Below are 285,000 nucleotides of genomic sequence, written 5' to 3'. Positions count from 1 at the left end.
GGTTTGAGGCCTCATGTTTGGCCAGAAGCCTGATTTGAGTGTTTGTTGGGGCCCTGGAGGCACGAGGTGTACAACCTACATGTAGTAGGCCTACTTGGTAAGAAACCTCAAAACAAATATTGATGCTTTGATAATTCATTTTGATTATATGGGGATATATTTTAGTGACATTTAATATTTCATTCACAGAGTTTCGGCAGTAGGCCTACCGGTGTGAGGTTAGGGTTAGATTTAGGCTTAGGTTCAGGGTTAGTTTAGTTCGGCATTACGGGTGTGAGGTTAGGGTTAGATTTAAGCTTAGGTTTAGGATTAGGTTTATTGTAAGCGGAACAAAGCACCTTTTTGCGGGGTGGAGAACATAGAACCTGGGGAACATAGGTACGCTCCCATAGTTGTCCCCAGTTGTCAAAAACCCTCTTAAAACCCCATTCCCCTGCCTTTAGGGGTAGGGGAATGGGTCAACCCAAAGGTTTTTTTTGACACGGGGACAATGTTAGTAAACTATTAGCCTAATATATCCTCTGTCTGTACTTCCAGAGCCTCCAGGTACTTTCCTGGTTTAACTGTGGCTGTGGATATTCAGCCTTTTCTTTGTTCTATTTTAGTCATTTTGCTATATTATGTATAATGTAATGGATTTGTATTGAGGGGCAACCAGATGTACTATGTGATCTAGGAGGACAACTAACCTACAACCTTTTACCGTTTTACCAGATTGTTTGTCGTGCCACATGGTGTTGAGGACGTAGGTGTATATTGGGCCATTTATTAATTAGTACAAGTTTTGGATTTTGTTCTTTCACTTCACACGGGTGTGATTGATCACATTTTCAAAATGTCCAAAAACATCACAAAATAGCAGATTTATAAGCTCTCAACACATCACCATCATACCGTGCAACGTTTCATAATGCAATGCATTGTCCTCCTGAGCTTGTAGGTCTGTTGTTTTTACTATTTGTTGTAAGACAAAGTATCTAGAGCCAGTTGGGCTTTTCCCTCACCATAATACCTCGTTTATGCAGTTAGACTCTATGAACAAGTGGGAGGAAATGGTCTGTGCTGAAATGGGACAGAGGTGCGGTTGAGTCTCACGATGTTTTCACCCCTTGCCGGAACATCAGATGTTACATTCAATATTGCACATTAAAGTAAATGGAGCAGTGAATCACACACCCTGTCTTCTGCTCTGAAGAGGAGCCTAGCTCCGCTGTCTGCACCTTGGAGAGTCCCAGAGGTCCTCTCCAGAGTACTGCTGTAAATGGATCTTATTTCCATTCTGTGACAGCGCCTCGCGGCAGCCACAGCCACAGGGACAGCCTGAGACAGGGTGACATTGTATTGGCCTAATGACCCCGCCAAGGCCACACTATCAACCGTCCAGTTTCCCATGGACAAGACGGCGTGGTCCTATATGCAGCGCGTTTGATTCCCCCCCTCCTTCCCCTCATATCGACATATCTTGCTGTGGCTCATTGGTCATTGTTGGATTGTTGGTTGTCCTGAGTGGTATTAAGAAGTTAATTAAAGCCTATAGTCTCCAGACCACTCGCTGTGGGGGAAATGCCAGCCGCATGGTTTCATTTTGTTTAACCATATTAAATGTGGCGCCGCTTAATGTGAGGGAGTGCTATAGGAAAATGGTACGGTGATAAGATGCAACCATTAATACCATGATAATCATGCATTTGCCGTAAAAAAATTGCATACTTCTGCTCACCATATTGATTGCAGGACTGACTCGTTAGTTAATCAAACATACTTTCACCAGGCAAGTTTGACAGATCTCTGGCTGTATGTTTCTTTTGTAAATACCTCTCTGGGATCCACCCAGCTCTCGTTATCTCTTTATCTGGTGAATACTTTATTCCCTGAATAGACGGTACTGTATGTGCAGTACGATTTGCATAACAGGCATACAGTGCTTTCAAGTCCTAGTAGAGACAGCCTATTATAGATGTATAATGTATGTTATACATATTCATGTGCCATGCTGGTCACGCCATAGACCAGGTGCTCGGTAGTTTTACTCACCAGTTATTTCCTGCTTCTTACAGTATGTAAAAAATATTGTGATCAATTATTGTTTTAAACAAAGAGATGCAGACATATTGTACAATCTGCAGTACAGCATTGAATAAAAGTTATACAATAAATAATTTCAATAATTTCATTCCCACATTAACTACACATAATTTGTTGCTGTCGGGAGGAAACCACCTAACTCCATTTTTGATTTTTGGTGGTGGAGTTAGCTAAAACAGCTAACTCCACCACCTCTCCCCCTCTCATGGAATTAATTGACAATATATAAAGTCACAAAACTATTTAAATATAAGGTTTTCTTCATTTCCTGAAAAAATTACATTTTGGAGTTGACATTTCCCAGCATACCTTTAGAGAGCCTCTGCGTCATTTGGTGTGGCAGTGTGTCAGGAGGTAGACTGAGGGCTTGAAGGTCTCTGATTCGATTTCCAGCTTCTCCTGGTAAAGGTCATAGGAGAAAGGTCTTCATTCCTTGTCACCTTTGTTTGTTCTCCCTTATGCCTGCCTCAGAAAATGCACCGCGTATTACTAGGACTCAATTGGGAACGATGCAAATTTGGAAGGCATGTTATGCAATGGCATGTTGCACAGTACCTGCTCCTGCTGAGTACACCAACACTCCTGGATCATGCAGGAGTCTCTCCTACGTACATTGTCATTTATCCTGGATTTGGTCCCAAAATGCACCAGAGCACTATTAAAAGGTTTCTGGGGGAGGACTCCCAGACCCCCACTTAGGGGGCCATGGAAGTGCACGCAATCATACAGAGATGTTCACTTAAATAATGAATGGTTATTATGAAAGATGGGTCTTACATTGCGTCATCAAATCAGTTTCTGTAGGCCTACGTTTTAACTGGTTCAGTCCACCCGACGTGCCCACACATAAGAAATCCAATCACCAGAACACAGGAAATTACACCCCTTACCAGACAGACAGACAGACAGACAGACAGACTGACTGACTGACTGACTGACTGACTGACTGACTGACTGACTGACTGACTGACTGACTGACTGACTGACTGACTGACTGACTCACTGACTGACTGACTGACTGACTGACTGACTCACTCACTGACTGACTCACTGACTCACTGACTGACTGACTGACTGACTGACTGACTCACTGACTGACTGACTGACTCACTGACTGACTCACTGACTGACTGACTGACTGACTGACTGACTCACTGACTGACTGACTGACTGACTCACTGACTGACTGACTGACTGACTGACTCACTGACTGACTCACTGACTGACTGACTCAGAGCGGCTGCACTGTTCAAAAATAAATGACAAAAGTAATGGAAAAATCTCAGCCACCTCACCCTTTAAAAGAACATTCTAATGCATGAGTGGACCGTAATTTTTTTATATGTTTTTGAATGTATATTTTATTTGAAAGTAAAATATGGAGCAGTGCAGGGATCTCTGACGTCAGTTTTAAACAGCTGATTGAGTGTTGATGACGTACAAACATGAGCATACATTGGTGTCCAAACTTTATTCAAAGGGGTCCATATTATAAAATATTAAAACACCAATCAACTATACATGACCAAATAATAACCAGACGTGCAAGGTAAAAAATGAAATAAAATAGCTTTTCTTTGACCCCTTCAGAATGAGAACAAGGAACAAGCTAATGAATCCTGACAAATTATACTCTGGGAAATGCCCAGGTGCATAAAAAAAACTTCAATGTAAAAATGTCCCATACTGTTGGGCGAGCCATTCATTAATACAATTCAGGTATGAAGCCGAGGGCCACGTAAAATTCTTCCCTGCACTTTGGAAACACTTTGGACACCCCTGGCATACGTGAATGGAGTTATATACTGTAGTTTCATTGTAAACACTGCCACTCATATTTGCAAAGTGGCACAAACATGACGCAAAGCTAAATATACACTACCTCCGTGATAGATAGTAGTGATGATGGAACACACAGGACTACAATGGAGACAGGCAAGCCCTAAGGCTTTTTGTGTTATCCTTCTAGCACCATTTGTATAATCGTACCAATGTACCTTGTAGTATGAATCAATCAATCAATCAATCAATCAATGGTGGTCATTTGCCCATTTATTGGGCATTTGAGCCACGGACCACCATTTGATGACTTTTAGACTTTTAGACTCTCAGAACAAATAGACCCTTTCGGGTCCATTTGGTTTCATTTTATGCTCTCGAGAGTTAAAGATCTATAAGGGTCCATTTGGTTAGCAACTCTCCATCATTTAGCTGGGGACCACCTGGAATGCCCTCAAGGACCACTGGTTAAGAACCACTACTATAGGGCACCAAAATGCTCTGAAACGTCCTTGGCTAATGTGTTTTGTCCTAGACTTGAGTATTGTCACAGGCTCTTGGTGTCATCATATCAGCTGTCTGTCTGGACAGCAGCCACTCAGGCATTCACAGGCCCTAGTCTATCTGTCTGTCTGGACAGCAGCCACTCAGGCATTCACAGGCCCTAGTCTATCTGTCTGTCTGGACAGCAGCCACTCAGGCATTCACAGGCCCTAGTCTGTCTGTCTGTCTGTCTGGACAGCAGCCACTCAGGCATTCACAGGCCCTCCAGTCTGTCTGTCTGTCTGTCTGTCTGTCTGGACAGCAGCCACTCAGGCATTCACAGGCCCTCCAGTCTGTCTGTCTGTCTGGACAGCAGCCACTCAGGCATTCACAGGCCCTCCAGTCTGATCTGTGGCTCCTGATCCATGACGTGGCTGTGAGTGGAGGTCGTACCTGACCGGCATCGAGCAATGCCGATTGGGAGGGAGCGGATCATTGCTGCAGGCTCTTATCAGCCTTGTATCAACAGTGAACCTGCCAATATTTTGGTTGTCGCTACAGTACAGTACACGATGGTGAAGGGAGAGGAAGGAGAACAGTAATTAAGCTGCATCATTTCAACGTTTCCCTGCGTTGACTCAATTAAATATGTATTTTCATGGATGTAAAGGCCCCTGGCCTGTCACATATTAGTCACATCCTGTATAGAATATGTTTCATCTAATGTTCTAATTTTGTCCTGTATTTATAATGCCCTTAGGCAGTTACTATAGCGTGTGCATGATATAATGACGCACACAAAATAACACAGATAAGAATTGTTTTGACATAATACAGTACATGATCTATGTAGGAGTTAATTTTAATGATCAACCGATGACTTTGTATTCGGACGATGATTTTTTTTAATGGACTACTTGGCTAATTACGGTTTATGGGATGTGGGAATATTGAGCGAGCATGGAGGCTAAAAACAAACACAGCTGTAGCGTTGGAATGCAAGCACACTGCCAATTGAGCCAGATAGAGAGTGGTGGTTACACTATCTTTCATATTTTAATCTTCTTCAACAACACCCTCAGCACCGTCCACCATTGTAGCTTGCAGCATTGCAGCTTCTCTCTCGCTGTGCTGCTCCGTGCTGCAATGCTGTCGCTTGAATATCATGCTCTAATGGGCTTTGTTCAAAAGTGTGAGGAGTTTTCAAGATGGGGCTAGCTGTGATTTGGGTTTAGTCTCTCGTAATTGCTTCATCATTACGTATATTGGCTGGAGCTATTTTGAATCCCATGACTCGGAGCCAGATGCCAGTGAATAATCATGCCCCCCCTTGCTTATGAAGATGACTGGTTTAAATTAGACTTAAGTGGTTTCAAGGGTATTTGAGTGGAGAATGAGATGCAAAAATGCGCACTCTTCCATGGCCTTGCGATAGACTAGAGTCTAACGGTTAGACCCTCATAATAGCTCAAATTCAGCAACAAGTCCCATTTAATGGGACTTGAATTTTAGCTATTCGTTTGTCATCTTGTGTTTGTGCTTCGGGTAAAAATTCCCACCTCTCCTCTCTGGTCTCTTCAACTGGTTGAAGTTCAAATAGGGATTAGGGTGTGAGGCTTGGGTGGTGTTCGTGCGTGCGTGCGTGCCTGCCTGCCTGCCTGCGTGCCTGCCTGCCTGCTTGTGTGCCTGCCTGCTTGTGTGCCTGCCTGCGTGCCTGCCTGCTTGTGTGCCTGCCTGCGTGCCTGCCTGCCTGCTTGTGTGCCTGCCTGCGTGCCTGTGTGCCTGCCTGCGTGCCTGCCTGCGTGCCTGCCTGCCTGCTTGTGTGCCTGCCTGCGTGCCTGCCTGCCTGCGTGACTGCCTGCCTGCGTGCCTGCCTGCCTGCCTGCCTGCGTGACTGCCTGCCTGCCTGCGTGCCTGCCTGCGTGCCTGCCTGCCAGTGCCTGTGGTGAGGATCATGATACTCAATCAATAGCCATCACAGGGTGTTTGAATCCCTCCCAGGCAGACTAGAGAGAATGGCTGTTTTCTCAACCGAATCACCTGGGACTTCCTGTCATTCATTCTTTTTTCTCACCTCACCATTTCACTCTTCACACCTGTCCCTCCCATCCGTCCTTTGTCTCGCCTGCCATCCTCCTCTCTGTATGTATTTCCCATCTTGCTAGCTGCCTCCCGTTTTTATTTTGCATTCTATTTTTAGCTTTCCCGCCGTTGCTGTCTCTCTCTCTCTCTCTCTCTCTCTATACACAGTGATATGAATCGTATATACACATACATACAATGCAGGCCACAGCGCAATCCAGCCAATATGAGCATATATGGAGATATCCATTTAACTCTTTATCCCTTTTATGCCCATATATGGCGGTCCCTAATGTCATGTCAGTATATGCCCACATTATGGTTATGACCCTTATACGGTATACCCATATATCATTTAATCAATCAATCTTTATTTCAGACCCAGGGACATCCATATCACAAACAATACAATATAACAGTAATTAAATTAAATTAAAATAAAATGAAATAAATAAAATATAATATCCCACACTGTTCAGTTTCTGACATACAAACATGTGCGCCAATGGTTCCACAATCTAGATGAGAATCTGACATATATTACAGCGATGATGTCGTTTATTGACTCAGATGCCCTACACATGAACCTGTACATAAGGTTACGTAGTACAGCAGAGCAGGTAGGTACCCCGGCACTAACAAACATCTGGCTAGCACTGAGGCTAATTGGCACAGCAGCCTCATACAGTCATTATAGGCCACTGTGAGTCTTCTGATGCTGCTTTGTCTATAGATGAATTCAGAAACGGGTCTCATGGTCGCAGCTTATGTAATACCCAATCTTTCTGTTTTATGAACACAAGGCTGCTGTACTTTATACCTCATATTTTAAATGCTTAGTGTGGTATAGGTATACAGTACAGCAGCCTTGTGTTCATAATACAGAAAGATTGGGTATTGGGTAAGACTGTTAGCGAGACCACATTAGTCCTGTACTAGCCTCCCTCCATTGGCTTCCTGTGCGATACAGGATTGATTTCAAAGTTTAGCTTTTTGTTTTTAAATGTTTAAATGGTTTGGCAACCATTTATCTGTCTGAACTGCTCAAACCTTATGACCCTCAGGTCCTCTGATCAGCTTCTCCTGGTGGTGCCTAAATCAAGGCTGAAGCTCAGAGGGAACCGGGCTTTTGCAGTGGCAGCTCCCAAGCTCTGGAATGAGCTGCCTCTGCACATAAGACAAGCCCCCACTCTTCAGGTGTTTAAATCACGCCTCAAGAGACGTATTTTTATTCTTTGGCTTTTCCAAGCATAGTATGAGCTTTTTTATGTTGAAAGTGACACTGTGTACTGTATGTTGTTTTTTTTTTTAAATGAAGTTGTGATTTTTATTATTTTATTATAAAGCACTTTGGTACAACTTGTTGTTATTTAAATGTGCTATAGAAATAAAGATGGTATGGTATGGTATGTATCTTTCAGGACCTTTCACTGCTTTGTCTCAACCATTACTCTATGGCTCTGCTCTCAGCCACCACAGTGGATATTTTGACATTTCTTTTTTTTTCTTTTTTTTTTAATGTTGCCGCTACTGTTGGAGCATCCATAAACTACACAGGTTCATCCCAATGTTCTGGGCATCTTTGTAATGTTAGTGTTAGTAAAAAGCAGGTAAAAGAGGAACATTTGAGGCAGACTGTACATCAGTCACTCTACCATTCACCTTAGTAGAAGAGGTTTTTTAAGAGGCAGGTTTACCCCACAGTTATGTCGGCTCCGCCTACAGGAAATACGTAAGCTGCGACCTTGAGACCCATTTCTGAATTTGTCTATAGCGGCACCAAAGTATACAGCAGTGTAGGCTATAGAAGGATTTAAAGAGCGATATCTTCACAGGTACAGAGCACATGCTAAATTTGCGACACAGCATGTTTGCTCGGGCATACAGCTTTTGTCGCTGTCTATAGATGTCCTTGTCATCTGAAAGATCATCAGAGATGATACGGCCCAAATAAGTGATCTCACAGCACACACTAAGGGCAGTGCCAGCCAGATGGATATCAGGAAAGACTGAATGTCTGTCCCTACTTCGGATAATCATGATTTTACTTTTCTTAGCGTTGTATTTTATATTAAAATCAAGACCATACTGTGAGCATACGCCCAGGAGCTGTTAGAGACCAGCACGGACTGAAAATGACCAAATCATCCACATACATCAGGTGATTAATTAGTGAGTCACCACCAACCCTGAGCCCAGCTCTGAGATGTTATGTAGAAGTGGTTGGTATTTTATGACCTTGGTCATAAAGGCTTCATCTAGGCTATGGTCAAAGGTGCAGGCGATCTCTAATACAGACACTACTCTGGACTCTTCCACAACAACCACAACAATATCTGGTGTATTAGCTTATGTAGAGATGATGTAAAGGTTATCACAGAGTTGGAACATGGGTGGAATGACCCTGGAATGTTTGTACATTCTCACTGAAGATGCATGATATTTTGATATGTCCTTTGCTATGAGTTCCACTATTCTATCATGGCGTGCTATATCATGGTGTGTGCTATATACATTCCTTTGTATGCATAACAGCCGTTCAAGATGTGTGACAGCTTGTTTCATTGATCTGTTCTGTGGTGTGGTGCAAGCAATGAGGGACCTGAGTGGTGGGGAACCAGATGGAAAGGTTGAGTCTGGTGGGAAGGACTTGTAGTCTGGCCTTAACTGTGAATGGGATAATGAGTGCAGTGTTCTTAATGAATGCGTGTGATACAGAGTGATCAGTGTAGGGAAGGCATGCAAGTTTCCCTTGGAGTTTTAGTCCAATCCAGTGTTGTTGTTGTTGTTGGTGTACATCCATGAAGACTCGTCTGGCACCTGTAGCTGTTAGCAGGTGACTGTGTCCAGCATAGGTAGGTGACCGTTGCCCTGACCTGGGTGAGGGGGTCAGTTATAATGTCCTCTGAGACCCTCACAGTCTCTGCGTTAGACCGCACCCACTCCAGGGACACTCCAGACACAGAGGTCATTTAGGTCTGGCTAGTCCGACCAAACCCCAAAGCCAGCGGAACGGCCGGGTGTTCAGTTTCCCGCTGGGTTTCTCCAGAAGCCAAGAAAGTGTGTCTCCAACTCCCTGGCCAGTGGGACCTTACACCTCTTTAGGTCCAGTCAAAGTGTGTCTCTAACTCCCTGGCCAGTGGGACCTTACACCTCTTTAGGTCCAGTCAAAGTGTGTCTCTAACTCCCTGGTCAGTGGGACCTTACACCTCTTTAGGTCCAGTCAAAGTGTGTCTCTAACTCCCTGGTCAGTGGGACCTTACACCTCTTTAGGTCCAGTCAAAGTGTGTCTCTAACTCCCTGGTCAGTGGGACCTTACACCTCTTTAGGTCCAGTCAAAGTGTGTCTCTAACTCCCTGGTCAGTGGGACCTTACACCTCTTTAGGTCCAGTCAAAGTGTGGTTCTAACTCCCTGGTCAGTGGGACCTTACACCTCTTTAGGTCCAGGAACAGGGAGGATCGAGCCACCTCACTAACATCCTTGTCGTCGTTGTTCAGCATTTTTGGGAGGTGAGAAATCCTCATGCTGGTATAGATCCATTCCACGTTTGGGACCTCCAACAGTCCCTCCCACTGTGGATGAAAAATTATGTCGCGGGTGCTATGTGAGTTGAGTCCAAACCATTTTCGCACTATAGGCTCACACACACACACACACACACACACACACACACACACACGTGTTGATGTTTTTTTTTTTTTTTTTAATAAATGCCTTATACTTAATTAAAAAAACTGTCGCAAAAAAAACTAAAGTGGTGAAAATGACATGGCAGATCTTACATGTTGTGAGTTTGTAGATCTGCTATTTTCACTATTTTAATTTGAATAAATAATAATAAAAAAGGAACGGTTTTGGACAAAAGGTCTCCACTCGACAGCAGCAATATAAAATATGTCCCTCTCTCTATTAGTCAAGCTGCCATTGATTGATTGATTGTTTAGTTTGTTAGACAAATGTAAAAACGGTCAAACAGTCAAACACTTAGGGCTATATCTTGTGCAACCCCTTAAAATTGTTCCAATACCCGACCTACAAGCTCACAATGTGTCGATGTACAGTAGATCAGCTACTCGAACTATTTTAAAATGTCAAAATAGTAAAAGAAAATGGCAAATAGGTTTAGGGATAAGGGGTAAGGCAATGCAAGATAGGGCCCTGATAGAATAATAAAATTAAATAAAGTCCTTGCGGTGGTCATGTTTCCATTTAGGCCAAATGCCCCATTTTATTCCTGTTCCTAAAAATGTTAAGAGTCTGTTGAATAATACACAAGCTTCCCTAGAGGTGTATTTCTAATGCATAATCATATTTTCCTTTTCAGGTTTCAAGTCCTTTAGGCTATAGTCATATTATGCAGAACCAGGTTACACTCTACAATAAAATTCTTCTTGACACCATTGAAAAAAAAAAAGGAAATGTATCATCTAAAAGTATATATATATTTAAAACAAATGATTAAATATGCAATTTATAACATACTATATAAAATATATGCATTATGTTGTAGTGATGTCAGGGTGGTGTAGTGTATGTCTGCTCATCTTCCAGATTCCATGATAATGATGTGTAGTGATGTGGCGGCCGTTAGCAACATACAATCTTGAACAAATATGAATGTGACATAAAGTAATGACATTATGCTCTAGGAAGTTGAATGCAGGCATTATGTACAGTGCAGACATCTGCACATTGACAGAAGTTCCTGTCAACTAGATCTCAGATATACATTTGCACTTAGAGTTCCTAGCACTGCACACATAAAGGACACAAGTGGATTGACTGGAATTTATGATAAACAAATGTTGTGGCTGTGTTAAGCCAAGTGCAGTGTTGTTCATTTGTTAGATCAATACCCGAGCTTTCCTTTTGTTTTTCTCATTTCCCTCTTGTTGACATACTGTACCATTCTGTTAGCTTTACTTTTTTTATTGAGACAATAAGCCAAGTTACAGAGAAAAGCTCACCAGTGGGCATCGTGCCGTTGCTCCATGCAAGCTAGTATTCTGTTACTGATCATTTTAGTGGGGTGGCGGTGGCTCAGTGGCTGGCTGGGAACCGCAAGGTTGCCAGTTCGAACCCTGGCTCACCCAGAGGTAGCGTGTGTCCCTGAGAAAGACACTGAGCCCCTTATTGGTCCCGATGTGCAGGTTGGTGCCTTGCATGGTTTCATCTGTCATCGGTGTGTGAATGTGTGTGTGAATGGGTGAATGTAATGCACAATCTGTAAAGCACCTTGAATAAAGGCGCTATATAAATGCACCATTTACCATTTAGTAGAGATCAGAGTCAGAGATCAGGGATTAGAGTCATTCAATACACTTCTGTGTATGCAGCTGTTTAAACTATGTTCACAGTTTGTTTTTCCTATGGGCACAGCCAGCGCGGTGGATAAAGTACTCACATTTTGTACTTGAGTAAAAGTACCAATACCGCAATGTAGAAATACTCAGTTACAAGTAAAAGTCTGGAATTCAAAATTGACAACATTGAATTGAAGTATAGTACTCTTTAGGCAGAATGTCCCATTTCAAGTTTTCAAAAAGTATTTTGAAAATAGCAGATCTACAAGCTCACAATGCGTCAACGCATTGTGAGCTTGTGGATCGGTTATTTTCAAATGGCCGAAATGTGTGTAGGACTGAAGTGGTTATTGAATTTTTTTTTAATAATAATCAAAATCTACATAGTAACTAAAGTTTTCAAATTAATGTAGTGGAGTAAAAGTACAATATTTTGATCCCAGATATAGTGGAGTAAGTATAGGTAGTAAGTACTAAGTACCAGTAAGTAAAAGTATTGGAAATTGGAAATGCTCCAGGGAAGTAAAGGTGCCTCAAAGTTGTACTTAAGTACAACTTTTTTACTTGAGTAAAAAAATTACACCACTGGGCACAGCATTGACTCAGTGTTGACTGTTCTATTTCAGGTTGATACTGATTATACAATAGATGTGCGCTCTCTGGCTTAGTTTTCGCTGCGTGTGACTGGACTGATATAATGTTTCTCTGTGGCACGCAGTATTGTCACAATATGTCAGTCATGTCTGTTTAAAGGGTCTAAACAATAAGCCTGCAACATCCACAGCGTGGGCTGCATGTGGACTGAAAACACTGCAGAGACTGTCGTCACAGCTACAGTAGTGCACTTCACATGTCTACAGTGTGCCGTATAGCTCTCTTGCTGTATGCTGAAGCTGGTCATGCAGGCGGCCGGCTGGCACCGCAATTTTAATTTCTATAAGCTCTACAAGGACTCATACACAACTTTTGATGTTTTCCATAATAGATGTTTTCCCAATGATAGCCGTCTGGCTGTGTGTTTGTGTACTTGGTCGTTATGTGTGAACAGGCAGTCACAGAATTTTTATAGATTGTTGTTGGGGTGTCCTTGATCCAATCCTGATCTGACTGTCATTAATGGAAGGCCTTGCTGTCTGTCGTTGCTGTTGTTCAGCGTGGTCATTGGGCAGGTCTGGACAAGCCAGTCATGGAGCTGCTCTCCCTGAAGGCCGCCCCACCCAGTCTGTAAGCACTGTAAGCACACTTAAGCCGCAAAAAAAACACCTTGCCCAGGTGTCTCTTCTGGGGTTTTAAACAGCTGGTGGTTGTAAACGATGCTCACGCACGGCTGCAACTTGACGCACCGGCAAACAAACGAAAACCCTTTGACGACACTGCAAGTTGAAACCGCGCATGAGCGTCATTTCCATCCATCAAAAGCTGTTTTTAAACCAGGAAGCAACACCTGGACTAGGCGTCTTCTTGCCACTTCTTGGCGCATGTATGTGCCCGTGCCCTAAGAGAGCAAAGCATTCAGTATGGAGGATCCAGCCCTCTCGAGGACCACAAAACTAGCAGTCTCTATAGCAAATTATCCTCTTAGCCAAGAAAATATCCACTTATCCAACAAGACGATGCCAGAGGAACTATATATATAAATTCTGTTGAATGGAGGACCCACCTCGCTAAATGTGTATCAGAGCATCACTTTCAGGGAAGCAGATGAAGAGGGCAGGACCAGTTTTGACGGATCCCATCCCTATTCCCTGCAGCCAAGTGTCAAGAGATTACCTGCACTTTTTCCAGATTTTGAGAGACGAATCGAACAAGCGGCCAGGTCTATGAAAACAAGCCCAAAATAAGTGACTATATACAGTATATACACTTTGTCTTATATATACCACATGTATATACTGTATTAGACACATATTTTGGTGCATTAAATTCATTTCAAGGCAGGAGTCCATTTTAAAACAAAGTCCAAAGGTGGTGATAATAAAAAAGACTTGGCAACACTGATTACCTGCACTGTGACACATGTGAAGCACCTGTAAGAGTAATTAGCTTTTCCAGTACAAAACTCCCCATGGACTTTTCAAAGCCTTGCCATTATTGCCATGGTTACAGCAGATGATGCACCCGGTGGTTGAAATCAAGCTTGTGTAGGACTCTCTAGAGAGCCTTCTCTCCGCTAGCTTTGTGGATTACAGGGCCTTTAGAGTGATACTGCAGTCATAGTCGGGGAAGGACTCTCCAAATCATATTTTATTTGACTTTGATGAGCGTAATCAGGAGACCCATCAGGTGGAGGACTGACCCTACACAGCTCATTAAATAATAGCGGTGGCATTTATACTTGAAATTAGCATAGTGGAAAAACATGCTTCAAAGATGATGGATGTAAGCTAAATGTAATTTTTCCCCCTCCCCCACCCTTCCATCCTTTCTTATCACCACCTCTCTCTATCTATCTATCTCTATCTCTATCTCTATCTCTCTCTCTCTCTCTCTCTCTATCTCTATCTCTATCTCTATCTCTATCTCTATCTCTATCTCTATCTCTCTCTCTCTCTCTCTCTCTCTCTCTCTCTCTCTCTCTCTCTCTCTCTCTCTCTCTCTCTCTCTCTCTCTCTCTCTCTCTCTCTCTCTCTCTCTCTCTCTCTCTCTCTCTCCTCTCTCTCTCCCTCTCGATCTTCTTTGGCTCAAGGGAAAGAGGAAGCCAGGGGTGGAGACGGCCGACACACCTGATTCGTCACGTGGGCGAGGGGAGAAGAAAGCCATCAAGTAGGTGTCTGGCAACAGGATGGGACAGAACAGTCCCATGATAATCAACACTTCTTGGCTCTGCCGCTCATTACATGATACGCAAATCAAAACACGTTCAACAAAGTTCTCCATCAGGGCATTATCTCTGAAAGGGGTGGGGTGGGAGCAGTGTAGACATGGAAGAAAAATTATAATAATTAAGTGATTTAATCGTAAATTGGTCCTGCATTATCTTATCTTACCTGTGACAGCGATTATCTTCATCTCTGTTATCATTGAGTTGTAAGATAGAAAGTGTCCCTAAGTGTGGGCCTTTAGCCAAGTCTCTGAAAAGCTTGCCAATGATTTAAGGTAAATACAGGAGCAGAAACAACCCTGTACTTGCTCTATAGAAGGGTGTTTCCCCCCACCCTGCTAATCCACTCCACACATTATACATTGAGGAGGTTTTCCATTTTTTGCCTCTTACAGTTCCTGCAGTCTCTCAATTAAGGAAGTTCATAGGTTAGTACAAGAAAATGTCAGCTTTGTAACACTATAAGAATTATGCATTAACAGCCTTTATTAACCCCTTCAAATCAACACCTTCTTTTTTACTTCTGTCATCTCTCTTATGTTTGGGCGTGTGCTTACATTACATATTATTTGACTTTCTCTGTGTGGAGATGGTATCAAGTGTGAAGGATGGGTATTCTGTGAACGTTTCTTTTCCTTTTTTCTTTCTTTCTTTTTTCCTTGGCTCCCCAGGATCTCTGAATTTGTATATTTCCCTCCACACTGGCTCCAGCGGCATTGGTGTGCTCTCTGTTTATCATTTCAGCTTTTAAACTCTTCTCTGTGCACATGGCAGCCCCCCTGCTCTGTTCCTTGCTGCTCTAGCTTTAACCACTGCTGTGTGACTCTTATGACATCAGTGATTCTGCTCACCTCTTCCCCCTCTTTGCCTGTGGTTTACCTCTTCTCTCTGCCTTTGAGTCTTATGCTCTGTCATGCTTACTCACTTTTCACACCAAGGGTGACTGAGCCAGATGTCTCCATGCTTACCGAAATGTGTATTTTGACAGTGGTGGTGCCAGATGAACCGAATGTATTTCATGTATGTTGTATAGTATGTGGTGCTTAGACCATGATTCTTCATCTTTTCTCTCCTTGTCTATCTGTCTATGAGACAGCACATTGTTCTGCTATGATTTGACCACTTCACAATAAGAAGTTCGTCGGGTCCGGCTGAGCGCTGCTGTATAAGGCTGACTTCCCTCCTCAATATAGCCAAGAAGATGTGTGATTCGCCCATTGTGTGAAGGGTCAATCAGTGCCTCCTGTCCATGGTTGTGATACTCTGACCTGTCTTTCTCTCTGGCCACACAGTGAACTAGACAGAGACTTTTGGAATAACAATGACAGCAGCACAGTGCAGCAGAGGTGGAGCTCCTATCCGCCCAAGGAGTTCCTACTAAACATTTCTCCCTATGCCCCATACGGAGATCCTCGCCTCACGCTCAAGTGAGTCTTGATCCAGCGCTGGTAAGAGACCCCCCCCCCCCCCCCCTCCACCACCACCACCACCACCCTCCCAAAGCAGGGCTGTAATGAGGCGGGGGCACCCTCAAAACCTAGGGCTGGACAATTAACAGAAAATATGTTGAAACTGATTTTTAGAGCCAACTAATCGACTAAATTGATTTGTCTGATTGACCACTTGACCCTGTACTTCCTTGTAGGCTGCAATGGTGAAAAAATAGACGATCTACAAGCTCACAATGTGTCACAGTGCGGCGCGTTGTGAGTTTGTAGATCTGCTTTGTTCATTATTTTATCTGTATAATAGTGCACTAATCATAATTTAGGCAAAAGTTTGAAATAATCGTGTTATTGATTTGAAGGTCATATCGCCCAGCCCTTCTTTCACCTCTCCTTCCTCTTCTGTCATTCCCTCTTATCTCCTTCCCTCTCTCCTTCTCTCCCCTCCCTTCCTCCACCGTGGCATTCATCATATGGAAGAGTCTAAGCACTATGACACATACTGCGTTATATAAACATTGATTTTATAAGGCCAAGTTAAATCACATCCACCTTGTTTCATAAACTTGCATTTCCTTTCTTGATCTCCACCAATGACAGAAACAATAAGCCGTCTTAATGTGCAGTATACACACTGGGAAATACTAATCGTTAGCCATGATTGCTCATAATCTGTAGGAAATGGGAGCGAAGGAAATGTCATAGACACATTACAGCATCGCCATGCCAGACATTCAGCTATTCCCTTTTTAATATATTTTTTATCCCACGATTTTGTAACCCATTTTTCACCCCTGTGTCAATCATCTAATGTGATCCTGGGCTCTACACACCCTCCACCAACCTAGTCCCCATATATGGGGGACAAGGGGAGAGCAACGGACTTGAACTCATGCTTCCTTCATGCCTGAGTGTCCAAGTTGCTCCTTTACACCTGACAGGGGGGGACATTCAGCTATTCCCAAACACACAGCACTGACTGCAGCAAAACTCATCCAACCCACTCACTGACACTGGGCTAATTCTACCCCTACTGCTCAAGTCCTCTGACCTTTTAATGGATATCGAGGCGTGCATGTTCCGATGCCCCCCATTCCCTACAGCCCTGTCAGCCCGACTAACTCCTAACCTCTAACTTTCCATCTTTCACCTTTCTCCCATGGAGACTCCCATGGATACGGACAACCCTTGTGGCACTCGTAACATCCCCGCACCCCTTCTGCAAATAGGTGTATGCTTTAACCTATCTTTCTCTACCTGTCTCTGTTTGTCTGTTTATCTTTCTACCTCCTCTCTGTGTGTGTCAACTGAAAGTATCAGTGGTTGTGCTTGTGAATGGTTGACCGTTACGCTAGGCACTAATGTGGTCACCAGTGTTCACTTGTATATGGTTTAAAGGCTGTTCCATCTGTCATGGCTCCTCTCCTGATCCCCTTTTAATGCTAATGTATGATGTGTTCTCGCACTGTAACTGCATCTTTCTGGGTCCTTCTGATATATGCAAACTGTAGGTACAGAAACATTTGCCTGATGCCATGAGAGTTTAGTCTAATGATTTATTTATTTGTAATCAGTTTCCTGTTAATGCAACATACTGTAACAACTCAGTTGCCACTTGTGCGTGATAAGCTCACATTGAGAGAAGTTTCTAACAGTAGAGTAGACAGTCCTAATGCCAGCCACCTGTAAACTAATGTTTAATGTCTTCAACAGACCAAGCATTGTAAACTGTGTGTAATAAAATGTCCATGCATGAGCTTTTCCATTTGATATATATACCGGTATATATATCACTGTAAGCTCTGCCTGAAGATGATGGCTGCTGATCTCCAGAATCTGCCTTTAGACCAAATTCATTGTCCTTGAAAATATCCCCCTGGGTGTGATTCAGGGCTCATAAATCGGTCTTTTCCATTGTCTCTGTCCTCCCCATAAGCTGTGTTGCTGCCGTCAACTGGTAGAAAGTGGACACCGGTTCGGATCATTACAAACGGCTTGTTTTTAGATAGTGGGAGATATTGTTGCCATGATCCCGATAAGATACTGTAATGAGTTTGCCATTCAATTATAAGACGGAAAAGATTGTGTAGAATCTTATTAAGCCAGATGGCATGTCGAGAGGAGTTGCAGAGATTGACCTCCTAAATCCAAGCAAGCTACAGTAATAGACACCTCCTGAGGTCATTGGCAACAATCAACAGGCGGACGGGGGGCAAATCATTCATCCTACCAGGATCCTGCTGATATCAGCAGCTTTCAATCTTTGTAGCAACATCGGGCCTCATTTATAAATGTATGGGCTTTGACATTCAATACCGACAATTGTTCAATAAACATCATCACTGGCTGTGACACAGCTTAAGGTAAATCATTATCATGATTTGACATGGCTAGTAGTTTGCCACGTTTTTAAGTGAGATAGCTGATATGAATCGTAGTCTGTTTTTCTCTCATACATGTAGCATTCCGGCAGTCAACCGTTGAACTGTCAAATGCACACATACAGTACACAGAGACATCAGGTGGGTGCATACTGAAGCGTTCAAGATGACTTGTGGTCTTCATGTGCTTGTAGTTTGGAGAGTAATGACAGTAACCTTTGTAGTTGACTGCGTAAATGAGGCCCGCGGTGCGCTCCTTTCCCGCTCCAACTGTCGCTACGGCAGTGTTGTGGTGATTGATGTCTTTGCTACGTGTTGAGACAGGTCAATTGGTCAGGAATTTATATGAGAAAGGAGGGTGACCTTCCCAAAGGGACATGCAAGTGTGTTTTCCCCCCTAATCCCAGTCTTGCACTAGACTACCAGGTTCTCTCTTGTCTCTGCTGCACACCTCATGTCTCTTTTGTCTCCCTGTGCACTTTGATAGCATGGCAGTGGTGTCACCAGAGGGCACTACTGTGCTATATTTTTGATCATCGTTGATGTCCACTAAGACCCGCGCGCACACACACACACACACACACACACACACACACACACACACACACACACACACACACACACACACACACACACACACACACACACACACACACACTTGGGAGAACTATATTCTCCCAATTTGGAACATTACAGGCCTATGACAAATATGAAATTAAATGTCTTTGGGTACACCTAAGAAATCAAACAATAGCAACCACATGATATCTAGTTTCCTCCTGCAGAAAACTGGATTGACAATCAATAGTTTTTTTTTTTTTTTTTCAGTAAATGTGCAATTGCTGTGCATTGCTGACGCATTACATTACAATCCTATTAATGCCAGTTGGCGGTCGAGTGACAAATAAACCCTGACAGTATAGCAAAGCAGAGCATCTAAAAATAGAATTGAAGTCATTCTCAAGAGTAGTATTTGGATCACTTCTGCTGTACTAAAGCAGCAGATCCACCTGTATTTCAATGTATTATATATAGAGAGTAGTATTTGGATCACTTCTGCTGTACTAAAGCAGCAGATGCACCTGTATGTATTTCAATGAATGTCACCTTGGGAGGACTGAGTGCTTTGTCTGTTCTGTTTGTGTGGGGGAGCTGTAGTCAGTCGGTCCTCCCCTCTCTCTCTCCCGCAACGATTCAGACATTTACATTGTCCTGAATAACGGGCGCTGTTTCAAGAACTCAAGTGCGAGATAAACCAGCAGCATGCGGTCTCTCGTGCTGGTCCCTACCAGATAAACCAGCAGCATGCGGTCTCTCGTGCTGGTCCCTACCAGATAAACCAGCAGCATGCGGTCTCTCGTGCTGGTCCCTACCAGATAAACCAGCAGCATGCGGTCTCTCGTGCTGGTCCCTACCAGATAAACCAGCAGCATGCGGTCTTTCGTGCTGGTCCCTACCAGTGCAAATGGGCAGCATGCTCCGGTAGTCATCCTCCGGCCTAGAGACTCCTTGCTGGTATTCCACCCTCCACAGGCTCCCAGTGAATACCTCCTGTCCTTTTTCTATCTTCCCCTCTTCCATCCCTCCCTCCCTCCTTCCCTTCCTCCCTCCCTCCCTCCAAACTGGGCTCTTTTTATCCGCCTGGCTGTCTCCCTGGACAAAGTAGACCTCCCTCTTTCTCATACTCGACACCTCGTTGGTCATGTGGTTTCTCAATATTCTCAATATATATCTCCCTGTGTGTTTTTTCTCTCTCTCTCTCTCTCTCTCTCTCGTGCTCCTCCTGGGTGTTTTTTCTCCCCTCTCCTCCCGTGCCACACAATCGTGCCCCCCTGACGGTGTTAACACTCACAACACTCTCTCTCTCTCAGCGGGGCGGCGTTGGGGGGACAGAAAGGGGCAGCGGTTGGGCACGGGGATGATGGGGGGGGTCCTTGTCGAAGTGACAGTGCGAAGAGCGATGTGGCGGACGGCGCAAAGGCCGGGAGGTGGCAGACTGTCCAGAGCCACATGCAGTCCGGAGGACTGAGACCCAGCAAGTGAGTGCCGAGTCGAGACGAGTCTGTGAATAATGTCATAATTAATTATCAACCGGATAGAAATAACACATAATTTCCAATGCACACATGATCCATAATGCAAGTTATTTTTCACAGCCATGGCAGCTATACTGTATGATTGGTGCTATCAGTTGTGAGTTCTCATTTGGCTGCCGGTGGGACATACGGTACTGGCAGGTTAGATGAGCTGCATGACTGGAGCCCAGCTGTCCAGGTGTGTGTTGGTGTCAATTGAGGTTCATTGACTGGGAGGAACGTGCTGAAAATGACATGTGAGCGTGGCAAGCTAACAATAGCTGATGGTGCTGTGTCACTGACTCACATCCTCAGGTGACACAGTCTGTGGGGTTACAAGGCAAGGAGTGTGTTTTATTGACACTATGGCCTGACAAATCACACCTAAGCTGATATACGGAAACACAATTTAAGCATCAATCACATTTTCACATAGCAAAATCCAACTGAAAGTTCTGAACTGAAATACTGTACCTACTCAGAAATGAGCTCCCAATCTATCAATTGACCAATTAGTGCTGAAAAGACATGTGAATGCTGAGCGCTTCCCGATTCCCGTGCTCTGCTCTCCTCTCCTCTCCTCAAAAGCATGCTCTTATTTATAGGGCCTATATCTGGCATATCACAAAACGAGGCGACTCATTTTCAGTTTCTCACTTCTCTTGCACCTTTCTTTAGCACTTTGTGCCTGTGATCCCCCCCACCCCACAACACATATACTCACTATCTCTCTCACTCTACCTTCCCTGCTTCTCTCTTCCTCCTTTCATCTTTCTTTCTTGTTGCCCCCTGTCTATAATTGGATTCTATTTTCAGGCTGATGTAAGTGTCTCTGTCTCTTGTGCCTATGTCTCACACCCCATTTTCTCTCTTGTCTCTCTTCCACCCTCTCTTATCTGTCCCATCGTTCTGTTTCTCTCTCCTCCCATCCATCTCTCCGGCCCTTTCTATCACTCTGAAAAGCCACCCAGCTTCCTCTCGCCTTTTACTTGCACCATAAACCGTCTTGTTTGTTTGTTTGTTTGTTTTTTGGGGGGGGGGGGGGTAACCTCACTTACACTTTTGAACTTTTGGACAGTGGTTGTTTAGTAGGATTGATAGGATTGATGAGGCTGAAAGCCTAGCGTAAAACTGCATTAGATGAAGTAATGCACAACAGAGTGGAGCTGTTTCTAACTGATGTGAATAGCACTCTCATCTGACCTAATTCCGATACCCTGGATTACAGGGCGATCTCTGAGGAGGAGGATATATTTAGAGGGTTGGGAAAGCATAACAAAAGAACATGATACAGGAAACTATGTTCCCATAATCAACCAAGCCAGCTGAACAATGTATGGCTGCATGCCGTTGGCGATCATATATTGAACTTTAACGTTACATTAGTGTCTTTGGCTTTCTGTCTCAGACTCTGATGTCGGAGTGAGTGATTGAGTTGTGAAGCCTCAGAGAAAGTTTCTGACGAGCAGTGTCTGTGAAGGGGAGGGTGTAGGGTGGAAAATGAGAGGCTGAGTGAGGGAGGGAGACTGTAGGACTTGGTTGGCTGCTGGGGATGTCTCTAGAGGTGTAGCATGTAGCCTATTTAAAAGAGGAAAAGATTTCGAGAGAAAGGAGTAACGTGCAAGAGAGGTAAAAAGTTGCAGGAAGAGACGAGAGGAGGACATGGGAATTTCTGATCAGGCCAAAAAGCCCTCGTTGGGAAGAGCCGGCCGCTGTAAAACCGCGACCCACATGCCCAGAGGCGCGCGCAGCCGCTCCGCACCTGTACGGACGACGCCGGTGCACATCCGCCCGACGCCCCCACGGACACCGTCCACGCGCAAGCTCCATGCTCAAAAGGCGCGTGAGGCACGTGCGCGTCCGACACAGCAGACTCAAGCAGCGGGCGCGCAGTGCTTCCCAACGCAGCCCGGCCACGACAGACACGCGACTCACAGCGACCACTCAGGCTGCACCGTCTACTGCTATGTCTGCTACTGCTGTTACTGCTGCTGCCTCACGTTGCTTTCTTTCTCTCTCCTCCTCCTCCTCTCTCCTCCTCCCCCCTCCTCCTCCATCCCTGTCCATGCGTCCTCTTCCAAAAACAACGCCCTCCACGTCACCACCGCCTCTTCGCCGCCATCTCCTTCCACCGTGGACGTGGCATCGTGTGTCCATCCCGACGTGAACCTGACCTCCATGGCTCCCCTTCCCTACTGCCCCGTATCCCCTCCCCTCTTTTCCCATGACTGTCCCCCACTCCCTGACCTCTCTTCTACCGCTGCCACGTCTACTCCTCCTCCCTCTCCCCAAACCTCTCCCACCTCGCCACCCCCCTTACACCGCCCCATCTTCTGCCGACCGCGGCCCTCCTCGCGCTCCCTGCCCTCCCTGCTCCTTTGCCCTCCCAGCTTCGGGGACTCTGTGCTGTCCCCGCCGTCCACGCTGGAGCGCGTCCCCTCCTCGGGGCTGGCCCGGCCGCGCACGCTGCTGCGTCAGCAGAGCCTGCAGCAGCCCCTCATCCACCCGGGCCTCGGCCAGCCCCCCACCACCTCCCAGAGCCTGGGACAGCTGCACACTGTGCCTGGCCTGCAGGCCGGGGGAGGCGGGGGTCCAGGCGGAGCAGGAGGCGACAGGGGCAGGGGTGGTGGTGGCACAGGCATGCGTGGGGTGGCACCCCGCAGTGCACGGGGCAGCCCGGCAGGGGCGGGCGCCACTCGCCACAGGGGAGGCGTAGCAGGGGCGCGCTCGCACGGCGATCCTGGAAGCTGGGATCACATGATGGGGCAGATCACAAGTCGAGGCCTGGATGTGAAGTCCTTCCTGTGAGTCTTTTTTCCCCCCCGCAACGTCTTTGTGAGTCTTGTGTGCTTGACAGCTGCTCGGAAGTCTCTTCCTGTCCTGTGTCTCTTGCTGTGTGTACGCTACAGTATATATGCTCGCCTGTGTTTTGAGGAACTTGCCTGAAGTGTTTGTTTAGATGTTTTTGCACCATCGTTGATATTAAGTAACCAATCTGCTTTTTCAGTTGATAGTGAAATATTGCATATAGTCTTTCCTCCTTGGAAAATGTTAACTGTCCGTCATCTTCTATATTCTCTGTTGTGGTTGTTGTTGTTTTTTCTTCAGCTCCCAAATATTACTGCATTTATTAGTTGGTGTTCAATATGCATCTGATAGCCAGGGAAGGATATTACTTTTTTCATCATAATGCAGAACGACACTCTACATTGCGTGTGCGTGCGTGTGTGCGTGCGTGTGTGGAGAGTGTACAAATCACTATAACCAGACTTGTTGCTGATCTCGCCTCCCCTAAGTCATACTATCTCTCCAGTAGCGTTAGCCTAGCATGACAGTAGTGCTGTGTCCAATGAAACACTGTTCTGAATAAATTGGAAAATCAACAATAAATATAGGCTACAGCATATCAATATTATTCTTTGAGACACACATGCACTATTGTCTTGGAGGTGCAAACATATCGTTGCTGTCGGGAGGAAACCACCTAACTCCATTTTTGAGATTTTAGATTTATTTAATTTTTTTCATTAATCAATGCTAAGGTTTGAACCAATGAAAAGTATTAAAAAGCGCTTTGGACAAAACCTCTTAACTCCATTGGACCCTCAAACTGCTGCTAAAGCTAAAGCACTACCTCTCTGCCTCTCATGCAAGTAATTGACAATATATAAAGTGCAAAATACAAATAAAAACTAAGCCTTACTCTTATGTACCTGTACACAAGATGTAACAATAAAGTACATTGAACCTTGAACACCAACTTTGATGAGGCAGTTAACTCATAAACCAACTCATAAACCAACTAAGTGGAAAAAGCGGCACTCCAAAATAAAAGATGCAAGACTGGCTCAGATGCAATTTCTCATGTTTATTTGCGAACGCAAAGTGCATCATGACAGAGAGAGAGTGGCTGTTACTATAGCAAGGATGCTAGGTAGCCCTGGGGACGGCCATTTTGGCTGAAGAGCTGACCTGGAAAAGATGTCCAGCTGAGAGAGAGAGTGTTGCTATAGCCTGGATTCTAGGTAGCAGTTATCCTAGCAGCCTTGGCGTGGGGAGATATTCTTTCCCCAGCCTTGCAGTTGTACAACAGATGGTGGAAGAAGGTGACATGGTGACAGAGCGCAGTGTCACCAGCCTTTTGTAGTGTCGGAGTAGTCATGCATTTTCTGGTGCAGAAGCCCACGTGTGATGCAGAAGTTTCCCGGAAGGGAAAAATCTGGGTGGGGAAGTTAATGGTCGGCTCTCCCCCAACACCGCTGAAGTGCCCTTGAGCAAGGCACTGAACCCCAAATCTCTCAGACCAGTGGAGGTGCCCAGTGGCCAACAGTAGGCTGTACTGGTCAGCTCCCAGGTTTTAATGTGTGTATCTTGTCTGCAGGGTGTTGCTGAAAATGAGCTCAGCAACTACCCTGGGTAAATAATAAATGTGTGGGTGGCAACCCACTTTTTCAGCTTGAGAAAACTAAACTTCATGCTAACTTTCCTAATGGCATTCTATTAATAAGACTGACCACAAAATTGGAATCTGCATGAATTCAGAATAGTTAAAATAAAAATATAATTAACAAGAAAAGCATCACATTTCAAAGTTTTAAGTTATTATATTGTGGTGTCCATATTGGAGAACAATGATATATTTTAAGGTTATGGAACATCGTCACATAAGCAGTTTTATTCACATCCAAATCTTTTTTTTCCTACTACACCTTTATTGTCCATGCATGCCATGTACAGTATGTGTCCCCCCACAGCAGAACTACAGTAAAATCCTCAATGGTAATTCATCTATTTGTACGCTCTCAGTTAATGGTGTATGGAAAAACCAGATTTTTTTTAAATAATGGGATGAATCTAGAGTTGCAATACCCTACATCACATCATGGCATTATATAGTTGCATATCGTTGCTGTCAGACTTTTTCTTTTTTTGCGAATGCAAGGTCCTTGATGATCCAGGCAGTTGCCTCCTGGTCTGCTGTGTGGAAGCTTCAATGATGTGCTCCATTGTTTGCACCTCTCCACAAGCACACAGTGGACATGGGCCATTTGTCAAGGCTGGCCAAGCAGGGTGCATGTCCGGTCCTGAATCAAATTAAGGGGTCTGACTTTGTTGATTCTTTTGATTTGGATCTCAGGCGTCGTCTCTTAGAATCTAGTCTGCCGGAAGGATCATTTGCTTCCCCAGGCGAACCTGGGTACTGATGGGAGGACGCCACTTGGTTTTGGACATACTAGGTTTCCACCCGACAGTGGCGATAGTTGCAGGGTAGATGGAGGAGGAGGGCAGAGGTTGGATTTCAATGCATCAGAACAACGTCATAAATATAGATGAGGTTAACTTGTAGAGACAAGCATCTGTCACTCAGCACAAAGCCATATTGTATGCAGTGGATAGCGTGCAGATCACAATGACGGATATTAACCAGAATGCTGATTAGCAATGTATTATTGTCTATACGTGACTGATACTTTATGAACCCTTTAAATGTCAATCAGAATTTAATCTTAAATGGATGAATACATCCAGGGCAATGATGTTGCGTTTTTTTGTTGTTGCGTGGGAACACAACAGCATTGTATTAGTTATGCTGTCAAATTAAAAGGAGCCTCCATTTTGGAGCATGTTATGCAATCTGTCAGTGGCAGCCTTACCCTAATTTCAAAACATGATCGAAATGTCAGTGAAAAATTGTAGGGAAGTCACAGCATTCTGTGGGCTTTTCTGCTGTGTTTATACAGCACATCAATTTTCTCAGTGTTTATTTATCCAATGTAACCTATTTGATTACATTTGTACTTTCTCAGAGTTAAATGAATACTCAGGATTGTAGTGTGCATGCTCTGTTAAACAGTAGCATCTGTTTGAATGGCATTGAGCCTGGCTTGTGCAATTGTCTTAGCAGGATAGCGCCAGTATTTATAGTATTCATAAGGCATGTGCCATAAAGAGTCATGATGGTATAGCCTACTTGATATTCCATAGTGCTCGATTATTAGTCTTATTATTACTATATGTTGTCCTTTGGAATGATTCTTTAAGACCCCTGCTTGAGAGACCAAAGCCAGCTAGGAAGCCTGTTTCGTTTTCGATGACTGTCCTCGCTCACGTTTATGCTTATCTATAAATTGTAAAGTCGGGGCTGTTATTTCTGCTCTCAAGCTGTCGACTTGCGTGTCTGTGTATACTGTATATCACACGGTCAACATGCCACTGTGCATCACTTTAACAACAGGGGTTAAGCAACTGTGTGTAGATTTGTGTTAACCCTGATGCATTGATCTTCTGTCGGCAGCACCATTGCGCCCACAATAGATTGTTGCTTCGGGCCTGAAACCGAAGGGAGGGAGGGAGGGAGGGAGGGAGAGAGGGAGAGAGGGAGGATACAAGAGAGGGAGAGGTGAAGGGGACAAACAGAGAAGGACATCACCAAGGTGTGACATGTGATTAATGTCCATTTTACAGTGAATCCATTTCCACTAAACCCTTTTTTCAGCTCTTGCATGTGCATGACAGGCTCCGGGCGCTGGGCCCTGGCTAGCCATAGGACACAAACACTAGCAGGTCAGGGAGGACGTCATCCGTAATAGTAAACTTTAGCACCCGTCAGTGTAAATGTAAGATTGAGCTCATTGTTGTAATATACCCCATCCTGCAACAGCAACATTTCCGTGGATTGATGACAGAGAGGCCTTGTAATAGACATGACCCATTGTCCGGGCCAGTTAATTTCAATCTTGGCTAGATACCCCAGTGCCTCTGAATCATGGCTCAGTGATGACAGTGAATCTTCTCGAGATGGCATCGATATCTGGCCTTGGGAACCATTTGACCAAATGAATCGCTCAGGGTATTGGTCTTAAGGCTTTTTTGGCTCCATGTCAATGTTTTATGTGGGTGTTGTCGCTATATGTCCTCTCACTATCTCTCCTTGGACACTGTAGTGTTGGACAACGCTCCACGTAAAGTGTTTTGCCAATATTCTTGAATCTAAGTACCGATGTTTAACTGCCGATGGCGAGAAGAGGGATCCAATAACCATAACACTTCCATTAACCATGTGAGTGCCACTCCATTAGTTTTTTTTACGAGATGTCGCAGGGGAGCTGATTGAACACAGCGTTAAATAGTAGGGCAGCAAAAATATCTTAAATCTCTTTTGATGCTGCTGTGCAGGAATGAAGGAGTGAAGTAAGCGGAGCCGTGTTTTGCTATGCCCTCAGAGGCTGCATTCTTACAGTGCTGGTACGTTCTGAACTCAGTCAGGGGCTTACACTAAGGATGCAAGGCTCTGGGTGACATGAATGGAAGGAATGATGAGGGAGGGAAAAGCTGGTTAACCCTAGGGATGTGCGGGTGGGGGGGGGGGGGTGAGAGTGAGAGAGCAATGACCCAGAAAACACTGACACACACACAGAGCACCCCGAGATACTGTGTGACACTCAAATAGAAACAATTAGTCCAGATCTTCTTAATAATGAGGTTTAATTAAATCTCAACACTGGAAAAGGAAGATAGCCACGTTAGGATGGGAAAGGTGAGTCTTTAGAAGGTCTGGAGGGAAGACAGGAGGCAGATATTAAATAACTGAGTAAAGTACTCAGTACTCTGTGTGTGTGTGTGTGTGTGTGTGTGTGTGTGTGTGTGTGTGTGTGTGTGTGTGTGTGTGTGTGTGTGTGTGTGTGTGTGTGTGTGTGTGTGTGTGTGTGTGTGTGTGTGTGTGTGTGTAAATAAATATCACCCTCATTAGCTGCCATTAACTAATAAGCATCAGTTACTTTTAAAATGGTGATTGTACATGATGAATGAATGTATATGACAAATCAATGCACCGTGCAGTGCACCTGTTGTCACCACAAGCATATTACAGTCATTATGTCGTGATAGATTTGGCCTTTCAGACTTGGCTTGTTGCTTAATGTCCTTCCCTGGATCCTGGACGTACTATTGTGAGGCCGTATGTGGTTTGGTGGATTTTCTCTTCCTCACAATTTCCTCTCGTATGGCTTCTCTTGTTTTCATATGATTTCTCAGATTGTCCTTCTCTCTGTGACTTATTTCTCGCTTTCTGTATTTTTGGTGTTTCTATCATTTGATTGCCGCTGTCTGATAGATGTCTGTATATGATCTGATGATAGATGTCTGTATGGTCTGATAGACGTCTGTATATGATCTGATGATAGACGTCTGTATGGTCTGATAGATGTCTGTATATGATCTGATGATAGACGTCTGTATGGTCTGATAGATGTCTGTATATGATCTGATGATAGATGTCTGTATATGATCTGATGATAGACGTCTGTATGGTCTGATAGATGTCTGTATATGATCTGATGATAGATGTCTGTATATGATCTGATGATAGATGTCTGTATATGATCTGATGATAGATGTCTGTATGGTCTGATAGACGTCTGTATATGATCTGATGATAGATGTCTGTATGGTCTGATAGACGTCTGTATATGTTTTGATAGATGTCTGTATATGATCTGATGATAGACGTCTGTATGGTCTGATAGACGTCTGTATATGTTTTGATAGATGTCTGTATATGATCTGATGATAGACGTCTGTATGGTCTGATAGATGTCTGTATATGATCTGATAGATGTCTGTATTATGATCTGTACTGTATATGACCCGTCTTCTTTTTTCCTCGTACTGCATTGTCCCACTCCTCCCTTTATGTTCTATTTCTATATCCCTTGTATCTGTCCTTTTCCCCTCTCTCTCTCTCTCTCTCTCTCTCTCTGTTTGTATATCCTTGTCTATCTCTTGTATGTGATGTTTAATTGTTTCTGCCGGGAGCCAGTGAAGGGAAGATGGTGGTGCTGTCTCTGGCCATTGGTTTGGCCGAGCAAGATGACTTTGCCAATATCCCAGACCTGCAGGAAACAGCGCAGGCCACGCCGGCCAATCAGGAGCCCCCTCCTGAGAAGAGGTACCAGACAAAGTATGAGAGTGCTTGGTGTGTGTGTGTGTGTGTGTGTGTGTGTGTGTGTGTGTGTGTGTGTGTGTGTGTGTGTGTGTGTGTGTGTGTGTGTGTGTGTGTGTGTGTGTGTGTGTGTGTGTGTGTGTGTGTGTGTGTGTGTGTGTGTGTGGGTGTTTTCAATTGTGTGTGGTGGTGTAACTGTGTGTATGAGAAAGAAAGAACATGGGGGCTTAAATGAATGGATGTGGACTAGCTGGATGTGGGGATTAAAGGAGAGTACAGGTGTTTTCAGATAGTGGAATGTCGTCTTTTTCTTTGTGCACTGACTGCGGTTCTGTACCACCAGATGCAGAGTTTGACATAAAACTCTTAAAGTGAAACGACAGCCATAATTGGTGACCCTGTGACCAACGATAGCCATGGTAATGCAAACAGGAAACCTAGACTAATACCTTTATTGCCAAAATTAGTAAAGGGATAAAGCAATTTGAGAGTCCTCACCTGTCCTCATAGCACCACTCCAGGCATATTGGCCAGTTTTACGAATAAAGACTGGCCAATCAAATGAAAAAGGATTTGCAGGCCCATTATTTATTTCACTGTTGCTAATTATCTCACGTTACTGCAATGGCATGCTCTCACCCTCTTCCGCTATCATCATTGTCATTATTTGTTGGTACCTCCTCCCCCGCTATCCTTATCCGCCGCGTTGCCTTTGTATTTTCATGCCACTATTGTTTCCATTGCTCTCCCCTCCTGTGTTCTTGTGTCTTTTGTCTCATTTTTCCCCCTGTCTCGCGCTCATTAGTTTTCCTTCAATCGTGCTACTCAGCCCTGAAAGCCCTCTCTCTGTAGCTCCGCCGAGGCTCCACCGAGGCTCTGCCGAGGCCCCCCAGAGAGCCTCCTCATTATTCCACAGTATGTTATTCACTTTCCATAAACACGCTGCTAAAAATACAACACTCTCTTCCTCTCTTACACGCCCAAATATTTCCACTGATATATAGAGATAAATTACAGCCTTTTAAAGAATCCTGTTTGTTTTACAGCCAAAGGGGGAGAAAATGGATACATGGTGGTTGTGCGGCTCTCTCGTGTACTGCAAACAAATCAGCGCTGCGGCTGCCCCTCTTGAAAAACTAATAAAATAAACCTCTGTCTGTAGGGTGGATGGAGGGCTTGGTGATGTAGTCCAGTGTTTGGGTACAGAGAGCCATGGTAGAGTTGTGTATTATTAAGAGGTCCAGCCCTGGGCTGAGGCGACACACTTGATTTCCCCTACAGTCCAATTAAGCCATTGCAACCCCACTTTGATTCTGTGACTAATTGGAACCCCTTTGGAGACTCACCTTTATAAAAGGAAATTGTGGGGGGGAGGGTCAGCAAATTCTGACTTACTTGTCACACCAATTATTTTTTCACGCGGGAATATTTCATCAATTTGACGCATGATTTATAACTGGGGACCCATTACAAATGCTTAGCGTCCTTATCTATTCTGCACAGCCACTGTGCTGTGTGGTCTACAAAGCACATTGTGGGTTCAGCGGTGTGCCAAAGCTAGCACACCATGCATTGGGAAGCTTTGTGCGTAGACTCTCCTCTTATCCCCCGGATACATGTCAAGCGTTACGTTTTAATCAAAGCCAGTCCCAAAAGGGTCAGGGGTATGTTCGGCGGCACAAAGTCAATTGCCTTCAGGAAGTAATAACCACCGTCTTTTATCACAGGCATGAGTTGCTTTGAAGCAACAACATCTAAGAGATATTTGTTTTTCGGTTCATTTGCTTCTCTTGCCCCTAGCTCCGTTATGACCTTTTTCAACAGTCAACAAAACAGTGCATAATTACAAAGAAGCCCTTGATCGGTCTTTGACTAAGAATGCCATTGGGAAGCATAAAAGCTATAGACCCATAACTGATGATGATATGATAAGAGCATAGAGTCTGTATACACAGGACTAGGCCATCTGGGGCATGTCTGTGGTTCGTAACATGTGCCCGTTTGGAGAGGGCCTGTTCTGGACAACAGTCCACACTGCTCTTCCTCAGGTCCTCAGATGTACACTCATCAAGTGTGAAGTCGATTGGATGAACAGTTCTCTAAATATTCAAAGGACAGACACACTCCCAGGCGGATAGACATAGAGAGATTTGTGGAATGTGTATTAGATAGCCGTGGGCTTTAGCTTTCAGGCATTTCGCTTAGCGTTCCCCTCATAACCTTCTTAAACCCGATGTGAAGTCGAGAAATTATTCACAACGCACATGGCTATAGGGCTGCACCTCCATGAACAGCAACTGTGCACATTGTGTTATTTTCTAGATTAACCTGGAGTCTTTTAATTCCCTCTACCAAAGCTGAATGACTAGCAGCTTGAGGCCATGCAAAGGCAGAACGAGTGGGCTACAAAAGAAATTAAATTATACTGTAATGAGGAATTTGAATGTCTCAAGTCCTTTGGTGAACTTCCTGTCCGCAACCCAGCCTTCCTGAATGGTAAACTAAATCTACTCTACTCGCTTATTGTTTTGTTTGTTTCGCATCAAATTATACAATTTAAATCTAATGAATGATTTAGCCACACTTTAATTGGATGCTAAATTTAGCGGCTCATATGAAAAGTTTAAGCCCCATGGTGTATTAGGGATGCAGGGTGTAAGCTGGCTGGGAATAGATCATTCCCCATGGTGTATACTGCTGACTTCACAGATGTCTGGCTGTGATTTAATCAATCACATCCGCTGTGTATTGGCCATTGTAAACGAGGCTCTTCACAACTGCCTCCAGCTGGAGTCCAAGCCGTTCTCTCACCCCCCCACCCCCCATCTCCGTTCAGCCATATTGTCCATATTCATAATCTATTGGTTACACCCACACATCAATCATCTCCGTAACTGTATCCCTCATGCCTTCGTGTAATAACGTACCTGTGACATAATGTATATAAAATACTATGAAGTAATAAAGTCAGGGTTCTCTCAGCTTGATATTGTAGTTGGCAGAAGTGACTGATGCTAGCATATCACCTTTGCTCATTTGTACTGGAGTTAATTTTCTCAGCTACAGTAGCAATGATGACGAGTAAAAAGCTATTCCACACTGCTGAATTGTGGTGCCCTACATTTTGCTCAGGGTCTGGTCTGGTGGTACACACTACAGAAATATCCCTTCCCCCGCACTACATTTAGACAAGGAACGGTTCAGGAGAGTTTTCTTTTCTTTTTTTTTCCCACTGCTGCCAATAGGGAGGGAAGACTTTGCTAAATGGCTCCTCATTTCCCCTTCAGTGGTTCATATTGCTTCATTATTGCTTAGACGTAATTGAAGGCAGGCCAAACAAACAAACACAATCTTACCATAGTGTGACCTGTTTGTGAGCTGTTTGCTCACACTGGTGGGCAAACAGCCCCTGAGAGGATGGATCTGTGCCGTGGGTGATCATCATGCATGGTGTTGACCATGGTGTTGACCTTGTGAGGGCAGTCGCCATGTTGTATAAGGTCAACTGGAGGGGCCATTTGCTCACTTCCTGGAGAGAAGACGGAGCAGTCGGTGTCAGATGACATGGCCAGACTGTTGCCAGGTCATACAGTCTGGAGCACGGAAGCCTCTGATCACGAACACGCGATAAAGCCTCCTCCCCGCTAACGTTTCGTCTTTACAGTCGCACATATTTATCCTAGCATAAATCAAAATCATCTAAGCAGAAATGGAAATTTAACAATCAAATGTAAATATATTTTAAAATATATTTTCATGAACGGAAATGACGAACAGATGCCAACTTCCGTGTTTGGATTTCGGGAGGTGTAGTTCCAGACTCTATATAGCATTCGGAGATTGTGGAATAGTTGTCTGGCTACGCAAGACCAGATGGCATCAGAAATGGTGGTACTTGTTTCCCAAATCTGATGTTGTGGACTGACTGTCCACACTATCACATGTCATTTGCAAGAGATCAGATTGGATTTAAGTATCCAGACATCATCAATGTATCTGCATTGGTTGCTGTGGTAACACTGTAATATAGGTGTGTATTAATGCTCTGTTGTCACGGTGGCTCTCAATATCAGTTCTTATCGCATATCAATGTGCCACGAATCAGATTTGAACCACATTCAATCAATTGCGTGTTTTTTAACGGATGCGCCAGCATATTTCAAAATACAGGCGCTAGAGTGCCAGCAGATATGGCAGATTTTACTCTGAAAAGCCCCGCCTTCCGTCCGTCCCCCCAAAACCGGGAGGCATAATCTTCCATTCTTACCTCGCACTGGTCATGCTAAAATCAATAAAAAAGACCAAAGGACGCCTTACACTTCCTTAGCACCCCATGGTTTTGATATAAAAGACGTGTACACGTCCTTAGCAAACATTGTGTTAAATCCGATTCAAATTCCAAAAATCCGGATTTCTAAAAGTTTGTCTCAATCTGGACACTAGGGGCTATATCTTAACCATTATCCCTAAACTTATTTGCCATTTTTTACTATAAAAAAAACCCTGGCCTGGGCCTTTTTAGCAGTCCAGGCACCCAGGCTGGTAATCCAGCATGACAGTGTGTCGTGGGTTCGAGTCCCGATCCCGATGAACTTTGCTGTATGTCTTCCTCCCCCCATCTCTCTCCCCGTTTCCTGTAAATAAGTTTAGGGATAAGGCACAAGATCCTAGGACACTGAAATTGTTTTTGTCTGAAAGAAATGCAGAGACCCCTGAGACAATACTGTCCCCTGGGGGAAGGCAGTGTTGTGATTGAAAGAGGCAGATAGTTGATTGCTGACAATTACAATGTGTTTTTGTTGCTTTGACTCTGGATGCACACATAATCGGTTGTTTACATGCCAGGCAGCCATAGGTTGTGGATCTGGGATGGGAATAATGCTTAATTAGAGTGCCAGAGTGACTCCTTAATGCCTCAGTGGCTCTCAGTTATAGCATTGTGTTGTGACTGAGTGAACATAATGCTGTTCCTTGCCATTGCTATAACGGGAATCAACAATCCCAGAGAGATTTCCATCTCAACATCTTTGTCTCTCAGAGCGGCAAACACATATGGCACAATCAGCAGGGAGGTTTTAGACGAGGAAGGCGGAATATGTCCTCATGGTGCGTTTACAGTCAGTCCACTCGCCAGAGGCCCTTCTATTATTCATCCAAGTTGCATAAGCCTGCGGTGCAGTTACTTGTTTCAGGGTTTATCCGATTTACACACAAATTGATTTGTCTCTGTCTTGAAAATGTTATGTTCCCATTGGGATTTATTTACTCTTTGTTAATTGTCGAGCCAGCCTCTTCATAAATTATGAGATTATTACATTGAGTTAGCCTGATGGGAAAGACGAGGCAAGGACAGTCAAGTGGATGACTTTCAGCAGTAAATCAATATAAACATGTTTACATCTCATTGCATAGCTCAATGATCATGACGGCCATGTTCAAGTCATAGCAGGATGACTTCATGCCGTATAGGATGGAGGAGGGGCTATTATGAGAATATTACATAACATTATGCCACAATGACAATGAGGTTAGTTGCAGAGGTAAGTGACCAACCTTGACACAGAATAAGTCATTGGCGTTTTGAGGGGCGCTAGTCCCTCCTATAAACAGCAATAGTGTTTAATGTAACATTAAATGCCATTGACAATGAAAGGAGAATTTACATCATATGTGTCTGAGCAAATCGGCGGTATGTCGGTGGGAACTCTTGGCCAATAAGGGACCACCATTCTTGATGATGATGTACGATGACTAGAGCGCCCCTCACTTCACACGGGTGTGAGTGAGTTTTATCACAATATATTTGTTCATGTCATATGAAAGCAGTGAATCATAGCTTGAAATTGACCCACCAGTTTTGGAGATATGGCAGAAAACAGCGAGTTGAGAAAACGGGCTTGAAACAGGCTCCTCAACAGTTAGTCTTGCCGCCATGACTGTCTCTGTATCAAAAAGAGTCACATACGCTACTTTCTACCGCTGGACGTAGTGGGAGACAAACGGTGCCGTACTTTGTTGTTGAATTCTCAATCACATTCCTGCTTACACATCCGCTAGTACCCTCTGTGGATGCACCGCTTATGCATGTAATCATGTACACTGATTATGTGTGCTCTGCTAGTCGGACATACAGTGCTCCTCCTGCAACATGGCGTTTTGCAGGCCTGGTTAATCAGCCAGCGTGTCCCCGGAGGACTTACAGTTAATTCTGTCCCGGGGTCTGCATCCAACCCCCCCACCCCCACCCCCCCGGCCACCACGCTCATCCGCACATCACAGGGGAACGAGGGGGATGCATTTGCAGTAGGCACACACTAGAGGGAATGGAGATGGCAGTGGAGATAGCACTAAGCATAAGGCGGAAAGGGAAATCACAAAGCGAGGGGGGGGAAGGGTTCAGCATGTGGAGTGGGGAGGAGCGCTCTGCTCATCCACTCATCCATCCATGTGTGAGAGCGAAAGTTCAGAGGTTGTGTTTGTGTTCCCTCTGTACAGTATGGGGATGAGCTGTAGAGAAACACATCCATGTGTTAAGTGATTGATCGAGAGGGCCGAAACAGACACTAGCGAGTAGGTTACATGCTAGTATACACATGCTATTACATCCAAGTAGTAGATGGAGACAGCAGTCGGGGAAGTGCAGGCTGCCTGCCTGAGAACAGAACCTTGCACGCACCACGGCCTCGCGTTTAATCGCTCTTCACATTTTTGGTGGATATCGCATTGGCAGGTTTAATGGACTTTAAAAAATGTTTTTGATGACTTTAGGTTGGCAGAGCTCCCCCGGAACGGGAGATGATTTATTCTAATTGATCCCTCAAATTGGCGATGCACAATTGGGAGCCACTAAAGAGAGATATGGGGTCTCTGATTGATAGCTTCACCTTGGATTGAGATCATAGAACCTTTATAGCTGTCTGTCATTGATGTAGGAACATGCCATCTGCCAGTTTAGCAACAATTTAGTAGTAGTTTGAATGGCACTTAAGGTTCAGCAGAGAGTTTTGCTTGCAAGATTGTAACAATGTTTTGGAGTCCTTGCCGACATAACACTGCTACTGGCATCACTGCAGAGATAAAACATAATATGTTTTATTTGACAGGTGCCAAATTTGCTCTTCACAGTATATATTATATACTGTGAAGAGCAAATTTGGCACCTGTCCAGCTTGGGTCCAGTAAATTAAACACAAATCCACTAAGCAGCATTTAGCACCTTTCTTCTGATGGCATTTCAGTCAACTATATGCTATTTTGGACCCATTTTCAGTGCCAAGTACAAGAAGTAATTAGTTATCCATGAACATGGCATCTGATTACAGTTTGGGATGTCAAAGACCAGAACACTGGCTCGCTATTGTGTTGCATGCACATGTGCTGCACGTGGTGGCAGTGTTATGTAAGCAGTGCACTGCTGGAATACTACGCTGTCTCACTGTGTAGGCATATGATTATGATTATGATATCCTCTAGCTGCAGTCCAATATAGACCCAAAAGAATGATTTGGGGAGGTGTATGATTAGATATGGGAGCATGGGCATTCAAATATTAGTTCATGGAGCAGGACAAGAGTGCTTGTGTGAGTGTGACATGTTTGCAGGTGGGTTTGGGGGGCTGTGTGTGTGTGTGTATGTGTGTGGGGGGGGGGGGTTTGGGGTTTGGATGGATTCTTGTTTTCTCGCGTCTCTCTCCAGCCTAGAAGTGGAGTGTCTTTACCCTTCCCCTTCCCCCCTCTTCGAGCTGCTGGCCCTCGGTCAGGTAACAAACAACAACAAAAAAAAACAGGATAGTATCACAGGACGGTGAAACCCAAAGTGGCCCTTGCCTGCCTCCGTATTGTCTGTTCATGTGAATGTATGTGTCTCTGCGAGGCTATCACCCGTACCTGTCATATATCCTACCTTCTTTGTTTTTATTTTCTGTGTCTTTTGACTGCTGCCCTCCCCAACAACCCTACCCCACCCCTAGCCCAAGCCCCACATTCCTCCTTCCTCTTGTCACGTGTACCCCCAACACACACACACACCTCTGAACCCCTGTTCATATGGTCTATGTTTCTAGAGCCGTTGCTATGCCAACAGCCCACTTTCCATGCTGGAGCAGTAGGAGAAATTTCCAATGACAACTTTTAGTCCATTCTGCCTCCCACTGGCTACTGTAGACAACTGCAGGTTTTATGTACCAGCAGAAGGTTCATACCAACCCTCAATCAAATACAACATTGGACAATTCAACAGTATGGGACCATGTACTATTATTACTATTAGAGCTAAACTTTTTTTCTTTCTTTTCTTTTTTTTTTTTTTTTTTACTATTTTATGCATTTAGCAAATACCTAGAAATTAATTTGGGAACTCACACGCTTCACTGTGTGCTGACTATTGTACGTGATTCGTTTTTAAATTCCATGTTTTCCCCCCAAGTATCCCCTAGCCCTGCAGAGAGCAAGGCCAGTAGAAAGGGCCAACTGTCCTGCTGCCCTCCCCTGCACCCCTGCCCCGCCACCCCGTTACCCTGGATGTACGTACCAGCTCTTAGCCTCTTACCTGAGAATGCGCAGAAACCCTGAATGAAGCATGAAGGAATGAATGAATAATTGAAGACCATTGCTGCCCGTCGATGATGGTGTTGGCGGAGGAGGAGGGAGGTGCCTTTATGCAGCCCAGGGCTCCTGAGACGCTTCTCTGTGCTTTAAAGCGATGTTGTATTGAGCTCAGCCCTAAGGCTGTGAGGTCACTGTTCATGCCTGGCCTTCACCTGCCTCTGCTCCCCGGTCTCTCTCTGACGGCAGTTTGGCGTGGGGATCAAACAACCAGCAACCCCCCTCCACACACACTGCAATTACCTCCCATGGAAACTAATACGACTAACACCAATCAATGAAAACTCCATTCCCATCCAAAAAAAAAAACCCCGGTTAAAATGGTTAACATCCCTCCTCCCCCCGTTCCGGTTTTTCCTTTTCCTTCCTTTGGTCTAAGTGCTCGTTGTTTGTTCGCCTGTCTCGCTTTTTGCTTGCTTGTCTATTTGTCAGTATATATTTATATATACTTTTCCCCCTGATTCTGTCTGTCTTCTAGAAAGAAAACAAATAAACAACAAAACAACAGGATCGACACTTTAAGCAATATTCTTTATCATGCAAAATTTCAACTTAGAGAGACCACAAAATGAACATACAGCCCGATAACAACCTAAAGCAGATAATCGTGGCCAGACAGACAGATTTTTTGTCAGCTCCTCATTGTTTTGCCTGCCCAGGCATTGCTGTTCACTCCCACGAGTGACACCTACTTGCATATGTGATATATGCACATGTAGCCAATGCCAGATAATGTGCTTTGGCCCTTGTCCTATCCAAATCCACACTTTTAGAGTGTTGACAAACCACCAGGAAGGGAAGATGAATGAGAAACAGATTAATTTTATATTTATTACATCATGACTAACAACGCCATCTTTTGTAACACTCTAAAAGTGTCACACTCTTTTTTTATTATTACTTTTTGTTTTGTTATTACAATTCCCCCCTCCCTTCTGTTTAAAAATGAAGTTATATATTTTTGTATGGTATATCTAAACCTTCTGTTTCTCTCTTTCTCATAAAATATGTCATCTATTGTTTTCTTTTGAACTTTGCTCCTAAAGAATGGTGGTTCTCCTTTCTCTTTTTCTGGGATGATTAATGTACTGTATATTATTTTTTTGTTCTTCTCTTTCTTTTATTTCTCCCTTTCAGCATAAGTTTACCCTTTTGTCTCCTGTTTGAGATATCATGTGTTTATTATTACTTTATTTTATCTTCTATTCATAATACTGAACAAACTAAGCCTCTTTTTACAGGCTTTTCTTCCTTCCTTGCTTCCTTCCTTCCTCCTTTCCTTCCTTCCTTACTTCCTTCCGTCTTTCCTCTCTTGCTTCCCTCCCTCTCACCTTTTTCTTGCAGCTGTGTTTTTCTCTCTGATGTGCTGTTTGTTAAGATCTCACTCTCTTGTTTGGTTTTCGGTTCTGTAAACCTCACTGTTCACGCTATTGATATATATTCTGGTACAGATAAATGTTTTAACTCCAGCTTGCTACTTTCTCTCTCTTTGTCTGTCTTCTCTACAGTCCTAATCATCATTCTTCTGTGTGTGTGTGTGTGTGTGTGTGTGTGTGTGTGTGTGTGTGTGTGTGTGTGTGTGTGTGTGTGTGTGTGTGTGTGTGGGTGTGTGGGTGTGTGGGTGCGTGCACGTGTGCGTGCGTGCGTGCGTGCGCCTCCTCTCTTTGTAAATTGAGCATCCTCTCTCTCAGCGTCTGTGTACATTTCTCTTCTCTTCATTAACGTCCTGGTGTAATTTCTCCTGTTCTCGATGTTTACTGTTTACATTTTGTGGGTTTTGTTGCCTGACGATGCCTCTCAATGTGCCTTGACCAGTCTTTTATGGAGCATTCTTTGTCCACTTGATCTCTGTAGCTCTTGTTCTTTCTATTCCATTTCCTCTCTTTCCTTACGCCTCATCATTCTCTTTCAATATGATTATTTATTATTATTTATGTTCATTTTAACTTTGTGAAACCTCTTATTTGTTATGATATACTGTATGAACATCAAGGTTTTTCTCTCTAAACATTTGTCTCACAATAACATTTATTATTATTATTTCTTTTTTTTTCTTTTTTTTCTTTTAACATTCCTGTTGCAAAGGCACTTAATTTAACATCTATTAACAATTGCTGCCTATAAGTACCAGCTTCGCCATGGGAGATGGTTCCGCTCTCTTTATACTATACTACAATGTCCCTTTCCTCCCGTTGTGTTGCTGCTGTCCCTTCCTAACTGAGAGGTTTAATAGCACACTGACACAGACACGCCTTACAGAATGTACAATGTCTGCCACGTTGTTCCGCTCTTCTTTTTCAATGTCTTGTCCCTGTCCGTGTTGCTGTACATGTCTGTCTTACTGTATACAACAGTATGTTACTATACGTGTCATTATATCTGTGTGTCCCGTTTGTGTGTCCACAGGGAATTAGGGGCTCATTCACTGAATAGTAGGTTGACATAATTTGCCCATTTGTGTTGACCTATAGGAGAACTGAGCTCTATGTGGTTCACGGTTTCAAAGTATCTTTACTACGTAGCTTGTGGGAGACATAGTTACCGGTACTCCCTTACTAGGGGCAATTTTGGCCCTAGTGAATGCACATTGTAGTGTCCAAATAGCATCAAGCAGGACTCACAACATCAAATATCCTTACTCGAGGGGCCAGCTTTTAATCAGTGGAGGACTTGGCAGCGCCTACCGGTATTTGCTTTGTTCATTGTATTATGTAAAATAAGTGCTGTCCATGCGGAAATGAGAACTCCGTCCAATGCCAACTGCGTCTAAATTCTGATAGGTAGTCTCAAGTGCCACAAGAAGTGGAGGTTGTACTCAGATGTGCCCTTGCTCTCACTCTCTTTCTGGACTGGAGAGGAGTGAGACTCTCTGTTTTTCTTTTTTGAACCAACCTACTTTCTCTATTACCTGCAGGGGCAATAAGCCAGTTAACAGCCCCAAGGGCCCCAAGCCCCCTGACGCCGATGGCCGCTCCTCCGTCACAGACCTGGCCAACTCTCTCACCGGAGACATGGTGATGGTAAGACGCCCCTGAACGAGCCATCATCATCACCACCACCACCACTACAACACCACACATGTACACATATCTGTTGATCTGTGCCTTTCATTCCTCCTGCCACCACCCTCGGCTGTGCGAGGTGAGGTGACCGTCCATCATCAAGGTGGGCTGCTAGGTTGCTGAGTCACTCTTGCCTGCGGAGGCCATATTGGTGCATAACGTCACGGCAGACAGTGACGCAGACAGGCTTACAGTAGTACACAGGAGCAACCTACAGTAACTCAAGGTGACTCACGCGTTGTTTAATCCAGGTGTGGAATGTGACTGTGGATATTTCACAGTGGCTCATCTGCCAGACAGGAACAAAAGCCCTGTCAACATGTCTAAAATAGTACCTCATTATGGGGATTTTTTGTGTGTAACATTTTTCAGCCAGTCAACTGAAAACCAATTTATGTATTTTTTGTTACGCTCTTCAGAGAGTGTTGCAACTCATGCACGCAAGCTGCTCCTTAAACAGGCCTAGTCAAAGAGTCATTAGCATTGAGTCTCATTAGAGGCAGATTTGGGGTATGGTACCAGCTTCTCCATTCACTAAGTGGCCTTATGGCCCTGCTACTCTGTGTGTTATCTCACTCCCTACGCAACAGGGTCCCCATCTGTGCCATCCTTACAGAGAAACAAAATGATAGAGGAGACAAGGGAAGGGGAGGGGGGCTCACAGACGGGGGCTATTGAGGTTGAGGGGTGATTACGCAAGCATATTTTCATGTGCGCGGTTCCGTGAAATTGTCACAGGCATGCTTCGCCCCGCGGACGACTAGACCTGGATTGTGCTGTGGTTTTTTACGCTACGTGTCCCGCGCCCCTCATGAGCAGACCTATCGTTGATCCAGGCGACATCGCCTGCGTTACTCGCTCCCCGCCTGAAAGGACCTCTAGAGTGAAGGGTGCTTCTCAGCCCATCTTCCCACACAGTAAACTCCTGTTCATCTTACCATAAATTGACCCAGAAAGGACCAACGTTTACATGTACTGTAGTGATTTTTATTTTAGTAATCATTGCTGTAGACCAGTGGTTCCCAAACGTTTTAGACTGTGACCCAAAACAGAAATGTTATATTCGCCCGGGACCCAAACTAGTGAAAATGGCACATCTACAAGCTTGTAGATCGGCTATTTTCACTATTTCTTAAATATTTTTGTTTTAATATATGGATTTATTTATTTATTAAAAAAAATAAAGTTTTTTTGGGAATCTTTTTTGAAAATGTTTAGAAATAGGCCTAATCATTAAAAACCAAATGTAGGAAACCAAAAATAAGTGGACCCATAACAATGTGTCTGCGATCCATAAATAGGTCGCAACCCAGTGTTTGGGAAACCTGAGTGCTGTAGTGACTGTTTGTTCAGTGACGTCTCCCCATCTCTCCAGCTTATTAGTGAACAGAAAATGCATTTCAGGTTTTCAGGGGAGAAAACTCATACAGGATAGAAATTAAACGAAGTGAAATTGGAAAGGGATTGATAGAACAACACTACGAAACTGAAGTTGGTAAATGCATTTTCACTCCTGATTGAATGAAATTGGTGATGACTCACCTGAAAATGTATGTTCAGTTTGTTACTGTAAAGAGCTGGAGACAACTAACATTCTATAGCAGTGAATACTATCAGAATATACAGTTTAACGTTTTCTTTTAACTAAAACATTTTGTTTTAAACAAATAATATAACTTACAGCACCTTTAAATGAACACTGAGGATTCTCTCTCTCTCTCTCTCTCTCTCTCTATATATATATATATATATATATATATATATTTATATATATATACTAGAATTTCGCGGCCGCTCATCCCAGAGTTACGTTGCCGCGCACTATGGGAAGAAGGAAATTGCGGGAGTTGACTCCACATGTAGTAACGGATGGGTTAGATTAGTTATTATTATGTGTCCTTATTAGTGTAGTGTAGTGTAGTCAACACGTTATGGCTCATACACACTGCCCGGTATTTGCTCCGATTATGCTGTCGGGGAGCATTTTTGGCGCTGGCCGACAAAACCGCTGATCTGACGTTAAGCGGTGCCCAAAAGGTAGATCAGGATCTACCAGTATAGATCACAAAGGCTTTGCAGTTAGACCACATGACATGGCCCTAAAAATATATATAATTTTAATATAAAAAAAGATTTTTGCATCTGCCGCTTGAGATGACCTGAGATGACTTGATTGATTGACATCAAAAAGGGCCTGTCAGCTCAAACACACAATGCAATACTTGTTGTTGCGTACAATCATCAGTAGCAAAGTCAAATACCAAAAATAAAAACCCTACCATTTCCATTTCCCCCCCTCTATTTCCCATTCCATGTGCGTTTGTCTTATAGTTCTCTGGCCTCTGTACTACTGCCACCTACCGTCCATTTATTGTATTACACAGTGGGTGAAAGAAACACACCCCTTAAGACTAAACCCCACCCATCAGAGGTGTGGCGTCCAGAGGTACCTTTGACATGACATTTTGTGTGTGTGTGTGTGTGTGTGTGTGTGTGTGTGTGTGTGTGTGTGTGTGTGTGTGTGTGTGTTTCGATGTGCAGGGCGTTGCTGAAAATGAGCACCTGTGCTCAGCTACTTCCCTGGGTAAATAAAGAATAAAAAAATGAAAGGTACCTTTCAAAACCTATAGAAGTCAGCCTGGTACACACGAACGGGACACCACTGTATGTAGCCTATGAAAGGCTCCTCAATTACATTTTGTAACTATTTTCAGCAATGGGATGATAGTTTTATTTGGTGGGTATATGAGCTGGTCGTTTTGAAAGTAGCTCTGAAGTAAAAGTGGGCAGCCCTGGTATAGATGATTATATATATATATATATATATATATATATATATATATATATATATATATATTCATTCCGTGGGTAAATCCCTGTAGGCTACCCACATATTGGTAGCCTATATTAGCCCAATATTGGCGTTACGCATTTCACTTGAATAATGTTGTGTGCGCACGTGCGCGTGCGGAGAAAGACAGTTATTTAATGAAACTTTAGATTATAACGTCCTGTCTCGCTGCCGCTGTGTATAGGCTGCACGGCTATTCCTGTGTGTGTGTGTGTGTGTGTGTGTGTGTGTGTGTGTGTGTGTGTGTGTGTGTGTGTGTGTGTGTGTGTGTGTGTGTGTGTGTGCGTGCGTGCGTGGCGTGGCAAGAGAGAGAGAGATCGTGGCTTCCAGGCGTGCGTGTGTGTGTGCGCAATCAAATGTACTCGGCAGTATGGCTGGCAGGCGAAATGGCGAATTCGAACGGTGTAATTGTAATAGTTTGGCACAAAGCAAAAACTGTCAAAGAACAATGTTGATGTAACTAAGAGATTCGCTGAGAGAGCGATATTTTATATACAGAGATTTAGAAGGAATAAGCAAAATCGTGAGGCGAAAATTCCTAGTAGCCAAAGCTAGTAGCCAATTAAAAGACGGAGTAGTAGTTGCCAGGTTTGTGAATTGTAAGCGAGTCGTAGTGTGTGTTGAATGGCATTTGAATGGCATTTGTGGGCTTGTGAATGAATTTTCTCACATGTAATTTGTGCTCACTTGCATAGACCTGGCGAATTTAGCGTGGTGAAAGGGCAACAGTGTTCCGGGGGTGTGGGTGCTTGGGGCGATAATGTTTGTAGTAAACAAATTCATTGCCGCCGAGTGTGGACGGGAGGCATCTTTGGTGGCACTGCAATGAAAAATTTTTGGCGGGGGTTGTTGAGTGTGGTCGATGGGCGCGATAGGAGGAGATAGCGTTGCAACACTGCGAAGGGTAACTGTGTGACGTCACTGCCGTGTGAGTGTGTGTGGGTGTAGTGTGTAAGATGATGTTGTGGGTGTTGCAATAGCGACGTAGCTGTTGTGGCTTTGGGTTTCTTGCCATGGGTTGGGTACAACTTCTCACTTGTTAATATATATATATATATATATATATATATATATATATATATACATATATACACACATACACACACACACACACACACACACACACACACACACACACACACACACGCAGTAGGCTACAGTATATGTATGTATATAGATATGTATACCCCTTTCTCTCTCTCCATCTCTCATCTGACTGTCACTATGCCTTTCTCTGTCTCTGGGTCTGTCCGTTGCCCTCCATCAGATAGCAGGCCTTTCAGGGCACAGTGGTGATAAAGCAGCCAAAGAGTGGCTGACAGAGAGGCAGGGGAGAAAGGCTTGTCTGAAGCTCCCTCTATCTCTGCCTCCTGCCTCTTAAGAACATTAGTGAGGGAATTAAACTCACTGAGTCTGCCTAATGTCAGGCTCAACACTCTCTCTCTCTCTTTCTCTCTCTCTCTCTCTCTCTCTCTCTCTCTCTCTCTCTCTCTCTCTCTCTCTCTCTTAGCTAATTCATATTATGCCTTCATAAATATGAGGCTCCCTCACAGCTTTGCATCAATCATAAGACGTGTGTGTGTGTGTGTGTGTGTGTGTGTGTGTGTGTGTGTGTGTGTGTGTGTGTGTGTGTGTGTGTGTGTGTGTGTGTGTGTGTGTGTGTGTGTGTGTGTGTGTGTGTGTGTGTGTGTGTGTGTGTGTGTGTGTGTATATGTGTGTGAGTCATTGTGAGATGTGAGTGTGGATACTACTCATACAGTACGTGACCCCTGTGCCCCCTCCCCCTCCCCAAGCTGTCTCCGGGATCAGAGGATGACGATGGCGAAGGGCCCATCAGTGAGAAGCTGGGCCGCATCCAATTCAGCATTGGCTACAGCTTCCAGGATTCCACCCTCACGGTCAAGGTCCTCAAGGGACAGGAACTCCCTGCCAAGGACTTCTCCGGCACATCGGACCCCTTCGTCAAGCTCTACTTGTTGCCCGACAAGAAGCATAAGCTGGAGACCAAGGTCAAGAGGAAGAACCTCAACCCGCACTGGAACGAGACCTTCCTGTTTGAGGGTCAGTCAGTGGTGTCTTCCAAATCCGAGCTATTTCGATTAAATGTAGAAATGGGACATTAATGAATAAGGCTGTGTGACTGAATAAAGATGCTCTATATATATATATATATATATATATATATATATATATATATTATTATTTTTTATTCGCTTCCACAACATGCTTCCGATGTCGATATGTTTAAATTTTGTCCATTCTGAAAACTACATGTAACAGGGTATCTGCACTGCAGGGCTTAGAGTCAGATTTAACTTTAATACCTTTATATTTAATATTGTGAGCTTGTAGATCTGTTCAATCGGACCGATTAATTAATCGGTCCGATTGATTAATCGAACCGATGCCGATTAATCTAAAAACAAACAAAAATAATAATATATATATATATATATATATATATTCTTTCCTGGTATTTTACACCCTTTGCAAAGTGGCGTGAAAATGCAGCCCAAATCATTGCTAGATTCCAACCAACGCTGTTGTCATTTTCACACCCACCGGCCACATTGTATAATTACCAAAATGTACTATATTTGCGCCCATCTGTACATCTATGGCTTTGTTGGTCAACAAAAATGTGGTTTGGCACACATACGTTACTGTATCTTTTTGGCCTGAGAAAAGTCAGAAAGCAATTGCATGCTATAGGCAATAGGCCATGCAGATGATGCAGGTCTAAAATCTAGTGCAGTCCTCCAGCGCTTTATTTTCATGCAATTCAACAAGCTACTATGTGTCCAGACAGCATGATATTAAACCAGCTAAATTGGAGCTGGACACCATATCTAAATGGAGCCGTTCATTGGTGTGCACAGACATTTTGAGGGGCAGGTGCTCAAGTGAAAAAATGGCACATTGTGCGGCTGCCTTAATAATAGTGTGTGAGATTTATAGATTTTGGGGCATAAATAATATATTAAATGCTTTTAATCCAGAATTGATCGATGTCACCATGTGCCACATACTGTACAATGTACAAAACAAAAATAAAATGAACAAAAGGGCACTTTGCTGTCCAGAGGGAAAAAGGGCAGGTGCTTTGGCACCCCTTGGTGTCTATCTGTGCAGGTCCCTGGAGCCGTTAAGTGTCTCTCACTGGCTAACTTAACCTTACTGTTGTCCATACATCTCTGTTGGTCTCGTCTCAGGCTTCCCATATGAGAAGGTGAGGGAACGCACTCTCTACCTTCAGGTGCTGGACTTTGACCGCTTCAGCAGGAACGACCCCATCGGAGAGGTGTCCATCCCCCTCAACAAGGTGGAGCTGGGACAGATAAAGACCTTCTGGAAGGAGCTGAAGCCCTGCATGGATGGCGCTGTAAGTCAGTGGGGAGAGAGGGCTGCATGGGGCACCGAGTGTTGGTGATGGATGTAGGGGGAGAGGGCTGCATGGGGCACCGAGTGTTGGTGATGGATGTAGGGGGAGAGGGCTGCATGGGGCACCGAGTGTTGGTGATGGATGTAGGGGGAGAGGGCTGCATGGGGCACCGAGTGTTGGTGATGGATGTAGGGGGAGAGGGCTGCATGGGGCACCGAGTGTTGGTGATGGATGTAGGGGGAGAGGGCTGCATGGGGCACCGAGTGTTGGTGATGGATGTAGGGGGAGAGGGCTGCATGGGGCACCGAGTGTTGGTGATGGATGTAGGGGGAGAGGGCTGCATGGGGCACAGTAGTAGCTTTTTCATATTTTGCATATTTAGAAATTAAAACATTGTAATACAATAAATCATTGTCTTTGTGTAAGTAATCAACTGGGGAAGTTTCATGGTGATAACAATCTAATATAGGTATGGTTTTGCCCACTCAATTAATAATTAACGTTTGGAGCTCTGGCTCATGGATTAAGAACCAAGAAGAACTAAACTGGTTCCCATTGGAATCAACCGATGGCATGTGGGTGTCAATGTGAGACAGATGTAGGGGCTATAGTACACACAATATATACATGTGTGTCTGTGTATACTGTATACATACTGTATGTGTTCTATATTCAGTATACACACACACACACACACACACACACACACACACACACACACACACACACACACACACACACACACACACACACACACACACACACACACACACACACACACACACACACACACACACAAAGAGGGTGTAGATAGAGGGGATGACATGCAGTGGGTCACAACTCAGAAGCCATTTTTAAATTAAAAATCACACACGTGTGAACTGAGTGGTGCAATTCCCCCCCCCCCCCCCCCCCCCCCTCTCTCTCTCTCTCTCTCACTCTCTCTCATTAGAGTCACTACCCCTCTCACTGTTTCTGGCGCCCCCTACTGCTATTTTTAAGTCACATACTCATGCTCACACACACAGACACACAGACACACAGACACACAGACACACAGACACACAAACACGTACGAGGACATTGCAAGCTGGTTGTAGGAGTGGTTGCACCACTCAAAAAAAAAGATAAAGCATTGCCTGGTGGCTCAGCCAGTTAGTGCAGGACCTGGAAACCGATGGATTGTGCAGTCCAAGTAGGGAATGAGACATTGCCCCGGGTGAAGGAGTTTAAGTATCTCTGGGTCTTGTTCACGAGTGAGGTGAGGACGGAGAAGAAAATCAGCCGGAGAATCGGAGCGGCAGGGGCGGTATTGAAGTCGCTGTACCGCACTGTTGTAATGAAAAGAGAGCTTTGCCTGAAGGCAAAGCTCTCTGTCTACCGAGCAATCTTCGTTCCTACTCCCACCTATGGTCATGAAGTGTGGGTCATGACCGAAAGAATAAGGTTGCGGTTACAAGCAGACAAAATTAATTTCTCCTTTACACTTACAGTTATTATAAAACCTAGTGGACACCGGAAATAAAACAGCAAACACAGTAAACAAAGGTATAGAATAAAGAGTGCAAAAAAGAGAAAATAAAAAGTGAAACAAAGTATGTGCATGTTTTCCCTGTAGTAGCAAAGTTAGGTGAACTTTGTGTGAACAACTTCACAGTAGGCTACGTTCCATATACAACAAAGTCTGTTTAGAAAGATGCAATTCGAGCTTAATAGTGCGAGAAGAGGGCGAAGGTGTGTGTGTGTGTGGGGGGGGGGGGGGGGGGGGGGCATCTCAAGCATCTCAAGTCAGTGGTTGGGATGGCTTGAATCCTTCATGATTCCTTGAGCTGACACAGCGTTCACCGTACAGGGTTTGGATGGGGGGGGCACATCTGCTGATGCGTTCGGCTGTCCGCACAACCTTCTGCAGTGCTTAGCGCCAGTTTAGGTTGGTGAAGTTGGCCACCAAGGGATAGCTGTTAAGGCCAAATCTACAAATGCGGCATGACTTCTAAATCAGTAGTTTGTTTGGTGTCAAGGACCCCCAAAATGAGGCCACGGACACCCAGGCCAGGGAGACCTCCAGAAGAGAAGATTTGTGCGTAGCTATAACTAAAATCTAAAATGATGGTTTCCTGGTTTTAATAGGTTATTTCCTCCGGTTCTGGGGACTGTTTTCTACTCTCTCTCTCTGTCCTCCGTTTCCTGTGTCTCTACACACTGTTCACGTTCACAACTTCACAGTATACACTGTGGAGGAATTTTGCATCGCATTGCGGTGCCGGGGGGACTTGAATTGACGAGTGCGTGAGTGAGTGAGTCTTCCCATATTGCGCTGCAACGTAACTCTGCAACAAAATTCTAGTAATGATAATAATAAGTGTAAGTAATAAGTGGAGAACTGTCTATGTGGAACATGGAATTCACTTGTTCAGCCACTACTAGTTAAGTATTTTTAAATGCAAGTGATTGCTTGATTGATTTAATTGATGTACTGTTTTAGCCTCATCATTTGTCAGAGATGTTGAGCTGTGTAGGCTGACTTATAGAGTCAAATGATCAGACGGCCATTAGACCCCCCATGCGTTTGTTTACAAGGGGTTAGAAGAGAAAATGGCAGCGGTGTTGTAAGATTATACAATGAGCCACTGAGTAAGCTGCACTTTGATATGCCCCTAGTATGAAATGTCTCTAGTGCGTGACTGCGTGACTCATATTCCTCGCTCTATCGTGTGTGTGTGTGTGTGTGTGTGTGTGTGTGTGTGTGTGTGTGTGTGTGTGTGTGTGTGTGTGTGTGTGTGTGTGTGTGTGTGTGTGTGTGTGTGTGTACGTGTGCGTGCGTGTGCATCCTCAGGGGAGGAGAGGAGACCTACTGGTGTCCCTGTGCTACAACCCCACGGCCAACACTATCACTGTGAATATCATCAAAGCACGCAATCTCAAAGCCATGGACATCGGGGGCACCTCAGGTACAACGGCCACCCTTTTCTCTTATTTGTTTGACCTCCCTTCCGTTTGCAATTTTTCAATTCAGGTATTTATAGCCAGCAAGCCAAATGATGTCATTATGACGTTATGATGACATCTGGTGGCGTTCAAGACGTTCAGGACTATAGGCCAAATCACAGCCCCTTATGGGGATGATCTTTACGTCATTTCCAGGACGTCTTCACCAGTTGAAATAATACAGTTTATTCTGGGCCAGATCTGACTAGTTATGATATGACTTAAGTTTATTTGGCTGCGTTTGGACTCTCTCTGATTCATCCAGGATGTCCAGATGTTAATGAATGCAGCCGTTCACAACAACGTCGAGATGGACGTGCCACTCACACCACTCTCACACGGTTTTTTCCCTTCTCATTGACCAAACACCTGCTGTAGGTTTGGAGAGAACACAATAAAAGCAACAAGTGAATAGGAAAGGAATACGAAGTGCTAAGTGTTGAGTTTGACCCTCTAAACCCGTCCTGCACCTGAACTCTTTCTCATGGCAAGGGCAACCATGCTCTGATGTTGTATTCAAATATTTCTAGACTTGTGTACTAGGCACTGAAAGGTTACTGTCTGGGTCCCCAGCTGGGTCTCTGCAGACAGCTCTAACAGCAAGGTGACCTTCCATCAGGGATATCTCTCTCTCTTTCTCTTTTGCTTTCTTTTTTGTGCTCCTTTTCTGCAGTACTGTACTGTATATCTAGCAGGATACTCGATGGTCTCGAGTCTCGACTCAGCTCAGTGCTCAGTGCCAAGCGCAGTTTTCTGGCAGTCTTCTCATAATGTTATCAGTGGCACATTATTGGAATAGGACTGATTCCTGGTCCTGGAGTAGAGATTGTGGTGCTGGTGAATGCTTATTTTGCTCCAGAATATTGATACTGTCTGACGTAATAGACTGAAATAGATCTGAATGTTTCATACTGACGGAGGACAAGCTGACCGTGGGCTGTAAATAGGCATCCACTTCCCTGCTCACCTTTCATTACCTCAACAATTAATAGAGTAGTTGATAAATTGAACCAAGATTGACTGTCCCTTTAATGTTTTGGCGTGCTGCATATATGGAAACTTACATTTTAGATAATTCCTTAACAGTTTGACTGTTTTTTACGATTAACCCGCATTTTAATCAACCCCCCTTCACTGCCGAGATTGTTGTATTACCTTTAGAGCACACGCTGAATTATTTGGGCTTTTAATCCGCGAAAATCGAGCGAAAATAGCTCCCCCCGTTTGTTATGAACGATCGAACCACCCGCCATCTTGCTACACCGAGAAGAGGCAGCACAGGACCCGCCTCCATGAGGCGTTGAACCCAATGCGTTTGCATTGGCCTCAATTTCCCAGAAGCCCTAGCAGCTCACAGCATGTGACGATTTCCGGTTCATTGTCAACACGAAATGCACCTCCTCTCTTCCTAAGCGGCGAAAAAGAATTTTCTTTTTTTTGTTTACATTACGGCGGATTAAACACATAAAACAAAAGTCGCGTAAGTCTTTTATGGCAGCGACATTAACCTGGAGTAATCCATTCGCGGCACGGAAACTGTTAAACAAGGACCATACAGTTACAACACATCATTGTCCATTGTCAACATTTGCAATGTTAAAACCTGGACACTTTTTGCCCACATTTCTTTATTCTTGTGCTAGGCCTAAGGCCGATTCTATAAAAACGCCTTCTAAAGCCTGACCTAAGTTTTCTGAAAAACTTCAAATATTTATATAGCAGCATAAATTTCTTGTAATTTTTGAATACTGTACATACTGTACAGAACCCAAAAATGGGTTCCTGGCCTGAGGGGGTAAAACACCAAAAGGGGTTCCCTCCCAGAATGGGTTAAGTTTTGTCCATATTCAGTAAACGTTATGTACCTGAATACAGTACACAAAGGCTGAGATATAAAATATATGACTCATCATTTTATTTAAAGACAGGAGCAATCTCTCCGCTTTATAAATAGTAAATGCTGCATTTAAATAGTGCCTTTATCCAAGGCGTTTTACAGAGATTGTGCATTACATTCACACACTGATGCCGGGGGAAACCATGCATGCAAGGCACCAACCTGCACATCAGGAGCAAATACGGGTTCAGAGTCTTGCTCAAGGACAATTCGACACTAACTCTGGGGGAGAACAGGTTTGAACTGGGAACCTTGCGGTTTCTATCCGGTCACTCTACCCCTGAGCCACTGCCGCCCCAAATCGACTGGCAAAGTGCATTTAATGCAATCAGATAGGACTTTTCTGTTTGGATGTATGGGCTGTCATAACTTCTGGGTATGATGATGATGTCATACGCATACACTCTGTAAGAGCCATATGATCCATGGGTTTTGTACTAGGGCATGGCCATGGTTGCCTGGGTATTTAATGCATTCCCAATCAAGCAGCAGGTGTTGCTGATTGGCAGAGACACACAGTTTTCAACTGTGCTCTTGGAGCTGTGGTCTGAGTATGTGTGGCGTTTGACTGTTTATTTATTGTATTTATTGCGCTAAAGTATAGGACAACGGCGATAATAAATATATTTTATTAACTCAACGGAACACGTTTCAACTTCAGTTCATTGATCAACACACGACTGTGCATTTTATTCTGCTGCGTATCACACTGGATTTAGTTGAGGTTAAACCTGTTCTTTTCCTGTGCCACGTGTGCATTGCAGACCCTTACGTGAAGCTCTGGTTGATGCACAAGGACAAGCGTGTGGAGAAGAAGAAGACTGTGACGATAAAGCGCTGCCTCAACCCTATCTTCAACGAGTCCTTCCCCTTCGAAGTGCCTGCCCATGTCCTGAGAGAGACCACCATCATCATCACCGTCATGGACAAGGACAGGCTGAGCCGCAACGATGTCATTGGCAAGGTACACAACAGTCAAACAAGGCTATTGTATTTATTATGAATCATTTTACTGCAAAGTACGTATACAGTCGTACCCCCAGCTATGTTACGTTATCTGCTAGGTACGTATATTCATACTCCCCCCTATACTCCATATATGAAGCCGTTGAGCACCAAACCATTTTTTTACATTGGTCACATTAGGACTGTCACAGTCCTGTTACTTTTCTTACACACCTCGTATATTTTACGGTCACCCAGAGAGCTGACTGTTTTCTGTGGAGGAACACACAATTCCTGCCCATTCTATCCCTCCCCAACCAATTCCCACCCGTGAACAAGGACAATCGGCTATATGAACACAGAATAACTCTTCCTAGTTCCGGACCGCTTCCCTGCTTCCTTCACAGGTGTTATCGATGATACTAATTAAGGATTTGTTCCATTTAGTGTGCAGTGGTTCTCAAACTGTTTCATTTCAAGGACTTGGCCCATAAGTTACACACCCGTAGGGGGACATTTGGAACCCACTCAAGGACACTTTGAGACCCACTGGTGTAGCAGAGTGTTTCTACTTGGGCAAGTTACTTTTAAAAAGTAAAGAATTATAGTTAACGTTACTTATCTAAAAATTTAAAAAGTAATTTGTTACTTTACTTTACATTAAATTATGAAAGTAACTACTTTACTTTACTATAAAAAACGATTTAAAAGAAGGTTTTTTGTTCTGTCGCACAGTAAGAGAAAAGACAACTCCCTCTGTGGCGATTTAAAATCAATCTTTGTCTGTTTTGGAACTTTTGGTGGTGTTGGTCCATCAGATTTAGGGTCTTCTTTGGCCAGTTTCGTAGCCTCATGGACTGCATTGAGATGTTTTAGGAGGTTTGCATTGCTCTTTTTGGCTGAGGACAATGTTTTATGTCCGCCACACAATTTACATTTCACCTCAATGTTTTTGTCATCCTTGACCCGCAAGTACTAAAATAGTGTTTATATTTCCAACCTCCAAAGCAACCGATCTCGCTGTCATGATCCGCATTTGCCATTTTAGCGTGTGGTACTGTATTATAATTTTCGTTCAACCGGCGATTTTTGTCTGTGTAGTGTCTAGTGTGTATGCGTTACAAGGGTTTGTGTGTCTGTGACTGAATGTGTTACTGTTTACCACAGCCAGTAAGCCCGCCTACTCTGTAGACTGTCTCTGATTGGCTTACCCTGAAATCTGGCCCTACGTTAGCCAATCAATGACCTCTTCTGCAACGTGCTTTTATCATGTTAGGGTGTGAAGCCAATCAAGCCATGTGGGCTCAGAGGCTAGTATGACTGCACAAACGAAACTGTCAACACAGAGAGCGCTCTCTCTGCACTGCAGTCAGCAGCACAGAGACGCCTGTATGATAGACTCACGTTCTGGGCTGCATGGCGAGACTTTTCACTGATCACATAAGTTGACATAATAACGCCATAACGCGGTTAACACACGCACAGTAATTATTACGCTGTTAAGGAATGGGGAAATGTAAAGCGTTAGGTTACAAATTATTGCAAATAGTAGTTTCGTTATGTAACGTAACGCGATGTAAGGAAGTTAGTTACAACACTGGTTTCTAGTGAGCCAAACACGCACAATAGTAGCACCTTGACTCTGTTTGGTCAGAATGGAGCAGAGCCTTCATTATAGTATCAGTGGTAACACCTGTGAAGGAAGTAGGGATCAAGTGGCCCAAGGTCTTTCCAAAATGGAATTACATTCTGTTTGTTTTAGGACCCGGCCAAGCCGTATGCACTGCAGAAGAATCAAACGGTGGCATCCGCGGTGGTAAGCAGGAGCTTTATCCTGTGCCCACCCGAACACTGGTCCAGCAAGACTTGACAGCCCTCCAAAAAGCAGAATAATTTCCCAAAAATGTTCTGCATAGAAAGAGTGTGCGCTCAATTCTTACTTCAAATACTGGGAGCAGCTAGTGCAGCAAGCTGTTAATTAAACATGAAAATGAATTCCCTATATTGGTCGTCCTGGAGGTAACCCTTATCTGCCTAAAGTGTGGTAATTTTAAAACATTTGCCACTCTGACTGCATCATTCATTTGAATTACTACAGTGCTAATGGCAGTGATGGCAGAGATGTTCCTAGTGAGAAACCTAGAAAGAAAGAAATGTCAAAAAACTGTTTAAATGGCTCTCCCTCCCAGGGCTCATTACATAACCATGCAGTTTAACACTAAAACATTTTTTTGCTGAAATAGGTGCAGCCGTAATTGCTGTACTACACTTTATTATTTTTTATTTGGGAGTGACAAAACATATTCATGAATGAACACGGCAAACAAAAGTACATACAGTACAACTAGACAAAGTGCCCCTCGAGGCACAGGTCTCCACCAGGGCAGGTCAGGTTGTGGCCTCCTGGTGGCACTTGAAATTTTAATGGACAGGTTTAAGTCAAAAGGGAGACATCGAAGAGGAAGGATGGATGGGGAAGGATCAACATATGGAATGTCAGAAGAGGTTCTGAAATATATCTATTTAAGGTTTTGAGGTTTGAGCAGGTCGCATTTACTATGACATCAGGGTCTCCACATCTCCATCCCTGATGATTATGCACCTATGGTGCCCGATACACTGATGGTGCCCGACCAACACACTGACGGGAAATGCTCAATGCCATAGTTAACTGCAACCTTCGGTCTCAATAACAATGAAACAAGATGTAAATGTCGATGTTTCCATCTTTAAGGGCCGACCACACCATAGTAGTCTATCATGGTTTTACTGCCTTGGTTTGTGATTTTCTTTTGTCAAATAATAATTATAATATATAATGATATAATGTTCCTTTATGAAAAAAGAGAAAAAGAAAAACCCTCAATCCCTCCCACCCACACTGTTCAGTGACACTGCATACTATAGAATAAAAGATGATGAAATACTCATGGAAAACAACATCTGAAATGAAGATTGAGTCAACCACATCAGTGGTATCCTGTCCATTAGGTGTTTCTACTCAAATAACGGACGAGGGGCAGCCAAACATTATCAAATTGTTTCTCTTTGTTTTTCAAGAAATACCTTATTCTCTCAAGATGAAGTGTACTGGTCATTTCATTTAGCCAATGTTTAAATGCAGGAGCATCCTCCTTTTTCCAGTGTGTCAAATCAGACCATATGAAAGGAGTTGTTTCTGTGCTCTCGTCAGGGTTTGTGATTTTTAACACTTCATTCCCCCCCCCCCCCCCCCCCCCTCTCTCTCTCTCTCGTTTCTTTCATCCACCTTGCTTCCTCTCCTGTCAGATCTATCTCTCGTGGAAGAGTGGACCAGCGGAGGTAAAACACTGGAAAGACATGATGGGGCGGCCGCGTACCAACGTCGCCCAGTGGCACTCTCTCAAGGCCTGATCGCACCGCCCAGCTTGCTACACTCGCCCCTCTCCCCTTCGCCTGTCCCACTCCCGTCCTTATGCACAACATTGACTTGCTGCCAGGCTGCGAAACACGGGTACAATTAGCCATCTGCTCTCCTAAAACCTTTAAACACTTGTCTTCTCTCTCAAAGAAAAATCTGTATCTTAAATATCCTTTCTTCTTCCGTTCTCTCTTGCTCTCGTTCTTGCTTCCCTCAATTCTACAGTCTTATTTTCTTGTCTGCCATCCTGCGCGTGTGTGTGTGTGTGTGTGTGTGTGTGTGTGTGTGTGTGTGTGTGTGTGTGTGTGTGTGTGTGTGTGTGTGTGTGTGTGTGTGTGTGTGTGTGTGTGTGTGTGTGTGTGTGTGTGTGTGTGTGTGTGTGTCTGTCTTCCCTCACACACTTCCCCAGTGAGGACTTACGTTTACTGTCTACGTCTCCATTGACCCTTCATCTTTCCCGTGTTTGCAACACCCTTTGAATGTGAACTGCGCTGCAAAGCCCCAGTGTTCTACTCTCTTGTAATTCTACTGTATTGATTTCTCCAGGTAAACAACATTACATTATACAGTACAGCTTTGTATACATACAAAGTATACTTTGTATACATACACAGTACACAAACACTTTAGGCATATAGATTGGCAGAACTCCCTCAATACACATTGAAATATCATATCTCCTCCCCATGTTGCCGTCTTTTCAAAGCACATCCTGCTGTGTGTCTTCATCTGTCTGTCCTACTCATTTTGACCCCATCTGCCTCTCATTTCACGGGAAAGTGGCTAAATGCTCAGCTTAAATCTTAGAAAGCAATCAATATATGGTTTGTTATGATTTGCCTAAGCACAGCTGGACTCGAAATAGAATTACCATCCCCATCCGTGTATGTACGTACCTCTCTCTATACTTTAGTTTTTCTCTCTTCTCTTTCTCTTCCTCTGGCACAATATTAATGAATTCTCCTTTTTGGACCCCTTGTCGTCTGTGTGCTGTGGGTGCCGTGCTGTAGCTCCAAAAATAGAGATTTAAAAAAAAGTCTAAAAAAACAATACAAAACAGTAACTGAACTTTACTGAACTGGGATATCAGGAACACAATGAACGTGGATCGCTTCTGGTTCCCCGCTCCCGTAGACAAAGCCCTAACATGGAGAGAGAAAAAAGAAGATGTAAGAAGAAAAAAAAAAAGAAGGAAAAGAAAACTCCACCCCTCCTCCCCTCAAATGTGATGATGTCATTTTTCACGAAAAACACTCACCGAAGGAACCAGTGTAAAATGTTCTTCCAACGCAACGCTGAAAATCGAAGCAAAAACTGAGTTGTGCGTGCATGTGCAGCTGTGCGTGTTATGAGTCCTCTGCGTTTTCCTGCGCTCTTGAAGAGCTCCTGCGAGGACCCCTCGAGTTCCAGTACAGGTTTTTGACCCTTCTGTGGCGTGATGTGTGTGTGTGTGTGTGTGTGTGTGTGTGTGTGTGTGTGTGTGTGTGTGTGTGTGTGTGTGTGTGTGTGTGTGTTTGTGTGTTCGCATGCATGCGTGTGTTTCACAGAGGCAACACACAACAACATCAAGACACAAATATCCTCTTCTCTTTTCTCTTTCTAATCGTTCTCTTTTAGTGCTCTTCTTACTGCCATTGTCCCCTTACTACTATCCTCCCCTTTCCCCTGTCCTCCTTCACTGCCCCGGCCCCCGGAGGGGGGGGGGGGGGGGGGGGGGGGTGGCGAAAGTTCTATCTGCACTTTTTTCGAAAATGTAATAACAATAATATGTATACATGACGCTAGTTTTAAAGAAGATTATTGTACTGGTGACAATTAAGGGAGAAGTGTCTGAAAGGGTGAGCAGCAGTGTAAGGGGGCGGGGCTACGTCTGCTCTGTGGTTGCAGGGATGAAAGGAGCGGCCGTGGGATGGGGGGGCAGTTCGGGGGGGGGCAGGGATCTCGTCCTCCTCCTGGTCCTTGTTCCTCCCTGTTACAGCCTTCGTCTGTGTTTTTTGTTGTGTATTGTATACGTGTACATGCAGCGTGCATTGCATAGGGTATGTATGTGCGTGTGCGTGACGGTAGTGAACCGATTGGATTCCCCAGTGGCAGGCTATGGCTGTGTGTGTGGAGTCGGGCCAGAATGGAGGGCTTTGTACGCGTCATGGTGGGGATACCAGGTGGCACAGTGTTGGGATTATGCAATGTGACGTCGGTAGTGGTGAGGAGGACTGTGCCTCAGTCAGGGTGAATTGCAATATCGCTCACAGTAAAATCCAGTGTTTATTTAAGTCATATTATAGAGTGTAAAATGGAGCCTTCCATTTGGGTCAATCTCTGCACTCTCTGCATCTAAATGAACAGCTATGCAGATAGACTGAGACAGACATGGGTTATTATTTACAGTTATTTTATTATTTTTCGACCAAAGCGCAACACATGGCCAATGTTTTCTGTACCTCTTGAATCTCAGGATCCACATGGGAACAATCTGGATTGTCAGCCTGTGAGGTCAGTTATCGACAGTATGACGTCAGTCGTCTGAGTCCAAATTGGGACTAGGTTTCAGAAACCTGACCAGAGCTCAATCGACTTCCATTATGAAAGTAATGAAGTTAAATGTCTCAAAAAGTATAAAACTTAATGTGAAAAGGGAATAGTGGAGGTGGTTTTGTGGTCTAATGGCAGTGTGCACAACTAATCTGGCTGGACGGTCCAGTGGTTCGTGAGATTAGCACAGACAGACAGACAGACAGACAGACAGACAGACAGACCCTCTTCTAGACAGCTGACACCTGCAGAGCCATGCCGGGGAAGAAAAAACAGACAGAGAGCAGGTGTAACATACTGTATACATGTTGGCGTGTGACTGCGACGACAAACACAAACATTAGCTCGATCCCTGAGTGCTGGATAGTGGCACAGAGGACACTACCGGTACAAGCTGCTCTGCTTGTTAGGTGCAGTCAGCTCAGCTGGGATTTTCTGTAGCCTGGATACAGATAGTCAAGACACAGCAACACATACGAAACACCATTAACCACTCTAGTCTCTCTGAAATCTGGATGTGGTAAATGATCAGACCTATAGTATGTGCAGTTTCATGCCATACAGTCATTTATCTTTTTGTTTTCGTCGGGGCATAATTATTGTATAATGTACACACATAATTTTATACTGTAGATTTTTCGAGAGACTCTTTTGTGTATTTTAGTGGTGTTTTGTAGTTTAATAACATAACATATGAACTTTTGTATTTATTTGTATTTATATCACTGAGTTTTGATACCCAGCTATCTCCAATGACTTGACATATTTACACTGCAGCCATTTTGCTCCAACGTCATACTCATCATTGTTTCTAATGGGCGCAACGTCAATTCTGTCCAAAGTTTCACCACTGCAGATGAATTAGTTTCGATCTCTGATGTGGGGGATTCATCATTTATACATCCAGTCGGGTAGACTTGTTAAACAAGGGGACACTTTTCAATTTAGAAAAAAATGTGCAACCACTGCTTGTTATTAGGTTGAGATATATTGCATTGTGCATTCATCAAATGTGTCTCCCAAATGCTTTATGGTCTGCTGCGCATTCCCTCTGCCGTCTCTCTCTCTCTCTCTCTCTCTCTCTCTCTCTCTCTCTTTATTCTGTGTTTGTTGTTGTTAGTTTGATACAGCCTGTCAGGCTGTCACGCTTTAGTGGTCATTGTGATTTAACTCGAACAATATGGTCAGCGTGAGGGAGGGTGGCAGAAAACCAGTGCATGTGTTGAATAGCTCCTAGTGTGTAACGTGCCACTCCCAATGTATCATTGCCATACAACAGTCTAGGCAGGATCATGTTATGTACAGTACGTGGTATGTGTGAGAGTGTACGCCCCACAGGTATGTCTCACACAGGGCTCATATCAATGCTGGACACCATGATGTACTCAGCAGGCAGTCCACTAGCCTTCAGAACAATATTGGCTAGCCATAGAAAAGGGCCCACTGTTTTGACAGCCTGTACCCGGGGTGTCACAACATATTACTCTCCCATTAGGCTGTTGGAAGTGGAGCAATATCTCCTTCCTTGGCCGCGGGAGTCACATTATTTGGAGAGGTTTTGTCCCCAGCTAAAAATAATTTAACACAAGGAAGTGCTTACCGGTCACTGCATGGGACTGCAAATGGGGCAGAGTGAGAGTGATGCTCATTGGTTCCGTATAGCATAGTGGTCAAAGAAAACACCTTGTCCTACAGTAGCACACCACCCCCAGATTTCTAATCCTGTTGATTAAACTGTTTTAATAGTTGAGTTATGTATTGTATTTTGCTGCGTCCACTACATATGCAGCAGGTGTGCATAGGAATCAACGTACTGTAACACTGTCATTCCCTACTCAAAAAGTGATAAATTGCAATCCTGTGGGTTTTCAAATATTAGTCATCTATGACTCGACCGCAGGTGGACATGGGTTTATTCTTAGCAACATGATGCATAGTACGACTTTAGTATTTATGAACAGTAGATAGGATGCTAAAACTAAACAGTTTATGAAATGCTAATGAGCTTTACATTTCAAACAACGGATACAAGGAGCAGTATTCAGCATGCTCATATGTACTGTATGTAGTGGACCATGCAGGTGGCGTCAGCCCTAGCCTCGGGGACCGCTGACCTTTTTGTTTTCATAGGGGGGAAAAAAGCCTGGGTGAGCCCAGCTCAGTGAACCTTGTATTTTGTGACGCGTCGCTCCAAATGTGGTAACGTCAGTGTTCTCCGCTGTGTGGTGGACCTTCAAAAGATTACTGCAGGGGGGTGGGGAGGCGGGCACATACTGTAGGTTGGTGAACCAATAAGAAGTATGCGTCGGTTTCCAGCGCTTGTTTGCTCCGCCCATCTATGCCCAGAAAAGCTTCAGCACAGCAGAAGTGGAAACTGCAAATATCTCTCTCTCTCTCTCTCTCTGTCCAGAGGCAATTACAATTATCTAAACCAATCTCAATAATTGTTTGGGGAGTGCTTATAATGAAGCATGGGGATGGGGTGAGCGAGTGTTATAATAGTATAGATTCTGATTACAAAGTTCGAATGACTTCCAACAAATTCTCTTTCACTTTGGGTTGAAAAGATTACGCTAGGTTGTAATCCAGTGGGAATGAAATACGCCCAATGTAGAGCCCTGTGAATTATAAGAAAAGGTCAGTAAAACTCGTTACAGTAGCTATATCCACCATTACGATTCATCTTATCAATCATGGCATTCTTCCGTCAGAAATGAGTGCGCTCCATAGACTGTAATAAATGTGAAGTGAAGTTCATGAAGTGCCTGCAAGTAGAGCTTGAGCTCTCTCTGTCTCTCACATACACACTCTCTGCCTCTCTCTATCTTCCTCTCTCTTGGGCATGAGCTGTCCATAGGCAATAAGCAAATACAGCGATCCACACCGATCACAATAATTGTTTTGGGATTGCTTGCAATTATGAAAAAGCTGGGGGCATGGTGGGGATTTATAATATATAATATATATTAAAGAAATATATATTTGGGACACATTATCTTTTGATTATGATAGGTTGTAATTTGTATACGCACACTGTACCATTATACCAAATAATATTACCGGTTCACACATACCGGTATCTTTTTTTAGGAGCCCTGCAAATCATAAGAGAGGTTATTTTCTATTTTTGGGAGCAAATGTGAGTGAAATACTCTCACTGTGGACTGTGGAGCACTGCAAATGGATGATTGCTCTACGATTGGCTAGTTCGTTTCACTTGTATTATAAAGGTTTAATATTTAAAGAAATATAAACATTATGTGAAAAAGAATGAATGTGCTTCCTTGGCCTACTGGTACCGTGATGCTCAAAATTTTTATTTAGACAAACGTGTCATACAAGTCTTTTCTTTTTTTCCACAATGATACAAAAAACAAAGACAGGACAACAATGAAAGCAAAAAACAACAAAAACACCCCAAACCCGTACAGTACAAGTTCCATCTTTACATTACGTTTACATGAATTAAAACATGATACAACATCCCATTTAGTTACTATAGGATGCAATGAGGGTAATAAAAACATAAAGGAACCCCATATTTTCTCAAATGCTGCTGGGTTCCTCCTTACATTGTATACAATCTTTTCATTAGTACAATAGGAAGCTAACTCATTCATTCAACCAATGTCTCTGAAAGGGAGAATTTTCAGATTTCCAGTTTTGCTGCGCCAGCCATCAAAATAAAGTATGTATCAGTCTAGTGTTTTAAGAGATTAGCCTCACACACACTCAGCCATGTTGTAACAAAAAATAAATGGCTAATTATTTTGGTTTATCCTCATAAAGTTTAAAGTATAACAATTCCTGGCAAAAATAAACCAATAAGACTCTAATAGCAGCCGTGGGCTATGGCTTGAGGTGAATAAAATATGCAGCACAGTGTAACAAATAATTTAAATAACCCAGTAGGTCATGTGTCTGAGCCATTTAAGCTAACATGATAAAACAACCATGCAAGAAATTTTAATATTTTACTTTTGGGCAAAAAACAAGAGATTTTGCCATGTTAATTAACCAAAGTGAATAGACTTCTTCCATTATTTAGACAATAGACATGCAAGATTCACTGCACAAAATATTCTGTATTCTATTCTCAATTTCTCACTAAGAGACTATAGGGATTACATTTAATGCCTTCTACCACTGCATCCGCTTGTAATTCCGACAACGTGGTTTCACATGCGGTTGGGGTTAGGGTTAGGTTTCTGGGTTAAGGACTCAGGGTTTGGGTTAGGGACAGGATTAGTAATGGGGCGAGTCGGACCAACGTGGAATAATGAGCAATCGGAAAAATGACCCTGACCCCCACTGCATATTATGGCAAATGTAAATACAAGAAAATGTGCGTTGAATATTAAAATATAAGTATTCGAGGGCATACAACTAACGTGTTCATTCCTGACGAAGGCTAATATTCATTCATATAGCCAGCAATTAAATGGCTAGACTGTCAAATACAATCAATGTCTTCGAAGTCTGCACGATACTGTATACTCTATACTGCAGCTATCTACTTTTGCCTGTGGCAAACCAAAATAATCCCAGAACTGAACTCATAGTATAGCATACACAGTGTTACCAATGTTAAATTGTCAGTGAAATGCACCCCCGGTGCTTGCTGCACCTCGCATCATGTTGACATGTCTGGTTACAGCCAACTGGCAGGTGCAGGTTAAGATAATTATACTGTGCCTGACAACGATGACAAGTTCACTATGAAAAATGGATGCCTTTTAGAGGGACTTTGGAGTGCATGTCTTGGAGTGCATGATTTAGCTCAACCTGCTTTTGGATGGGATTTTTGGACAACATGTTTTACATAAGTACAACTCCATTTTTGTAATGGCTGCATTAGCATTCATCATGGACCATCTTGTGGTCCATGCCAGTATTGATTTTGACAGTAAATTCTCTTGAATAGTTTTCATTTCGTTTTAGTCACATTTTAGTCACCTGGAATGTTTTAGTGTTAGTCTAGTTGTAGTCAACTAAATGTCACGCGTCATGCTGAGACACGTTGTGTGCTTGTAGATCGGCTATTTTCAGCATGCAACCAAGTGTAAAATGTGTCATGTGTCTTTTCCTTATAATGGATCTCTTGTCCACTAGTCCATTTTGGTAGTTTTTATTCGTTGACGAAATTGTCAATATATTTAGTCTCAGTTGTAGTCATTATGGATTCGTTTTCATTTAGTTTCCATTTAATCCAAAAGGCAGTTTACGAACATTTTTTGTCATAGTTTTCGTGGACAAAATCAACACTGCCACAGAGAAGAGCAGGTCCTTCCCTTCCTTGGCCACCCATGTCCTCTGTGGTGTGTATTGCTCCTTAAATGTATCATCGCCACAGGCAGCTCTCTCCTTTCTCCGTCTCTGCTTCTTGCGTTGACTCAGCATGGTGCTCAAATAACTGGAAGCTTTTTTGGATGAAGAGGTATCACACCTGTTGCCAAGGGATTAGCAAAATATGTGCTGCAACCAGAGTATATTGTTTGTCCATGTCATATTCGGAGTCTCTCCTTCAACTTATCTGCATATAATTGGTCCTCACTCCTCACTAATGTTCATGATAAAATACCAACATTTTCTTCTACTTGGTCTGTCTCATAGGAGGGCTGTGGGGGCAGTTCAGAAACCAGTGTCATCATCATTAGGCAGAATCTTTTTATACAAGATTTTTTTTAATTTTTAAAGATTTGTATTATCGTAAGATAATAAAAATCTTCAATTTTCCCATTGCAACTATTCAGGAATAGAAAGCCTGCCATTTCTATTAGCTTGGATTCCCCATTGATGATGTCACTGGTGGACGGGTTTCTGAACTGCCCACAGCCCTCCTATGAGTAGGGAAAAAATTGTTCTATTTTTTCATAATCGTTAGTGAGGACCAATTATATGAAGATAGGTTGAAAAGTGGTGATGTGGTCCTTTAAGATGACTTCCAATGAGTCGGCGTTCTGGAGACGTGTCTGCTTGCAATATTTTGTTCAGTATTGGATTAAGGGTACACTTTGTGCTTTGCGACTTAAACGGAAACTTGTGACTAATAAGCCCATTTTAATTCCATTCTGGATTTGTGTAATTACGGCCGAGTAGGTATATAAATCTTATTGTTGTCTTTTGGCTTCAGTCAGGTCAAACGTGTTTAGCCCTGTCCAGACAGACTGTGCCTCCCCTCGCTCACCCTTTCAATTGTTTTAAGCATCTGGTGAGAACCGATGTGACTTCTCCTAATCAGGGTTCAAGTAAGCATTGCTTTCAATGGTAACAAAATTAATATGAAAAATAATGAGTAATAATATTTATTTATATTTTTGTTTACATTTGACTGTAGGTCTGTGTGTATGTATATGTGTGCTTGGTGTTTTTGTGTTGAGTTTTGCTTTATTTTTGCGGACAAATCGATATATACATATTCTGTTTTGGAAAATGTTTTTTTTCCCTATGTAAATATTGTTGGTGGAAAAAAATGTATGAACATTTGCTGTGCGCCAAGTTTTAATTTGTCACTTGAAGCAACGAAAACAAACCATATTCCTGGTAACAGTGGTGTTTGACGATGCTGATGCTGGTTATACCATGCCCTTCTTGAATAAGGGCTTGTGATGTCTGCTGTATTTTTGTTGGAGGCGCCGTGAGTTCTGGGCCAGGAGAAACAAAAGGAAAGCACTGATACCCGCCCCTTCTGACAGGTTCGACAGTAGCCACATTCTGACCCTCACTCACCACTCCCCCAAAGGACACAGGTCCGACTGTAGCCACATTCTGACCCTCACTCACCACTCCCCCAAAGGACACAGGCTGGGACAGAGAGACACCCAAACAGAAAATATGAGTGTCGTTTATTTATCTCTTTCTTTCTTCAAATTTTCTTTTTACAGTACACAACACCACATTGATCACACAGACCGAACCCAATTACACAACACACAGTGCCCAGGCAGTATAAAAAGAAACATAACTGTTATAAAGCCTTCTTCCAGCCATCCATCCATCTTCAACCGCTTATCCGTAGTCGAGTCGCGGGGGCAACAGCTCCACCAGAGAGCTCCAGACTCTCCAGAGCAACATTAGTGACTTCCTCCTGAGGGATCCCGAGACGTTCCCCGGGGTCTCCTCCCAGTGGGACGTGCCTCGAGGACCTCCCTAGGGAGATGCCCGAGAGGCATCCTAACCAGATGCCCGAACCACCTAAGCTGGCTCCTTTACAGGCGAAGAAGCAGCGACTCTACTCTGAGTCTCTCTCGTGTTACTGAACCCTATCCCCTATCTCTAAGGGAGATGCCAGCCACCCGTCGAAGAAAACTAATTTCGGCCGATTGTATTCACAACCTTATTCTTTCGGTCATGCCACACACTTCATGACCATAGGTGAGAGTAGGAACGAAGATTGCTCGGTAGAAAGAGAGCTTTGCCTTTTGGCTCAACTCTCTTTTCGTCACAACAGTGTGTGGCAGGAAGCAGTAGAAACTTCTTCAGTAACCAAAATACAATGATTCAAATTTATGATAGCGAAACATCCGTTTTATAAAATTCAAAATAAGAAATAAAAAAACATATTTATTCCACCATGTGGATGAAATTTACAGTATATCCACGTTTGTTAGTGCTTATAGTTCCCTATAGGTTAAGAGCCGTGGGCATGGTGGGGGTGCAGAGATAGCGTGTATACACATCCCCCATTTGGAGTCGTTGGCATTTCATCTCAACTCTCTCAGCTCCTAGGCCTGAGGATTTACTGTAATGCCATTGTTTTAGGAGGGGATTGGCCCCACACTGACACCCTAACTCTCTGGATCTGGACCCATTATTGATTTCTTCCAGTCCAGCATAGAGTTGGGCATGCATGAGGAGAGTAGTAGGATTCCAGGTGGATGGAGGCCGCTTCAATGACCCTTAATGCACACATTGTAATTGGGGGGTCTAATCAGTGGTCTAATCTCTAAATGGAGCTGCCCATAAGCACACACCCAATCTCTGAACGTGCGTGCCATGTTATTGTAATAGGTTTTTCTGTTTGCCTTAGTGAGCTGATTGGAAGACGCCTTATACTCCAGTTCTCGAGGATTAAGAGAACCAGATAAGGGAATAAGGCACAACACAGACACATCGATGGGAATTAGAAGGGTTTTATAGAAGTTTAATAAATGTTCACCCCTATGTTGCTGTTTTATGGAGTTGAGGATGTGACCTGCAGTACAGTACATTAGTTCCCACGTGAGCAACACGTTAATGCAACATATGTGTTTATATACAATTTCTGCACCCAAAGAAGGGCGAAGTCAAGGACTTCAGTGCGGTCATTTTGTGCTGCAGGTGTCTGCATGCACACCAACCAACATTTTTGCCCAAGCAGTTTTCATGATTTAAGATAACAATGGCAGGCCTGGGCCATGGCTCAGTGGTCCAGGCACCTTGGCTGGCAATCCAGTCTGGCAGTGTGCCGCGGGTTCGACTCCCGATCCCGACGGCCTTTACTGCATGTCTTCCCCCCATCTCTCTCCCCATTTCCTGTCAGCCTACTGTCTGTCCCTCCATAAAATATATAAAATAAAGGCGAAAGCCACAAAAAAACATTAAAAAAATAGGTCACCAAAAAAACAATGGCCACCATAATTTATTGCATTTATTGCTGTGTATGTGGCAGAGCTCATTTAAAAGTACAGGAGAGAGGCTTATCTGTGTCACACTTTTATAGCTGTCTGGACCACAGCAACAACAAAAATATATTAATAATAGTAGTAGTAGTAGTAGTAGTAGTAGTAGTAGTAGTAGTAGTATAATAATAGTGCTGAACAGCAGACACTCCTAGCAGCAGTATGTAGGAAGGACAGTGGAAACATCCATCCCTGCCGTCTGCTGTAATATCATTCTGAGGAACACCAAGGTGTCATACACAAGTGTGTGGGTGCGCACATACACACACACACACACACACACACACACACACACGTGTCTTTGTGGCCTGGACATTATTTTGTGTTGGCTCTTCTCCCTAAATGCACACCCCTGCGGCTACATTTATTCTTCTTTCTGCACAGGTTAATAAAATGTAAATTGATTCTGTTGTGTGAGAGTGTGAGCTGCAAATTGATGTGGACCGGCTTCTAACATTGCAGGGAGAGGTAATAACACATAAGCAATACAATACATAGATACGAAGGACAGAAACAGAGATATTTTAACATTCTGTTGGCGTCTCCTTTGTACCACCGATGGCGAGGGTATCACTCCTTTTTCCCTGCCAAATTTCTCAACTTTACCCCGGCTCACCTCTTCAACAAAAAGCTCTAACTTTCAACACACAATTGTGATGTGTACAATCTAATTTCATGTATTTATGTATTTTTGCCAACTTTGTATAGTGTATAAATATCTATAAATATTATGAAAAAGACAGTACTGTATAGATTTTAGCTGCCTGGTAAGGTTAATAGTATATACTTGGTAGACTAAAAGAAAAGGTGTAGAGCCGTTTAAAAGCCAGTTATTGAGAACATGCTTTCTGTAAAAACTCTGATTCCGCTGGCGCTTTTATATTCTAGGTTTTGTTTCTAGTTTGTTTTTGTTTTTTTCCACTGGCCAGCGGCATACAAAGTGTGTGATGATGTTCTTCTCTTTTTAATTTGTTTGTTAAATCGATTTACTTGTTTGTTTGTTTGTTTTCTTTCCTTGACAAGACACAGCCAAGTTCTGGCAGCCAGGAGAGTGCACTGGAACGCAGAATGGGACCCTGTGCTGTAGTTGTGTGTTAGTTAGGTGTCCGTCTGTCCGTCCCTAGTAGTAGTGCTAGTGCTCTCTGTGCTGTGCTTCCCTCTTTCCCTCTTCTCACTAGTGCAGTTGTGTCACGTGATGCAGTGTGTGTGTGTGTGTGTGTGTGTGTGTTAAGGTGCGGACCGACCGGGTTAGCTGAGGCTGACAGATGCCCTCTCTGTCTTCCTTTCCTCTGTCCTCCAGGCTCCTTCATTACGAGTCCCTTATTCCAATCGAGTATAGATTTCCACTCTGTCCGCCTCATTATTCATTTTCCTCCTGAACTGTTAAGGCGTTCACCGCAGGAGCCGGACTAATTCCTCAGTAAAACATGTGTCCTGATCTTATTCATTAGTTGCCCTCATTCCCAGGCCCGGCGCCAGGATGAAATGACAGAGGGGGCAAACGGGGGCAGGTATTGGACACATAGACTGTAAAAAATATGGACAAAGCGTTCCCCGGGTCTAACATGAACGTAAAATGAAGCCTGAAATCCCTTGCATTCTAATGCACTGTAAATCGCCATCTTTCTAGATCCGTTTTGGACCAGCTGGCCATTGGCTGGCTCCGTTTGGGTCCAGCTGGCCATTGGCTGCCCAGACAACGAGGCGGGACTTCCCCACTTCTTCTCCGTTGGTTTTTATTTTGACTCGAGTGGGAGGAGAAGACTCTTGAGTGGGAGGGGAATCCCGATCATAGACGGTAACGGTAGCCACGCCCCTCAGAACATACGCGACTTTATGGTCATTATTTTAATTAATGGGACCATAATTTTCCAAAAAGAATATTATGACATTAGAAATGAGACTTTAAACTAGTGACTGGAAGAAGAAAGTATTCATGACCATGTTTATTAAGGTAATACAGTCTAGGTGAAGTTGGGCCAAAATACATGGGCCTCTATGGAGCTATGGGGCTTTTTGGGTCCAGTCCAGCGCCACAACAGGCCATTATATGAACTACCGATTTCAAATGAGGCTTCACGAAATATCTGGCTGACTGCCCCCCTGATTGGACATGAAGACAATGCGCTACATTTGCATATCTATAGAAGGCAGAGGCGCACGATTTCGTAATTGAATGCCTGGAAATGTATCATTGTTTTGTCTGTAACTATTTGATCTAAGGGGGCAAAGAGGTTGATTTAGGGGGCAAACACCCCCTTTGCCCCCTCGTGGCGCCGGGCCTGCTCATTCCTCCTCCTCCTCCTCTTCCTCCTCACTCACTAGGGGATTGCCTCCAATACATTGACGTTGTTTTGGTCGGCAGAGGAGTCCCTGTAGTTGGGATGGAGTTCCCATGGGCTGCAAAACGATGTAGCACAATATCTTGCTGAAAAAGAATGGAGCTGTTCAATAAGTTGGCTCATGCGTGTGTTGTATAGCTCTTTATTGTTGAGCTTTGAAACATACACAAAAGGCTGTATTAAGTGCAAGTCAAAGGTTGTACATTCCCGCCAATACATAAACACCTACTGTAGGAGAAGGGCAGCTGTCAGCACAGAAACACAAAAGGCCATATTCAGAAGTTAAATAAAAGCATTTTACCCAATTCTATGTTACGGTGGATGATGAAATTTAGCACCACCCTTGATACAGCTATTTGTAGCAAGCGCATCAGTACAGCCTTAACTATTGGGCTGATGCTGACAAAATGTAGTGGGACGTGCATTTTGTAATGGGACATGGTTATTTGCCATGTCTTACTCTGAATTCCAATGTGTTGCTTGGTTGCTCTGTACTGTACCTGTGTGGTAGTTCTGTTGATGTCTGTATATGTTAGAATAGTAACGGGTTCTTACTGGGCTGGCTCCACAGACTCCCTCACCCTCCTGTGCCTTTCCCATTTCTCCAACTTAAAAACTTCAGACATTCCATTTTGAACCAAGAGAGCAACGCATAATATGTATAGGCTGAGGAATAAATGCTGCCGAGGGGCCAAAGCACAGACGTCTCTATTGGAGTGGTGATTTAAGAATGAACCGAACACATGTCGTCTGTGTTCATGTTTCTCCGCGAAGCCCATCCCTGTGGCGGACAGCACACTCAGCATTAGGACCTTCACACATGCTTCTCCACACACAACCTCCTCCCCCACCCCCCCACCCCATGCCCCAACTCATTGTCAGGCCCCGAGAGGTCACCCGATCACTTGCCTGGCTTGGGAAGTTGTTGGACTCGCCCCCAGCTGGGACGAGTTTCATGGCCATATGTCCGGGAACCTCCAGGCCGCCCTGTCTTCCAGAGGCCTGCAGAGAGGCTGGAAGAGGACGGGGCGGGAGGTTTGGGACAGCCCTGGGGAGGAGGCGGGAGAGATCTGTCTCGGTGGGAGCATCCCGGGTCAGGAGGGAAGGGAACGATGGGCGTCTTGAGGTCAAACCCGGTAGCACTTTGGTTTTGCGTTCCATGTTTTTGGTTTTTGCCTCTCCTGTTTTTGGGCCGAGCGGACTGTGATCTTACTGGTTGGGTTGATTTTGTCGTCCTCCTCCACCCATCTGTGTTATAGGGTGTGCTGGGTGGGCGGAGCTATGGAGCTGAGCTCTAATTTTGTTCCATATTAAAGAATCATTTTTACTATATCCCTGCGTTGACTCATTCATTGTTATTTGTTCATGTTTAATTGGCTAGTAATATACCATAGGTCATTAACTATTAACAAAATCACTGAATTAATTTAAGTTAACCCCGTTCAACCCTGCCTAGTCACACACACACACACACACGCACACACACACGCACACACACACACACACACACACACACACACACACACACACACACACTAGTGTAGGTGAGATCTAACATCATTAAAAATGGAATGTACTCATTTCAGTTTAACATGCACGCCCTTTTGTTGATAGTTAAAGGCATCAATTTGCAAGGCTCAGTGCTCTAATCTTTAGTGTGCAATTTGCTACAAATAATTTGCGTTGCAGCCGCATATCTCCAATACAGCTTTAATACATTATCCAGCATGCTGGCAAATTAATCAAGACGTTACAAGACGTATGTACTCTGAGGGAATCCTTCACATTCCCAGATGGAGATTAATGCTGTTGTGTTTCTTAATTACCTCCCACACTGTTCATACAGTTCAACTTGTGTTTGTCAGCAGTTGTGTTCATTTTAATTTTAATCCATTAAACATACTAATTTCATAATCATTCAATTCGTTGTTTTATCCCTGCTTTCTATATTTTTTATGTTTGTTTTTTGTGGGTTTTCTTATGTGTGGAGAATGTGTTTGTGTTGAGGATACATTGGAAGAGACTAGAAGGCCCTATTTGTATCATGCTCATTAATTCCTGTTCTTCCTGTTTGCTCTGGAAATCAGTGAATATGTCATGCTGCATTATATTAACACAGTCATTTAATTATTGTGGTTTTATTGCTGAGGTTTTCAGTCAAACCACAAAATTGTCCATCTTGTGCATGAGATGAAACATTTTCTCCTCGTTTTAACTTAAAGTTCCTCGTTCATAAAGTCCCATTCTGTTCTTCCCAAGGCCACTTTACTACGGCACATGAAGTAAGAGTGAAAAAAGATGATGCATTTTACTCAAAGTCGCCTGTGCCAGATTTGTCTGTTAAATACAGGAGTCAGAAAGGGTCAAGGGAACGAGATAAGTCTCAGCAACAGAAGTGAGGCGATGATGAAGCAGAGACTGCCAAAGCCGAAAGCACAAAAGAAGGGCTTTTGTGCCTGAGCTGTCTCTTTACATATTTCCAAATGTTAATGCCACGGTATTATACTGCAGACAAAGATCTGGGCCATTGAACTGACAGAGAACCCGCTGAGATTGTCTCCCTGCAGTTAGCGTGTGGACAACAGAGTTGGGCAGGAAGCAGACGGCCACACAGACTGATGCTGTATAGACGCGCCAAGCTTCTACAGACAGGGCCGAGGTGTTGTCCTTTTCTGATCTACAACAGACGGCTGCGGGCAAGCCAACTGCATCACTCGACGGGAGACCCTTGCTTGCATCACCTCAGCCTATTTTTAGAAGCACGTACCGCACCCACCTTTTCTCTCCCCCTCCCTCCCTCGACTCTAGGTGTGAATGAGAAATCAGTGTTTACGCTCATCACGAGGACAAACGGTTGACGCATAAAGCCTGATTCATACTTGATATGTCTCGCACTGAAAATAGCAGATCTACAAGCTCATAGTGTCAATGCAGTGTGCTGTGAACTTGCGGGCTTGTAGATCTGCTATTTTTGGCGTGAGACGCTGATATGTAACTAAGTGTTGCTTAGCATCAAGCATAGAAATGGCCACTTTGAACAATGAAAATATGGCACGATTTATATTTTGTCAAGCACTGTCACCTCAGAATCTGTATGCACACCTTCCTGTCATAGATATACTGTATGAGTTACTGTATGTGAGTCAGTTATTTGTATCACGATAAAGGGCCCTAATAAAGGGCCCAGCATTGTGTTTGTATCCGTCTCAAGCTATAAGTGTCACCGTTATTGTGCATTGTGATTATCACAAAGGTGGCAGAAAACGTGACTGCCAGCCTCAATGATGCGGAAGCTTCCCCATAGTTATTTTTGGAGCCAAGATAATAAACGGATTCCAGCTTGGCAAAAAAGAAGACAAAGAAAAACACTTTGCATTTGCAATACAAGCAGCAGTATTTCAGATAGTCACGGCTGGCAGTGCAGAAGCCTAGCCTACAAGATGGAGAGACAGAAAACACTTTAGTATCCACATAGGTGGAGACTCAGTGTGAATCCAAGAGAGCTATATGAAACTAGATAAAGTGCCCCTCGGGGCACAGGTCTCCACCAGGGCAGGTCAGGTTGTGGCCTCCTGGTGGCGCTATAATAGGCCAATGTGAAAAGGGTGCCATTTCTTCTTACGCCTTGGATGGCAATTGGATGATTTGAGGAATTTTGTTACAAAAGTCCACCTGTTGGTGGCGCTATAACAGGCCAAGAAAAGGGTAGGATATATTCCTCAGCCTAGTAGGAAAGTCTGTGAAAGATTTCATGTAAATTGCATGCTGTGTTCATGATTTGTGGCTTTTTGTTCAAAACGGGCCAATCCTGCAAACTTTGAAAGCCAATGTTAGCCAATTAGGATGGAATATGAAATATCGGACAGATCCGTCTTGAACACATGAGATAGTGTGTAGCGATTTGCGGGATTCTTATACAAAATCGGGACGAGTAATTAAAAAGTCGGCCTCCTGGTGGCACTATAACAGGCCGAAAATTTGGCACCGACCAGGTTAACGGTGCCGGAGATTAGCTGGTAACAGACGGACGGACACACACACACACACACACACACACACACACACACGGACTCACAGACTCACACACACACGGACGGAGTGCAAAACATACTCTCTCCCCATGCCTTCGGGGAGTGTCTATTCAGTACCTCGGTCCTACATTCAGATTTGTGAAGGATCACAAGAGGCAACAACATAACCCCTACTTTGCTGTGGATTATTTTTATTTGTGAATGTACAAAATTTACATTATTTGAAACTAGAAATGTATTCCAGTTGAAGTATGCGGTCTCTAGCTAACAAATATGTTAATTTGATTAACAACTTTGAGTCGTATTTCCCTCTCAGGGATTTTCTTTTGTTTTGTTGTCAAGCTGCCATCCAAATTTCAATTTAAGCTATGATCTTGTACACACATAACCAGACTCCTATTCTGAAGAAGGTGTAAGTCTGAGAGCATTCAGTGTAAGAGTCTGTGGTATTACACTGCCACCCAGTGGCCATTTAGGCCTTTCATGTGCAGACAAATAATGGGCTTGCTGTGTATGATAACGGCACACCCATCTTTGATGCCTCTGTTATACTGAATATTGATAATACTGATATTGAAAACAGACTCACTACTGAAGAATGTGCAGGTGACAAATGACAGTACCGTTTTATACATGGCTAACTTCACAAGAGATAAAACTAACACTGAAATGCTTTGAGCCAACAAATATTTACACTTGCCATATGTCTAAAGTATAAAAATAGCATTGGCCCTGGCCGGGCATTGGTTGATGTTTACTGTTGACGCTAGGTATGCACTTGTTTTTAATTATGACCTCATTCTTGACTTGAAATATGCTGCCCTTGTGCTGAGTCTCCTAGCAACGGATACTCATCGCCCTACAAAACCACCAGTGTGAGACAGCGAGGTGAAACCACAACCTGGAGATTCAGGTATGCCTGCACAGTAATATCATGTAAACCTTATTGATTGTGGACTGCATTTTTAAGAATTTGGTAATATTCATTTTTCACGTATGGGAGGAAATATTATTTTTTTACAAGACAGAGGGGATATTTGAAGTCACACTTATATTGCATATAAGCCTATTGTGTTAAACGCAATACACATTAGCAATATTTTGTTTACTGTTGTGAGCCTTTGACTTTACACTGTAGTTGCAACACTTCCCACAGGCCCTGAGGATTGTCCATCGATCACGGTTGTCACTGAAGGTTTCCATTACACCAGTCACAGATGGCCGGGCAGGGAGAGATAGTCAGGCCAGCTCTCAGAGCAACAGGCAACGGTGGACAACTGACCAATTCTTCACTCTACCTGTATGCCACCTCATACAATGCTTCTCATGGTGAGAATACATAAAGTAGTACAAAGCTCTATAGTGTTCATATTATGTACAGTAACCAGAGAGGTGTGAAATAAACAGACAACACTGTGACAACAGTGATGGTTGAACTGTACATCTTCTTCACTCATCACCTGTATTTTTATTCTATCCGTTCACATAGGCAGGGAGAACTTCACACCTCAACAGGGACATCACTATGGGACAGGCTATGCTGCCAACCTCAGACCAGTTGCACACTACAGCCCCAGTTTGGACCTCACTGACAACCCATGGCTTGGGTAGGTCTGACTGGTAACTTTCTCCCATATGGCTCTTAAATCTGAAGTTAGGGTAATTATTGTCTCCACCAGGCCGAAGGCATGGGGAGAGAGTATGTTTTGCACTCCGTCCGTCCGTCCGTCCGTGTGTGTGTGTGTCCGTCCGTGACCAGCTAATCTCGGCCACCGTTAACACGGTCGATGCCACATTTTGCACACACACTCCCTGGATGCCAACGATGAACCTCTGCCCCAAACTTTCCAGAACGGCCTGTTATAGCGCCACCAGGAGGCCGCTTTGTGCAAAACAAGTTTTTGCACAGTACACCTACAGATTTTGTCCAAACATCGCGCAAATTGGTACACAGTCTCTCTAGAGCCATTCAACGAAACCGGTCTTTCAGATTTCTCAGACTCCATCCTGATTGGTTAAGATTGGCTTCCAAAGTTCACAGGAGTGCTCAGTTTCAAACAAAATGCTGCAAATCATGAACACATCGCATGATTTCCGTGAAATTGTGCACCCACATTCCCACTAGGCCGAGGACGAAATGCCACATGAACAATTTCAACTCAGCCTCAAGGTGGCGCTATAACTGGCCGAAAAGTGTTTTTACCTCTAACTGCACGATAACTTTGTATGCCAACTCCCTAGATGCCAAGGAAAAACCTTTGCCTGGAATTTTTCACATTTGCTCATCCTGGTGGAGACCTGTGCCCAGAAGGGCACTTTTTCTAGTTACCATTTGTATTCTCCAGAATCCAGATTTGTAATTTGTATACAACTGTTCAGCTGACCTTCAGTCTCTCAAGGAATGAGAGGAATGCATTTGCCATATTAATTAAATGTAGTGTGTGTGCAGTACATGGAACCTGTAACTGGGGTATTGTTGTGTACAGGCTCTTTCTGCTGGACAGTTTCACATCTCAGACCAAACGACATTACCAACGTCCCTACACTGTGCCTCAATATGGCGGCTCAAAGATCTTGCCACATGTCAGTGACAAGCCCAGGGAGAGTGGATACCTTCAGCTTAAGACTCAGCCTAAAACAGTGAGTGTGAAGGGGTTCGATCAGACTTGTTTTACTTAAGTAAAAGTATAAATACTGCAATGTAGAACTACTCTGTTACAAGTAAAAGTCCAGTATTCAAAATGTACTCAAGTAAAAGTACAAAAGTATCACCATCAAAATGTACTTAAAAGTAAAAGTACTCATTATGCAGAATGTCTCATTTCAAATGTCTAAAAATCTTTTGAAAATAGCAGATCCACAGATCAGATAGCAGATCACAGAACAGATAGCAGATCACAGAACAGATATCAGATCTACTCACAATGTGTGGTGATGCGACGCATACTCTATGTACAATGTACACATTGTCACTCAGAGCAGAATAATCTGTAAGACTTTAAAAAATGTAAATTCCTGAATAGTAACTAATTCTTTCCCTTCAAGAGTATGTCACTTCAGACAGAGTATGCAGGCCGCTTTGTGCCCCACAACCTCAGGCCAACAGGTAAGTTCAGGAACCAATCTGTTGAATTACTTTTGGCTTTTGGAATAACAGTAGCCTATTACTGTATGTTGGTGAATGAATGACACATTTATGTAGTTGCAACTCTCTAGAGGCCTGGAAGTACCTAACAGAGGGCCGGGAGGGCAGGAGTGGCTTCACTGCAGGAAAAGCCCTTGAGTTGAACACCTTTATACCAAAACACAGCTTCATGGTTGGTTTTCTTTCTTTATGACAATGAATTCCTACTTTTAGTTCTTGTGAATGTAGTATGAGATGCCATAATCGTAACATAATTTCCTGTCATCAGTTGTTGTCAGTTGTGGTTCATGACTCTACTTTTCATGTAAACAATTGCAAACGTCCATCACTAAAAATGTATAGTATCGTTAGGCTTATATGAATGTTTGTTTGTATTACCTTTCAGGGTGAACCGAGGCAGACAGGGAGCTCAATAACGAGAGAAGACTTCTTGCCAATATCGTTTTATCAGGTTGACCTATACGTATAGTATACAGTATGGTTTCAGACTGAGCTTCCATTCATTTTTAGAAGTTGTTAATGAAGACACTTAGTTTTGCTACTAACTCCATGGCTTAAAGCAATTATATTATTTATTGTACAGTAAAAGTCTTGACACAGTCAAAAAAATAAAAAGGGAGAGGAGTGGAATAACTCTTTAGTTTGACAGTGTCCTGATGTGCTCTGGGACAGGACACAGAGGTGTTACCCAACCTGGCCAGCCGTAGCTCTCAGGAAACCGGATTCACCAGGGACACCGTGGCTCCACTGGCCTGTCCAGTGAGTAGCCCTCAGGTCACACGAGTAAAGAACAACTGTAAAGACATTCAGTCATGAGATCTTTTTTATTGCTTTTATCCTGGGTCAAATATTATTACATATATATTGCAATATCTGTCTCCATAATAATAATAATAAATAAGGCGTAATATTGGTGTGTGTGTGTGTGTGTGTGTGTGTGTGTGTGTGTGTGTGTGTGTGTGTGTGTGTGTGTGTGTGTGTGTGTGTGTGTGTGTGTGTGTGTGTGTGTGTGTGTGTGTTTTTGTGTGTGTTTTTGTGTGTGTGTGTGTGTGTGTGTGTGTGTGTGTGTGTGTGTGTGTGTGTGTGTGTGTGTGTGTGTGTGTGTGTGTGTGTGCGTGCGTGCGTGCGTGCGTCCTACTGTTCTTTTCTCTTTTGTGATATTAGGCCTCTCTCTGCACAGTGAACCAGAGGAAAGATAATGCATCAGCTGTAAAGTCAATTGGTAAAAAGGTGAGAATCACACACACATCCATCCATCCATCCATCCATTCATTTTTATTGTATTTATTTATGTATTTTTGCCTATAGGAGTGCTCTGGCTTTGTTCGTAATGCTCCTCCTAAAGAGGCTTCCTCTTTCTACAAGTCACATTTCCTTACCAACTATCAGAACAAGTAAGTACTCCCTAGGTTGGCAGAGGAAGTGTAGTGCCCAGGATTATATTAGATAATTGACCCTGGGAGAAAAAATGCGTTGCAAAATCGTGGGATAATAAAAAAATAAAAATAAAAAATGAGTATAGGCCTGCTGTATATTGGACATTCTCTGCTAATTTCCTTTTTTTAATAAAACACCAATACAAGATTGTCAGGACATTTGCATGCAGGGCCGATCATCTTGCCAGTTACCGTACATAACATGTTACTGCGAGGCTATACAGAGGCCACTCTAACTGTACTGTGTTTGTGTATGGGATTCTTCTATACTAGTAGTAACAGTCAGTACCTAGTATTTAAACTAAAACAGCTAGTAGCTACCAGTCATAGTGGTGTTTGATGGGTATTAAAGTAACAACACAAAGGACATGACACACTACAGATAATGGACGCTACTGTGACATTTACAGCCGGCATAATTGTCACCATGCAGACAGAACAGTTCCTGACTAGCACGCAGAAAAAGCAGCAATTTCTTGGAGTGAATAGCTCTCAGACATAATGTACCAGTGTGCTACCACGGTACGTACCACCAACAATGCTGTGTTAAGCAATATTACACGAGAGGGTGTTCTTTATCGTCATTAATGCATGCCTGCGATGCTGCAGGGCGAGTTCCGAAAGGCAGAGCAGAAGTGCATTAATGACGATAAAGACGAGGGTGTTCTGTATCGTCATTAATGCACTTCTGCTCTGCCTCGGCGGCTTCAACGTTGGCCAGTTATTCTGGGGGCTTGTGCAGGGTCAGGCTGGACCAAGCCAGTTGCACCACCTCACACTAGTTCAAAATAAGCGTAATTAACTGCTTAAATGGCTTTTAAGTCAAGACTTATCACTTATGCATTACTAAAAGCCATTTAAGCTATAACTAGGCTAAGTTTGAAGTGCAACCCCTGGTCTTAACCTAGCGTGCCCCCCCTACAGATATGGACCTTGTCCTACAGAGTCCTTGGTCGGTCATCAAGTGCAGTGTTGCATGCACATGCAAAAATAACAATATTGAGTGCACTCTGGCAGTCTGGCATGTGTAAACTGCAGAGGATCGAGCTGCATTAACTCAATACATGTGACGAGGAGGAGCATGACATTGAGTAGTTTTGCATTGCATGCACATTTAACTTATTCATTTACACAAAATATAGCATGGTCAAATAGAAGAAAGGGATAACAATGTTTTATGCTTTTTTGAGGGGCGCTATATCCCCTCCTATATCCAGCTTTTGGTGTCTGTCCACAGACATTACATTCCCATTGACAATGATACATCATAGTGTCTGAGCAAATAGACATGTCTATTTTATGTCATGATGATGTACAATGCCAAGAGCGCCTACACGGGTGGGATTTTTTTAGGATAGCTATTTACAAAATCCAAGGTTATGAAAATGTGCTTCAAGCTGACACATTTCTAGTGGGAACCTTTATAAAACTAATAGCGCGTTATATTGTCTAGGTTTTGTGATCATGTTGCAGTTGAAAAGCTAAGATGCAAGTGGATCAACACAGAAAATAGAACTGCAAAGAGTAACAGCTGGACAAGACATGGACAGGTAATCTAATCACACAGAAGAAAGTCATTTCAACCTCCACAATAAAACATGTGTTGCCTGGTGGTCCAATTGCTTTTGTGTACTTGAAATCTACAGTAGGTGCACTTTATTTTACTGTGCTGAAGATCAAAGACAATTTTATGAACAGAGGATTCTGTTCAATCCTATTGTGTTCTATTCTATTACAATATATTTGGCTATATTCTGCAATACCCTCTATGCCTTTAACTGATTTCACCTCACTTTCACAGGTTCCATTTTAAGGAATTGAGCTTCACACGTGCTTCACATGTTGTGTATCAAAATAAAAGTCGAGCATACCTGACGGAGGCCAAAGAGGCCGAAACGATGTGTTTTTTTGACCGCTTTGGTAATAAATTATTTTTGGGAGCAATAAAAACGGTGTGCAGACTAATTCCTCCTCCTCTCTCTTTTATTCGAGCACCTGTACAATTTTCTTGGATGCGTGTGCACCTCCTGAGCATCAAAATAAAACCAAACCAATGTTTTGAGGGTATGATTCAATGTGGTACAGATTTCAACAGTGAAATAAATAGCTTCGGTCTGTCTGGTCTGCCTTTCACGCTGGTGTTATTTGTTTTTGCTTTCTCATGGAAGAGACGAGAGTTTCTGCAGGAATAAGATTCAAGAAACTGTGTTAGTTAGTTAGAGTTGTTCATGTTACATACCAAACTGGCACGGTTATAGTCACAATTTTGTGGTTTCCATCAATTTTGTGGAATTCCCAAACCTGCCTACCTCTGTAGACAGAAATGGAGCCATCTTTATTAAGGAGTATCAGTTATATATCAGTTATATAAAGATAGGTTGAAAATGGGTGAAGTCATCCTTTATAAGTGGTTAAATAGCTGTATACTGAAGGTTTAAATGTAGGCCTACTTAATTTAGGTTTTTCAAATTGCTTAGAAAATGTTACCCTTTTCACCAAATATCAGTCAAAACGGTAATCTGCTGTCTACTAAAAGTCGAAAAGAGGGATTGGCATCGGACTGAAAGATCTGTCATTGGTTTGGCTCTACATCTAATGTTACTGTTTTGTTGTCACTGTATAGTGTCTCATAAAGAAGAACGAAATCATCCCAACATGTTAATGTTAGGCCGTTATTTTAAATGTTATTTTCATCAAGGCAGGTATGATGAAGCATAAATTTGAATCAGGAGGAGCAACCTCCTGCATACTCACATTCATATAATCACATTTTGTAAACTCTTGACCTTGGCCCAGTTTCCCAAAGGACACCTCTTACACCATGGTGTAAAGCCAAACACACACCGTCTGTGAAGTGTGTGCGCAGCGACGCGGCACAGTATTGCCGCGCGTCATAGCCACACAGCAACACCCACAGGACGCGGCGTGCTACCGCGCGGCTGGCCAGCCACGACCACGAACATAGACATTCCGTGCATAGATGTGCCACGCAATGATAGGCCTCAGGCCTGAGGCCTGAGCCCTGGTATAATAATAATAAACTTTATTTGTATAGCACTTTTCATACATAAATGCAGCTCAAAGTGCTTCACAGGGCAGGACACAAAAATAAAATACAATAAAACACAAGTAAAGTAATGATAGAACAATAGCAGAGAACAAAACCGAATATAAGAACATAAAATAAATAAAAACACATAAAAAAATAAAAATAAAAAATAAAACTCAACTAAAAGCAAGGGTGAAGAGGTGAGTCTTGAGTTGAGATTTAAAAATGTCTACAGAGAGCTCGAATGGAAGTGTATTCCAGGCTGTTGGGCCATAGAAGCAAAAAGCTGCCTCACCATACTTTTTTGTGCACATTCTTTTAGGCACTTCAAGTAGGCCAGCATTGGAGGACCTGAGGGGGCGGCTAGGGACATATCTAGGTAGGCAGTCACGGAGGTACGGAGGTGCGAGACCATTGAGAGCTTTATAGACAAGTAACAGAATTTTAAAGTCAATCCTAAAAACAACAGGAAGCCAGGTATGGTAGGTATGGTATGGTAGGCCTCAGGCCTCAGGCCTCAGGTCTACCATTCTGAAATGTAATAATATTTGGACTGCTGGACAGCTGACAGTAGGCTCTCTTTACTCTTTATTTAATTTGAAGCACTGCCAGTCAGATGAGCTGTGTGTGAACGGAGTAGCATTAATAAGCCAAAAGAGGGAGTGAAGAGGCCATGGTAGAGATGATGTGCTGGCATTGCTCCAGATAGGCTGTCCTTGACCCACAGAGGTTGCAAAAGCTAATGAGCAAAATTTTTATCATCCCACAGAGTACTGCATGTACACTGTAAAATTCTTTAAGAGTGTACAAATGCGGGTCCATTTGGTTATATTTGTACTGAGTTACTAATGTATGACTGAGGATTTTACTGTGTATGGCACCAATTCCTGGGCAAGTCTGTTATTTGTCAAAGTGTTGAGTCACCTACTCATAGCAATGGAATGGGGAGTAGAGCACGTCAGCCTTGAAGGATCTCGTTCCAAATAGCGTCACATTATGCGTCATGGGCTTGCAACACAATGCAAGCCATTGCACTGTAGGCCCTAACAGCTCTCACATCATTTTCATATGGTCTTGCTCTTGCAGAAGTGCAAATAAACACAGGTTTGCTATATCAAAACATCAGAAAACTTAAAATAATTATCATGTAAAGGGAAGATAGTAGCTATATCATTTCACCATGCACTACTGTGCATGGTGAAACAACATACCGTAATGGAGATTCTTTCCACTACAAATGTTTGAGATAGTAAACATAATATCAAAAGCTAACAGGCACTACGAGGGAGAAACAATGGAGATTATTTCCACTCAAAACAGTTTGAGAAGTGAAATATAATATAACAAACTAACGAACAAGCACGCACACACACCCACGCATGCGCACAAACAAAGCACATACAGAGTATAATAAATTAAGAAGGGGTTTCTACATGAAAAATCTGTAAATTAGTGAAAGTTAATAAGAATAATGTTGACTATAATTGTTGACTATAATGTTACTCCCAGAGAAAAGGCATACACAGAATCTACTACAATGCAGTATACAGTATATCATCATCTGAGCCCATCCATCAATATTTCAGCGGTTGGATGAATATTTCACAACATGTCACACAGTGACATGCGAGAAGAAGATACGGTGACAGACTAAAGGGTCTGGAATTACACAGAAGCCACGCTTGCTTAGAAACCGATGCCAATGAGGAGAGAAGAAGCGGCCTGAGGGGTCAGAAACACAACAGGCCACGTGATTCATGTATCGCATGTGATCGCATTGCAACACCCATTTTCAGGATTTAGTGTTCAGATGCATGGTATCCAGGAGACTGGGCACCTGAGAAGTCTGGGCACCATATTAACCAGATGAATAATAACATTAGCTTGCGTTAAGCAAGCTAATGTTTTTCTCCCATTCAAAATACCACAGACCTTTTTTCAGTGGTGCACACCGTTTCCTTTAAAGGGCTATGTGTGTCCCTGTGTCTGTCTGTCCCTATAAGCCAAATTACAATACCCCAAATCTCGGCCACTCGCTCACTCACACTCGGTCACTCCAGCATGGCAGTGTTATGGTGAAATTGTTGACCTGATGAAATATGTGACAATCGTGTAGACATCACATAACATCAGTTTCCGAACGTAAATGATTGTGGTTTGTTTATTAGCAGAGTTCAATTTAGTGGTATTTAGGCCACGTATATAAAGACCTCCATGTAAGTTGTGTAAAGTCCATAAGATGGTCACATATTCTCAGCACTGAGTGGCCGATATTTGGGGTATTGGAATTTGGCCTATGGGTTTTTAGAGTAGGACCTTTGATCCTGCTGTTTAGACAGTACGACCTATTGATCCCTGCAGAAGCTGGGCTATTCCTAGCTAATTACACACACGCGCGCACGCGCCACGCATGTGCACAGTGCACACGCACTCACGCACTCACACAGCACCGCTCAGTTCACACGGAGTGTGGTTTTAAAAATATATATATATTGCGTTTCAAAAATAAATCCAATGATTCTGCCAGGCTCTGTGATGTTTATGATATTTTGTTAGATTTGATGCCATCTGTGTTTACTACATAAAACAAACAAACTAAAAAGAAATCTGCAGTGGTACCCAGAAATAGAGTTGGAAAACAACACTAAAGTGATCCAAAGACTTTGTGACGTGTGTTATTATTAGTTTGTTTGATGAAACAACTGAGAACTGAAAGCACTATACTCTCCTACATAAAGAAGAAAATCCCCATGATGTGATGCTAATTATGTGTGCGGGTAGCGCCAGGAGGTGGCTGCATGCATAATCTTTGTTTACATGATCTGCCAATGCTGTAAAATAATTGGCCTGAGGTAGAAATGAAGCAACTCTTTCTCTCTAACCATAGATAGACTGTAAGTCTCTAACCCACATGCATGTTGCTTGAGACTGATGCTCATAATAATAATAATGAATAATAATGAATTGCATTTTTATAGCGCTTTTCCAAGTGCTCAAAGCGCTTTACAATGGTTCATTCATTCAAACATTGGGAGGTGAAGCATACGACGTGTCACATCCATATTTATATGTCATATAGACATATAGTCTACGAGTCTACGTTGTAAAATGCAAATATTTGAAAGTGTAAAAATAAATCACCCATGTATTAATGGTAGCGTAAGTGATTTTCTTCAAGTCCGTTGCTCTCCCCATGTCCCCCATATATGGGGACTAGGTTGGCGGAGGGTGTGTAGAGCCCAGGATCACATTAGATAATTGACACAGTGAAAAATGGGTTACATTTAACAAATAGTGTTAAAAAGCTCTATGTTGTGATAGTACTCATTGCTATAGAATGTTTGTTCAGTAACAGGAGTCTCCATATGTCTCTCCAGCTTTTTATCAAACAGAAAATGCATTTTCAGAAACTGAAACTGGGATATCAATTGTATCCAATCAGGATAGAGAACACAGTCAGGATAGAGATTAAATAAGTAGAATTGTAAGTGATGACACAGAGAAATGAGCAAACAAGGGACTAAATTCATTTCACTCCTATGCCACCAAAATGTGGAACGCCCTACCAACAGCTATTAAGACAAGACTCTCAAAGGACACCTACAGACCCCTTACTGTATAGAGGGTATGCGCATGCATAAAGTGAATGGCAGATCGAGTGGCAAGGTGAGTGACAAAGTGAATTTAATGTTTTTTAAAGTCATTTAATGCAATCAAATAGGACTTTTCTGTTTGGATGTCAAGGCCACAAAGTAGGTTTTTGACACTCAGTAGGCATTCCCAGATAACTTCCAAGTATGATGATGATGTCACACGCATACCCTCTATATGTTTCTTTTCCCTTTTTACCTCCTTACATGGTTTCCTGTTTTTGAGTGGTGCAACCACTCCCTTACAGAGCTATGTGTGTGTGTGTGGGGGTGAGTGGCTGGCTGGGGTGCTGGCTGGGTCTGAGCACGAAAATAGCATGGTTGTTTTTCACCACCTGTGCGCAACCTAACACACACACAAACACACACACGCACATATTAACTGTATATATGATGATTTCGGGTGTTCCAGTACAGTACAGTGACAGTAGGCCTACAGTACAGTAGAGGGACCCCCACACACTAACTCTGTCATTTCTCAACCGTTTCGGACGTGGTGCGGCTCGCCGGAATCGGCCCGGCCCCCTGGGTGGCGTTCCTGGGGGTCTGGATGTTCCGAGGACTCCCCCACATGGTAACTCTCTCATTTCTCTACCGTTTCGGATGTGGGGCGGCTCGCCAGAACCAGGCCCAGCACCCTGGCTGTGGTCCTGTGGGTCTGGAACTTCCGGGGACTCCACACGGAGTTGCACCACTCACTTCACATGGGTGTGTGTATATTTGTACGTCTATAAACGTTCTGATGAATTGAAAATGGTGGACCCTGTTGTAAACAAGTGTAATGCTTTATCAGTGTGTCGTTCACAGTAACAGTCTTTGTATTGAGTTGTGCTTTCATGTTAAATGTACCAATTCTGCAAACTGTTAATTAATACTTCAATCAATCAATCAATCAAAAGATAAAATTGGATAAAATTGGAAGTGAATATAAAGATGAATCTCATAAATAGCTACTCTCTCCTGATTAGCTTAAGTTGGGTCACCTACCTTTAAATGTAATTTTCGGTTTATTGAAGAGCTGGAGAGACATGGAGACCTCTGTTACTGAGCAAACACTCTATAGATGGTAACTCTATTGCCTTCAGAATATAGTGATTTAACCTTTTGTTTTAAGTTTAATGAACAAATATCACTTACTCTACCTTTAACTTGATATTTGCCATGCCTTGTGATGTTTACGAGTGACACTATGGACTTGCCTTATATGGTGAGGTACCCCAGCTATTCATCCCTGTAATATTTCTCTGGCATTCTCTCGCTCATTTTTGGCACTGACGCTCCTACAATTGTTTACACAGAACTGACAGGGGTTTGGTGGTTGTGTTTAGTTTGTAATAAATATTTTGCAAATCCATGTTCCAATACACATTTACATACACACACACACACACACACACACACACACACACACACACACACACTCACACACACACATCAAGTGTGTAAAAATAGCAAGGTATTGTGACCCTTAAAGCAGACACTGGCGTCCTTGAAACCTTTTTCTGTTCCCTGTTAACATATATCCTTGCATAAATGATTGACACTGACTTGAACAACAACAAATATTTAATGAGGCAAGATTGGGTCTCCTGTGCAAACTCAGTTGAATTGACAAAACTGTATGACATTGCACCAGTCGTGTACTCTAGAGCAAAAGACAAAGTAAATCACAGTAAATCAAGCAGACAAACACACACCGCCAGAGTCCTGCCCTGACCTGATAGTTGAATTGAGATGTCAAATGTGCCAGTAAACCTTTACAGCCACAACGCCCTGTTGATTCATTATTCACAACTTATACATTTGTTGTTTGCAGTCTTCTTTCGACCGTATAGGTAAACCTAGAGTCGGTAATTGATACAAGCCATTCCCACATATAGAACTTGCAGCAACTTTATCCAAAAGTGTCATGGCCCTTCTTGTTGTCTTGCCGTGTCCTCCCACTGCTCCTCTTCGTACTCGTAGGCCAGTTCCTGCTCGTACTGCAGCTCCTCGCCATTATACTCCAGGCCCTCACCTTCACATATTAGCTCCTCTGTCTCATACTCGATTCCCTCCTCGTCATATTCCAGTTCAGCTTCATCGTACTCCACGACTTGTGCCTCGGCGTCACCCCCCTCTTCCTCCGCGGCGGTGGTGTCCCCTGTGTCCCCTGTGGTCAACTCGCCATCCTCGTTCGCTTTAGCACCACTGTTCTTCAGGATGCCGTGAAGCGGCTCCTCCGCCGCCAGGGCGGCCTCCTGCGCCTCCTTCTCTTCCTGCTTCAGCCGTCGTCTCTCCTTCCTCCCCTCCCGCTCCTCCATGAACTCTGCCGCCCCTTCGCCGACCACGATCACATCCTCACATACCTTTGGTGGACCTTCGATGCCGGGATTGTGGTCGTAAGAGAACAGGTGCAGGTTGTGCAGGCGCTTCAGGCTCGGGATCTCTGTGATTTTATTTTTGTCCACGTCTAGTATCTCCAAGCCCTCCATTTGCAACAGAACCCTGGGGAAGGTATCAAAGCGGTTCCCATAGAGCCATATCCCTTTCAGGTTCTGCATGCGAGTAAAGTCATTGGGAAGTGACTTCAGCCTGTTGAAGGCCATCTGAAGGCAGCGAAGGTGGGGCAGCTCATAGAGCAGACGCGGGAACTGCATGAAATAATTAGCATCCAACCACAGGGTCCGGAGGGCCTGGAGATTCACCAGCTCGTCCGGAAGGCTCATCAGCCGATTATTGCCCACATACAGACGAGTAAGGTTGACGAGCTGGCAGACGGCCAGTGGAATATCATCCAGCTTGTTAAAGTCCAGGGCCAGTGTTCTCAGGCCTGTTAGCTGGGGAATGCTGTCCGGGACGGTTCTCAGGCCGTTTCCGCACACATACAGCTTCTCCAGGTGAGTTAGTCTACAAACGCGAGTTGGCAGCCGCTTGAACTTACGGTAGCTGAGATCCAGCACGGGGTCCCCGCTCTCCAGCAACTCCTCGACCCCGAGGGGAAGCTCTGGCTCAGGCTCTGGCTTCTTCTCTGGAATTGGTACAAAATCCTCCTCATTCCCCTCTTCTTCCTTCCCTTCCTCCTCTCCCTCTGCCTTGCTGGAGGAGCTGCCCATGCTGTGTGTGGCCACCACTGACACCCCGCCTGTGAGTCAGGACAGGGTCATTTGATGAGGTAGTGGATGTGTTGGGTCAACCCTCAGCAGCACTGCTGTTGTTGTGTGCCGGAGGAGCCCACATGCACGGCCAACATCTATGAAGGGCATCTTGGCTCAGGCCACTTGAGTCGACAGCCCTCCAAATGTCAAGTGTCTATAGCAACATTTAATTAGCCTATAGCAAAAACTGGAGAAAAGTTTGATCTAGCATAAAGATGAGTAATAATAATAATAGTAATAATAATAGTAGTAATAGTAGTAATAGTAGTAGTGGTAATAATAATAGTAGTGGTTATAATAGTCGTTGTAGTTTAAGTTAAAATACAGTTGAATTTTGATTAGACAAATTGCTCTTCAATAAGCTGCTTGCAATTCAGGAATAAAGTGCTTTATTGTTCTCTAAATGAAAAAGAAAAAGACTTCTCCAACACTTGTTTGATTCTCACACTCCTTACCCAGGGCAAATGTCCAACAGTCCCTTTTCACGTGTTCAATAAATTCATTCAAGACTTTTGAAACTAGCCATTAATGGTATCTCAGTCTAGAATTGCGACGATTGAGCCTTTGATCTTGGTATTCATCGAAAACATAGTTAAAAGTTCAAATAGGCTAGGCAACAACACAGACAGTCCGATCGATAGTCCCAGCAGTCCCGGTGTCGTAAATGACAGTCAGTGTGATCTGGTGACGGCAACGTGACGCGCTGAATGGTCGTCTCTGTGCGCACATCTGCCACAGCTTCGTCTAGTTACTGTAGGGCTTAGTATCCAAAAGTTGTATTCCGCTGTAATAAGCTGAATAAAAAGTTTCGAAAAGCTCGAACGCCAAGTTAAGATCCACTCTCACCACTCTGCTCTGTTGTTGACTACTCCTGTTCTGTCTCCCGTCCATCATTGGGAGCTTTGCTCCCCCTGCCTTAGCAACGGGAACAAGGCAACGGTACAGACACATCACGTGGTCAAAGAGCGTGCGTGTGCGTGCGTTCGTGTGCGTGAAGGTGGGACTGGGAATTTATTTATTAACAATAACAACCCCATTTAATATCATTTAATAAAGACTGCAGTGACGAGACAATTAATATTAAGGTACATTAATAGGATATTATTATTAATGTTAGGCTACCATACATGAATATGGTATAGCCTGGGCCTATAGGCTATAATTATATATTATTCTAGAATATATATAGGCCTAGCTAATATTCTAATATTCGATAAAGGTTTTTCAACTAAACTATATGACATTTTCTGGTGCAGCGTGTCATAGTAGCACTATAAGCTTAATAAATAAGCGTTATTTAGACGGAGACCGGACATCTTCAGCTGCTCAACATAACTTATTCAGCTTCCACATAACTGCACCCACTAGGCGGCGTCCTATCCCCACACAACTCTCACAGCACATCCTCCCTTCTGAGTAGGCTACAGTACATCATGAATAGTATACTGTAGCAATTCATATTATTATTATTATTATTATTATTATTATATAACTAGGCTACTACTCAGCAGTTCACTAGTTGTATTATGGAGTGGCTATTTCTTCATCCCATTTGTTTTTGTTTCAGTCTCTCATATTCATATAACTAAATAAAAAATCACACCCGTGTGAAGTGAGGGGCGTTCTTATCATCTTACAACATCAATTACAACAATGTTATGTCCATGAGCCAGAGCTCCAAAATTGGAACGTTAATTATGAATTATGAAAAGTGTGCAAAACCATACCTATATTAGATTGTTATCACCATGAAACTTCCCCAATTGAGTACTTACATGAAGACAATGATTTATTGTATTACAAATTTTACATTTTTAAAAATGTAAATGTAAATGCAAATTATGTAGGAAAATCATCGAAAATATGAAAAAGCTAATACTGTGGAAGGGTTATCATGTATTCATTTACTTGTATTGATTCTATAAACAATTTAATATAGGTCTAGTTTTTCCCACCAATTTTGGAGCTCCTAAAAGAACTGAACCAATCCGGGGGAAAGGGGGTCTATGTGCTGTGGCATTTGGCCATCCTGGGTTGAGGCAACATGAGAGAACTGGCAGAATGGTACGCTGTTTTCTCCCCATCAATAGCTCAGCTGGGCTATGTCCATTGGCAAGTGGGGTGGCCCGATATGGCGATATGTCATTAGAGCCACATGTGGGTCAGTTCTTTTTCCCAGAAGATCCTTCACAGTCTTCATTGCCTTTTCAGCCTCCCCATTGCACTGAGGATATCTGGGGCTGGAAGTCACATGAACGAAACCCCACTCTGAAGCGAACTGTCGGAAGAGGTCTGCACTAAATTGGCCTGCATTGACTGTCCGGACCTCCCGGACCATTCCATGATGGGAGAATATGGACTTAAAGTGTGCAATCACTGCAGCTGCGGTGGTAGAAGCCAGTTAGCTATCTCAATGTAATTTTAAAAGTAATCTACAGTAAGCAAATACTGACTATTGTGCCACTCAAACAGATCTGCACCAACCATCTCCCAAGGTCTGGCTGGAAATGCAGTTTGCAGTAGTGTTTATCTTTGATTGATTGATTGATTGATTGATTGATTGAAGTATTTATTAACAGTTTGCAGAATTACAGTACATTTCAAGCACAACTCAATACAAAAACTGTTAACTGTGAGTGGACAACACCATAAAAGCATTACACTTGTTTACAATAGGGCCCACCGTTTTCAATTCATCAAAACATTTAGAGACATACAAATATACACTTCTATATAACCAAAAACAGGAAATCATAGTGTTTGGTCGAAACTCAGAAGTGGAGAGTTTGCTAGGCAAAACATCACACTCTGGTAACTACATCTCCCAGAGTGCACCAGCAAGATGGCTGCTCGTTTGGCTGAGCTGGAACACCTGAAAAGCCTGGAGGGAGCATTCAAACAAACTATACATACACCACCAGAGACAAGAAGCCAAAGATCCAATGGTGGGTGATATTATTTTTGTCTTAATCAGTGATATTTGCAATAGCCTACTGCTTAATGTGTTTAAAATCTGGCTTTAATGGGCTAATGCATTTAGTATTTAGTAACTGCTACAGTTTGGATTGGAGAAGGACCACATTGCAGTATTTCATGTTGTGATTGGAAGCTTTAATTTGTGTTTGAAAAGTACTTTACAAAATAAGACAGTTAGAAATGATTTACTTTAAGAATTTAAAAGATTAATTTTTCACCGTGTTTAAAAGGCCTAGTTGGAAAAGAGCTGAACTACAATCTCAAGGTTCAGCTAATTATCTAATGTCTTTATTCCAAGTGATTAAATGGTTAATTTGAAATATTTAATTAAAATGGTTTTCTTAAAATCACTTTGCTAAATTAGTTTAAAAGTCCTTTAAAGGACAACTTTAGTTTTTTTTTCAACCAAGGTTCATGTTTTAGGTTGTTATTAGAGAAGGTAAAAGATGACTTATTTTTTTTTCATTTGCTGCTTTCTTTCATTTTAGCTGTTTTTGACAGGGGGCAGGGGCATTCGAGCATGGGGCTAAAAATGTATTTCTTGTATACAAATGTATACAAAATGTTATACCGATTTGTATTTATTATTATTTACTGTAGTCCTACTAGACCCCAAGAAATTACATCTGGCCACAGAAGATCACAAGATCTACTGAATGTGAAGGTAGCCTACTGGGGGGGAAGCCACACTCATGTGTGTCATAGGCTCAATATGCCAGTTTGACACATAAACGAATAATAAAAAAGAAATCTCTATACAATTTAGTAAAGAAATACATATTTAGCCCCATGTTCGACTGCCCCTGCCCCCCTGTCAAAACAGCTAAAATCCCTAAAACGAAAGAAAGCAGCAAATCAATTACACTCACCTTTTACTTTCACAACCTAAAACATGAACCTTGGTTGAAAAAAAACTATAAAGTTGCTTAAAATACATTAATTGTGTATAAGACATTTGCTTGTTTAAAATACTTTATTGCTTAAAAACAAGACTGGTTAAAAAGATAATTTATTGATTGGAAAAGTGTTTAAAAAATAATGATTATCATTTGTTTGGCATTGTTGTTAATCTTTGTCTCTCTGTTTTCAAAGGTTTTCAACCTAACATGATTTACGAATCAACAAATGAAGCCAACTGCACAGCATGAAAAAGTTGGAAAATAAAAGTTGAATGAGTTGGAAATCTTGTAGTTGTTTCCTTAATGTCCTTTGGAATGGAACAGAGTATGACTTAACACATAGAGGCAAAAAGGGGGAAAAATAGGGTGAGGTGGGAAAAGGGGGCCAGTTTTGAATTGCAGCCGTCCGTAGGTACCCTTTGAGAGTGGTTTTGAAAGAGTCAAGGGATTTGCATGTCTTAATGACTGTTGGTAGGGCGTTCCACATTTTGGTGGCATAGGAGCAAAATTAATTTATTCCCTTGTTGGTGCCGAATCTGGGTTGCACATGGTTTGTTGCGCTCCCTCTGGTGTTGTAGGTGTGGACTTCATTGACATTAAGTATTTAGACGGTTACATATAAGTAGTAATGCAGTTATCTGAAACGAATACACATGCAAGCCGTTTTAACATTTAATAGCTAGACTGGATATGTATTCCAGATATCTGTAATTCAGTTCTTCCTAGTCAAAACTAACGTTTCAGATATCCACTGACATTCCTCCTATCCAAAACTGTAATTTAAGATATCCACAATGACATTCTTCCTATGACATTCTTCTGTCCATAACCTCATTCTTCCTAGGAGAAATTACATCACTTTTTCCATTCATGTGTATTGGGCTTTTAGTTTCAGATATCCATAATTGCATTCTGGATATATCTAGAATTGAATTCTTACTAGGAGAAACTATACCATTTCAGATATCTACAATACAATTCTTACTAGGAGAGACTACCATTTAATATACTGTATCTACAATGCAATTCTTACTAGGAGAAACTACCATTTCAGACATCCATAAAACATTCCAGACATCCATAATTACATTTTGTATATCCAAAAATGCATTGTGACTAGTATAAATCTAATCATGGATATCCACAATTCATATTATGACTATAGTAGGCCTACAAATGTAATTTTGGATATCTGAAATGGCAGATTGTCCTAGTAAGAATTGCATTGTAGATATCTGAAATGGTAGTTTCTCCTAGTAAGAAATCAATTTTAGATATCCAGAATGTTGATTCTAGATATCCAGAATGCAGTTACAGATATCTGAAACTAAAAGCCCCATACACATGAATGGGAAACGTGACGTCATTCCTCCTAGGAAGAATGAGGTTATGGATATCTGAAATGACAGTTGTTGTTATAGGACATAATCCAAAATGTTAATTGGAAGAACTGAATTCTAGATACCTTGAAATGCAATTTCTACTAGTAAGAATGTTACTATGGATAAATTTAATTACAATTATTACTAGTGAGAATGCAATTTTGACTAGGAGAAACATGGTTTTGGATATCTAAAACATAGTTACAGATAGGAGGGTGATTTGATTAAAAGTTTAAATGGCTTGCCATAAAAGTAATTTCTCATAGGAAGAATGGTGTTATGGATATCTGAAATGGCAATTATGGATAGGAAGAATGTCATTGTGGCTATCTTAAATTACAGTTTTGGATAGGAGGAATGTCATTGTGGATATCTGAAACGTTAGTTTTGACTAGGAAGAACTGAATTACAGATATCTGGAATACACATCCAGTCTAGCTATTCAATGTTAAAACGGCTTGCCATACTGTATTTTCTCAGAGTGCTGAGAGTGCTGAGTACTGAGGCAAAAATTGTTTTTACCCCAGAGCAGTCACAGCTTTAAACACTGACACTTGAACTCTGACGCTTTATGGACTAAAGGGCAATATGTCTTAATGTAGTTTTTTTTAATAGAGTATTGTAGTATGTATTTTTGTTTTAAATGCACTTGAGCTGGATTGCAAATCAATTTCGTTGTCTTGTACAATGACAATAAAGATATTCTGATCGAATATCGAGTGTGATTCCGCAGATCGTTTGCACCATCTACTGGTACATCGAAGCATGTTCTCCAGGCTATAATATTTTTCTTATACATTTTTTTAAGGCTATTTTTTTAATAGCCAATGCAGAAGTACCCTGCCTGTTGGTTTATACTAGGCTACACATGACATGAAAATAAATAAACGCACAGGCAGGCCGCACTGGCACTAGCCCTGGTCCCTGGAACATGACTGCCATGATGATTATCATGACAGTCATGCAGAAAACTTTGCCCTGTTTTTTGCGCTCGCTGCATTTACAAGATTTCCGTATATATAAACATTCAGATTTCAAATATAAAGTACTCACAAAGTGTCCCACGGGTGTGTGTTAGTAGCAGCGCCAGCGATTAGAATTGCTGCGTCCCGCGTTGTTTAATAAAAAGCATTTTTGTCCGAGCTCCCCGGCTACTTTTTTCAAACGGTTCGTTTGGGAAATTTACAGTTGCACACCGGGAGCGCACTCGCCTATTAGTCTGTATTGGCAGGGCGGTCAGCGTACCTATATCGAACACACCGAGTGCCACCCTCCTCCCGACCGATAGGGGCGCGTAGTTGAAAGCCAATGGCAAAATAACACCTCGGATAAAAATGCTTTTTATTAAACAACGCGGGATGCAGAAATTCTAATCGCTGGAGCTGCTACTAACTAACACCCGTGGGACAAATTGTGAGTACTTTATATTTGAAATCTGAATGTTTATATATACGGAACTCTTGTAAATGCAGCGAGCGCAAAAAACAGGGTGAAGTTTCTTCATGACTCTCGTATGAATACGAGAGTCATGAACCATGGCTACACTGGCTCATACAGGCTAGGCTGAATATTCGGATGGGCTGGTCTAGGTTTATGCAGTGGTCTAAGGATGTAGCCTACGCGGATTGGCCCAGAAGCCCTCGAATGATCGGCTGGGAATTTACACTGAATTACTGAGTGGGTGAATGAGCCGGTGACTGTACTCACTGTACATATTAGACCAGACGCGAGGATGAATCCATGCTGTTAAAATTTGGATGGATATTCATGAGACGTGAGCAAAAGCACGTATTGTAGGCTACTAATGTGATCATTATCGGAGAGCGAGAAGACATCTGGATGCCAGTGAGTGTTATTTTTCTTAATTCGATTATAAAAAGCTATACCTACTATTAGGTGGAATAATTAGCCTAATCGTTAAAACAGCTGTTTTATTTAGGCTAGTGTTCCTACACATGGGTTAATTAAAGAAAAAGAGTTCTCTTAAAAATGTTAATTTAAACCTTATCATGCCCAGACAAGTTTATGTGGACAAATCATTAAAAGACAAAGTTAAACAAAATATCTCTGTGCCACGCCGCCACGTAGCCTAGTGCTTCTCGTTTTTCAATTCATCAATTATTCGTGAAGAAAGACATCCTTTGTCTCACTTTGTCTTTAAACTTAGCCTTAGGCTACTCCGCTATAGTGTTACAATCATCCATGTGTGGTTAAAGTAGCCTAAATCAACAGGTTAGTCCTCTAAGCAGTGCACTAAAGGCCTACTAGACTATATGTTTAGTTCCTCTGCTCCTGCTTTGCTCCCTGTGCAGTCTGGAACATTTGTGACTGAGGGGTATTTTCATCCTGTTAGCGTGGGAGTAAACCATTAAACCAGATACCGGAGCATTTTTAACACTTGGGCGTCACACCACACCCCACCTCACCTTGGCACTTATTTGCGCCCACCTCGCAGCTGACTGGTCCTCTGTGTGGGCCGAGCAGACTTAGGCCACAGAGAGCAGCGTGTTGGAAGAAGATGGGGGGCGGCGGCCAGCTGACCGAGCCGGGCAGCGGGAGAGGTGGCATTGGCAACGTTTACACGTGGGAGGAGGTGCAGCGACACTGCCATAGGAACGACCAGTGGCTGGTCATCAACCGCAAGGTGTACAACATCTCTCACTGGGCCAAGAGACACCCGGGTGGCTTTCGGGTCATCAGCCACTATGCTGGAGAAGATGCCACGGTGATTGTTTGCTCACAGTCACACCACACCACAAGCCTAGAGTAGTAGAGTCTAGAGATTTGTTTGCAAGTGAAGCAATTGTGTTATCATATTGCATTGATTGCATGGTTTTGAATAGTCTATGCGTAATTTGTATTTATTTATTCAGATACAGTAAATTCAGACTAGATCAATTAGTTCAGGTCTAATTAGCCTATTGGTGTTTGATTTCCAAAGGCATATGTTTTATTTATTTATTTAGCAAGAACATGGCCTACTTGTGCATACATTATTAAATACACAGTCACATAGAAGCCTAGCCTACAATAGCTGTTGGTGGTGGGAAGATGTTATTTCTGTGTTTTCAGGAGGCGTTTGCTGCTTTCCATCCTGATCCAAAGTTTGTGCAAAAGTTTCTGAAGCCCCTACTGATCGGTGAGCTGGCAGCATCGGAGCCCAGTCAGGACAGAGACAAAAATGTGAGACTTCCCTTAAATAAAACTTCACGTGGCCTCCTGTTTGGACTCAGTACATGAACAGAATGGTGTAATCAGTATCACATGCAAGTGTAAAAGAACATGTAGGTCAGTCAGACCATGATTCTTAGGGTCTGTTTGGTTATTAATTTCAGTCTTAAGTGTTGATGTGTTGTTTTCCAACTCTCCTGTTCCAAGGGGTTGCATGCAACCTCTTCTAACGCCTTTCAGGTTTTCTCTAGCCTGGGCAGAATTCCTTTTTGTGTTTATGATCCGGTCGGGAGCGGATGATATCGCTATGTAGTTGTTGTAGTCATTGTTTTGTAGTCATCAGGCAGAAACCATCAATCTGGAACTTCCCTTTCCCTCATACCGATTTTTCTCAATAAAAGCTGCAGGCTACAAGAGCTTTTATTGTTATTCTTCCGGTTTGAGGGAAAGGAAGTTAAAGGATGATGGTTCCTGCGAATCCTGCCTGATGAGGACTACAAAACAGTGACTGCAACTAGCCATGTTTCACATGATGCTCGTACCTTACGAGCGTCATGACTTAACTTCCGCCTGTTTTACGTGATCGCTACATTGACAGTGAAAACGTGTACATAAACATTCAGATTTAAAATATAAAGTAGGCTACTCACCACGTGGGCAACGGGTGTTAGAAATTTGCTGGTACAGTGATTAGCATTGCTGCATTCGGCATTGTTTAATAAAAGGCATTTTTATCTGAGCTGTGTTTTTGCCAATGGCTTTCAACTACTTTGCCAATGGCTTTCAACGAACCCCGTTTGAGAAAAGTAGCCGGGGTGCTCGGATAAAAATGCTTTTTAATTTTTATTAAACAACGCAGGATGCACCAATGCTTATCGCTGTCCCAGCAAACACCCGTGGCACACGTGGTGATATGTGAAATCTGAATGTTTATGTACACATTTTCAGTGTAAATGTAGCGATCGTGACATTGCGTAAAACTGGCTTCAGTTGCGTCATGATTGCCATGATTATGACAGTTATGTTTCAGGGCTAGACTACAACATGACGTAACGATATCATCCACTCCAGACTGGTTCACACGACAACTTTGTAACACAGACCAGGCTTTCCTACGAGGTAGACCACCTGGTGACGCGAGGTTAGGTTTTCTCTCTATTAAAAACAAGTCTGACATTGTAGCCTATCTCTATTCCTGTTTGTAATTAATGCGGGTGCTGTTAGCAATCATTACCAAATGCACATCTGTGTGTTTCATTGACCATTACATGCCATTTGATTTCTGCAAACAAACATACACTAATTTGTACTTAAAGTCTGAATGTTAGTGTCATTTTGTATTCACTGAGCTCCATCTTTCTCTGTTCTCTTCTGTGCACAGGCAGCGATTGTACAGGACTTCCATAGTTTACGAACACACGCAGAGAGTCAGGGCCTCTTTCGAGCTCAGCCTCTGTTCTTTTGTCTCCACCTTGGCCATATCCTGCTGCTAGAGGTCCTTGCCTGGTTGATCATCTGGTCCTGGGGGCCCAGTTGGACCCTGACGCTACTGTGCTCTGGCATTCAGGCTGTTGCTCAGGTGTGAAGTGCGGGTCCGTGTCATTAGTCAGACGGCTCATTATTCCGACATTAATAACCCTACCCCTAACCCATAACCGCACACCCCATGGGCACATTTGAGCCGACAGCCGCGGACAGAAGAAGCTGTGTTTTACGTCATCTCAGAGTTTTTAGACAGCTGGTGGATGGAAATTAAGCTCCACCACCGCAGCTGACTGCCGCGGAGGAGAGCGTTTCCGGGAATCTGTCCGTCGCGGCAGTCAGCCGCGGAGGTGGAGCTTCTTTTCCATCCACCAGCTGTCTAAAAACTCGGAAATTACGTAAAACACAGCTTCTTCTGTCCGCGGCTGTCGGCTCAAGTCTGCCCATGCTGACACAGAAACCACAGGGTGATTTAGACCTGAGGCTGATTCTACTAAATCTCTTCTAAATAAGTTTTCTGAAAAATCTGTTTCTATGTCAGTGATTCTCAAATTCATGTCAAGGACCCCAGAAATTAAATTGGCCACGACCCCCATCTGAAAATATGTTGTTCCAGGGACCCACCAGAAGCCTAAAGATTTGACTTAAAGTAGGCTAATTCGCTCTGAAAGAATATATATTAAAAGATTTGCACCACATTTTCAAGATAAAAGAAAATAGCAGATCTACCATACAAGCTTGTAGCGTGGCACTCAGTGTTGCGCTGTGAGCTTGTAGATCTGCTACTTTTCAATAGCTAAAGTATAACATAATCCTTAAAACACCAAAAGGGGTTCCCTTCCTGAATGGGTTAACTGACCACGTATGTCGGACGGGATATCAGACTAATGTGCAGTCCCCCGTGAAGCATTACATCCAGTCCACATCATCAATACTGCTGCTCCCCAACAACCACAAAGTCAGCATTTTATTTTCTCTTTTGCTCATGAACAGTCCCAGGCTGGATGGTTACAGCATGATTTTGGCCACCTGTCTGCTTTCAAGTGGTCTAGCTGGAATCACGTATTCCACAAGTTTGTCATCGGTCACCTAAAGGTGAGTAACGCACATTCCTTGACATTCCCCTCTAATCCACTTTTTACATGAACTCTTTTTAATGCGAGTGCTGCATCACAAAATAGTGTTCTTATTTTAGGGTGCCTCTGCCAACTGGTGGAATCATCGGCACTACCAGCACCATGCTAAGCCCAATGTTTTTACTAAGGATCCCGATGTCAACATGTTACATGTATTTGTAGTGGGAGCGGCACAGCCAGTGGAGGTAAGTATAGTAATCATGTGTAATGTGTAAAACACTTGCCCACCAACGCAAAGATTTGGGTTCAATTCCCGGCAACGGTACCTCATCATGTCCTTGTCACTGCACATAGTATGACATGAATAAGTAAAAAGAGACGTTTAATTAACAGAAATGGTCCAAACTGAGGCCATGGAATTCTGCCCTGGAAATGTACAAAAAACTGTCTGCACAAACCTCAGTACTGTAAGTCTGTCATGATTGAACTGTCATGGCCTGACTCTATTTCTCTTCCTGTTGCAGTATGGTATTAAAAAGATAAAGCACATGCCCTATCATCACCAACACCAGTACTTCTTCCTCAGTAAGTTTTCTAGATTTTTTTCTTCCCCCTTAAAGGAATTGTGACATAAAAAAAAAGGTTTTGGAATTGTTCTTATTTTTTTTAGGTTTTCTAATCTCAATTGCACCCAAAAAACATGAACTTTTAACATTCAGTAGATTTTCTGTGATCTGGGGTTTTCTGGCTCAAACACAGGTGCTCTGATTTGCCGGCAGTTTGTGATGTAAGATCCTGCAAATCCCATATATGTCAATGGGACTTGCCAGCAGATGTCACTGTTTTCACTGTTTTGCCTGTTTTCATTGTAGCTCAAAAGGCTTCCAAACCCCAAAGAAAACTTCAGACCACAGAAAATCCACTGAATGTTCAAAGTTCAGGTTTTTTGGGTGTAATTGAGGTCATAAAACCTAAAATAAAAATAAAATGAAATGAAAATAAATGAAAATGAATGTCATAAAACCTTTAATGATTGAGAATTCAGAACGTTGGACCCTTTTTATGTGAATGTCATGTTTGTCTTACAGTCGGACCTCCACTGCTCATACCAGTGTACTTCCATGTTCAGATCTTACGCACCATGTTTTCTCGCCGTGACTGGGTGGTGAGATGTCAGCTCTATTGTGCACTAATGTGGATTTAATGTAAAATAGATGTAATTCTATATGTCAATATATTATTAATTATATGGACTATGGAGCCTTAAATAAATGTTTTAAATTAATATAAAGGAACTCTCGTTGTTTGGAAAGCAATTTGGTGAAGCCGTCTCTTTTTCTTTGGAAGGATCTGGCATGGTCCATGTCCTTCTACCTTCGCTATTTCTGCTGTTACGCCCCCTTCTATGGTATCTTCGGCTGTGTTGTGCTCATCAGCTTTGTCAGGTAGTGATGTGACATAGAAGCCAAACCATAAAGTCTTCATATATTTTAACCACATGAATCCTGGCACCCCTACTTTTATGTTATTCTAGTGGAAGATTTTGAAATGTTGGGGGATAAAATTATAATAATAGAAGATCTAAAAGCTCAGAACGCATTGGAGTGCGACATGTTGAGCTTGTACATTGGCTATTCTTTGGGGCTTTATGTGGTTAAATACCCTTATTCATAGTGTTGTCAATTTCTTTTAGTAAGAACACAGTTATTAGATGTTATGATGTGATGTTATTGTTATGCACTTATATTGTCCTGAACAATGCAGATTTCTTGAGAGCCACTGGTTTGTTTGGGTGACGCAGATGAACCACCTGCCCATGGATATAGACCATGAGAGACATCAGGACTGGCTGACTATGCAGGTAGCTTGTTTAATGCTGTCATTGCTGGAAGCTTTATAATGTGAAATGTATCATTTGCCTAAATATGAAATATTTAGGCAATATCCATCCCTATGAAATGAATACTACATTACATTTAGTCATTTTGTGACATTAACAGTGTACTAGATCGATACAATTATTATTTACATACCAGCTGAGAAAATGCAACACAGAGTTGTGCCCTGGGTGCAGCCATTACTGAGGTGTACCTGAATTCTTTGTGCGCACACGTCATACAGTGTCTCTTTAAGTTTCATGTTTAGCTCCTCACAGCTTTTGAACTGCCTACAGCTGCAATATAATCTTTATAGTCATTTGATCAAGATGGATCTGTGTGATTTTTTTTATATTACTAAGATGGACATCTAAAGTTTGCAGGTGTGGCCAGTTTTGAACAAAATGCCTCACCTCAAATCATGAACGCAGTGTACAATTGCTGTGAAACTTTGCCCGCACATTTCCACTACGAGGAACAGTAATGCCACCCTTTAAATATTGCCCTATTATAGCGTGACCAGGAGGCACATCTTTTCCAAACATCACAAACATTCCTCACCTGGTGGAGACCTGAGCACTTTTTCTAGTTACATTATGAGTTACTACAGGGTCCTTGACATGGAACGCTTGCACTTATTGGTTGCAGTCTGTGGTGCTTTTGATTGGCTGTTACAGCAGTACAGATGGTCTCATGGTCGAGACACATTGATTCAGTGTTGGTAAAGATGGGGAGGAATATATCGGTTGTAAAAAGGTGTTCAGAGTTCCTGACACCTCAACTGACCAAACAGGTTATTGAAACTCTAGTCCTCTCACATCTGGACTATTGCTCAATGATCTGGTCAGGAGCAAACAAGGGAGATCTGGGAAAGCTGCAGCGGGTTCAGAACAGAGCAGCTCGACTTGCCCTGAGATGTAAAATGAGATGTAATGTTATAAAAATGCATGTCAAGCTCTCCTGGACGACAGTCCAAGAGAGGCTGACAATATCACTCCTTGTTTTCTTGAGACATATTAATGAAACGAAACATCCTACCTGCTTATACAATCAACTTACACACAGCTCTAAATTACATCAATATGAGACTAGACATGCCACAAGAGGGTGCTATCAAGTCCCTAAAGCCAGAACAGGGTCTATGCAGCACACAGTACTGTATAGAGCCATGGCTGAGTGGAACAAACTGCCAGCTATAATCACAAAAGAAAAAACTAAATCAAGTTTCAAGAGACAACTGAAGAGGCATCTTGAAACCCAAAAACTGTAGGGCGCTCGAACGCGCACGGACATGCACACACACACACACACACACACACACACACACACACACACACACACACACACACACACACACACACACACACACACACAGCAGTCATGATTAGGATAATATTTCCTGTAATGCCATTCATGTCGAATGTCATGTTTTTATGTTCTGTGTGGACCCCAGGAAGATTAGCTGCTGCTATGCACCAGCTAATGGGGATCCTAATAAAACTCTAAACTCTAAACAGATATACTTAGCACTAGCAGTAGCACCATGTTTTGATCATTACTTCTAAAGTTCTGACAAAAAACAGTGGAGTATTCCACTAAGTGATGAGCTGTTGATATACAGTATGTGTCTTAATGGATAGTAGTCCAAAGTATCTGACTATCACTTTCTTGCCACAGTATTATTTTTCTGCTCTTCAGATTCCGATACCTTTATTAGCCATTGTGAGTGCACACATAGGAATTTATTTCAACATTATTGTGTGTGCATTCAATTCTTTTTTCACAAAAAGAAAACTGATAAATACCAACAGACACAAGACAACACTGTGCAAGGAAAATAAATAAATATAAAGTGCAGAGTTATAGTTCATGTGTCAGGTTCAGGTGTCTTATACATGTATATTACTGTACACTGACACCCTCTGTTTTAGTTAAGTGCCACCTGCAATATTGAGCAGTCCGCCTTCAATGATTGGTTCAGTGGGCATCTCAACTTCCAGATCGAACACCAGTAAGTGGAACAATCGATTTAATTATCTATTATTTATCTGCAGTCTGTGGTGCTTTTGATTGGCATACTTGCAGGATACATTGCTGATTCAAACTAGTACAGTTACTACAGTATGTCTTACAGTATGCTCTGCTCTACTCTCCTCTCTGCTCTTACAAGTCTGTTTCCTACCATGCCACGTCACAACTACCACCTGGTGGCGCCATTAGTGCGTGCAGTGTGTGAGAAACATGAGGTTCCTTACAACGTTAAAACATTGCAACAAGGTCTCACAGATGTTGTCAGGTGAGTTGACTACGAGTTTTGTCGTTCCAAGCAGGGAGTGTGATCAGTCAACAAAAGGCTGTTGGTGGTGACACAATGAAACTCATTCGTCAGCTATGACAGAGATTATCAAAATGGTTTATGAGGGCTTGGAAATGTTCATGTAGCGTCACCTATAATAAATAGAGAAATCAAGTGACCCAATGTGGTGACAATTGGTCAAATTTGATTCCACTCAACGCTTAGGAGTATCAGAACCTTAGTGTTACTGTGTACCTGTCACACAGAGACGTTCACATTCACGATACAGACTACATTTATATTAATAAAAAAACGAAACAAAGAAAATACACATTTTTGTTATCTGGTTTGGGCAGTAAATCAAGCATACACCCCACTTCTAACCAATGTTCTGTCTTTTTCTCTATTTGGAATCAGGTCACTGAAAAACTCAGGGGAGCTGTGGCTTGATGCTTATCTACATAAATGATGCTAAATTGATTTGACTGCCTATACTGTACCAAAAACAGTAATTTTACAGTACTTAGACACTGGATGATAAATATATGTTTGGCTTTGTGATACAATATACTATTGGCATTGATCTCTTATGTCAGCCTGGGTTACTTTAATGTCTATAGGGTTATTTCTTTCTTTTCTTTTTTACAATTTACTGCGTAGTCAGCATGACCCAAAGTTGCCTTCCAACAACATATTGTACTAGTACTGTATGTTATTGTTACTTATATTCAATATGCTTGCGTGAACTGAACTGTCAGACGATGTTGTGAACAATGTTTTTTGTAATTTGTCCAGGAGGCATACTTTACATATTTTCATCAATAAAAGGTGACAATCCTGTTTACATGTGGGAACTTGTGGAGTTTTTTTTAATGTGTAGGCTACTGTAACTTACGGTGTGTGATTGTATTGCAGTTGAGATTTCCTATACCTGTTAGACATCAAAGTGTACATTCCTTTCTTCACCTAACTCTTCTGATATAGCAATAAAGTAACCCAACATATTTTACTGTCTTGATCTTTGATTAATTTGCCATAACTGTTAAGTTATCAACAACACAAAGGTGTGGAATCAAGTCTGAAACATGATCGAAGCTTTATTGAGACATTCCCTTTATGCTTTATTATATTTACAAACCCCACTTTAAATTTTTTAAAGACAATGGAAGTATAATTTTATTTCAGAACAATATACCTTTCTCTAATGTTATTAATGTGTGTGATATTTAATTTCAAATTCCATGCTGTAAAAAAGCACATAAATGAATGACAAGATCTGATGAGCACTAACAATGACTTCATGCAATGTGTGATATGTTTTCCAATTTGCTCTTTGGTGAGAGCTGACCATACATTATGGGATTTGTGAACAAGTTATTGATTAACAGGAAGGCTAATTGTAAACTGATGTACCCCAACCTATTCGTTGCAACTGATCTCTAAGGTAACAAATATAACATGACATTATAATGTCTATCTGTAGTGTCTGCAGATATTAGCTTAGAGAATGGATTATTGAAAGTGTATTATGAAAAATATTTGATTATATATCTCAGACAGGCCTTGGACCGCAAAGGGCGTATGTGACATTCTTTTTAGCGAAACATACTTTTATATATAATTTTAAAGGTCTCTATGTATTAGCTCTAGATGATAAAATAATTATAACTTACTTTTTTTTAAATAAAGGCATGGTCAGTATTATGCCAGTATAATGTCAGTATTATTGTCAATATGGTCAGTATCATGTTCAGTATTGTATTGTGGTCAGTATCATGTCGGTATGACCACGTCTGTATTAAAGTATAGATTGCTTAAATATGTTGTTTTTAATTAAATAATTAAAAACATGTCACTTATGCCCTTTGTGCTCCAAGCTCACACGCATGCATGCACGCGCGCACACACACACACACACACACACACACAGACATACAGTATATTCTGGCACAGGGATTTGGGTATGCAATAGCTACAATCTACAAGTCATTTAATAAGCCTGACCTGCTTGCATGCATAGTCATGCATACTATGTCACAAATGTATACATACACTCACTCACGCACACACACACACACACACACACACACACACACACACATGCACACACATTCAACTGTACATTAATTCAAATCCCTCTTTCCATTCAAAACATCTTAAGACACATTTGAAGTACATCAGGCAACACAATTAGCTAAGAAAATAATCAAATACATACATATTCATCAGTGATACAAAATAAATATACAATTACAAATGTATAACAAGATTTCAATAGATTCTACTGTAGGCCAAAATGAACAGTAGTTTGTCTATTGCTGTTACGAAAGGCAAGCATCTGGGCATGATGTGCTGATTGGCTGGTGCTTGACCACGCAGGGATGTGATTGGTCAGCAATGTTGAGCTATTCAGTCCTTGGGGGCTTCCTCACTCTTCTGTTGTCTCCGCCTCATGATCTCTTGGAGTTCTGAGTCTCCACTGACCTTCTGGAAAGCCATCAGAAGAACATTGCATTGTATTCAATTTATGAAGGCATAAGACAAATTACCTGCAAGCATTCCATATATGCAACCATGTTTACAGTACACAGGTCGAAAGGCCTCTACTGCACTGTGTCTTATATATAGTTCCATGGCATGCCACAGAAACCTTGGCTTATTCAGGTTTTATACATGGCCATGCTTTCTTTTTTCTAATTTTTTTTATTTTTCAAAACACACTTTTTGCTACTAGGCCTACAGATTTTGTCCAAAACTCAGACAAATTGGTACAATTATCTCTGGAGTCAGGAGTACGTATCATTACAATTTTTATTTCTGCAAGGCCGTCCATCCATCCATCCATTTACGTTGCATCTATCATAAATGTATCATTCCGATTTTCTTAAATATATTCCATTCTGATTGGCTATGATTGCCTTCCAAAGTTTGCGGGAGGGGCCCATTTTACAAACAATGCCAAAAATGGCAAAAAAAAGCAGCATCCGATCTACCCCAAATATGAATCACAGATTGAAGGACCTCTAAAAGAAAATTACCAGTAAAATTAGGTGCAAATGATCTTGATGTAATCAAGATTGATCAACCTTATGGTAGCTACTGTATGGCACGCACACCGCTGCTGCTTATGTCGCCTGGCGACACAAGGCTGGAGCTATAGCTTCATCTGCCTTTGCAATGCATATTGCCCCAGGCGGATGAAGTCTGGCCCCTCTCAACTGTGGGGGGTCATACCTATGTTCCCTCAGCCCTATGTTCCCTCAGCCCCGAGGTGCACTGCGGGTCGGGAGAGGGTTGCGGTTAGGTTTAGGTGTCTGCCCCGGGGGTGCGCTGCGGGTCGGGAGAGGGTTGCGGTTAGGTTTAGGTGTCTGCCCCGGTTAGGGTTAGGGTGAGGGAGGAGGTAGGTTGTCGTAGGCTGAGGGAACATAGAGCTGAGGGAACATAGGTAGGTATGGTTTTGCCCACTCAATTCATAATTAATGTTTCAATGTTGGAGCTCTGGCTAAAAACCAAAAAGAACTGAACCGGTTCCCATTGGGAACCAACCGGTGGAAAAGGGGCCTCAGTGGTTGCTATAACAACTCATATAGCGTTGCTATAACAACGCAAAGATTTGCAACAGTTTTTCACGATTTTTCAAAAATGGCAGATCTACAATCTTGTAGATCTGCTATTTTTAGTATAACATAAAACACCAAAAGGGGTTCCCGTCCAGAATGGGTTAAGAGACTCACTAATTCACTTATAATGTGCGCCACACTAAGCCTCCACTAGATGGCGGTCGATGGTTTGTGTTTTGTTTGTGTGACTGACCTCCAGCTGTGATCTCTGTACAGTAATCTGACTGTAGACACGGGAGCCTTCTTCGCTGCACACAGCCTTAAGCTCTTCCTTGTTCAGGGAAAAGAGCTGGGCGCCTGTCAGGATCCCCAAACATTCTACCGTCCTGCAAACACAGAAAATATTCATGATTATCACACCCACACCCACAGCCTTTATTTGCCATGGGTGACAGGGTGATAAAAGGAGAGCGAGTCGGAGTGTGATAAGCTTGTGCTGATTGATGCAGTAAACTACCATCTGTCTAATAAGTGCAAGCTAGTGTCACCACATGCTGTCAGTGTGAGCAGCCACACTGTTGAAGGAATTAACCAGGTCAAAATATGGATGCAATTCAGCTGTCATACAGGGTTTCTGCAGATAATGATGTAGAATTATTGGCTAAGGAAACACTGGAGTTCATCCTGGTGAAAAGGAACCAAAATCTCGAGCAGAAAGCAGTGACTTTCAACAGCTCACAGAATGGCTGGATATACCAAGTGGGCCAGTAAGACCCGTTATTAACTGCCTGGAGAGTGGAGATATGAATATGAAGAGCCAATATCAGCGGTTAATATCTTTACCCCCATGTATCACCTATTACAGAGTATGAAAACAAAATTGATAGCCTTGATTGGTTAACATTCACAGCGACTTACGGTTTTGAGAATCCTTTGCTGCTGAGCCAGGTAGAGACTTGCTCTGCATTGGAGTCAAACGTTAACGGTACAGGGGAGCTGGGGGCACGCTCAACCTTGAAAGGCCTACTGGGAGCCTGGTTCTTGCTGTTGGCAATTTTCTTCAATAACTCATCATTCACCTCATTCATTTGGTGTGATAGGGCTACAATGCAACAACAGAACAGAAAACAAAACAGAGCTCTCAGTGAAGCTCAAATATCTGCCAGTAGACATAAGAATAACGATGTATGCAGCTTTCTATTAATAAGGTATGTGATTACCAGTTATACATCATTTATACTGTGTTCCTTGCAATCAGATCAACCAAAACAGGTTATTTTCAAATACAGCTCGTTCTGCAACTTGTCTGTGATTTCAAGACATCGGTTTATTGAGTTGAAAGTATTCACAGATTTGAACTTCCGTAATCCATTGCTCATAATGGTAAGGGCAAAGATGAAGTACATTTTCAAAATTGATAATGACATTCAGGGGTTGTTTTCTTATCACTCACATTTGTCTTTAAGAGGACCTCTGTCCCCGTGAGGTGAGGTCCCTCCGAAGGCTTGCCCTGGCTGACAGACAGACCGACGCACGCATGCACGCACGCACGCACGCACGCACGCACGCACGCACACACGCACACACACACACACACACACACACACACACACACACACACACACACACACACACACACACACACACACACACACACAATGTGTGTGAACAACATATATTTAACATTTAAATAATCAGATATATCATGCCAATCTAGGAACTCATATGGGTCAGTTTCTAGTACATTATACTGTATAAGAGAAGGTCACCTGGGTGTAGAAAGACTCTGGAATACCAGTGTGTTCCTCTAGTTTCACCACATCCAAGATGTTGTATGGAACGTAGCCCGACTGACCACTGTGATTCCGAAGTTTCCACCACTGTTTGTCATCCTCTATCACCTACAAGACACATTTAACATCTCAGTCATCCATGCAGACATACAAAGATACAGCAACGATATACAGATATAGTTACATTGTTAAATACAATAACTTTTATGGTCCAATGATAGTCTGAACATTAATGTGAGTGTGTGGAGAATACTTGAATAATGTGTTTTATTTATTTTGCCGGAACCTGGGAGGCTGGGACCAACCTAGATTGGTTTTATATCCCTAATGCCTAATTTATACAGGTATTCCATTTCCATAATTCTAGTTTCATTCCAACAAATGAAAACAGGCAAAAAAGAAACCTATACATTTCCATTATCCAAAAATATTCTGTTCTCAAATAGAAATTACTCAAACCAACAAAATAATTTCGGTTCAGGTTTTAATGTAACAAGCAATGCTGCTAAGAAAATGTACTTTTTGTTTCACACAATTATAGTATCTTAAAGCATTTGCCATGATTGACACAGACCCAACTGACACACGCACAGCCCCAGGCGACGCATTCAAGCAGAAAAAGGACTGTGACATTGTTAATGCTGAAGTGATAACCTGAACCTGACTGAATAATCCAACATTTGGCTAGTTTTTACTAGGGTCCAAGGAAGTACCAGTTTTCAGTTCCTAACATAGTAACAGTCTATTATTCCCAGCTTGTCTTGTCTATATGTAACCAGGTGTACTTTAATGCAGTTTCTCTCATTTCCCCATGGTGTGTTTGTGTCACTGACACTAATGATTGTGTAATTGAGTGCAGGTGCAAGTGGATCCAGACCAGCCAATCATGATGCAGTACTCTTTTCAAAAGCAGGAAGTCCTAGTGCAATAGCAGAGCTGACTGATTCTCCACAGGTGAGCAGAGTGGTTCTCAGCCAGCGCTACCATGGTATGGTGTTTTTATGTGTTTTAAATAATGAAGTTTATCCAATTGGTTACAATGCAAATTGGTCCGGTAGCTGTGAGGCAGCTTTCTGCCAGAGGTGCGCTTCCACTCTGCTTGCCCTGTGTTAAGGTATATTATGTGCACATAATGTTATTGTTTCCTGTTTGATGTATGTATTCTTTTATTTTGTAGTTCTCAACCCACTGTAAGGCTTGAGCTCCTTCACTGTTTGCATGTTTAGACATTAAGAGTAGTTAAACTGTGTTTTTGTTGCAGTGAAACTAACCTACTTGAGTTGATACTCCTTTTGATGTGATGTGCCTTAACTGCTCACAATGTATGCAGAAGAAATGTGTTCTACAGTGTTGAGAACTACCGTATTGTATATTAAGCCATGGTATTTGTAACTTAAGTTAATGTGAATTTTTGTGAAATAAATGTCAACCTTTTGTAAACTCTGTCTTCACTCAGCTCCTCATCCCAGTTTCTTAAGCTCTGTTTTACGAACCTGTTTAAGACTTATTTGGTTGTTGGTGAAATTCCAACTGGCGTAGTCTGTAGTGTTAAATGCATTTTAGTAACTCCTATTTTGGCCATTTGGTTACATATAGACAAATACAGAGCACTGCCCAGTAGTTGCACTCATTATTGCCGCTTGACACCGCAGTTATGATTGCCGCTCTGTGGTTTCGTCTATAGTCTTGCTTCTATTGAGTCCTGCCTCTTGAAGTCTCTATACTGTCTATTATACTGATTCGCTGAATGAAGTAACTCATTCTGCAATGTATTACTGTACTATGTATGCAACTGACTATGACCTGTACAGTATGTAATGTATGAGCCCCCTCCCCGCTCTCACTGCCTTACCTCCAGCACTTCGTCCTTAAGCACTGACAGCTCGTTGGCATTGCGGGCTACAAAGTGGTAGCGAATCTTGGCATGTTTTCGGGCGGCGGGCATCCCACTGTAAGACCTGACAAAACACAGGTCTCAAACACTTGTAACTATAATTGGCATTATCACTATTAATTAGCCTGAGTTATTTATCTGACTATCTTGCTATCGATCAATATAGGTACACTGACAATGTAGTAATATAAATGGTTAAATATATATTTTTTTTTAAACAAATTAGGATATTCTATAGAATGTTAATAGGTTGTAATTGAAGAGCTCATGGTTTTATTTTGGTAAAATAAAGTTACACAAGAGGCTATAACTTGAACCCAGGATATACACACAAAATGATGAAGCTGATTCAAAACCCTAATAAAACAAATTTCCAATGTGATCCTGGCTGCAACTTACAAAATAAATATTCAAATAAATTACATAGAACCAATACATGAAACAAAAAATATAGTTTAGCCCAGTGGTTTCCAAACTTTTTATACTGAAGTACCACCTCAGAATATATTTGGCTCTCCAAGTACCACCATAATGGGCTATATGTTAAAATGCAGGAGCATATACCTGCCCTTTTTGTTCCATTCCTAAACTAATTATGCTGCTGCTCTTGACAAAACCCTGTCTAATCAGCACAACTGCTGATATTTCTAATGTGATTAATCCGTAATGGCTAGGTGTGCCGTCATGCTCATTTCAGCATGGCTGGATAGCCTATTTCAACCAATTGCTTGGTCAGAAGAACTACCTATACTAGTATTTTATTCCACTTGACTTTTTTCTCTTTTTTTTTTTTTTTTTTTTTTTTTTTTTGACTCCGCCAGATGGGGCAGTAGAGAGTACTCTCTACTGCCGCATCTGGCCAAAATCATTTGCTGTTCATATATTCAGAACGGGTATTAAGGACTAGTACCATAAAAACACAAGTGCATGACTAGCCTGTAGCTTTTTCCATAACGGTATTTTTTCACACATCTTTCACATTTAGATTGAGACTGCCTGACACACGGAGGCAGTTCATTCCAAAGAGAAATATCTGTGTATAAAATAACTCTTGCCACAACCTTTACTCTGGGTATCTCATATACAGTTTGGTTCACCCTAGTTTCATATTGATGCACAATCAACTCAGCATTACTCCTAAGGTAGTCGGGGGCATTGCCATTACAGATGTTGTACACATGGACCAAGCTTAAACTGATCCACACACTGTAGTGATGCTAATCTTGACCCGCCCTGCCAAAAAAGTCAGCATTTCTTTACTCAACGTGAGTTACAGTTCAACTTGTGTATACTATAGACAATAGAGGGTATATGCATGTGACATCATACCCGGAAGTTATGCGGGAATGCCTGCTGAGTGGCAAAAACTACTTTCTGTCCTTGACAGCCCATACATCCAAACAAAAGTCCTATCTGATTGCATTTAACGACGTTAAACAACAGGGGATCAGAACTATTAAATATCTGTACAGCAACGGGACTATGGCACCATTCTCATACTTAACAGAGGAATTCCGTTTGCCTGGCTGCCATCTATTTTGCTACTTTCAGATCAGACACTTTGTACAAAGACACTTTCCAAACCAACCCAGCCATTCTGCAGTGGACTCTATACTTTCTCTGAACCCTAATACAAAGGGCTTAATAATGAACTCAACTCAATAAACCCAGAAACTCTTAACCGTCTTAGGACAGCAGGGAATGGTGAACGCATAGGCCTATGCATTGTACGACGTGCATCGTGTAAAGTAGATCGTTCTTCCGGGTGCTTCAAAACGCCACTGAGAAACTTCCACTGAAATGAATAGCGGGGGGGCAGGGCTATCGCTCCGGTTCAGTCTCTATCCCTGTAAACCGCGGGCACCTGCGGGTAACGGGTCAACCCGTACATCACTAACACACTGTACCTCACAGGGACCATCCCCTCCCTAAACTGGTCATAACCAACATGTGTGCATTCAACATATCTAAATATGTTTTGTACTGTCTGCAACATATCCCTTAATCTCGCTCATACACCAACAGACCAGGCATAGTCGAGGTTGACACTGGATCAAAGTTGATAACTGTTAATTTGATACAATATAGTCAAATAATGTTTGTCAGAGTACAGTAGGTGTTTCATGCTCACATTTAGAAAGTATGTTACAGTATGTAACTTACCCATTTGAAGAGCTTGAGGAGTGAGTTCCATAAAACTGGAAAAACAAAAGGAGAGAAAATCAATAAGTCAAGTATTTGACCTCCTGTGTTGAGGTGTCTCTGAGCAAGGGATATTTCAATTTTAAACATGTTATTTTAACATCTTAAAGCTTTTGTGAGCACCCATCACAGACACTACAGATATGGCCTATAGATTTGATATTTGTACTTTTTAAATTAATTTAATTGTATTTTGTCACTCAGAGTTATGGTGGTCTTTTGGAATTAAAAAGTTTGAGAACCACTGGCCCTACCTCATCCGCTGACTGTCTTCTGAAGCCTGGGCTGGTGGGGGACAGAGGGGGTCCCGATGACAGCCCCTCCGTCTCCCAAGGAGCCGTCCTGAAGAGCTCTACTGGGGGCTCCCAGCCGTTACGGAACCTGGGGTAGTAAGGAGGGGCACACTCGTCCCTTGGCCATTCCGCTCTGCAGAGTGATGAACCAAGTTATTATAGTTTTGCATTTTTCATTCATTCATTCATTCATTCATTTTCTTTTATGAAAGTGGCTTTGCTAGTTTAGTTAAAGTTTTTATCAGTTTTAGCGTTTTCGTTTTTTGTGGCGTGGGCGATTTGTAACATTCTCAGAAAAATAGATTTCAGTTATCTTGGATGTATTACACTATTTTACATTTTACATTGTAACACCTATACTAGCCTCTCAGACCCCCCCCCCCCCCCAATGCATCTAGACAAACAGAGGAACACCGTGTACCTGGACCGGGTCCATCCCTCCCCCAGCAGTTCAAAGATGGTCATTTCTTTAGGAGTCAGATGTCCTCTCAGAAAGTCCACAGCATCTTTAGATAGGTGGGGGGAAATGACTGAGCGTGGCAGGTCAGGGCTGCCACAGCTCTGCAGCACCTGTACACAAGGTTCACACAGTAAACAACCCCCACAATGCAGTTGGGTCAGGATAAATGAAAGAACATAAAGTAGGCCTATAAACAAATGCAGGTGTGTCCACCACATACAGTACACACACTCACAGACATGCACCTGAACACACACATGTCTTATGCGTGCACGCAAATTACTGACTTCCATGAATTACATTTATAGTAAGTATTCAATTAAATTACTGACTTACATGAATTACATTTATAGTAAGTATTCAATTAATTAAGAAACTGGCTACACTGTTTATTATGCAACAGTTACCCTAAAAAACATGTCAACTCAATTTCATTATAACTAAGATATTCGATAGAAAGAAATTAATTAATAACTACAACAGCAAATGTCTCATGGAAACTGCTAGCCTAACATTGCTAACAAGTGGCGGAGAGAGGCAGAGTGGTGTTTTCTTTTTTTTAATTTGCAGATAAACATAGAAATGCAAATGCAGTCACACTGTAAGGGTTCATATTCATCAATAACAACTGTAACAAGCAACCTATTCCAGTCCATTCATGAATGTCCAGTATTATTATCGTCAGTGTCGACCTGTTGATTTCTATACTCTTGTAATATCCTCTTGTAATCTCAATGTATGTTAATTTCTTCATTACAAATCTTTTAATTAGACTATTTAACCCATTAATATTTAACGACACCACCCTTAAATCGTTATGTTGCATCTTGTCTTTTCTTTCCCCTCACACTGCAAATACGTCAATCACAACTTTGCAAAACAAAACGTACAATAAAAACTAAAATAAGACTCCCAAAACAAAGAGGGCTCCTTCCCCTTGCCCCAGATCTCTGTTGGTGGGAGAGGGGTACAGCCTCCACTAATTGGAGGGCCTCTCTCTAGCGATAGAAGGTCCTAAAAAGGATCTTTCCATCCTACTAGAAATGTCAAACATAATCAACACTCGCTCACAAACCCTTTCCTCCGTCATGTCAATTTGTATTTAAATCGAGAAGTCTTTAAAGGAGAATTCCATACTAAAAGGCTTTCTTACCTTTCTTTGTAGTTGTTACGTCCCCATCAAAGAGGTCCAGGTGTTATTTTGTGCAAAAGCTCCTTATTGGCTATTTCCCCTACCATAAGCCCTAAATGAATTGCATTGAATTGAATGGGATGTATGGGGTGTTGTGCTAATTCGCTTATTTCCATCAAAATAAGTAGTAAAGTTTGCCGCTTGGGTTATTATTTACATTATGAAGAGAGGATATATACAAAAAATATATCATTTTGAGCGATGGAAATAAGCGAATTAGCACAACACCCCATACATCCCATTCAATTCAATGCAATTCATTTAGGGCTTATGGTAGGGGAAATAGCCAATAAGGAGCTTTTGCACAAAATAACACCTGGACCTCTTTGATGGGGACGTAACAACTACAAAGAAAGGTAAGAAAGCCTTTTAGTATGGAATTCTCCTTTAATTTGGTTATTTTATTTTCGGAACTCCTGCAGTCTCTGCTTCGCTCGCCTCAAAGCCCTGGTTCGATTTTCTGGCGAGAGCACGTCACTCCCCCCCCATCCAGAGCGGTGTTTTCAAACTGTTTTCACTGTACAGTGATCATATATCATATTTTCGGACTACGCCATAGGACCTGTAAGTACGTACATCAAGTCTCAATTTATCTTCACCTTATCAGAGAAGCTCGATAGGTCCATTGTGGATCAATGTCACCATCTGTGCAGTGCTCCTTTGTGTTTCTATCCAGCACTATCCAGGCGTGGTAGAATAATGAGGAATCAAATGTGTGTGTTACGTAAGTGTGGTCGCACCTGTGGTAGAGCTGAGAGCTGCAGCATAAAAGCCTTAACCCATTCAGGACGGGAACCCCTTTTGGTGTTTTTTTAAGCATTATGTTATACTTAATTTTTGAAAAATCGTGAAAATATGGCGCAAATCTTTGAATATTTATTCTTTCAGAGCGAAGGTCAAATCTTTGCTTCTGGGGGGGGGGGGGGGGGGGGTCCCTGGAAAAACATATTTTCAGTTCTGTGGCCAAATACAGATAATTCTGTAACGGTAAACGGTAAACGGTTGAGCACCACTAACATAGAAACATAGGTTTTTCAGAAAACTTTTCAGATTTTTTTTTTTAGAACCGGTCCAAAAAGCCGCAGGATGACTGTGGGTGTGCTGTGTGGTGTCAGTATAGGCAAGGCATATAAACTGTGACAATTCTTTAGTACTAAGTACTTTGACTATAGGCTAGGCCCACATTCTAGTATTCACTGACACAGATACGTTGTTTGTCTAAGTGGAGAATGGATAGTGTTGACTTTATTAAGGAAAACCATCATGAATGATATATATATATATATCACAGTGTTGCCAGCTGTTAGATCATTATGACCCATTTACCATTGTGACAACAAGCAGACATGCTTCAGTGTCAAAGTGTCTTTAGGTTTGCAGTGTCATGTTGCACAACACTTTGTCACTGAAGCAGGCTTGAGTGTGACGAACAGCTCTGTTTGTGCCTCACCAGTTCCAAAGGCCCAAAGAGGAAATGTACCAGCTCAGCTGCACTTGGATTCTGGATGTGCTTCTTCAGTTTTGCCTGCAGGGGGCAGAGAGAGAGAGAGAGAGAGAGAGAGAGAGAGAGAGAGAGAGAGAGAGAGATTATAGAAAATCATACTATAAACGAGCGAATGTCTGTCTGTCTGTCTGTCTGTCTGTCTGTCTGTCTGTCTGTCTGTCAGAAACAAACACTTATCTCCTCATTGCCTGCACCAATCGCTCCCACTTTTCACACAGGCATTGACCATAATAATATGGAGGTCTTAACGAAGCCATTTTTCCAATAAGATTAATAATGAATTTATTAGTGAATAAAAACCTGTTTATTTGTCCGTGGTCTATCTCCGACCGAGCCACACTATTAGAACACATCTCTCCATGCCAAAATAAATCTGCACGCTCCCACAATCCAGCTAGGCTACTTTTTACCGACGCAACTGTCATATTTACTGTACAGATATTGTTTTTACATCACCCATTTATATGAAATTATAATCCAACCCAGGTCGCAGTACCCCCCGCGGCCACCAGGGGGGTACTGAACAACTCATCTCCCCATAAATGCAATTACTACACTACTAACATGACAATGACTGTTTGAGACTTTCAGTTCTATGTATGACTATGATGTACTGTTTTTCCATTTCCAGTGAACAAGTCTATATTAAAGCAATTCTTCCTCAAAATACATATATCAATAATATGATATATTACATCACATTACCCACACTGTACATTTGGGAATACCTGTGCGACAGCCCATACTTTCTGTGCTGCATGTCAAACTGGGGTCTTTCATACTTTTCAAATGGGGGTCTGTGGGCTAATAAGTGTACATTTTACAGTCCTTGCCATGAAAACATTTCCCTACCATGCATTTATACAAATATTTTCATGTTATAGTGCTGTTTCTATTCACACAAAAAAGACACAAATATATTATACAAGTTAAAATGAAGAGCAATTAAATATATTTATGGGGGGCAATAGTCCATACAACGGGTAAGGACTATGTATATTAATACAATAAACAAGCAAAAGGGCATTGCCTGACCATGGATCACACCAAAGGACCTGCAACATGACTGAGGAACACGTTCCACTTCAAATCATATTTATCCAACTGATTATTCATCTTAAAGGATAACCTCTCCAAAGCAGCCACAATACCAAGCTATCAATGGTATACTTATGATTGTACTGCAGCATTTTCTTGCAAAAGAAACTACAGTAGCCTACTAATTAGCCTACTTTTGTGCCCAACCTAACTTCCCAAGACCATCTGTAAACAATTCCCCGTTCCCCCCTATCAGTAATGTGATCTATTACAACACATTACCCACACTGAACATCATTTGCTGTTCATATATTCAGAACGGGTAAGGACTAGTTATAATAATTGACCGTATAGGTCATTATGAAAAATGCTGATTATTGTTAGAAAGCATTATTAGTATTTGTATATTAGTATATTATGAGTATTTGTGAGTGACCATAACCAATGATTATACCGTTGGATGTGCTACCTTTTTGAATACATTTCCTATGTTTGGATGTATACTGGAGTTGGGTTTAGCACTCCACTGAAAACCATTGCTGATGCGCAACCTCTTTTTCTCACATAATTATTCAGTGTTATAAGCTGATTCAAATGCATTATAAGCAAGTATAAGTTAAGTTAAGTATATGTTATTATTATTATTATTTTGTTATTTGTCATTATAAGTAGTCTATGTAAGTCGAAGTACAACATGAGTGTTGTGGTCGGTAGTGGACGGTAACATGGGGTAAGCTGTAAGATCTCACCAAGAGGTTGAAAGACAGCTTGAGTTTCTGCAGGCTATCAATGATCTCTGCCTCGGAGGGGGGTTTGGCTCGCAGGGTCAGCATGCCCTCTGTAAACAAACACAGCAGAAAGACAACAATGACCACACAAAGCTTCCAGGGTTACCAGCCGTCACCACAACACAGACGGACAGGGGAGAACCGTGGTTTTCACTTGTTTAGCCAAGCTGCAAAGTGCGTCCAGTCATTGGACACTGAGATAAATTATGTTTTCAAGTTGGACGTAGGTGTTTGGTTATAGTCATGTTCCTGCTTTGCCTTCTTGGCCAGAGAGTGAGTCAGCAGGGCTGGGCAATATATCGATATTATATCGATATAAGATATGAGACTAAATATCGGAAATTGGAAATCATAATATCATGATATGGGTTTTCTTTCCTTTGTTTTTAAAATCTGCATTACAGTAAAGTGAGATAACTTTCTGAACTTACCTGACTGTTCCCACTGTTCTATTATTTGCCTTAAGCCACTTAGTTATTATAGAGGCATTTCTGTTTATCAAAGTTCTCAGTGTAACTGGTTGAAAGCACCAATAATCATCCCCGGAATCATCATCATCATCCTCCGTTTTTCCATTTGGAAATTATCATCGCAATAACGAGGTATTTTGTCAAAATATCATGATATCTGATTTTGTCCATATCGCCCAGCTCTACCATCAGAGACACCTACACGCTGTGCACAGGTACTTCCTCATTGCACAAGGCATGCTGATGTCCATCCCCCCCTCTACCCAGCCAGATATTACTGGATAAAGGTGTCTCGGGACACGGTGAAGTATAGTGAAGAGCATAGCAACAACACAGGAGAGTGGACAATATGGACATATTGCCACTGAGCTCAAGCCACCGCATAAGAAGAAAGGCAGACAGACCTGCTGGTCCTTTCTTCTTGTTCTTCTTACTCTTGTTGCGCTGCTTGAGCTGCGCAAACGCCTCTGCCGCCTTCTGCAGGCGTGACACGAAGATCTCGATATCATCCAGGGCACAGTTGAGAATTTGCTAAAGGCAGAACAGAGTGTAGGCTTAATAAGGCTTTAGAATGGTTAATCTGACAGGAACCGAATCCTGAGGCTTTGCGGTTCAGTATGACGAGCTGACTGAAGTCATGACAGCTTATTTTAGGATTTAGTGAATAAAAAAGAAGACGTACGCACACAGCTGTAGCTCTGAAAAAAAAACGTTTACTGTGCAATTATCAGGCACACAACCTTTTCTTCCATGCAACCTAGCCTTCACCACCTGATGAAGGCCATGTTGCGTACCTGATTATTGCACTGTGAACAAATGCTTTCTTTTCTTATCTGTTACTTATTTTGTCTTGCCCCAGCGACCACTGGATGTGCTCTGTGAGCTCAAGCAACATGAGTGAGTAGGTCTGTCATCGACATTTTTACTTGACAATTAATTGTCAAAGTAATTATTGTGATTTTTCCTTTTAGGCTTTGTGCACAAAGTAATGTAAATAAATTATATGTCACATGTTTAATAATCTTATACTTTCAAACTATTTAAAAACTAGTTCTGGGCACAGGTCTCCACCAGGAGGATAGGAGTGTGTGTGATGTTTGGCAAAATGTTTAGGAGTAATATAAAAATGTTTGTTTGGGGTTTTGTGTGTGTGTGTGTGTGTGTGTGTGTGTGTGTGTGTGTGTGTGTGTGTGTGTGTGTGTGTGTGTGTGTGTGTTTGATTGATTTAAATATTTATTACAGTTTGCAGAATTACAGTACATTTCAAGCACAAACTCAATACAAAGACTGTTAACTGTGAGTGGACGACCCAATTAAGCATTACACTTGTTTACAAGAGGGTCCACCATGTTCAATTCATCAAAACATTTAGAGACGTACAAATAGACACTTCAATATAGTCAAAGAACAGAACAGGAATTCATCATAATGGAGGTAAAAAGGGAAAATAAACATATACAGTGAGGGAAAAGGGGGGAGGGGGCGGTGGGGGGATTCAGATTTTACGGGGGCCAGTTTCGAATTGCAGCCGTCCGTAGGTGTCCTTTGAGAGCGGTTTTGAAGGAGTCAAGGGATTCACATGTCTTAATGACTGCTGGTAGGGCGTTCCACATTTTGGTGGCATAGGAGCGAAAATAATTTAGTCCCTTGTTTGGTGAGGCCAAGTAGGAGCCTGACCAGTTTGTTTTGGGAGGTCTGGAGCCTTGTTTTAAGGGCCTTTGAGGTGCTGTGGTACCAAGAGGTGCATGCAACCTTGTACGAGGGCTCCTGTTAAGGTCTTCAAGGTGTTTTTGTTGACCAGTGAGGAGATCCTGTAAAGGAATCTTGTTCTTTGATTGACTTTTTTGATTACGTTGGTGACCATTTTAACCCCGGAAAGATTAGCCTCCAGGATGGAACCTAGGTAGGTAATTTCATCTTTTCGTGTGATAATATTGTCACCCACTCTAACCAAGAAGCCTTGGTTAGCCTTGCTGAGATTACTATTTGATCCGAAGAGAATGGATTCAGTTTTTCCCAGGTGTAAGGATAGTTTGTTATCAGCGAGCCAGGTGCAGGTGTGTGTGTGTGTGTCGTGACTTGGCCTGTTGTAGAGCCACCATGAGGCTGATTTGAAAACTGTCAAGTGGCATTTCTTCCTCAGCCTAGTGGGAATAGGCACGCACAGTTTCACCGCAATCGGACGCTGCGTTGAGGAGTTGTGGCGATTTGTACAAAACGGGCTACTCCTGAAAACTTTAGAAGCCAATCGTAGCCAATCAGGATGGATAATTATGAGAAATAAAACAAATCACATGATCACATGAAATTTGGAAGGAGTAATATTAGAAAATGTGTTTTACACATGTCGGCCTCCTGGTGGCGCTATAAAGAGCAGATGTGGCCTCTAGGGAGTGTGCATACAAGGTTTTACACAGATCGGTGCAGTTATAGGTAAAAACACAAATCGGTCAGTTATAGCGCCACCACGAGGCTGAGTTGAAAATAAGTGGCATTTCTTCCTCGGCCTAGTGGTATTGTGCGTGCAAAATTTCACGGAAATCACACGATGTGTCCATGATTTGTAGCATTTTGTTTGAAACGGAGCACTCTGAAAAATCTTAAAGACCCGTTTCGTTGAATGGCTCTAGAGAGACTGTGTACCAATTTGCGTGATGTTTGGACAAAATCTGTAGGTGTACTGTCAAAACATTTGTTTTGCACAAAGCGGCCTCCTGGTGGCGCTATAACAGGCCAATGTGAAAACGTTGGGGAAGAGGTTCAGCTCTGGCATTCAGGGAGTGTGTGTGCAGAGTATGGCTAAGATCAAGCCAACGGTGCCAGAGATTAGCTGTTCACAGACAGATGGACGGACACACGGACACAAGGACACACGGACGGACGGAGTGAAAAACATACTCTCTCCCCATGCCTTCGGCCTGGTGGAGACAAATATGCTCACAACGGGTTGCATCAAACGCATTGTGAGCTTGTAGATCTGCTATTTCTGCAATGTTCTGAAAATGTGATTTAGAACATTTATGAACTTTTTCAACATGTAAATGATGACAGGCCAATGAGTGAGAGGAAGGAAACTCACCACGTCCTTCTCGATGCACTGGGCCAGTTTTTCAAAGTCTCCATCTGTAGCGAAGAAAAAAGGTATTTGTGGAGAAGAACGTTTATTTTACCCAGTTGCTTTTATTTCATGTCATGGTGCAGACGTTTTCGTAATGTCAAATAAAGCAATTGGGTGTTGTGTGCGTGGGTGCGTGCTTGTGCATGCATGTGTGTGTGTGCGTGCTCTCTCACCCTGCATGCTCATGGCAGCAACTCGACCTTTTGCACCAAGGGCTGGGCCCTTGGGGGTGGAGGGAGGGATGATAGTCTCTCTGTGGTACTTCAGTTTCTCCTGGTTCATCCTGGAGGAATGGGAGACATCCAAACCGTCAGTCAGCTCAAGTGTCGTCAAAGACAGTTCAGTGCAATTTGTGGGTGTGTACTGTGTGCACGCATGAGCTAGTTCATGTTTGCGTGAGAGGGTGAAAGCGAGAGAAAGAGAGAAAGAGAGAGAGAGAGAGAGAGAGACAGAGAGAGAGAGGGCATACGCCATACAGTATCCAGACCACTCACTTCAGTGTCTGTGGCCTCATTTTCTTTCCATGTTTGTTGTCTCCTATGGCACTGTCTATGTCTGCATGAACCATCTCGGCCTGAAAGGAATGAACACGGTTATAACTTGCAGTACTTACAGTATGTGTATACCAGTAAGACGCCTGAGGGCGTGCATGCACTGACCATAATATGGAGCATGTCTTGAGTGTACAGGGTTTGATGAGGTCAGATCAACATATGGAATGTCAGAACAGGTCAGCTCCATATATGGAGATCTAAGGGTGGCAGCGGGGGCAGTGTCTTGAGTGTACAGGGTGTGATGAGGTAGGGCCGGGCCTTAATTTTCGGGCCTGTTGAGAAGAACTCTAGTTGTCGCCGGCTGCCAGGTGCGGCTGCACAAATAACATTGGGGCAGGCCCGTCTAGAGTTTAAATGGACAGTTATCAGTCAAAAGGGAGACAGACAGACAGACAGACAGACAGACAGACCTACCTCCACCTCATCACAGTGGAAGAAGTGGACATCTGGCCTCTGTTGCTCGTTGTCCTGACACACAAACAGCAGTATAGAGGGATAGCGTGTCTGGTTCAGCACCGTCTGACAGACGTGAACGGTAGAGAGGGGGAAGTTCTCCAACTCTTCCTACACGAGATGATAGGGAATATTAATTTGACCATTTGAGATACAGGGCCCAGGCAATGGCATCTTTTATGAGGAATAAAATGAAAGTAAAAGTGCACTGTCTTGTCTGTCACATCACATGCAAAAGCAGAGACGTTCTCGGCCACGTGTGTGGGAAGACAGCATTACATTCAGAAAACCGCCCAATAGAATAGATAGAACCGCAGTATTTTCGATTAATTGTTAAATGTTACGTTTAATTGATCGATTAATCGATTAATGATTAACATCCCTAGTTACTGACACATTCTGTGACATGTTCTTTTTCATGTGTTCCTTGGTTTTTAGTTACTTAGTGTTTTACTTTACTGTTTTCCCGTGATTTTCTAGTTTTCTAGTATTTTCTAATCCTTGTTTCTTATTTCCAGATAGAGTTTACCTTACACTTGTACCTTTATTTTGTAGTATTGTTTTGTAATTATATGTGCACCTGGTGTGCTAGAGTGGATGACGAAGATGAACCCCTAAAAGTCTCCACTGTTTGTTTGCTCCGAGATTGTTTATCCCAGAACATGATCATCTTTGAAAACCGCAAAACACAACAAGATTCACTTCACATGAATTGGCTGGGGGAGATTATTTTTTATTCAGTTACTTTGTGAGTTCATAATTACTGTAAATGGTCTGTAAAATGATCATTGACACTGGACATTGAGATTGCTTAATTGGCTTTTGGACTTGAATATACCGGGCACAGACTATTTAATGTCCGAGATCCATGTTATGACGTGAACCTATAACCATCTAATTTTTATTCTCATGAATCTCTTAAGTGTGGGCTGTAATTTCAGTTGTGATTTTTTTCCCCCAGAAAATATATTCTATATTGTTTTATAGCTTTTCCTATGATGCCAAGCCATAAAAAGTGTTTTGTTTAAATTGTTTCAGACTTTTACTCTTGGCTTTTGTGTGCATCAAAAAACATTTTTAAAGGAGTAGGTTAAAGGAGTAGTTCTTCTTCTATCATTAATTCACTCCATGATCATTTTGTGTATAACATGCCTTTACATATAACATTCCTTTGGATGAATGTAAGTAAAATGGAGGTTATGATTGACAACAGAAAAACTATATAAAAATCAATTTATAAACTCCAAAACAAACTACTTCCGGTTCAAAATGTGACATGCGCAAGCAAAAAAGGCACCTTGGCGTGACTGGGCTTCAATGGGAGCTCTGTTCACACACAGGGTATGCAGAAGACATTTGTGTAAAAACAACTATAATTGGTGAATGCAGATGGTTGTCAGACATGACTATAAACCAAGCAATAAGCCATTTTATGAAATGCATCTGCCTTCATTGAGGCTGTATTATATTACATATAGACTATATTACATAGTGTAGTCTTACATATAGTCTTTGTCATTGTTATTGGGGTGAGATAAGCATGACTGCTCGCTTTCATTTCTCCACAATGCAGTTGCCAGCGATTCAAATGACAAAAAGTCACTGCATTTGTGTTTGGACTTTGGAGTCGAAAGCGACCAGGTAAACTATCACCCGCTGTTCTCTCCTGTCATCAATCAATTGTGCCAAATGTACACAAAAGTCAAAATATCAAGGCACATCCGTATTCTTCTTCTTCGAAAAATATCCTCTATAGTCTCTACTCTGTAACCTACCACCGATTATCGCTCTGTAAATGTTTATTCTTACTTTTACAAATGGCAAATAAAATGTTAAAAATATATATGTTTAGGGTTCATTTATAGTTTTTGGTTTTCGCGCATCTAACCCCAGCTCCACCAATTGAGCTATCTCCCTCAGAGGGCTCGCTCTTTCTGGGGTTCACTACAATATAGTAAATTCATAGCTTTTTGTATAGTTGTAAACTTGTGTATAATGCAAAAATGTGTGGTTGTCACTGCTCTACCCAGTCTCCCTCAAACCTGCTATCTCTTTCAATAAAATAAAGACAAGATGGGGCTGTGCCCAAGAGGCGTTTATTTCTCTGTGGGAGTACTATTTACAGTAAGTCAGGAGTGTGACTTTAGGGAGCGCTGTGCGTTTTCAGCTGGGACAATATTTATTTTGGTTAGTAGTAGACGTGTAGTGTGTTTTAGTCTCATACCTGTGTGTCACAGTCCAGCAGACGGACAGCCTTGTCGCTGACCTGCAGCAGCATCTCCTGTGTCCAGATCTTGTCTTTGGAATCGAGCAGGACTAGCTTCCTGATGGCATCATCCACTGTGGTGATGGACTCCGCCTTGTCCATCATAAAGGTAGAGAGATGCTGGGGGGAAATTAGAGAGAGGGGGGGGGGGGGGGGGGGGGGAGAGAGAGAGAGAGAGAGAGACAGACAGACAGACAGACAGACAGACAGACAGACAGACAGACAGACAGACAGACAGACAGACAGACAGACAGACAGACAGACAGACAGACAGACTTAATTTGGATAGTCAGAAAGACAAGCTTTGAATCATCACAAGGTGGTGTACCAAGTGCCTGTGGAATTCTGCTGCAGTGGTTCCATTTTCCTTCTAACCTATTTGCATAAATTCCACATTAATTGCATTCACCTGGCATATCTTGTAATTTATCTTGTTGAATTAGGAATTTATTGACCAGGTGGATGCAACAAACACCCAGCAGGAGGGGTGCACGCCTGGTGGCTCACATGTCATCCACACTGTCTCTTCCTGTCCCTCCACTTACTGTCACTAGAAATTCCCAAAATATAGCCTTGGGGAAAAGAAATGTCTAAATCTAAATGCATGGATGCCTGTAAGGACGCTGTCATTTGTACTAATATTGACTAATATTTAATATTAAGTTGGATTTACTGCACATCTCACAGGTAAAGTAGATGAATTGACCAGTGGTTTTCAACCATTTGGTCCGGGGACAACCAGCTGTCCTTGAAGAGGTTCCAGGTGGTCCCCGGCTAAATGATGGAGAGTTGGTAACCAAATGAACTCTTATAGATCTTTAACTCTTGAGAGTATAACATTAAACCAAATGTATGGGTCCATTTGGTTTCATTTTACACTCTCAAGAGTAAAATGATTGTTAAACATCTGCATTACTTACAAGAAGTCTACACAATTAGACGTTTGCCTGTTATCTCTCCTATGGTACCACATCAATACAGCATGGAATTGTGGACAAACTCTTATCCAACGACAACAAAATATTCTAGTAGGGATGCACGATATAATAGTATAGGTAGCATAATCGGAATTGTCCATAAAAATGCCATATCGGTATTGGAACGGTCTCAAAATAATCCAGATTATTTAATCAATTTTCACCAGCAAAAAATAAATAAAAATTAAAAAAAATCACCACTGAGTTCAATATAAATCAAAGGTTTCTAGTACCTCTAGCCTAGAACAAAAGCCAAATCAAATATGAAAAAAAAACTTTACATTTTTCTACATTTAATTTGTGTACTCATCTCATTCATTATAGTATAGTCAGTTGTGAATACAGACACTTGGAAAAGAGTATAGGCTATTTATTGATTCATTGAATATTTATTAACAGGCTTTGGGCCAAGTCCCTAAGGCCTTGGCTTGTTTCCATTGTGGTCCTCTGTAAAATATCGGAATTGGTCAGAATCGGTATCGGCAGATATGACCCTGCAAATAATCAGAGATCAGATATCGGTCATACTTTCATAATCGTGCACCCCTAATTCTAAGTCTTGTGTCTGAGACGATAAATGTCATAAAATCCAGGTCCGTGGCTCAAATGCTGAATAAATAGTGGGCCTTGATACGAAAAGGGTTGAAAACCACTGATCTAGACAACTGAAACTATTATATAGCCTGATATGAGAGACATGTTGCATGTCCATGTAGCTCTACTGGTTATCTGTGTGATTATGTGTAAACATGAGCGATAATGTGTGTGACGGCCACTTGGTCAAATCCAGTCCATTATGGACATAGTACATAGTTCAACAGTTAGTTGGGGCTTCACCGGTTGATGCACCTGCTTCCCTCTAGTTCTGAAACTTCTGTAATCAGCTGCCCTGATTGCTTTATTACAACACAGGTCCAGCAAATGAAAGGCAATCAAGACATCAAACCAGTGTTGTGTCAATAGGCAAGATAGAAAATGCATTTTAAACCTTTAAGTGCTCTGCTTTTAGTTTAAACGTTTCCCAAATTAAAAAGCTATTCTCTTCATCACCTTATTGTTTTGATACATATTTTCTTTGAAGATGGCTTTTGCTGTCTTTGCTTTATTTAGAATTTAGAGACAGTAAACCATGTGCAAAGAATGGATATATAGACGTGCAATACATGACGTTATACAATTCTAGGAGCATGTGAATGTATTTTACGCCGCATTACATCATTTTGACGGTACAGTATCTCATCATGCCAGAAACACATGTGCATGACATCATGCCGTATTACCGTGTACCCTGAAGCCCAAAACACACGCTTTCATCAGCTGTTTTCAATGACTTTTCCATAACTGCTAACATAATTGCCATGACCACGTTTCTCAGAGATGTCCATAAGATTATGTGTTATACAGTCACACTAGACATAATATTAAATGATTTGTTTTTAGATTAATACTTTTCTCATAATAATTATAATACCAGTTCATAAAACACAATCTTAGTTTCCTATACAGGTGGGCAATATTTACTTGTAATCTAAATATGCATTTTTCATCAGCTTTTTTAATCCTTGTAGAGGTACATACAGTATAGGCATACAGGTACTATGTACTAACGGGAATATGAAGAAAAAAAGTCATTTATTTTCCAGACCACTATGAGAACACAGCACAGACTTAAGATTGAAAGTTAAATCAATGCTTAGGTTTGTGTCCCGAGAGGAACACAGCAGGTCTTACCTCCACATGGTACTGGGACGTCTCATGCATGATCATATTCGAGTTGGAGTATATCTTCCTTTGTTCTGTTGAGTTTAAGAACAAGTTATATGTTACAGATACAAGGGGCTAACTGATCCTTGCAGGGCATGTCTGTGGCCATGTATCCAATGTCAAATTAATTCCAGAAGTAAAGTAACTCGAAAATGTATTCACATAATACTAGACAGGTCGTTTAACTTCCTTTGTGCGAAATGAAACCTCACTCACACACACACACACACACTCGGCTATCGTGGTGCATCATGGTGTACAGATATGGAATGTCAAAGTACATATTATAAAGAGATCGTTATCTTCAAAGGAAATTGTCATCCCATTCATGATGTATTTAATCTAATTATTTCTTCACACATACTGTATATATTTAATATGAATGCAATAAAGTATACGTTCCTTTTGTTTGTTCATCACAAACGAAAAAAATAAAATACTGTTGTAACACTGACCTGAAATCCACGTGCTGATATTATCAGCACTGAAGCTGACTATAGATAAAAGTAGAGACTGATGTGTTTTAAAGAACGATAAACTACAACTATCCCAAATATGGAAAAGCTATTAGAATCCCATTGTTTCACCCTGCGTCTCCTTTGAAAACAAAACCCTGCGTCCAGCTGTAAGATTCGTCTGACAAAATGCAGTAAGGTCTCACATTGCTTGAGACCTTGTTTTACATCATTTCAAATAATAATAATTAACTTATAAAGCAAAATAAATGGCCACACAAATGGCTTTTCACTTCAAAGTGTCTTGGCAATGCTGGCATGCAGTCCACTCTTTTAGTACTCTATCCAGCCCAACCAATCAGAGGCAGGGACAGATTTGTAGGGTTAAAGAGCAGTGAAGGCAGTTTCCCAGCAGCAACGTGCTACTTCCTCATCAATGTTATCATGATGATATTACTGAGATATTGCATGATATTACGATGTATGTTGCATGTCTGTGGCTTCTTAACCTCTCCTGACAATATCTGGATTTTATGCGGTCTTCAAGATGTAACAGAGCTAAATGCAGTGCTGTAAAGCCTAATTTCTTCACACGATGATGTCGCTCACCAGAAATAGCAGATTTTTGGAGATTTTATGGTATATGCATTGGGTATCTCATACGCCTTCATAAAATATGATTGTGCTATACCGTCCACAGGCTGTTGGCTCAATGTTATACAGTATAATAATAAAATAATAATAAAACTTTATTTGTATAGCACCTTTCATGACATGAAATGCAGCTCAAAGTGCTTTACAGAACAATGGAGAATAGAAGAAAAGCAAGGCAACGAGAGTAATGCAATACAGTGAGGACATGAATAACAAAAACTAAAATAAAAACAACTAAAAGATCAATTAAAAGCAATGTTGTAGAAGTGGGTCTTGAGCTGAGCTTTAAAAATGTCTACAGAGGCTGCCTGACGAAGGTACAGAGGGAGCTTGTTCCATGCCGACGGCCCGTAGAAGCAAAAAGCTGCTTCCCCGTATTTTTTAATTGCCATTTTTTTAGGCAAAGCGAGCAGGCCAGCAGTGGAAGACCTTAGCGGGCGGTTTGGGACATATTTAGGCAGGCAGTCATGTAGGTAGGAAGGTGCGACCATTGAGAGCTTTATAGACAAGTAAAATAATTTTAAAATCAATCCTAAAAACAACCGGAAGCCAGTGCAGTGATGCCAAAACTGGAGTAATATGTTCTCTCATCTTAGTTCTAGTTAAAACTCTGGCTGCTGCATTTTGGACAAGTTGTAATCTGTCAGTTGTTTTCTTAGGCAGTCCTGAAAAAAGTGCATTGCAGTAATCAAGCCGAGAAAAAACAAAGGCGTGGATTAGCGTTTTTGCATCGTCCAAGGACACGCTCTGATTCGTGCAATATTTCTAAGGTGAAAAAAGGCAATCTTGGTAACATGATTAATGTGTGAATTAAAATTCAATTCGGAATCGATAATAACCCCCAGGTTCTTTACTGTACTGTTACTTTCTACAGTCAGGTTGCCAAGTCTGCTTAATATTGATTCTTTCTGCTCACTAGAACCGATTATGAGAACTTCTGTCTTATCCTCATTTAGCTTGAGAAAGTTCTCACTCATCCAACATTTGATGCTAGACAGACAGGTAAGCAGCGGGTCTAAAGCACAGGGATCATCTGGAGCCACAGAAAGATATATAGAGCAGTGGTGTTGGGACCTCTGATGCTGCTAGTTTGTTGTCCTATTGTACCAGGAACGTTAGTTAGACGCAGTATGGACAAATCTGCACAGCACCACATTTCCTGTAGTACCTGATGTGTAGACAGATAGATAAATGAAATTATTTTACAGTAGGCTACACTATCCATTTAGACCTGAGGCCGATTCTAAAAATGCCTTCTAAATCCTGGCCTAAATTTTCAGAAAAATGACAAAAACAACATTATGTTGCTACGGTACTTAAATGCCGATACAGATGCAGTGTATGCCATAAATTTGCCTCAATTGTAAAGGTGTCATGTATGTGTGTATGTGTGTGTGTGTGTGTGTGTGTGTGTGTGTGTGTGTGTGTGTGTGTGTGTGTGTGTGTGTGTGTGTGTGTGTGTGTGTGTGTGTGCAAATAAATTACAATGAAAATAACACTGACCTGAAATCCACCCTGCTGCTAACAACACTAACGTTGATAAGATAGAGAAAAGGAGAGGCTGATTTGTTGTTTTAAAGTAGCCTGCAGGGCAATAAGGAAGTGACATGAATAAGTAAAATGAAAGTTAAGAAAACTAGGGTTTCACAGTGAGTTCTTCTTAGACAAACTGCATGCATAGTTAGGTCATTGCTTGAGACCTTGTTTTACTTTATTTAAATAATACAAAATAATAAACACAATGCAAGAGCATTTAATTTAAAAGTTCATTGGCAAAGCTGGCATCTAGAGCAGTCTGCTCTATGCTGCCCAACCAATCTGAGGGCTGGAACAGATTTAGAGTTTCCCAGCAGCGTACGTGCTACTACTTCCATATCAGTGTTGTGAATCTTATCATATTACTTTATTGTTGTTGGTTGTTGACAGCACTATCACCAATATGTGATTAAAAGCATTACATGCACAGAGCTCTGCAATGTTTAATGACAACCAGCATGCCCGTGCATGCACAATGGAAAGTAGATCATTTGCAGGACATTTCGTTATAAACTACTACTAGACATAAGTTTGATCTCATTTCAGGAATTCACTCCTCTATTGTAACAAACAGGAATGTTATGTTTTAATTGACTTGGAAAACCTTTCAAAATTCTAATTGCAATGAATACATTGCAATTAGGGCCATGATGAGTCCATTGTTTTTATCCTGGTCAATGTTAAATGAGTGTGCTAGTTGTGCCAGTCACTGACCTATTCTCCACAATTACGGGGTAAACGAGAGCTTTTTCCTATCAGCTCTGCAGCCAGATCTCATATCAGGTCTCTCTCCCCGCCCAATAGAGTCAACATTTTGATATCACACAGACTCTCAAGCTCTACATTTCTCATCGCAGAGACTGTGCGTCATGTCATTAGGCCTGAGCATTCAAACCAAATAAAATGCAACCAAAGTCTAAAGGGAGGAATTTGTCCGTGTAACGACTATCGCTCAACCAAAATGAGGTAAACCGTGTTTCACCTTCCATTTCCTGTCTAATTGTCCTCCTTCCTGCTCAGCTCGCCACAGGTGAAACACAAGCGGCAGGTGTTGGTGAAAGTCGAGCTTGCCTCATGCCTTATTAATGACTGACATTTATGCCAATCAATTCACAGCGTTGCGACAGCTTGCAATGAGAGCCACTTACCAGAAGTTACCAGGCAGATCGGCAGATCCTCAGGGCGTTCCAGACCCACTGACCAGTGACTACTAATGACTACCTGGCCGACTGTCAGTCCTCCACGAAGCCTGGGTAACACTGACTATCTAATTGACCTTAGTCAATGGCCCTTAAAGTCTAGTCTTGACTCGGTATCGCTGCCATTCCAACTTCATCAAAGCAAAACCACACTCTGGGATCAAATTTTATATTCATTATTCAGTCAACATAAAGTATACACGAGATTCAAGTTGCAATAGCGTTTTTATGTTGTGAAGTTAGGTTCCCATAGTTAGGCCAGATAATGTTTTGGTACTTTATAAGCACAAAAACAAAATAATAAATAAATAGATGGAAATTCTATAAAAAAACAGAACTGGACAGAAAAATAATACAAACCAGGGGACACACCTAACTGCACCTCCCTCCATTTGTCTGCTCTGGCGCATGTGCTGGGTTGTGTGTGTGTGTGTGTGTATCAAAGGCGTGGATGGGATGAGATAAAAAACAGAGTGCAACAGGCTGTGTATGAGACCAATCTTCGGACAGTGAACACATCGAAAAGTAATGTGGAATGTCATGATCAATAAGGTGCTCGTTATCAATAAAAAAATAACGAGCTCCATCCCTACTCATCACCAGGACAAACATGAAGTTACAATGTTATATCGTAACCTTCAATACAACGTTCAATACATTCTGTAGTCCAGACGTACCATAAACAGCCAAGCAAACGTGGCAGATCTGATTATAGATTACAGTGGCCCTAATATCTGTTTCAGTCTATCAGACAGATCAGTCTATCAAATAAATGCAAACTAAAGGGCCCCAGCACGGGCGCTCGGGTGGCACAGTAGTAAAGTCCCTGTCCAACTCCATGGAGGTTGTGGGTTGGAATCCACCGTGGTGCATCTGGCTTTGTCGGGTGTCTATGCGAATGCAATTGGCCTGTGTTCATGGGAGGGAAGCTGGGTGGGGAGGGTGATATTGGTCATTTGCACATACTCCTACGAGCTAGGGTGGCACCTAGCTGTCAGCAGGGAGTGATGGGCGCCTGGGCGGGAGGAGGAGGACAAAGGCCCTACATCCTTCTGGAGGGGGCTCTTCACTGGTAAGTTAGTCAGAAAGATACAACAGCAGTGACAACACATACATTTGCAAAGCTTAGATGATACAGAGATGTCCAAATATGAGCATAAAAGGGAAACAGACGGGTACAGAATTGCATAATCTGATGGGGCATGTATTCCCAATTTGCATCATTCCTGACTTGCATCGTTCCCAAGTAGCCTAGTTATTATAATGATCATAGGCAGAGGTGTTAAATTTACTCTGTGTACAAATGGATAAAGGAGACGGGGGGGTGGTGGGTGAGAGAGATAAATAAACCCTTTTTTTCTCTGGTGTGAGTTTATGGCATTCACTGCATCTTTATCGCATTTAAGACTATGTACCGTATATAGCAACATATTATAACATAATATTTAAAGTTTTTCTGAAAACTTAGGCCAGGATTTAGAAGGCATTTTTAGGCCTGGGCCGTGGCTCAGTGGTCCAGGCACCTTGGCTGGTAATCCAGTCTGGCAGTGTGCTGCGGGTTCGACTCCGGATCCCGATGGCCTTTACTGCATGTCACCCCCCCATCTCTCTTTCCATTTCCTGTCAGCCTACTGTCTATCCCTCCATAAAAAAATATAAAATAATGGCGAAAGCCACAAAAGAATTAAACATTAAAAAAGAATAAGGACTCAGGTCTAAATGGATAGTGTACTGTGAAATCATTTCATTCTGGAATATCTGTCTACACATCAGGTACTAAAGGAAATGTGGTGCTGTGCAGATTTGTCCATACTGCACGTCACCACACACAATCACATCAACATCTCACAGGTTCATTTTCCATCTATGTTGACTAGGTTAGACCTGGGTTAGACCTGGGTTAGACCTGGGTTAGACCTGGGATGTATGCCTGGTGGTCAATGCAAATAACATCCTGGACTGGTACAATAGGACAACAAACTAGAGGTCCCAACACCACTGCTCTATACTGTATAACATTGAGCCAACAGCCTGAGGACGGTGTATATAGCACAATCATAGACTAATGAGATTCCCAATTACCATAAACTCTCCAAAAGTCAGCTATTTCTGGTGAGCGACATCATCGTGTGAATAAATACATTTGGCTTTACAGCACTGCATTTAGCTCTGTTACAATGGAGAGGACACAGCAGCAACACATACTGTACGCTTAGATAATGAAGCAAAGCTCTGTAATATTAAAGTCAGCTTCATGCAAAAGTTCCGATCTTCAAAAGAAAATGTTCCTCAGAGTACTGTATAATATCCACCTGTTTATGCCATCCCAGCACACATACTGTACATGTTTGACAAAGTTCTATTTTTACCTGAAATGGACATTCTCCCCCTTGAGAAACTGGCCGAATGATTCAATAAAGTTGGTACGTCTTCCGATCTGACCAGGGCTGATGAGTCTGTATGTGGCCCCTGTGTTCCTCTGCCTCTCAGTTCATCACCCCACCCTGATGCCCCTGATAACGGGACAGGTGGGAGGCCCTACGTACAATTTGCATTCTGCCGCACTGCATTGCAAGAGTGATGGGTCAGTTTTGCATAGTGGAGATTGAGCTGGCGACACTTCCTGTTGTCGTTCTACTACATCTACGGTATCTGTTGACTCAATAAAGACTCAATCTTTATATAATACAGAGTATTTATTATTATATACGGTAGTCTAGTATAGCACCAATTCAAATTGAGCAGGCACAAAGCCCCAAAAGTTCAAATATTTGACAGGCTAATGAAATGACAGCCAACATCTTTCAGATTTAAAATCATTGTTTGAATTGCTTTTCATTCACTGTATCACAAAGACTATAATGGTGTGGTAGAAATACTGTCGTAACCTTGTGTTCCGCCTGTTGTTAAACCACTCACGCATATAATGTCAAATGGAAGTGCTTTCCATTTGTGGTTCTATATTGTCTGATAGGAGCCCAGGACTCACGGATACTGTAGGTAGGTCACTTCTAATGCATTGGGCAGCCAAAGCAGCTGGCACATAGCCATTATCAGCATTCACCATCTAACGACAGGATGGCCGTGTGTCGGTTTTGGCGAAACACGCCTGTGTGTGTAGACCATGCTGTTAACTGTGAAAGCGTAAAGATATGATATGGGATTCAATATATTTGGGCAGAGAAGGCAGCCATAATGTCCCAGAGGTCCTGCGGTGAGTAGACAGCAGTGACCATCTGCCATGAAGGGCAGAAAGAAGCCTCACTTCATCACACATCCAGCGGGATACCGCGCTGAAGAGCTTTACTCACCACGTGTCATGTGGATATTAGTACTTACTATACTTACAGTATCTACACCACAAGATTGATTGTGAATAATGCTAATGCTAATAATGCTATACTGTACGCTTCCTAAGGAAAGAAAAGAGGATCAACATGTGTCATTGATGTGTGTATTCAAAGTAGGGATGTCCCGATCATGTTTTTTTATCTACCTATTACCTATTCCGTTCATTTGATTTTGAGTATCTGCCGATACCACATTTATGCCATATCTGATATCACAATAGTAGGCTACAATATCCAAAATCACAGACAATATCCAGTCTAATAACTAATAAACTCTCAAGAGTAAAATTATTGTTAAACATTTACATTACTTAATTTATCTTGATATGAAAAGGGTTGAAACCCACTGCATTATTGGTGTTGATTGGTAATGGTATCTCTTATCTGAGATGGATAACAGAATCCGCATTTGAAGCTTTTTTTATGGTTAAGGGTTAGATTAATCGTTAATATTGAATTATACTAATAAATTTTTGTTTTGGACACTTTACACATTGGTAGTTTATTTGGACCCAAAAATACAGTACAATGGTTCTCTATATGCTGGTAGTCCAGAGAGTGGTGTTGGCTATACAACTAGTGAGCTCATGTCTGGGGCAGGGAGGACCAAGGGCAGAGGCGGCCCCACCTCTACAGCTCCCCATTTCAATGGCCCATTCATTCACCTGCAAGACATGGCCATCCGCACCCTGTTCCAACCGCACTCTGAAAACAGGCACGCCCTGCACTCCCTGCTAATGCACGGTATATTTTAGTCACACAAACACACCCAGGTCCAACACACGTTTGCAACATTCTAAAATGGTACAGTGTAATGACATGCTGTAACCTCGCAATAAGAGATCCATTACAGAGATAGTGATCAGAGAAACAAAGTGATGCAACATTGTGCCACGTCATATAAAACTGTCATGACAATAGATGGTGCATTTATATAGCGCCTTTATCCAAGGCGCTTTACATAGATTGTGCATTACATTCACCCATTCATACACCGATTGCGGCGGAAGCCATGCAAGGTACCAACCAGCACATCGGGAGCAATTTGGGGTTCAGTGTCTTGCCCAAGGACACTTCGACATGTAGACAGGAGGAGCCGGGATTCGAACCGCCGACCCATGGATCAGTGGACGACCTGCTCTACCTCCTGAGCCACAGTCGTCCCCGATTGCAACATTCTAAAATGGCACAGTGTAATGACATGCTGTAACCTCGCATAACATAAGCACGTCATTCCTCCCTATCTGGAAACTCTGTGCATTGTACATGCATGCAAAGATCTGCTGCCTCTGGCCCGGGCTGGCCTAGCAGTCCAGGCACCTAGGCTGGTAATCCAGCCTGGCAGCGTGTCACGGGTTTGAGTCCCGATCCCGACGACCTTTGCTGCTTGTGTCTTCCCTACATCTGTCTCCCCGTTTCCTGTATATCTATCAATAAAGGCAAACAAATAACAAAAACTAGCCCAAAATGACGTAGTCATATTTTACCAGCCGCACGCACGCACACACGCACGCACTCACACACGCGCGCGCACACACACACACACACACACACACACACACACACACACACACACACACTAGTGGGTTGTTGCTGGCTGCAATGCTATCCCATTGGCTGAGAGGTCGGCTAGAGGTAGTCAATACAGCAGCCAATGAGAAAGACAGGTCGAGTGGGCGTGAAAGCCAAGCAGAGAGAACATAGACCAGCTGTGCTTACACAGCAGCTGGTAAAAAGAAAAGAAAAATCAGCTGTCTCTTGACAAACCCCAGTGTGTCATCCCTTGCTCTCTCCAGAAGCGCAGGGCCCTCAAAGGCAGCAGAGGTGCCTGTAGAGGAGCAGCCTGTCTGGTTTATTTGAGCAGGACAGGACACCTCGCAAGGACCTTGGCCCCCTCTTATCAGTGTGTGTGTGTGTGTGTGTGTGTGTTTGTGTGTGTGTGTGTGTGTGTGTGTGTGTGTGTGTGTGTGTGTGTGTGTGTGTGTGTGTGCGTGTGCGTGTGCGTGTGTGCGTGTGCGTGTGTGTGTGTGTGTGTGTGTGTGTGTGTGTGTGTGTGTGTGTGTGTGAATAGAATTGTGACGACTCTGGTTGGCCTGCAGAGCTGTGGGGCCACAGCAAAATGTCTCACAGATAACCATAACAAGAAGAGGCACTGGACTTCCTGACCCAGACATTTGCCATGCAAATTCATGATTGCTATGATTTGAACACCACTGATCACAACACTAGTCTGTTACCATACATTCTCTGCCCGTCCATTCTTAAATAAAGCAGTAAACATGGCCAATAATAGAACACGACGAGCAACCATCACACTTTATATGAAGGAGGACAATTATGTCAATGACTGTATGAAAATGTAAAGATTTTCACCTGACCTGGTAACCTAGTCAGCCTATAGAAAATAAGGTGATAATAAGCGGCCATGTAGAGGAAGAACAAAGCACTCACTCACAGTCACACATGCCAAAAGACGCAGCAGAATCCTTCCATGCGTTATCTTACCGTAAAGGGCCTTGGCGCTTATCCTGCTGTCCGACCTGGCCACCCCACTGCAAGGGAAGGAAGAGGAAGCAGCATTACGTTGTCGGCCCTTCATCGTTGACCCCCACGCACACACTCCCCAATTGTCACCACTGTGGTGTCACCAAGACACCTGAACGGACACTCCACTGCCGCTTGTCATCGATGCATGCACGACGTGCACAATATTAGTGAGTGGTATACAGAGTATCCCGGCAGACCGGACAGTACTAGGACAGGAGGAGATTAGCCTGAGATTCTGAGCATATGGACCAGCCAGGGAGAGGGAGAGGAGGAAGGGGGCGTGCAGGGGCATTGGGTGAGAGAGAGTGAGAGAGAGAGAGAGAGAGAGAGGAGAGAGAGAATGTGTGTGTGTGTGTGTGTGTGTGTGTGTGTGTGTGTGGGGGGGGGGGGGGTTACCCAGGGAAGGCAAACATTCCACTACAGAACAGCTCTGTGCCCGAGGTCTCTGACCCATGCCGCCTCTCACATACTAGGTTAGCGATTCCCTCACTCTCTCTTGTTCCCTGTGTGGCAGGCAGTGGCTTCAGGATAAGGGTGTTAGCTATAACTTGCAGAAAGGTAAACATGCTGCAGGGTTAAGTCCCAAAAGAGTACCGGCGGTATGTATGTTGACTCACTTAGCCTGCCTCCCTGGAGGTCCTGGGATGTTCATGGTTTAAGACATCAACCTGGAAGAGAGAGGTGGAGTGGGTGAGAGAGTGGGCAGGTGATGGGGGAGGGGGGGTGCTAAAGGAAGGAAGGGAGGAGGGCCATGGAAACAGAACATTTCCCCACAAAACAAACATGTATTATTCAGTTCAAGCTGCCCCTTCATGTTGCGTCAGGTGTCTTTTTAATTCCTTGTTTCCCATTCCACTTTGGAAACTCACCTACAGTGATATAATGCTTTAAGTCTGATGCTGCATGCTATACTAACGTCTTTGGTACATTCAGCTCCCAAAACACAACATATAGTTTTCCTGTCGTTCCACTGGAGTGGGCCAGGTGTTGGGCCTGTATGGCTGGAGTCAGGGGTCTGTTGTGGGACAATGGAAGACAGCAGGCTGATATACACAATGTAATCAGATCCGCTTTTTTGATGACTATCTGCATAGTTGCAATTCAAGTTGCTTGCCAAGGTGTTCACTGAAGTAGTTATTATATGTAATGTTACAAACACATGCACACACACACACACACACACACACACACACACACACACACACACACACACACACACACACACACACACACACACACACACACACACACACACACACACACACACACACACACACAGGTCTCAGGAACAATAAAGACCTGCACTGAAATACAATGGATCCTGTTTTAATTGCTTTAGCAACGTTTTTATTTTATGTATTAGGCTATTATCAGCAGCATTACATTCACATTTAAAAGGTTTCAGAGTTTGCAGCTGGAGTGCATTCTTTTCAACTGATTTCAACTCAACTTTTTGTGACTTCTAGACTTCTGACTTCTAGCTATATATTGCTTTTAGCAATGCCATTTGTTTTGTTTAATTAATTGGTAGTAGGACATTGGACACTTGGACGGGTTCCAATTCCAAGCATTTGAAACACTGCGATCCAATCTGCAATGTAACCTCTTTAAAGTTTGTAGGACTGGGTGACGCTATAGGAACATTTCAATAGCATTATTACAGCAACGTAATAGTGAAACCAGTGAAAGGAAGGGAACACACACTCCAGAGACGCTCAGGACAAGATTATTTATGCTTAATTTTTGATTGCATGACGCGTTTCGCCGTTTGGCTTTGTATGTATGTATATATATATATATATATATATATATATATATATATATATATATATATATATATATATATATATAACCAACAGAGGCACAGTCAGTGGAGCGTATCTCAACAGATTTAGATTATAAAGATAAACGCCCTCTAAATATAATCTCTTCAGATCTAAAACAAATGAAGGGGCAAATCATGTCAACAGCATCCATAAAAAGCTCAAAATCTAATATCACTCCCTATTCCCCTCCACAGGCAAAGTCAGATTTTATTCAATCAGGCCCACTTCCAAATTGAAGTCCTACAGCTTTGCACCCATCAGTGCGTATGCGTATGATTACCTGCAACAAATGGGCAGACAAGAGAGACCAAGAAAAAAAGAGTAGTATTTAATTCAGTATGTCTGCACAAAAGGTGGACTTCCTCTTTCTGTACTTATCTTCCTCTGGTCATCTCTCCGTGCTATCGTTCCAGCCGCTGGCTGGCAGCCAAGTTTCAGGAGGGAGGAGAAGAGAACAGCTAGCTAGGGTGTCTTGTTTGTTATGTCCTCATTGTAAGAGGCTCACACACATCCCTGTCTACAGTAGTCTACACAGTTTAAGGTTCCTGTTGTTCACTAACAATCCCCTCTTGTCTTGGGGTAATTAATAAACATATTTTGTATAATATTACAACAATTGATAAGTTGTAACAATGGAAATGGTAAAGTTTACCTTGTGTATGTAGTAAAAAGCACACATATGACTCCTCATTGGCCATTCACACTGAGCACTATTACTATATGAGTTCATACCAACTATAGTTGGAGTTATGGTTAGAGTTATTGTGCTCAATGTGAATTTTAACAGCGATTTGATACACAATACATGGTTGACGATACGAGTCAACCATGTGGTTCATCAATGGCGGTGCGATACGATTAAATTATTTAAAATTGTCACGATCTGCCTTCCGTGTGTTGTTTTTGTTGTTCTTGAAACTTATTCTGAAGTTATGCTATGGTGTTCTTGAATATTATTTTGAAGTGATGCTTTGTGTTTCCTGTTTTCCTTTGTAGTTGGTTCCTGCCTTGTCTCACCTTCCCTGATTTTTGGTTCTTTGTTTCACCTGTGTCTTGTTTTTCCCCAGCCAATCCTTGTGTTGATTTGATTTGAGTTCACCTGTGTCCGGTTAATCTTGTGCCTATTTAAACCCTGTGTTTGGTTGTGTTCTCTGTTGGATTATTCTTTATTGTCTTGTAAACCTGAGTTCCAAGTCTGTTTGTTTGATGGTGTTGCTCTCCTGCAAACTTCTGTTAAAATAAACTTCCACTTGATTCTGACTTCCTCACATTTGGGTCCTACTTGGATCACATCCTGACAAAAATTGATACAGTAACTATTTAGCAAAACATAATCTGTGGGTTTTTAACTCATTGACTGGCAGAGTTAAAACATTGTCTATAGCTGCCCCTTGCCAGCGTTTCAGAGCGTTTCCTTTTTTGTTTTTGGGGTGTATTATTCTTCGGTGATCGTTATTATTATGGATATAAATAAGTAAACATGCTGAATCTCTGGCAAATACATGGAATTGTAATATTTGAATACATATGGACGAACTCACACCTTAACATAAACACAGATTACACACATTTATCAATAGACCAAGTGAAGAGATATGGAATGGAAAAGTAATTAAACCCCTCTTTTTTGTTTTTCTTCTTAAAATAGCTAAATACAACACACAAGTACTTTTGCGTTGCAAAACGATACTATTCGATATTTGCATTGCAAATGATACGATTCGATACAAAGTCAAACTATACGATATATTGCTGTTTGCATATGGATACAGTTAAACCGTTGAAATTAAAATCGATGCATCGATACAGTTACTATATCGTTACCCCTAACTCAATTTCAGTGAAAATACTGACCAGAACTTGTAACCAGCGTTGGTTACAAGCTCAACTCCGTTAGAGTGAGCAAGCATATCATGGAAACAGTCTATAAGAACCTGATAGAGGGAATCTTGACTTTTAACATGGCAATGTGGTATGGCAATCTTAAATGTAAAAGGAAGAAGCAAGCTGCAGCGAATAGTGAACCTAGCCTCAAAAATCATTAGGAAGAGACAGAAACAATTAAGTTGAATCTACAAGGAAGTACTTCTGGAAAAAAAAGCTGTCAAGATAGCAAATGACCCCTCTCATCCACTCTGCATGGAGTTCCAACTAATTCCCTCTGGCAGAAGGTACAAAATACCAAAAGCTAACCGTCACATATTTAAAAATGATACCATGTCTCGTTAGATTTGTTTTTAATGTATTTGCCACTGTTATCCTGCATTTTTGCCATGAAGATAATTGTGTGTAAGACAAGTTTCCACAAATGTCCACATTGTGGACAATAAATGAAACTAACTAACTAACTAACTAACTAACTAACTAACTAACTAACTAACTAACTAGGTCTACTGTAGACCTCACAAACATATGCACAAATCAATAATCATGCCACTGACTACCGCAATGCTGTTTTTTGTCACTTAAACATTTTATTCATTTTTTGCAATGAAAATAACATAAAACAAGGTAAAAGAAAAAAATTGCATATTACATCTCTGGGTATTATTAATGTGCACAACTTAGATATCATTATACCATACAGTAGGACAGAATGACTTAGATAAGTCATTCTAATCTACAGTACTATAAACTATACAGTTTGTAAAATATGGCTAGTTGGCTACTGATGTGGAATTATGCAACTCTCATATCCTTAGACCCAGAGGGCTGTGAACTTTGGCCCAACAAGCAGTGTAATGAAGCATTGCAACATGACATTTGCATGTGATACAGCAATCAGAAATGCCTCAGCTTGAAAATGTGTGTAGTTGTAAACATAAATAAATGTGCAGCAGCAAAAAAAAAATAGAGGGTAAGTTATGCAGGAATGCCTACTGAGTGGCAAAAAACTACTTTCTGGCCTTTACAGCCTGAGCCCATACATCCAAACAGAAAAGTCCCATCTGATTGCATTAAACAACGTTAAACGATGTTAAACTCACTTTGCATGTTGCTTTGCCACTCGATTTGCCACTCGATGTACCATTCACTTTAAGCATGCGCATACCCTCTATAGACTACATTTTAAAAGCAAAAAACAACAACAAAAAACAACTTCCAATACAACAGATCCCCAAAGTTGGATTACAGTTTGCATTATTATGGCCTTCATCACCTTTGCTCCATGGTCCTGAATAAAAAACATTATAAAATAGATAAAGCTTATATGACTTGGCACAACTAACTATTCAATCACGTAGCCCAATCTTATCACAGTCTAGTGATGCTGGGAAGTCTGATACCTTTCAATCAGGGCACAATATAACCTGAGAATGAACTGCCTACAATTAGGTCAGATCTCATCTCACAGACTCACAGGACAAAAAATGGCATCAAAACTCAAAAGACATCAAGAAAGTCAATCAAAGAACAAGGCAGAATGTCCTCTTTTGTCAACTAAAGCACTCTCAAGACTCTTGCTGGATCCCTCATTCAATGCCATTTTGACTATGCTTGCATCTCTTGGTATTCCCAAAACAAACTTGTTGAACTACGTCTCAGCCTAAAGCCATGCATGACCCACCTAATTCCAACACACTTTGCTAGTCTGGGATGGCTCAGGGTAGAAGAAAGGGTTAAGCAAATAAAAATGGGATTGGTATTTAAGATAGTCAAAGGGCCACTGCCCTCAATACCTAGTTCATACCGGTACTTCTCCAAAGTGAGTGACACCCACAGCCACAATATCAGAGGAAGCGACAACGATCTGGTACAACCCAAATGCACATGAACAAAACAAATTCTCATTCTACTATGCTCTGCCACCAAAATGTTATACCCTGATACCATCCATAATAATATGTAAATCACTAGTTTATATCAAAACTGGTCTGAAAAATCATCTATCGCCCAGGCGGTGGCGTAACCGTCTGGGCACCAGACTGGTAATCCAGTCTCAGTGTGCCGCGGGTTCGACTCCCGAGCCCGACACGGCCTTTACTGCATGTCTTCCCCCATCTCTCTCCTGTTTCCTGTCAGCCTACTGTCTGTCCCTTCAAAAAACCAATAAAAGGCATAAGCCGCAAAAGAATATCTTAAAAAAAAAAAAAAAAAAACATCTATCACCACAACGGGAGATAAATGAAATAGCCCAGAAAGAAGGTGTTATTCACAATGGAATGTATTATTGTGTTGTGTTGATTAATTGAATACATAGGACCGCAATGAAAACAAGTCACTGGGACTTTTTGTGTGACCTTTTAGCCTTAATGCCTTACTGTACCACATGCTGTTTACATGTTTGTCTAATAATCAATCAATCAATAAATCTGTGCATGGCATTATAAGATCTATGAGTTGGTTTGTTAAATTAACGGTTTAAATTCAATGGGTATAAAATGGTCTGAGTGTACGAAGTTATGACCATACAGGAGAGATGTGAGAGGTAAGAGGTGTGATGATTGTTTCCTCGGGTATAGAAAGAAGCTCTGGTCAGGTTGATTTAATTGTATAGGTGGACTGAAAACATGGCCATGATTCACAATGATACACAACAATAGTGCTGTCTGCCATGTGCAGCAAACTTCAGTTACACAGAAACCTAATCTTCCCGGAAATTGTGCCATTTAATGACCATCAGAAGAAAGTTTGGATCGTTTGATACTATAATGTGTTAAAAACGTACTGTGTGATTAGAATCTGATGTTTGTATAGTTCAGATATACTATAGGCTACCAAAGATGCTGCTATTGAGTATTGAGAAATAGAAGAAATCAAACAAAACACTACAATTATTTGTTACAGTCAAAACTTTGTCTATATTATTAACGTTTATAACCAAATAAAAACGTTTCTCGTACTTTAGGGTCAGTAATTAATGGCTATTTAAGTGACTAACAGCTGGGAAACCCTATGGCTCCCATGAAACACAACAATTACATTTGTTTTTCTCTTGCACATACAGGCTTCTACTAAAGCCATTTTGAAAATAGTCCATCATTCATGGCTTGATAGGGTTTCAAATATAAGCACTCTTTTTATTGACCATGGCCTAATTGCTACATCTGTTGACATTTGGGAGAACGAAAACGCCAGTTCAGATAATGTAAAGCTAATAATAAATGAATAAATAAATAAATGAATATGCTTTTATTATAGTCACCAACATAAATTATGTTTGTTATTTACAGCTAGGTAGAGTAGTGGGGCGAGATGGAAAAGGGGCGACCATACCTGTTACCCCTACTATAGGCCTATACCAAAAATAAAACAAAACTTGAATCATGCACTGTGCACATTTACTAGAAGAAAGAAAGAAAGAAAGAAAGAAAGAAAGAAAGAAAGAAAGAAAGAAAGAAAGAAAGACAGAAAGAAAGAAAGAAATAGTTTTATACCGTTGCGCTGCACAGTGCACACCTGGTGGTTTCCTGGACGGGATGAGCAAGGTGACAAGCTGCATGAAGCATCATCAGACTGCCATCATCTCTGCCGGTCAGCAGCCCACAGCGACGACTCCTTTTCCTTTTCACTGATACTTTGAGCAGCGGCCGGGACCTTTCGTGTTGGTACCAGTGAACTGCAAACCAGTGCGGATGTTGCGGTATTGTTGAATAAAAAAAGAGATTCAAAACAGATCGGGCTTTGCAAGCTCAACATTGACGATGTGGCCAGTCAGGCTCTCCGGACAGCAGGTAAGTGACACGTGAGTCGGCAGGTAACTCAAGCTGAAATGGGGCGGAGCAGCGCCGCACATTCTGGCCGATATGATTTCAAAGAGTGACACTATACTATACTAGGCTAAAAAAAACGCATTTTCGACATAGCTTTATCGGAGTTTGCGCAATGCAATTTGTCAGTTCAATTATAGCGTAGGTCTACTGGCAATATTAGCCTACCAGCCTACTCCCACATGTAGATATGGTTTACAGAATTACATGACGCTCGCTCGTACTGTTTCAGGGCTAAACATATAATTGTAGGCTACTGTGTCACAGTGTCAGCAACAGAGAGATTTGAGGAAGGTGGATTTAGGTGACATAAAAGAGGATAGGCAGGCTAGCCTCCGGCAGCCGGGGTGGACGGGTGGGACATTTGGTAGTCTTTTTTTATTGGCCTAAAATATTGTCTATATACATTCATGAATCCACTTGCTGACCGACTGAATATATTGGTCAATTTATATAGGGGTTTATTGTGACCCTATACCATTAACATCCTATGGCAGGCAAAAATGACAAGCTTTCCTTATGCTTTAACTATAAGGGTTTTCATGATTCTGAATCCATTCCAAGCATTAGTTTTGCACAAAATACACTCCTTGGGCTAAAAACAGCCATAGACATCATGACAAATGTGATGACATCAGCACATTTTGGGCACATTTGGGCAAGTGGCTATGGCTGCTTTTAGCCCAAGGAGTGTAGGCCTATTTTGTGCAAAACTAATGCTTGGAATGGATTCAGAATCATGAAAAACCCCTAGTTTGACATGTCACATGCTACTTAAAGCAAAAGGAAATTTGACATTTTTGCCAGCCATAGGATGTCAATGGTAGGGTCACAAGAAACCCCTATGAAAAAGATTTCCCAATACTAACAGCCGGTCAGCAAGTGGATTCATGAATGAATGTATATAGACAATATTTTAGGCCAATAAAAAAGACTAGGGCCTATATACCAATTTTCCCACTTAAAACTAAAGAAGCCTGTCGGCTGCCGGACTATATGTGCCTGTGTAGGCCTAAAAGGTACAAGATCATTTTGCTTGCATATTTAGTACAAACTGAATTGACCTCTCTAGAAAAGGATAGAGGAGGTAATAGAATAGTTGTTTAAATCACCATGTAAATCGTGGGCTGGAATGCTCTTCTTACAGGAAAGGCTGCAAGTGATCTTAATTACACACTTGAACATGATCACCACAGGTCAGTGGTGGGGAAACTGTAGAGAGAGCACTAGATATATCCAGTCAATGCATAGCCTCTTGTTAATGTAGCCTACCACAGTGGTTCTCAAAGTGGGGCCCAGGGACCCTCAGGGGTCCTTGAGAAGGTTCCTGGGGATATCCCAGCTAAATGAGTTAATATAGCCTATATAGGATAGAATCAGTTTACCCACTTTAAACCTATAGGCCTACATCAGCTATTTGAATAGCTGATCTTCAAGTTCACAATGTGAGCTAGATAACCACATCTGAGTGTTTTGTCTCATGTTGAGTTGGGCTTGTGACAGGAAAAACAACATGAAAAGCACTCACACATGTTAACACATCTGGGCACATTGATAGTTGTTGCTCAAGCACAGGTAGACTATAAATATATAGTGTTGAAGTTGGTTCCTTTGGAAACCTTGGAATTGGGTTTGATCATTAACTTCACCTGTCACAGCTGAGTAATGGCCTGTTTGAACTGTGGTTACAGGCAGCAGAAAGTTTCACTAAATTCCGATGACAAATCTGCTTTATGTTATGGATAAGGGCTAACATATAAGTTATATATATAGAATATCATTTATATAAAAATAAAGACTCCCCCCCCCCCCCCCCCCCAAGAAATAAGTTGTATAGAATCTTTAGCGTGTTCATAAATCAATGTTGGCGTCTTTCAAAATGTTAACAAGACACTTCTGCCCTCTACTGGAGAAACATAATATAGGGCAAGCTATATTCCTATATTCCTAAACTAGAGTAAATGACTATATATTCTGATAATAATCCTAGTGTTTGATCAGTAACAGGGGTCTCCCTGTCTCTCCAGCTCTTTACTGAACAGAACATGTATTTTCAGGTCAGGATACCAATTTTATCCAGTTAGGAGAGAGGACTCATACAGGATACAGAATAAACAGTCTCAGTAGCCAGGCAACTATTCCAGTCTGAAATTACACCTCCCAAAAGCAGAAGAACAGAAGCTGTCATATCTGTAGTGTTCATCATTTCCGTTCACAAAAATCAAATATCCTTAAAACATATTTTTGAATTCCCATTTCTGCTAAGCAGCAACCTATTATATATAGCGACTAATTTGATATAAGTATACGCTTTATCCTTGGATCATTTTCAGAGCTTACATGCTCCGAACTGTATGACGGAAGCATTTGAGAATCGTGGGAGGCAACAGTCTGGCTCGTGAGATAAAATAAATTGGAAATTGTACGTGCTGACACAAAGAAATGAGCATGGAACTGGAACAATATAAAAATGAAGCTAAAATGGGTACTCTCACCTGTCCTGAAAATGTATTTCCTGTTTTATTAAAGAGTTGGAACAAACACTCTATAGCAATGAATACTATCAGAATATAGTTCTTTAACCATTGTCTATAAATTTGTATTCAATAAATATATATTACATCCATTCTTGAGTTGTCCTGACTGAAACATAATCAGGTCTTTTATTTACAAAAATTACAAAATATAAAGTTTAATACAACGAAACATGTTACAAAATAAATATTTACAGTATTTACTAAATCTATAGGGCCTAGGATTTGAGTTGGTTGCTACACATGAATTGTGTTCCTAAGACAACCATCTCATAAACTAGCAAAAGTGGGGGCTGTCCGGTGTCCTTATTGTTCAAAACTTTATAAACATTCTTACAGTCTTCAGAAATATGGACCAGAAACAACTTTCATTTGTTTGTGCTTAATGAAGCCACAGCCAATTGTGCCAAGACTTCAGGAATGACAACCTGCTCACCAATAATAATAATAATAATAAAAAGGCATGGGACAAACCACATGTGCACATTAGAATGGCAAATGTTCAGGAAAAACCTTTATGCCAATTAATAATAATTTATTTATGTATTTTGTATTATTATTATTATAATCATCAATTTGTAGCCTATTGCAATATGCTGCTATGGATTGGAGACTAGTTTTGCTACATAGTTGCTTTTCTGGTATTTAGGTGAAATGTGATGACAACACTCAATCAATGCCAGCACACTACAGTTCAAGCTCTTTCTTCCTTTCACACAATGATAGCATGTGCATTTCACTACCCTGCATCCAGTTTTAGTAAGAAGTTAGAACACATCTCTGCTCTTCATACAGCATTCTGCACAAAAGACATCTATTGTTTCAGAATAAATGAGGTGAAATTTCCTTTGATCTGTCTTGGGAGGGAAATCTGAGTGACGGCATCCTTCAAGGTATACAGTAACCGTTTGATGAATGACACCCAAATCAATAATTCAAACAAGTCCAGAAGAAACCAGGGCTGATTTCGTTCATGAACAAAAGAGTACACAAAAGAACAGCTCCATGTATCCAGGCCATTCAAAACTAATAACTGGGATGTCAATTACATGGAAATATCTCGTCAATCAGTATGAAAGAAACATAAGACTGAAGTGCACTCCAGACATGCTGGTGAAGCATGCTGTGTACTTTTGACACTATAGTACAACAACATAAATAAAGAAATACAGGCCTTGAGGCCTACATGATTTTTACCAGATTCAACAGTTTAAAAATCTTCATTAAAAATAAAAAGCAGCTTGTCAAACATGAGTAGCGGATACCAGTACAGTGGTTATGATAAAAGCTATTGAGATCTAAACTCTGACCTGGTAAAACTGGTCACTGTAATGAAAGCCATGACTCCACCCAAGCCGTACGCAACTAGGAGGACGGCATTAATGATGATGTCTGCACGCAACACGTAGGACTGCCAGGCCAGGAAGTAGACAGACAGCAGCACGGTAGTTCCCGTCAGGGCCAGGCTAGCCACCACATATCTCTCATTCTCTATTAGGTTGCCCTTCATGCCTTGAAACAAAGAGGATTGAACAACAGTGAGGGAATACATTGTTAGCATCACCAGAGATGGATGATGTGAGAGGGAAGAAATGAAAAAAATCTGCACACCATTTTATGCTCCCAATATATCTTTACTGAAGTGGTAACGTTTCGGGCTTTGAGCAAAAATGGTGTGCGGATTGTTTAAATTTCTTCATTCGTGACTTTATTTTGCACCCAGCCTATATAGGTATATAGATGTGCGTGTCCTTTTTGGCTGTTTGTATTGTTATATTGTTATTGTTGTGTGTTGTATGATATGGTGTTCTTTAGCTGCTTCTGTACTGTTTTAAGGAGTCAGACTATGCATTATTGAGACGTGATGCACATGGGATGGGATCACACTGCACCACAGGATGTTTAATTCAGTTCAGGGCAAAACGTTTAGTCTTAAGTAGTACGTACTAAGTAGTTTGCACAAGGACTTCAATCAGACTGATCCAATCTGTCTGTATATTGGGTCCCGGCCATGGCATAACGTGCACGTCCGACTAATAAACTTCAAACTTGGTGAATGACCCGGGACTCGGGAATGTTGTGCAGTGCAGTGCCGACTGCCAAGTGGGAATTTGGTCGGACCGGCAGTTATAGAGAACCAAAACCAGGGTTTTGTGACGACATTAGGGGTCCCCATATCTCAAGAGTTAGTCAATCATATCATCGTATGGTAGTGGATATCACACTGTGTACTCTGACAACGGTACAACGTGTACTAGCCCCATATGGAACCTCTCCCTCTGCTTATACTGTAGCTCCGATATGACTGGTGTCAAAAAAACGTTTCATCGTTCATTTCATCGTCTACTCAGGCTTATGTGAACACCCCAAACTGTTTTTAAGTTGCTCGATTCAGTATTTAGATATTTGATATTAATTTCAGCTGCCCCGCCCCCTTCCTATACAAACTCATTGTAACTTCTAACTCCATTTTAATCGTGATAGATTCATTTCTTAAATTTAGATATGATGATGAATACCAATCGGTGGACCCTCGTCACCCTCTTGTAAACAAGTTTAATGCTGAATTGGGTCGTCCAGTTTGTGCTTGAAACCTACTGTAATTCTGCAAACTGTAAATAAATATTTCAATCAATCAATAAAAAAAACGACTTGCTCCTTTACCAACTCGCCCCGGGCGTACAGCCGGCGGAACTGCGCGGCTTGATATTCCTAAGTAAATTATGCTTAAACGGTTAAACCTAACCTTATTCTTAACCTTAACCTCAGTAAAACTATATGCCTAAACCTAACCCTATACCTAAACTTAACCCCAGTAAAACTATGCCTAAACCCTAAACTTATTTCTAACCTTATTCTCAGTAAAACAAAATAAAGAAGAAAGAGGAAGAGCAGTCGGCGTGAGCTCAGCGGAAAAATCGAGGGGTGAGATGGTTTAGGGGCGACCGTACCTGATACTATGATGATTACAGTGCTGCAGTGTGAAAATGTATCAACTCACCAAAGTAGAAACGCAGCAGCTCTATGCCAGCCATGAGGAAGAGCAGACCCACATCACAGGAGATGTTCTCATCAGGGTAGCTCAGGATTGCACCTGAGAGGCACATGTATAAACAACTTTAGATACTTTAGAGAGGTAAAGAAATGTAGTTTATTTGGATTGTGTAGCCCAATGCTTCCCTACCCTGGTCCACAGCTACATTCAACACTCAACCTCCTTATTCTACTAGAAAGTTAACTGTATTATGTGCCAATCATCTATAACTAATAACTATATCGTTCACCATTGTATTTTTTTTAATAGTTGGTGTGAAGTGTGAACTCTGCCGTTCACTTGACCTTTAAAACCATGTTTCTTATAGCCCCATATGTGCCCTCAGTCCCTATGCTCATTCTGTAGCTCCGAGGGACTGAGGGCACATAATGGGGCTATATTTCTTATAGTGCTCAGTATGAATGTCCCTTTAAATTAGATTTAAACCAGATCTATCCAGTCCATGATTAAACAAGACAACTTGCACACAAGTTGAATAGAACTGATAGGATGAAGGATAAAAAAAAGTTGTCCCCGTGGACCAGGCCACCAGGGTGTATCTAGCCTGGGTTCCAGCCTGATTCGCTGCGTTCCATGGATTTGTTTTGTCACAAAACAAATCCGTGGAAGTGGAACCCAGGCTAAGGGTGTATCCTACAGTAGTCGACCATATATGGGCAACTGGCCACCCAACCTTGATTTAATGTGGCCCTCAGGTTAATACTAGAATACTGACATATTATCTTTTAAGATGAATAATCAGTTGGATAAATATGATTAAAAGTGGAACGTGTTCCTCAGTCATGTTGCAGGCCCTTGATGTGATCCATGCCATGGTCAGGCAATGCCCTTTTGATTGTTTACTGTCTTAGTATACGATACGGTTGATGATGCTGCGTGTTGGGTCGTGTAAACTAATTTAAAATTTAAAATTGTTTTATTTGTAAAAAATCCAAATAAATTGCTGATAATTAAAACAAGAATACTGATATTGATTTCAGCTGTTACAATTCCAAACATGCAAACATGACCGCTTTAATTACTTCTAAATTAGTAGCTTAATGAGTAGTATTATAATTTAGTTGTCTTTTTTATGTCCAATGTATTTGAATTTAGTTCTTAAAGTTAACATAACTATAATTAAGGCATTTGAAATTAAAAATAAATAAATACTTTTCAGGATTCTAATTTAAAAATAGCAACAAAAAAAACTGCTATTTTTGCTACAACAGTAATATGCAATGTGGCCCTCTGGAGTTAGTGTGGAACATATTGGCCCTCTCCATTGTCAAAGTTGCCCAAGCAGTAGAAGGCTTAGCCCTCCAAGCAGAACCCAAATGCTACTGAAGTTTCTGACATTTGTTCGACCCAGTGCATTGGGTCCTGTTCCACGTCGTCCATGCCACCTGATTAAAACATTTACTGGCTCATGTTTACATGTTTACCGCCTCCCCGCGCTCTTTGACGATATTCTTCAGTATGAGGCTTTCTGAATATGTAAAGTATAAGTACCCATACATGCCGCTGCGAATATCTCCTGTGGCGCGGAAGCCGTTAAGTATTTTTAATATATGTTTGCCCGATTTGGAAGCTTGGATTCTTCTTTTCCTTCCTTGTTTATTGACACCTCATTGTACCGCCTATCTGGCTAGCTAGTGGCGCTATAGCTATGACACAGCAGATCAGAGGCAGGGACGTAGCCTCACAAGCCAACCGCACACCGGGAGGCGGTACAATAAACGGTAAACAAACAAGAAGAAATAAAGCGACCAAATCGGTCAAACAAAGATTAAAAATACTTAACGGCTTCCGCGCCACAGGAGATATTCGCAGCTGGATGTATAGCTACTTAAAGTTACCGAATTCAGAATAACTCAAGGAAAATAATGGCGTCACATGCCGCGGGTCCTATTTTAGAGAGAATCTCCACATCCGCATATAGGAATTTCCATACGAAAATACAGTAGTGAGCAGGGACCCAACGTAAAGCTCAACAAAATATCAGAAAAGTTTTACGTAGGGTCCCGAAAGGGGCTATAGAAGGCTATGGACCAGAGCTATGCCTGGGGTAGACGGCAGACTACTCACTCTTGTAGATGATCATGCTGAGAGTGCAGAGGAAATAGAAGATATAGTAGATGGCCGTGAAGTACAACAGTGATTGCAGAGGGACAGAGGACAGCTGGATGTAGACTACTGTTAAGGACTTTATTTGTAATGTTGGGAGGCAGTTCTACATGTATGGTCATTTTCCAAACATGCAAATGTAGTATATGTACGCATACGATAAAGGTACGATAAACAAAAAGGATACAACGACGGCAGACCTTCCTAAGGACAAGGTAGAAACAAAGAGATGGGTATTGGGTAATGTTTTGTATTACTGGGTTCGCACTTTTTACACACACACACACACACACACACACACACACACACACACACACACACACACACACACACACTGTGACACACACACACACGTACTACAACGAAGCAGCAAACCAACAAACATGCAGAGTTGATCAGTGTTATCTAAAATAAATTGAAGCATCATATGTTTTCAAATAGGCTACTTTTCTGGTCTTCTGCCATCGAAGTTGGTGTCTATAGCAACCATAGCAACGCGTCAACCAACCTGGTCTGGATGTCGCCATCTTGAATTAGATTTCCTCCTTCTTTCCAATGACTTAATCCCTACATTGATCAACACCGCCACCTATTGGCAGGACGATATACTACTAACAAGTGAAAGAGCTCTTTCTCTTTCTCTACACACACTTACAGGTTATCTATGTGGAATGTGGCTCTGTCAAGTTAAATGTGAGGAAATACTGGGGGGTATAGAATAAAGTAAAAATAGATTTCTCCAAGGCTGTCACAACAGCATGCTATCTATGTCTTGTTAAATCATTATTTTGTCAGTTCACAGGAACCTTATAGCAGGGCAACCAGGGTTAGCCATCAGGGGTATCCCATAAAGTCTAGGGAATTAAAATAATATAAAATGTAATCTCTCAATGCATTCAGAAATCGCAAGGACGCCAAAAGCCTTTCCCCACCCCATGCCCCTCTCTCTCTTCAGAGAGTTATACACACATAACACAAATTACACAATGCAGGTTTATATAACATACTAAAACACCAAAATGAACTGCATTAACATAGCCAGCTGTTTCATTGTCCCTCACAGCATCTATCTCTTTCTCGCTTGTCCTCCGGAACAATCTGCATAGTGTGGCTGAAAATATAACGGAGGCGTTGTTTGGTCCGAATGCTGGAAAGTGTGTGTGTGTGTGTGTGTGTGTGTGTGTGTGTGTGTGTGTGTGTGTGTGTGTGTGTGTGTGTGTGTGTGGGTGTGTGTGTGTGTGTGGGTGGTGGATGGGTGGGTGGGTGGGTGGGTGAGGGTGGGGGTGGACAGAGAGAGAGAGAGAGAGATGGTCCAGCTGTGGGGGTCAAGTCAACACAACAAAACAGCATCTCACATTCAGTGGGGGCAAACGCAGTGTGTGTGTGTGTGTGTGGGGGGGGGGAGGGGGGTGCACACAGTGGCATTGTTATAAGACAGATAGAAGGGGAGGGGGTGTAGGGGGGTTGCAGCTAAAGGGAGAGAGAAATGGATCATTTTCCTGACTGAGGCTGATTCTAAAAAATGTCTTCTAAATCATGACAGTTTTCGGAAAAACCTATGTTTCTATGTCAGTGGTGCTCAACTTTTTTCATGTCAAGGCTCCTCAGAAGAATGATCTGTATTTGGCCACGGACCCCCATCTGAAAATATGTTGTTCCAGGGACCCAACCCAGAAGAAAAGATTTGAGTTAAAAACGTTCGCTCTGAAAGAATATATATTGATTTGCGCCATATTTTCACAAATGTTCAAATATTCAATAGCTAAAGTATGATGCTTAAAGTATGATGCTTAAAACACCAAGACACGTTCCCGTCCTGAATGGGTTAAATCCTCCGCAGGGGAGCTATGGCACAAAAGTCTGTTATTACAGTAGGCCTATGTGTTGAAATTGAGAGAATTGAAGTAGAACACAAAAGCCTTTTCAACATGTACATATACTGCACAAAACTGCATACAGTATGTGTGAAACACCATGTATGATCTAGTCTAAGGGGAATTTAGCATAAATTGAGAACAAAGTGAGGTGACACTAAAATATATATGATTAAAATAATACATCTTCTTCCACAAATATAGGATTTGGTGTCCATCATTTCTGTCATATTGCAATAAAGATATTGTAATGTGTGCCCCCTTGAAAAGGATCTCCATCACATTCTAAATTTGGTCAAGGATTAAAAAAAAAAAACCTACATGTAATTCCACCCAATCAATCAGGTCAAAATAGCCCTGTGAAAAGTGAAAACTATACACCTTGACGGTGACCACACAGCAACTTGACCACACACTTGACACTTGACCACAACTTGACCACACTGACGTGGCTATATACTACAAAACAAACAAACAAACATAGTAAATGTTTCAGTAGACCTGTAGGCCTACTGTACACTAGAACCACGTCACGTGGTTCTCAAAGTGGGGTCCAGCACTGCTGGTCACAGGGGGTTCCAGCGAAATGTGTCATCAAAATCAGTAATTTGCCAGCTGATTTACTAGCTCACGAATCTCTAAAGCTTTAAATCTTGTAAGATTTTGACTATTTTGGTAACCCGTAACACTTTAACAACAAAAATATTGAATGGGAGTTCCCCCTCCCTGGGACAAAATCTTTTCGGATGTGGGTCCGCGACCTAAATAGGCTACATACATGTGGGGGGTCCTTGGCGAGTTGACACGAAAAGAGAAAGAGAAGGAGAAGAAGCACTGCAGTATGAGAAAAGGCTGCCGCTGCACATCCCTCTGGTTGAGATTACAGCACACCTGTCCTGCATGTCTGTCTCCTCTCCTCCGAAGCTCGTTGGTCACACAGGCGCAGTCTGGGAGGGACTGACAGGCGAAGGAGGAAGAGAATCTGATTCCACACTCGGTTGTCAACTTTTTAGGCAACTTTTTACTGAAATATAATTTCAAACACACTTTTTTGGCGTGTGTTCAAAAGGACATTTTGTCGATCATTTAGCATTCATAGCCGGGTCGGGATTAAGATTGCGCGCCCGAAGGATCATTCTCGAAGACCACCACTTTGGATATATTCCTTAGGCTACTCCTCGTTAACATAAAACAGATACCGGTAGATTGTTTCGTGTTAATATTTCAAAGTAGTTTTTAACTTGTTACTGAAGGCGTTTGGTCGTTTTGTCAACGTGTCTTGAAGCCGATATCATAACAGCAGTTGAGGAGGAGAACACGTTATTCCGAGTGGATTTATGTAAAATAAAAACATTATTAATATCCTATTCTTAAAAGGAATTATCGGATTTCGAAATGTATATGTGAAAGTTTCCCCGATCCGAATTGATCTCGTTCGGACAAGGGGAGACGTTCATGGATTTTTTAAGTAGGACCCGCTAGGATGGACGTGGTAGATGAAACTGAAGCGCTACAGAGATTTTTTGAAGGTAAGAAGTCTCATTTAGCTACAATAATATATAACACAAAAACATGTGGAGTATTATATTTATTATAGAATATGCCAATTGGTTTAAAGGCTTCTGCACGCTAATAGCTATGCAAACATTTTTATGATTTTATGACTGGCAGTGGCTACCTGCTGCTCGATTCGGCCTAGCTGGCTCCCTTTCGCTGTGTCTGGCTACTGACAAACGATGAAGTGTTTTTGATTAACTAACTAATTGAAATAGGCTACAATTTTCTGCATATGCTACAGTCAGCTTTTGCCATAGCCTATACGTGTGGCTATCCTTATAAATTGTTGCTGCCTGGAGGTCTATTATGGGCTACCTATCACGACCCAGGACAGGTGGCCTATAGGAAAACAGCATGCAGAGCTTGGGTTAATATAATTGTGGATGGTGATTTTTATGAGGTCCCATGGCTATGGCTTCTATAAAACATTTAAATTTAATGCACCCGGGCCTAAATCTGTCTAAGTTGTCAGAGCAGTTTAAAATCTCTTTTTTTTTTACTCATCCCTACTGTACTGTTTAAAAGTTAAAATACGAGGAGGCAGGGAGGTTGACGAGTGCAGGGAGCAAAAGTGATGGTGATGGCAAGCAGAGGTTGGAGGATGGAGTAATGGGGAATCCTGAGTGAAAAGCATTTGGAGGAGGGAGGCAAGGGGGCAGGGTGTAGGAATGCAAGTCAAGATAAATGGCGTGTTTTGTGAGGGTATATAGCTGAGGCACAATGTACGTAAGAGAAAATAACACTCAGTTTGATGATCTCACATTGCAATGTGTTTAGTAAAGCACATGATGTTGTCATCCAATGATTTCCAAATATGAAGCTTTTGTATATGAATGCATGGAGGTGAATTCTTTAATATTTGTGTCATTCTGACATCTGGCATCTAGGAATGTATTGCTCAAATGGATCACATGTTGCAGCAGGGCTTTGTCGTGAACTCTGATTTAGAGCCTTCACATCTCATTATTTAGTAGGCCTAGGTTCTCTTTTTTGAGAAGATTTATGTCAAGTGTTTGGGTAAAGTCAAGTGCACATGAAAACACATTTGGTGGCTTATGTATAATAAGTTATCTCTAGGAAGACTTAACACTTTATTATACTATACACAGACTGTTGACTTGAATATACACAGCAATCTGTGACTGTCAAAGGTTCCTCGCCACTCTGACAGGAATTTAGAGTGTTTACATTCTTGGTTTGGGAGTGAGGGAGAGATGTTCTTACTATTGGCTTAATTTCAGCCCCTGTGTTTGGAAGTCAACTGGAGTAGAACAGGCGCCTGTAGAGACCACAACATTAATTTACAAATGAAACCTTTTGCTGTTTGGGAGAGCATGTTTTTGGTGAATTGTTGAGCCCAGATTCAATTTCAATTTACAGATTATCCATAACTGTGAAACAGTCCAGCTATTATCTTTCCACCTCGTTGATATCAGCCCATCTACATGTCAGCGATCACCCCTTTGCTTTAGGTAATGAATTAGGCCTCCACGCAGAATGGAGGTTTGAGGAGAAGCCAGTAGCCGCTTCAATCCACCCTTTGAATTTTAATATTACATAATTGGTGCTAGTGGCAAGGTGACTTGGTGGCACACACACACACACACACACACACACACACACACACACACACACACACACACACACACACACACACACACACACACACACACACACACACACACACACAGAGTATTATATATTTACACACCAACCATGGTTAACTGTGGTTTAATAGGATTAGTGAAATATGTATACATTTAACCTAATGCACACTGTGCATTCCTGGCATAACCTCATCAGCCTTTAAAACACAATGATGTGAGACTGGTGTTTTTAGTCTGGTCTTTCTCCACTCTCTCTCTCTCTCTCTCTCTCTCTCTCTCTCTCTCTCTCTCTCTCTCTCTTCTCTGACTCCATTAGAATGACAGTGAGCAGACAGGGTGAGGAGGAGAGATAGTGCAGACCCATGGTGGTGTGTGTGTGTGTGTGTGTGTGTGTGTGTGTGTGTGTGTGTGTGTGTGTGTGTGTGTGTGTGTGTGTGTGTGTGTGTGTGTGTGTGTGTGTGTGTGTGTGTGCGTGTGCGTGCGTGTTGGGGGGGGGGGGGGGGACTGCTGAGAGAAACACAGCAAACCCCTGAAAACTTGACCTTTCCCAATCTGGCACTCTTATATACATGCACACACGCAAGCACGCACATTTGTCAAAACATCCAGATTCAAAGGATATATTTTGTTGTTAAAAGAAACATACTTGTACATACTTAAACATACTCATATACTTATCCCCTATCTGTAGTCATCTAATAGCCAAGTTACAATATTGCTATAATTGTTATTATCGTTTATCGTGATTATTATTCACCTTTTATTTGTCGAGCTGCATATCCAGTACCACTTAAAACCTTTAAAGAATAGCCAGTCTAGGCCCAGGCGGTGGCGTAACCGTCTGGGCACCCGACTGGTAATCCAGTCGCAGTGTGCCGCGGGTTCGACTCCCGAGCTCGACACGGCCTTTGCTGCATGTCTTCCCCCATCTCTCTCCCGTTTCCTGTCAGCCTACTGTCTGTCCCTTCAAAAAGCCAATAAAAAGGCGTAAGCCGCAAAAAATATATATTAAAAAAAAAATGAAAAAAGAATAGCCGGTCTACAAGCTCACAAAGAGCTTGTAGATCTGCTAATCTTTGCTAACATTCCACCCCAGAATATGGATGCTGGGGTTCAAGTGGTAACAAAAGTGGCATTTTAAGAGTTTTAAGCATATTAATGATTTTTATCTTAAGACTTAAGGTAAAGTTAACTCAGACAAAAATGAATTCTATGATTACTCATAGAAATTATTTCCGTCTAGTAGATCAATGTTTACCAAGGATGTAGCTGAATTCTCCAGCTTTGAGTCACACAGTAGGACATTTCATTCATTAATCACGATATCAAAACAATCACAAAGTATAAAGTCTATGAAAGCGGATTGAACATTTTCATTTTATAATTACCTTCGTGAATTTACAACACATGTGTTACTGAATCATCTTCCCAGTTCCCAGTAAGTTCCACTCTAGTAGTAGTACTTCTAATGAGGTCTTTGTTCCATCTTGGAAAACCGGGGTGATGCACATCAGTAGGGCTGTCGAGTAATTTGATTAACAGCTGTAGCAGTGCAGCTTTTTGTTATTGGAAGGTATTGTTTTTGGGCAGTCAGGCTTTACGAAACACCACCGGTTGGTTTTGTGTTTTCATCATCTCACTCCCATCAGCGCTGGCAGACAGCAGAGTCATTCTCGACCAAATAAATAAACACTGTGCTTTAACTGGACTTCAGAGGCAGAACAGGCTCGTTTAAAATATATAAGTTCCTCTCACGTGCTCGCAATACCCTAAAAGTAACTAGTAAACAAATTAAGTCATACTGTTACATTGTCAGTAACACCATTAGGCAAAAATGACTGCAAAAGGTCAACTTAATTAGTTCATTACAAATGAATGAATTGTAGTGTTTTGGGGTGATTTGACTCCCTGCTCCCAGCAGTGACAGCTTTTGCATGGCACAATTACAACATGAACACAGATCAGTTTGCCTCAACCTGCAGACTGTGGACAGAGCTGTGTTACTTTCATTTGTTATAAATTATCTGTTGTTAGGGGGGGTCTTCTTTATTGTTCATTGGTGAATCATTGCTGATTTTGGCATGTAGGTCTACAAGACATGACACTTTCAACATACAGTATCACTATAGACAGGTAGACAGCCTGCACCTCTCCTTTTCCTCTCATTCTCCTCCTCCACATGCCTTCTCCACCTTTTTTCTTCATCTCTCACCAATGTTCACTTGCACTCTCACTCGTTCAGCCTGCCCTTTTTCCTTCTTTGTCCAAACCTCTCTCCATCCATACCCCAGCCACGGCCCTGTCACTCCACTGCCCATAATCTCCTGAGCCAGGTCTGCCGGGGCGGCCAGTGCTGGTGTGCGACAAAGGTTGTGTGTGGTAGCCTGGTACAGCCCTGTCTCATGACTGAAGACATAATCCTCGTTACAAAAGCACTCGCAACCTTTCTCACACACACACACACACACACACACACACACACACACACACACGCACGCAATATACCTTTACGCATATTCATGCACACTCACACGCACACACGCGAGCGCGCACGCACACACACACACACACACACACACACACACACCAACTCGCCCGTAACTTCCAAAGTGCGACTCTCAGGTCTGAGGGAGAAATGCTTTCAGCCAGACTTTAGGGAAACATGTGAAAACATTAGAAAGGAACTGTTCTTCTCATCTTCCGTTACAGGTGCTAACATCTTCAACATAGGACATCAACATGCTTTGGCTACACGCAGGTACTCTGCCCCCCAAACCGACCCCACCCCATCCCACCCTTCACCCCCAACCCCCATCCCGCATCCCCTCGTTGTTCTTGTCCCCTCTGCTGTTTTGTATGTGATTTGTTGGTCTTTATCTAGTCTCTCGACAATTCAAAGGAAAATAGGGCGCTGTTTTTCCTTTGTTTTGTCTGATCCAAGATTGTTCTTTATCCGACAAGTGGATTACATTTAATATTCTGTTACGCGTGTTGTGCTACATTGGTGGTCCTTGCCTTGCTTGTTCAGAGTGACTCTCACTGCTTGACCTGACTTAATTTGGACTTCACTTTAGTTTTTTGTGAACAATGGCTGTGCAGGACAGGCTCTATATATCAGTTCCATCTATCAAAATCCATATTGTTAAGAGCTTCATTGTCAGTAGGAGATAGAGTTGAAGTGGTCATAGATTATTGTTACTGTGGTTGACTTATCATCGAGTGCATTCAAATGTCAATCATATACCACTACTGTATCATGCAAACAAGGGGTGATGAGAAGTATTTTCTTCAATCTGAGATACTGTGCATTTTTCATCTGTCAACATTGTTAATTGTCAATTACTCTTGTCTTTTGTATTATTCATTATTCTTACATTATTCAGTCATCTTCATTCTGTGCGAGGTCAAGATGTGAAAGACAAGTTAGTAGATGAACGATAGGGTTTTTCTTTTTTTCGAGAATGTTGTTTAAGAATACATACAAACATACTGGTAATGATGACGGAAAGGGGACTTCAGAGCAATTTGTACTTTCAATCTTAGGGAACTTGATTTGGTGTCAAATCAAAGAATATGCAAATATTTGTTCCTTGTTGTCTTTGTAATGCTGAGATGACGTATCTGACATACAGTATACACTACAGTACATTTAATGGTACATTTGTGAATAGGTATGTGTGTGTGTATGTATGTATGTGTGTGTGTGTGTGTGTGTGTGTGTGTGTGTGTGTGTGTGTGTGTGTGTGTGCGCGTGCGTGCATGCGTGCGTGCGCTGTGGGAGCATATTTATGTGTTATGTGTATTCATCAAGTGCATTCTGGGTCATACCGTTTGATAATCAAATGGACTTTGCCCCATCACACTAAGTCTCATAGAGTACCACTCTGTGAGTGATTAATTATTAACACCCCTTTTACACACAAACACGCTGACATGCACACGCATGTGCACTCGCACGCACACACACGCACGCACGCACGCACGCACACACACACACACACACAAACACACAATGTCACCCAGAAGCACATTGTTTAAGACGGTTCCATACATCATGTAATGATGACAGTATGTTAATGTCCTAATTTAATTCAAGTTTAATTGTCATTGTGATTATTGTGAATGAGTTGCTTTAATTGATTTCCTGCTCGAAAGCACGCATTAGACTAACGGAAATTAAAGAAAACGAGGCACATTAGATAGGATTATAGGAGTCAATCTATTACAGTAATGGTTATTCACTCACTCACTCCTCTGTTTGTCTTTATCTTAGACTTAGATTATTACATTGTAGACAACTCGGTCATTGAAATGGTGGAATAACACCCACACCCACACACATTCACACGTATACTACACACACACTGCCCTCTCAGCCCCTAATCTCTCAAAAGGCCAGTCTGTATCGAAGTCAGACTGACAATCATCGCACTGTTCCCCTTCGAACACAGCTGGACACAACAGAACATAGAGGACGGGGATATATTAACACATCCCATCCCCCTGTCATCCTAGCGAAACTTTGACTGATTGACAGTATTTAGTGGTGGTTAAAGTTGCTTTAAGTTTCTACCCAGGCTAGGAATTATTCGTATTACTACATGTATGATATGAGTGCTGTGCTGTCATTCAATTATTTTATTGTGAGTGTTCTTTCAACCATTAAAAAAGCTGTTAAGAATATAATATTCCCTGACATTTGCTAAACAAGGCAAAAAAACAAAAAAACAAGATATTCACCTCCCTAAAACTTCTCTGAATTTGCCTGGGCCGGCTGAGCGGTCTAGGCACCTATATAGGCTGGTAATCCAGCCTGAGTATGTCGCAGGTTCGAGTCCCGAGCCCGTCGACCTTTGCTGCATGTCTTCCTCCCCATCTCTCTCCCCCTTTCCTGTCAAACTACTGTAAATATATCAATTAAAGGCAAAAAGCCCAAAGAATATCGTAATAATAAAAAATAAAAAAACTTATCTTAATTAACATAATTACAACACATGTAGTAAGCTATACTGTAGCTTGCCGATCGGCTATTTGCAGAATAACAGAAAACAGAACATATACAAGCCTGAGGGATATCTGCAAACTTTTGTGCAGATATTTATTTTCTTTTGTTACGCACTGCTGACTATTTTCCTCTCCCCATCTATCCCTCTCTCCCCCCTTGGCCTCCATCCATCTCCCCTCCCCACTCTCCGCATCTCTCTATTTTTCGTTATCAGTCCTGCCAACCTAAATTTACTGCCCATTTGGGTGGGGTGCACATCTGGATTTAATTTAAGAGAAGCTATACTTCTCTTTTTCCGCGGCTCTGGCATGCATTAAAAGACGTTAACTGGCTGTTTCTGTCCAAAGCCAGTGACTCTAGACAGCTAGTTGAAGTCTGAAATATAGCTGTATATACACTGAAAACATATTTCATGTAATGATAAAGTGCAATAATACAATTAACATTGTAACATTGTAAACCCCTTGGTTTACTTCTTATTTGATTCGTAATGCTTTTGCTAGCATGTTATCAAAATGGGCTTGGAGACTGTCATACTCATTATGGTCAAACAAGATTGTCTGAAAGAGAGAATGATATTATCAATCATCATTTTGAGGACCCCCTCGAAAACGAGTTGGTGCAACTCAAGGGGCTCAGTGAAAGTTCTAAATAAAATCATACCAGAGACCACAATTCTTCATGTGGTTAATTAATTGATTGATTGGTTGGTTGATTGATTGATTGATTGATTGGTTCATTGATAATTGACATTATTAATCCCCTGGAGGGAGAATTCATTTCATGACAGTACTAACGTGACAATTCAACAATGACAGTAAAGACAGTGTGAACTTTAAACAAAAATGTCCTAAAATAGATAAATAAATATAATAAAGAATAAGGCTTACACATCTACAGATGTTCGTTAACTTTTACAGAAAGAAAAGAGAGGGCAACCACATGCGTGTGGCACTGAATGTACTACTAAGACAATAATACTAAAACAAGGATGGAGACAATATATCCATATAACTTTATGCAAATGGTAGTGATGATAGAGACCACAACATTAGCAACATGGACACTGATGAATGAATGCGTGATATCTTAATTGAGATTTTAAAGCAGAGAGCAAAATTGGAGGGAGACAAAAGAGCAAAAAAATATGCATTTTCCCCCAATGGTAACACTGAAATTCTTGGAATTCCCAACTGACTAGTTGCTTAATCTATTAGAAAGAGAGAGAGAGAGAGAGAGGGAGAGGGAGAGGGAGAGAGAGAGAGAGAGAGAGAGAGAGAGAGAGAGAGAGAGAGAGAGAGAGAGAGAGAGAGAGAGATAGAGAGAGAGAGTGTCAGGGGCTGCCTGCCCACCCACTGTATACCTCATCTTGACCTTCTATCAACCCCCTTCACTCTGTTCCCATCTCTTCTCTCGCTCTTGTGTTTAGAAGCAAACCTTGCCTTTGGGAATTACAACAATTGAATGGAATTGAATGTTTTGAGAACAACCTTGTTTAATCATCAAAGGCAAAGCTGTACCTGTTAAGGTCTATGGTAAATAGGCTATGGTACGTGTTTCTAAAAAAAAAGAAAAAATAAACTACAACAAACAAACTAAAACCTATTAATATATTATGCATAAGAGCGACTTCTACAACAAGCTACTAATTTTGGAGATTACATGGGTCATGTGTTTGGGATTTGGGGAGCTTTGGCTGTGAAGGGGTGAAAATGGCTCTGGGGTGCAGTGAAGAGAGAGAGAAGAGGATTAATGGTTAAATAAATGATGCTACACCAAAAGCAGTGTTAATTTAACTTTATGTGGTTAAATGGTTAAATTACAGGAACTCACAAGATTCACAACACAACATTTTATGACAAAAACAAGACAGAAAAAAAACACAGACAGCTCAGCTCAGACACGTTGTGGAACAAAGGACAAAGTTATACACATATACCCATTACCTACATCGAACCAAAAAATAAAATACAAAAATAATATACATATATGGATTTTATGGACACATTCAGTTTGATGCTTGAAAGTCTAGATGGGTTAACAACTCCCCAGAAAATTAAAGAAAAGAAAATAAGATATGCATATATACTCTTATATAATAGCCTATGTAATGAATGAAATGTTGAATCTTGAAGTAAGGGGGTGGAAAGTGAAGAAGATCAAGCTCTAGCTAGATCATTTCAAATTTGATTGAATAATTCAAATAATAATAATCCAAATCTGAGGCCATGGTTCTCAGCAGGAAACCGGTGGATTGTGCAGTCCAGGTAGGGAATGAGGCATTACCCCAGGTGAAGGAGTTTAAGTATCTCGGGCGGTATTGCAGTTGCTGTACCTCACTGTTGTGACGAAAAGAGAGTTGAGCCAGAAGGCAAAGCTCTCTGTCTACAAGAAGCGAAGACCGTACGGGCGACGCCATGTTGCTCACATGGTGCTCCATGGAAGGAAAGAAACATGCACAGTTGCTTCCTTCCTTGCCTTGGTCTGCAACTGCGCATGTTTCTTGCCTTCCATGGAGCACCATGTGAGCAACATGGCGTCGCCCGTACGGTCTTCGCGTCCCGTCCTCTTTATACAGTCCTTGCTCTCACCTATTGTCATGAAGTGTGGGTCATGACCAAAAGAATAAGGTCGCAAATACTAGTGGCCAAAATGAGTTTTCTCCGACGGGTGGCTGGCATCTCCCTTAGAGATAGGGTGAGAAGTTCAGTCACGCGGGAGAGACTCGGAGTAGAGCCGCTGCTCCTTCGCCTGGAAAGGAGCCAGCTTAGGTGGTTCGGGCATCTGGTTATATGCCTCTCGGGCATCTCCCTAGGGAGGTCCTCGATGCACATCCCACTGGGACAGACCAAGGCGCAGATTACATCGACTCACTGTCCTTGGAACGTCTTGGGATCCCCCAGGAGGAAGTCACTAATGTTGCTCTGGAGAGGGAAGTCTGGAGCTCTCTGGTGGAGCTGTTGCCCCCACGACCCGACTACGGATAAGTGGTTGAAGATGGATGGATGGATGGATGATTGAATAATTGTCATTTTATTTAATAGTACCTTTTATTATACTTTTTAACTTAAAGTAAGTTTCATCACAGTCCTATTTTAAAGTGTGTGTGTATCCGTGTTTTATGCGCACATGTGCCTGGGTGTAGCTTCCAGTGTAACTAATTAGCACCGAAACAGTAGTCCTTGGTGTACCACTGTAAAGTTGATTACTAATGCATACTCGGACTGTTTGTCACAACTCCTATTAATTTCCAAGGGCATTGCTCAGTTCCTTTCTGTAACCTTAATTCTGAAATTCTCAGTCAACAAATCATGGCTCCATTGTCATTATCATACTGAGGCACATATAATAACAGAATGTACTGATACAAAATGAGTATTGAGAGTAGACGAACACATTCAAGTATGGTCAATATAACAAAATGGACATCTTAATCTCAAATAAGACGCTGTAACAGTTACGACATACTGTGTTGGCCCCGGCTTGCTGTTGTTGGAATAGACGTGGATGGTTGGCAATTGGCATATGGTTCCCATTGCTAACTCCCAGCTCTCCACCTCTCCTCCATGTTTCCCCCTGGACCCTTTCTTTATCGCAGGTCATGATATTACCAGTTCTCTGGAGCCAACCAACATCGACACCAGTATCCTGGAGGAGTACATCAGCAAAGAGGACGATAGCACTGACATGTCAGTAGGGACTCCAAACCAACACATCACAGTGCACCAAACCTCCCAATCAGATCATGTCGTTACAAAGGAATTTGTGTCTCTGATAAGGCTAATCCTCTCTCTCTCTCTTTCTCTCTCTCTCTCTCTCTTGAATTTTTCATTTCTTTTACAGCTGCTTCTCAGAGGTCCACAGCGGCCCAGCACCGAATTACTCTTCTCCCCAACCAGGAGTCTCCTCCTCCGGGGGGCTGGTGTGTGGTGTGAGTCCCCCCATCCCACTGCGCCAAGGAGTCCCTCCGTCCGGTCCCCCAAACTGTCAGAACCCTTACCCACCTGGGCCATCCCTAGGACAGCTCCGACACAACTACCCCCCCTGCCTGGGGCAGCAGCAGCAGCAACAACAGCAACAACAGCAACAGCAACAACAGCAACAACAACATCAGGCTCACATCAAGCCTGAGCACAGGGGCCATTACGCTCCAGGGTGAGATGAAAGAAGCAAAAATACTAGGATTATTATAATAAAAATCACACCTGTGTGAAGTGAGGGGCGCTCTTCTAATCATACGTCCTCATGCATGCGTACTCATATCACTTTTGTCTTCAATGTTTGTGTTTACACAATGTTTGTGTAACTAGTGGTATAGGTGGTGGTAGCAAAACAATGTTTATGTTTACACAAACCCCCAAAGCTGGACATAAGTGGGGCCTCAAAAATATACAAAATATACTGTATCTATTTTTTTTATTTAATTGAATTGAGCCACCAGGTGGTCTCACACTGTGAAATTAGAAGTGTTCATTTAACAAACAATATAAAAATCGAATTAGTGCACTTCCATTTAGTTTTTTGGTCGTTTGACCAAGAGGCCAAGATACACAGTATGACCTATAATACTGAGTTGTGAGGCTAACATCAAGTGTTTGAGATTTATCATATAACCCAAGCATGTTCCTTCAAAGCAGCATCATCATATAAAAGCAACTTATTATTTTGTTGACCCAGCATTTATTTTCCATTGTACGAAACCAAACACACACCCTATACTGCAGGTCCATGATGCAAGCCTTTGATTAAACTTCACTGAGACAAATAAAGTCTTTGCTGACTAAGAGGGAAGGTAGACTCATATCAGAAACAGAGTGAAATTACACCATTTAAAAAATACACACACTCACACAATCTTGGTTTGAAGAGCTATACTCTTTTTTTTAAATAGAGAAAAATATCAGTGTGCAGCATGAAACTATTTCAAAGAATTCTATCAATTGAAAGTTTGTTTTCATTTTATAAGGCTATAACAAAAACATCTTCTCATTGTCTCTTTTCTTAGGACACTACCTGAGTCCCCCCCAGACTCCAGTTCAGAGCCCTACTCTCCCCAGCAAGTGAATGGTAAGTAACTGACAGACAGACAGACAGACAGACAGACAGACAGACAGACAGACAGACAGACAGACAAAATGATAGAGGGAGAAAGAAAAGGAGAGAGGGCGGAAGGTAGAAGGAGTGAGAGAAAGAAAGAAAGAAAAACAGAGTGAAAGAAGCCAAGAAACAAAGAAAGAGTGAGAGAACAAGAGAGAGAGAGAGAGAGAGAGAGAGAGGGAGAGGGAGAGGGAGAGAGAGAGAGAGAGAGAGAGAGAGAGAGAGAGAGAGAGAGCACACAACAAACTGAAATGGTTAGTGCAGGTATATATCTTGTAGACTGCAACCCCTTGGCAGACATCAGTCAGAGTCAGAGGAACCCATCTACTGACCATATGGGTTACACAGAGAAGCAGAGATATGGATAGCAAGTGTAACAAATAGTAAAATAAAGGGTTGAGAGGGAGAGACCCAAAAACATGGAGGATCTTCGCACAGGTATGTGTGCCCATGACTTTGTCCATCCTTCCAAGCCTGCTCTCTCTGCTCAAATCAATACCTGTTACTCATCACTACAGGACCTTTGAATAGAACATAGAGACCAAGAGAAATTCAGTTAATGTGTAACAAATTTATAAATTCAAACATTCGGTATAGCACTCACCTGTCATTTATTAATCTTCAATAATACATTCATAATTTCCTTATTCGAAGAGTTACACCTTCCACTTATTTATTAATCTATCATGAACATAATTGCCCTGGAAATGGAATTTCATCAAATAAATTAAGTTCCTTTGAACCATAATAATTGAGGTTTGTTGTTTTTAAATGCATGATAATTGGAATCACAGTGTGCTTGGCTTTGTCTCAACATTCCGACACAAGTCAAACTGTCCTCAAAATCACTGTGTAGTGTACGTCTTGTACTGCTCCCACACACCTGCGTTGGTCTAGCAGACCATTAGTGAAGAAGGTGTGGGATTGTTTTATCTGATCGGCATGACTCCAGGCGGAAACAATAGAAAACACCATTAGCCAAGGGTGGAGGAAACTGGAACATGCTGCTGATTGGTAGGGTTAAAAGAGCTGAAATGTTGTCTTGTTTGTGCGAGTTATATATTTGCAAGCTAAATTAATAGCTAAATACACTGGATGCAGTGAGTAAACACCTGGATGTAACTGGAACCCATGTGAAGCCCCAGACGTGACACTACAGTATACTGATATTTTGGCAGACATGCACTAAACAAAAAGTACACATTGTGTTTAGTGGGAGTGGGAAACAGGAAATAACAGTTCAAGTCATGTGCAGGGCTATGTGAACATAAACAATAACAGCATGAAATGATAAAACATTGAATTGTTGTATTTCTGTAGACCCTCACATGCTCAGGACCATGACACCTGAGAACATGTGTCACATGACTCCGCCGCCGCTCCTTCCGCCACATGGACACTATCCCAGCATGCACCGGGACATGTACCTCAAGCCGGAGCCCATGATATCGCAGTACTCCATCGGCCCGGTGCCCGGCGCCAGCGGAGACATGCAGCAGCAGCAAACACAGATGCTTCATCAGCTGCTGCAACACCCTCAGGGACAGGAGTGAGTGATAAACACACAGCATTAAGGGATAGAGGGATGAAGTAGAGCAGGTGAGACAAATGGCCAGTTTATAGGGCATAGCAATGGTGGCCATAGATCCAGAGTAGACCCCATTCATTTTTTCCCATTTCCAAACATATTTATATAAATTATTTTCAGCCTAGAATTAAGCAGCCGTCCACGGGATTCTGGTGAATTATGACCATGAAACATTTTATTATGTGAAAACATTATTTTGAATATTGAATTATACTAGAGCGGTGCACGTTGGGCACTGGCCTACTTGGAACGAGGCAAGTTGGAAATGCATGCCCCACCCAGTTATTATGACTGTGTCCCTCTCTTTGTCAGGCATGCCCAAATATGGAGTCTATGCAGATGTCAGAATGATGTCAGAACAGGCCAGCTCCAAGGAGAACAATGTCAAAGGAAGAGTTCCATTTAGTATGGGACTACTTTTATTTGTATATTATTAAAGGATTGATGCATTAACAATTTGTAATACATTACAGATGATATAATCACTATTGTCAAATGTCAACAACAGAATGTGGAGGGAGGGGTGCATTTAGCGTAGTTTTTGACTGCTAGTTGTGTTTTGTTTTAGTTTTTTAGTTTTTTCTTGTCTTTCTTTTATGTCATGTGTATTGTGTATTCTTTAATTGAAAAATCATAAAAAAAAGGCCAGCTCCATATTATGGAGAGATAGGGGTGATCAGGTCCAGAGCCCGGGCAGAGGACTTTTTGACCTTATACCAGCCAATGTACCTTAGTTACGTAGAAATGCACTCTGTCGAGGTGCAAACTTGCGCCTTGCACACAAGTAGGCCATGCATGGACTACTTGTGCGCAAGCAGAGCGCGCAAGTACTAAGTACAAGTACTAACTAACTAATGTCTATTACAACTGCTGTTCTAAATCCTTTAGACCCGTTATTGACCTTATACCAACCTTGAAATGTACCCTAGTTACGTCATCATCAACAGCCAATAAAATTGAAACATATCTTAATTACGTCACCATCAACAGCCAATTAGGGACCACGAGGACATCGAGGATATCATATATACATACTGTACATACATACCATGCATAGTGCATACCATACATATGTAGCCGACCACAGACCACAAGTAATAAATAGGCCTACCCTTTGTTTTGTGGTTTTCATTTCAATCAAATGTTTTATGGTCAGGATCCTGGATGGGTTTATTCAATATTTAAAATAATTGTTTATATAAATATTTTTGGAAATGTCTATGGGAAAAATGAATCCAGTCTGGATCATTGGAACCAGAAAATGGCCACCCTGCTGTGCCCTGATTATAGGGGGAGTGATAGAAGTAATGTCTATGGAAAGTCACATACTTTAGTCCTTTTGCATTCAGAGACAAAGACACAAGACGCAATAGAGCGATGAAGTGAAGGACGAGAGAAGAGAGGGAGAAGGATGGGAGGGTCTGGCAGAGGGAAATAATGTGAGACCAGGGAGCAAGGAGGGCCATTTGAGGTCCATAACACACAGTAAATTAACAGTCTGTGCATAATAATACTGTAGACGTCAACCCTTTGAGGACAACCAATGTATTTGCTTTGCTCTAAACTCCAAATGTTTGATGGGGATACAACCACAGCCTCCTATACTGTGAAAGTGAATGTTTGTGCCAACGTTTTGGGCTGCTGACGTTGTGTTTCTCTTTGTGCAGAGGAGTCCCTGGTCACCAGGCCAAGAAGCGGAAGCACTCAGAGTCCCCCAACAGTACGCTCAACTCCCAAATCCTCACAGGTATCATCAAACAAGAACCAGGTAGCTTTCGTTCTTTCTCCTCGTCTTTCCTCACCTGCTCTCCGTCTCACTGTTATCTGCTCTCACCCGCCCTTAACCTCCGGAGAAATACCACCAAATTAACAGTACCCCGCACCTACGCCCTCTCACGGGAACGAGCCACAGACTTGTTTTTGCGAGCGTTCTTCTTTGAAGTGACTGGCAGGCCTGACATTATCCTCCACCTTCTACACTAATTTCTTGGATGCCGTTTCAGGTTTAATGCAGGACGCAGACAACAGCTACTTGGACCCAAACTACCAGTGTATTAAGTGGCAGCCCCACCAGCAGAACAAGTGGACGCCATTGTATGACGTCAACTGCAAAGAACTGTGGGTGAAAATTCATTTCAGCATGTCTATAGATCTCAATCTATCTATGATTATAGTCTTGACAGTAACCTATAGCTCAGAGAGGTGAAAGCCCTCAACACAGAGGTAATAGCAAGAGTGCTAAAAGAGGGGTAAACGGATAATTCAGCGAACTACAGAGGGAGGGAGGGAGTGGAAAGGGAATGGAGGAATTGTAGATGTCTACAAATTCCTCCGAGGTGAGCTGTGCGGGGGAGGGTTTCGGTTTGGAAAGAGAACGTGGGGAGTAGAAGAGGGAGAGGGTTGGTGGGGCGACTGGGCGAGTGTGTGTATGGAGAAAATAGCGAACGCCTCTTTGTTCGATGCCAAAGAGAATTAGAAGAAGAGGGGGTAGACCTGCACTCATAGAAGCTACCCAATGGTTTATTGCCATCACCACCTGGCTGGTCACCACGGTTTGAAGCATGCCATGCCCACTTACGGGTTCACAGGGTTTTGTTGCACTTAAATCCATCAGCCTTGGGGTCTTCAGAAGGTCCTAGTACTGGTGTTGTTAAGTCAAACACTCCCCCTGGTGTTAGGCATTGAAACTACATTAGCCTAATATTCTTTCCACAGTGTGCTTCAGTTACATACATTTTCCAATAATGGAGCATTCAAACTTTTCCCACTCATCATTATGTCCGTCTTGACGATCCTCAGGCCAATGCCCACCTACCGCGTGGACGCCGATAAGGGCTTCAACTTCTCCTTGTCCGACGACGCCTTTGTCTGCCAAAAGAAGAACCACTTCCAGGTCACAGTGTACATCGGCATGCTGGGAGATCCCAAGTACATCAAGACCAGCGAAGGTCTGCAGCCCATTGACTGCTTCTATCTGAAGCTAAATGGAGTCAAGGTAAGGCAAAAAGGAAGCAGTATTAGGGACATGACACTCGGTCTGAATTTTCATTTCGTTTCACTTCATTATTCATTATTATTCTGAATCGCCAGAACCCTCAAAATTACTTTATTTCTATCAATTACCCACTAACTCACCCTGCAAAGTCTTGAATTCACAAAAATATCTTTGTTTTTGTCGCATTCCTGATCCAATATTCCAATATTTGATGAATTGAAGTGAAAAGGAGGCCATAACCTGAACAGTAGTAGTCCTCTTATTACACAGAGAGTTCATACAGTTTTTTTTATTATATAGTTTTGCCATGGCCTACTATTTATTTCAATTTATCAAATATTGAAATATTGGATTAGGATTGGAATGCGACAAAAACTAAACATTCTCCAATGAATTCAAGGGTATGGCGTGAGTAATTGATTGAAAATCAATTAATCGGATTAATCTCAGCCATCCTAAAAGTGATTGTGGTCTATCTCGTCTTCCAGTTGGAGGCCATGAACCAGTCCATCAATGTGGAACAATCCCAGTCAGACCGCAGCAAGAGACCTTTCAAGCCAGTAATGTAAGTCTGGATTATTTCACTGAATAGAAGCAGATACATTTTAGTAGCTCCTTGGGTTTCCGAGGCTAGTGGCTCCTATGCCACTAAAATGTGGAAAACCCTATCAACAGCCGTTAAGAAATGTGAATCCCTAGCCTCCTTCAAAACCACTCTCAAAGAGAACTTACAGGCACTGCAATTTGAAACTGGCTTTTGTCCCCTCACGTCTCATATTTGCCATGGACAATGAAAGGAGAAATTAGGTCATACTGTATGTGCCTGAAATATGATGTAAATTTGTGGCAACACAAACATTAAATATAATAATAATAATAAAACTTTATTTGTATAGCACCTTTCATGACATGAAATGCAGCTCAAAGTGCTTTACAGAGCAATGGAGAAAAAAAGAAAAGAAAAGCAAGGCTTCAAATGCCATGAAGGGAAAATGTACGTCATATGTAGACGAACAAATCGGCTAACCAATCAAATAAATTCAGTTGTTCATGAGATGATGTATGATGATGTATAATGAGCGCCCCTCACTTCACAGGGGTGTGATTCTTTTTCTATACTGTTCACGTATTCCCTTTTTTTATAACTTTTTATTTATTTTTTGCCTAGATGTGTATATTTGTATGTCTTTAAATGTCTTGATGAAACAATGTCTTGTAAACAAGTCTTAGTGTTTTTTCTGTTTTTATCCTGTTTTTAGTAGTTCAATCAATCAATAAATCAATCAATCAATACCACTGAATATTGAGTACACAGTTTTATAGAGTATGCCATGTTTTGTGATTATTATTGTATGCTTTTTTGATGACAATGATAAGAGTATTATTCAACCTCAGGATGTAGCAGTTATGTGTTCAGAGAACATTAATGTGTTAAGCGAACAGGACTACCCTCCATAAGGCAACTTGATGGTGGATCAGTTTTGTGTCTCCCAGGGTAACCGTGCCTCCAGAACAAGTTACTAAGGTGACGGTGGGACGACTCCATTTCAGCGAGACCACAGCGAACAACATGAGGAAGAAGGGGAAGCCAAACCCTGACCAGAGGTGAAACACCACTGGCATCCCAGTCATTTATGCATTTTAAACATAAAACAGGCTCACCTTGAGAGAGAGAGAGAGAGAGAGAGAGAGAGCATGAGAGCATGAGAGTGAAAACCAACTACTGCAAATACTGTACATGTCATTGCTTTGATTAAAAAATATAAGGTTTTCGAAGTTGGATGGTTTCTTCCCGACAGCAGAGTAATAATAATATAGTAATAATAATTACTGTGTGCCGTTCCATCCAAGGCTCCGGTACAGTTAGTTGAATGTCTGTGTGCTACTGTGCTCATCATGGCTCTCTCTCGGTGGTCCCTAGGTACTTCATGCTGGTGGTGGCGCTGCAGGCTCAGTCCCACAGTCAGAGCTACACATTGGCCGCTCAGGTGTCCGAGAGGATCATCGTCAGGGTAACATCTGTCAGTCTGTGTCTGTCGGACCGTCCTCCTCCAACCATATCCCTTGTGAATGTGTCGTCATCGGTCACTGTACAGCTGAGAAGCTCACAGTTTTTTTTGTTTTTTTTTTTCATTTCCTCCTCCATATCATTGTTGTAATCCAGTGGTTCTCAACCAGTGGTCCGGGGACCACTGGGGGGGTCCTTGAGGGGGTTCCAGGTGGTCCCCAGCTAAATGATGGAGAGTTGGTAACCAAATGGACCCTTGTAGATCTTTAACTCTTAAGCATAAAATGAAACCAAATGGACCCTTGTAGATCTTTAACTCTTAAGCATGAAATGAAACCAAATGGACCCTTGTAGATCTTTAACTCTTAAGCATGAAATGAAACCAAATGGACCCTTGAGGTTAAACATCTGCATTACTTAATTTAGAAGGTTACCCAGTTAGAGAATGTAGAAGAATTGTTATTTTGATCAATGTTTTCCTGTTGTCTCTCATCTACACTGTAGATTCTACAGTATGGTACCACATCAATACAACTTTGGACAAAATCTTATCCAAGGACAACAAGTCTAGGGTCTGAGAGGCTAAATGTCATCAAATCGTGGCTCAAATGCGGAATAAATAATGGTCCTTGATATGAAAAGGGTTGAAAACCACTGTTGTAATCCCATTCCGTTGGCATTCCATTCCATTTTCTTTTCCAGATTTTTTGGATTTGGTGACTGTGATCCTTCAGCATAACATACTTTTAATGGACTGTTAATACCAAATCATATATTTATACTGTCTGTGAGTAAAAATAGGTCACAAGAACTCTACTTCTTTGTTCACAGCCTGTGAACACTGAAGTAGAGCCCAGCGGTGCTTGTTGCTATGGATACCATAACCAACTCAAACGTGTCACCAAGGACCCCACAGATTGATTACTTCCTTTTCTGTGTTTGACAGTGTTACAGTGCACCGCACACGATATGTTTTCTCTCTTTACACGTCCGTGCCTTCTCAAGTTCTTCTGAACTTGAGAAAGTCCCAGACGGGCGAAACGTTGTTTGGTTAAAATAAAGAAATGATGGGGAGCAAACATATATCCCTTTTTTCTTCATTTGATCATTTTTGGATCCAGCACCGTATCTAAAAACTGTGGGGATGTGCATATCTTTTTCCTTTTTTGCAGTGGCAGTGTTGCTAATTATGAATGGAAATGTCCAGTAGGCGGGGCACGGTGGCACAGTTGGTAGTGCTGTCGCCTCACAGCTAGAAGGTCCTGGGTTCGATTCCCGCTCGGGGCGCTGTGGGTGCTGGCGGCGTGTTTCCTCCTCCGCGTCATCAGTGCCCATACCCGAAGGCGGGGTTGGCGAAAGGGCCTTTCTGTGTGGAGTTTGCATGTTCTCCCCGTGTCCCCTAGGGTAGATACCCTCACAAAAACATGCAGTAATCCTGGTCTCTAAACTGCCTCCCCCTGGCCAGCCGGGGCGCCTGATGGAGGGGAAAGGAACTGGTTGGAATAACGTGTTCCTTCCACGCGCTACGTCCAACCAGGGAAACTCCCCCCTGTCAGGTGTAAAGGAGCAACTTGGACACTCAAGCATGAAGGAAGCATGAGTTAAGTCCGTTGCTCTCCCCAGGTTGGTGGAGGGTGTGTAGAGCCCAGGATCACATTAGATGATTGACACAGGGGTGAAAAATGGGTTACAAAATCGTGGGATAAAAAATATTAAAGAAAAAAAAGGAAATGTCCAGTAGGCAATTTTATGGTGTATTGCCCAATTATCCAGTTCATTGCATAATACAAAAGCTTTACAAATTATGCGTAGCCTGCAGAGTTAGTTCATGCAGACATACTCGAGGGGGTTCATGCCATGCTCAAGGCGCATACTATACTCAAGGGGTTAACATGCTGCATTACTATGTAGGTGTATAAGTGTGTGCAAGTCGCACACGTCATTCGCTGATGTGGCAGTCAGCTGACCATTGGGCGGGCTACTTAAGCTCACCAGTCTGCATGCTCTTTCTGCCTTCCTCTGCATATGGTTCCTGGTTATATGTGATGTTTTTCCCCAGCACCACCGGTGGGCTCTGTTATTCATGTTCCCCATGGGGGTTTATTGTATATCTATCTCCCTGCTCTTAATGTTTTACGATGGTGTTTAATCGCGCCGAGCAGGGAGAAAATGCAGCAGAGCCGAACGCCAAGTATAATATCGTATGCACACTTGTATTCTCATTCTATAATAAATATTGGTTAAATCTATTCGTGAGTTGTCTGACTGAAATGGATTTCATGAAAACTGCACAATCTCCTCTGAGTAGGTACACTCTACTGTACCTGTGTACAGTAGAGTGTGGAAAACCATTATAAAGCCACTGCCAATCCTACAGTAGAAATATTATGAGAGACTGGAGCTTGTATCTGAACACGTTTGTGCGTCTGTCTTCCATGTCTGTTCCGTCCCAGGCGTCGAACCCAGGTCAATTTGAGAGTGATAGTGAGGTGCTGTGGCAGCGTGGCCAGCTCCCAGACTCTGTGTACCACCACGGCCGCGTGGGGATCAACACGGACCGCCCGGACGAGGCCATGGTCATCCACGGCAACCTCAAGGTCATGGGGTCACTGGTGCACCCCTCTGACCTCAGGACCAAGGAAAATATCCAAGAGGTTAGTACTAAACTGCGGTTTGTTTGTGTGTGTGTGTGTGTGTGTGTGTGTGTGTGTGTGTGTGTGTGTGTGTGTGTGTGTGTGTGTGTGTGTGTGTGTGTGTGTGTGTGTGTGTGTGTGTGTGTGTGTGTGTGTGTGTGTGTGTGTGTGTGTGTGTGTGTGTGTGTGTGTGTGTGCGTGCGTGCGTGCGTGCGTGCGTGCGTGCGTGTGCGTGCGTGTGTGCGTTCGATTTTGAAACAATATCATAGAGGTTTGGTCTGCATGTGCATGCTTGTTCCCGCATGAGTCATGGCTGTGTATGCCCATCCGAAGTGCTCAGTGCTGGGAACAGTGCTGGGCAGGTGTGATTGCGTGTTTTGTGCGTCCATTGTCCTTGATCCATACATTCTCATGACCACATCCCTGCACACGCATGCCTGTCTTTGTCATTCTGTCCCGTGTGCAGGTGGACACCACAGACAATTTGAAACGGATCTCTCAGATGAGGCTGGTGCATTATCATTTCAAGCCTGAGTTTGCGGCCTCCGTGGGCATAGACAGAGACACTTCAGAGACCGGTAACACCTATAGTCCCAGTTCATACATAACCTCTTTTCCACCCTCCACCCTAGAGTAGCTGTTCATTTGTGGCTTTTTTGTTTACAAAACTGTGCGTATCGCCACAGTCATAATATTTGATCTCGCTGGACTTGTATGCACACTTTAATATGTTGTGTGTAGGTGTTTATTTATGCCCTCAGTGCTGGCTTTCACCTTGGCTCTTATCGTCTCCCCCACCTGTGCAGGAGTCATAGCCCAGGAGGTGCAGCAGATCCTACCTGAAGCGGTGAAGGAGGGAGGGGATGTGATATTTGCCAACGGTGAGATGATACCCAAACTGCTGGTGGTCAATAAGGTATCACTCTCTGTCTCCTCTCTTACACACACATGCGGCACAGACACACACACACTGCTACTGTCACACAGGTGCTCGTTCACTGACACACGGCGCTAATCGAATCCCTCCTTAAGGACCGGATCTTCATGGAGAACGTGGGTGCAGTCAAGGAGCTGTGCAAGCTGACGGACAACCTGGAGACCCGTATAGACGAGCTGGAGCGCTGGAGCCGGAAGCTGGCCAAGCTCCGGCGTCTGGACAGCATGAAGAGCACCGTGAGTGGGGGAACTGTCAGGTGAGTGGAGGGGCTACAGTTACTGGGCCCTTATACTAGTAACTAGAATTACTGTCAAAATACCACAAATGTCGTCTTAAAATATATTTTGCACATGAGAGAAGTTATTGTCTCCACCAGTACGAAGGCTTGGGGACAGGTGATGTTTTGCACTCCGTCCGTCCGTGTGTGTGTCCGTGTGTCCGTCCGTCTGTGGACAGCTAATCCCCGGCAGCGTTGGCTTGATCTTAGCCATACTCTGCACACACACTCCCTGAATACCACAGCTGAACCTCTGCCCCAAGGTTTTCACATTGGCCTCTTATAGCGCCACCAGGAGGCCGCTTTGTGCAAAACACTTTTTTGGACAGTACACCTACAGATTTTGTTCAAACATCACGCAAATTGGTACACAGTCTCTCTAGAGCCATTCAATGAAACAGGTCTTTCAGATTTTTCAGACTTCATCCTGATTGGCTAAGATTGGCTTCCAAAGTTCGCAGGAGTGCTCAGTTTCAAAGAAAATGGCACTTGAACATTTTCAAGTGGCATTTCAACTATAACTGGCCGATTAGTGTTTTTACCTCTAACTGCACGGATCTGTGTAAAACTTAAATGCACACTCCCTAGGCCTAGAGGCCAAGGAAAAACCACCGCCTGGAAGTTTTCACATCTGTTCTGATTTTATCCAAATTTCACGCACATCGGTACACATACTCTCCATAGTCATGTGATTGTTTGATTTCTCATAATCCATCCTGATTGGTTACGATTGGCTTCTAAACTTTTCAGGAGTAGCCCGCTTTGTACCCGTTTTGTACAAATCGCCACAACTACTCAACGCAGAGTCCGATTGTGGTGAAACTGTGCATGCATATTCCTACTAGGCCGAGGAAGAAATTCCACCTGACAGTTTTCAAATCAGCCTCATGGTGGCGCTACAACAGGCCACGTCACACACACACACACACACACACACAAACACAAAAAGTATTACTCCTAAACATTTTGCCAAACATCACACACACTCCTATCCTCCTGGTGGAGACCTGTGCCCAGAAGGGCACTTTTTCTAGTTACAGTATATTTGAGTTACCAAAATACTGTCTGTCTGCGTATTGTATTTGTGAAGAGAAAAGTTGTCTACACACATATACACATTTATACAGAATATATATTTTTACATTTATTTGATTTTATTTATTTATTTGAAAAGATGTTTATCACTCTTATCCTTCTAGCCAATCATCAAGTTACTTTAGCAGGACAGGAAGTGGCCCACTCAAGAAGAAGAGTGTCAGACCTGGGAGCAAGGTATGGTTACATCGTGACATATTTAAAGATTGTGTTAACTGTTGCTGATTTCACAGCAACAGCGATGAGTGAATGTCAGCAGTGCGGACATAAGTGTCTGTCTCCTTTAATGTCATCTTTGTGTTTTTGTATTTTATTTTCAGAACTCACTTCCTGATCAAGGCTGTATCAGCCAGAGATTCATGCAGGGGACCATCCTGGCACTTGTCATTGTCATGGCCTTTAGGTTAGAATATCTACAATATGTATACAATATCTACAATCTGTTTCACAACTACTTCTTTATTGAGCCCCATACCTCGTGCACACATTTCTCACCTACATATTGTGATTATCATAAATGAGATTCCATTGTTATAATTCATAGTGGGTTCAGGGTGTGTGGCGCAGTCACAGTCACAGCTAGAAGGTCCCGGGTTGGATTCCCGCCAGGGAAGCAGTGGGCGCTGGGGGCGTGTTCTCTGATCTGTGTCATCAGCGCCCATAGGGGTTGGCAAACAGGCCTTTCTGTGGGGAGTTTGCATGTTCTCCCCCGTGTAGGTACCCTCACAAAAACATGCAGTAATCCTGATCTCTATTGTTGAGTGGTTGGAATAACGTGGTCCTACTGGGGAAACTCCCATCTGTCAGGTGATAAGAAGCGGCCTGCTCACTCCTCATGCATTGAAGGAAGCATGAGCTCAGTTTGGGGCTCTCCCCAGGTTAGCGCCTAGGATTACAGCTTAGGCATTTGACACCGGGTAAAAAATGGGTTCGAAAATTGTGGGATAATTTATAGTGGATTCATTGTCACTGTCATTGTCATTTGATGAAATCAAGAAAATGCCAGCACTCATCGTACGTCCTTTTCATATGACGCTGACGAAGGCCAAACAGGCCGAAACACGTTCGTTATCAACTCTCGTCAGAGGTAAATAAATTCATGTGAAAAGGACATACAATGAGTGCTGGCATTTTCTTGATTTAATCCTGTATATCCGAGTCTTGCACCGTAAGGATTTTGTTCTAAACTGGAGCGCTGTGGGTTGTCTGCTAAGGCAGTACTTTTTTACTGTCATTGTCATTGTCATCAGTCAAATTTCCTCATACATAATTGTGTTCGGTAACTTCCAATGATGCATCTAAATATAGTCTGTTTGAGAACGAGCTTGACAAGGCCTCCCTGTGATTTGAGTCGCTGCCCATGTCAATTGGGCAACCTTTTTGCAAAATAAACTAATGTTTTCTTTGTTGTTTACGCATTTGATTGGCCTTGGGCTCAGTATTGTATTATAATTTTCAGGCTTGTTAAGAAGTCTGTATCTATTGGTCCAATCTGGTGTTCTGTCTACTAGTCAGCGTTTAGGAAGACCCCCTCTAACCATCGCAGATGTACTATAGTTATATTGTTTTTTACATACTCAACCATACAGATGTTTTATTCATTCAAATAAGAGATGGATTGTAGCTTTAATTTGTGTCACACAGTTCAGTGTTTTGTGTTAAGATCTCTGTTTGTTGCCCTCAGCGTCATCTCCATGTCCATCCTATATGTACTGACCCTACACCATCGAGGAGACGTCACAGAGAAGGCTGAGTATGTCAGCCCCCTCACTCACGCTTTATGTACCCACTTTATACACAGTCAAATCCTCCATGTTCATTTAACTCAGAGTGTACAAATGTAACCAAAGGGGCCATTCCGGGTCAATTGTTCTCAGTAACAGATGGTTAAATTAACACAGAGGATTTTACTGTAGTATACTACAACAAATCAACTCTTCACTTCTTTCATTTTTTACTATATTCCCCTTCATGTCTTTCATTTCTTGTGAAATCAGCAGCTATGTCTCCTCCTGTGTTCTCCACATTTCTTGGATGCCTATCTTCACTGCCACTGTCACTCTCTGTCCACCTATCTGCCCATGGTACTGTATTGCTTCCTGTAACTTTATTTCCTGTATATGTCTTCCTTCTGTCATTCTACCAATATCTTATCTTTTGATTGCCTTGGTTGGATGTTTCTTTTGCCTTTGCCTGAGAGGAGGTCTTAATAGGTTGTACCTTGTTTAGAGCATCTTAATACAATATGTATTGACACATATTAACCAAAATAATTGGTTAACCATTGAAGACAAAGCCATAGTTCCTTATTTGCCTGACACATCTGTAGAATTTGGAGCGGGGAGCATTATTCATCTACATACAATGTTTTCTAATCAATGTCACCTTTAATTGTATTGCTTGGCAATGAATTATTGCTGTACCCTATTTACCTCCACTATGAATGGCACAGGTCCAAAGCTGCGTTGTCCAGTTCTGCTCACCAGTCTACCACATCTACACCAGGTGAGCAGAGATAATTTTACTGTTCCTCACAGTTATCGAAGGTCATCAGGCTATACACACTACCACACAGTGTGTTATGTTCTCTCATTCTCATTTGCTCTTTGTTTGTCTGAACCCTGCAGCTTGCTGTTCAACAGCCCCAAACAACCAAACTGCTACGCCTATGTCACCCATTAACAACCAATCCACAGCTGGTGAGTATACAGTAAATGCCGCCTAATGGCCATATATCAAAAAAAGAACTGCTTTGTACAATAAAGTATAAATCGACCTTGTGTTTTCTATGTGTTGAAAGATTGATTTGTCAACTTTACTTTCTACTACACCTTTTAGATGTAGGCAGCCTGGGGCCCACACCAGGCACGATCAATAAGAAGGCCAAGTCAAGACCTATGGACAAAGACGGCCGCAACCGGAACCGCCTGAGTCACACCTCTGCACCCCTGTACTTTGCGAAGTCCAAGAGACCTCATCCTACAGACATGGAAGGAATGGGAGGTACCAACCGTCTGCCCGGGGGGCAGCAGCAACCACCATCACCACGCAGACAGCGAAGCGTACACACAGAGGGTAAGCGGAAAGAAATGGACCTACACTCTCAGAGTTAAATTAACACTGCTCTTGCTGTGTATTCTCTATGTATGTAAAAACACAGCCATTTGTTTGCCAATAGTAAACATTTACAACTGAATTATTCTTTGCTGTCACAGCAGAAGCATTAGCTCCCTCTCTGGTTGGTCTACACATCCTGGAACCAGACCAACAGATTACTGCACAAATCTGTCCAACCCCTGAGAGATGCAGGTGTGTTTGTGATTCATTTATCCGAACTCTGGTCTCGAGTTGACATAGTGTTGGAGCTAATGGGATTATTGGTTTGAGTGTTTGTTTTCTTAAATTGATGTTCTCTTCTTTTGAATCTAGCTACACAGTATCTCTTCACGGGAATAAGAACTCCTCCATCTCACAAATCACTTTGCACATGACGTGAGTGTAGAAGCAAACCATGAGTTCAACAAGTTCATTTTTGACTCCCCACATTATGTAGACTAGCATTATTAACACAAATAATGTATTTGTGTGGATGTGTACTGCAGGTCCAGTAACAGCGTGTGGGTACGACAATGTGGAGCCACCAAGGGCCGATTGTGTCCAGACCGCAAAGAGACAGAGCTCTACAGTGGACAGAGGACATCTACCAAGGTAAACACAGCTAAACATAGGTCCCAGTATATCATCAAAACAAATATTAAGACTATTATTATTATTATTATTATTATTATTATTATTATTATTATTATTATTATTATTATTATTATTAACTACTCACTTTTTCTTATTGTCTCTTAGGGGACTCACCACCTGTGGTCAGTGCCAGTGCTGTCTTTCCAAGATGTCACCTATCACTTCCGTGTCTCTCTCAATGTGAGTAAACCTGGTCACCAAAACAGAAGTGCAGTAGCATTTAAGTATTCCCAATAGGCATTAATATACAGTTTTGTACAGTTTGGGCTTGGCGCTGTCCATTCACTCTGTCCTTCCAGTCAGATGTTTGGGTTTGCTGTTCATTGGGAATTTTGGAAGAGTAAAGATTCATGTGCCGAAAGACCAACATTCCCTGAATGTCCTTCTCCATGATCTTTCCTTTGACAGAGTGAAGTTAGTTGTTCTCCGAAGAAAGAGAATGAGAAGACCGCATCGTACTCTGACCACCATTTTCTCATTCAAAGCAGCTGCATGTAAGAATGAGCCTGGTCTTGACCCAGTGCTTTTCAAAAACAGCCTCTTTTCTTCTTCATGGTCCAATTTGTATGCTTTTGTGATGGAATAGTGTTTCTCACACTCTTGAACTTGATTTTTTTTAAGAGAGACTTATACAAACTATCCACCACATGTTCTTCTCTATGCACTTCCATATGTATATGAATTAAGACCTCTTTCTGCTGCGGAGACCACTGGGCTTTGAAAACGCTGTCTGTAAGTCCTATTCATTTTGTATTATAGTTTATTCACTGAATATGGACGCAAGTTGAAAGTCATTGACAACTGTAGTGTCTCACCATTAATTACTTTTGCCAAAAGTAACGTCTGTAGCTTTATAACTCACTTTATTGTTCATCTTGCAATGTCCTATGCACTTAATATAAGCCATAATCAGTGTTGGGGAAGCTATTTTCAAAGCATAGATTTTCACGAGTTACTTCACACTGGCCGATCAGAGCCCCTTTGACTTTCATCCATTATACATTTTAATTTAAATATTTGAAAAAAGTATATGTGAAACATAAACATAAATGTTAATTGCATGTAGTTACTACCTCCCCAACACTGGTCATAATTATTCAAAAAGCCTGCAAGATAGTGTACATGATACTGTGCTTCGTATTTTTCTTTCTGTTGTTCTACTGTTCAACTGTATGTACACTGAACCAGTATCAGCAGAAAACAAGAACAACTTCAGGAGAACAAAAGAAGACTGTTGGCTTCTGCTGAAGTGAATGTTTGCCAACTTGCATTGAAAATATACCTCAATGGTGCACACTGTCAAGTCCTGCCCCTCTGTGATGGTAGATTGTGTTCCAGGCTTCTATAGCCTACCACACTGACGTCTCATATACGTCATTGATAGTCATCTAACAATAGGCTACACTGTACAGAGGAAAAATGACAATACAGTTAATTGAGTCTCAAGTTGTAACCTCAAAAGGTACACCAAATTAACCACTTAAACCATCTAGTCTTCGTAAAACGTTGTTGAGTTACAACACGTGTTGGGATGCTGGGGTTCAGGAAGGCTGGGGATCAAACTATCCAGCACTACTAGGGATGTAAATAGGGATGCTGGGGTTCAAGTTGTTAAGCTTAATGTACCTTTCACTTCTGTGTATTTGTACTATTATACAATTTACAGCATCGATCCAAAACAAAGAGGTATTTTTGAAGCACACTGGATTAAATACTTTCAGTAGTAGTGTCACTGGATAGCCTGTGATTAGACTGGACACAGGTACCAAATGACTGGAAATAACGCACAAACGTGTAGAGACACTGCAAGCTCGTATAGCATCAGAGAATGGGATTAGCATGTCCAACACTGACAATACTTCAAAAACACTGGAATAGCATACACTGTATTTTGTTAACTGGATAAAATGCTGGTATGGCAGATATAATATCATTTCTGATGCAAGCCCAATCAATTCCCTTTCAATTAAAACATTTTGGTGTCATCGTACGACAGAACTCAACTGTGGGGAATCGATTTTTATGCTTGGGTCACAAAGCTGGTTTTGTTGAGTCATGTGTTTTTTTCTTCTATTTCTTTTTTGCTCTGAATATTTCTAATTATCTGTGCCAAGTGCCCACACACATTGCCTAAGAGTAAACAGAATGATAACACCCTTGATTAATATTAGTTTTCAATTATTTGAACTTGTATAGTAGCCTATTAATTTCTTTCAAGTTTTATTGTTGTTTACTGAATAGTATTCTTACCATTATGCTATTTAGGTTGTTTTGCTTAAAATGACCAAAGCCCATTTTCCACTCCATATTTGCATGAAAAAGAATACCAGATAGGCCTACTGAATCACAAATGTCAAAATCTTATGGGAAGAACATCCTTTAGCCATACTAATCTTACTGAATTGACCACAATATGAAATATACCATGCTTTCATTGTATTTTTCATTTCTTTAATGGGTACAGTGTACAGTTTTAGCTTATTTATAATGCACCATCTAGCATAGTGAAACCAGCATAGCACTTTTTGAACTGTATATATGGACTGCTTTTTCTTGGTCTATTGGATTCAACTGGTTTCAAATATATATAAATAAATACATTCAATTTAACTGTATAGCTTCATTTTGTAATAACTGATGCTCCTTTTTATCGTCCATGTTTTATCATATTGTTTTTATTGTGCATATTTTTGTTGTTGTTTTATCATTAATATGCTAATGTTTTGTTATGAGCCATGTTCTGTTTCAATCAGAAATGATTCTTTTTTATGTCATTGTATTAGAAAGCGCACACACGCACACACGCACACACACACACACACACACACACACACACACACACACACACACACACACACACTTTATGAACATTCATGATTTTGAACTTACATTTGTCAAGTGAAGCCAGGTTGATCGTTTTGATATAACTACCACCACGTTATCCTTTACACCATTGTTCTCCCTTGCTTGATTGTGTTTTAATTAGCCCCTATGATCATTACATTTGCAAAGTCTTTTGTCAAGAACATGCTGTAATAATAATGAATGCATGCAGTAAATAAAGTTGTGAATAAGAGCAGTGGTGGAAAGTACAGTTAATCAAGTACTGTACAATTGTTATGTACTTTTACTTGAGGATCTCCATTCTTTGTAAATTGTACTTTATACATATGCCATTACATCACAGGTAATTAATGTAGTTTTTAAATTATTTTACAGCTTTAGTTACTACAAAAATCTACATTTTTGTAGATTTAGCTTTCTTTGTATTTGTTTCTAACATACATGTCATTAAAAAGAGTCATAATAAAACAATGCAAATACAAAATTAAATCCAACAACAATGTAATAAACAACAATGCAAAACAATGGTTGTGTTGTGGAGCAGAAAGAAGCTAAATGCTTATCATGTCCTACACCTTAAACAGTTTTATTGCGACTGTAAGTCGTAGATTACTATGAAAACCTGCAGTCCGTCCGTCACGCCACCATATATAATTTCTTTAATACAGGACCTTTACTTGTAAAACTTTAGTAGTCTATTTCTACATTGTGTTATTATTACTGTGAGTCCACACCACTGACCGGACCATACATTTAGTAGTAGGCCTACATTACTGATCGAGTAGTAGGCCTACAGTGGTTCTCAACCAGTGATCCTTGAGGGGGTTCCAGGTGGTTCCCAGCCAAATGATGGAGAGTTAATTGGTAACTAAATGGACCTTTATAGATCTTTAACTCTTGAGAGTGTGAAATGAAACCAAATGGACCCGTAAGGATCCATTTGGTTTCATTTTACGCTATCAAGAGTTAAATTTTTGTTAAAAATAGATCTGCATTATTTCATTTACAAGTTGTCTACACAATTAGAGAATGCAAAATTATTGTTATTTTGATCAACGTTTGCCTGTTACTGATCGGTACCACATCAAAAGAGCAAGGAATTGTGGACAGAATCTAAATCTCATCAAATGGTGGTCCATGGACTCAAATGCGAATAAATAATGAGCCTCTGGGCCTTGATATGAAAACGGTTTAAAACCACTGGAGTAGTTTAGTATAATGTGGGTTTGATTTTATTATGGAAAACCAAAGGATGATTAAAAACACTGAAAGCAGCTTACACTACTAGATCACTAGAGATCTATCCACTAGATGGCAGACGAGGGTCTTGTAACCAGAGCCTACGGCTCTGCTTGTAACCACATCTCTTTCAGGACGTCACATAAAACGTCATGAAAAAAACCAGGAAGACGTAATCAATTCAGTACGTGGCCTTTTCCTCTTGGACACACACAAGCTGGAGCATCTCCCCATCACAAAATGGTACAGTAACTCGTTTAACCGGCGTTAAAATAATGTATTGGCATAGCCTACATGTATATTGTCTGTGTTGAACCCATGTGTCCAGAACCACGTTATTTCTGTGCAACGGTGTTGTTCATTAGTTGAGATGGATGAGATGCACACACAGGCTAAATGAAACGCATTAGAGCTATGGACCAGAGCTAGCTGCGTTAGCACTCAACAACACTCTTTGTAAACTGTACATAGGGAAACAATCAATATGTCCGTAACACGGACAAAATGACAAATGTGTCCGTGGCAAGACTCAGCCACTGAGGCCTTAGATTTTGTTTTTTATGATAGGAATGTTTTGATCATAAGACCCAATTACTGCATGCCAGTCTCCAGGTTTTCTTCGGAATATGTGAGACAAATTATTATGACACCATGACACATTGGAGAATGTGTTAGTGAGTCCACTAGCTCTGGTCCATAGCTATAATGCTGCCAATTAATGGCATTGCAACGGTAGTCCACAAAAGAGCTAGTGAGTCCACTAAAGTCTAGTCTAGTGGTTCTCAAATACATTTATTTTCAAGGACTCTTAACTCAGTGTACAAATGCGGGTCCATTTGGTTCCATTTGTACACATTTGTCTCAGAGTTGCATACCTGTAATGGTAATTTAGGGCTAGTTCTGTGAAACCAGCAAATAATTTTGCTCATTTGCATGGTGGACCCTCTTGTAAACAAGTGTAATGCTTAATTGGGTCGTCCACTCACAGTTAACAGTCTTTGTATTGAGTTTGTGCTTGAAATGTACTGTAATTCTCCAAACTGTTAATACATATTTTCAATCAATCAATGTCCATTTCAAAATAAATCTAAAAATAAAATGACAATGACCCCCCCCCCCCCCCCCCCCCAAACGGTGCTAAAAGTTTGATCAATTGTAACACTGACCTGTGTGCACTGTGCACCTGTTACCTCCTTCTGTTGTGCTTGCAGGAGCTGGAAGCTATGACCAGATACACCAGCCCGGTGAACCCGGCTGTGTTTCCTCACCTCACCGTGGTCCTGTTGGCTATTGGAATGTTCTTCACTGCATGGTTCTTTGTGTATCCTTCCAGAGGTTGGCTTTCTTACAGATCATGCCCTAGTTAGACAGTTGCTGATCTTATGGTGAAATTCCAAGTCTCTGTAACCGTAATGGCGGTGCCCATGTGAGCGTACATACAACTCCAGACAACAGACTCACACTGCATAACATCTGATCGGCTTGCCTCCACCTCTCCTCCTGTTTCTCCCTCCCCTCCTGTTTGTTTCAGGGGAGGGGAGGAGGGTAGGGGGTCTTGTGTGTAGTGTCTGTCGGAACATGCTGGCTCCCATGGACACTGCCTGCAGCACCATCATAACAGATCTAAAGTCGGTCAGATTCATGTCTCCTTTCCTTCTGCATACTACGAACAAACAGGAAAACTAACAAACGAATCACAACTTCACTGATTGTATCGTCCCTCTGCGAACTCTGTGAGGGACGGTTATTTTTTGATGATGATCATCGGTCAGATGAAACAATGCAAATACACGCTGGTGTGGAACTGGAGGGGCACAGCAACACCACAGTCCCTCGGAGAACTCGGCTAGCCGAGTTGGAACGATACACAGTGACAGACACGTGCATAGATGGATAAATAATGACAATGCGTCTTTGCATTGTTTCATCTGGCGTCTGCCCGATCCGTCATCATAAAAAATAAACAACAGTACTAACGTAGCCCCAATATGTTCCCTCAGTCCCTATGCTCATTCTGTAGCTCATTCAAAGCCAATTACCGACGAGGGGTAGATGGGATCAATGTGTACTTCATTCCTCGTAAAAGTAGACATTCATGCAGCGCTTTCATTCAGTGTATAGTATGGCAGTATGTATAGGATATTTTTTGTGTTCATTTTTAATCTGCCTGTCAATGTCTGACATAAAACGGTCACTAACTCTGCTTTCTGTTCAAGAACAGCACGTTACTACAAAAGCAAGTGTTACATAAAGGTAAATATATCCAGAAGGGAAGATGGTAAAAAGAAATTGGAGTGGACAAATTAAGCTTTCTTTTGAGGTATGCGTGTGCTTCTCGCTATAAGAGAACATTTGCTGTCGGCCTTGGAAAAGGTTGGTCCTCCAATGATATCAGCATTAGCATCAGAGGTTCCAAGGCTGAGGAAATGGTTAAAAAGCTTTGTGTTAAATCAAGTAGTCCGGGCAACTTGGGCACTTTTATTAGCACAGCTCCACAATGCTGCAGATAATACACTATTTACAGCAAAATTAATACAAATGTAGTCTGATATAATACCAGGTAGCTCAGTCGGTAGAGCACTTTCCTTTCGATCGCAAGGTCATGGGTTCAATCCCAGGCACCGCCAACTCAGCGTATGAGTAGCACGGCTTGGGTGCAGCAAGTCGTGCGGTAAGTACTGGTAGCTGATGGTAGGTGTTGCACTCCACCTCAGTAATCCATCTCCCAGGGGTCTAGCGTGTTGTGAAACGGGGATAGACTCCCGCACCCTGGCTGATACCGACAATAAGCCTCTGACTTACTGACTACTGATAATACCAATATTATATTGACTACCATTATAATGAGAGAAAGAAATTGACATGAAAATTAAGTCACCATGTGATAGCACACTATTAAAGAACTGTTTTTAAACTTACAGAGAAGTAGAACTGGGATGGGAATAGAGTATGCCGTCATTTCATTCACAACATTAGAGTCGCAGTGCAGCGCATGTGAGAGAAGTACAGATTGTAATTGTAATCATGTATCTAAGCAATTATTAAAATTACAGAAATTATAACAAGCCTAAACTGACTGATACAGTACTTCTCAAATTATAAACCTGAAATACAATTTCAATATAGTTTCATAGTGTGAAGAGTATAATATTTTGTAAACGGGACATGAATGATGTACACTGAAGTATTGGTGTCAATCATTTGATATTTTAATTTAGAGTCTGTTAATCATTGCCCTGAATACAGGAGCAGATTGAAAAGATACTTGAGATCAGATTGCTATTTACAGTATTCCAATCTTTGTATTTGGAGACAAAATGAAGGGTGGTGAAGCAAGATTTACGCAACACAAAATGTCCATCGTATACAAGGCGTGTTGGTCCTTAACTGTATTCTTCTCAGCTATGAGGTGACGTCAACAAAATACACAAGGGACGTGTACAAGGAGCTGCTGATCTCTCTCGTAGCTTCACTCTTCATGGGCTTCGGGGTGCTGTTTTTGTTACTCTGGGTTGGCATTTATGTATGAAGGTATGTATGAAATCATAAATAATATGAGCATAATTTACAATCTCTGAAACTATTGACAGTAATGTTTAGGGTTGCAACACTTAATCAATCTTGTGAATTTAATTATAAAATCATCACTAATTGATAATTTAATACAATCTATTAACAATCTATCCCTATTTTGGGCATGCTCTAATGCAAAGGAAATTCCAAAATGGTGTATACAATGACACCATTGTGCAAAGTACAAGTGGTGTGTGTGTGGCCCACATACATTATATAAAATAAAAAAAGCAATTAAAAGAATAATCACCAAGAAGATGATTGATGGTAGCAGCTCTAGAAGCAGCCATATTAATAGTAATGTCATTAGTTTTGAATGTTGTGCTCACGTCCCTTTTGTCTTTGTTCAGTTTCAGATGACTGTTTAAACTACTAAGACAAACATTCCAGTGGAACAGATTAGATGATTACATGGGACTGAATTTTGGATTGGACTGCACTGAAAATGTAGGAGAATGTGGACTGGATTTTCTTTTCGATAGTAAAGAGGAATTTGTAAAACTATGTGTGCTGTGTATGTTTGTCATTTTGATGAGTGACTTTGCGTACCCTGACCAACGCTAACACTGGGCACGACCTAACCGGTTGAGTGGTTTAGCGGGAGTAGCAGATTTTTGGCAGAATTACTGCCCAAGACAATGTCGTTGACGCTTTACAAATCTGTTTACATTCTCCATGAATGACACAAGTATTGATTGGTTGAAAAATAACATATCTGGGGGAAATGTTCTGGCGCGACACTTCCGGCAGAACACTCTCCACCTTAGGTCGTGACCAGGCTTTTTTCTTTGCAGGTGAGATGAGTAAGGCTGGGAACAAGGCTAGCTTTCAACTGAATACTGTAAAATGGTAGTGTGGTCTAATGAAAATGGAGGGTTATTTTTTACAGCCTGGAAGGAGCTATTTATGGATAGTAATTCAGTAGCAGCACTTAAAACCTCAATCCCAACCTAATCTCTGGATTAAGTATAGAGCAGCCTGCCTTACCTTGTCTCCAGGATAACACTGCTTGCTATAGAGCCAACATAACAAGTAATTAATTCTCAATGATTTATTTGATAAACTGAACCAATTAACACTTGCAAAACGGGTTCATATGAAATTATGTTGACATTAAAATAATGTAATATGTGCCATTTTGTATATAGTCATTTCATAAGGCAAAGTGGGCATTTAAAATTGCTTTCCTTAGGCAAGTAATTGTCATGGGGAGAGAGTATGTTTTGTCCCCGTCCATCTGTTTTACCAGCTAATCTCCGGCACCCGGTCGATGCCAAATTTTGTACACACTCCCTGGATGCCAACGATGAACGGCTGCCCCAAATTTTCCAGAACAGCCTGTTATAGCGCCACCAGGAGGCTGACTTTTGTAGAACACTTTTTGATATTACTCCAGATTCTGTCCAAAAATCACGCAAATCATTACACAGTATCTCTACAGTCATGTGTTCAAGATGGATATTTCATATTCCATCATAATTGGCTTTCAAAGTTTGCAGGATTGGCCCGTCATAATTGGCTTTCAAAGTTTGTAGGATTGGCCCGTTTTGAACAAAAAGCCTCACATGAACGCAGCATGCAATTTATGTGAAATCTTTCAGACTTTCCTACCTGCTGAGGAATATATCCCACCCTTTTCACATTGGCCTGTTATAGTGCCACCAACAGGTGGATTTTAGCAAAACAGATTTTTGGAACAAAACGCCTCAAATCATCGAATTGCCATCCAAGGGTAATAGACCGGCAGTCAAGGTGGACGGTTGGGAAATTTGCTATATAGTCTTTTATTGGCCTAAAATATTGTCTTTTATTGGCCTAAAATATTGTCTATCTACATATTTTTTATAGGGGTTTCTTGTGAGCCTACCATTAACAAAAAGTTTGACACAAATTTCAAACTTTCCTTTTGCTTTAAGTAGCAAGTAACATGTCAGGGGATTTTCATGATTCTGAATTCATTCCAAACATTAGTTTCACAAAATACACTCCTTGGGCTAAAAACAGCCATAGTCACTTGCCCAAAATGTGCTGACCTCATCACATTTGTCATGACATTTTTAGCCCAAGGAGTGTTTTTTGTGCAAAACTAATGCTTGGAATGGATACAGAATCATGAAAACCCCCTAGTTTGACACGTCACATGCTACTTAAAGCATAAGGAAAGTTTGACATTTTTGACCCAATACTAACAGCCGGTCAGCAAGTGGATTCATGAATGTATAGACGATATTTTAGGCCAATAAAAAAGACTACCAAATTTCCCACTTTACCACAAAAGAAGCCTGTCGGCTGCCAGACTAAGAAAAAATTGCACCCTTTTCACATTGGCCTATTATAGCGCCTGTCCTGGTGGAGACCTAGTTCATACATGATTTGACCATGGTCATGTCATGTTAAATTAAATGTCTGCAAAGGAAAACCATTTCAGCAATACTTGCAGTACTATAGAAAACTATTTGGAAACTGCTGTCAAAATTGCAATATTCCTTAACCACATTGATTGCAAATTGTATTAACAGTTTGCAGAATGAGTACAGTTCAAGGAAAGTACAGATAAATACAAAAGGTTAATATTAAGTTTTGATTGGTTGTTTTACATGCAGCGGTGCAAGTATTGCTGAAAGATATTACTCTTTATAATGTATGCCCCTTGTTAGTGGGAGAAGTTGTGCCTGAACCTCTACTTAAATTGACTTACAAAGGCCACATAAATGAGTTAACTGGATCCTTATTATTACTGTACCTGATAATTATTTGACACTGTAAACCACTTATCTGATTGCCTACTAACTCTACTTGGTCACACAGCGGCTGCAGTCCTTGAGTTTAACTGTCATTTCTGCCCCAAAAGAAGATGCACTGCAGTACAGAACATTATGACATCCATTGCCTCACCCCAGGGTGTCGGGGTGATTCTTTGTCTATAGGAGTTCAAATACAAACTCTTCTCTTCATGCAGCTTGTACACTAGTTGATGATACCCCGTGTAGTCTTGTCCCAAATGGCCTGTTTTGGCAGACCATGCCAATGCTTCTGTTAGACTCCCCTCTTTCACTGGCGAGCCCTGGCAAAAGCCTCTCGCAACCAGAGAGAGTCCTCATAAAGCCTTGGGTCTCCCAGGTACTCTGCTGTCCGTTTGTATAAGTAGTAATACAGCACTGCCCCTGTGCACGCTCTTCTCTTCATGCAGCTTGTAGACTAGTTGATGATACCCAGTGTAGTCTTGTCCCAAATGGCCTGTTTTGGCAGACCATGCCAATGCTTCTGTTAGACTCCCCTCTTTCACTGGCGAGCCCTGGCAAAAGCCTCTCGCAACCAGAGAGAGTCCTCATAAAGCCTTGGGTCTCCCAGGTACTCTGCTGTCCGTTTGTATAAGTAGTAATACAGCACTGCCCCTGTGCACGCTCTTCTCTTCATGCAGCTTGTAGACTAGTTGATGATACCCAGTGTAGTCTTGTCCCAAATGGCCTGTTTTGGCAGACCATGCCAATGCTTCTGTTAGACTCCCCTCTTTCACTGGCGAGCCCTGGCAAAAGCCTCTCGCAACCAGAGAGAGTCCTCATAAAGCCTTGGGTCTCCCAGGTACTCTGCTGTCCGTTTGTATAAGTAGTAATACAGCACTGCCCCTGTGCACGCTCTTCTCTTCATGCAGCTTGTAGACTAGTTGATGATACCCAGTGTAGTCTTGTCCCAAATGGCCTGTTTTGGCAGACCATGCCAATGCTTCTGTTAGACTCCCCTCTTTCACTGGCGAGCCCTGGCAAAAGCCTCTCGCAACCAGAGAGAGTCCTCATAAAGCCTTGGGTCTCCCAGGTACTCTGCTGTCCGTTTGTATAAGTAGTAATACAGCACTGCCCCTGTGCACACAAGCAACAGTCAGTTAATGGGCAGGTCATGACAGAGAATAAAGATTGAACTTATGCTGAAACATGTAATCGTAGTTTTTAATGTAATGCTTGTACCTGTCCTCTGGAAAACAAACAGTACTTGAAGGCCGTCTGTCCACACAAAACGGTTCGACTCCACCCATCTTAGGTTCTAGAGGGGGAAGAAAAGTAGCACTCAGTACAATTTTGATATAAACAACATCCATTCCAAATCAGTGTCATCTTGCATGTGACGGTGTGACCGCACGTACCATCATCCAGCAGTGCAGACAGATGCTGAGGGTCAGGTAGAGGGCGGCGAACACCATCAAGGCCCTGAAACGCTCAAGCAGCAGCGACACCAGGCCCACCTGAAACACGTAGGTGTTGAACATCATCAGTAGTATGATGATCACGTTGAACAGGATGGCAACATCCTGGATGCTGGAGATATAGAAGAATAATACATTAATGAAATTGCCTTTTTTTTTTGCAAATTTAACCAAATGGACCTGTAACATTTGTACACTGACTATCACAGTTAAAATAACGGTACACAGGTTTTTTACAGTGTAGAATGTGATGTGATAGAAGAATGATGTGAATATCAGAAGATATTATTTACTAGTTTAATAGAATAGAAATAAAAGGAAGGAAATAAATCACATATCGGGCTTCAATAATCACAACTTAAGTTCATAAACCTACATGAAAAGCACAAGCTGAATGACAGGCGCTCCTCTCAGGAGTTCACTGAAGGAGTTGACAAACAGGTCGTAGGTCAGCAGAGCCAGCTGGATCAACAACACCAGCGAGTAGTTACTGGTCTGGAGCATCTTATCTGCTCCTATCTCTTCACATCTCTGTGTTTAGCTTGTTTCCTGTTGACAAGTTAAAGGGGATGTAAATAGTCATTTAAGACTTTGAGAACAGAGCTTCCAACTTTCTTCCACTAAAACGCAATCACGATTCCCTATCGAAAAATTAACACAGACGTAGCTCTGGTCCATCTATGGAACAATGGACCAGAGACAGAGCTAGCCAGATAGGGTTAGCATTATTAATTTAACCAAAACAGACAAGACCATGATTTAGGTTAGTTGCTGCGAGAGTGAGGTCTAGCCAACTGACAATCGGCACAATTAAAAGACAAATCACAACAACACACAATAACAACTCGTTAACTCCATACAGACAGTCATGGCGCGCAACTATAGCTCTGGTCCATAGCTCTAATGCCGTTGCTAACGGCATTAGAGCTATGGAACAGAGCTAGGCGCGCAATTTACTTAAGTTACTTTGTGGTTGAGCTGGGCATGCATGGCTCTCCAAAACATCAACAAATAAAGCCTTTTAAGCCTCAATTCTTACCATTCACGAACATTATGAAATGTACCTGGGACGCATGTCTGAATTACGTGCGGATCCCAATGTACCTTCCTTACCCGAATGCAGTACAGTACACAAGTCAGTCAACAACGGTGCTTAGTTAACCAACTACTCGTCTTTGTGTGTTGGATACAAGATACATAGTACAGATCATGGAAGAGAAGAGCTGTTTCCACTTTCCAGCACTTAGCATTTCCGTGAATTCCATGGTAACGTTATTTGTTACCGTATAACTCCTAATAGCAGTATATTGAATTAACCTATTTCATCATGAGTACTAGTAGACCCATATTTCGTCATGTTTACAATTGCAATGCTTTTCGTTTAATGATATGTTATTTTGACATCCTTTAGAAAATAACAAGTCGTGAAATAAAGAAATAACGATAATTTATATTCTCTGACTACACTCCACCTTACGGTAAATCACAAAAAGCCATGCCTCCAGTCTGCACAGTAGCCATGTTCCACACTGACACCTTGTGGAGAGAGAGAGAGTCTGCATCTGAACTCTGTTGAGTTCAAGTGATCAAAGGTGAAGGTAGTGTAGTGTGGAGTCGTTTCGACCAGACACCTGTGTCCCATGCATGCGACGTAGTCGGTGAGTATGTGACTATTATGTGTTGTGAATTACTGTACACGTTTGACGAATTGGCAGTACTAGCAATGCGAATTATTTAAACAGAATCAAATGACAAGAGTAGGCTAAGACGAACTTGTCCACATTGGTCACATATGATGAATTTAGCTACATAGAAATGTCTATTTGTATGTCTCTAAATGTTTGTATGTCTTTAAATGTTTTGATGAATTGAACAATGTGGACCCTGTTGTAAACAAGTGTAATGCTTAATTGGGTCGTCCACTCACAGTTGACAGTCTTTGTATTGAGTTTGTGCTTAAAATGTACTGTAAATTCTACAAACTGTTAATAAATATTTCAATCAATCAATCAAAGGTCGTGAACTAATGAATTATGAAATGGTCGAGGCTTGTTTTTGCCAATACATTCTTGGTAGACTGGTGTCTGGTAGATGTGTAGCACCCATTATTGCAAAGTCGAAGTTGTTGGCTAATTAATGACAGATAATGAACACGACTTTAAAGCCTATTATTTGTTCCAAAACGCTCAAACATAGTCATACTTTCAGCCTGATAGGTTAATACATTGAACGGTGTCTTATAAAGTCATAATGACCTTCTCATGAGTCATGTTTGATAGACTATAACACATTTTGTCACTTTCAATGACACCTCTGCCTGTGTGCAACCCCAGTTTTCGATATATTATAACACAACAATCTTGCAATGGGGTAGGTGTGTAACTTTATTTGACCTTTGGTGTGGCTGTTAGCTATCTCATGTTTGGTTTGACATAGAAAATCTCGAAGACTCATACAGTTTATATCAGCCCCTTATCTAGAGTTTTTGCATAGCTTTTGAATTACTACATCTTTGGAGAGCCCATGTCGGATATAATCAGATGTTTATTACAACTCTGCTTTTGCAGTGGAGAAGTGAACGTGTAACGAGAGAGTAGACAGGAAAGGTTGCATGCTAGTAGTGTTGTATATAATTGCCTATATAATAAATAAATAAAAGATTGATTGTGTTTCCAATGGTAGGATACCTGCATTTATGTCAAATCACTGTGTTATGGAACTTGGAGATTCAGCAGCCTATTGGCCATCATTCCTAAAGCAAAAAGTGATTGTAATTATAGTAGTTATGCAATGCAAACAATTGCAAATGTTTCATTTGCATGGCCTCTCCATCCACCTGCACCCACCCACAACTCTCAGTCAGCACACTGTAAATCTCCTCACATGACACCATCCTGCTATTTGCCATCCAACATCCTGGTGCTGGCTCAAGGACACTGCTGGTGGTGGGGCAATATGTAAACATTAATCCATCTCTAACCTAACCGGAAATTATTTTCTTGAGGAATTCCCAAAACAAAGGCTTTAACATCCAAGCCCATCAATACGATAATTAAAATGTTCAGGAATGATTGACCTGAGAAGAATACATAGTATATACATACTTAGTGGGAATATTGTTGTTTGACTAATGGGCTAAAGTAGGCTACCTTGTTTTAATTAATTATTTCAAGTTGGACAAATAAAATCTCCTTTGGCTACTTCAAATAGGCTAAGCTGGTTTTAGGTGGTCTTGGCGTGGCCAACACTTGTTGACACTTTGACAGCAGCTGTAGATTATCTACAGCTGCTGTCAGCAAGTACAGTCACAGCTCAGTAGCACTGAGCTTCTGTTTGACAAGGGAGGACCTGGAGGTTTAACTTCCCAAACTTCCAAACACACATTTAACACAGTAGACATGAAGTGTCTTTTGACTGGTTCATGGAAAATAAAAGCAAATAGTACTTAGAACAGCAATATCTTTCCCTCCTCATTCTACAGCAATGTCTACGTGGCTGGAGGATGGAGAAGTACTGGTGGGGCAGGGCAGTGGCGAGGCTTCTCCCATGTGCACCAGGCTGAGGGGCCCGATGGCGAGTCCCCGCCCAGGGCCCACAAGAGGACGCAGCTTGATAACTTCACCCGCCAGAGAAGCAACACCTGGGACCCCTCAGCCAGAAACTATGGGCAAAGCCAGGGAGTTGTTCATGTTGTGTGATAAAGAGAGCAAAGGGTTCATCACCAAGAGGGACATGCAGGTGAGTACTGTTCCTATTATTAAAGTATCAATATTGTGACTTAACTTAAGTTATTACCAATTGGCGGGGTGTTTCTGCATGTTTTTAGAGACTACAGGGGGAGTTGCCTCTGTCCCCTGAACAACTGGAAACTGTTTTTGAGAGCCTTGACCGAGAGAGCAACGGATTCCTCACTCCTATTGAATTTAACACTGGCCTTGGTGAGTGAGTGCATGCCTTGTTGGTTTATTTCATGACAGCCAATCTTTGTCAAAGAGTCAAAGACCGGAGGTTCCCATATACACAGACTGCCATGGGGATGACCTGATATTAACTAATATCTGTTGTCCCTTTCTTGTGTGTATCTTTCACTGGCCTTGCCGTAGGTGAGCTGATGGGGCTGGATGAAACTCCAAAGAATAGCAACGTGGTGGCAGAGGAGGACAAGGAACCGTTTGAATGGACCCAGGACCCAAACGCAGTCAAATTTATGAACATTCTGATGGAGCTAGGCGCTGACAAACTCTTCAAAGAGTAAGTGTAACACACACACACACACACACACACGCATGCACACACACACACACACACACACCATTTTTATCACTTTTATGTTCACATAACGTATACAAAAAAGTACAAAATTAGCTTTTGTCATTCCTGTCACTGCAACCCCCTCATTTACACTTACCTAGGCTGTGAAATACAAACACAAACAGTATATCAGAGCTGTCGGAGTGCATTTATGAGGGAGTTATGACGTCCTGTCTTGTGTTACAGTCAGTGGGACCTGTGCTATAATTGGTGTGAACTCCAGAGGGACAGACCAGAGTTGATGAGCATTCTAGAGACCATCCTGGTTCATGCTGTGTCCCATGTACAGGACTCCATCAAGGAGAGAGACAGCCTGGAACAGGCTCTGCGCAGGTTCCCATCATTTTCACACACACACACACACACACACACACACACACACACACACACACACACACACACACACACACACACACACACACACACACACACACACACACACACACACACACACACACACACACACACACAAACGTATTACGAATGTAATACTTTATCTGACTGTTTATAGATGGTAAATGGTGCATATTCACGGGAACCTTTCAATTCCCATGCGGCCGGCCGCTCTACCTCCTGAGTAGCCTGGGTTTCCAGCCTGATTCGCTGCATTCTGCGGATCTGAAAATGTCACTTGTGACATTTCAGATCAGCGGAAAGCAGCGAATCAGGCTGGAACCCAGCCCACCTCCTGAGCACTACCTCCCCATTGTCGATAGTGTTTTATGGGATTGTTTTTTGTTTCAGACGAGAGGCTGAGCATGATCAAGTTGTGCGATCCATATATGATGAGATGGAAAGTCAAGTTAGAGAAGAGAAAGAGAAGAGGCTAACAGAGGTAGAGAGACAACATCTGATGCTGGCAACACTGTGCTGTTTTATAATTGTTACGTATGTTTCAAATAACCTTTATGTGAATTTCGGTAAATTAAGGACACTATTAGACATCGGGACAGAGGGCAACAACTTCAAGAGAAGCTGAAGACGCAAGAGCAAGAACTGCACGTTATACTGGCTAATCAGAGAGAGGTATGTTTATTTCCTCCAAATTCGACTTGGTCCAAAATGGTCTAAACCTCAGGTCAAATGCTTGGCTACGGTGTGTAGTACCAGCATTCAAATCCGAGGGGGGTAAACATGCCTGGCCTTCTTTGGCCCTTGGTCGTGGAACGACCTACAGTCCAGACTAAAATTGGCATTGAAAGTTCCCTTGAGAAGTTTCAAAAGGATCATCTTAGATGTACAGTCCAACACCTGCATAACTTGGATAAGTACTAGCCTATGTTCATGCCTATATATTTATTAGTTCTGTTTATATTTTGTACATTGCCCTGCTACTAAAAGATTAGCACTTTGGTGATTTGTTGTATTTATTTCATAGGTACTTTGAGGTGTATCATGGATGTTTTATTTGCTGTTCCATAATGTGACATTTACGATGTAGTATTGAAGTAGGGTGACCAGATGTCCCCCTTTGCGTGGGACAGTACCTCATTGCCAGGACTTTTCAGGCGTCCCACAAATTGAGACCATGTCCCACATTGTGACTTAATAGTTAGTCCCCTAATAGTTGGCTCTCTTGCCTCTTTCCTGCAAGATGTGTTATTATTATGTCTGTTAAAATAACATGAGAAATATCCCCTAGGCTATAGACAAGTCGGCCATACCACCCATGACCAAAATTTACATTTAAAACAAAATGTGAGACATCAGTTTGGATCTGATTCTGGTCACTAAAAGGGCATCGAGGGCTTTCCTGTTGTTCTGTAGCTGCTGTCTAGGAAAGAAAGTCAAAGTCGTACGATTTGTCAAACACGTTACCGCAGTGAAATTTGTTCTCCGCATTTGACCCATCTCTTGGAGCGGTGAGCAGCAGCCAAGGAGCGGTGAGCTGCAGCCGTGCCGCGCTCGGGAATCATTTGATTAGTAGATTTGACCTCCCAATCCAACCCTTCGATGCTAGGTCTATAGTGGCTCAGTGCAGGGTGACAGGTTTGAACTACATGGCCAGAGCTCCAAATGTGGGCTATTTTTTTAGACGAGTTTACCAAATGAGTAAGCAAAGCCATAGAAGACATTTTTAAAATTTCGACGTCAGGCCTGAAGTGTAATTTAATTTCTGCCTCTTGGCCAGTTCCCACTTGTAAAAGAGACACAGTCTCAATGGTCCTGATTCTTCAACGCGTTTCCGCTGATATAATGACGTGACGCTAGCGGAAAGGCATTTACGTGGATTTCCCACATTAATTTGGATTTCATGGAAATGGCCGTGAACTTGACGCTCACGTAGGTTTGTCGGAAACTCCGCCAAATCCTACGGGACCTCTTTAGGTGGCGGAGAAATCTACGCAAGCATACACTTGCGTATAGATTTATTCAGAAGGCTTTAGTCTTCATGCTGAATCAATAAATTGTTCCCAAATCTCAGATAAAATATGTAGGCATGTGTCCCCAACATATTGGTCAATCAGCACATAAAAAAATGATAGCCTATATATATATATATATATATATATATATATATATATATATAAAAGCCGAGTGCACTTGTATGCCTAAATGCATGCATTAGGATATTTCTATCATGCGCGATTGGGGCTGCTCACTCGGCAGCCTTCTACTCGCGGACTCGCGCTGTATGTTAAAAAACAAACTCACAACTAGACAAAGTGCCAATCGGCACAGGTCTCCACCAGGGCAGGTCAGGTTGTGGCCTCATGGTGGCGCTATAACAGGCTGTTGAGGAAGATTTGGGCCGGAGGTTCGTGTTGGAGGGATGCAGGTACAATGTTTTTCCATGTGTGCATACATAAGTTGTATACAGAATCACAGATCGATGCAGTTATAGCTAAAAACAGGAATTGGCCTGTTATAGTGCCACCGTGAGGCTGATTTTGAGGAAAAAATTGTGGCATGTCGTCCTCGGACTAGTGAAAATGTGCGTGTATAATTTAACGGAAATTGCACACTGTGTTTGAGATTTGTGGCCTTTTTTTTAAATGGACGAATCGTGTGAGCTTTGGAAGCCAATCTTAGCCAATCAGGATGGAAGATGGGAAATGGTGCCGCTCCGTGTTGATCACATGACTATGGAGATAGTGTATACCGATTTGCGTGAAATTTGGATAAAATCTGAAGGAGTAATAATAGAAAATGTGTTTTACATATGTCGGCCTCCTGGTGGCGCTATAAAGAGCAGATGTGAAAAATTCTAGGCAAAGGTTTTTCCTTGGCCTCTAGGGAGTTGGCATACAAAGTTATCCACAGATCCGTGCAGTTAGAGGTAAAAACACTTTTCGGCCAGTTATAGCGCCACCTTGAGTCTGAGTTGAAATTGTTCATGTGGCATTTCGTCCTCGGCCTAGTGGGAATGTGGGTGCACAATTTCACAGAAATCACGTGATGTGCTCATGATTTGCAGCATTTTGTTTGAAACTGAGCACTCCTGTGAATTTTGGAAGCCAATCTTAACCAATCAGGATGGAGTGTGAGAAATCTGAAAGACCGGTTTCGTTGAATGGCTCTGGAGAGACTGTGTACCAATTTGCGTGATGTTTGGACAAAATCTGTAGGTGTACTGTGCAAAAACTTGTTTTGCACAAAGCGGCCTCCTGGTGGCGCTATAACAGGCCGTTGTGGAAAGTTTGGGGCAGAGGTTCATCGTTGGCATCCAGGGAGTGTGTGTGCAAAATTTGGCATCTATCGGGTTAACGGTGGCCGAGATTAGCTGCTCCCGGACGGACGGACGGACGGACGGACGGACACACGGACACACGGACGGACGGAGTGCAAAACATACTCTCCCCACATGCCTTCGGCCTGGTGGAGACAATTATAATAAGAACATAGGCTTATCTGCATTCTGCACTGGACTACGAATCCAACATTGTTTAGTGTAGTAATGCCTGCAGTAGGCGGCAGGCCTATTGAAATTGTTTTGTTACGGAGCTCCTTGAGTCAGTTGACTGTCGGTCGGTGTGTGTGTGTGTGTGTGCAGGGTGTGTGTGTGTGTGTGTGTGTGTGTGTGGGGGGGGGGGCACAGACAGCAGCGTGCTGCCGATCCAATTCACATTGGAAAATGAATAGGGCTATATAGCCCTATATAAAAAATAGAAGACCACATTAGCCTAATGAATGGCATCAGCGTGTTTGAAAGCCAGCTCACCTCCACTCGCGCATGTTCACAAACATGACGGACAGACTTTATAATAATGTATATTGATATTGATCACATGCATGAATGCCACACACAGAATAGTTTAACTCACTGGATAAACTCACTGGATTATAATTTCTTCAGACAAGAGGATCCCAGGCCTATATAGGCCTATAATTATTCACTTATGAATGTATAGGCTACTGTTCTTTATCGCGCAAACAGTGTCGAGGGCCCATGCCCCCCTCCCTCTCTCTCTCTCTCTCTCTCTCTCTCTCTCTCTCTCTCTAGCTCTCTCTCAAAAGACGACTTTTGCATTGACATATATCCGATATTTTAAATATCGGATATGTTTTACCTCTGCAAAGGTGTGAGTGAGCACCCGCCTTGGTCCCGAACTTAATTAAATAAATTATAATTATATTGCTTCAGTGGAGCACGCACCGTTGTAAGCTTGGAAATCTTTTTATTTCCTTTGGTGTCCTTTGATGGATTGATGTCAGTTTGTACATATATAGTAGCCTACAGTGGTAATATACAATGGTGCAGTCTGCGGCTGCAAGGCCTTTTTTCTTTTTTTGACAGACGGATCTCAAACTGCTGTCTGCTGAGTCATGCTTGAAGCCTTTTATGGTACGATATGGGGCGTGGATCAATGCAGATGAGGTTGTCGGGTGCTTTTCCGATCACTTTGCACCCGCTTCATTCAGTATGACATACACCTGTGATACGCCTGTGAACCTGTGGTACACACCACTCTCTGAATAACACGTCATCTAGGTTGATCGGACGGATAAATACGATGTTTCCGCCACAGTGTAACGGTGGCGTATTTCTTTTTAATGAATTAGGACCAATGTGTTTTTACTGGTAAAATATATATATATATTTTTTTTTTAGATATTTTTTGCGGCTTACGCCTTTTATTGGTTTTTGAAGGGACAGACAGTAGGCTGACAGGAAACGGGAGAGAGATGGCAAATACCCCAATAACTGTAATGGGGAATAATATTATCATCATTAAAATAACAATGATAACAAAACTACCAATGATACCATTAATACAGCTAATAATAGTGCTAATGCAGAGAATAATAATTAAACTCTTTGCTCAGGATATGAATGATTAGGAATTTTTTACCTTGAATGTGATCTATGACCTTTTTGGACCAAAATGGCCCAAGATGATAGTATTGGGGGCGGTAGCATAAAGATTATAGGCACAATAGTGAAAAAGTACTTAAATAGATAAATTAAGCAAGTAAGTTGTCTTTCTGCAAACATTAATTCCACTCAGCTGGAGAGCAGGATCCAGCTGCTGAACTCAGAGCAGGCAGACTTCAAAGAGCAGAACCAACGGCTGCACAGCGCCAACCTCCAGCTACAGGATCAGTTGGAGAGCAGCAGGGAGCGTCTCCACGACGCACAGGCTCAACTCAGACTTACACAACTCAGCGCAGCAGAAGAACAAATGGCCAAGCAGAGGTACTATACAGGAGGCTTAAAGCTGTATTTAAACTTAATTGCGTGCCTTAATTTTGACTTTTTGCTTTGGCTTTGTTTTCTCATGCCAATAAACACACTGAAAATAGCCAATGTGCAAGCTGCGACGTGTGTAGACTAAATAGGTTGAGAATGTGTTTGTTTTACTATAGAAATGTGATGAAGGTCTCGAGGAACATGCAGAAAGAGAAAGATAGCCTTTTGAGACAACTGGACCTATTGAGGTAAGTCTGTACATTGCACATGAATTCATAACTAATTCAATTTCAAAACCTAAAGCGGTTCGAAATGCAAGATTCAAGATATTGTACAGAAACATCAAGACAGCTAATTCCAGGGTGCACACTTGATAAGTTCTCCAGAGGCCTTTTTACATTCACACTCATCCACTGGAAGCATGGAGAGGGAGTCACTGGCTCTGAATTCTTCATTTCTTTTTCCTCTCAGGGATATGAACAAACGACTGCGAGATGAGAAAGATGCCCACCAGTCTCAGAAGAGGGTTAGTCCCCGAAACGCTGTCTTCTCTCATGTCCCGCTAACTTATTACCTCTGTGGAGAGCCCTGCCCTCCCTGGACACAGCCATGTTACCCTTATTAAGATAGTCTGGGTCATGTTTTGACAAAGTATAGTTAATGTTTTTGTTTTCAACCTGAAAAAGGTAAATCCAGCTTTCTTGCTGATTGTTATCATTTGGAAATGTCATGATGTTCTTCCCACCATATCTTTGAGTTGGTGTATTGTGCTTTGTTCGCTAATGAGTTATACTTGGTGGGGCATTGTGTCGCATAGCAATATAAAATAGCAGATTGTTATGGGTTATTTTCAGACTCAGACTTAAATATGGTCTGTGAGCAGAACAATACTGATAGGTCATTTATTCTGATCTAAGTCAACATAACAGGAAAAGTGTTACATGTGATAACTTATAATAATATACTTTATTTATCTCATCACACCATAGTGGTTCAGTGTTCAAAACACTAGTAATTCTTCCTTTCTCATTGTAACTGTAATGATATGACACTTTTCATGTCATGTCATAAGAGCACATGTGCAGCGAATACAAGTTCCTCTTTGGACCACCTAAATCAAACTGGCTAATTATCAATTTAATTAGCTGCAGCTGTGTTTACCCTGTTGTGAAGTCTTAAGAAGTCCATTGTTGTTTATTTAATACTGTATTTTTTGTAAGAAAATGTAATGTAGATATTGTTGTTTTATCTAGGCATATTTGAACTTGTATGCCTGATTCTTGCTCAATAACTAGGGTTTGTGAACAAAGTACTGAGAAATAAATAAACAGGTAATGTGATGTTTCTTTCATAAGCAATCTTTGAAAGTAAGTGAATATTAAGACTGTAGCTGTCATGTTTGTAGTTGAATAAATGTCTTTGTCTGATTTATTTTCTTTCTTTTTGTGGTGGTGGTGCAAGGGGGGTATTATTATTAGTTTTGAATTAAATCACATTACTGCATTATTACATTATATACAATATAGATAATAATATAACATCTTTCTTCTCCCCTCCATAAAACCTTTCCATAGACAACTAATAACAGAAAGCCCCTACAGAAGCGAGGCTCAGTAATAGGTAACTACTTGCTGCAAGACAAGCCTATGAAAAGGTTAGTGTACTCAGTTAATAACATAATATTTCATCTATCTGGAGGGTTACACTAGTGATGAAACTCATTTCTGTGTGTTGTCTAAAGACAGTTAAGCTCTGACAGTGATTTGGAACATTACTCAGAGGAGGCACCCAATTCTTGCAAGAGATACCAACCACCTGGTACAGAAAGATGTGAAAATGTTGAACAGACTCAAATGCAGGTACTGTAGGCCAGCCCTTGAACCAACAATACCCACCTTTTGATTATATGTACATTTCTGAATGTATTAATTTCCCTCCTATATCACTTGAGTGTTGGATGAGAATGATGGAAATCCATTAGACAAGAATGCATCACACTTAATTTGTGTTCTCAAAAATGGAACATGGCTTACTTTAAATGCAATGTTTTGTTTGTGATGATCATATGCTAAACCATATAAAAGCATAACTATTAATAAATAAATATTGCATTCCATAAATCCTTATTCTTCAATTTTAGACCTCACTGGTCAGCCCTCAACGGGCATTTAAGGTGGTATTTCTGGGTAATTCAGGAGTGGGCAAGACCTCTTTCATACAACACTGCTGCAAAGGACACTTTTCCAAACGAATGAATGCCACTGTTGGTAAGCAAGCACTAAGCAGTTATCAAGTTTTGAACGTGTCGCAATTAATCTATCAAAAGTTTTTTGTTGTATTTTTGTTTTGTTTTTAACGTGCATACTCCATTAGTTACTTTTTGCTTTATAATTAGGATGAAGGTAACACAACTTTACTATTACAAATTAGGCTATGTAAAATTACCACGTAGGTTGCTGTTTTTCTACTTGGGCTGCACAATCTTCTTCAATATGGAAGAAGGTTTTAACCTCAAACAATAAATAGAAGAAAAAATAAATGGACAAAAACTCGGCAAATCTAAGGCATAATGGGGGCAGTAAGTGTGCAATGTGCAGCCTGAGTACAAAACATCAACCTACGTGGTCATTTTACATAGTTTGTACTAGTAGAGTTGTGTTACCTGCATCCTAAAGCAAAAAGTATGCTAAATGTTTATGTTTGCTAAGGGCTATGTTGGTTCCAGGTATAGATTTCCAGATGAAAAGCGTGACTCTTGCCGGCTCGGCCACCGTTGTGTTGCAACTCTGGGACACCGCTGGACATGAAAGGTCTCTGAAGTCATCACACCTGACCTACATTGCCTTTGATGACTACAATGAACACCATGCACCTTTAAACGAACACTGAGGTTCTTATTCTGTACGACAGATTTCACAGCGTCACTCAGCAGTACTACCGTAAGGCTGATGGTATCATCATCATGTATGACATCACTCAGTCCGCCTCGTTCATAGCGGTCAGGGAGTGGCTGGACATAGTTCAGGTGAGAGGCTTGTGATTTTCATTGATCCATTGACAATTTGACATGCAAATGAATAATTATTTGAGCCATTTTGAATACTCTCTTTTGGTGTCAGAGCAATTAAGTGCGGAAGCCTTTTTAGGCTATAGTATGATTTGTGGCAGAGGTAACACACTTACAGTAACAATTTATGGACAACATTTCAATTGGTGCAGTCCTTTTTCCACATCAAATTGTTCTTTTTGTTGTTATTTTTCCCAGTTAATTTATTTAGTTTTTGTAGACAGTGTTTGTCATGATGAAAGATATAGTATTAACTATTAATATAATGTGTACACAAACTCAACAGAATGTTTCCTAATGTGAATCCAGCCTGCGACAGATGTGGCCAGTCGCCGGCCACTCTAGCTCATATGTTCTGGCACTGCACTAAACTAACATCATATTGGCAAAGTATATTTAAATCACTGTCAGACATTGTTGGAAGACCTTTTGACCCGGATCCACTGACAGCAGTTCTGGGGGTCGGGGGGCCCGGGGTCAAACTTTCTACTTTCCAATATAACATGGTAAAATATGTGACTCTACTGGCTCGCAGACTGATACTGTTGAATTGGAAACAAGCACAGGTTCCCACTCACACTACACTTATGAAAGATGTTATGCAATAGTTTGAATTGAGAGGGAGTGAAGATAGATTTTACCAGACATGGCAACCCTTCATTGACCATTTCAATAGGTGCACGCTAACCCCTCCTACACAATAGATAACATATTAGAAAATTGGAAAGAAAAGAAAAAAAAGGAACTGAGTATTTTTTTCTTTATTTTATTTTTTCTCATTTAAAAAGAAATGTCTGTAATTCAGTTAATTTACAACAACGTGTTGGGAAAGTTTGAGAGCAAGAGTGTCTGTCCTGTTGTCTTTGTTTGTCTGTTCACATTTGTCATTGTTTAACTGTTTTTAGTTTTTTCGTGTTTATCACATTTATATATCTTTTTTATTATGTATTGTATGTGGAATTTACATTACCTGTCATTATCTTTCATTTTATATAACTGAATAACTCATTATCATTGTCAAGGATATTCTGAAGTTGTCATATACAAAAAATGCCTAATAAAAACAGTATTAAAAAAAAAATATATATATATATAATGTGTACACTATCATGTGTATGACCCAGGAGAGGAAGAGTAAAGGTGTGGTCCTGATGCTGCTGGGAAACAAACTGGATGTGACAGATGGAGACAGACAGCGAAGGGAGGTTACAACCAGGGATGGCCAGAAACTGGCAGATGTGAGGCCCATTTGAATCTTTGAACAACCTTTAACACCCCATAAATGTTCCTGTTGAGAAAGGAGACTACTTTCTTTTTTCATTGCAGCATTACAAGGCAGTGTTCTATGAGTGCAGTGCCAAAAGTGGATACAACATGGATGAGTTGGTGACTCGGCTCGCAGGGTAGGCTATGGGCCATGGCATAAACACTTTCCGCTGGGGCACTTACTATGCTAAATATCTACAGAAAATAGCCGATCTACAAGCTTACGTGTTTCGTTGCATGCAATTATAATAATGAAGTTGAGTGTCTCTCCACATCTTCATCTTTTACCTTTCTGTATCTGTGATATCATCAATCAATCATGAGCTTTTTAGGAGTTGCAAGGTTTCTACTGGAGAGTGTTTTCATGTTTTTTTTTCTTCTCATTTCAGGTTGTTAGCGGCTATGCAAGATCAACAGTGTGAAGACACACTCTCACTAAGTGTGCATCCGACTAAGACAGGCTGCTGTACATAAACAGAGGACTGTCTTTACTGTCATACCAGATGTTCAGATATACATATTTCGCAGTAATTACCTGTACTTTATTGAGCCAGTAAGCGGGTCTAACATCAGTACCTGGTGTCCAGTGTCCACTGTTCCAGATACTACAGTACATGGGGGAAACCAGTACAACTGAGAAAATAAATGCAGTGAACGGGAGGCCGACAGGGCATTTCGTCTCCCTTGGGGAGGCCCGGAGCCCCGTTCCTTTTTTATCACTTGTACCTACATGTTTAGTTGAGACAGCATGTTAAGAGTTTACATACTGTACAGTAAATTGTTTTGTAAATAGTTCCTGAATTACTTGAATAGTTTCCAATCAATTAAACATTTTGTATAATAACTTAATACATAATAATTAATAACCTTTATACAGCTGAATAAATAATAATCAAATGAAACCACAGAATAGAAACATAAAACATTATGACATGTGTATTGGTCTGTCTTTGTCAATCTCTTGCTAAATTAACAGCATTTGCAGCAGTTGCAAATCCTTTACAGCAGCGCCTTGATTTTTGGTGACGTCAAAACAAGTCATGTACATGAGAAACCACCTGGTGGCAGGCCTGTGCACTCCAGAAGCTTGTGGTAAAATAACCCCCTCTGTCAAAAGAGTACAGTAGGCAGAGTAGGGTGTTTGAGCGTCAGCTGAGACTGCTCACTGTCGCTTGTAACCTTCAAAGTGAGCGGCGTGTAGGATCTGGGGTTTAGCAGAACATCTGTAGACTTTCCCCTAATAATCCACACCCTCCAGCTGGCCCACCATCTACAGCAAGAGCAGGTAAGAGTTGTTTTGCTCATGTGAAATGGGGAGATGGGTTTCTTTTTCATGACACCATGGTTTAAAAATAATAATATGAATATGAGTTTCTGGGTAGACTTTGTTTTGATGGACAGTAGCAATTTGGCATAAAGAAATGTTTCCCAAAGAAACAGCTCTTATGTGTTGTAGTTCAGAATTCACACTATGGCTGTTTCCCTTCATAATGTAGGTCTACCAGTAGTTTGATTGGTCATGCATTTCCCCGTAAAGGAGAGAGATGTCCACTTGTACCTGAACTGAAGAACCTCCTCTCATGAGAGGAGAGACTTGGTTATAAAATTAGGAAGGGTGTCATAACCATGTTATGTGTCTCCATCTACTCTTATGGCATAAAATAGCCTGGTTGAATTACTGGAATAGAAGACATAGCTGTTCACTGGGTGGCATATGAGACAAGTTGTAAAGTATTTTTATCCCACAATTTCGTGAGAAGGACTCTCTTTGTTTTGTGTTACACCAACTTTCTGCAAGTGATCCACAGTCTCATTTACAGGCCTCCGTTTTATATTTCGTTCTGGCAATATGATTAAAACACTTCGAGAACATGTACAGATATTCTGTGACTCAGTGCACATTCACACTAAGGGTTGCACCTCGTCAATGTGTTGCTTCATATATCATACTTGTGTCTGGATACACATTGGACACAATATACATACAGTACAATCCTCTGTTCATTCATCCATTTAAATTAACACTGAGGATTTTACAATGTAGTGCATGTGACACTGGGCCCCCCTTTTTTTTCTTTTTTTTTTACCTGACTCCATAGTGTGGAAGAATAACTTACACGATAGGCCACTAATAGGCTTAACTTATTGTCATGCAAGCATACAGGGAGGAAGTCATGCAATCATAATCTAACTGCAACCTTCTATGCGAATACCATGAGGTCATACACTGTCAAATCTTCAGTGTTGATTCAACTCCATGTGTACAGGATCCATTATTGTGCAATCTCAGGTTTAAATTAACACTAAGGATTTCATTGAGTAGCTTTGATTATTTTGTGGCTTTTTGCGGCCCATTATGTTGTAACCATTATGAATTTGTCTTTTCAGAATGGAATCACGGAGAGAAAAAACGGACACATGCGGGACAATTTGTCTGAAATATCTACTTTTTATCTTTAATGTTCTTTTTTGGGTAAGTTGACATGGTGAGTGATTGGCTTGGCTTCTCATGTGATATTGGAAAATCAGTTCTAATGAAGGCAGCAACATCTCGTATTGCAGTTGTCCCTTGCATCCTGTCAACAGGTGACCTTTAATTCAACCATTCTGTGTGGTTATATTCACAAGATAACAGACAACCACCAGCCTGAGCTGCCATGATTTGTCATTCCCAGTGTTATAATACAGTAAATTGCAGTTACTAACCCATTTCTCAATTTTTGTATTAATATAAACTGCATGCTAGCAGAGGACTAAACCAATTCCAGCATTCTTTCTATAGTACACACTCAGATACCAGACATGTGTGACCTATGTGCTCCAGATGAGGCTGATAAAACTCAGACTCTGCTGAATGCCTTCGTCTCTAGCTGATAGGGCCGGGGATAAGGCCGTGTCTGTTTTGCATTACTACTATGTTTTAACAGTGCTAGGAGCTGCATGGAACTGGTATGAATGATCTTTATAAGGAATGTAGAGCATGCACATCCACTCTGGTGAACAGGGGCAGGATAAACAGCAGATCCAACTGAAAATATAAATAGAGTGTACTCTGCGATTAGCTCCTATTGCAGATGGCAGATCAACGTTTCGATCCAACAAAGGATCTTCATCAGAATGAGTTATGGTGGTACCATATTGCTGTGATCATCCTGTCTGAGTCCAGCTGATATAGGGCTATGTGTGCGTTCAGCTGGCAGGTGGGGTCGTGTTGGCGGTGGGAGTGTGGACTTTGATGGAGAAGAGTGACTACATCAGCCTGCTCGACGGCGGCTTGTACTCTGCCTCGGCGTACATTCTGATAGTCGCTGGAAGCATCGTGGTGGTGACGGGGATGGTCGGGTGCTGTGCCACCCTGAAGGAGATAAAGAGTCTTCTGATTGTGGTGAGTTCTCTCAAGTTTACACAACACTGAATCATCAAAGTGCATAAAATGTATTATTAGATACCCAATAATCTAATAAGTAACCACCATGAGGATAGGAGTGTGTGTGATGTTTGGCAAAATGTAGTTTTGTGTGTGTGTGTGTGTGTGTGTGTGTGTGTGTGTGTGTGTGTGTGTGTGTGTGTGTGCGTGTGCGTGTGTGTGCGTGCGTGCGTGTGTGACGCGGCCTGTTGTAGCGCCACCATGACGCTGATTTGAAAACTGTCAAGTGGCATTTCTTCCTCTGCCTAGTGGGAATATGCATGCACAGTTTCACCGCAATTGGATGCTGCGTTGAGGAGTTGTGGCGATTTGTACAAAACGGGTACAAAGCGTGCTAATCCTGAAAACTTTAGAAGCCAATCGTAGCCAATCAGGATGGATTATGAGAAATCAAACAAACCCATCTTGATCACATGATCAAGATGATCACATGATCTCATGTGCATGTGTACCGATTTGCGTGAAATTTGGATAAAATCTGAAGGAGTAATATTCGAAAATGTGTTTTACATAAGTCGGCCTCCTGGTGGCGCTATAAAGAGCAGATGTGAAATATTCCAGGCAAAGGTTTTTCCCTGGCTTCTAGGGAGTGTGCATACAAAGTTTTACACAGATCCGTGCAGTTAGAGGCCAGTTATAGCGCCACCATGAGGCTGAGTTGAAAATGTTCCAGTGGCATTTCTTCCTCTGCCTAGTGGGAATGTGCGTGCACAATTTCACGGAAATCACACGATGTGTTCATAATTTTGCAGCATTTTGTTTTAAACCGTGCACTCCTGCGAACTTTGGTAGCCAATCTTAGCCATTCAGGATAGAGTCTGAAAAATCGGAAAGACCTGTTTCGTTGAATGGCTCTAGAGAGACTGTGTACCAATTTGCGTGATGTTTGCACAAAATCTGTAGGTGTACTGTCCAAAGAATTGTTTTGCACAAAGCTGCTTCATGGTGGCGCTATAAGAGGCCAATGTGAAAACCTTGGGGCAGAGGTTCAGCTGTGGCATTCAGGGAGTGTGTGTGCAGAGTATGGCTGCCAACGGTGCCGGAGATTAGCTGCATGTCTACAGATGGACACACACACACACACACACACACACACACACACATACACACGGACGGACGGACGGACGGACGGACGGACGGACAGACTGCAAAACATACTCTCTCCCCATGCCTTTGGCCTGGTGGAGACAATAATGTATCTATATCTATAATTCCTTCATGTTTACATTGAGTCATTTGGTAGTTTTAGTTTTACAAGTAATCAAGTCAATTAAACAAGTTGTACACTTGTCCAAACCGATATAGCAGATTGTATTATCTGGGGTAAAAAAAAAACCCCAAAACAAGACAAATTCAACGAGTCCATTTTTAAATATACAACACAACTTTGTTTGTTTTAGGTGTATTTAAAAGGTCTTTGTCCTAGCAGACATTTTGAATTCTTGTTGATTTAGAAACCTGAACCTAGTTGCTGTTTGGTCTGCGTGTAAAAGGGGAAGCTCGTTATGTCAGAAATACACAACCGTGTCAGGAATAACAGACAAAGTAATGCAGAGTGTGTCTTTAAGGGTTTAGATTTAGAGTCTGACTCATGCCAGAGGAATGAGGGGCATCACAAGCGGGTGCTTGGAATTCAGTGTGAGCGTGAGACAGAATATATTATATGCAATACTGTACCGGCTCTGTGACATAAATACTATTTCCATGTTCCCTGCGACCACTGTAATGAATAGCATCATTCTTAGGATTCTGTATTAACCCAAATTCTCTTTTCAAATTAAATCAATTCAAAGTTTAATTTGTTTCATTGTCATTAGATGTGAAACCAAATTTAAAGAACTATCAATGCACAAATAAATCTAAACTAATATACACAATAATAATTCACATGCAATAGAGACATTTCAAACTATATAACACGAGAAAGGCCTCAATATGAATCATCGTACATCATCATATTAGAGGACTTAAAACTCACCTTTTTAGTAAAGCTTTTCCATAAATTTGTTTTTAACTGCCCTCTGCCTTAGCCTATATGTTATGTTTTCCTTTTATTGATTTTTGTTTTGTTTTCATTTCATTGTAGCACTTTGAGGTTCACTAGAATGTAAAGTGCATTATAAATAAAATCCATTATTATTATTATTATTATATTAACGTAACATGTCGATTTGCTCGTCCACATATGACGTAAATTCTCCATTCATTGTGAATGGGAATTAATAGCGTAATATAAAGTATAAACCTAAGGTGATGCATTCTTAGTCAGTGCAGTATGAGGTAATGGCCACCGTAGCGTAATGTTCTGGAGGTAGTGAAGTATGATGTAGTCACTCAGTTCAAGTATAGACACAAGTTCATTCTCCACATTGCACTTGGAGGGCACCCGCTTCAAAAGTGTGTGTGTGTGTGTGTGTGTGTGTGTGTGTGTGTGTGCGTGCGTGCGTGCGTGCGTGCGTGCGTGCGTGCGTGCGTGCGTGCGTGCGTGCGTGCGTGCGTGCGTGCGTGCGTGCGTGCGTGCGTGCGTGCGTGCATGTGTGCGTGCGAGCGTGCGAGTGTGCAAGCGATGGTTAAATCAATATAACTATGTTGAATAACGTGAATGTTAAGAAATGCATATGAATATTATTAATTATTAATAATAACATTGTAATATGAAACATGATTGGTGTTGTCTGTGTCTCCACTACAGTATTTGGTCTTACTGATGTGTGTTTTCCTGCTGGAAGTCATTGCTGGAGTGTTGGCCTACATTAAATACCAAGAGGTATTTCTGAATATACTCGAATTAAGCTTCTAGAATTAATGCAAGAAGTGTAAATCCCTACACTACAATATAATCCCATTTCCCTAAAATACATTGTGTACTAAGGCACTTGTAGTACTATACTACGTACATTACGTAGGCAAACTACTAATTTAGTATTACACAAGTAGTAGTCCAAGTACCAAGTACTTCTCTGTATTACATATTACCTATACTATTTTCTATTGTGTCATTTTATTTTATATAAAAAATAACATTACTTGCCTCTCATTTCTGCATGTCTGTTATATACTAATACATTGAATTGTGTTTGAGTCAATCCATTTTTCATTTCATGTTCCTTGATGTGGTCTCTATTTAGTTTTTTGTTTGTTTTCTAATCTTGGGTAATGTTCTTGAAATTGCACATGTACTGTAGCCTGACATGATTTCTGCATGCCTACATCATGCATGCATGTACAGTATGCATGCACTTCATTTGTCTGTTCATCCAACTTTCTCTGTCTGTTTCTTGCCCCTTTTCTTGCTCCAGTGTTTCCCTTTCTGCTACCAGGTAATCACCACTGTGTCTGTGTCATACGTCTCTGTGTTGTATCAAACTGTTGCCCCCAACTTGCTCAGATTTCACCTTTTTCACTACGTTTCAATTTATGTGGATAGCTCCCATGTTAGATAGGGTAGTACCTCATATATTTTTGAGTTACGCAGGCTCCAGACAAGTGTGGTAGGAAAGAAACCTGACCGTGGCATGGGCTATATTTATGAACAAGCAGTGTCTAAAATAAACACATCAATGCAGATGACAAATGTATCCCATGAGCAGTTTCTCACGTTCTCCTGCTGCCTCACAGCTGGATGATGAGCTCAGACACAACCTGACGGAGACCATGCAGCAGAAGTACCAGCAGCCCGGTGAGGAGACCATCACACAGGCTGTGGACAAGCTCCAGCAGGAGGTATGGAAGCTTGACACACACATTCAGGGAACAATGTTGTCCCAACCTGACTAAAAGGTAGTCCAACTGTTGTGTCAGACATGAGATTAATATTTTGTATACACTACAAACAGACTCAAGATAGTTGGATTTATAAAGGTCTGGTTACTTTTGTGAATTTGCACAGTAAACATGGACATTTTTTTTTTTTTTTTTAAGATATTTTTTTGCGGCTTACGCCTTTTATTGATTTTTGAAGGGACAGACAGTAGGCTGACAGGAAACGGGAGAGAGATGGGGGGATGACATGCAGTAAAGGCCGTGTCGGGTCCGGGAGTCGAACCCGCGGCACACTGCGACTGGATTACCAGTCCGGTGCCCAGACCGTTACGCTACGGCCTGGGCCACATGGACATTTTTTAACCTCAGTTAAATTGACACAGGATTCTTACTGTGAGGTGTTCATTTGAGGCCAGTTCACTTCAGTTCACACAATGTCCTATTGTGCTAAATGTAAACAAAGTCCATTATTATTATTTTAACTCAAATTAAATTAGTCATACAATATATGAACCCTATTTCTTTCTGTGTGTGCCAGTTTAAGTGCTGTGGCAGTAACAGCTCTGTAGACTGGTCAGGCAGTGTGTGGATCCATGCAGCAGAGAATGACAGGCTGGTACCTGATAGCTGCTGCAAAACTCCCAGTGAAGGCTGTGGTCAAAGGGACCATCCCTCCAATATCTACAAGGTTGAGGTACGCATGGAAGCCTCATTAGCTGGATTATTAACATAATCTTTTTCTCATTCTGCAATTTGACGTTTGAACTATATGAATACTGATTGTGATTTACTGATAGATATTGTTAATGACAGCATGTCATCATTAATTAATTATCCATTATTTTCAAGGATTGTTTATAAAACAATCCTTGAAAATTATGTATAATTAATTAAATGGCATTGTTGTTTGATTGAGAAAGTATAATTTACTTTGATAAATGTTACCTAATAAAATGTGTGATTATGGAATACACTTGCCAACTGAAATCAAAATGCAATCAGCACCCGTTTGTAATGAATTACATTTAAACAGGGTTGAACCAGAATCAGAACTGTAATCACTGAACACATTGTAAACTACTACATCCATATGCAGTGCATCTGTGTTTTAACACAATGTCTAGTTGTGTTGTTCATGACAAATAAACAAACAACTGATAACTGATAACTAATGTTCCCTTCACTTTATGCTCTCAGGGAGGCTGCGTTAGGCAATTAGAGAACTTCATCTTGAGTCAATTACACATCCTTGGAGCAGTGGGAATTGGCATTGCCTTTCTCCAGGTAATTACAATATAAATACAGCAGGTTCATACATCTATAACTGAAAGACATCTCGTTTTGAACAAATGTGCGTGTGTGTGTGCATGCGTGCGTGCGTGCGTGTGCGTGCGTACGTGTGTGTGCGTGCGTGCGTGTGTGAGACATAAATAAACAACATCACATTCCCTTCCTGAACACAGAAAGAAAATATTTAGTTAATACCCAAAAACATGAATAAATATAGGCCTACATCACATATGTTTTCTTTGTCTGTTTCCCTACGCTTCATCTAAGTGTGTGTGTGTGTGTGTGTGTGTGTGTGCGTGTGCGTGTGCGTGTGCGTGCGTGTGTGTGTTATTAATTGTCTCTCTCTTTCAGCTTGTAGGAATGATGTTCACCTGCTGCCTTTATCGAAATTTGAAAGAAGATCCATATTGACACTGACACTTATACAACACACACCATGCATTCTCAATCTGGTTACATATATCTTTGTTTTTATGGGGTGTGCATGGTTTTTAGTTTTTTTTTAAATTGACAATATGAAGTGGTTAGGCTGTTTGCCAATGAATAAGCCATGCTGCTGGACAGCACTGTCCTGTTTTTGATTATATTCCATCGCATGCACTCTCAGTTTTCACTTTAATTTTAAAGCCATTCAAGATGATGGTATATAGGATTGTGTATTTTATTTAGTTTAATTATGTAGTCTGTTTGCTACTTTGTATTATGTGTACTTTATTTTATAGTTGTCACAAGGATGTCACATTTTCGTAAGCAGTGTTTTCCACAGTATTTTAAAACATATACCGGTATATTGAGTTTTATTGATTATTGATGGATAAATAAATAAAGAATGATCGTGTTTGTTTGTTTAATTTAAAAGCAAATACCTTTGTGTGTTAATTTTGAGGGGGAAATTCTGTTTTTTTTAATGTCAGCTCCCCCAAGCATAGGCCTACTACATTGAGTAATTTTGTGTTTTTAAACGTAGGCCTAAACATAATTTAATTATATTGCATGTTGTTTACTGATGTGTGTATACTTTTGTAATAGCAGGTTTTAGTGTGCCTTAAAAAGTATTACACTTTGAAGAAGACCATAGTCTTTTCCCCCCTCACAAATCCAGCTGATGAATAGAACAGAAGTTATTCTTTTTGCTAATATTAGGCATTATAGGTATCATATCCTTTACTTTTAATTACAAAGAACAAAATAACAAAACATGGTTATTACTTATTGCCAGCAGTCAAAGTCAAACATTGTCAATGAAAAGGTTTGCAAATTTTGTATGAGTTAAAAGTGTAGCTCCTGTACGATCGAACATTTATTTTGAAAATTAATAATCAGCGATTCAGCGGATGTTGTTGTCAGCTGACTACCCTTCTTCCTTCCTTGTTCCGTAATCCATTGGTTTCTTATTATGTGTTTCTTCTGATATTTTTTTACGCGAAAAACGCAAATTGATTTCAAGCTAATTAATTAGGTGACGTCCATATTCTCCGTAAAACGTTTGGAAACAGAAATGTCTGCGAAACCAACTTGCCTGATAGTGGCAAGTGCTGCTCCGCAAGGTAGGTCCATTGAACATGCTCATCATGAGACGGCCGTGGCCTCTCTGACTGTACGATTGAATTGTTCTGGTTTGGACTAGTCATTCATTTATTTTATTTGAATCATTGTTCGGATTTTTACGGCGTTTTTCCGAAAAACGCGTCCAGTGTGCAACCACCTATACTGTCTTAACCTTGGCTTGTGGAACTGTTTAACGCCCTGCCAACAGTCATTAAGACATGCGAATTCCTTCACTGATTCAAAACCGCTCTCAAATGGCACCCTGTGACGGCTGCAATTCGAAACGCCCCCGTAAATCTGAATCCCCCACCCACCCCTTTTCCCTTTTTACCTCTATGATGATTTCCTGTTTTTGGCTATATAGAAGTACATGTATATTTGTATGTCTATGTTATGATTAATTGAACATGCGGTGGTAAACAAGTGTAATGCTTTATGGTGTCGTCCACAGTTAACAGTCTTGTATTGAGTTGTGCTTGAAATGTACTATAATTCTCCAAACTGTTTTTCTTCAATCAATCATTGGATCAAGAGTGAGCTGTAAATCCATCCTCCGTACCCAACGAAAAACAACAAAAAATGCTTGGAGGGAAAAATTAGGGCGATATCCAATATCAAAATATAGAAGACCTCAATCATAGCGAAAACCTATAGGGATGCCCTCTCAGTCGGCGGGTCCAGGGACAAACGCAAGCAAAACCACAGACAGAAAAGAAAACCCATTGGATTATAAGAAAACAAAATGAAAGTTACCTGGCATACTGGAAAGAGACTACCTAAAACCAACGCAAAATGGAATGCCATCTATCACTAAAATGAGAATATACATTGGCTGAATACCTGAGCATGGTAAATGACCCAAAACTTAGGAATGCATTGACTACTAGGTACAGACTCAGTGAACAACACAGCCTTGCAGAAAGTCTGGCACAGACAGACCCCACTCCCAAGGGAAGACATGCACTCACTGCACACAAAATGTGGTGGAAACAGAGCTACACTTTCTAACCAGTCCACCTGCCCACTATACCAAGTCATCAGAGACACTATACTTCCCACAGATTACACACACACCCAGAGCGAGTTTGAAACTATGACCAATAGACCAACGACAAAACAATGTCATAACTATTGGGAGAAATACAACAATTTGCAAACACAGCAGCAAGATTTGTGAACTGTTGCGACAAAAAAAGGTTAGCTAATGGAATTATTGGAATACAATCATATTTGTCCAAAAGTGACTGCAAAGAAATGCTGCTATTTGTTTCAAAAAAGCTTTATACCCTTTGTAACATGTATATAACGATGCAATGTGACAGCTCTGTCTACAAAATGCTGTACCCCCTCCAGCAATTTTGATACTTGCTTTGACAATGTAAACTTTATTGGCATGTTTTCTCATGCCAATAAAGCTCCTTTGAATTGAATTGAGTATCAGATGTATTAGCCATGGTTAACATGTCGCTTGTATTTCATGATTATGACAGTCATGTATCAGGGCTACAGATGTATTGGATCAATTTGGATGGAGTTTTTTTTTGTCATCAAAGTTTTTTAATGATTTTAAATAAAGCATACAAAATCCACATGACTTACACAAAAGAAAAAGACAAGAAAAAACAAACAAACAAAACACACCTAGCAGTCAAAAAAAAAGAAAACCAATTTGGATGGAGTTTGACAGTTTTACTGGTACTTTTTCGACTGATAGTCTTGATTCAAGGCTGCTACTGTCCGTCCCCAGTGGTGCAGCGTTGTCTCAGCCTGATCCTTTTTTCTTTTTTTAACAATATATTTATTGACATTTTTCAATTTTATAAAACATTACAGTGTTATAGCTTTTGTTAATAAAATGTCCATAAACAAACAAACAAACAAACATCTGATCCTATTTGTCATTGGCCGAAAGCGAGTATGTGGCATCACATGGCGTCACCTCTGCGATGTGCTATTGGCTATTTTCGGTGCTAGCTGGACAACGTCGTACACCGGGGCGTTAAATTAGGCAGCTACTAGCCCTGGACTGACTGACTGACTGTCATGAATAATCACTCGTGAAGTACGAGCGTCATGTGAACCATGGCTACTACAGAGCTACATCTTTACTAATGTGTCAGCCTTGTTCGCAGGGGTGTCGGCAAAGTCTTTCCACCAGTCCTTCACTCTTTGCACGTCAGTGTTTAACTTGCAGACGGCCACACCAGGGGTGAGAATCAAAACATCTGTATTAAAATGTTGACACTTTCCAAAAACGTTCAAAGATTTTCCAGAATTTAAAAAATATGTATTGTATATGTATTGGTGAAAATATAGTAAATGTTCCAGACACTATATTTGAAATAGGGCTTATATACGAGTAGTTAATTCATAATGTGCATTTTCCCTTCCTAAAAATGTGTTGGAGTCAAAACATACATTTTGTCTTTGAAATTAAGTGTAGTGAAAGTCACAAGCATGCACACTCAGGCCTATATATTGCACCACCCCTTATCTCTAAACCTATTTGCCATTTTTACTATTTTGAATAACCTTTTAAAATAGTTCAAATAGCCGATCTACAAGCTCACAACATGTCGATGTAGATCGGCTAGTTGAACTATTTCAAAACTGTATAGGGCCCTCAGTCTCAAACACATACACAAACTGATACTCTTTTTTTTTTAATTGATAGGCCTACTCAAGTAAATGTATTTGGTTACTGTCCATCACTGGGCACAGAACACTCAGTCATCTAATTTGTGGTTCTGTATGCAGGGGAAGCCTATCGACTTTTGTGGGGTTGATGAAAGCACTGCTAGGTGGGTGCAGGACTTCAGTGTGAAACCTTATGCAACACCTGCCAAACTTGAATCTATTGATGGTGAGTATCAAGAAAATACTTTAATTGGATACACACAAGAAATACAATGTTTGCAATCTAATAATCAAAATGTGAATGCTTGTCCAATATTATAATTTTATAATAATGTAATTAATATTAAATTACAAATATAAAAGTGTTTGACATATGGGTAAATGGTAAGACATTTCACAATATCGTATTGATAACTGTCTGAACTTTCCCATAAATGTGTATAACATTAATATAAAAAACGAATTGGTACACTTGACTAGTTGCAGCCCTATTTGGTTTTGTTTTGATTAAGCTCAAGCTCAAGGTCATGTCATGATGGCCTGTTCCAGGTGCCCGATACCAGGCATTACTCATTCCAGACTGCCCAGGAGCCCTGCATGACCTGGCACACAGCGGCTCCTTACACCGTATCCTCACACACTTCATCTCTCAGCAGAGTGAGTCCCTAGATCTTATGGAATGCAGTGTCAGTGAAATTGAAAATCAGTTACAATCCAGGACTCATTTTAACAAATCAAATGTTATAACACGTGAAGTTATTTGAAGCAGTGCACTGGATTGGACATATTGTAGTTTGAACATCATGGTATTTACCTGTCTCCAGTCAGTGAGACAGACATATAAGTTAAGTTAGATATGATATGGTATTGGTATGGTATTTTATTGGGAGCAACATTTTTCCACTCTAGATACTTTCTTCCCCATCATCTTTATTTAATAGAAAGGCTGTTTGGGTTCTTGAAAACCTTAGATTTCTGTGTGTTACCACTTACCATTACTCTATTACTGTAGAGAGGCAACACATACTGTAATGCAGTGGTTCTCAACCTTTTCTGCCCGCCGCAACCCTCCAAAATAATCGATGACAAGCTTAGAACTTAAGTGTAGGAGTTGAAGCATTACATTTAGTTTGACTCCGTTCCACAGATAAATATTGTGAAAATAGCCGATCTACAAGCTCACGACAAGCTAGATCATTTTTTAATTTTTTATTTTTTCTTATATAATTTGGCCAATGTTTCACCAGTTTTTATAGTATAGTTTGGTTACTTTAGCAGTAATGGTCTTTTTTTCTTTTCTTTTTAAAATCATGTGGGGAACCCCCTGGGGGTCGACTCCCGGACCACAGGCCCACTGGTTGAGAACAACTGCTTTACATTTTTATTTAGCTATTTAAAAATAGCAGACCTACAAGCTATGAGCTTGTAGTTCTGCTATTTTTCAATAGCTAAATTATAACATGTTTAAAACACCAAAAGGGGTTCCCACCCAAAATGGGTTAATGTACACTGACTGGTCATTGATGCTGGAGCTGTTTTGTCCTAAATGCAGAACCTGTATGTGCTGTGGGCCAGGGAGTATCAGCTTTATGTTGTGCCACTGAGGGACAGAAGTGGATCTTCAATGGGTACAGTTTAACAGGGGTGAGTGTCTCATCTCTGATATTTATGCACATGGGAATTTAAAAAGAATTTCTAGTAACAAGTTGTAACTATTTTCCATCCAAGCCATCTGTATTTGAGCTGGTGCGAAGGCCTGACTTTGCCAACCTGCCTCTGATCGTGGAGGACTTCGTGAAAGACAGTGGTGGATCATACACAGGTTTGCATAGAAGTACAGATATTGTGTATTTTTTAAAAACATTTCTGTGATTATACCCAAAGCTAACCATACAATCCTTTGGCTTTGTTTTTCAGCGAGTCAAGAGGATGCTATGCATGTAGTCATAGACAGACACCTAGTAACTGGTCAGAATATTCATGCAACATCAATTGCTGTGAATAATCTAATCTGGCTCTGCAATGGAAAATAAAACTACCATATTAACAGTTCAAAGCCCATGCACAGGGTACGGACATGACAGTTTTATTCTGCTTATGTGGCTGTCTTTTTGCAATGCTTTTCTATGGGAAGTGAGCGGAAAACCACTCGATGGCAACAAAACACATTGAAAAAATATGTCTACAGCACAGCTAGCAGGCAAGGAAATAAGGTTGAGTTTGATTATTGTGGTAAAATGTTAGTAAATGGAAGCGCAAGGGCAAGGCATACTCATTCAAAGTCAAACACCAAAGCAGATAAGATAAGTCTTCAGTTGAGCCAACTGGCAGAAGCTTTCCACATGATGTTCAATCATTGGAACCAGTGAGAGTAAACGACTGATAACAAAACATTGATTTGTCTCTGCGGTTTTTAATAATCATGATCATGCACACACTTTGTAAAAGGGGAATCTGCTACTGCCATCTCAGTGTTGTTGTTTTTTTTTGTTGACTCGTGTCCATGAAAAGGGAATAAAACAATATCTTTCAAAGCAACATGTCCCTGGTTTACATCAACAACATGATTCCTCAAACCGCTGCTTTGACATCCTCTGGGTGGCAGCAGTGCAGATTGAGTATTAAGTAACTAAACTCAGTCAATGGTTGTTCCAGAGTTCAGCTGAGTAACTCAAGAGGGAAAATAATCACTGCACACAGCACTGACATTTTTGGTACACCATGATTTGTGGAGCCAACATTTGGAAACCCACATGCTGGTGTTCTGAAGGTCCTTGGTAGTCATAAACTAGTAATTTGGCCTTTTCATAGAAGATCGTAGAAATAGTCCAGCCCTTGTCCTAGTTCCCACATGGATATTCCTGTGCCCAGTTCTGTGGCTAATGACATCCGTAGGTAGAGAGACTGGAAAGAAATAGGAAAATCTTAGTGCATAATGTAACTGGCAACTAGTGATCACATGGGGGTTTAGTGTTATTACTACTATTTATTGAGTAAATGTGTTCAGGTGCAAAGCTAAAATGAAATAGAGCTTTACCTTAAGAGTTGGGTAGTACACTACATGCTTGACTCCATTATTCCTAGAAATAAAGTGAAGCAACAAATCTGGTTAAGCTATGCCAAAAGTTTGTGTCACACATCATTTGTTCTTCCAAAAGAACATTATGTAATCTCCACCTCTTGTAAGAGAAATAGTGCTCTCCACTGTATTCATCCCAGAGAAGTTTTGGCCTCAGCTCTCGTAAAAGTTCAATGTACCTGCAGGAAATAAGACAGGAGAGTAATAAAAAGAAAGATATGTTAGCCCAATTGTTAAAACTGCTCTACCATTTACTTATTTTGTGTTATTTATAGAATTTTCAAAACACCGTTGTCATAAGGGTAAACATTGTCAAATTATGGCTATAATATTATACACAGTAGCTTTATCTGGCATCTCATGTTGCCACCTCCAATTCATTTCCCAGCCTGCAGGGTATAATAATCACTATCTGTTTTTGATTGATTGAATACTTCAGTTTGCAATGACAGGCACAGGAAAGTACAGTACAATACAAGGTCTGCTAAAAGGATGAAACCAGAGATTAGATTTTTATCATGAGAACGATGGCTTCCATTATCGTATTTTCAGGAATAGAAAGCCTGCAGTTTCTATTAGCTTCAATTCCCCATTGATGATGTCACTGGTGGACAGGTTTCTGAACTGCCCACAGCCCTCCTTCTACACAGACTGAGTAGAAAATAATTGTGGTATTTTATCATGAACATTAGTGAGGACCAATTATATGAAGGCAGGTTGAAAAGTGGTGAAATGGTACTTTAAAAGGTAACAAATTAATGTGTCAAATAGAGGAAATGTGTCATGTATGGAGGAAACTGCCATCAAACAGTTGTGGCAGATGGTTTGGTAGAATTTATGGCTGAAGAGACACTGGAGTTTATCTTCCATTTTCCAAGTAATAAATTACACAATCCTTACCTAGTCCCCAGGATTGGTTCAGCAGCTTGGTTGGAGAAGTCCAAACCATACAAGTTAAGTCCAATCAGGATCTTTTGTCTCCATTGAATATTGGGTGACAACTGGAGCACACAGTCTCTTACCCAAGGCAGAGGTGAGCTTGGGCCTGGTCTACTGGGAACAAAGATAGACTGTTTTCATTGAGAGTGAGCAGCTTCTAGCCTTCTACCACTTTGTACTGTAAGTATGAAAACGTAGTAGAATTCCCGTTGAAGTAGTCATTTTCTTTTACATCTCTGTACCTAAAAAAATACCATTGTATCCAGTTTGAAAGGTTGAATGACATTTGACAATTGTCTGTAAGAGCCTCACCTTCCAGCGTTGGAGTAGTCATAGGTCATAAGACTGAATCCATCCACTACTGGAGCCAACTGTTCAAAATCTTCCCTGCCAAACATGCCCGGTTGCCCTGAGCTGGTTGGAGAGATATTCGGATCAGAAATGCTTCCAAATCAGCACATCAGTCATTCATTTTGAGGCATTTGAACAGAATACCGTAAATATAAACCCCATTATATTCATCACCTTGTCACAGCAGGTGGAATGACAAGCACACAGTCAAATCTCTTTGCTTTCAGAGCCTCACAAATGTGTTTCACCAAGTGGACGAGCTCCCTGCATGAAAAAAGATAAACAGTACTTGCTCATTTGCAACTAACCCTGGAAAACATGGAAATGTAGTGTAGTGTTATCCATTCAGGGTGAAAAAGCAATAAAGTAACTCACTTTCTTTTGTTTCCTCCCAGCTGGCTCCACAGCTCCAAAGTAAAACCATCAAAGCCTTCTGTCTGCAAGGTCATACAACAGCATGAAATTATTGTATTTAGGGAATATTGCTATGGTTATAATATACACAGTAGCTTTATCTGGCATCTCATGTTGCCACTTCAATTCATTACCCAGCCTGCAACGTATAGTAATCACTATCTGTTTTTGATGGATTGATTGAATACTTTAACAGTTTTTAAGGACAGGCACAGGAAAGTACAGTACAATACAAGGTCTGCTAAAAGGATGAAACCAGAAAAGCCAGCTAGTTTCCATTCTCCATTGGTATAGTTTCCAGCAACGACTCGTCATAGATCTCTGATCTCAGCCACCTCGCCGTGTGGCAAACTGAACCAGAGCTGAACTGTGTGAATGAAAATTCACACGCTTTGCGTTTGTAAAATTACTCATTTGCAGACTAAGGATTGAACAGAAAACTAATGGAAAGACGAGGCTATAAGACGTACAGCTATTAGGAAGAGAGCTTTATCTCCGCAAAATCGAGGATATTATGAACACACTCACAGAATGGAAAGATGATTTTGACAGCTACTGCCCCATAAGGCTACAAACAACTGATACCTTATTGAAGAAATGAACTATTATACATGTAATTGCTTAGCGAAACATCTGCAGAAATCTTTCATGCCCCATGTTTATTTTACATCTGCTGGTGAGTGCTCAAATGTTGACAATGTAGGCTACAGTAATGTATTTGATTTCCCATTTGCCTATGATAACACATGGTAGGATATGATTCAAGAATACTTATTACACATAATCTCCACATTAACTGTTAATTGCAGTTTTGGCTATTTTCTGGGTGTTCATTTAAACAAATTAATACATTAATCAAGAACACTTTAACAAGATACAATACAATGTTGATCGGGTGGTTTTTAAAGTAAAATCTGTTCATTGAAAATAGCTGATCTGCAAGCTCACTACTAGGTTGTAGATGGATTACAATTATACTAATAGTGATAAATAAAATCATGACATGACCAGCTAGACACTCAATTAAAATAGAAACATCATTGATTATATAAATGCGTATGTGGCTTAATTAAATGACCAGTGCTTGGCTGTTATGGTTCTGTGTGCCATGGTTCTGTGTGCCGTCAGTGCACATTTGCTTGAAACTTGATTGTTTGATAGAAAGTCCAGACAATAAAATATTTTCTTCTAAAGTCCTTCTGTTATGGCACAAGTATGAACCGAGCAAATCTGCACCATTAAAGAGTGTAATACAGCATGGTAAAGTCACTGTTTAGGCTACAAGCTCATCATGTCACTCTAGCAAAGTGATTGATCTTTGTCTCTCCTTGGGTTCTACTTGCCCCACAACAAGGACGCGGGGCTGGAAGTGACAAATGTTTATGCCCCTTTTGGGATATTTTGCTGGGCCCTATCCTCACATACTCAATTCAATTTAACATTAATAAACAAAAAAACTAAAAATGTCTGTATTTGTAATTACCTTTGCGACATCCACTAGCTCACTCCCCAGCTCTTCAATTTCATCCTCACTATCCAGTACACTCATGTAATCTTGGTAAGACCAGCCATCAAACAACAGCCGAGGCACTGAAAGCAAGACACACAGACCACTTGACTGAAGATGACTTACCACTACATGATAAGAATCGGAGTGATCATAAAATGTTAGCTCTGTTCCAAACAAGCAGAGCTGAGCAAGCTAGTAGTGGTAGAGGACAAAGATGACATACTCACCTATCTTGATTTTTCTATTCGACTTCCGGACAGATTTGACCCAGCCTGAAAAGTAGACAAACACTTTACTATGAGGACAATGCCCAATCTAGGTTCCGTTGTACGACAGTGTTGTGCACTGAAATGTCTTTTCATCATACGACGATGTATAAATCTGGCTTAAAGGACAACTTTCGTTTTTTTCAACCAAGGTTCATGTTTTAGTTTGTTATTAGATAAAGTAAAAGATGAGCGTTAATCTTTTTTCATTTGCTGCTTTCTTTCGTTTTAGGGATTTTAGCTGTTTTTGACAGGGGGGCGGGGGCATTTGAGCATGGGGCTAAATATGCATTTTTTAACACCATTTTATGGTAATTTATTTTTTTATGGTTTACTATAGTCCTAATAAACGCCAGGAAATCTGGCCACAGAAGATCACAGGATCTACTGAATGTGAAGGTAGCCTACTGGGGGAAGGCTTATACTGTGTGTATAGGCTCAATATGTCAGTTTGTCACATTCAATAGATCCCGTGATCTTTTGTGGCCAGATGTAATTTCCTGGCGTTTATTAGGACTATAGTAAACCATAAAAAAAAAATCACCATAAAATTGTGTTAAAAAATGCATATTTAGCCCCATGCTCGAATGCCCCCGCCCCCCTGTCAAAAACTGCTAAAATCCCTAAAACGAAAGAAAGCAGCAAATGAAAGAAAATGAACACTCACCTTTAAGTTTCTCTAATAACAACCTAAAACATGAACCTTGGTTGAAAAAAACTAAAGTTGTCCTTTAAGTAAAAGTATTTAGGAACAGAATTAATATCTGCTGTCTGAATAATACGGTCAAGTGAAGTGATAATTTTACCTGGGTCATGGTCATGGAGGCCGGTGACATCAAAACTTTCGGGTCCCCTTCGACGGAGCTGAAGCCACACTGGAGAGACTGAAGTCAGCTTGGAACCAAATACCTTGGCTACATCATAGCCATGAGAATTCCACTGTGGCAGGATACAACAGAGACACAAATACAATATTGTTATATTGTATTTATCACTGTAGTGTATTTAACTCAACACGGTCCGAAATTTTACTTTGTAGCTCACCGGTCAAATGTCTGATTTAAAGAAAATAGAGACTTCTGATTAATGAAGGTTAAAGGTGAAAGCATAGAGATGATTTTGACTTATGTTCCCTTGCCTTACATTGTTATAGGCATCACAAATATAGAAATAGAGTATTTTTTATTAGGGATAATAATAACACATCTATCATTTAACTGGAAAACTGGATATATTGCTCAGCACTAGTTATGACACAATTATGACACACCAGGTACATAATAGTGACAATGTTGTGTATCGTTTGACTTGGTTTCATACTTACTGGTGTGATATATCCGAGCACTGGTCCCTGGAATGTCCGTTTAATATGAGAACAAGATCTCTTTTCCTCTTTCACAATGTCCTTCCATTGTGGGTCTGACACAACAAGGCCTCTTTCCAACACTGGTAACGCTGCAGGTGATGCCTATTGGTACATTTGGTAGAATAAAATACATTTAATAGCTGAGTGACAGACATCCATGGAATTTAGAATAGCTGCGTGGTATAAGTAAGAGGTCCTCATGGAAGTCACTTTCTGCAGATCTCAAATTTCAGATAACACGAGACTGCAAGCCACCGACTTGCCTGCCCTGCCAACAAACAACAATACAAATACTGCTCACAGCCACACACATAGGGGGCCTTAGGGGCCACAAGTTCACTCACCTCAGCCTCTACAGTTTTGTGTGACTTCTTCGAGTCTGTCTTTGAAAGCGTGCCACCAACCACCCAGCACGACGAGATGGTGTGCAGCAGGATCAACGTTATTCTCATTTCCATTCAGGTGAGCAGGAGTCGTGAAGTGATAAATTGGTAAGCCGACGTGTGCATTCAGGTCGGGTGGTGCTTCTGTGTTCAGTGCAGGACAGGTACTTCCTTCCTGAATGAGATGAGATGGTGCAGATGTATGATAACTTATACAGCACATGTCTAGAACAACTCACTGCACCAATAGGAATAATTATACAATATACAAAACCTCGCTTTGCAGCCAGCTGACCACCGAACGATGCATTGCATTATGTCATCCATTTACCATTTGGGGCTTGTACACCCCTCCAGTCTGGTGGTGCTTTTGTGTGACAGCCAGGACAGCTAAGGTTTCGTTTGAGCATGGTGGAGTCTACAATTAAGAGCCCATAGTCCGAGGGGACGAGTGCGTTGTGATTGGCTAGCGGTGAATATAATAACCGGTTTCCGTCACCAGGCTTTTGAATATAATGTGAATACGATTAAGTACAATACTACAGTTTGTTTTTGTGTACAACTACAAATTTGTAATATAACAAGCAATAGTATGGTAATGATCCTGTTGTTTAATGAAAATGTAGTTTTGGAAACATTACAAAGCCAGCGCCGCGGTCGGCCTAGCAACGATTTAGCCAATGACAGAGAGATCACCCGGCTCTCTCCCTGGGCTATGGGATGGGGTTCCACCTAATGGGGAAGTGAGGTCTGTCTGTTTTTCAAAATAAACGTTCCAACCATCCAAATCAGCCTTCAGTTCACGACATAGGAAGTAGGTGGCAGTGTTGCTTTTTTTTACTCATCAAATCCAGTCTAGTTGCAGGGTAGTAGTCGAAGGCTCCGTCTTTTGAGCTAATTTAGAACTTCCTGTCTGAGAGCTAGCTAATTTAAGACATCCGGTTGCCTTCAGAATAAAATAAGGTTATTTAATTAATAATTATTACATTACATTATTAGTATTATTATTACATTACAGTTATTGTAAAGACACACATTATGTTTCTGTGTAAAAATAAGTAATTAAATAACATCAAAAAGTTATCTAAATGGATAAATGCTATTCACTGGAGTGAATATTCTATTATATTCTAAAAACGACTTATAAATCCTAAAGCCTTGTTTATACTTCACTGTGCAACGGTCCTATGCTGGACAATAGCAGATATGCAAACTCACAGCACATCTCATTCAAGACACTGAACTTGCAGATCTGCCATTTTTGAACACACTATAAAGTTAACCATTTATCATGCTGCTCTACGTGGCACTGCATTCTGTGACATTAAACCAAATGGCATTTTCCACTCTATGACACTACTGTTCTACATTTTTGTCTAATAAAATAGGCTATTAATTTAATCAATCAAACTGCATTAACTAACAGAGATACTACTAACCAAGCTATCCATGTCAACATGCTCTATAGGAGTCTCAATAACAGGTATAAGTAACGTTTAATGTTTAGTAATGTTTAATGTAGCAGAAGAGGCCATTCATTGAACAGAGTTTTGCACAATTTTAACATCCCAGATCGATTGAAATATGAATCTACTGTGCTGTGCTACACCATGATATATTAAGAGTACAATAACATTCCATTGTGAATAAAAACCTATTAACCACAGTGTAATGCTAAAGGTTTCATCACAGGGCTGTCTGCTTCATGTAATATCATTAAAAGTGTTGTTGGTGACAGTTATATGAGTTGGAAGCATTAAGACCCATTTTAACCCTCAATGGCTTCCTTTCTGACAAATAACGTTATTGTAAAAAAAAAAAAAAGATTCACGCGTTCATATGTAGCTATTTTGCATTAGAAGCGGATGGGACCAAGGGACCCGGATGTAAAGTAAGAGGACTACAATAGATTCGCGGTTAAATCTCGCGGGCGTGGCCTCACACCGGAAGGAAGTGCCGCCGCCCTCAAATACGGAAGAGACGCGTGGAGGTAGGTTTGGTCAGTGTTTGTTTGGAACGTGCCACGTCACCATCGCGGGTCCGTCTTCGGAGCAAGTAAGTGATTAAATGTTATTTAATACTTAACGCTGTTGTTGTTTGTGTGTTCAAACGTCTATCACTTGAAGTTACTTGTTATGATGTTTATATATGATGTTTGTACGAAACTGTAAAACAGTGTTTCAGTAGCCGAATGGTTAGTGTCGAAGGTTTATAAACAACTATGCCCGGCCTCAATGTTTACTAACCGTCGACAGTACCCACTCGACTACCGAAACACGGCTTTAAAGAGTAGTATTTACATATCTAAACACAACAAGTAACTTCAAAAGTGATAACATGTTTGAGCCACGGACCACCATTTCACATTAATAGACTCTCACAATGGTGGTCAGTGGCTCAAATGGGTCTGAGAGACTAGATGGCCTCAAATGGTGGTCCGTGGCTCAAACGCTGAATAAATAATCGACTAGAGGTGAAAATAGTATTGTTTGGTAGGTAAAAGGACAAACGTTCTGTGAAAATTGGCACGAAGCAACAAACATTCTTTGAAATTGGTGGGAAACGATCCCGGGCACTCATGTTAACAAAGCTCAGTCACTATAACCACTATGCTACAATCAGCATTATATAATCAAAGGATCAAAAGTAGCAATCTTCTACATTCTCTAATTGTGTAGTTTTTTTGGAAATTAAGCAGATGCTTAACAACAATTGAACTATTGAGAGTGTAAAGATCTACTATTGGGGTCAATTTGGTTACCTAAATTAAATTGCTCTGTATTGTGACAGTAATCATTGCTATAGTGTGTGTTCAGTAACAGTGTTAAATAGCTCTATAGTGTGACAGTAATCATTGCTATAGTGTGTGTTCAGTAACAGTGTTAAATAGCTCTATATTGTGACAGTAATCATTGCTATAGTGTGTGTGTTCAGTAACAGTGTTAAATAGCTCTATATTGTGACAGTAATCATTGCTATAGTGTGTGTGTTCAGTAACAGTGTTAAATAGCTCTATATTGTGACAGTAATCATTGCTATAGTGTGTGTTCAGTAACAGTGTTAAATAGCTCTATAGTGTGACAGTAATCATTGCTATAGTGTGTGTTCAGTAACTTGCAACACAGCAGCCAAGTATATGCAGAACACATATACACGCATTTGACATAACACAAACAACAAGACAATTTACATACATAAAGACATGAAGAAAAGAGCAATATCCACCGCTTAGATTATCCTGTGGCTACTACAACTCCTGATTAAACCCTTTTCTATTTATTAAAGAGCTGGAGAGACAGGAATATTCCTGTTACTGAACACACACTATAGCAATTATTACTGTCACAATAACTTTGTACTTTTGCTACTGATGTTTGTGTGCAACATTTGAGCTGGTGTCAAGTCACCTTAATTCAAGTGATAGATTATATACAGGGGCATGCCATATGGTCTACCTGCACAGCCTTTGTGATTACTGGTAGATCACGATGTACCTTTTGGGCACCCCTGCAATACAGGATTCCTGTCCAGAATTGTTTTTTATTAAATATAGAGGGTTTAAGTGTAGGGTTTGTCATGTTGGTGTTCTCTATAACTTTTCGTCCTGGGCATGACGTTAAACTGTCCAGTGTAACTCCAAGTTACATGGGGTGGGTATGGTTTGAGAGTTTGTGATGCTCAGTTCTTTTTTTGCGTCTCGGTTCCTCAGGTGGAAGCTGCATAGTTGGGTTTTTGATGGGTTGGGTTTCAAGTGGCTGGTCGTTTGTTTAGATATTGAAAAGGAGGGGGGCGAGCGCGCTACCTTGTGGGAGGCCGTTCTTTTCGGCTTTCCATTTACTCCTCTGGTCATTTAACTGAACATAGAAGCGCCTGTTGTTGAGGAGGCTTTTCCTGACCATTGTGCGGTGTTGGACAGTGTCGTAGGCAGCAGAGAGATCTCTGAATGCTGCTCCAGTTATTTGTTTCCCCTCAAACCCATCCTCAATGTGTTGGGTGAGGTTGAGCTCTGTCCAGCACAGGAGCGGCTGGGACGGAAACCAGCTTGGTCTTTAGTCAGCTTGGTATCTATGAGTGGCAACAAGGCGTTGGAGTAGCAGCTTCTCATATAGCCTTGTAGGTGATGCAGAGGGAAATGGGTCGGTAGCTCTTTGTGGATAATGGGTCTATGCCAGGTTTAGGGATTGCAACCACGTTGGCCTTTTCCCAGACAGAAGGGATGGTTTTCTGTGCTATGCATGTGTTCAGCATCCCCACAAGCCAGGTCTTTGCGTTGGGTCCCAGGTGCTGTAACATTTCTGCCAGTAGGTCATCAATCCCTGCTGCTTTTCCGGGTTTCAACTTTCCCATTGCAGTTTCAAGTTCTTCTAGGTCGAAGGGTTTGGTTTGAGGGCTGGCTGATTGTGGTTGGTCTGATACCACTGTGCGATGGTATTCTCCTGTGGGTCGGTGGCGGTCTTGGTCACAACTGGTGGCCAACAGTTGTAACCAACACCGCCACCGACCCACATAGAATACCATCGCACAGTGGTATCAGACCAACCACAATCAGCCAGCCCTCAAACCAAACCCTTCGACTTAGAAGAACGTGAAACTGCAATGGGAAAGTTGAAACCCGGAAAAGCAGCAGGGATTGATGGCATACTGGCAGAAATGATACAGCACCTGGGACCTATCGCAAGGACCTGGCTTGTGGGGATGCTGAACACATGCATAGCACAGAAAACCATCCCTTCTGTTTGGAAAAAGGCTGGAGTAGTTGCAATCCCTAAACCTGGCAAAGACCCATTATCCCCGAAGAGCTACCGACCCATTTCCCTCCTCTGCATCACCTACAAGCTCTATGAGAGGCACTACAATTTCTGAACAGACTATATTTACATCAATATGTCTGGGTCCCCACCTACTCACTCAGGGTTGACGTGTCACACCTGCAGTGATGGGAGGGGCACCAAAATGTGGTATTTTGATTGTTTAATGGGGGCACTCCCTTAGTATAAAAGTGTATGTTTTGTGTACACATGACCTGATGAAGATCAAATGGATCGAAACGCTGTCAGTATTTCAACAAAGAACGTCTTTCTTATACCTGTGGTGTGCGGGCTCCATCCAATACCTACACCAGTTGTGATGCAACAGAGTTTGCTGTGACCGTTGTGAATTATGGGTGGTGTGGTTTTTGCCAAGACGGTGGATTGTGGCCCATGCCTTCCTGCTGTTATTTGACATGTTGGTGTTCTCTATATCTTTTCGTCCTGGGCATGACGTTAAACTGTTCCGTTCGAGAGGACCAGCGACCCTCGAATGTAAACGGCCACGAAAGGAAATTATGTGTGTGTGAGGTGTTCTCTATAGGTTGGGTTTCAGGTGGTTGTATTGTAGTAGCTTGACATTTCTTGGAGGGCACTTTCAAGGACAGACTCAATCTTCTGGAAGTCTGCTTGTTGGGTCGTAATGCAGAGGTTGTCGGCGTAGATGAAACGCTGGCATTAGGCATTGGGTAGTGGCTGGTCGTTTGTGTAGATATTGAAAAGGAGGGGGGCGAGCACGCTACCTTGTTGGAGGCCGTTCTTTTGGGCTTTCCATTTACTCCTCTGGTCATTTAACTGGACATAGAAGCGCCTGTTGTTGAGGAGGCTTTTCCTGACCATTGTGCGGTGTTGGACAGTGTCGTAGGCAGCAGAGAGATCTCTGAATGCTGCTCCAGTTATTTGTTTCCCCTCAAACCCATCCTCAATGTGTTGGGTGAGGTTGAGCTCTGTCCAGCACAGGAGCGGCTGGGACGGAAACCAGCTTGGTCTTTAGTCAGCTTGGTATCTATGAGTGGCAACAAGGCGTTGGAGTAGCAGCTTCTCATATAGCCTTGTAGGTGATGCAGAGGGAAATGGGTCGGTAGCTCTTTGTGGATAATGGGTCTTTGCCAGGTTTAGGGATTGCAACCACTTTGGCCTTTTCCCAGACAGAAGGGATGGTTTTCTGTGCTATGCATGTGTTCAGCATCCCCACAAGCCAGGTCTTTGCGTTGGGTCCCAGGTGCTGTAACATTTCTGCCAGTAGGTCATCAATCCCTGCTGCTTTTCCGGGTTTCAACTTTCCCATTGCAGTTTCAAGTTCTTCTAGGTCGAAGGGTTTGGTTTGAGGGCTGGCTGATTGTGGTTGGTCTGATACCACTGTGCGATGGTATTCTCCTGTGGGTCGGTGGCGGTCTTGTTCACAACTGGTGGCCAACAGTTGTAACCAACACCGCCACCGACCCACATAGAATACCATCGCACAGTGGTATCAGACCAACCACAATCAGCCAGCCCTCAAACCAAACCCTTCGACTTAGAAGAACGTGAAACTGCAATGGGAAAGTTGAAACCCGGAAAAGCAGCAGGGATTGATGGCATACTTGCAGAAATGATACAGCACCTGGGACCTATCGCAAGGACCTGGCTTGTGGGGATGCTGAACACATGCATAGCACAGAAAACCATCCCTTCTGTTTGGAAAAAGGCTGGAGTAGTTGCAATCCCTAAACCTGGCAAAGACCCATTATCCCCGAAGAGCTACCGACCCATTTCCCTCCTCTGCATCACGTCTTTCTTATACCTGTGGTGTGCGGGCTCCATCCAATACCTACACCAGTTGTGATGCAACAGAGTTTGCTGTGACCGTTGTGAATTATGGGTGGTGTGGTCTTTGCCAAGACGTTGGATTGTGGCCCATGCCTTCCTGCTGTTATTTGTCATTATGGTGTTCTCTATATCTTTTCGTCCTGGGCATGACGTTAAACTGTTCCGTTCGAGAGGACCGGCGACCCTCGAATGTAAACGGCCACGAAAGGAAACTGTGTGTGTGAGGTGTTCTCTATCATTTCATTCCAGACTTCACTGTCTATCTCCTGTGTTTTCCATTCATCTTGAGCGTTACACAGTCGTCTGATGTGCGGGGGGAGGTGCCGGCTAGCGCATAAAGGCACGGACGGGACAGGTGTTGTCTTGACCCATCCCGTGATGATGCGACAGGTGTCATTTAGGGCTGTGTCGACCAATTTGGTGTGACGTGATCGGCTCCAGCTTGAGCAGGCATACTCTGCTGTAGAGAAAGACAGGGCCATGGCAGTTGCACGGATTGTTTGGGTCTGCGCCCCACTTGGGAGTTCACTAGTTTTCACAGGATGTTATTGTGGGTGTTGACCGTGGCTTTTGTGTTCTCCAGGTGTTTTTTTGAAGAAGAGTGTCCTGTCCAGTGTAACTCCAAGATACATGGGGTGGGTATGGTTGGAGAGTTTGTGACCATCCCAAGTGACGCTCAGTTCTTTTCTCGCGTCTCGGTTCCTCAGGTGGAAGCTGCATAGTTGGGTTTGTGTGTCTTTCTTTTTCTGTCTTTCTTTCTTAGGACGGAGATCAAGGTAGACGCCATAGGAAGGCTCAACACTAGCCGATGCCCCTAGAGATCCATCCCAAAGCTTCCCTCAGGGAGCACAGCAAGCCAGCTAGCCAGCAAGCCTGCCCAGTCAGCCAACGCAGCCAGTCAGCTCCGCCAGTCAGCCAGTGTAGAAAGTCAGGCTGCCAAGCCAGAGCATATCAGCCCTTGCAGTCAGCCATTGCAGCCATACCAGCCTTGCTCAGTCAGCTCAGCCAGGCCTCTCTTGATGCCTGGCTCTCTGTCTGCCTGGCCCGGTCTGCCCTGCCCTGCCTTGCAGCAACAGAACCAGCCTTTCTGGAAAGCCAGCCAGCTCAGAATGCGAGCTGAGCAAGCCAGTGCAGCAGCAAGCCCAGACTAGGTTACCGCAGCCTTACTGTGCAGCCACAGCCACTCAGTCTAGACCAGCAGGAGCTGGCCAGGCTCCAACCCTTGCAGCGCAGCCTTAGGCCGGACAGTCCCCCTGCCTGCACTTTGTTGCCTTCCTGGCCTGTCTGCCTGCCTAGGCGCCTCGGTCTTCCTGTCTGTCTGCCTTGGCCTGCCAGTCTGAAACTGGTTTAGACTAACTGCGTGCTTGCCAGCTGCGCTGGCTTGCTGAGCTCGTATTCTGAGCTGGCTGGCTTGCCAGCAAGGCTGGTTCTGTTGCTGCAAGGCAGGGCGGGGCAGACCGGGCCAGGCAGACAGAGAGCCAGGCCTCGAGAGAGGCCTGGCTGAGCTGACTGAGCAAGGCTGGTATGGCTACAATGGTTGACTGCAAGGGCTGATGTGCGCTGGCTTGGCAGCCTGACTTTCTACACTGGCTGACTGGCGGAGCTGGCTGGCTGCGTTGGCTGACTGGGCGGGCTTGCTGGCTAGCTGGCTTGCTGGACTCCCTGAGGGAAGCTTTGGGATGGATCTCTAGGGGCATCGGCTTGTGTTGAGCCTTCCAACGGCGTCTACCTTGATCTTCGTCCTAAGAAAGAAAGACAGAAAAAGAAACACACACACAAACTCAACTATGCAGCTTCCACATGAGGAAGGCAGGCAGGCACGCAGGCAGGCACAAGCTGCCTGCGTGCTTGCTTCGCCCTCCAGTTGCTGCTCCAGTTATTTGTTTTCCCTCAAACCCATCCTCAATGTGTTGGGTGAGGTTGAGCTCTGTCCAGCACAGGACGGGACGGAAACCAGCTTGGTCTTTAGTCAGCTTGGTGTCTATGAGTGGTATGAGGCGTTGGAGTAGCAGCCTCTCTTGTAGGTGATGCAGAGGAGGGAAATGGGTCGGTAGCTCTTTGAGGATGATGGGTCTTTGCCAGGTTTGGGGATTGCAACCACTTTGGCTTTTCTCCAGACAGAAGGGATGGTTTTCTGTGCCATGCATGTGTTCAGCATCCCCACGAGCCAGGTCTTTGCGTTAGGTTCCAGGTGCTGTATAATTTCTGCCAGTATGTCATCAATCCCTGCTGCTTTTCCGGGTTTCAACTTTCCCATTGCAGTTTTGAGTTCTTCTAGGTCGAAGGGTTTGGTTTGAGGGCTGGCTGATTGTGGTTGGTCTGATACCACTGTGCGATGGTATTCTCCTGTGGGTCGTGGCGGTGTTGGTTACGACTGTTGGCCACCAGTTGTGATGCAACAGAGTTCGCTGTGACCGTTGTGAATTATGGGTGGCTCCCTGAGGTCCTTGATCGCCATTGGGTCCAACAGTGGTCATTGAAGCGTGCACACACATGCACACATGCACCTACACACACAGGGGCACATGCGTATGCACACCTGGACCTTTAAATGAACAACAACACAAAAACTAAGGCACTGGTGTCGGACTTCTGGTTTACCGGAACGGGGTTCAACTCCCTGCAGTGCCCTGCTCAATGTGTTGTATTTCATTCATTGGTCCATGGTCTCAGGTCATTGAGCGGCGCGCTATAGTGTGCGATTCTTCATCATTGTTGAGGATTTTTTAAAGGTGAAAATCAAGGAAAAGCAAAAGGCTATAGTCCATGGTCACGGACCGCATAATGGTCAAGGTCATTTATACTGGTGAAGATCATTTACTAGTCTTCTAAAGGTCATTTATACTGGTGAAGATCATTTACTAGTCTTCTAAAGGTCATTTATACTGGTCAAGGTCAATTACTAGTCTCATGAAGGTCATTTATACTGGTCACAGTCATATACTGGTCACGGTCATATCTACTGGTGAAGGTCATTTATACTGGTCAAGGTCATTTGTACTTGTCAAGGTCATTTATACTGGTCAAGGTCATTTACTAGTCTTATTGAAGGTAATTTATACTGCTCAAGGTCATTGATATTGGTCAAGGTCATTAAGTGGCACGCTATAGTGCGCGATTCTTCATCATTGTTGAGGATTTGAAAAAAGGTTAAATTGCAGAAAAGCGAAAGGCTAAAGTCCATGGTCACGGAGGGCATACTATAGTATGTTGTTTTTCTTTTTTTTGGTGGTGTGCGGGCTCCATCCAATAACTACACCAGTTGTGATGCAATAGAGTTTGCTGTGACCGTTGTGAATTATGGGTGGTGTGGTCTTTGCCAAGACGGTGGATTGTGGCCCATGCCTTCCTGCTGTTATTTGTCATGTTGGTGTTCTCTATATCTTTTCGTCCTGGGCATGACGTTAAACTGTTCCGTTCGAGAGGACCGGCGACCCTCGAATGTAAACAGGTGTTGGGACAGGGTCAGGTGTTGTCTTGATGCATCCTATGATGATGCCACAGGTGTCATTTAGGGCTGTGTCGACCAATTTGGTGTGACGGGATAGGCTTGTAGGTGATGCAGAGGAGGGAAATGGGTCGGTAGCTCTTTGGGGATAATGGGTCTTTGCCAGGTTTAGGGATTGCAACCACTTTGGCCTTTTTCCAGACAGAAGGGATGGTTTTCTGTGCTATGCATGTGTTCAGCATCCCCACAAGCCAGGTCTTTCCGTTAGGTCCCAGGTGCTGTATCATTTCTGCTAGTAGGTCATCAATCCCTGCTGCTTTTCCGGGTTTCAACTTTCCCATTGCAGTTTCACGTTCTTCTAGGTCGAAGGGTTTGGTTTGAAGGCTGGCTGATTGTGGTTGGTCTGATACCACTGTGCGATGGTATTCTCCTGTGGGTTGGTGGCGGTCTTGGTCACAACTGGTGGCCAACAGTTGTAACCAACACCGCCACCGACCCACATAGAATACCATCGCACAGTGGTATCAGACCAACCATAATCAGCCATCACTCAAACCAAACCCTTCGACCTAGAAGAACTTGAAACTGCAATGGGAAAGTTGAAACCCGGAAAAGCAGCAGGGATTGATGACCTACTGGCAGAAATGATACAGCACCTGGGACCTAACTCAAGGCCCTGGCTTGTGGGGATGCTGAACACATGCACAGCACAGAAAACCACCCCTTCTGTCTGGAAAAAGGCCAAAGTGGTTGCAATCCCTAAACCTGGCAAAGACCCATTATCCCCGAAGAGCTACCGACCCATTTCCCTCCTCTGCATCACGTCTTTCTTATACCTGTGGTGTGCGGGCTCCATCCAATACCTACACTAGTTGTGATGCAACAGAATTTGCTGTGACCGTTGTGAATTATGGGTGGTGTGGTCTTTGCCAAGACGGTGGATTGTGGCCCATGCCTTCCTGCTGTTATTTGTCATTTGTCATTATGGTGTTCTCTATATCTTTTCGTCCTGGGCATGACGTTAAACTGTTCCGTTTGAGAGGACCGGCGACCCTCGAATGTAAACAGCCACGAAAGGAAACTGTGTGTGTGAGGTGTTCTCTATCATTTCATTCCAGACTTCACTGTCTATCTCCTGTGTTTTCCATTCATCTTGAGCGTTACACAGTCGTCTGATGTGCGGGGGGAGGTGCCGGCTAGCGCATAAAGGCACGGACGGGACAGGTGTTTTCTTGACCCATCCCGTGATGATGCGACAGGTGTCATTTAGGGCTGTGTCGACCAATTTGGTGTGACGTGATCGGCTCCAGCTTGAGCAGGAATACTCTGCTGTAGAGAAAGACAGGGCCATGGCAGTTGCACGGATTGTTTGTGGGTCTGCGCCCCACTTGGGAGTTCACTAGTTTTCACAGGATGTTATTGTGGGTGTTGACCGTGGCTTTTGTGTTCTCCAGGTGTTTTTTTGAAGAAGAGTGTCCTGTCCAGTGTAACTCCAAGATACATGGGGTGGGTATGGTTGGAGAGTTTGTGACCATCCCAAGTGACGCTCAGTTCTTTTCTCGCGTCTCGGTTCCTCAGGTGGAAGCTGCATAGTTGGGTTTGTGTGTCTTTCTTTTTCTGTCTTTCTTTCTTAGGACGGAGATCAAGGTAGACGCCATAGGAAGGCTCAACACTAGCCGATGCCCCTAGAGATCCATCCCAAAGCTTCCCTCAGGGAGCACAGCAAGCCAGCTAGCCAGCAAGCCTGCCCAGTCAGCCAACGCAGCCAGTCAGCTCCGCCAGTCAGCCAGTGTAGAAAGTCAGGCTGCCAAGCCAGAGCATATCAGCCCTTGCAGTCAGCCATTGCAGCCATACCAGCCTTGCTCAGTCAGCTCAGCCAGGCCTCTCTTGAGGCCTGGCTCTCTGTCTGCCTGGCCCGGTCTGCCCTGCCCTGCCTTGCAGCAACAGAACCAGCCTTTCTGGAAAGCCAGCCAGCTCAGAATGCGAGCTGAGCAAGCCAGTGCAGCAGCAAGCCCAGACTAGGTTACCGCAGCCTTACTGTGCAGCCACAGCCACTCAGTCTAGACCAGCAGGAGCTGGCCAGGCTCCAACCCTTGCAGCGCAGCCTTAGGCCGGACAGTCCCCCTGCCTGCACTTTGTTGCCTTCCTGGCCTGTCTGCCTGCCTAGGCGCCTCGGTCTTCCTGTCTGTCTGCCTTGGCCTGCCAGTCTGAAACTGGTTTAGACTAACTGCGTGCTTGCCAGCTGCGCTGGCTTGCTGAGCTCGTATTCTGAGCTGGCTGGCTTGCCAGCAAGGCTGGTTCTGTTGCTGCAAGGCAGGGCGGGGCAGACCGGGCCAGGCAGACAGAGAGCCAGGCCTCGAGAGAGGCCTGGCTGAGCTGACTGAGCAAGGCTGGTATGGCTACAATGGTTGACTGCAAGGGCTGATGTGCGCTGGCTTGGCAGCCTGACTTTCTACACTGGCTGACTGGCGGAGCTGGCTGGCTGCGTTGGCTGACTGGGCGGGCTTGCTGGCTAGCTGGCTTGCTGGACTCCCTGAGGGAAGCTTTGGGATGGATCTCTAGGGGCATCGGCTTGTGTTGAGCCTTCCAACGGCGTCTACCTTGATCTTCGTCCTAAGAAAGAAAGACAGAAAAAGAAACACACACACAAACTCAACTATGCAGCTTCCACATGAGGAAGGCAGGCAGGCACGCAGGCAGGCACAAGCTGCCTGCGTGCTTGCTTCGCCCTCCAGTTGCTGCTCCAGTTATTTGTTTTCCCTCAAACCCATCCTCAATGTGTTGGGTGAGGTTGAGCTCTGTCCAGCACAGGACGGGACGGAAACCAGCTTGGTCTTTAGTCAGCTTGGTGTCTATGAGTGGTATGAGGCGTTGGAGTAGCAGCCTCTCTTGTAGGTGATGCAGAGGAGGGAAATGGGTCGGTAGCTCTTTGAGGATGATGGGTCTTTGCCAGGTTTGGGGATTGCAACCACTTTGGCTTTTCTCCAGACAGAAGGGATGGTTTTCTGTGCCATGCATGTGTTCAGCATCCCCACGAGCCAGGTCTTTGCGTTAGGTTCCAGGTGCTGTATAATTTCTGCCAGTATGTCATCAATCCCTGCTGCTTTTCCGGGTTTCAACTTTCCCATTGCAGTTTTGAGTTCTTCTAGGTCGAAGGGTTTGGTTTGAGGGCTGGCTGATTGTGGTTGGTCTGATACCACTGTGCGATGGTATTCTCCTGTGGGTCGTGGCGGTGTTGGTTACGACTGTTGGCCACCAGTTGTGATGCAACAGAGTTCGCTGTGACCGTTGTGAATTATGGGTGGCTCCCTGAGGTCCTTGATCGCCATTGGGTCCAACAGTGGTCATTGAAGCGTGCACACACATGCACACATGCACCTACACACACAGGGGCACATGCGTATGCACACCTGGACCTTTAAATGAACAACAACACAAAAACTAAGGCACTGGTGTCGGACTTCTGGTTTACCGGAACGGGGTTCAACTCCCTGCAGTGCCCTGCTCAATGTGTTGTATTTCATTCATTGGTCCATGGTCTCAGGTCATTGAGCGGCGCGCTATAGTGTGCGATTCTTCATCATTGTTGAGGATTTTTTAAAGGTGAAAATCAAGGAAAAGCAAAAGGCTATAGTCCATGGTCACGGACCGCATACTGGTCAAGGTCATTTATACTGGTGAAGATCATTTACTAGTCTTCTAAAGGTCATTTATACTGGTGAAGATCATTTACTAGTCTTCTAAAGGTCATTTATACTGGTCAAGGTCATTTACTAGTCTCATGAAGGTAATTTATACTGGTCAGTCATATACTGGTCACGGTCATTTATACTGGTCAAGGTCATTTGTACTTGTCAAGGTCATTTATACTGGTCAAGGTCATTTACTAGTCTTATTGAAGGTCATTTATACTGCTCAAGGTTATTGATCAATATCAATGACCTTGATGACCCCAAGGTCATTAAGTGGCATGCTATAGTGCGCGATTCTTCATCATTGTTCACGATTTGAAAAAAGGTTAAATCGCGGAAAAGCGAAAGGCTATAGTCCATAGTCTCGGAGGGCATACAAAAATGTGTGGTGCTATACAGGCCGTTCTGGAAAATTTGGGACAGAGGTTCATCGTTGGCATCCAGGGAGTGTGTGTGCAAAATTTGGCATCGACCGGGTTAATGGTGCTGGAGATTAGCTGTTAACAAACTGACGGACACACACACACACACACACACACACACTCACTCAGAGTGCAAAACATACTCTATCCCCATGGCTTTGGCCTGGTGCCATACCGTTATTAATTATTGCCTACAATGTCAATTGTGAAATTACTTTACCGTTGCAATGCAAAATTTACATTTCAACGAATGGACCTCGTAAAACAAAACAAAAACCAAGGCACTGGTTGTGGTACTTCTGGTTTACCGGAATGGGGTTCAACTCCCTGCAGTGCTCTGCTCAATTTGTTGTATTTACATGGTTCATTTTTATTTTCTGCTCATTGTGTTGCCTTTTCATAGATGATAACCCCCAGGTTCTTTAATGTGTTTGCACTCCCTACAGTTAGGTTACCAAGTCTATTTATTTATTATTTCTGTTCACTAGAACTAGAACCAATTACCAAAGTAGGCTTTCTAATGACACAACTCGCCTTTGTTTTTATGTGTAGCAAAAACGTTCTTTTTATTTACGCCAAAGAGTAGAGGCTGGTCTGCATTCATGCGAGCGGGGAAGTTTAGAGTAACATAGCTCTAAATGAAACGCATTAGAGCTATGGACCAGAGCTAGTAGTCATAGCACTTCATGGTATATGCATAGTTTATATAGTTTCATTATAGATATATTAAACAGAGAGGACTGGAGTCAATTGGGTTATATTATGTTTAACACTAATTTGAAGCTGTCAAAATCTGACAGACTTCTGGCGGCCATGGCCACGCCCACCTTTTGGTAACGCCCACTTTCGGCCAAGCCCACAAAAAGGACCCCCCATGTCATTTGCCAGGCAGGCTCCACTCTCAGACAGATATTTGGCTCCGTCTTATGAGCTAATTTAGAACTTCCTGTCTGAGAGCTAGCTAATTTAAGACATCCGGTTGCCTTCAGAATAAAATAAGGTTATTTAATTCGTTAATTAAATAATTGTCAATGCCCCAAGGCACAGCACTTTTTTGAGCGTTGACCTCAGTAGAAGGTCTGCTGCCGTGAATTTTACACCTCTCCCACTTAGCGGAGAGTGGGGTGTGGTACAGGACATCTCCCCGAACGCGTGGGTATACTGCATCTACAAGTAGTACAAGATAAATTGAAACCATTGACACCTACTTCGATGGTTCAGTTGTCATCTATGCCGGGGAATTTAGCAGCTCTCATTCAAGCGTTTTTTCAAAATCCAGGTCACACATTTGATTGCAAAACAATCTGTGGTGTCACTCAACAACTAGTGAATAGCATCTTACTTGGCCTTAGGAATGCACAATGACCCATTAGATTTTATACACAAACTAGTAGTTTGGTTGAGTATGTGTGGTGTCCACACAGTTGTTCAAGCAAAACATACAGACATCTGTACATTCTGTGCCTGGACAGTTGAAAGCAATTAACAGAACAATAACGGAGGACAATTTGGAAGAAGATGATGATGATGTGGTTTTATGCAATGAAAGTCTAAATGACAATATGTGTGAAGCTATACCATTACCAATTCTAACATTTCTACAACAGACATCTGCTATCAAAAAATGTCACACACGGCTTGAAGAAGCAGCAGCGCAGGACTCAACATTTAGACGGAAACTTGAGAAATTCAATCTAGCCAACACATCAGTGTCATTAGTGTCTCAGAAATGTTCTAGGACAGAAGTATGCACCATATTAAATAGATTTGTAGAATACACACTTCGGTCTCCTTTCCTTGGAGATGACCTGCTTTGCCTGAAAAGTCTTAGTCTGTATAGTTGTACTCAATGTGGTGACAAGGCCTTACCATCTACAAAGAACATGTCACAATTCATAGTGCAGCCACTTGACGTGTCACAAAAAGGCATCTTAGACACTATTGCACAAATATTACCTGCTCAATCTGAACAATGTGAAACATGTCAGCAGGAAAAGAGCTTATCAACATATGAAGTAATTAACAGCCCACAGACCTTACTTCTCCTGTTAAGAGCTGGCACAAAAATTCCAAAAACGTTCAATTTATCCTGTCTGTACCACCAAAATGAGTATGCTTTGACCAGTATGTGTGTATTTTTCGACAGGCCACCATATGCGTCATTGTACATCCTTAAAGATCATAAATGGCATATCTGGACAAATGAATCGAATGACACAGCAGGCTATACCTTTGAGCTGATGCAAAGAACATCCGCTCGACAGCACACAAAGACAGTAGTCACAAGTAGTTTCTATGTCGTGTCATACGAGAAAATAAACAGTCGAGAAATAATCAAGTTTCGTCAGGACAAACAAATGCATAAATGCACAGACAGATGCAATCAACGCACACAAGTGACACCCATTCCAAAGCTAGAGGTAACTCCTTGACCTGACTTAGCTTGCGTAGAGAAAGTGATTTCATGTCAATGCCCCAAGGCACAGCACTTTTTTGAGCGTTGACCCCAGTAGAAGGTCTGCTGCTGTGAATTTTACACCTCTCTCGCTTAGCGGAGAGTGGGGTGTGGTAGAGGACATCTCCCCGAACACGTGGGTATGTCCAGATAGTTGCCTCGCGGAGGCCTCTTTGTCCAGTGTCCATTCTGGGTCCGGAAACGGTACTTTTTGTCAGCATTGACCCCAGTAGAAGGTCTGCTGCTGTGAATTTTACACCTCTCCCGCTTAGCGGAGAGTGTGGTGTGGTAGAGGACATCTCCCCGAACGCGTGGGTATGTCCAGATAGTTGCCTCGCGGAGGCCTCTTTGTCCAGTGTCCATTCTGGGTCCGGAAACGGTACTTTTTTCAGCGTTGACCACAGTAGAAGGTCTGCTGCTGTGAATTTTACACCTCTCCCGCTTAGCGGAGAGTGGGGTGTGGTACAGGACATCTCCCCGAACGCGTGGGTATGTCCAGATAGTTGCCTCGCGGAGCCGTCTTTTGTCCCGTGTCCATTCTGGGTCCGGAAACGGTACTTTTTGTCAGCCTTGACCCCAGTAGAAGGTCTGCTGCTGTGAATTTTACACCTCTCCCGCTTAGCGGAGAGTGTGGTGTGGTAGAGGACATCTCCCCGAACGTGTGGGTATGTCCAGATAGTTGCCTCGCGGAGGCCTCTTTGTCCAGTGTCCATTCTGGGTCCGGAAACGGTACTTTTTGTCAGCATTGACCCCAGTAGAAGGTCTGCTGCTGTGAATTTTACACCTCTCCCGCTTAGCGGAGAGTGTGGTGTGGTAGAGGACATCTCCCCGAACGTGTGGGTATGTCCAGATGTTGCCTCGCGGAGGCCTCTTTGTCCAGTGTCCATTCTGGGTCCGGAAACGGTACTTTTTTCAGCGTTGACCACAGTAGAAGGTCTGCTGCTGTGAATTTTACACCTCTCCCGCTTAGCGGAGAGTGGGGTGTGGTACAGGACATCTCCCCGAACGCGTGGGTATGTCCAGATAGTTGCCTCGCGGAGCCGTCTTTTGTCCAGTGTCCATTCTGGGTCCGGAAACGGTACTTTTTGTCAGCCTTGACCCCAGTAGAAGGTCTGCTACTGTGAATTTTACACCTCTCCCGCTTAGCGGAGAGTGGGGTGTGGTATAGGACATCTCCCCGAACGCGTGGGTATGTCCAGATAGTTGCCTTGCGGAGCCGTCTTTTGTCCAGTGTCCACTTTATAAAGTCCATGCACTCCAGTGAATAGCATTTATCCATTTAGATAACTTTATTATTATTATTATAAGGATTTAATTACTTATTCTTACACAGAAACATAATGTGTGTCTTATAGCATCATATAGCATCATTTAAATGCTTAATTTGTAGTTTTAATGTGCAAATTAAACTTTTTTTCAATACTCTAGAGGGTACTCTTATTTTGAAGAGATCGTCCACCGGAAGTCTTAAATTAGCTCACTAGATTAGCTCACTAGACGCTGCCGTAGTCGGCGAAGACATTTTTAGCTACCGGGGTAAATGTCATTTTGATTTTGCTATTGCAGCCAGACACTCTTGATTTGCTTTGCATCACAAATGAATCACCGCATTTAAAACTGATATCAACATTATTGTTATTATACCCCGATGTTTTGATCTCATCTCAGGAAATACGTGAGTGTCATTGACTTCGACTTGACAGTATTTTACTCTAACGTAATGTAAGTGCTAGCAAGTTTTTAACATGGTTAAGACTTAAGAGTGTAACAGTTTATACACTCGGGGCATCAAAATACCCCGAGTGCAACAAGGTCAAATAAAGAAGCTAGGACAAAAATACGAGATATTATGTTGTATATTAGTTGCCATTATCTGCTATGCTTGTTATTGCTTGTTTTACGTGCTATAAGCTTTATTAACTGACTGTCTGTCATATCTCTGATGTTGATTGCTTCTTTTTAGTGAGTAATGGAAATTGAACAGTTTGTGTCCACGACACTTGAGCTGCTACAGGAGGAGAGAGAGGCTGAAATAGAGGAGACCAGGTATGTGAACTGTGGCTCATCTAGCCGCAATTTGCAACTCTAGATTTTTTTACAATGGGTTGAATCTAGCCCTACAAGCAGAACCCAATGCTACTGAAGTTTCTGAAATTTTTTAGACCCAGAGCATTGGGTCCTATTCCACCTCCACCCTGCCACCGGGTACGCACACATATATAAACGTAAACAACTTTGGATAAGTCCTTCTGCGCTCTTTCAGGACTTCGTGTGAGGGTTTCTGAATGTGTGAACTTTAACCCTCTAACACCCAGCGTTGCTTTTTAGCAACAATTTTATTTTATTTTATTACTAAATTATTATAATTATTTTCTGTTCTTTTTTCACCTAAACGTCATCAGTGATGTTCATTGCAATGCCATTTCAATGCCATTGGTCATGATATTTGCATATAAATACCCCCCACAGAGGCTGGAATTCACACAAATTAAAAATGTCTGGACTCTGTGCGATTTTGAAATTTTTTTAACCTAAGACTTTTGACCTTTACCCTAATAAAAGTAGGTAAAATAATTGTAATATATGTTTTTTTGTGATCATTAGAATGTCTAGAACATGTTTTATTCATTATTGTGAAAGATATCCTCCAAATGTAAATTATTAATTTATTATATTATTATATAATTATTATATAATTATTATAAATTTTCCATCAAACTTTATTTTTTTATTTTTTTTAACATATGTTTTAGTGTCAGTCCTAGTAGTACAAAGTAGTAGTAAGGTTGAAATCTATTTTTTGCAAGTAGAAATTAATGCGGGTGTTAGAGGGTTAAGTACCTATAAATACCGCTGCGAATATCTCCTGTGGCGCGGAAGCCGTTAAGTATTTTTGTTTGACCGATTTGGTCGCTTTGATTATTCTCTTCCTTCCTTGTTTATTGACACCTCATTGTACCGCCTATCTGGCTAGCTAGTGGCGCTATAGCTATGACACAGCAGATCAGAGGCAGGGACGTAGCCGCACAAGCCAACCGCACACCGGGAGGCGGTACAATAAACGGTAAACAAACAAGAAGAAATAAAGCGACCAAATCGGTCAAACAAAGATTAAAAATACTTAACGGCTTCCGCGCCACAGGAGATATTCGCAGCGGAATGTATAGGTACTTATAGTTCACGAATTCAGAAGCCCTCAAAGGAAAACAGGCCGTCAAACGGCACAGATACGATGTTACGGAGCATATTTATGTCCGCGTTCCAAAATTCCCATACGAAAATATAGTTATGAACAGGGACCCTACATAAAACTCATCCAAATTTCAGAAAAGCTTTATGGAGGGTTCCCGAGAGGGGCTAGGTTGAATCTAGAGTTGCAACAAGCTCCATCCACTTCCTATTCATCATTTTTGGTTTGCGATCTGCTTGTCTTAAACGACGTTAAACTCACCAACATTGCAGCTGTAGTACAAGCTTGAATTATCCTCTTTCAATCTGCCGAGCTTGTTTTTCATAAAAATCCACCGTAGAGATGTTATGAGCTACTTTCTGTCAAGACATCCTCTGCAAGTGATTATTTTTTTAAGTGTTGCAGTTTGGAAGCACTCGTTTTTGTTAACGGGTCGCGCTGCTGCCTCCTGCATTATGTGCAGATTCGAAACAGGTTGAACGCAGGGCCGTTCAGTGACGTACGACGAGTGCTTCCAAACTCCAGCACTTAGAAAAATAATCACTTGCAGAGGATGTCTTGACAGAAAGTAGCTCATAACATGTCTACGGTGGATTTTTATGAAAAACAAGCTCGGCAGATTGAAAGAGGATAATTCAAGCTTGTACTACAGCTGCAATGTTGGTGAGTTTAACGTCGTTTAAGACAAGCAGATCGCAAACCAAAAATGATGAATAGGAAGTGGATGGAGCTTGTTGCAATGCTAGATTCATCCCATTATAAAAAAATCTAGAGTTGCAAATTGCGGCTATGGCTCATCATGCATTGAAGAATCGGCTAAAATGAATGTTTTTCTATTAATATTTCCCCCTTTATAATGAAAGATACATGCTTTACGATGAAGGTGTATACTTCCTCTAACCCCTGACCACAGTTTTGTTCCCCAATTAAGGGAGTGTGGGCATTGATAAACATCAGTGAAAAGTGTTTTCTGGGTGTGTCTTTCCACAGGTTATGGCAGGAGAACATCTCTCTTAAGGATCTTCAGAGCAAAGGAGTATGTCTTCTGAAACTACAGCTAAGAAGTCAGTCTACAGGCCTGTATGGTCGGACACTCGTCATTCTAGAACCAAGGAAACATGTCAGCCCGTCACTTCTTCCTAGTAACAGTTTTGGACCCGGTGAGAACGGTTGAGAAAAATGTATGATCTGTTTTCAGTCATAGATTATTAGATGCTCACATTAAGCTTAGTAATATAAATATTCCGGCCTTTCTTACAGGGGACATTGTTGGCTTATATGACACAAGTGGATGCAGTGCTGCCTTGCAGCTTGGGACAGGGATAGTGACCAGGGTCAGCCAAGCATCTATAACAGTGGCATTTGAAGACTCTCAGGATGGATTCAGTGTTGACTCAGACTCCCTCTACAACCTCTTGAAGTTGGCAAACGATGTCACCTACAAACGAATGAAACGGTGAGTGTTATTTGTTATGGAACACGCCTTTTGTGGATGTATTTTAGACAAATTCACACATGAAGCAAGCAGTGTGTTTTCACAAATGATGTCTTTTTGCAGAGCCTTGAATACTTTGAATGGATACAGCAATGGGCCAGCCTCCAATCTTATTGGGGTTCTGTTTGGGTACTCGGCACCTAGCTCTCACTCACAGTCAAGTAAGCTTTTCCTCCGGTCTTATTGGGGTTCTGTTCGGGTACTCGGCACCTAGCTCTCACTCACAGTCAAGTAAGCTTTTCACAAACGATACCTATCATACCCACTGGTGAACTTCAGTTTTATGTTTCACCCAGCTGAGTGCTGCCCACATAAGAGGGGAGGGGCAGTTAGGGGTTAAGTGTCTTGCTCGGGAACACTTCGACACATTAGAGCTGGATTCGTATCTGGGACCTCTGGAGTCCTAGGCAGGCTCACTGGTAACAAGACAACTCACCCCGTTTCTGTTTTCCTCCCAGAATTTTCCCCAGTGAGGGGTGGGAGATGCTGGTCAGCAGACGGCTGGACTTTGAATTTCTCTAACTATAAACTTTCATGACAGCAGACAGCCAAGTACAAATATAATTTATGAAAAGCTACTACAGTGAAGTCTGTTCACAGAAGTTGTTGTAGGATATGTGGGGATTATCTGACGAGGTACCATTTGAGTGTGCAAAACCTTACATATACAAAATAATACTAAATTGTTTATAGGGTCAATATAAGTAAAATAATATAGCCTTTCCACAGGAGTATCTTTTTATATTTTTCCAAAAATAATACAAACAGCCAATAGCATATTACAAAGTTATCACCCTCACTGGTGAAAATTCCGGGAGGAAAAACGGGCAAGCCCTGGGCTCACTAACCATTCAGCTATGGCCGCCCCATATACAGTATATATCTTTTTATTGGAAACTATATAAAGATACCTATCAATTCATGCTAGTCCATCTTCTTACTCAGAGTATTGGATATTATGTGCTGAAGGTTTATCTAACTCAGAGGGGAAATTGTGTTGTTACGGTGACATGATGGATTGATCATTTTATTAGACAATAAAATGCAAACAGTACATGGTACAGTAAAGCACATTTGGTCCAAAAGGACAGCACTGAAGAAAGACCTTGTTTCCCTTACCTTATTTATCCCTAAACTTAATTGTCATTTTTTACTATATTAAAAAACAATAAACAAACACACTAGTAAAAAATGGCAAATACGTTTAGGGATAAGGGGTAAGGGGTGGCACAAGATATAGCCATAGTCCCCAGAGGAATCTGTTAGCATCCCAATCCAAATGTATAGAAAATGTTAATCTACAGTGTATACACAGGTTCAAAATCTCATTTTAGATGTAATTTAAGATGACAGAGATCACTCTCAATTTTAAGTAAGCAATATTTTATGTATTTATTGTGGCTTTTCAGATGATGTATCTTTTTTTAACTTGGAGCTGGATGAGTCCCAGAGAGAAGCTGTGTCCTTTGCTCTGTCTCAGAGGGAAGTGGCTGTGATTCATGGCCCGCCAGGCACTGGGAAGACTACCACAGTAGTTGAGATTATCCTCCAAGCAATCAAGCAAGGACAAAAGGTATATTGTAGTTGAAAGCAATGGGTGCATGTGTTGTCATAGAGCCCTCGTAGAAGTGCAGATACCCTGAAGAATTTGTCACAATTGTTACACACTGAGCTACTGCGAGCCCATGTTTATCCTGTTGCTTTTGTCAATGGAACATTCTCAGTCCGGTTGTAATAGTTTTGAGAAGTACTCCCTCCCAGTAAGGGCGAAATCCATTTGACCCCCTCCCTCACTCTGTTTGTGTAGGTTTTGTGCTGTGCCTCATCCAATGTGGCTGTGGATAATCTGGTTGAGAGGTTAGCACGTTGCAAAGCCAAGGTCCTGAGACTAGGTCATCCCGCCAGACTACTGGAGTCTATACAGAAACACTCCCTAGATGCTGTCCTCGCCCACAGTGACAACACAAATATCATCGCTGACATCCGCAAAGACATTGATAAAGCTCTTGTAAGTATGTGAATGCATCTGTCACCACTTGCAGGTGCAATGTTTTGAACATGTTCGTAAAGCATACCTCTTATTCGTTTCTAAAGACGGGAATGAAGAAGATGCGTGACAAAGGTGAGCGGTCCAGCTTCAAACGGGAGTTAGGTGAGCTGCGAAAAGAGCTGAGAACCAGGGAGGCAACGGCCATCGGCCAGATCCTGAAAAGTGCTGATGTCGTGTTATCCACCAACACAGGTCAGAATTGGCCTCCAGTCTGGATCATGCCACTCAAACACAACAGGCAGGATGAAAGGCAATTGAATCAGCAGCCACTTGTCTCCTGTGTCTTCCCAGGTGCTTCTGGTGATGGTCCTCTGAAGTTCCTGCCAGCTGACCATTTTGATTGGGTGGTGATAGATGAGTGTGCCCAGGCCCTGGAGAGCAGCTGCTGGATTGCCCTGCTTAAAGCACGCAAGTGCATCTTGGCAGGAGACTACAAGCAACTACCACCAACAATCAAATCACAAACGTAAATTATTTTACTCTCAAATGAACAATGCTGATTACTTTAAACAGTTTTTCATCTCCTATTTTTCTGCTTATGCATTGAAACATTACTTACTTGCCTTTTTTGTACATTCATACTTGCCTTTTTTGTACATTCATCGTTGCGTTTATTTGCTCTCGTGTGTCCTGTAGGGCTGCATCAAAAGGCTTATCTGTCAGCCTGATGGAGAGGCTCATTCAGAAATATGGGGATACGGTGGTCCGCATGCTAACAGTACAGTATCGCATGAACAGTGCCATTATGGAGTGGGCCTCCAAAGAGATGTACCAGGGAAGACTGACTGCCCACAGCTCTGTGGCGAGTCACTTGCTAAAGTTAGAACGAGTTATTATACAATTAAAATATTTAAAATTCAAAAATTAATTTAGGTTTACCAAGAACACATACTTATAGTGGTGTTTTCCCCAAATAGAGATCTTCCAGGAATAACCTGTGTGGAGGAGACTAGTACCCCTCTTCTCCTCATCGATACAGCTGGCTGTGGGCTGAGTGAGATGGAGAATGACGATGAGCAATCTAAAGGCAATCAAGGTTAGTCCCCTGTCTGTTTGCATTTTAACATTATTTAGTGGTTGGATGTCAAATGCAAACAGTTTTGTATTGTTGTCTCCCCCACAGGTGAAGTAGACATTGTTGAGCTTCACATAAAGGCCTTGATAGAAGCTGGATTAAAAGCTAAAGACATAGCTGTTATTGCACCCTACAATTTACAGGTAAGGCATTGATTTTAGTCATTACTTTGACATACAAAATATTCTTTTTTTAAGCTGCAAAACTATGTTTAAAAAAGAAGAAAAATAAAAAAGACACCTACACAAAAAAAGTTTGTAAATTGTGAAAGTACTGACCTGCCAAGCTAAACCCCGGTGGGCGCTTGAGAGATTATGGTCTTTGATAGAAGAATATTTCCTAGACTCCCAGACTTATGAGTTGTGATCTCTGTAAAGGTTCATCTTCTGCGTCAGAGGCTTTCTGCGAGACACCCAGAGCTGGAGATCAAGTCTGTTGATGGCTTTCAGGGCAGAGAGAAAGAGGCTGTGGTACTGTCATTAGTTCGCTCTAACCGAAAAGGTAACCTCTCGACACAAAGCCTAACCTGTGTATGTATCACAGACTATATTAACAAATGTGACATCCTCCTTAATGTACATTGTTACGTTTTATTTAGGTGAAGTTGGATTTCTTGCTGAAGACAGAAGGATAAACGTGGCCGTTACCCGTGCCAGACGTCATATTGCTGTGGTGTGTGACTCACAGACCGTTCAAAGCCATGCCTTTCTGAAGTCTCTGATCAGCCACATGACTGACTGCGGAGAGGTCCGAACCGCCTTCGAGTACCTCCATGACATCGTACCACAAAATTATACCCGGAACCACAAAGAGACCAAGGCTAACACTGATGCTAACAGCTCCTTGTCTACCAAACAGAAGGTCAAAGATCACAATGTGGGCAAAGTAGAGCCAAGACCAATAATATCTACTGGTACCAAGAGTAAGTTTGATAATGCTGGCTCCAATAAGCACACAAAGTCCTCCATTCTGCCTCTCAGTGATGAGCAAGCGAAGAGCAAATACACAGAGATCAGGGAGCAGGTTGAAACCTTTCTGAATGACCTAAACCGCACTGAACTACAATTCCCATCATGCCTCAACTCCCACGATCGCCTTCTGGTCCACCAGATCTCAGAAGAGCTGGGTATCAGGCATGAAAGCACAGGGGAGGGGAAGACCCGATGCATCACTGTCTCTAGACCGCTGCAGTCCAAACTAACTGAGGATGTTGTCACTGAGGAGTCAACAGGACTCACCCAGGAAATTGGGAAAATGGACCCAGAGTCCCAAGACGGGCCATCCTCTCAAGATCCACTAGACTTGAAAAGTTTACATTTGGAGCGAATGAGAAGGGAGCAACAGAAACGGGAAGAAAATGCCAAGCAAAAGAAGCAACAGGGTAACATTAACATTCACACAGCCCAATCTTCTAAGAAGACCAAGTCGGCTAAAGGTAGCATTTGGTTTATTACAAGTTAATATAAAATTAAATTATATGTTTAGCTGGTTGAGTATTCTTGCATGATGCCTGATACAGTTCTTTCGAAAATGTATAGACATGATGAGATTTGTTGACTCAACGTCAATTCTGTTAGTTAAATTTGGTGAGGGAAGACTGTCACTTCAGCAAAAGAATTACATTTTGTGACTAAATAAAAAGGATTAAGAATAATTCAACAAAAATAAAACTATTCATAGGAGGCAGGAAGTGATCACCCCATTCGTATTACTGGAACTGGATTTGACTTTCTTTGTTGGTTACAGGTCTACGCTAAAGGCAGTGACGGTAGTAACAGGCAGATCTCTTTTTTTTCTCAGGAAAGAACCGCACCAAAGCAGGTGCCTGCGATATTGCTGCTGCAGCCACTGTGGATGACGACTTTGACACGCTCATAAATGCTGTGGTGAAGGCCGAAAGTGTGTGCAGTTTTGCCAAATGTAAAGCATCTGTGCTATTACTTGGCCAACTTTGCAAGTTTTGCAATAGACAATATTGCCTGAGTCACCACATACCAGAGGTAAGATGTGTGTGGAGTGTACTGTATATGAGAACCATACTTGATGAAGAAAGAGTTAAATTTGGGATGGAAATACTCCAAAGTGTAGGCAATCACAGGAAATCATTTGAAGTCAACACAGGATAGTTTTGTGTGACACGATGAATGGTCTTGATTGATCCTACCTGGATGTAATAAATACAAATAATAATGCAAATACTATTTCAGCCATGTCTTTGATAAGCTTTATTACAAATAATTTCATAACAAGTATATACTATATAGTTATTTTTTTATGGTTGTCGTGTATGCTCATAAAATCAAACTTGAATCACTTTCAGGTCCATGGCTGTGGAGACAAAGCCAAGACTCATGCTCGGATGAGAATAAGCAAAGAAGGTGTTCTCTATGCTGGTAGTGGAAAGACAGACAAATCTATGGACCCCAACAAGAAGGCTTATCTGCAAAGAAAGCTGGACTCAAAACTGAAAGATATGGCCTCTCAGAGAAAAACAACAAAAAAAGAGGAAGAAAATAGATGATTACTGTGTACAATATATGACGTTAAGAAAGAATGTTCAGAATTAAGTCTAAATTTACAGTTGGTTAAAACCTATATATAAATATGTTGCCTGAATTCCATATATACAGCAAATTACAAAATCACATGTTTTGTGATGTCATCATTGTTTAGAATCGTATTTTTCGCCCAAAAGGAACTACTTTTGTTTCTTCCAGCTAGCTATCTTGGTCTGCTCTACATCTATAGATACTGGCATTGGACAAATGCTCAGTGGGTTGGAGCTTTTCCCATCCTCGTACATACCGGGAGAAAAGTAAGGGAACATTCTCTCAGTGAATCTGTCTTTGAATGTATACATTGGTGTTAAATCAGTAGCGTTGATGAACACCACCTTCCCCTTGTCAAAGTCCAGCTCCACTGTGACTCTCTGGGGTTTGTTTTTCACCACTAGCTTGGTGCGAGGTGTGGTCTGAGCCCAGTACGTGTCCCCATTACACAGGCCAATGACCCAGAAGCCCTCCACTGGGTTCAAGAAGATGGTGTTCTTTCTTTTGATGGACTCTCTGGCCATGCCTATGTACCAATCCTTTCCATGTCCCACCTCCACTGTCCAGCTGTGCTTTCCAGAAACAAAGCCAGTCGCTCCCAGCACGGCGATCCGGCTGCTGCATCGTTCAGGGTTGTCGGGGAGGAGCCGCTTACTGCCGTACCACACACTGGTCAATTCCTCTGAGAAGTTCAGGTTGGACTGGGCTGTGTTTGGGTCCAGAGTGATGGGAGCTAGAAGCATACATTACAGGGGGTTGGAAATAACATTTTAGTAGTACACTTCAGTCAATATACAGGTGCATCTAAAAAAAATGAATATCGTGGAAAAGTCTTCTTCCCTAATATAATTCAAAATGTAAAACCTTAATTTATTCTAGATTAATTGCGCATGAAGTGAAATATTTAAAACCTTTTTTTGTTTTAATCTTGATGATTATGGCATACAGCCCATGAAACTCATCTCAAAATAGAATATTTTCTGAGATCACTAAAAAAAGATATTTATAATACAGAAATGTCGACCATCTGAAATGTATGTTATTGGATTATACATCGTCTGGGCTACTTTTAAACAAATTATTTTATCAATGGGGTGTGGAATGGACTGATAAGCCTGTGGCACTGTTGAGGTCTTATGGAAGCCCAGATTTGCTTTGATAGCAGCTTTAAATTAATTGTATTAACTTAACTTTTCAGATAATTTAGAAAATAAACCAGTCACAAGCTCTTGTTAATATTTTTCATTGATAAAATCCCACAGACGGAATAAACCACTTTAAACAAAATATATATCTGCTGTTGGGAAGAAAAGGAAAAATAAATTCTGGAAATGAAGAAAACCTTCACAAACAAATTAATACTGCCTCATCAAACTTGGTGTTGTGACTTTATATTGTTTTATAAAAAATGAAAATCCTCAAATGGAGTTATGGTTTCCTCCCGGCAGCAACGAATAATAACGGATCTACAAGCGCACAGCACGTTGCATCACTACCGGCGAGTCTAGCCCACTTTTGTGTGACGCAGTCAAGTACAAAGTGTAAAAAAAAATAGGGCATTCATTTATGAAAAACAAAAAGATGAAGATATATGACGATGGAGATACATGGTTTATCTATCAATGCATTGCATTGCAAAAAGCTTTAATCTTCAGTGAGGGACATCGTCATGACCAGGCTTAATGATAGAATTAATGGTCTTGTTTACTCACCACACTCAATAACTTCAAACATCTTCCTCCATGTCCGGAATTTCAGTGTCCCCATATGTTTAGCAGAATCTATTAAAATATCCCGAATACACTCTGGATCAACAAAGTTGTATTTGGCCCTTGAAGGTAAAGAGAAAATATATGTAATCATTTTTTGGACTGATGAAATTGGCTTTAGTAAGTAGTTAGTTATACCGAAGGAGCTTCTTCAATCATCTCATATAAACCATGCTTGTAAATGGTAAATTCTTAAAGTTGTAAATTGAACCATCTGGAACCCAATGACAACATATTACATTAGACCTATTTTTTATTAAAATGATAAAACATGACCTCTTGATAGTCTATCAGTTCAACTTAAGTAATCTTTAAGTGCCCGTGCTTATAAATACCTGCTTTTTGTGTTCTTGTAGTCCTACAATGAGGGGAATGGAATGGAAGCAGTTCAAATAATTGTACATATCGGTATGAGTCTCTAATCTGATAATGAAGTTATTTTTGTCATACAAGGAAGCATACAGTAACTACCTGCAAGAAAGGAATGTCCTTTGTTCTGATGGCTTGCTCTACATCACTGATTATCTCTGAGAGGTCTTTGATCTTATTTTCAATGCTCTCCAACTTCATCAACATCAAGTAGAGTTTATTTTCTTCTTCTTGTCGTAGCTTAATCAATGTGGCCTCCTCTTCCTCCCAAAGAAACTGGTGTAACTTCCCAAATTCGTTCTTTATTGCGTTCTCATTTTCATCTGTTTGTGACTAATTTTAGGGAGACCAAACAGTTAGTATTTTTGTTTGTGTTATATAACTAAAACATTGTAGGATAATAAATACCGGTGTCATGAAATGTACCTTTAAATATGTTTTGGTTTCCTCCCATTGCTCTTTTGTCTTGTTGAGTACTTTTAGCTGTTTCTGCAGGGTTTCCAGCTTGGCAGATACTTCTTTCTGAAATGTAGATGGCAAGAAACTAGTATTATTATTATCACTGATAACAATGCCTCTTTTCCATTCAGATTCACATAAATCACATTACTAACCAGTAACCAGTTAATACTCTTATACTGTATGGTTTCCCTGTTATGATATGATTCTTACATACACCTGTTACTGTACCTTTTTCTCCAGGGCTGCCTCTTCTACTGGGCAACATGCATGTATTTTATGCTGCTTTGATGTCTTACAAATCAGACAGATGGTCTCTTCATCCTTCTGACAGAAAAGCTGCAGCTTTTCGTTGTGCCAAATGCAGAGTTCTTCTGTATTCTCACTTGTCCTTTGCTCTTGAAAATTCTCTGCTGCTATCTTTAGTGCCAAGTTGATAGGAGGCCTCTCAGAGGTGGACATTGTGCGACACACAGGGCATTCTCGACATCCTTTACATTCCCAGATCTTCTGTACACAAACTTTGCAAAAGTTATGACCACATTTCAGTTGAACAGGGACGCTAAAAACCCCACAGCATATAGGACACAGCAGGTCCCCCTCAGAGAGCGAAACCCTGGCTGCCATCATGCGCTCCTTCCTGTAAAGTTATGTTGTCATTTGAATTCAGACAGAAAATCAGTTCAAGGCAAGACTTCCTTGTTGATGAACTGGTTAAACTGGTAGCTCCAGCTGAATACGTATAAGGCTCTGTATGTCATAAAGTAATCCTATTATGCAGATTATTCTCGAGATGATGCAATTATAAATGAATTAAATATTCAGGAATATTTTATTTATTTATTTGTTTATGTTATTTGACCTGTCAAGGCCTTTGACCTAGCTGTCAAACCTTTTACAATACAAAAAACATGTATCAAGTTATAAAACATGAAACTGTTTCATTTTATATGGAGTTTATAGCCGAGGCTCCCTGGTTAGGACTTTCTATATCAACCTAGTTAAAAAAAACAATCAATTTACAAAAGGGACATGCATGAAGCTCTAATATAAATGTAAAAAGCACTAACATTCCCAGTCATACAGTCATGAAAGCAGTGACGCCAACAAAGTGTACCTAACATATTCGCACCTCTGGTTAAACCAGTGTTTAACCTTTTCATTCAATATTTTGAGATCAGTTTGTTTTTGAGGGGCACTAGCCCCTCCTATGTTTTTTTGACAATGAAAGGAAAATTTACATAGACGAGCAAATCGGCTAACCAATCGCATACAATTTACAATTTAGGCATTTAGCAGACGCTTTAATCTAGAGCGACTTACATTAAGTAAGAACAAAATACTAAAATACTAAAAATACAAAAGCATGGCAATACATCACATACATAAAAAGTTATCATGAAACATGCGTAAGCTATGAACGTAACAGTGGAATATCTATATAATGAAACTATACATATACTGTATACTATAAAGTGCTATGACTACATACAATGTAATTCTAGTGCTGTCTACATAACTGCTATAAGTATAAAATGCTATCTAAGTCTACAAAGTGCTATCTAAGGGGCTAGGGTAAGTGCATGATGGAGTCTGAAAAGGTGGGTTTTCAGACTACGGTGGAAGATTGGGAGTGAGGCTGCAGTTATGATTGCATAAGTTTAAAAAAAAACATTGTATCATGGTTAAAAAATAATAACATAAGTTGACAAATTAATTCATGAAGAAGTATATTAATTTTGTATTGGATGATGTACGATGACAAGAGCGCCCCTCACTTCACACAGGTGTGATTTTTTAATTTAATTTGGTAGGGCATTCCACAGGTGTATCCTTTTTACTGAATAAGGTGGTGCTACCTTGTGGTTGTTGTCTGCTGATTCCCTTGTGGTGATTCTATTATTAGGCCTACCCGTCTCTTTTAACCGAGGATAAAATACAGCTGGGGCAAGATCATGAACACATTTAAATATCAATTTGATAAAGGAGAATTTTAGAAAACTGTCAAAACTAAGCATGTTATATTTTCTAACGATTATGCAATGGTAGCATTTCATTCAGTGCTTGTTGAAAAAAGTGAAGTAATTGGTTTTGTAATTGTTTATGGCATGCATAAACAGTTGGGCTGCGTGCAGTGGTATTGTCTGGTCATTCTAAAACAGCGTAACTTTTTATATTGCTTTTTATATTGCTTGAGAATCAAAAATGACACCCTGAACTATGAACTAAAACAATTTACAGTATACACCCGTCCCTTCCATATGAGTTATAGGCAAGAGGTGAGGTCAGGTAATGTGGGACATCACAAAGTGGGGCAGCTATTGGAATGATTTTAATTGTGTAAAATCAACAACCAGTTACCAACACTTGATCTGGAATTATTGCAACACGTCTTGCCACTAAATGGTTTGCATTTGTGGCTTGGCATCCAGAGCTGGTCCATCTGCATTCATTAATGAACAGTAATGTTGAGCCTGCATCTATCATTTCACTGGTGGTGAATACATGCTGTGCTTATACATCTTAGCTTTGTTCCTGGGAGGCTTTCACCAGGAGTGATGAAAGTACGATGATAAGAGCGCCCTCACTTCACACAGGTTTGATTTTATTTAGATTTAATTTTTTCCATTGTATTTTTATTGAGGCTCTGAAATTTCACATCTGTTCAATCGCAATATACAATGCATATAGGACAAGCACTTTTTCCTCAAAAAACAAGTACCACAATGCAAACAGACATTACATTATATAATGTCTCTGTCTGTCTGTACGTCTGTCTGTAGCCTACGTGTGTACGGCTGTAATGCACGTAACTCGAGGACCGTTAGCTCCACAGACACCCCCAAATGCGACACCCCCACGGGGAGTGCAGTGCCCAGTGTTGAATCGGACGGACACACGGTTGTCCAGAACTGCCACAAAAGGCCCCTGCCCATGCTCCATATATGGAGCAACCTGTTCTGACATCACAACACTCCATATTTGGGCATGCCTGACACAGAACTCCATTACAGGGACACAGAGAGAAGACAGATACAGAAATCTCCATATATGGGCATTAAAGGGACACAGACAGATGGGTGGAACGGGTACTCTGACACGGGTAAAACGGGTATTGCATAGCCGGGTGGGGCATGGATCTCCAACTTCCATCGTTACCGACTCGGTGTAAAAATGTAAATAAATAGATGTACAAGACAAGTAAAGACAGCGAGTACACCAGTCTTGACATGATAATAAGGCACATTGAAGCACATCTAAGACTGGTTTCCATACCTTCGTGAACCCTTCCATGTTATTGTAGGCTATAGGTGGCTGTGTTACACACTCGCCCATTGGGCCATGGCTCTTTAGCCGACGGGTAATGTACGCGGCTTGTTTGAACGAGGTCCCTGGTTCGCCTCGCGGCCGTGGCTACATTGGTGGCAGTGGTGTTGCGTCTGGCGGCACAGACTGTGAGCGTAGTCGACAGCACGAACCCTGCCTGGGGTGGAGTGTGGAGGTCCCCCCAGGCAGTTGAGCCTAGCTCCTGGCTGGCGCGTGTGAAATTGTGTATATTTGGTGGCGTCGCTCGGCCAATCAAATCAGGGAGATTGTGTATTTCTGGTGGCGTCGCTCGGCCAATCAGAGCACAAGTTGACAGCTTGCTGTGTTTTCGGCTGCGTAAGTCGGTGACTGCCGCGGCCAATCAGGGATTGTGAATTTTTGGTGGTCCCCTTGGCCAATCAGGGATTGTGTATTTTTGGTGGCGTTGATAGAATGGTGGTTTATTGGCTGTTGATGGTGAAGTAACTACGGTACGTTTCAAGGTTGGTATAAGGTCAATAACGGGTCTAAAGGGTTTAGAACAGTTAGTTAGGGAATTTTAGCAATATAGTTGGACCATCTGTGAAAAAATTTACCGCCAATAGCTTTCTTCACCAATGTGTTCTTATAGGTGTCTAGAATCACCTCTCAATTTTTTCAAACCCAATTCCTCGTGGAAAATTCTGGGGAGCCAATCAAAGTTGAGGAGTTAAGGAGGCTTGGGTGAAAAATATGAAAGTCTAAAATTAACTTGTGAGGTGTCTAACTAGGGGTTTTCAGGGGTGCTGAATCCATTCCAACCATTATCTTTTAGTAAAAATGTCTCCCTGGCCATATAATATTGGTATATTGGTTATTAAGCTGTAATTTACAGTGTATAATCAATGGTAGGGGATTGGGTTGTTGTTGAATTGATTCTATTCTGAAAATAAAATAAGAAAATATTGCTAAACACTTGATAAGAGTGTACACCTACTGTGCACATGCTCAGTGGATACACTGTCTGCATGTGGGGACTTAAGGAGCCCGGCTTGAGTCTAAAGATTACTTGTGAGGTGTCTAACTAGGGGGTTTCAGGGGTGCTGAATCTATTCCAACCATTATTTTTGAGTAAAAAAACCAACTCATTTTCCATAAGAACATATTTTATTACATATTGCAAGAAAAATGTAAATCAGAAATGTGCAGTATTGATTAAACCTGGTGTCAACCGGGTGTTACTCAGCCAACTCCTCATCTTCCTCACTCCTTATCTCGTCTTCCTGGTTGATGTTCTTGCATCCTCCATTACACTTGCCACAAGCAGATATACACTGCTTTTTACAGCAGCACCTGCGTGTACTACAGTCTCCCTCACAGTTGCAGCTGATGAATTTCAGTATATAGTCTGGGGCAATGGGGTCTGTGGTAGGGACTGGTGCATAGCCTTCTCCTCCCAGTTTCCACCCGTAGTCAAGGACATCCAGTGATGGACTTTGTAGCAGTAGCCAGTCTCTGGTTTGGAGATATGCCCGGAGAGAATGTTGTGCTGCAGCTGCAGTAGTCGGGGGCAGTTTCTCTATATGATCTTCCCAGCAGCAGCATGCTTGCAACATCTCTCAGCATAAACTTGGTCATTGCTGCAGATGCAAGTAGATGAAAGCGGTATAGTCCTCCAGTCTGACTTGCCAGTTATCACCAGACTAGGTGGGTTTCACCTCCTGAAAAGCTTCCTGGGGTCCATCGGGGTAATCATGGTAGACTCTGGGCTGCAAGAGCTGATACAGCTGGTTTATCCAGGCAGCAGCATAGTAGAACACATCCTCTCAGGTGGTGCTTATGCCAAGGCCATCCGCTTTCATCTACTTGCATCTGCAGCAATGACCAAGTTTATGCTGAGAGATGTTGCAAGCATGCTGCTGCTGGGAAGATCATATAGAGAAACTGCCCCCGACTACTGCAGCTGCAGCACAACATTCTCTCCGGGCATATCTCCAAACCAGAGACTGGCTACTGCTACAAAGTCCATCACTGGATGTCCTTGACTACGGGTGGAAACTGGGAGGAGAAGGCTATGCACCAGTCCCTACCACAGACCCCATTGCCCCAGACTATATACTGAAATTCATCAGCTGCAACTGTGAGGGAGACTGTAGTACACGCAGGTGCTGCTGTAAAAAGCAGTGTATATCTGCTTGTGGCAAGTGTAATGGAGGATGCAAGAACATCAACCAGGAAGACGAGATAAGGAGTGAGGAAGATGAGGAGTTGGCTGAGTAACACCCGGTTGACACCAGGTTTAATCAATACTGCACATTTCTGATTTACATTTTTCTTGCAGTATGTAATAAAATATGTTCTTATGGAAAATGAGTTGGTTTTTTTACTCAAAAATAATGGTTGGAATAGATTCAGCACCCCTGAAACCCCCTAGTTAGACACCTCACAAGTAATCTTTAGACCCAAGCCGGGCTCCTTAAGTCCCCACATGCAGACAGTGTATCCCACTGAGCATGTGCACAGTAGGTGTACACTCTTATCAAGTGTTTAGCAATATTTTCTTATTTTATTTTCAGAATAGAATCAATTCAACAACACCCCAATCCCCTACCATTGATTATACACTGTGTGCTGTACATTACAGCTTAATAACCAATATACCAATATTATATGGCCAGGGAGACATCTTTACTAAAAGATAATGGTTGGAATGGATTCAGCACCCCTGAAAACCCCTAGTTAGACACCTCACAAGTTAATTTTAGACTTTCATATTTTTCACCCAAGCCTCCTTAACTCCTCAACTTTGATTGGCTCCCCAGAATTTTCCACGAGGAATTGGGTTTGAAAAAATTGAGAGGTGATTCTAGACACCTATAAGAACACATTGGTGAAGAAAGCTATTGGCGGTAAATTTTTTCACAGATGGTCCAACTATATTGCTAAAATTCCCTAACTAAGTAGTTGTAATAGACATATAGTTAGTAGCAGTACTTGCACACTCTGCTCGCGCACAAGTAGGCCTACTTGTGTGCAAAGCGCAAGTTTGGCACCTCGACAGAGTGCATTTCTAGTTTCTATTGTTTTGTTTTCTTGTTCTTTTACACCTTTTTTCATTATTTTTTTATTTTATTTATTATTATTTGTAAATTTTTCATTTTTCAAGCACTAGCGACAGTGGAGAGCGGAAGTTGTCAGGAGATGGGGAAGGATATGCAGCAAAGGGTCTCAGCTCTCAGGTCGTCTGGGCAAGGTGGCAAGGCCTCTTCCCCTTCCCATTATTTCTTCATTGCTGTTAATTCCACAAGATTCACACCCCGTCCGTCCATCCCTTGTGCTCCTGCTCCTCCCTCTCTCCAGTGGTTGCTTTTCCCCGAACAATCTTGACGCTTCAGGCATCTTGTGGTGGGCTGGTGTAGTTGGCAATCTTCACCCTCTCAAACGTCTTATCTTCCTTGCATAAAGCCAAAGCGACTGTGCTCGGCTCATGAGGTCCTGCATTCGCTGAAGTGAAGCCGTAGTCTTTAAGAGTTTTTCCGTCCTGTAACGGCACGTCATCTTTGAAGAGTATCTGTTCTTCAGGTGCTTTCCTCATAATTCCCTCGACAATGCGCTTCACCTCATATATAGGGGTGGTCTCCAGGGCATCTACGAAGAGTGTGGTATTCTGATGCCTGATGTTTAAGAACACGGGAGAAGGTGCGGAGGCGGCCATTTTGAATGAGTTAGCAGTGAGCAAGTTAAACCACTAGTTAATAAGTTGAAATAGTTGTGTGTAAGTATAACAGAGTACCAGACTTATATATTGTATTGACTCGTCATCATGACATCATGATGACATACACAGGCCTACTGTATGTGTATGGTGCCTTGCAGTAGCAGCTAGAATCAGTGCTATGATGTCACACATATTGGATCCGTCCAGGATCCGTCATAGTACTGCTCAAATATGGAGATGACTGACGTCATAGTACTGATGTCATAGACTTGCCTCCAAGTACTCACAGGCACTGCACTAGTAAGATAATAGTAACTAGGGGGTTTTCATGATTCTGAATCCATTCCAAGCATTAGTTTTGCATGAAAAACACTTCTTGGGCTAAAAATGGCCATAGCCGTCATCACAAATGTGATGAGGTTTGGGCAAGTGGCTATGGCCGAATTTAGGCCAAGGAGTGTTTTCCGTGCAAAACTAATGCTTGAAATGGATTCAGAATCATGAACACACCCTAGCTAGTTTGACATGTCACATGCTACTTAAAGCATAGGCCTAATGCAATTTGGAAAATGTTGCCTCAAAATAATATGGTCACATATACTGTAACTGGCGACAACTGGCATTAAGTTACAGAATGGAAGATGTATCATACAAAAATAATAAACTAGAGACATCATGTAGGAATACAAAAATCACATCCGTGTGAAGTGAGTGTAGGTGCTCTTATCATCACACATCATCTCATACTGGCCAATCAGAATGCCTGTTGCCACAAATTTACGTCATATTTGGCAGACATTTGACCTAATTTCTCCTTTCATTGTCAATGGCAAATATTGAGACATGTGGGGTCAAAAGCTGTATACCCCCCTCAAAAATACTGGTTTTGATGGTCACCAAAATGGCACCAAATTCTGGCTCGGCCCCTGGACTAGTAAGTGTGTAGCTTCCCTGGAGTACTTTGCAAGGATGGCACCACAGGATTTAAAAAATAAGTTCCTTACAAGAAACTATTTTGGTGATAAGAAAACACATCCCTCAACGTTCCCGGTAGCGACACAACTTGTTTACTATATTTATACTGGAAACTCTCTGGTGTGTTTGGAATGTGAACTGACAGAGGATTCCTGTAACACTGACTGAGAGTAAACAGGATTGACAGCTCACCCTGTTGAATTGTGATTGATTGTGAGTTTCTGTCAGAATTTGGTCAGAATGTATGGAGAAGATAGCCCCTTGAGATTCAGCTTCTGATGTCAGAGGGAGTCCTTTACACATAGATAAATCAAATAATCAATACATATACAATACAATGATGCTGATGACTTTAATTGTTTCATTGTCTGACAATACCACATACACTCCATAATTCCGTTTGAAAGGATTGAAAGCACATTTAGATATTTTCGCAGAATTGAGGCAGCTCTTAGCAAACAAGACAGCTAGAATTGATTGCTAAGAGCTGCCTCGATTCACCTGAATGTGTGTACACTACAGGTAGTCAAGTACCGTGCAAATCTCCTGAAACATATTACCCTAATGGTCTGAATATAAGACTGTTTTTTTCTAATGGAAATATCCTAAAAAACAGGGTTGTATTATAATCGGGACTAGACTATCAATGTTCTTTTCCCACAAATGAGTCTTAAAAAATGGGGGTCGTCTTATAATCTGAGTCGTCTTATATTCGGCACAATACGGTAATGAGCAAGTTACTTTACAAGCCGCCAAAGTTATTCAAACACGTTTTTAATATGTTTTACATTTACGAAGAAAATATAGGCTATAGTTTGACCATGTACAGACATGGTGATGATGACCCCTGGTTATGCCTCAGTTTTTCCCCACAAATGGATCCTCATCTCTTATATCAAATAAATGGACTCTTGTCATTTGAACTTTGCGACCTGTTTTCCGACTGCTTCATTTCATCGACGGCCGTGTCCTGAACAGACCAGATACTTCAATATTATTTGTGTTCATTTTTATATCTGTCTGTCAATGTCTGTCAACTTCAACCTTCCATATCTCTGCTGTTTGTTCAAGCGAGCAGAGTTCAGGCAAAAGCAGGTGTTAGAAAAAGGTAAATATCTCCAGAATGGAAGATGGTAAAATCAAAAATAAATAAATAAATTGAAGTGGACAAGTTAGGCTTTCTTTTGATGTATGCGGTGTGATTCTCGCTATAAGAGAAAATTTTGCTGTGGGCCCCGAAATCTTTTTTCCCTTCAATGTAAAGTCCCTAGCACCACCAAGCACCACCTGACAGAATAGCCCAGCAGTCTTTGTGTTAACACTCTCAGTGCACTTTATTTTCATGACAAAAGTTATTAAATATAACAAAATGAAACTGACTTGACTCAGATGCATAAATAATGTCATTGACAATGCTGACAATTGACAATGACATTGACAATTGGTCAGTTCCTAGAGCATGAAAGTAATGATAAACTCAGTTAAATGAATAAAAATAAATCCTATAGTACAGTTCAACATGGACTTGGCAAATGTGTTGTTTCTGCACAAGTCATCTGAGAGCAGAGGTAGTTTTAAACCATTCAAATTACTGTTATTTTGCTAACCTCAACAGAAAAATCTGGTTGAATGTTTACTCAATATCAACATCTCATAAAGTAGATAAAAAGTAAACACAATTTTACATGTGGTCTATGATGTACTATTGTCATGACGGTTTAATGGCGGTATGGAGGCACATGGAGGTCAGGCAAGAACAGGGAAAGTGCTGTCAAAAGTGAAAGGAGGTAAAGTTGGCCAGTGATGCCTTATTTCTACAATGAAAAATAAACAGTAAGTGCTTGTGCAGTATAAGAAAACGTCTTGGTCGCTCTGCTCGTTCTGTTAACAGTAGTCACATGTATGGGTAGTGGAAGAAACACAGCTCTGCTATGGCACTTGATATAGCTAATGAAATAAACTGACAATCTGAACGAGTGGATAAAGTTGTGAAATATTATAAACTTGCTGTATTGAAACTCAAACTTAAGAATAGTTTAAGATAGTATACTTATTATTATTCAGTTATTAGCTATATTCTTAGGAAGATCTCGCATAATTATGGCAACCTATTTAACCATACTAATGTCTCATTTTAAAGAAATGTATCCGATGGATTTCAGAATGGCGAATTAAGTATTAAATGACCAAATAATTAAAAAAATATATTAACAGCAAATATGCATACACTCAATTTTTTTATGAACAGCACCAAATGGGGCAATTTCTCTTCATTGCTCACCATTACAAAAAAAAAGAAAAGAAAAAGTCAAAATGTTGAAGCACAATGAAAAAGCAAACTAAAAATCATAACTCTTTCCTTCTAAATCTCAGTATTTTAACTTGATTCATCTAAAGAAATGCCATCCTTTCCCATTTTATCCTTGTAATGTCACCCTTTAACTGTTTACCAAACATAAATAAACCATATGTATACAGTGATCAAAGAACCACAATAATACATGAGGATTAGCATATCTTGCTATTATTCATCATGCTAATAATGATTGGTCAGAATCAGATACATACATTTTCCAAAAATGCTTTCTTTTTGGAACATTACATCAAATTCTGTTTATCTCAGTCTTAAAGGAAAATATATCAAGAAATAAAACGCTGGATGGAATAGGAATTTACATGAATAACACAATGTGTGTTGATTCTGTTCCTTAATCGCTAGGAATAAGGAAAAGAGCTGCATACTGTTGCTTAGTCAAGACATACTAGTTTTAGGTTAGTTAAGATATTTAGTTAGTTCTTGCTTACAAAACACTAAATGAATCAAACATCAAAACATTTCAACATGAGCATATTATGTACAATATTAATCTCTAATTCAATAAAATACAATATAAATGATAAATACACCAGTATGTGAACTAATTCAAATTCAGGTATCACAGCAGAGAGTTCAGAGAACTGACAGTTCTCTACATAGCTTTATAATAAAAACACGTATCTATCTATCTGGTCATGTAAAACTGATTGTATGGTACAAATATAAATTCCAATATTTTGCAACAAATCCTGTGTCTAAGATCACTGAGATTTCACTGAATGTTAAACAATGAGTATCCAAATCCTAACCCCTTTCATCACATGCTTCCAATAAATTTGCAATGTCTGTATACCAACTGACAAACAAAACAAAAATATCTTTAGACTAACAGTAAGTGTATCAAAAGTATTGTGGGACTTCTCCAGCTTTTATTAGAGTGGGATTTCATTGGTTACACCCTCTCCGCTCTTAGCTGTCACTTTTAGGTGTCTTTCAGTAACCAATAAGGACTTGAGTTCCTTCATTCTGTCTTCAGGGCCTCACTCTTTGCCACTCATTGGTTCTGTTAAACACTGCTCGAGAGAACAGTGCATCGTCAGACTCCCTGTACTGTATATGTTCGGCCCCCCAGAGGCACTCTGCTTCTCAGTTCATTCAGCAGTCTACTGTATGTGGCTGGGGTTGGGGCATCATGCCGTGTCCTGCAGCTCCGGTGCACAAAATGTGATGGCACAATCACACAAAAGCCTGCTTCATCGAACTGCGGCGACATCTAGAGCAGCCCTTTGTTCCGTTCGCCTGCAGGCACCTTAAAAGAATAAACAGCTTAATGTTAATTGTTTTATCTGCATGGTTCTGTTCACATTATTTAAAAACAAGAAATATTACATAGTCATATTTGTCAGGTGAAACAAATGCTGGCATCTTTCCTGATCTCCAGTTTTCTCATAACATTAGGCAGACGGTGGTATTATCAGGCGCTCTGCAGAGTCCGCTATGCTGCAGTGTTTATACTGTATGTCTATGGTTGAGAGTGTGGTCTGGGCATTGCAGATTTGCAGACTTCCGCCGTGCCCGTGTCATAGCAATCATGACTAGGTTGCTACTACGCGATTGGCTGGCGGCGTTTAGGCGGCTCCCATTGGCTTAGGCACATGGGGGCGACTCCCATTGATGACTAGGTCGCTAATAAAAACGGGCCTGTTGTATGTCAGGTTTCACCTGACAAAAAGCTCCACAGCATATTTGATGATAGCGAGTGCTTACTTCTTACACTGCAAATTCAACTTATCCTATAGTTAAGTGGTGAAGTGGTTAGCACTGTTGCTCCACAGTAATAAGTTCTTAATTTCTGTGTGGAGTCTGCATGTTCTCTCCGGTTTTGCATGGTTTTCCCCTAGCTACTCCGGTTTCTTCCCCACACCAAAAGACATGCATGCTAGGTACATACTCCTGCCATTGCCCTACTTGCATTATGACTGTATTGATCCATGGCAGAGCCATAGAGTAATAGTATATAGAGAGAGTTGCGACCGGAAAATAGCCCGGTTCATGTACTTGCGCGAGCCAATAGACTCCAATGCATTCCGTAAACTTCCGGTGTCCCTATTCGCTAATAGAAGTCTATGTAGAAGAGCCGCCATTGGACTGGCCCCATGAACGGAGTTGTAGTCACTCTGTCTTACTCTATGGCTCTGATCCATGGGCGCTACATGGTGGCCGTACACTGCTCCTAAATAGTTAATATGGGTCAAAAGCAGTGGATAATACTATAAGAATCACTTCGTTAACTTTGTTTAGGAGCGTTTTTACAAGTGTGCCTCTGAAAAGACACATTTTCACCCCCCATCTAATAAGATGAGCTCCACAGAATACTTGATGTTGCATGAAGACAATCACAGATAGATATGCTGAGCAATAGAGAACAGAACTTACTTGAGGTGGAAGATGTGGGAGCAGGGCAGGGCCTGCAGCTGTGTGTCCTTCTCTCCGATAGACTCGCCACACATCCCACAATACATCTCCAGCTCCTCCACACACTGCAGGGACTTCACCACCCGCTCCCTCAGTTCGTCTAGCTGCCCCCGTTCACGGAAGATCCCCTCACAAAGACAGTGCACCTTCAGCGTGCATAGCTGCGACATATGGACGAAAAGAAATGTCTGAGATGCAATGCAATGGCAGATATACACATCATGTTTCAACAGCACCCCAGGCTGTAATGTATAGTAGAACATTTATACCTTGTTTCCTACACCCTCAGCCAACTCCTCTGCTTGCCCCAAAGACATGAGAGCCTAGGATACAGAAAGACAGATGGTACACTATATGAAGATTGCTGTAACAGCAGCAGTTACACAACCAAGTGTCAATTTCAAGTAGACTGCTTTGCAAAACTCTGATATACATTAGTATTTATTAATAGTATTATTGTTTGCCTGATATTGACATATTCTACAAAATAAACCTGTATAACAGCACAGAATATAGTTTGAAACTAGATGCATAGGAACCTTTTCATGGTCTTTAGTGATGAGCCAACACTTGGCCACTCCCAGGAGGACCTGACCTTGTCCAAGACGATTTCCAATATCAATCATGAGGGTCATTGCTTTTTCATAGCGAGGGAATGCTTTCTGTTTGGAAGACAAATTCCATCAGTTTAATAAAATAATATTCCATGTTAAGTTGTCTTTAGTGTGTTAAATGGTTGATGATGAGTGATATAGAATGCTATAATAATTTGCAGCTGTAAGCACCAATTTTAATAACCTAAACTTACTTCAGAGTCGCTCCTGCAGCGGTGAATATCTGCAAAGTTCAAATAGCACAATGCCTGGAGTGGAAGGTCTCCATGCTGCAGTGCAATTTTCATAGATTCCTGGTGGCCACAAAAGGTCATGTTAAGAGTGTTTTTTGCATAAGTTGTACAGAATAAACATTGAGTAACAGAAGTCCCTAAATGTATTTTACTTTAGCCCATGCATGACTCTCTTAAGGTAGCCAAATGCCTCATCATCTAGTTAGTGACGCGCATGAATGGATTAACGAGAGATTCCCACTGTCCCTACCTGCTATCTAGCAAAACCACAGCCAAGGGAACAGGCTTTGCAGAATCAGCGGGGAAAGAAGACCCCATTGAGCTCGATTCTATATGACTCTAGACTAGATAGATTTCACTTCTTCCAATAAAGCCCGTGTCTATAATGCATTATAAACATAGTAATGCATTATAAACTGCTTGTAGTACTCATGCCTTATATAATATACATATGCACTGCTGGAATGCGAGGCCCCTACCAAGAGCCATCAAAAAGTGTGACACCTTAAACTACTCTCTTTCAAAACCGCAATAAAAGAGCAATGTAACTGGTCCTAGAAAGGTCTTCTAAGCTTAGTACCAGAAATTACCCCTTTAAATTTACGAAAGAACAAACAAAACTATTCTGCCTACACCTTCAGAATATTACAACGATGAGAATTATAACATGTGTTGTGATTATTGTTATGATTGTTAAGTGTTTATAACTATAATATATTATAAGTATGTTTGTTTATAATGCGTTATACTAGGGTTAGGTGTAAAATGCGTTATAGACATGGGCTTAATAGGAAGTGTATAAGGAATGTTATCACAGTTCTGTGCTCTTTCTTCAGTCTTAAAACTTTTAGGGATTTCGTTTTCTTCTAGTCCAATAAATAATGTTAACTTTCCCATGTGCCATAATAATAGATGTTTGACCATTTTCAATGTCTGTATGCAAACAGGAGCTTTTGACCATTTGCAATCTGTGTATATACAAACATGAGCCCTAGTACAAGAAAGTACAGTAAACCTGTCCACTAATGTAATCACTGGAGCTCGGGCTCTACGCAGGATCAGTGGTATTCTCAGTATGGCAGGAGGAACAAATGGTTTGTCTAAATGCCTTCAGCCTATGTAAACCTGAAATTCAACCCAGTGCCCTGTTACTATATTGATACTTTCACACTCCATGGCAGTGAGTGACATCAAGATATTCTTCTCCCCTGGGACACAATTAGAACAGAGTTAAGACTAAAGCCACTCTCTTCATTAACACTATAAACCAGTACCTCTGTGGGCATATTTTTGTCAGGGCAGTCCTAGTACAGGCCTAGTACAACAGAGCAGCTGGTACCTGCACCTGTCAGCTGTGTAGCAGCTCTGTGATAAGAATGACCAAGGGCATTGGAGGACACCAAATTGGTACACACAAATACTGCTAAAAGTACTGCATAGTTCTTAGTGTTAATGTCTCTGTGGTCTGGTGTTAGTTACCAAGGAAGGTGCACTAATAAAACAATACCTCACAGCATTCCATAGCATCTGGCAGGCGCTCCAACTTCCTGTATGCCACAGACATGTGGTACTGGCTCATGGCGCGGTATTTCAGGCTCCAGCTTTTACCATAGTCGTTGACCAACTCAGCAGCTTTGCAAGGGAAGAACAAGGCCTTCTCATAGTCCTGAAGGTAGACATATTGGATGACTGGGACCTTTCATTTCACATTGCTCCCCCAAAAAAACAATATCAGGACAAATGGCCCATTATTTATATACAAGACAAGGCAGTTGCTTTGAGTGTTCTTACGTTGGACATTATTCTAGCAGAGGATTCTTTGTGATTGTGGAACTGTGATTGTTTATTTGATTGTGCGCCTATTAGGGACTTATCCATATTCTATTTTTTGTTTTACAACGTAACATGACATCTGAGTGCATTCTTTGAACACCCCTTCATCAGAATCCCATTGAAACCAATCCTCCCCAGGAAGCCAAGCGGATTACCTTTACAAATCTCTGGTGTCAAGGGTATTCACACAAAAGGCTGCCAAGCAGCTCACCTCAATCAGCCTGTGTTTTACAATACATTATTGCATTTGCTAGCTCATAATGACATTAAGGTCGGATGCTTTGCAGGTCTGCCATACTGTATTGTGTAAGCACACCGGAAGCATCAACATGCCAGTTTAACTCGCACATGGACCAACAACAACCAGGTGTGTCACGTTTTCAGATCCTGGGAATAAAAGGCAATTAATGGAGCATGTATTGAGGATGAAACCTTTTTTAAACTAAAGTTTAAGCTGACAATCCACCGACAAAATGAAAATATTTGAAATATATTTAAATGACCAGAATCCATATAACAGTTACAGAAAGATAAAGGACTTTGACATAGTCAATGTTTCTGAGACAGTATACCTTGAGCTGTATATAGAAGTTCCCCAGACTGCAGCACACCCTGCACTCTAGCATCTTATCATCGTTGTTGTGTGCGTAGCGGAGGGCCTTCTCGTAGCTCTCCAGGGATCTCTGGAAGACACTGAGTCCCAGGAAGCCATTGCCCATGCTCAGACACACCTGGCCATTGAGCTGTAGGCTAACCGTTGTCCCCTGCATGTCTAAGCAGGTCTTACAGTAGGAGACCGTTTTCTGGAAATCACATAGCTTCTCGTTGCTGCGTGCCAAATTCAGGTAGCCTTCCGTCAGGTAGTCGGGATCCTCCATCTCTCTGGCCGTGTCGATTTGTGTTAGAGCATACTGACGGAAAGAAGTGCAGTGTAAGATGGCGGGACAGGTGGCAAGGTGGTGGTGATCACAGCAACAAGTGAAAATCAATCAATTAGAGTGGGCAGGATGGATGAAATAATCAACTCATTGTAATTGATCAAAATGTAATTTTTATATTTCTGTTAATATAATTGATTGCCTGTGATTTAAAAAAAATGGTTTGGAACCACGGTAATGCCTTAATGAAGTCCTCACTAAACTATGGGTTGATGAGACTGTGCTGGGGGAGTAAGGGGGATTATGTCAACAAGACGCCCCACACTGATACTCGGGTTGCAAAGGGACTCATTTTAAACCACATCCTGTGGAAGCCACAAATTAACCCATGGTCTTCAAGAAGTAACCACTGAAAATGTCCTATTTCATATCCATCTAGAGATTCTAGACATTGTTGAAATGCTGCATCTATTTTGCAGACACATTGATTTAATGAGACCCCACTATAGCATCCCCTGATTAGATACCTCGTAGGAATGCTTCTGATTATTTTGAAAGCAATTCTGAGGTCACATGGCCTCATAATAGGAAAAATGTGCATACAAATAATCAGATACATAGATTTGGATACATGCTAGAACAGTTTAAGCTGCCCATAGAAAAACCAGCAACTGATTTAATTTCACAGCACGGAGAAAACTTTCATTGATATGCAAGCTTACCTTGAGCATCTCTTTATATTTCCCCATTTCTGAGTGAGCTGTGATCAGGCACCCCAAAACCCGAAACTTCCCCCCAGGATCAGTTGTTGTCTGCAACACTACGGTCCAGGCCTCCAGTGCTTTTGCTGTCTGGTTGGCTTGATACAGCTTTAGGCCCTTCTCTATCTGGTGCTTGGTTTGGTCCTGGCCCATCTCGCTGTACAAGGTACCTCATAAAAACTTTCTTTCTTTTAGGCAACGCAATCTCAACACAGGTATAAGAAGATAAATCCTTGCCATGCACAGGGCGACTCCAAAGACAATTCCCTGAAGATGATCCCTTGAGAGGTCGGTGCCAGAAGAACTACCTACAGGCCCGGCTTTGCTGAGACGGAAAAGAAATTGGATCCACTGCAGTAGAAGCGCCACAACCTAAGACCATTTTCACCAATGGCTTGCCAAGATATGAGTAGGGGTACGGAAATATGTTCTTCCTCTTATCCGGCAATCATGCCCTCCTTGAAGCTGAAGTTATCACAAATTCTCTGTATGATTTCCGCTTGAAAAACACCAAAGAAACATGTTTCCCTTTCAGAGTGATTGCAGCAATAACCCAGAATATCTACTCCCTCCACACCCCAGCGAAAGGAATTCTCAACACCCCTTCTTCCAACCCCCTCCACCCTGCTAGTGCTGGCGCTACAGCAGATGGCCTTGTCACTCTTGACCATGTGTCTCTTTAGGAATTCTGCTCTGCCCTCAGTAAGAAGACCCAAGGTCACAATAGACTCTTGCCTGTCTACCACAATACAAGAAACACAACACTTTGACCAAAACGGAACTAAATTCCTCACATTTCCAAACTTTTAACATATTTCAAAAAATCTTATATGAGCATGTGGACTGCTAGATGTCTGTGTGTTTGTGTTGGGGGGGAGGCAGGACGGGCGGGGCGGCTATAAACAGGGTTATTTCACACTGAGGACTACATGACATATGGTACTCACACTGGCTGGCAGTTGATAGGACCTCATTGCATGCGCATGTGTCCCAGCTACCCCCCCCCCCCCCCCCCATCTCCCATCCTACACCTCACCTCGGTGTCAGCAACTGCTGCTTAGAATAGTTCACAAAGTCTGACATGTTACGGGGCTTGGGTTTCAGCTGCACAGCCTCCTGTAACATCAATGGGATCAGAAAGTTGGGCCTCTGCAGTGCAGCGCTCTCTCCCTCAAGTCCCCTTTTACCCTCCACAAGGATACAAATAGGCCCCTTTATTGCCGTGCCATTCACAAGATGGGTTACCCACAGCAAGATAAGTCTCTAAGGTTAGAAGTCACGTCTCTATCGTAGCATAAAACATCTCCACTCTTGATTTATGTATGTGCATTTCTGGAACAATGTTACATCATCACAGAGGCCATACATATCAAAACAAAGGCAGATATATAGCTGCAGTGACAGTCAATGTTTCTGTTAACAAACTTTAATCTGAAGTACATGTACAGCAAGAAAAGAACAGTGTTAGGACAAGAAGTTGTGAATTTTTGAAAAGGTAGAAAACAGCCTCTATAGAGCGTCGCAGTCCCTCCCCCTTTCAGAACAACGAGTGGCCCAGGAAATGAAACCCAATGCATTTTTCCCATAGGCATTTCTTAAAGTATTTATTTAAAGACGGTTACGCCGCGGACAAAGCCAACTCGGATCGTGACAAATCATGATAATGAACACAATGTTTTAGGCCGATCAAATAATTTATAAGAAGAAAAACAAAACAAATAGTGTTGTCTCCTGCCTTTATTTTCTTCTTTCTTTATGATTTGATCGGCCCAAGATATTGTTTTTTTTTTTAGATTTTTTTTTTGCGGCTTACGCCTTTTATTGGTTTTTGAAGGGACAGACAGTAGGCTGACAGGAAACGGGAGAGAGATGGGGGGGATGACATGCAGTAAAGGCCGTGTCGGGCTCGGGAGTCGAACCCGCGGCACACTGCGACTGGATCACCAGTCGGGTGCCCAGACGGTTACGCCACCGCCTGGGCCCGGCCCAAGATATTGTGTTCATTGTCATGATTTGTCACGATCAGAGTTGGCTTTGTCCGCGGTGTAACCGTCTTTAAATAAATACTTTAAGAAATGCCTATGAGGAAAATGAACGGCGATTTCTTTTCCGGGTCTCTCGAGGGGGCGGTACTGCGACGCTCTATAATCATATGTATGCACAATAACAAGATAGATGCCCGAGGACAACTGGATACAATGTAATGATCGCTTTATTTTTTTCTCTGTCCCTATAATGGAAGACGTTTCATTTTCATGTGATCTTGCTCATGCGTGTGTCAATGACCAGCCAATGCAGAAGAAAGATCGATTCAGTACCCCGGTAACAGAATCACAATGGGCCTGGGCCGTGGCTCAGCGGTCCAGGCACCTTGGCCGGTAGCCCGAGTCTGGCAGTGTGCCGCGGGTTCGACTCCCGATCCCGACGGCCTTTACTGCATGTCACTCCCCCATCTCTCTCCCCTGTCAGCCTACTGTCTGTCCCTCAAAAAAATAAAAAATAAAGGCGAAAGCCACAAAAACAAACAGAATCACAATGTGCTGCACCTCACCTCACTATCGTTGGAGAGCAAAAATAAGACACATTTGTAACACAACTACACAAGTAACGACTCGAGGCGGGAGTGCTAAACTCAACTGCACAAGGATGTAGCGTGAAAACCACAAACCAGATGACTCAATTAATATATTTACTGCAAGCTTCCTCATGCCTGATTTACACACATCGATAAGCACTGCAGATCTATAAGTGTATGAGCTTGTAGATTTGCTATATTCGGTGTGTGACGTCTGCACACAACTAAGTATAAATCAATAGATTGTTGTTGATACTGAGCGGCCGTGCCTCCGAGTCCATCATGTCCGTCCTTCAGTTCAGCTGTCGCAAATGAAAAGTTTTCGGAACAATCAAAAGTTGAGTTGCGAGCTCCCGCTTTGTTCCTCATCCTTCAGTTCAGGCCAGCACAAACTGCCAGTTTGTGAGGAGGATTTTGATTCCTCTAATAACAGAGACCTCAGAAGTGGCAGGGTTAAACTTCAGTGTGTTCGCATCGCCTTTCTTGCACTTGTCCCTGAAGACGTAGATGCAGCCATTACAGCTGGCCACCTTCCAGAGTGAGGGGACACAGCTCCACACTTCGGGGAAGCGTATGCGAGTGAAGCTCTCCAGCAGGGGGTTGTAGCACACCAGCGAGTCACCCTCTGCCACCACGAAAATAACGTCCATGTGGGCAGCGGCGTGCATGCACCCCGCAAATGGCAGCATGTACGGCTTCATCTGGCACTTCTGAGTGGCCGTATCGAAGCACTGGATGAGTCGCGACGGCTTGGTGAAGAAGTCCATGTCGTTCTCCTCCCCCCCGAGCAGATAGATGGTACCTCCCAGGTTGACGCCCGCGGCCCCGGACACGGCTGTGTCCAGCTGGCCAGTCTCTGTCCACATGTTGTCTTTCACCGTGTAGTAGATGACCGCGTTGGAAAGGGTGTCCTGCAAAGTCTTTCCTCCCAGGGAGTAGATGGCGTCCTCGCTGGCTACAGACACCATGGTGTGGTGGAGGCGGTCTCGGGGCAACGGGGCACAGCGCTCCCAGTCCATGGTGTGCATGTTGCATTTCCACATGCGTCGGGGGATGGATCCCCCGACCACATACAGGTCCCCTCCGTGCTTGCAGGCCGCGGTGATCTGGTGGCACAGGCTGTTCTGGCCGCTCACACTGACGGCGTCGTCCTCCTCGTCGCAGTGCAGAGACACTGCCAGCGAGTGGGTCCGCGACTCCTCCTTACCTATCAGGTAGATGTGGACGTTCTCGCCGATTTCCTGTTGTAGCAGCGGGACCAGAAAATGAAAAACAAATTATCGTGTATCGCAGCAGCAGAAGAGAGCAGCTCCATCTAAAATTCTGCATTGTCTTTCAAAAGAACTTTCAGTTCCTGAAAGTACTTTTGTGAGTGATTTAATCATTCATATTCCAATTCCATACCATTTTATTCTTGTTTATAGTTTTGCTTCTGGCAGTTTTACTTTACTGTTGGGGCATTTATTCTACATATGACGTACATTTTACTTATTAATTATGATGTGTATTCTTTTTTTATTCAGTTCTATTATTTACTACAAATTCTGCTTTGACAACACAATATATATAACTGCATAATAGTGTATAATAGTTACATAGACAACAATGATGCTAAATGAACACCATACTTCCGTGTTCACAGCAATCTACGATGATAGGACTTAATGCTACAGTACTACAGATACCATAACCAACGCATCTTCATATCAAACATGCGTCATGGAGGCAGCACTGCAATGAATGCAAATGTCTGTTCTATATACCTCAACAATAAACAAGAACGTGTGTGTATGTAGTGTGTTCTGTATGAGAGAAGGCAATCTGAGAACCCATCGTCAAAAAATAAAGGAAAACAGCGCCCTCTTTTCCTTTGAATGAGTCAACAGTGTCTCCAGAGACTAGAGAGAACATTACCGATTGTCTTGTAATGTTCATTGTTGTTGTTTTTCTGCATATTTGTATCTGCATTGTATTGTCATTTGTGTGGAAAAGAATCTATAAATACAAAAGAGAGAGAAGAAAAGAGAGAACATTACCTTGAGGTTTTCCTGGAGAACACAAGAAAATTCCTCTCTTTCCACCTTGTTGTGGTTTATCCAAGTCTGAATGGCCACTGTTGGATTCTGGGAGCTTGGAACACCATCTATGACATAAATCACAAGTCAAAGTCTGTAAGCAGCTACTTCATACTTTGTGATATGATAGCCAACCTACAAGGACAACATGTAGCTTATAGATTGGCTTAGATTTTTTAAATGCTTTAGAGATTTGTGTCTATATTGGCACGCCCAAAATAAGGATGCCAGGATTCATGTGGTCAAATAACACGTGGTGTGGAAAATTGGGAACATTTAATTACATAACAAGTGCTACCTTTAAGGATATCCAAAAGCAGACATAGCGGAAGATTGAGGAATTCGTCCGTCTGGTGCAGTTGGACCAGGTGGATTTTAGCACAATGTTTGGCAGCAGTGTACAACTCCTGGTCACTGTGTCTGTCTGCAAGCCACATCACCTGGAAACAGATAGAATATTTACAATAAACTATTACTAGTTAGTAACTATTAAAGACATCTAAACCTGTGTGAGTCACACAAAAATCACCTGTAAGCAGTTCTTGACCTCCACTGTCCGCGACAGGAACCGGGAGCATTCCTCAAAGAGGGCGGTCAGTTGGTACATGTCTGCCATCTCATACGTGTCCTGCAGGTCCTCCACCCTCAGTTTGATGGTGCCATGGTAGATGTACTCGACCAGGAGCTGGAACACCTTGGCACTGACGTCCTTCAGCTCGATGTTACGGTTGTGGGACTCCTTGGGGTAGGGGTGGGCGATATGGAAGAATATAATATCAATGTTTTATCAAGCAGTATTCACGATACATGATATTTATTATATATATATTAATATTTTTTCATGCAGTGTTTTAGGGTTATTGGTCAAGTTACTTAACAGTACATTCTACGAGGTAACAGAAACTAAAAGAAAAAGGAGTAACAGAACATTTAGACCAAAATACTTATAATTTTGGCTAACAAAACCGTCGTTCTACAAAAGTATGAATGAAGGTATAGAACTGCAAATCATAGAATGCACATTCACTGTATCACCATATATACACACGATATCTCTGAAAAGGCATATCGTCGAGACAATTTATCACGATACGATATTCATCACCATATCGCCCAGCCCTGCCTTTTTATGATTTGTACTTTATTCATTTTCCCGTTTTTATGTAAATGACATTAACACGAAAACAGACAAAACACAACCGAAAAGAAAACAACATTTTGCAGCTCGTTTAGAGCTCACTCAGAGCCGGAAGCGATATCAGTCCCGATACATGCATGTGATAATGTCCCCACTTTAAGTCATATTTGTCCGTCCTATTCAGCAACCTTTATGAGCCCACCTTGAGGTTGGAGGTGAACATGGAGCGGAAGAAGCTGCTCTGGGCCGACAGCACCAGGCGGTGCAGGTGGAACTCTTTGCCGTCCACGGCCACGGTGACATCGGCGAACAGCCCGTCCTCCAGACACAGGTTCATGATGCTCTTCACCACCCGGGTGGAGTGTGAGCGGTCGGTGAAGGTGTAGCCCAGGAAGTAGTTTTCCTCTCCCATGGAGCCCCCGCCCACACCGAGGCCCCCCTCCTCACTAGACTCCATCTATGTCCCTGCAGCGCCACAGAGTCACAATGGGACACAATCACAGACAGTCATTTTTCTATGTATGGACACAGAGTGAATTTGTTCATATTATATCACAAAGGATCCACAAATGGCAGCTCATATTATGTACTTTTCAGGTCATAGTATGACTCCTAACTAAAAAACAAAGTTGGATTTCGTTGAAGTGACTGTGGTTAAGTTTTGCATTGCAAATGATTGATTGAAAACTGTATTCACATCACAGTTTGAAAAATGGGTAGGCCTACAGTTATAAACAAAAGTACAGGTCAATACAAAAACTTACAAAGACGTAGCCTAGTTCACACAAAACATAAACATGTACATGTACAGTATGGAAAAATAGGGGGGAGGGGATTAATTTAGTTTTTACAGAGGCCAGTTTCGATTATTGCAGCCGCCTGTAAATACTCTCTGAGAGCTGTTTTGAAGGAGTCTAGGCCTCTGGGTTCACATTTCTTAATGGCTGTTCGTAGGGCGTTCCACGATTTGATTGATTGGTTGACCTTTAACAGTTTTCAAAAAGTGGTACGATATACAAATGGTGCTAAAAGGATAACACAAAAAACACTGAGGGCGTATATGTTTCCATTGTCATGTCACGTACGTACGTGTATTCAATTAATCGAGATCGTTGTATAAATGGTTGTCGTCAAGGTTGTATAAAACCTGAGTGACAACATATAGTAACAGTCACGTGGTTAATTGAACATGATGCAGTCCATGCAAAAGCAAAAATCATCGAGATAATGTTCTGACCTATCCATCAACCATGCTAGTACACAGTACACAGTACACAGTACACGCTAACGTTAGCATCTCGCCATTTCTGTAAATGTAGCTGACTTTGCCCTGGGGCTAACTTTGCCCCGAGTACAAATTGGATGGCCACGGTAACGATATATTACTGGGAATCAAATGTATTTGGGCGGCAAGATTGTGACGTTTGACAAATAAACAGGACCGCTTTACCTTTTTCTTTACTATTTTATCATTCAGACAGGGTTGAACTATCCTCCGGAAGCAAATGTATGTCATCAATCAGCTGATGTTGTTGTTATATTAACCAATAACACTATGGTAGTAACTGACACTGTGGCTGCTGCCGCCATGAGGTGGACTTCTATTACTACAGGTGGCATAGAACACAAATACCAAAGTGGTCCAGCACTGACTATGCACTTCATTTAGGAGAATCTCAAGTAGGCTAATATGACCCCAGAGAGACTGTGTGCTCACTGCTTACTTCCAACATAGCACTAAATTCTAATCTACCGGTAAACCGTATTTTCTGAGGTGCTCAAAATGTTCAGAATATCAATGTTTATGGGGATATAGGAAAGTGTCTAATTTGATATTTTATGGGGAAACGGCTAGAAAACACAAAACAACTCTCAACTTAATATAGTCCAGGGACTTTTGTGCCAATCAGTCTAAAAGCACCAAATTTGGATCAATCGTGTCTTCCCTCCCTCCCTGTATAGGTGCTGCAAGTAGGCCTATCTGTGTCAATTAAATGCCTCAACAAAACATTCTTTCCTTTAGGACCTAAAGGAAATAATATTG

The 285,000-nt window shown here is 42.0% G+C and overlaps 17 protein-coding genes across 26 annotated transcripts in view; 9 read left to right on the top strand and 8 right to left on the bottom strand.

Moving 5' to 3' along the window:
* syt7a (synaptotagmin VIIa) overlaps positions 1-56,517 on the top strand; it is a gene marked incomplete at both ends in the record, with an annotated part of 104,872 nt that extends 48,355 nt beyond the window's left edge. The window contains 10 exons of the mRNA XM_083763305.1: positions 14,420-14,496; positions 15,847-15,981; positions 22,846-23,259; positions 29,274-29,414; positions 40,914-41,019; positions 45,706-45,973; positions 47,125-47,294; positions 50,131-50,245; positions 52,944-53,143; positions 56,413-56,517. Coding sequence (XP_083619431.1) covers positions 14,420-14,496; positions 15,847-15,981; positions 22,846-23,259; positions 29,274-29,414; positions 40,914-41,019; positions 45,706-45,973; positions 47,125-47,294; positions 50,131-50,245; positions 52,944-53,143; positions 56,413-56,517 — 1,731 coding nt within the window. The remainder of the gene's footprint in view (positions 1-14,419; positions 14,497-15,846; positions 15,982-22,845; positions 23,260-29,273; positions 29,415-40,913; positions 41,020-45,705; positions 45,974-47,124; positions 47,295-50,130; positions 50,246-52,943; positions 53,144-56,412) is intronic.
* A 30,400-nt stretch (positions 56,518-86,917) lies between these two features.
* On the bottom strand, positions 86,918-88,464 carry lrrc10b (leucine rich repeat containing 10B; the record flags this gene model as incomplete). The annotated part of the gene is made up of 1 exon (XM_083763013.1): positions 86,918-88,464. One exon carries the CDS (start codon positions 88,462-88,464, stop codon positions 87,277-87,279), a length of 1,188 nt encoding a protein of 395 aa, XP_083619139.1. The 3' UTR covers positions 86,918-87,276.
* Positions 88,465-95,476: 7,012 nt separating this feature from the next.
* On the top strand, positions 95,477-104,503 carry fads2 (fatty acid desaturase 2). Of its 3 annotated transcripts, none has more exons than XM_083763152.1 (13): positions 95,477-95,608; positions 96,219-96,488; positions 96,836-96,946; positions 98,316-98,513; positions 99,410-99,511; positions 99,612-99,737; positions 100,017-100,077; positions 100,581-100,657; positions 100,840-100,937; positions 101,257-101,353; positions 103,301-103,380; positions 103,540-103,665; positions 104,083-104,503. In XM_083763152.1, exons 1-13 carry the CDS (start codon positions 95,603-95,605, stop codon positions 104,132-104,134), a joined length of 1,404 nt encoding a protein of 467 aa, XP_083619278.1. In that variant the 5' UTR covers positions 95,477-95,602; the 3' UTR covers positions 104,135-104,503. The 3 variants fall into 3 exon arrangements, with proteins under 3 accessions (XP_083619278.1, XP_083619277.1, XP_083619279.1); XM_083763151.1 differs by having other exon boundaries at positions 96,815-96,946; XM_083763153.1 differs by having other exon boundaries at positions 95,491-95,537; positions 96,815-96,946.
* Positions 104,504-104,700: 197 nt separating this feature from the next.
* Positions 104,701-145,194, bottom strand: eps8l2 (EPS8 signaling adaptor L2). 3 transcript variants are annotated; one of them, XM_083763001.1, is made up of 21 exons: positions 144,937-145,194; positions 138,350-138,400; positions 137,691-137,737; positions 127,959-128,023; positions 125,209-125,370; positions 122,946-123,095; positions 122,472-122,551; positions 122,151-122,260; positions 121,939-121,982; positions 119,264-119,390; positions 118,351-118,439; positions 116,510-116,584; positions 113,829-113,977; positions 113,369-113,540; positions 113,076-113,110; positions 110,871-110,976; positions 108,995-109,126; positions 108,679-108,739; positions 108,144-108,327; positions 107,479-107,611; positions 104,701-106,152 (listed from the first exon to the last, which is right to left on the bottom strand). In XM_083763001.1, the coding sequence occupies exons 2-21, from the start codon at positions 138,382-138,384 to the stop codon at positions 106,075-106,077; spliced, it is 2,034 nt and encodes a 677-aa protein (XP_083619127.1). In that variant the 5' UTR covers positions 138,385-138,400; positions 144,937-145,194; the 3' UTR covers positions 104,701-106,074. The 3 variants fall into 3 exon arrangements, with proteins under 3 accessions (XP_083619127.1, XP_083619126.1, XP_083619128.1); XM_083763000.1 differs by lacking the exons at positions 138,350-138,400; positions 144,937-145,194 and having other exon boundaries at positions 137,691-137,861; XM_083763002.1 differs by lacking the exons at positions 137,691-137,737; positions 138,350-138,400; positions 144,937-145,194 and adding an exon at positions 134,205-134,309.
* Positions 145,195-147,929: 2,735 nt separating this feature from the next.
* Positions 147,930-153,497, bottom strand: LOC310857555 (transmembrane protein 80-like). Its single transcript, XM_083763269.1, has 5 exons — positions 153,473-153,497; positions 153,152-153,168; positions 152,926-153,019; positions 150,805-150,897; positions 147,930-149,315 (listed from the first exon to the last, which is right to left on the bottom strand). The coding sequence occupies exons 1-5, from the start codon at positions 153,489-153,491 to the stop codon at positions 149,092-149,094; spliced, it is 447 nt and encodes a 148-aa protein (XP_083619395.1). The 5' UTR covers positions 153,492-153,497; the 3' UTR covers positions 147,930-149,091.
* A 2,745-nt stretch (positions 153,498-156,242) lies between these two features.
* myrf (myelin regulatory factor) lies at positions 156,243-184,234 on the top strand. Its single transcript, XM_083762689.1, has 27 exons — positions 156,243-156,367; positions 166,606-166,696; positions 166,851-167,162; positions 168,013-168,074; positions 169,425-169,653; positions 171,360-171,460; positions 171,696-171,810; positions 172,492-172,687; positions 173,176-173,252; positions 174,182-174,292; positions 174,609-174,699; positions 177,149-177,349; positions 177,795-177,906; positions 178,135-178,244; positions 178,361-178,521; positions 179,742-179,814; positions 179,958-180,040; positions 181,322-181,390; positions 181,635-181,721; positions 182,090-182,142; positions 182,265-182,336; positions 182,476-182,712; positions 182,853-182,946; positions 183,067-183,129; positions 183,240-183,345; positions 183,493-183,567; positions 183,796-184,234. Exons 1-27 carry the CDS (start codon positions 156,322-156,324, stop codon positions 183,883-183,885), a joined length of 3,117 nt encoding a protein of 1,038 aa, XP_083618815.1. The 5' UTR covers positions 156,243-156,321; the 3' UTR covers positions 183,886-184,234.
* A 3,405-nt stretch (positions 184,235-187,639) lies between these two features.
* On the top strand, positions 187,640-191,544 carry tmem258 (transmembrane protein 258). The gene is made up of 4 exons (XM_083763834.1): positions 187,640-187,713; positions 188,682-188,791; positions 190,873-191,001; positions 191,394-191,544. The coding sequence occupies exons 1-3, from the start codon at positions 187,711-187,713 to the stop codon at positions 190,997-190,999; spliced, it is 240 nt and encodes a 79-aa protein (XP_083619960.1). The 5' UTR covers positions 187,640-187,710; the 3' UTR covers positions 191,000-191,001; positions 191,394-191,544.
* A 1,776-nt stretch (positions 191,545-193,320) lies between these two features.
* tmem138 (transmembrane protein 138) lies at positions 193,321-196,409 on the bottom strand. 3 transcript variants are annotated; one of them, XM_083762323.1, is made up of 5 exons: positions 196,306-196,409; positions 195,618-195,790; positions 195,182-195,353; positions 195,006-195,081; positions 193,321-194,900 (listed from the first exon to the last, which is right to left on the bottom strand). In XM_083762323.1, exons 2-5 carry the CDS (start codon positions 195,743-195,745, stop codon positions 194,788-194,790), a joined length of 489 nt encoding a protein of 162 aa, XP_083618449.1. In that variant the 5' UTR covers positions 195,746-195,790; positions 196,306-196,409; the 3' UTR covers positions 193,321-194,787. The 3 variants fall into 3 exon arrangements, with proteins under 3 accessions (XP_083618449.1, XP_083618448.1, XP_083618447.1); XM_083762322.1 differs by having other exon boundaries at positions 196,281-196,402; XM_083762321.1 differs by lacking the exon at positions 196,306-196,409 and having other exon boundaries at positions 195,618-195,946.
* Positions 196,410-196,795: 386 nt separating this feature from the next.
* cracr2b (calcium release activated channel regulator 2B) lies at positions 196,796-206,356 on the top strand. The gene is made up of 10 exons (XM_083762600.1): positions 196,796-196,899; positions 198,723-198,979; positions 199,068-199,179; positions 199,345-199,492; positions 199,739-199,885; positions 200,297-200,387; positions 200,483-200,578; positions 205,003-205,190; positions 205,361-205,432; positions 205,656-206,356. Exons 2-10 carry the CDS (start codon positions 198,725-198,727, stop codon positions 205,807-205,809), a joined length of 1,263 nt encoding a protein of 420 aa, XP_083618726.1. The 5' UTR covers positions 196,796-196,899; positions 198,723-198,724; the 3' UTR covers positions 205,810-206,356.
* Positions 206,357-207,037: 681 nt separating this feature from the next.
* LOC310857075 (EF-hand calcium-binding domain-containing protein 4B) lies at positions 207,038-210,806 on the top strand (the record flags this gene model as incomplete). The annotated part of the gene is made up of 7 exons (XM_083762688.1): positions 207,038-207,043; positions 207,325-207,451; positions 207,910-207,994; positions 208,095-208,209; positions 209,376-209,489; positions 209,578-209,654; positions 210,776-210,806. The coding sequence occupies 7 exons, from the start codon at positions 207,038-207,040 to the stop codon at positions 210,804-210,806; spliced, it is 555 nt and encodes a 184-aa protein (XP_083618814.1).
* On the top strand, positions 210,646-218,834 carry cd151 (CD151 molecule). Of its 2 annotated transcripts, XM_083764084.1 has the most exons (9): positions 210,646-210,802; positions 211,906-211,990; positions 212,711-212,902; positions 215,637-215,711; positions 216,244-216,264; positions 216,563-216,667; positions 217,245-217,400; positions 217,904-217,990; positions 218,348-218,834. In XM_083764084.1, the coding sequence occupies exons 2-9, from the start codon at positions 211,907-211,909 to the stop codon at positions 218,405-218,407; spliced, it is 780 nt and encodes a 259-aa protein (XP_083620210.1). In that variant the 5' UTR covers positions 210,646-210,802; position 211,906; the 3' UTR covers positions 218,408-218,834. The 2 variants fall into 2 exon arrangements, with proteins under 2 accessions (XP_083620210.1, XP_083620211.1); XM_083764085.1 differs by lacking the exon at positions 216,244-216,264.
* Positions 218,835-219,346: 512 nt separating this feature from the next.
* Positions 219,347-224,267, top strand: gatd1 (glutamine amidotransferase class 1 domain containing 1). Its single transcript, XM_083762976.1, has 7 exons — positions 219,347-219,543; positions 221,677-221,753; positions 222,302-222,407; positions 222,731-222,838; positions 223,734-223,825; positions 223,910-224,003; positions 224,099-224,267. The coding sequence occupies exons 1-7, from the start codon at positions 219,495-219,497 to the stop codon at positions 224,212-224,214; spliced, it is 642 nt and encodes a 213-aa protein (XP_083619102.1). The 5' UTR covers positions 219,347-219,494; the 3' UTR covers positions 224,215-224,267.
* Positions 224,268-224,574: 307 nt separating this feature from the next.
* On the bottom strand, positions 224,575-230,891 carry chid1 (chitinase domain containing 1). Of its 2 annotated transcripts, none has more exons than XM_083762974.1 (13): positions 230,764-230,891; positions 230,451-230,664; positions 230,065-230,208; positions 229,547-229,679; positions 228,702-228,746; positions 228,448-228,554; positions 226,926-226,987; positions 226,725-226,814; positions 226,512-226,613; positions 226,161-226,313; positions 225,359-225,439; positions 225,219-225,261; positions 224,575-225,085 (listed from the first exon to the last, which is right to left on the bottom strand). In XM_083762974.1, exons 2-13 carry the CDS (start codon positions 230,562-230,564, stop codon positions 224,987-224,989), a joined length of 1,173 nt encoding a protein of 390 aa, XP_083619100.1. In that variant the 5' UTR covers positions 230,565-230,664; positions 230,764-230,891; the 3' UTR covers positions 224,575-224,986. The 2 variants fall into 2 exon arrangements, with proteins under 2 accessions (XP_083619100.1, XP_083619101.1); XM_083762975.1 differs by having other exon boundaries at positions 226,161-226,310.
* Positions 230,892-248,698: 17,807 nt separating this feature from the next.
* On the top strand, positions 248,699-257,475 carry ighmbp2 (immunoglobulin mu DNA binding protein 2). Its single transcript, XM_083763351.1, has 16 exons — positions 248,699-248,798; positions 249,087-249,169; positions 251,304-251,473; positions 251,574-251,769; positions 251,872-251,969; positions 253,218-253,381; positions 253,616-253,816; positions 253,903-254,050; positions 254,150-254,324; positions 254,495-254,677; positions 254,776-254,894; positions 254,982-255,076; positions 255,311-255,434; positions 255,532-256,368; positions 256,734-256,933; positions 257,254-257,475. The coding sequence occupies exons 2-16, from the start codon at positions 249,093-249,095 to the stop codon at positions 257,452-257,454; spliced, it is 2,988 nt and encodes a 995-aa protein (XP_083619477.1). The 5' UTR covers positions 248,699-248,798; positions 249,087-249,092; the 3' UTR covers positions 257,455-257,475.
* A 156-nt stretch (positions 257,476-257,631) lies between these two features.
* On the bottom strand, positions 257,632-261,100 carry LOC310857609 (zinc-binding protein A33-like; the record flags this gene model as incomplete). The annotated part of the gene is made up of 6 exons (XM_083763352.1): positions 260,311-261,100; positions 260,047-260,142; positions 259,723-259,953; positions 259,587-259,609; positions 259,195-259,313; positions 257,632-258,215 (listed from the first exon to the last, which is right to left on the bottom strand). Exons 1-6 carry the CDS (start codon positions 260,707-260,709, stop codon positions 257,632-257,634), a joined length of 1,452 nt encoding a protein of 483 aa, XP_083619478.1. The 5' UTR covers positions 260,710-261,100.
* Positions 261,101-268,583: 7,483 nt separating this feature from the next.
* Positions 268,584-277,732, bottom strand: rapsn (receptor-associated protein of the synapse, 43kD). Its single transcript, XM_083762378.1, has 8 exons — positions 277,130-277,732; positions 276,102-276,440; positions 275,204-275,362; positions 273,658-273,756; positions 273,389-273,511; positions 273,119-273,172; positions 272,811-273,010; positions 268,584-271,683 (listed from the first exon to the last, which is right to left on the bottom strand). Exons 1-8 carry the CDS (start codon positions 277,319-277,321, stop codon positions 271,611-271,613), a joined length of 1,239 nt encoding a protein of 412 aa, XP_083618504.1. The 5' UTR covers positions 277,322-277,732; the 3' UTR covers positions 268,584-271,610.
* A 1,630-nt stretch (positions 277,733-279,362) lies between these two features.
* Positions 279,363-284,490, bottom strand: kbtbd4 (kelch repeat and BTB (POZ) domain containing 4). Of its 2 annotated transcripts, XM_083762964.1 has the most exons (6): positions 284,399-284,490; positions 283,159-283,407; positions 282,348-282,557; positions 282,117-282,258; positions 281,780-281,886; positions 279,363-280,984 (listed from the first exon to the last, which is right to left on the bottom strand). In XM_083762964.1, the coding sequence occupies exons 2-6, from the start codon at positions 283,366-283,368 to the stop codon at positions 280,121-280,123; spliced, it is 1,533 nt and encodes a 510-aa protein (XP_083619090.1). In that variant the 5' UTR covers positions 283,369-283,407; positions 284,399-284,490; the 3' UTR covers positions 279,363-280,120. The 2 variants fall into 2 exon arrangements, with proteins under 2 accessions (XP_083619090.1, XP_083619089.1); XM_083762963.1 differs by having other exon boundaries at positions 283,159-284,444.
* Between the last annotated feature and the right edge of the window lie 510 nt (positions 284,491-285,000).

Source organism: Protomyctophum parallelum, assembly GCF_964188405.1.
Source record: "Protomyctophum parallelum genome assembly, chromosome: 4".
Taxonomy (NCBI): Eukaryota; Metazoa; Chordata; class Actinopteri; order Myctophiformes; family Myctophidae; genus Protomyctophum; species Protomyctophum parallelum.
The sequence above is the reverse complement of the archived record's forward strand: the minus strand, read 5'-3'. Positions and strand labels throughout refer to the sequence as shown.

Excerpts from the sequence above, each read along its gene's own strand:
- fads2 (XM_083763151.1), top strand. Across the intron at positions 99,738-100,016 it reads GAGCGGCACAGCCAGTGGAG|TATGGTATTAAAAAGATAAA; the intron begins GTAAGTATAGTA and ends TTCCTGTTGCAG. Across the intron at positions 103,666-104,082 it reads GGTCTCACAGATGTTGTCAG|GTCACTGAAAAACTCAGGGG; the intron begins GTGAGTTGACTA and ends ATTTGGAATCAG.
- eps8l2 (XM_083763000.1), bottom strand. The coding sequence starts at position 137,784 with ATGAAGGGCCGACAACGTAATGCTGCTTCCTCTTCCTTCCCTTGCAGT. Across the intron at positions 121,983-122,150 it reads TGCTGCCATGAGCATGCAGG|ATGGAGACTTTGAAAAACTG; the intron begins GTGAGAGAGCAC and ends TCTTCGCTACAG. Across the intron at positions 108,328-108,678 it reads AGGTCCTCTTAAAGACAAAT|CCCTATCACACCAAATGAAT; the intron begins GTGAGTGATAAG and ends GTTGCATTGTAG.
- LOC310857555 (XM_083763269.1), bottom strand. Across the intron at positions 150,898-152,925 it reads CAGCATGATCATCTACAAGA|GTGCAATCCTGAGCTACCCT; the intron begins GTGAGTAGTCTG and ends TGTGCCTCTCAG. Across the intron at positions 149,316-150,804 it reads GCTGCTGCGTTTCTACTTTG|GCATGAAGGGCAACCTAATA; the intron begins GTGAGTTGATAC and ends CTTTGTTTCAAG.
- myrf (XM_083762689.1), top strand. The coding sequence starts at position 156,322 with ATGGACGTGGTAGATGAAACTGAAGCGCTACAGAGATTTTTTGAAG. Across the intron at positions 172,688-173,175 it reads TGAAGCTAAATGGAGTCAAG|TTGGAGGCCATGAACCAGTC; the intron begins GTAAGGCAAAAA and ends CTCGTCTTCCAG. Across the intron at positions 182,947-183,066 it reads CCAACCCCTGAGAGATGCAG|CTACACAGTATCTCTTCACG; the intron begins GTGTGTTTGTGA and ends TTTTGAATCTAG.
- tmem258 (XM_083763834.1), top strand. Across the intron at positions 188,792-190,872 it reads TTCACTGCATGGTTCTTTGT|CTATGAGGTGACGTCAACAA; the intron begins GTATCCTTCCAG and ends TATTCTTCTCAG.
- tmem138 (XM_083762323.1), bottom strand. The coding sequence starts at position 195,745 with ATGCTCCAGACCAGTAACTACTCGCTGGTGTTGTTGATCCAGCTGGCT. Across the intron at positions 195,354-195,617 it reads ATTCAGCTTGTGCTTTTCAT|CATCCAGGATGTTGCCATCC; the intron begins GTAGGTTTATGA and ends CTATATCTCCAG. Across the intron at positions 194,901-195,005 it reads GTTTGTTTTCCAGAGGACAG|GGGCAGTGCTGTATTACTAC; the intron begins GTACAAGCATTA and ends TTGTGTGCACAG.
- cracr2b (XM_083762600.1), top strand. The coding sequence starts at position 198,725 with ATGTCTACGTGGCTGGAGGATGGAGAAGTACTGGTGGGGCAGGGCAGT. Across the intron at positions 199,886-200,296 it reads CTGGAACAGGCTCTGCGCAG|ACGAGAGGCTGAGCATGATC; the intron begins GTTCCCATCATT and ends TTTTTGTTTCAG. Across the intron at positions 200,388-200,482 it reads AAGAGAAGAGGCTAACAGAG|GACACTATTAGACATCGGGA; the intron begins GTAGAGAGACAA and ends CGGTAAATTAAG.
- cd151 (XM_083764084.1), top strand. The coding sequence starts at position 211,907 with ATGGAATCACGGAGAGAAAAAACGGACACATGCGGGACAATTTGTCTG. Across the intron at positions 216,668-217,244 it reads TGGACAAGCTCCAGCAGGAG|TTTAAGTGCTGTGGCAGTAA; the intron begins GTATGGAAGCTT and ends TGTGTGTGCCAG. Across the intron at positions 217,401-217,903 it reads CCAATATCTACAAGGTTGAG|GGAGGCTGCGTTAGGCAATT; the intron begins GTACGCATGGAA and ends TTATGCTCTCAG.
- gatd1 (XM_083762976.1), top strand. The coding sequence starts at position 219,495 with ATGTCTGCGAAACCAACTTGCCTGATAGTGGCAAGTGCTGCTCCGCAA. Across the intron at positions 222,839-223,733 it reads ACACTTCATCTCTCAGCAGA|AACCTGTATGTGCTGTGGGC; the intron begins GTGAGTCCCTAG and ends TCCTAAATGCAG. Across the intron at positions 223,826-223,909 it reads ATGGGTACAGTTTAACAGGG|CCATCTGTATTTGAGCTGGT; the intron begins GTGAGTGTCTCA and ends TTTCCATCCAAG.
- chid1 (XM_083762974.1), bottom strand. The coding sequence starts at position 230,564 with ATGGAAATGAGAATAACGTTGATCCTGCTGCACACCATCTCGTCGTGC. Across the intron at positions 226,614-226,724 it reads ATTCCACCTGCTGTGACAAG|CTCAGGGCAACCGGGCATGT; the intron begins GTGATGAATATA and ends CTCTCCAACCAG. Across the intron at positions 226,314-226,511 it reads GACTACTCCAACGCTGGAAG|TAGACCAGGCCCAAGCTCAC; the intron begins GTGAGGCTCTTA and ends CTTTGTTCCCAG.
- ighmbp2 (XM_083763351.1), top strand. The coding sequence starts at position 249,093 with ATGGAAATTGAACAGTTTGTGTCCACGACACTTGAGCTGCTACAGGAG. Across the intron at positions 249,170-251,303 it reads GCTGAAATAGAGGAGACCAG|GTTATGGCAGGAGAACATCT; the intron begins GTATGTGAACTG and ends GTCTTTCCACAG. Across the intron at positions 255,077-255,310 it reads TTGCACCCTACAATTTACAG|GTTCATCTTCTGCGTCAGAG; the intron begins GTAAGGCATTGA and ends ATCTCTGTAAAG.
- rapsn (XM_083762378.1), bottom strand. The coding sequence starts at position 277,321 with ATGGGCCAGGACCAAACCAAGCACCAGATAGAGAAGGGCCTAAAGCTG. Across the intron at positions 273,173-273,388 it reads TCACTAAAGACCATGAAAAG|GCTCTCATGTCTTTGGGGCA; the intron begins GTTCCTATGCAT and ends TCTGTATCCTAG. Across the intron at positions 271,684-272,810 it reads TCCCACATCTTCCACCTCAA|GTGCCTGCAGGCGAACGGAA; the intron begins GTAAGTTCTGTT and ends TATTCTTTTAAG.
- kbtbd4 (XM_083762963.1), bottom strand. The coding sequence starts at position 283,413 with ATGGAGTCTAGTGAGGAGGGGGGCCTCGGTGTGGGCGGGGGCTCCATG. Across the intron at positions 282,259-282,347 it reads AGGTCAAGAACTGCTTACAG|GTGATGTGGCTTGCAGACAG; the intron begins GTGATTTTTGTG and ends ATCTGTTTCCAG. Across the intron at positions 280,985-281,779 it reads TTCTCCAGGAAAACCTCAAG|GAAATCGGCGAGAACGTCCA; the intron begins GTAATGTTCTCT and ends CTGCTACAACAG.